The sequence below is a fragment of the Pagrus major genome, chromosome 19 (assembly GCF_040436345.1).
Source record: "Pagrus major chromosome 19, Pma_NU_1.0".
Lineage (NCBI taxonomy): Eukaryota > Metazoa > Chordata > Actinopteri > Spariformes > Sparidae > Pagrus > Pagrus major.
The window spans coordinates 1,616,837-1,905,194 of NC_133233.1; the positions used below are offsets into that span (position 1 = coordinate 1,616,837).

A 288,358-nucleotide genomic window follows, 5' to 3' on the forward strand; every position below is an offset into this window, starting at 1 on the left:
AATAATTCCAGTGATAAGAGACCAGAGACTGTCAAAGATTTTGGTTATTATAGTGTTCAAAGTAAGTTGAAAATATCAATCACTTTAAAAATTTGCTAAGCCATGTAGTAAAATAATAACTCAATTACCATCTTGGTCATCTCTGGGTGAGCCATTGATCTGGATCTGGTCTGGTTCATAAAGGCTCATCTTCTTCGGTGGGTTTCGCGCCCTTTTGGGCATCTCTTTTTTAGTATTTCCTGCATCCATTCTATAAAAAACATAAAATTCCTACACATTTTAATTATTTAAAAAGGTGGTTCAATGTCTTAATTAGTTTTATCATGTCATATCTCATTTGCTACAGCAACTTGTTGAGACCTTTGGATACGGGCCCGGACTGGCCATAGGGAGAACCGGGAGTATTCCCGAAGCGCCGGCCTATGATTGGCCTGCTGGCCTGCGTCTCTCTCTTTCTTTCTTTTTTTTTTTAACAGGCTGCCAGTCAGCCGGCGTCGCGGCTATCTGACTTTTTTTTTTTTAAGTCAGAGAGGCAGGCCAGGCCAATCAGAGGCCACTCAGGCCAGTAGCATGTGAGGAGGACAAGACGATTGGTTTGTTTCGATTAACACCCGCCCCAACAGTCCGTATCAACCACACAGACAGCGTGTGGAGGAAGGGGTGTGTGACGTGTGTCTGGTACCTGCTGCGGTGTGTGTGTGCAGCGAGCGGACCGGGAGAGGAGACGAGGCTTCGTCGATGATGGACCCCAACTCGGGTAAAAAAAAGAGGAAAGGCGGTGCCGAGAGGGAGAGAGAGAAAAAAAGAAAGGCGCTGGAGGATGACGCGGCCAAATGCCTAAAATTGACTAATTTATTCAGGCCCCCCCCCCCCCCCCCCCCCCCCCCCCAACCATGATGCTATTTAAAAAAAAAGATGTGTCTGCAAGTAAGTTATCTAAAAAAAAACACTGGTTCTTGTCAGTATGAGGTCCAGGGACCCCCAAGGGTCCTTGAGGCTGTACACTTTTACACAGTGTAAATATGTAGCCTACTAGGCCCTGGCCTTGAAATTAAAATAAGGATTGGGATTTTAAAATCACTGATTTACAAGCCACTTTTTTTTTTAATTTACTGCTTTTGAAATTATTTATTTGTGCAACAAATGGCATATAATCATTCCATTATTATGTATATGAATACAAGGGCAAATCAAGTGAGACATAGGCTACACTATCTTACTGTATGAACTATAGTGTTGAACTATAGTGTATGGAAAAACACTGTAAGCATATGTTTGCTATTCAAAGGTGGTGATGGTGATGACATCAGTCCTGCTGGTGCTTCAGGAGAAGCCAGTGCAGAGCAGTTGGCAGAAGGTACAGAATCATTTCTACAGTAGAGCAACAACATGCAACAAGTTGCAGACATATGAACACCACCAGGCACTGCCATTTGACATAAATGGCTCTCATTTGTAATAATAGCTGTCTTGGCACTACAGCATTACTCTATTAAGTGCTAGTGTTGTTGAATTTTGCTGTCTGTTGCTGACTTGCTGTTATGTATCCCAGCCCAAACATGAAAGCTATGTATTCCAACCTTAGATTTAGGTTGGGGTTCATTAGTATTCTCCGGTATGATAATTAGAGCCTATATAAAATATTAGTCAATATTATGTGATTGCTTATTAGGAACTATGCTCTCGGACTGTATTATACATTGCATATATGTGTCTGTCTGTGTGCATGTGTTCTGTGAACATGTGTTCGAAGGCTGTCCCCTCATAGCTGATCAATTGTTTGATTTGGACTTAGTTGTCTTTGTTTATTAGGTTATATTGTAGGCTACACATAAAAAATATCTGCCAATGAGGCAGTTGATATTCTACATGACATGACTTTTTATGTATAGCTGTAACCTTGGCACTACTTATTATGTAAAACCTTTATTCTCTTCTATTAAGTGTGTTAGTTTGCTGAGGATTGTTGTGTTACTGTATTTACCAGCCCAAACATAAAAGTTATTGTATATTCCAACCTTAGATTGTACAATAGGTCCCATATGTGGACTTCTATTTGGAATGCACTGTGTGTGTGTGTGTGTGTGTGTGTGTGTGTGTGTGTGTGTGCGTACGTGCGTGCGTGCATGTGTGCATGCGTGCCCATGCATGTAGGTGTGGGTGTGAACATGCATGTGTGGGCAAGGCCAGGGTGGTCTGGTTACATGACTGACTCCTGGCCTGAAAAAGTCTCCCAGTCCGGCCCTGGCTGTCAAGTTACTAATAAATTGCTGTTGTTTTTATTTTACAATGTGTTTTATGTGGTTCATTAATAAAACTGAATTACGTGCAATGGAACACTTTCAAACACCTTTGCAGCCTACAATCATACATTTTCAAGCAATTCATTCTGTGTACAACAATACATAATTAAAAAATATGTGGATTACAATAAAGTCAGTCTGAGAATTCAAAAAGTGCTTGTGGAGAGCTCTTCATTTGCTCTGTCTGAGCTTAGTATGAGATGCATGAACTGAAGCTGGGATGAGAGTAGATTGAGTTCATAGAGAGAGCTCTCTGATTTCTCTGCCTGAGATCACAGAGACACACTAGTTGAGAAACTCTGGGAAATATATTAGAGCTTGTTGAGATCTCTTCTAAAACTTAAAAGGAGACTAAATTGAGATTAAGTGCATCTTATTGCTCAGGAGAAAAAGACGAGACACAGGAGAAATAAACCTTAGTCTCAGTTCAGTGTCACATAGATCTCATAGTTGTCTAGGAGAAGTAAAAGAAACATTTTTGAGATCTCTTTTCAAATTTTCTTTTCCTCTAGGAACCAACTGTGATGTCACAGTGGATCAAACAATGCAGCTTGATGTCACAGTGGAACAACAAAACCAACTGTGTTTTCGCAGTGGATCAAACAATGCAGGTTTGATGTCATAGTGGAAAAATCATAACCAACTGATATGTTACAGTGGACCAAACAGTGCAGCTTTAATGTCACGGTTGAACAATCATAACCAACTGTGATGTTTCAGTGGACCAAACAGTGCAGCTTTGATGTCACAGTTGAACAATCATAACCAACTGTTATGTCACAATGGACCAAACAGTGCAACTTTGATGTCACAGTTGAAGAATCATAGCTAACTTTGATGGCAGAGTGGATCAAACAGTGCAGCTTTGATGTCTCAGTGGAACAAACATAACCAACTGTGATGTCATGGTGGAACAACATAACCAACTGTGATGTCTCAGTGGAACAAACATAACCAACGGTGATGTCATGGTGGAACAACATAACCAACTGTGATGTCACAGTGGATCAAACAATGCAGCTTTGATGTCACAGTGGAACAACATAACCAACTGTGATGTCATAGTGGAACAATCATAACCAACTGTGATGTCACAGTGGACCAAACAGTGCAGCTTTGATGTCACAGTGGAACAACATAACCAACTGTGATGTCATAGTGGAACAATCATGACCAACTGAGATGTCACAGTGAAACAATCATGACCAACTGAGATGTCACAGTAAAACAATCATGACCCATTGTGATGTCACAGTTGAACAATCATAACAAACTGTGATGTCATAGTGGACCAAACAGTGCAGCTTTGATGTTACAGAGAAACCACATAACCAACTGTGATGTCACAGTGGAACAAGATAACCAACTGTGAAGTCACAGTGGATCAAACAATGTAGCTTTGATGTCACAGTGGAACAATCCTAACCAACTGTGAGGTCACAGTGGAACAATCATAACCAACTGTGGTGTCACAGTGGAACAAGATAACCAACTGTGATGTCACAGTGGATCAAACAGTGCAGCTTTGATGTCACAGTGAAACCACAAAACCCAGTGTGATGTCACAGTGGAACAATCATAACCAACTGTGAGGCCACAGTGGTACAATCAGTGCAGCTTTGATGTCACAGTGGAACATTCAAAACCAACTGTGATGTCACAGTAAACCAAACAGTGCAGCTTTGATGTCACAGTTGAACAATCATAACCAAGTCTGATGTCAGAGTGGATCAAACAGTGCAGCTTTGATGTCTCAGTGGATCGAACCTAACCAACTGTGAGGTCACACTGGAACAACCATAACCAACTGTGATGTCACAGTGAAACAATCATGACCCATTGTGATGTCACAGTTGAACAATCATAACAAACTGTGATGTCACAGTGGACCAAACAGTGCAGCTTTGATGTTACAGAGAAACCACATAACCAACTGTGATGTCACAGTGGAACAATCATAGCCAACTGTGATGTCACAGTGGATCAAACAACGTAGCTTTGATGTCACAATGGAACAATCATAACCAACTGTGATGTCACAGTTGAACAATCATAACCAACTGTGATGTCACAGTGGAACAATCATAACAAACTGTGATGTCATAGTGGACCAAACAGTGCAGCTTTGATGTTACAGAGAAACCACATAACCAACTGTGATGTCACAGTGGAACAAGATAACCAACTGTGAAGTCACAGTGGATCAAACAATGGAGCTTTGATGTCACAGTGGAACAATCCTAACCAACTGTGAGGTCACAGTGGAACAATCATAACCAACTGTGATGTCACAGTGGAACAAGATAACCAACTGTGATGTCACAGTGGATCAAACAGTGCAGCTTTGATGTCACAGTGAAACCACAAAACCCAGTGTGATGTCACAGTGGAACAATCATAACCAACTGTGAGGCCACAGTGGTACAATCAGTGCAGCTTTGATGTCACAGTGGAACATTCAAAACCAACTGTGATGTCACAGTAAACCAAACAGTGCAGCTTTGATGTCACAGTTGAACAATCATAACCAAGTCTGATGTCAGAGTGGATCAAACAGTGCAGCTTTGATGTCTCAGTGGATCGAACCTAACCAACTGTGAGGTCACACTGGAACAACCATAACCAACTGTGATGTCACAGTGAAACAATCATGACCCATTGTGATGTCACAGTTGAACAATCATAACAAACTGTGATGTCACAGTGGACCAAACAGTGCAGCTTTGATGTGACAGAGAAACCACATAACCAACTGTGATGTCACAGTGGAACAATCATAGCCAACTGTGATGTCACAGTGGATCAAACAACGTAGCTTTGATGTTACAATGGAACAATCATAACCAACTGTGATGTCACAGTTGAACAAGATAACCAACTGTGATGTCACAGTGGAACAAGATAACCAACTGTGATGTCACAGTGGATCAAACAATGTAGCTTTGATGTCACAGTGGAACAATCCTAACCAACTATGAGGTCACAGTGGAACAATCATAACCAACTGTGATGTCACAGTGGAACAAGATAACCGACTGTGATGTCACAGTGGATCAAAGAGTGCAGCTTTGATGTCAGTGAAACCACAAAACCCAATGTGATGTCACAGTGGAACAATCATAACCAACTGTGATGTCAGAGTGCATCAAATAATGCAGCTTTGTTGTCACAGTGGAACAATCCTAACCAACTGTGAGGCCACAGTGGTACAATCAGTGCAGCTTTGATGTCACAGTGGAACATTCAAAACCAACTGTGATGTCACAGTAAACCAAACAGTGCAGCTTTGATGTCACAGTTGAACAATCATAACCAAGTCTGATGTCAGAGTGGATCAAACAGTGCAGCTTTGATGTCTCAGTGGATCGAACCTAACCAACTGTGAGGTCACACTGGAACAACCATAACCAACTGTGATGTCACAGTGAAACAATCATGACCCATTGTGATGTCACAGTTGAACAATCATAACAAACTGTGATGTCACAGTGGACCAAACAGTGCAGCTTTGATGTTACAGAGAAACCACATAACCAACTGTGATGTCACAGTGGAACAATCATAGCCAACTGTGATGTCACAGTGGATCAAACAACGTAGCTTTGATGTCACAATGGAACAATCATAACCAACTGTGATGTCACAGTTGAACAATCATAACCAACTGTGATGTCACAGTGGAACAATCATAACAAACTGTGATGTCATAGTGGACCAAACAGTGCAGCTTTGATGTTACAGAGAAACCACATAACCAACTGTGATGTCACAGTGGAACAAGATAACCAACTGTGAAGTCACAGTGGATCAAACAATGGAGCTTTGATGTCACAGTGGAACAATCCTAACCAACTGTGAGGTCACAGTGGAACAATCATAACCAACTGTGATGTCACAGTGGAACAAGATAACCAACTGTGATGTCACAGTGGATCAAACAGTGCAGCTTTGATGTCACAGTGAAACCACAAAACCCAGTGTGATGTCACAGTGGAACAATCATAACCAACTGTGATGTCAGAGTGCATCAAATAATGCAGCTTTGTTGTCACAGTGGAACAATCCTAACCAACTGTGAGGCCACAGTGGTACAATCAGTGCAGCTGTGATGTCACAGTGGAACATTCAAAACCAACTGTGATGTCACAGTAAACCAAACAGTGCAGCTTCGATGTCACAGTTGAACAATCATAACCAAGTCTGATGTCAGAGTGGATCAAACAGTGCAGCTTTGATGTCTCAGTGGATCGAACAGTACAGCTTTGATTTCACAGTGGAACGACATAACCACCTGTGGTGTCACAGTGGATCAAACAGTGCAGGTTTGATGTCACAGTGGATCGAACAGTACAGCTTTGATGTCACAGTGGAACAATGGAACAATCATGACCAACTGAGATGTTAGTGGATCGAACATTGCAGCTTTGATGTCACAGTGGAAAAATCCTAACCAACTGTGAGGTCAAAGTGGAACAATCATAACCAACTGTGATGTCACAGTGGATCAAACAATGCAGCTTTGATGTCACAGTGGAACAATCCTAACCAACTGTGAGGTCACAGTGGAACAACCATAACCAACTGTGAGGTCACAGTGGAACAATCATAACCAACCTAGATGTTACAGCGTCTCGAACAGTGCAGCTTTGATGTCACAGTTTATCGAACACTGCAGCTTTGATGTCACAGTGAAAACACAAAACCCAATGTGATGTCACACTGGAACAATCATAACCAACTGTGATGTCACGGTGGAACAATCACAACCAACTGTGATGTTACAGTGGATCAAACAATGCAGCTTTGATGTCTCAGTGGAACAACATAGCCAACTGTGATGTCACAGTGGAACAATTCTAATCAACTGTGAGGTCACAGTGGAACAATCATAACCAACTGTGGTGTCACAGTGGAACAATCATGACCAACTGAGATGTTAGTGGATCGAACATTGCAGCTTTGATGTCACAGTGGAAAAATCCTAACCAACTGTGAGGTCACAGTGGATCAAACAGTGCAGCTTTGATGTCACAGTGAAACCACAAAACCCAGTGTGATGTCACAGTGGAACAATCATAACCAACTGTGAGGCCACAGTGGTACAATCAGTGCAGCTTTGATGTCACAGTGGAACATTCAAAACCAACTGTGATGTCACAGCAAACCAAACAGTGCAGCTTTGATGTCACAGTTGAACAATCATAACCAAGTCTGATGTCAGAGTGGATCAAACAGTGCAGCTTTGATGTCTCAGTGGATCGAACCTAACCAACTGTGAGGTCACACTGGAACAACCATAACCAACTGTGATGTCACAGTGAAACAATCATGACCCATTGTGATGTCACAGTTGAACAATCATAACAAACTGTGATGTCACAGTGGACCAAACAGTGCAGCTTTGATGTTACAGAGAAACCACATAACCAACTGTGATGTCACAGTGGAACAATCATAGCCAACTGTGATGTCACAGTGGATCAAACAACGTAGCTTTGATGTCACAATGGAACAATCATAACCAACTGTGATGTCACAGTTGAACAATCATAACCAACTGTGATGTCACAGTGGAACAAGATAACCAACTGTGATGTCACAGTGGGTCAAACAATGTAGCTTTGATGTCACAGTGGAACAATCCTAACCAACTGTGAGGTCACAGTGGAACAATCATAACCAACTGTGATGTCACAGTGGAACAAGATAACCGACTGTGATGTCACAGTGGATCAAAGAGTGCAGCTTTGATGTCAGTGAAACCACAAACCCAATGTGATGTCACAGTGGAACAATCATAACCAACTGTGATGTCAGAGTGCATCAAATAATGCAGCTTTGTTGTCACAGTGGAACAATCCTAACCAACTGTGAGGCCACAGTGGTACAATCAGTGCAGCTTTGATGTCACAGTGGAACATTCAAAACCAACTGTGATGTCACAGTAAACCAAACAGTGCAGCTTCGATGTCACAGTTGAACAATCATAACCAAGTCTGATGTCAGAGTGGATCAAACAGTGCAGCTTTGATGTCTCAGTGGATCGAACAGTACAGCTTTGATTTCACAGTGGAACGACATAACCAACTGTGGTGTCACAGTGGATCAAACAGTGCAGGTTTGATGTCACAGTGGATCGAACAGTACAGCTTTGATGTCACAGTGGAACAATGGAACAATCATGACCAACTGTGATGTCACAGTGGATCAAACATTGCAGCTTTGATGTCACAGTGGAACAATCCTAACCAACTGTGAGGTCAAAGTGGAACAATCATAACCAACTGTGATGACCGAGTGCATCAAATAATGCAGCTTTGTTGTCACAGTGGAACAATCCTAACCAACTGTGAGGCCACAGTGGTACAATCAGTGCAGCTGTGATGTCACAGTGGAACATTCAAAACCAACTGTGATGTCACAGTAAACCAAACAGTGCAGCTTCGATGTCACAGTTGAACAATCATAACCAAGTCTGATGTCAGAGTGGATCAAACAGTGCAGCTTTGATGTCTCAGTGGATCGAACAGTACAGCTTTGATTTCACAGTGGAACGACATAACCAACTGTGGTGTCACAGTGGATCAAACAGTGCAGGTTTGATGTCACAGTGGATCGAACAGTACAGCTTTGATGTCACAGTGGAACAATGGAACAATCATGACCAACTGAGATGTTAGTGGATCGAACATTGCAGCTTTGATGTCACAGTGGAAAAATCCTAACCAACTGTGAGGTCAAAGTGGAACAATCATAACCAACTGTGATGTCACAGTGGATCAAACAATGCAGCTTTGATGTCACAGTGGAACAATCCTAACCAACTGTGAGGTCACAGTGGAACAACCATAACCAACTGTGAGGTCACAGTGGAACAATCATAACCAACCTAGATGTTACAGCGTCTCGAACAGTGCAGCTTTGATGTCACAGTTTATCGAACACTGCAGCTTTGATGTCACAGTGAAAACACAAAACCCAATGTGATGTCACACTGGAACAATCATAACCAACTGTGATGTCACGGTGGAACAATCACAACCAACTGTGATGTTACAGTGGATCAAACAATGCAGCTTTGATGTCTCAGTGGAACAACATAGCCAACTGTGATGTCACAGTGGAACAATCATGACCAACTGAGATGTTAGTGGATCGAACATTGCAGCTTTGATGTCACAGTGGAACAATCCTAACCAACTGTGAGGTCACAGTGGAACAACCATAACCAACTGTGAGGTCACAGTGGAACAATCAGTGTAGCTTTGATGTCACAGTGGAACAATCCTAACCAACTGTGAGGTCACAGTGGAACAATCATAACCAACCTAGATGTTACAGCGTCTCGAACAGTGCAGCTTTGATGTCACAGTTTATCGAACACTGCAGCTTTGATGTCACAGTGAAAACACAAAACCCAATGTGATGTCACACTGGAACAATCATAACCAACTGTGATGTCACGGTGGAACAATCACAACCAACTGTGATGTTACAGTGGATCAAACAATGCAGCTTTGATGTCTCAGTGGAACAACATAGCCAACTGTGATGTCACAGTGGAACAATCCTAATCAACTGTGAGGTCACAGTGGAACAATCATAACCAACTGTGGTGTCACAGTGGAACAATCATGACCAACTGAGATGTTAGTGGATCGAACATTGCAGCTTTGATGTCACAGTGGAACAATCCTAACCAACTGTGAGGTCACAGTGGAACAACCATAACCAACTGTGAGGTCACAGTGGAACAATCAGTGTAGCTTTGATGTCACAGTGGAACAATCCTAACCAACTGTGAGGTCACAGTGGAACAATCATAACCAACCTAGATGTTACAGCGTCTCGAACAGTGCAGCTTTGATGTCACAGTTTATCGAACACTGCAGCTTTGATGTCACAGTGAAACCACAAAACCCAATGTGATGTCACACTGGAACAATCATAACCAACTGTGATGTCACGGTGGAACAATCACAACCAACTGTGATGTTACAGTGGATCAAACAATGCAGCTTTGATGTCTCAGTGGAACAACATAGCCAACTGTGATGTCACAGTGGAACAATTCTAATCAACTGTGAGGTCACAGTGGAACAATCATAACCAACTGTGGTGTCACAGTGGAACAATCATGACCAACTGAGATGTTAGTGGATCGAACATTGCAGCTTTGATGTCACAGTGGAAAAATCCTAACCAACTGTGAGGTCACAGTGGATCAAACAGTGCAGCTTTGATGTCACAGTGAAACCACAAAACCCAGTGTGATGTCACAGTGGAACAATCATAACCAACTGTGAGGCCACAGTGGTACAATCAGTGCAGCTTTGATGTCACAGTGGAACATTCAAAACCAACTGTGATGTCACAGCAAACCAAACAGTGCAGCTTTGATGTCACAGTTGAACAATCATAACCAAGTCTGATGTCAGAGTGGATCAAACAGTGCAGCTTTGATGTCTCAGTGGATCGAACCTAACCAACTGTGAGGTCACACTGGAACAACCATAACCAACTGTGATGTCACAGTGAAACAATCATGACCCATTGTGATGTCACAGTTGAACAATCATAACAAACTGTGATGTCACAGTGGACCAAACAGTGCAGCTTTGATGTTACAGAGAAACCACATAACCAACTGTGATGTCACAGTGGAACAATCATAGCCAACTGTGATGTCACAGTGGATCAAACAACGTAGCTTTGATGTCACAATGGAACAATCATAACCAACTGTGATGTCACAGTTGAACAATCATAACCAACTGTGATGTCACAGTGGAACAAGATAACCAACTGTGATGTCACAGTGGGTCAAACAATGTAGCTTTGATGTCACAGTGGAACAATCCTAACCAACTGTGAGGTCACAGTGGAACAATCATAACCAACTGTGATGTCACAGTGGAACAAGATAACCGACTGTGATGTCACAGTGGATCAAAGAGTGCAGCTTTGATGTCAGTGAAACCACAAACCCAATGTGATGTCACAGTGGAACAATCATAACCAACTGTGATGTCAGAGTGCATCAAATAATGCAGCTTTGTTGTCACAGTGGAACAATCCTAACCAACTGTGAGGCCACAGTGGTACAATCAGTGCAGCTTTGATGTCACAGTGGAACATTCAAAACCAACTGTGATGTCACAGTAAACCAAACAGTGCAGCTTCGATGTCACAGTTGAACAATCATAACCAAGTCTGATGTCAGAGTGGATCAAACAGTGCAGCTTTGATGTCTCAGTGGATCGAACAGTACAGCTTTGATTTCACAGTGGAACGACATAACCAACTGTGGTGTCACAGTGGATCAAACAGTGCAGGTTTGATGTCACAGTGGATCGAACAGTACAGCTTTGATGTCACAGTGGAACAATGGAACAATCATGACCAACTGTGATGTCACAGTGGATCAAACATTGCAGCTTTGATGTCACAGTGGAACAATCCTAACCAACTGTGAGGTCAAAGTGGAACAATCATAACCAACTGTGATGACCGAGTGCATCAAATAATGCAGCTTTGTTGTCACAGTGGAACAATCCTAACCAACTGTGAGGCCACAGTGGTACAATCAGTGCAGCTGTGATGTCACAGTGGAACATTCAAAACCAACTGTGATGTCACAGTAAACCAAACAGTGCAGCTTCGATGTCACAGTTGAACAATCATAACCAAGTCTGATGTCAGAGTGGATCAAACAGTGCAGCTTTGATGTCTCAGTGGATCGAACAGTACAGCTTTGATTTCACAGTAGAACGACATAACCAACTGTGGTGTCACAGTGGATCAAACAGTGCAGGTTTGATGTCACAGTGGATCGAACAGTACAGCTTTGATGTCACAGTGGAACAATGGAACAATCATGACCGACTGTGATGTCACAGTGGATCAAACATTGCAGCTTTGATGTCACAGTGGAACAATCCTAACCAACTGTGAGGTCAAAGTGGAACAATCATAACCAACTGTGATGTCACAGTGGATCAAACAATGTAGCTTTGATGTCACAGTGGAACAATCCTAACCAACTGTGAGGTCACAGTGGAACAATCATAACCAACTGTGATGTCACAGTGGAACAAGATAACCGACTGTGATGTCACAGTGGATCAAAGAGTGCAGCTTTGATGTCAGTGAAACCACAAACCCAATGTGATGTCACAGTGGAACAATCAGTGCAGCTTTGATGTCACAGTGGAACAATCCTAACCAACTGTGAGGTCACAGTGGAACAATCATAACCAACCTAGATGTTACAGCGTCTCGAACAGTGCAGCTTTGATGTCACAGTTTATCTAACACTGCAGCTTTGATGTCACAGTGAAACCACAAAACCCAATGTGATGTCACACTGGAACAATCACAACCAACTGTGATGTTACAGTGGATCAAACAATGCAGCTTTGATGTCTCAGTGGAACAACATAGCCAACTGTGATGTCACAGTGGAACAATCCTAATCAACTGTGAGGTCACAGTGGAACAATCATGACCAACTGTGGTGTCACAGTGGAACAATCATGACCAACTGAGATGTTAGTGGATTGAACAGTGCAGCTTTGATGTCACAGTGGATCGAACAGTGCAGCTGTGATGTCACAGTGGATCGAACAGTGCAGCTTTGAAGTCACAGTGGATCGAACAGTACAGCTTTGATGTCACAGTGGAACAAACAATGCAGCTTTGATGTCATAGTGGACCAAACAGTGCAGCTTTGATGTTACAGAGAAACCACATAACCAACTGTGATGTCACAATGGAACAATCATAACAAACTGTGATGTCATAGTGGACCAAACAGTGCAGCTTTGATGTTACAGAGAAACCACATAACTAACTGTGATGTCACAGTTGAACAATCATAACCAACTGTGATGTCACAGTTGAACAATCATAACCAACTGGGATGTCACAGTAGATCAAACAATGTAGCTTTGATGTCACAGTAGAACAATCCTAACCAACTGTGATGTCACAGTGGATCAAACAGTGCAGCTTTGATGTCTCAGTGGATCGAACCTAACCAACTGTGAGGTCACACTGGAACAACCATAACCAACTGTGATGTCACAGTGAAACAATCATGACCCATTGTGATGTCACAGTTGAACAATCATAACAAACTGTGATGTCACAGTGGACCAAACAGTGCAGCTTTGATGTTACAGAGAAACCACATAACCAACTGTGATGTCACAGTGGAACAATCATAGCCAAATGTGATGTCACAGTGGATCAAACAACGTAGCTTTGATGTCAAAATGGAACAATCATAACCAACTGTGATGTCACAGTTGAACAATCATAACCAACTGTGATGTCACAGTGGAACAAGATAACCAACTGTGATGTCACAGTGGATCAAACAATGTAGCTTTGATGTCACAGTGGAACAATCCTAACCAACTGTGAGGTCACAGTGGAACAATCATAACCAACTGTGATGTCACAGTGGAACAATCATAACCAACTGTGATGTCACAGTGGATCAAAGAGTGCAGCTTTGTTGTCACAGTGGAACAATCCTAACCAACTGTGAGGCCACAGTGGTACAATCAGTGCAGCTTTGATGTCACAGTGGAACATTCAAAACCAACTGTGATGTCACAGTAAACCAAACAGTGCAGCTTCGATGTCACAGTTGAACAATCATAACCAAGTCTGATGTCAGAGTGGATCAAACAGTGCAGCTTTGATGTCTCAGTGGATCGAACAGTACAGCTTTGATTTCACAGTGGAACGACATAACCAACTGTGGTGTCACAGTGGATCAAACAGTGCAGGTTTGATGTCACAGTGGATCGAACAGTACAGCTTTGATGTCACAGTGGAACAATGGAACAATCATGACCAACTGTGATGTCACAGTGGATCAAACATTGCAGCTTTGATGTCACAGTGGAACAATCCTAACCAACTGTGAGGTCAAAGTGGAACAATCATAACCAACTGTGATGTCACAGTGGATCAAACAATGCAGCTTTGATGTCACAGTGGAACAATCCTAACCAACTGTGAGGTCACAGTGGAACAACCATAACCAACTGTGAGGTCACAGTGAAACAATCAGTGCAGCTTTGATGTCACAGTGGAACAATCCTAACCAACTGTGAGGTCACAGTGGAACAATCATAACCAACCTAGATGTTACAGCGTCTCGAACAGTGCAGCTTTGATGTCACAGTTTATCTAACACTGCAGCTTTGATGTCACAGTGAAACCACAAAACCCAATGTGATGTCACACTGGAACAATCATAACCAACTGTGATGTCACGGTGGAACAATCACAACCAACTGTGATGTTACAGTGGATCAAACAATGCATCTTTGATGTCTCAGTGGAACAACATAGCCAACTGTGATGTCACAGTGGAACAATCCTAATCAACTGTGAGGTCACAGTGGAACAATCATGACCAACTGTGGTGTCACAGTGGAACAATCATGACCAACTGAGATGTTAGTGGATCGAACAGTGCAGCTTTGATGTCACAGTGGATCGAACAGTGCAGCTGTGATGTCACAGTGGATCGAACAGTGCAGCTTTGAAGTCACAGTGGATCGAACAGTACAGCTTTGATGTCACAGTGGAACAAACAATGCAGCTTTGATGTCATAGTGGACCAAACAGTGCAGCTTTGATGTTACAGAGAAACCACATAACCAACTGTGATGTCACAATGGAACAATCATAACAAACTGTGATGTCATAGTGGACCAAACAGTGCAGCTTTGATGTTACAGAGAAACCACATAACTAACTGTGATGTCACAGTTGAACAATCATAACCAACTGTGATGTCACAGTTGAACAATCATAACCAACTGGGATGTCACAGTAGATCAAACAATGTAGCTTTGATGTCACAGTAGAACAATCCTAACCAACTGTGAGGTCACAGTGGAACAATCATAACCAACTGTGATGTCACAGTGGAACAATCATGACCAACTGAGATGTTAGTGGATCGAACAGTGCAGCTTTGATGTCACAGTGAAACCACAAAACCCAATGTCATGTCACAGTGGAACAATCCTAACCAACTGTGATGTCAGAGTGCATCAAATAATGCAGCTTTGATGTCACAGTGGACCAATCCTAACCAACTGTGAGGTCACAGTGGAACAATCAGTGCAGCTTTGATGTCACAGTGGAACAATCCTAACCAACTGTGAGGTCACAGTGGAACAACATAACCAACTGTGATGTCACAGTGGAACAATCAAAACCAACTGTGATGTCACAGTGGATCGAACAGTGCAGCTTTGATGTCACAGTGGATCGAACAGTACAGCTTTGATGTCACAGTGGAACAATGGAACAATCATGACCAACTGAGATGTTAGTGGATCGAACATTGCAGCTTTGATGTCACAGTGGAAAAATCCTAACCAACTGTGAGGTCACAGTGGAACAATCATGACCAACTGTGATGTCACAGTGGATCAAACAATGCAGCTTTGATGTCACAGTGGAACAATCCTAACCAACTGTGAGGTCAAAGTGGAACAATCATAACCAACTGTGATGTCACAGTGGATCAAACAATGCAGCTTTGATGTCACAGTGGAACAATCCTAACCAACTGTGAGGTCACAGTGGAACAACCATAACCAACTGTGAGGTCACAGTGAAACAATCAGTGCAGCTTTGATGTCACAGTGGAACAATCCTAACCAACTGTGAGGTCACAGTGGAACAATCATAACCAACCTAGATGTTACAGCGTCTCGAACAGTGCAGCTTTGATGTCACAGTTTATCTAACACTGCAGCTTTGATGTCACAGTGAAACCACAAAACCCAATGTGATGTCACACTGGAACAATCATTACCAACTGTGATGTCACGGTGGAACAATCACAACCAACTGTGATGTTACAGTGGATCAAACAATGCAGCTTTGATGTCTCAGTGGAACAACATAGCCAACTGTGATGTCACAGTGGAACAATCATAATCAACTGTGAGGTCACAGTGGAACAATCATAACCAACTGTGATGTCACAGTGGAACAATCATGACCAACTGAGATGTTAGTGGATCGAACAGTGCAGCTTTGATGTCACAGTGAAACCACAAAACCCAATGTCATGTCACAGTAGAACAATCATAACCAACTGTGATGTCAGAGTGCATCAAATAATGCAGCTTCGATGTCACAGTGGAACAATCCTAACCAACTGTGAGGTCACAGTGGAACAATCAGTGCATCTTTGATGTCACAGTGGAACATTCATAACCAACTGTGATGTCACAGTGGATCAAACAGTGCAACTTTGATGTCACAGTGGAACAATCATAACCAACTGTGATGTCAGAGTAATCCAAACAGTGCAGGTTTGATGTCACAGTTGAACAATCATGACCAACTGAGATGTTAGTGGATCCAACAGTGCAGCTTTGATGTCACAGTGGATCGAACAGTGCAGTTTGATGTCACAGTGAAACCACAAAACCCAATGTCATGTCACAGTGGAACAATCATAACCAACTGTGATGTTAGAGTGCATCAAATACTGCAGCTTTGATGTCACAGTGGAACAATCCTAACCAACTGTGAGGTCACATTGGAACAATCAGTGCATCTTTGATGTCACAGTGGAACAATCAGTGCATCTTTGATGTCACAGTGGAACATTCACAGGGGTGGACTGGCCATCTGGCATACCGGGCATTGTCCCGGTGGGCCGTTGACCCAATGTGGGCCGGTCCGGTCTGCTATGTTTTTTTTTTTTTCTTGAAATTCCCTCTAATTGGGCCTGCCAATTGGCCACAGAGGGCTAGCAGTGTGTTACCAGCATCGACACATATAGTTGGTTTATTGTTTGTCATTGTCAATCAATCATGGGCTGACACGCTCAGAGAGCCCTGACAGTGCTGTCAATCACTACACGAACCAGGGTGGGGCAGGACCTCGATGGGCAGGCCACGGGCGGGCCACGGGCTGCTGCTGAGCCAGTAGTAACATTAGTGAGTCGTAGTAGTGAGCGTCTTCGAAACTGTAGTGTCCGCTACTTGAAAATGGATAAGAGGAAGAAACGCCCGGGTGGTGCTGAGAAACAGCGATTAAAAAAGTTGAAGTCTCTGGAGGTGGAGGCTTCTAAATGTGCGAAGTTGACGGACCTTTTTGGTGCCGGGACCAGTGACACCAACCCGCCAGCAGCCACAGGTGCTGCTGCGCCGGGAGACGAGGGAGGAGGACCTAATGATGATGAGCGAGTGGAGGCAGACATGGTAAGTAACGTTAGCCTGGGGCTAGCTAGGCAAAATTTTTGAGACATGTCCAAAACAAAGTAAAAAATGTTTTTACATTGAATGTGATGTGACCTAACTAACTGCATACAGATGAATGCAGCTGCCGCTAATGCTAACGTAGCTCCTCAGGGATTGAAGCCGTTATTTTTCTAACTTTGACAATCTAACATGTGACAGCATATTAGCCCAGAGTTGAAGGGCTGTGACTGTTGGTAGTTGTGGTTGATTTTGTCAAATATGCCGAATTGTGATATTATGGGTTATTATTGTTCAGATGATTTAACTAAGCTAGCTGACAGATGCTAACGTCAGCTGTCTCTTGTTGCCATAGCAACAGTAAACATTCACGTGGACTGATGAGCTGTAAATAGAGATGCAGAATCAAGCTGAGATACTTTGAATTTTAGCACAAAATACAAGTAAACCTATAGGAAATAATAAGTTTAATTTGCAATATTTACCATTGAATTTATTGTAATCTTTCAATTCATTTAATGTTTACTGAGGTGATAACTATTTAATAGGTATAATTTGTGTGTAACTTTAATTTGTGTGTGAATGTGTTACTTTTACTGTAGTTGTTGTCCTTTGTTCATTATTATTTATTTAGAAATCATTATTTATTTATGGATTCTATTTCATGATTTACATTCAGATAGCTTAAATATATCAGATAGATAATATTAAAATACAGAGTAAAAGTAAAGTTATTTCCATACATGATTTCATTTATCACTGGTATGAGATGTTACACATTTAGACCACAAGGGGGCGTTCTGTTTGTTTACATGTCAGTTGAGAGTAGGTTAAAGTTCGAACCGAAGAAGAAGGAAAAGTCAGTTGGAAAACGTTGGAAGCCAGAGATTGTTTTACGTTCTGTTAGTCGTCGTTTTTATTGTACTCGGTCGAACAAATATCTCCGCGGTTGAGCGACGTGAGCTCCCACTCGAGCAGAATGACCAGCAGACCATCGGTAAAGTTGCCCAAGTTGTACATAAACAAATATGATGGAGAAATATCGATGTGGCAAGAATTCTGGGACCAGTTTCAGACTGCTATCCATGAGAATATTGAGCTAAGCAAAACTGAAAAGCTTACTTACCTGAAGTCCTGTTTGGTGGGTCCAGCAGCCAGAGCCATCGCGGGGTTAAAGATAACGGAGAGCAATTATGACGCTGCCATAGACATGCTCAAGGAGAGATTTGGAAGAAAGGACCTGATTGTGAGTGCTCACATGTCTAAACTGTTGAGCCTGACACCAGTTAAAAGATCTTCAGACATTGTTGCTCTTAGAAGACTTTACAATGAGTGTGAGGTCCAGATTAGAGGCTTGGAAGCAATGGGAGTAGTGTCAGACACGTATGGAGGATTGCTATGCCCCATATTACTGCAGATGATCCCAGATGACCTTGCTCTTGCTTACACACGTGAAATAGGTTCAGACCATGAACTGAAAGTTCCAGAGCTCATTGCCTTTATACAGCAGGAGGTTGAAAGCAGAGAGCGTGCCATGCACCTGAACAAAGCAGGAAGCCACAGCAAGGAGTCACAGTCCCCCAACCAGCACAGATACAAGCCTGATTCAGCGAGCGGAAAGTTCAGGAAGCCAAGTCTGCCATCAGCTGCCATGCTCTACATCAGCAGCTCACAGTCCCCTCCAGGATGTATATTCTGTGACAGCACAAGTCATAAATCTGTGTACAGAAAACACACTTAACCTGCGAAAGGAAACGCTGAAGAGAATGGGACGGTGTTTCATATGCTTAGGACAGCGACACATGGCTAAATTCTGCAAAACCAAGGGAGTGTCATGTAGTGGGTGCGGACGGAGACACCACCCCACGATGTGTGACAAAGGTGAAACCAGTGAAACCCAGAGCAGCGCTCAAGAAACAACTGAGGCTGTCATCTCATCTGTGGCCCCACACACAGATGAGACACACATTTCTCCTGCAGACAGTAACAGCATTGGCAGAGGGAACAAAGGGGAAGAAGAAGGTACGTTGTCTGATGGATGGAGGAAGTCAACGGAGCTTCATCCTGGAGAAGCAGGCAAAGGCATTAGGATTACCTGTTGTGAGAAAAGAGACTTTAAAGCTCTACACCTTTGGCAGTGACACCCCAGTAACAATGGAACGAAATGTTGTAAAATTAATTCTGCAAAACATCTGTGACAAAGAGAAAACCCTTGCGATTGAGGCTGTTGAAAGCTGGAACTGTCCGTATTGATAGGTGCTGATGTCTACTGGAAAATGGTTTCTGGTAGAGTTGAGAGGCTGTCAGACCCCTTAGTTGCCAGAGAGCCCATGTTTGGCTGGACAGTACAGGGCCCAGTGTCCATGTTAAGCATGAGTGAGACTTCATGCATGAAGATCTGCACTGAGGAGACCATGCAGGTTTCAAACCAGCTGCGCGCATTCTGGGAGATAGAGTCTCTGGGCATCTCCTGCAAAGGTGAAGAACGGGCAGCGGACACTGAAGCTCAAGAGCACTTCAACAGGTCAGTCAGCTACAGAAAAGGGCGATATGAAGTTAAGTTGCCATGGCATCAAGATAGAACACAGCTTCCAGACAACCTGAGAATTGCCAAGAGAAGATTTGAAGGTCTAAAAAGAAAACTGAAAGCTGATGTAACACTGTTGAAGAGATACAATGATGTAATAGACGACTACCTTCAACAAGGAATATGTGAAGACGTCCCAGGGACCAAAGTCATAGTTGGAGCAGAAAATAACAACATCCAATACTACTTACCTCACCATGCTGTGATAAAAGAGGACAAGGCAACGACCAAGCTGAGGGTCGTTTTTGATGCTTCTGCACATGAGGATGGCTGTCCATCTCTTAATGACTGTCTGCTCACTGGACCGAACCTGAACCCAGACCTCCTCAACGTCCTTGTCGGGTTCAGGTTGCACCCCATTGCATTCGTGGCAGACATCACAAAGGCTTTCCTACAGATATCCATCGCAGAAGAGGACAGAGATGTGTTGAGGTTCCTGTGGCTCACTGGTCGCCCTGATGCTGAGAACACAAACCTGCGTGTGCTGAGAATGACTCGTGTGGTGTTTGGTGTGTCATCAAGTCCATTTTTGCTGGCAGCCACAATCAGAAATCACCTAGAGATATATCAAACAAGTCACACACAGGTCATTAACACCCTGAAAGACTCTCTGTATGTTGATGACTTTATTGCCAGCTCAAGCAGTGTTGAAGAGGCTTACACATTGACAGCAAGTGCAAAGAAAATAATGTCTGACAAAGGGCTGGGCGATATGGGAAAAAATCATATCATGATATTTTTTTTTATATCAGTCGATATCGATATATATCATGATATAAAACAAATCACTATTTTGTGAATTTTAAATGTTGCCTGCTACTCTTAATTGAGATATGAAGATATCAGAAGGTTAATTTTTAATTCAATATTTATTTTCTGTCAAAGGTGAACATAAACAAAACAGACATTATTTTGTCAATGTCAAATGAATAAAATAGTATCAAAATATAATTAAATTTTCAGAAACTCTCCTTTGTATAGATTGTTTTAAATATTGTTTTTTAAAGAACAAACAATAAAATAGAACAATAAATAGCCAAAAAAATGTCTTATACCCTCAGTGCAATTTCAAGCAGCTTTCAAAGACAACATAAATAAAATAGACATTGGCTCAACTGTTATCAGCTTATGCTCAGAAAAAAGGCACAAAAAATCCCAATGTGTGCAGTACTGTCTCTCAGTGCTGTCAATGTTTTGGGTCAGACAGACATAAGCCTACACTAGATTGCGGGTGAGGAAGACAAGTCTATCCACTGCTTCCGGTTTTAAAGCTGCCCTGTTGCAGGTCACAATATTACCCCCTGTGCTAAATACCCTCTCAGAGGGGGTGCTGGTTGCCGGGATGCACAAGTAGCGCTTTGCCAGGCAGCTCACTCTTGGGAAGTTTTTTTCATGGATTTTCCACACTGCAGTGGGTCCATTTCACTGTCCGCATCTGGTGCCAGCAAGTACTTGTCAAGCTCACTTTCCACTGTCTCTTTGTCAGTAAGTCCTGTGCTGGTGGTGGGACATGATTTCTTAAAGAAACTGCCCAATGATTTTCGCTGTTTCTTCTGGGTGGGTAGCACTGCAGCAGCTTCTGCCCCTTCTTCTCCTGGTCCCTCTGTTCTGGCTGAAGTGGACGGGTCCTGGTTTCCCTCCAACATCTCAGACACTGCTTTCATTTTGATGGCATCAATCTTTTCTGGCTTGGTGTATTGTACCTTAAAACGTGGATCCACCAAGGTTGCAATCTCAAGCAGGTCATCTGTTTTCTGGTCAGCATACTTTTCGTCCAGGTATGCCATGACTGTTATCTTCATTTCCTTTGTGAGTTGTGATTCATCATCAGAAGTTTTCAGAATCTATGTTTTGAAGAGATGCAGCATTGGCTTCAGGCAGGGGCGGAGTGGTAATCGGGACGATCGGGAGTTTTCCCGGTCGGCCGGCCGGCCTATGAATTTGCGTGAACCGGCCCACAGATCATTCTGAACGGCCGTGATACGACCGCGGCCGGCCCTTGGACTTGTTGAAATTACTGACGTTATTGAAATTCTCCGTGAAAATCTCTAAGATCTACTATATTAGGCTAAATTAAAAGTCCAATCAATATTTATACCGCTTGCTCACTCTCTATATCTCAGTCATGGTTACCCTGCACACTCATCTCTGATCTCTCCCATCGATCTACTGATGTTTGTGTAGCCTATCTTAATTTCATTCTTCTTATTCAGGCGTTACAGAACTTTCATGGTCACAAATAAAAAAACGACCTGCAATTTAATTTGTTTCTTTGTTCTTAAAATAACGTAGATTGGAGCAAAGCCTTCTGGGAATGGGAGGGCCTATCACTGCGTTTATCCAATGAACCGATTGCAGTCACGCAACACCTAGCTTAACTAGCGAGTTGTGATTGATAGCCGGCATTGAAAATGGCAACAGGTGGAGATGATATTGTTGCGGATTTATTGTCAGTGCCCTTTTCAAGACGACCGTTTAATGAAAAGATTTCGTCTTTAAGTGACGTCACTGGTGAGTGGAACTGATGTGTTATTGCTGGTTTTGCTGCAGTGGTGCATCTTGTTGAACTGGTTGCATTTTGTTTCCACACACTTGTTAAATGATTGTTCATAAAGTGACTGTCTGCCTGACGTCCGATAGTGTGTGTGTGTGTGTGTGTGTGTGTGTGTGTGTGTGTGCGTGTGGTTGTGTGCGTGTGGCTGTGTACGTGTGTGTGGCTGTGTGCATGTGGCTGTGTACGTGTGGCTGTGTACGTGTGTGTGGCTGTGTACGTGTGGCTGTGAACGTGTGTGTGGCTGTGTGCATAACTAGAACAACGCAATTTTGAAGATGGAGCAGTAAAACTATATTTTGCCTAAAGCTTAAAAATGGCCAGGGACGCCGCCTATTTTTCGTTAGTGATTTTTTTCACTGTGTACAGAAGGCCCAGTTCTGATAGGCACGGTTCGCCACTGATTTACAGAAATGTAGGGAATGGGCCGGTGCGGTCAGAATTTTCCCGGTGGATTTTGGTGCCCCACTCCGCCCCTGGCTTCAGGTATGACACACTCACATAACATTCACCAGAGAGTGAATCAGTGAACTCCAGTAGAGGATTCAGGGCCTCATGCATAGCCTCCAGCACTTCTAGGTCTTGCCAGGAGGGAACCAAGTGCCTGGTCTTCTTATCTGCACCCAGTACCTGAGAGATGGCTTTCTGTTGTTCCCTCTCAATCATTTTCTGACGTGAGCCCCACCTAGTGGGTGACTCTGTCACCAGCTTGTGTTGGGGTAGGTGAAACTCTTCCTGAGCAGCAGCCAAGTCTCTCTTCTTCTTCCACGAGAAAGAGAAGGAAGCCACCACTTTCTTACAAACACCCACAGCTCGCTCCACCCTCTTGTCTTTTCCTGCTCTCTCTGAGGAAAAAAGATAAACAGCATAAATTAAACTGTTGTTATTTTACAGTATATATTGTTCCTGTTTTTGTGTCTCTTGTTTAAATTGATATTTTACATATCCTTGTTTTTTATACTTCTTGTTTACTATTTGTTATTTCCTTATTCTCTCTATTTTTGCTATCACTTTGTTGTTGTATGCTAATGTGGGATTTCAAGCTCATTCCTCCTTATTTATTTGAGCTGGACATTTCTAAACATTTCCTTAACAGTTCCTAATTTCTAAAGTAATTAGGAACTTAAATAAAACAATTTAGGAATTGAAATTTACATAAATATTCAATTAATCAAAAAAAAAAGATTACTTACAGTAATGTGAAAACATACAACAGTACAATAAGTTAAATGCTAATTTAACATGCCAGAATTTAATCACCCTGTCCAGATTTTGTTATTGTTTGCATATTGCAACACTGTACATACATTTATTTTTTATATATGATATTGATGAAATTACAAATTATTTCAGCAGAGGCAGGGATATATACAGCAGAGGGGGGCTTACCAACAGCTGAGTGAAGTCAATGCCCAAAGCATTGCAGCCGAGTCCAGTTGTTGAGGGATGTGGCCTTGACTATATTCGTCCCACTGTCTGTTGTGATGCAGACTTGTTTGTCTTTACTCAAGCCCCAGGATGCAAGTGCTTCTGACAGTCCTGCAGCAATTATTTCACCTGTATGGTCTTCTGGAAAGTACGCCGTTTGAAGGCATTTGCTTATCAGATTCCAGTCTTTGTCTATGAAGTGGGCAGTGAGGCTCATGTATGGCTCAGATGTGCGACTGGACCACATATCTGACGTGGTAGCAAAGTGTGCTACATTTTGCAGTTCTTTCTCGACTCTCTCTCTACACTCATTGTACATCTGTGGGAGTGTGGTCTGGGAGAAATGTTTACGCCCAGGCAGTTTGTAACGAGGGTCCATAACTTTTAGCATCCACTTGAACCTCTTATTTTCCACTGTGCTTATTGGTAGCATGTCTTTTGCAATACAATAAGCTACTGCATTTGTTATATCACGGTGTCTCTTCAATTTTTTGTCATAAGGTATGACGCTGGATAAAGCAGACTCTATGGTGTTCTGTTGCTGCTGCACATGCGTTGTTTTGGGGGGACGACTAGTACTTGTTCCGGGCTGTGTTTGTAAAAGTTCTCCGTGCTCAAACGGGTGGCGCTGCTTTAGGTGATGGAAAAGATTAGTGGTATTCCCCGTCTTTGTCGGAACATGTGCTCGACATAATTTGCAGTGCACACTACTCTGTTTCATGTCGGACTTCAAAAAACCAAAATGCCTCCACACCACCTTCTTGTCAACGATGTCATCCCTTACGTCTTGGGCTTCCGTCATTTCCTCCGTCGGAGCACTCATTTTCTTTTTTTTAAACTGCTGCAGCAGCACAAACAAACACGCCGCGACTAGCTGCTGGCATGGCTCTATTCCAGCCACGTGATTGGTTCAGTGCGGCGCCACTCTCGTTGTCATTGGCTATTCGTATTGTCTGTCAAAATATGGACGAATGTAATCTATCGAAAATTATATCGACCATGTTTCATATCTCTATAGAGGAAAAGTTTTCATCGATAATTATCGTTATCGTTTTATCGCCCAGCCCTAGTCTGACGCAAGCATGAACCTCTGTAAGTGGACTACAAATTCCCCTGAACTGAAAGCCAAGTGGCAGCAAAGTGACTTTGACTTCGCCATGGATCCTGAGACAAGCGGCTGTGTGTGAAAGGTGCTCGGCCTTGTGTGGAGGCCAGAGACTGATGACTTTGTTTTTAACGTGAAGCACCTTGGACATTTTTAAAGACAAAGAGAACACAAAAAGGAGTGTCCTGCGTTCTTCAGCCAAATTGTTCTTTTGGGCTTTCTGACACCATTCACAATAAGAGTGAAATGTCTCTTCCAGGACATGTGGCAAAGAGGCATCAACTGGGATGAGGAGCTGCCAGATGATCTCTCACAAAGGTGGCAGCAGTGGTGTATTGAGCTCCTTCAGCTCCATCAGATTGTCATTCCCAGGTGGCACGGAACTGAGACACTGCAAAACAGTCAAGCTCAAGTTCTTCATGTTTTCAATGACGCAAGTGAGAAAGCATATGGTGCAGCAGCTTATCTCCAAGGACAGACAGCTGAGGGAGAGTCCATGACTAGACTGGTCATGTCCAAGTCCAGAGTTGCACCTATTAAGAAACTAACACTGCCACGCCTTGAACTAATGGGGGCTCTGATTGCTGCAAGAATGGGAAACAATCTGCTTCAAGCACTGAATATGCAGCCGAACCAAATCCGAATGTGGACAGACTCCATGATTGTGATTCATTGGATTTCCAGCTCACCACACAGATGGAAACAGTTTGTTGCCAACAGAGTGATGGAGATTCAGTCCCTGACCACACCAGAAACCTGGTCCCATTGTAGCGGGAAACTCAACCCAGCTGATCTCACTACAAGGGGCCAGACCGTCACAAGGCTGAAGGAAGAGGAGCTTTGGTGGTCAGGGCCACAGTTCCTGAGCTCAGCAGAGCGGCAAAGTTTTCCTGATAAAAGGCTCTGTGAAGAGGAGGTAAAGAATGAGGTTAGGCCAAGTCATGTCACAGTCCAGCTCAACAATATGGAACCAACATCAACAGATCCACTGTTAAAGCTGGAAAACTACAGTAAGTTAAAAACAGTTCTCAGAGTCACAGCATGGATTAGAAGATTCACACACAACTTACGCTCAAGTGAAATGAAGCAAGGAGAGCTGACGGCCGAGGAGTTGGCTGAAGCTGAAAGATACTGGATTCTGGAGGCGCAAAATCAAGGTTTCCAGAGGGAGAAAAGTGAATAAGAGCAGGAAAAGACATTCACAGAGACTCGAGAATTAGAGACCTGAAGCCATTTCTAGACAAACACGGTTTGATCTGTCTGGGAGGAGGACTGCAACACTCCCTTCAGACCACAGACTCTCAGAAATGTTGATCAGGCGCTGTCATGACCAAGTGATGCATTCAGGTATGAGAGACACTTTAATGCAACTAAGAGACACATATTGGATTCCACGAGCCCGATAAATGACAAAGACAATCATTACAGCCTGCACTACTTGTAAAAGATTCAGAGTAAAGGCAATGCAGCAGTCAACAGTGCCCCTGCCGAGAGATCGGATTACAGAATCACCTCCATTTGAGACTGTTGGAGTGGACTTTGCAGGCCCTCTATACGTCAAGACTAAGAAAGACAAAGTGGAAAAGGCATATGTAGCACTGTTAACCTGTGCTGTGACACGTGCAGTCCACCTGGAGCGGGTGTCCGATATGTCAACAGAGACGTTCCTCCTGGCATTTAAGAGATTCATATCCAGACGAGGCCTCTGTAGGATTGTGTATTCAGATAATGCACGGACCTTCAAACGAGCTGATCAAGACCTCAGAGAACTCTGGACGGCCATCAAGGAGCCTGAGCTCTTAAGGTATTTCACTGAAAAGGGCATCACATGGAAGTACATCGCAGAACGAGCAGCCTGGTGGGGGGGATTTTGGGAGAGACTGGTTAGATCAGTTAAAACATGTTTAAGGAAAGTGATGGGGAGAGCTTCACTGAGCTTTGAGGAGATGACATCTCTATTAGCAGAAGCAGAATTAACAATAAACTCATGACCACTCACCTTTGTTTATAATGAACCTGAAGAGCCTCAGCCCCTCACCCCAGCTCACTTTCTGATCGGAAGGTGACTCTGCTCCTTGCCACCCAAGCCCTTTCCATGCTGCCAGTCACACCCCCCGCTCCAGCAGAGAGGAGCTAACACAGAGATGGAAATATCGCTAGCGTCTTCTCAACGACTTCTGGACTCGATGGAAAAGGGAGTACTTACTGGAGCTGAGATCTGCCAACACCAGTAAGAACTCACATTCTACCCCTCTCAAGGAGGGTGATCTGGTGCTCATTGGAGAGGAGAGAGCGCCGCACCAGATTTGGAAGACTGGGATCATCAAGGAACTTTTTCCAGGAAGAGATGGACTTGTGAGATCTTGTGCTGTACGCACATCAGATGGGACAATATTAAGAAGACCAGTTCAACTGCTGTACCCCCTAGAGCTTTAATTCCATGAACTGTCTTCATGGGGGGGAGGATGTTATATCCTTTGTTCATTATTATTTATTTAGAAATCATTGTTTATTTATGGATTCTATTTCATGATTTACATTCAGATAGCTTAAATAGTAGTTTTCAAATGGCTGTGTATAGTGTTGTCTTGAGCATTTTCAGGTCACAAAGATCTGGCTTTTTTGCATTGAAAAACACTAGTAAAGTGTCCTAATGAAAACACGACAAAGCCAATTGACTATCTTGTTCATAAGTGATGGTGTCAGGACTTTTTTTTTATGACACACACACACTTTCATTGATATGAATACTTTGTTTTGAGGAATGACCTCTATTTTGAACATGTGACATGCTTTAGCAGGTTATCAACAAGATTTTGCAGTTTGTACTAAAGGTTTCAACACGTCACAAAAAGGCTACTTGGCTACATATACTTGTCAGTACACAGATACTGAGTACAAGTTCTGTTTGCCATTTCTTGCAGGTCACGAATTTGGTGAGGAGTGGAGCTGGCTGGCTGCAGACGAGGAAGTAGGGCAATACAAACTTGTGCAAATACACGTATATGAGAATGCATATCTATTCAGACCTGTAATTCTTACTTTTTCACACAGCTATAGATATTTTTTTTTTTTTTCAATTCTCTATTTATGGTTTCATAATGACTGAGTCACCGTTAATACAAATGAGTTCCAGCTCTAATGCTGCTACTGTCTGTAATATGTTTCTATTTAGATTATTTGTCAGGATATTTTGTTATTATTGTCCCTGTTTGTCCTTATCTCCCTGTCTCTGTCTCTGTCTCTTTGTCTCTGTCGCTCATTCTCCCCCCTCCAACCAACTGGTAGAGTCTGGTTTTGGGTTCTTCCCGTTAGTCTCAACCCACCCCTTGTCATGACATAACTTCTGTTGTGATTTGACACTATAATGAATAAAGATTGAGTGGTTGATTGCTATAGCTGTCAGTTTTAGTCCTTGAGTTCATAGCTACGTGCTTTATTTGTTAACTGCTATCAAGGAATATGACTCTCCTTTGTAGTATGTGTGAGAGAAGACGCCGCAAGATTTGTGGACTTCTACGTGGTGTCCGCTGATAATGTAGTGGGCTGGTCTGGACAGAAAATGCCAGGGCTGAATTTTTGTCCCAGTCCACCCCTGAACATTCATAGCCAACTGTGATGTCACAGTGGATCAAACAGTGCAGGTTTGATGTCACAGTGGAACAATCATAACCAACTGTGATGTCACAGTAATCCAAACAGTGCAGGTTTGATGTCACAGTTGAACAATCATAACCAACTGTGATGTCAGAGTGAATCAAACAGTGCAGCTTTGATGTCACAGTAGAACAATCCTAACCAACTGTGAGGTCACAGTGGAACAATCATGACCAACTGTGATGTCACAGTGGAAAAACTATGACCAACTGAGATTTTAGTGGATCGAACAGTGCAGCTTTGATGTCACAGTGAAACCACAAAACCCAATGTGATGTCTCACTGGAACAACTATAACCAACTGTGATGTCAGAGTGCATCAAACAGTGCAGCTTTGATATCACAGTGGAACAACATGACCAACTATGATGTCACAGTGGACCAAACAGTGCAGCTTTGATGTCACAGTTGAACAATCATAACCAACTGTGATGTCACGGTGGAACAATCACAACCAACTTTGATTTTACAGTGGATCAAAAAGTGCAGTTTTGATATCTCAGTGGAACAACATAACCAACTGTGATGTCACAGTGGACCAATCATAACCAACTGTGATGTCACAGTGGATCAAACAGTACAGCTTTGATGTCACAGTGGAATAATCATAACCAACTGTGATGTCAGAGTGGATCGAACAGTACAGCTTTGATGGCACAGTGGATCGAACAGTGCAGCTTTGATGTCACAGTGAAACCACAAAACCAAATTTGATGTCACAGTGTAACAATCATAACTAACTGTGATGTCAGACTGCATCAAATAATGCAGCTTTGATGTCACAGTGGAACAATCCTAACCAACTGTGAGGTCACAGTGGAACAATCAGTGCAGCTTTGATGTCACAGTGGAACATTCATAACCAACTGTGATGTCACAGTGGATCGAACAGTACAGCTTTGATGTCACATTGGAATAATCATAACCAACTGTGATGTCACAGTAAACCAAACAGTGCAGGTTTGATGTCACAGTTGAACAATCATAACCAACTGTGATGTCACAGTGGAACAACATAAACAACTGTGATGTCACAGTGGATCAAACAATGCAGCTCTGATGTCACAGTGGATCAATCCCAACCACCTGTGAGGTCAGAGTGGAACAATCATGACCAACTCTGATGTCACAGTGGAACAGTCATGACAAACTGAGATGTTAGTGGATCAAACAATGCAGCTTTGATGTCACAGTGGAACAATCATTACCAACTGTGATGTCAGAGTGGATCAAACAGTGCAGCTTTGATGTCTCAGTGGAACAATCATAATCAATGTGATGTCACAGTGGAACAACATAACCAACTGTGATGTCCCAGTGGATCGAACAGTGAAGCTTTAATGTCACAGTGGATCAAACAATGCAGCTTTTTAATGTCACAGTGGAACAACATAACTAACTGTGATGTCACAGTGGACCAAACAGTGCAGCTTTGATGTCACAGTGGAACAATCATAACCAACTGTGATGTCACAGTGGATTAAACAGTGCAGCTTTGATGTCTCAGTGGAACATCATAACCAAATGTGATGTTACAGTGGAAAAATCCTAACCAACTGTGATGTCATTGTGGAACAATTATAACCAACTGTGATGTCACAGTGGATCGAATAGTACAGCTTTGATGTCACAGTAGAACAACATAACCAACTGTGATGTTACAGTGGAACAACATAACCAACTGTGATGTCACAGTGGATCGAACAGTGCAGCTTTGATGTCACAGTGGATCAAACAATTCAGCTTTTTAATGTCACAGTGGAACAACATAACTAACTGTGATGTCACAGTGGACCAAACAGTGCAGCTTTGATGTCACAGTGGAACAATCATAACCAACTGTGATGTCACAGTGGATTAAACAGTGCAGCTTTGATGTCTCAGTGGAACAACATAACCAAATGTGATGTCACAGTGGAAAAATCATAACCAACTGTGATGTCATTTTGGAACCACTGTGATGTCACAGTGGATCAAACAGTACAGGTTTGGTGTCACAGTGGAACAAGTATAACCAACTGTGATGTCACAGTGGATCAAATAATGCAGCTTTGATGTCACAGTGGATCAATCCTAACCAACTATGAGGTCACAGTGGAACAATCATGACCAACTGTGATGTCACAGTGCAACAATCATAACCAACTGAGATGTAAATGAATCGAACAGTGCAGCTTTGATGTCACAGTGAAACAACAAATCCCAATGTGGGCTACGTCCGAAATTCCATACTAACATGCTATTGAGTATGCTAAAACAGTATGTGAGATTTTTTAGTATGTCCGAAACCTTAGTATGAACCCAATAGTATGTGAGGTGCATACTACTTAAATATACGTAAATATTACAGTATGCAAGCACTGGACACTACGGCGGCATAAATATCCCACAATGCAATGCAGCGGTGACGACAACAACAACATAACAGACAATGGCGGACAGCGACCAATGCAGCTCTGAAACGTCCATTATAACACTTCAATTTAAGTGTAAGATATATGTATGATACTTTAAGTATAAGGTTTCACTTATGATGACACATTGTTGTGGTTGTAATGTTAACTGAGTTAACTAAGGAGCTAACGTTAATTAAACGGCTACCGTTAGAAACGTTAGTAACGTTAACGTTATGTGTTAACGTTGAATGAAATGAGAGGGGATAGGGGACGTTGCTAACTTACCCAAATGATTTATTGTAGTAGGTTACCGCTCTCTTCCTTTGCTTATTGCTAAATTTATTTGATTGATTCCCCAGGGACAGATGAGCTGACAAAACAGCTCATCCACTGGCGAGCAGCCAACAACAGCCTTTTAACAGGCAAAAGAAATGCTGCCATGAAAGGTTTTGAGTAAGTTGACCCTTATATGCATTAAGTAGGACATAAATTGCAGTGTAAATGGTCACAAAAGGTCTTAAATTTGACTTGGTGGACCCTACAGGCACCCTGCTCTTTAATGTGTATTCTTGATTAAACACCATAAAACGTTTGCATCTGAAAAACTCTGCTGTATTAATTGTGTACATAATTGTATTTAGAACATTTGTAAAAGAAACTGGCCTGCAGGGAGTGCTGAGCCCTGCCTGGGTGAAGAAGAAGTGGGAAAACTTAAAGCAAAAATATATAAGTTGGTCCAACAGTTGTCACAACAGTAAGTTCTAGAAAAGCTCATTTTAATGGTTGATATTTTTGCTATCATGTTTTGTTGGACTTGAAATGTCCCCAGTCAGGGGTTAGTACTGAGAGTGGTGAGGCTACAGCACAGTGCCGGCCCTGACCAATTTGGTGCCCTAGGCAAGATTTTGGCTGGTGCCCCCTTGCATCACAGTCAATTTCACAATCAATTTTCATACACACACAGACACTACATGTATGTATTCAAGATTTTATTTCTTTTAAGTCAAAAATATCACACCAAATAAAAACTGAAGTAAGAAACAAGTGATACATTAAAAATACAATATAAATAAGGTATTGCACAAACATATTAAAGAATATTCTATTTACATACAAAATAAAAACAGTCTGTATTCTTTGGGAGGAAACCTTTTGCAGCAGAAGCAGTGCAAGCTATCATTCTTGTTTGAGTACATCAGCCAGCTTCTTTTGATTTCTTCCCCACTGACTAAGACTCTGGTAAAAAAGTCATGTGGACACTTTCTCCCATCTTTGTTTTTGGGATATGTGTAACTGTTTTTTATTTGAAATGGTCCTCTGTGAACTAACTCCTTTCTTACTTTGTCAGTTAGAAGAGAAGGCCAGGCAGCAGGGCTATTGGTGCAGCCTTTAGTCCTGATGCTGTGTCACTCTCTGTGCTGAGGTAGAGGACAGGAGCACCTGATGCTGTGTCACTGGGGGTGGTGGTGAAATATTTTAAAAGTGCATCTGAAGAGAGAAGAGAAGTATATGTGACCACTGGATGTTACATTTTAATAAAAAACAGATGCTTGGTGTGTGCTATACATAAGACTAATATAGACTAAAGTAAAGTGCAGTGAAACTTATATATAGCTATATATATGTAGCCTATGAATGATATGGGAAAGCTAAGGTATGGAGTATTAACAGTAATACACTTTAACTGCACTTTAACACTGATGTAAACTTTAACAAATATAAACTGTGACACAATAAACCAAAGTCTTACAACTGCCCTATTACTTATAAAGGGGATGGAAAACTCAGAGCATTTTAACTGATATACAAGCAGGAAAACACAGCCAGCAGGTTAAAATAACACCTGAACAGGCCTGACGTTAACTTTCCAAATGTCCCTGATGAATTTAAGGTGGAGTATCATTAACTTACGTCGACTCAGCTATTTACCGATTATTAAACAATGCTACTATCGTCCGAAGTAAGCTAGCAAGTTAACACTCTGCTCCAACAACGGTAACTACGATGCATATTAGTTTCATTCACTTCATCACATTGACGTTACTGTACCTTTTTCCTTTTCACGTGTTTCTTCTTCTGCTTTCCTTCTTTTCCTTCCCTGGGCGCCGGATGGTTTCAGTCTTTTGGACATTGTAGTTCCGTACAGTATCAATAAACGTCTCTCTTGGGTCACGGTCCGGTCAGATCCAGGCAGCTCGCCTCTCGACCCCGCCCCCCACCCTCACAGAGGGCAGGTACAGTGCAACGAGCCAGGAACCCAGAAAAAAGGCCTCTCAAGTATTTAATAGGCTTTGCTATGAAGTTATGTTGCTGTGGGCTTATATAATATTTCGAAATAATATAAGTAATAGCACTGGTAAAAAATAGTTTGTTTTTTTTTCTCCCCCGTTTGCGGCGCCCCCCGTGGATGACGGCGCCCTTAGCATTCGCCTATACTGCCTATGCCCAGGGCCGGCCCTGCTACAGCAGCATCATGGAAGTGGTATGATGCCATGGATGAGGCAATAGGCGGCAGGCTGTCCATTACACCTCCTCTCCTTATTGCCTCAGCCAGCCCAGATGCTGCTGTATCCTCACCACCCTCCAACACCGAGAGCAGGCAGGAGGAAGTTACTCCAGTGAGGAAAAAAAGTAGTCCTCCAGTACTTGAGGGAGGTTGAGGAGAGACAGGAAGAGTGAGAAAGACAGGCACAAGAGAGAGAAGTGAGACAGCTGAGAGGTGGAAGAAAGAGAAGAAAGACGAGAGTTGGAGAAAATTGAGAGGAAAGAAGAGAGAGGGAGAAAATCGAAAGAGAGGAAAGTAGAGAGAGGGAGAAAATCGAAAGAGGAAAGAAGAGAGGGAGACAAAAGAGAGAGAGGAGCATTTCCTCAAATTAATGGAACTTTAAATTAGAAAATAGATAATAAAATAGTTGAATCAGTTCAAAATAGTTTTGATTATAGTTTTTGTCATCATTGTGTATATTGTAGACATTTATTAAAGATGGTTTGAAATTTACCAATAATCTTGAACTTAATTACTTACACATTCTTACCTTAGTAAATAACTGCTTGTAATTACTACATTTCCCTTTTCCTTTCAGGCTATTTAGGTACAATGTTTGGCATGTAGTGAATCTTGTATTTGAGCATATAAGTTCTCTCCTCTGTAGTAACATACTTCTTTTAATTTAATGGTCTTTTTGGTTAAACTGCAAATTAATAATATTAAGTGAGTGTAAAGAGAAACATATATAATAATTTATATAATAATATAATAATTAGAGGGCTCTCTCTCCTGCTGCCAAGGCTGTGCAGCATTATGTTATATTATATTATATATCATATTATGTTATGTTATATTATATTATATTATGTTATATTATGTTATATTATAATATATATTATATGTATATATATTATATAACAACAATATTAACAAATATAATATAATAATAAAGTAGTAGTAGTAGTAATAACAATATAGTAAAGTAGTAACTAATATAATAATAAATGTAATTTCAGTATACAGTGTGGCCCTTAATGTGTCCCCAGATGTTATGTCAGCACAGCCAGGGCCCCATGATGACTTCCTCAACAATGTCACCATTGTCCAAACAGATGTTGTGCAGAATGGCACAACAGGCAACAACCTCCACAGCAAATGTGGGACTCACTTCAAGGGCCTTAAAGAAAATGGAGCGCCAACGGGTCTTCATCATTCCAAACGCCCGTTCAATGATGCACCGTGCCCTTGAGTGCTTCTGGTTCAACCGAACCTGTGCAGGGTTCTGCACGGCTCACGGTATGGTGTTACCAGACGCATAGGGGCAGCCAGACAGGGGTATCCTCCATCTCCTAAAATGCACTTCCCCTCTGGTGGGTAGAGCTGCCTCACATATACTGGGCTGTTTTTCAGGACACGGGCGTCATGCACTGAGCCAGGGAAGCCAACACAGATATCCAGGAATCTGCCTCGATGGTCACAGATGGCCTGCAGCTGTATAGATGGAAACAGCTTGTTAAAATAACACTGGGCATCGGCAGCTGGTGGCTTGATTCTTATGTAGCAGCCATCAACTGCCCCAACCACGACACTGAATGGGGGACATCCAGCCAGGTGACTGAATCCAGCCCCCACTTCTTCCAGCTGGTCACCAGGACCCCGATGACTGCCCTGCTTGTCCTGTGCACGATGTCGTGTATTGTGGACCTCGGGATGTCAAAGGCAGTGGAGACAACCCTATACGATTCAGCATGAGCCAACCAGTAGACAAATACCAGCCCTTCAATGTCCTTAGCCCAGCCATGGGCTACATCAAAGTGAAGGGCAGCAGTTATGGCAGCAATTGACAGTGGAACAACATAACCACCAACATAACCACCTGTGATGTCACAGTGGATCATACAATGAAGCTTTGATATACACTGTGGAAATACAAAGTAGCAATACACAGCACACAGTAGAAATACACAGTACAAATACACATCACAATAGAAATACACAGTAGAACTACACAGCAAACAGTACAAATACACTAGAAATACAGAGCACACAGTAGAAATACACATGACACAGTATAAATACAGTGTAGAAATACACATCACACAGAAGAAGGACACTGTAGAAATACACATCACACAGCAGAAAAACTCTGCTGAAATACACATCACACAGTAGAAATACAAAGTAGCAATACACATCACACAGTAGAAATACACAGCACACAGAAGAAATACACAGTAGAAATACAAATCACACAGTAGAAATACACATAACACAGTAGAAATATATTGTAGAAATACACAGTACATAGTAGAAATATACAGTAGAAATACACAGTAGCAATACACATCACACAATAGAAATACACAGCACACAGTAGAAATACACAGTAGAAATACACATCACACAGTAGAAATACACTGTAGAAATACACATCACACAGCAGAAATACACTGTGGAAATACAGAGCACACAGTAGAAATACATTTACATTAACATTTACATTTAGGGCATTTAGCAGGCGCTTTTGTCCAAAGCGACTTACAGTAAGTACATTTGTCACAAGAAAGAAACCACAACATATCACCGTTGATAAAGAAGAAAAGATAGAAACGATATTCAAGCCCTCTTCCAAGCAAAATAGCTGCCATTTATCAAGGATACCTTTCATCAGAATCAGAATCAGAATCAGAGTTCCTTTATTTGTCCCACAAATGGGGAAATTCCTTAGTCACAGCAGCCAAAGGACAGTATCACACTATAACAATAATAAAAAGTAAAAAATAAACAATATAATAAGAGATCAGAAATAGAATTAACTCATATATACATAGTATTTACAATATGAACTTGGTATTTACAATATGACATAGTATTTATAATATGAACAGTGTAAGTATAAACAGTTTGGTATTGTTATTTACAAACAATAAATAATAAATATGGGTATTAAAAATTGTCCAATTAGTGCAAACCAGAAAGTGTGTGGATATGTGTAGAGTTTTGTATTGCACAGTGCACATGTGAGGTCTACTGGGAGCAGTGCTGGTTGTACAGTCTAACAGCAGCAGGAAGGAAGGACCTGCGATACCACTCCTTCACACACTTGGGGTGTATCAACCTGTCGCTGAAGGAGCTGACCAGTGCGTTGATAGTGACCTGCAGGGGGTGGGACTCCTTCACCAGCAGCGATGACAGCTTGTCCATCATCCTGCTCTCTCCCACCACCTGCACTGGGTCAAGAGGGCATCCCAGGATGTAGCTGGCCTTCTTGATAAGTTTATCAAGTCTCTTCCTATCTGCTGCCGAGATGCTGCTGCTCCAGCAGACTACTCCATAGAAAATGGCTGATGCCACCACAGTCATAGAAAGTTGTCAGGAGTGCCCCCTGCACTCCAAAGGACCTGAGCTTCCTCAGCAGATGGAGTCTGCTCTGACCTTTCTTGTATGTTGCTGCAGTGTGATCAGTCCAGTCCAGTTTATTGTTCAGGTGAACTCCCAGGTACTTGTAAGACGTCACCATCTCAATGTCCGTTCCCAGGATGTTCACCTGTGTGCAGGGTTGTTTGCGCCTGCGGAAATCCACCACCAGCTCTTTGGTCTTCCCGGCGTTGAGCTGGAGGTGGTTCCACTGGCACCAGTCCACAAAGTCCTGAATAAGTCCTCTGTAGGCTCTGTCATCCCCGTCCCTGATGACGATAGCAGAGTCGTCAGAGAACTTTTGTAGATGGCTGTGGGGTGTTTGGTGGGAGAAATCAGCAGTGTACAGGGTGAACAGGAAAGGGGCCAGGACTGTTCCCTGTGGGCCCCCGTACTGCAGACGACTGTGTCCGACAAACAGTCCAGAGTCCTCACATACTGTGGCCGGTTGGTGAGGTAATCAAGGATCCAGGTCGTGAGGTGTTGGTCCACCCCCGTGAGCTCCAGCTTGTCCCCCAAAAGTGCAGGCTGTATGGTGTTGAAAGCACTGGAGAAATCAAAGAACATGATCCTCACAGTGCTTCCAGGCTTCTCCAGGTGAGACAGTGATCTGTCCAGGAGGAAGATGATGGTGTCGTCCACTCCGATGCCAGGCTGGTAGGCAAACTGGAGTGGGTCCATAAAAGGACCCACCAGAGGGCAGAGATGGACAAGGACCAGCCGCTCCAGGGTCTTCATCAGGTGTGAAGTGAGAGCAACTGGTCTGTAGTTGTTGAAGTCCTTAGGGTGAGGGATCTTTGGTACTGGTACCATGCAGGAAGTTTTCCAGAGCAGTGGCACTTTTCCCAGCTTCAGGCTCATGTTGAAGATGTACTCCACAATCCTGCACAGCTGGTCTGTACAGGACTTGAGGAGCCTGGAGCTGATCCCGTCTGGACCTGTGGCCTTCTTCACCTTCATCTTCCTCAGTTCATTCCTCACCTGGATAGTGGAGAGGGACAGATTGGAGCAGGGGGGCTGAGTGTCGGGTGGGAGAGGTGGGTGAGTGTCAGGGGGGGCAGTGGTGGGTGTCTGCAGGCTGAAAGCAGTGAAAAGGGAGGTAGAGGTGAGAATGGGGCAGGAAACAGGGGGGATGGAGGAGGTGGTGGGGGGCAGCAGAGATGACTGGGCCGGGGGAAGGGTGGGTTTCTGGTCAAACCTATTGAAGAATAGAATCAGATCGTTCACCCACGTCTGATCCTCGGCAGCCTGAGAGTCTGGTTTACTCTGCCCTGAGATGGTTTTAAGGCTTTTCCAGACTCCACTGATGTTACTCTGCTGCAGCTGGACCTCCATCTTCCTCCTGTAGCTGTTCTTCCCCTCTCTGATCTTCTTCCTCGGCTCCCTCTGCACAGCCTTCAGCTCCTCCTTGTTTCCTGACCTAAAGGCCCTCTTTTTCTCCTTAAGGAGAGCCTTTATTTCAGGATTAATCCAGGATTTGCTGTTAGAAAAACACTGCACAGTCCTGGTGGGTACAGTGTTTTCAACACAGAAGTTTATGTAGTCCGTTATGCAGCCTGTTAAGCTGTCGATGTCCTCCCCATGAGAAACACACAGTTCTTCCCACACAGTTGAGTCAAAGCAGAGCCTCTTCAGACTCCTCAGTCCATGTCTTAACTGTGCGGGTCTCCACTGGTTGCCTGTTTACGAGGGGCTTGTACACAGGCAGGAGATGAACCAGGTTGTGGTCAGATCTTCCCAGGGGAGGGAGGGGGGCTGAGTTGTATGCCTCCTTGCTGTTGGCATAAAATAAGTCCAGTGTTTTATTGTCTCTGGTGTGGCAGGTGACATATTGTGTGAATGTGGGCAGCGTGGAGGACAGAGAGGCATGATTGAAATCCCCAGAGATGAAGAAGAGGGCCTGTGGGTGCTGTGTCTGCAGTGAGCTTGTGACTGAGTGGAGAAGGTCACAAGCTGCATCAGCGTTAGCAGAGGGGGTGATATACACAGCGAGTACGATCACCTGTGTAAACTCCCTCGGGAGGTAGTACGGCCTCATGCTAACCGCTAAAAGTTCAATGTCCTTACTGCAGACCTGTTCTTTAACAGTGATGTGCCCAGAGTTACACCATCTGTCATTAACAAACACAGCCAGCCCTCCTCCTTTCCTCTTACCACTCTCTGCCGTCCTGTCTGCCCGCCGCATTTTAAATCCGTCCAGGTTAGCGTCCGTGTCCAGGGTCAGCGCCGTTAGCTATGTGCTATGATGTAAGTGCTAAAGGTAGGAACATACAAGTGCTTATGATGATTTTTTTTGGGGAGGTGGTGGGGGGGGAGTAATGCTATGCGGGGTCGAGGTGAAGTCTGAACAAGTGAGTCTTGAGTCTTTTGCGAAAGATGGCAAGTGACTCTGCTGTCCTGACATTGGTCGGGAGTTCGTTCCACCACTGAGGTGCCAGAACAGAGAACAGTCGGGGTTTCGCTGGGCGGTCTTTGTTTGCTCTTAGCAATGGCGGTACCAGCCGACCAGCTGATGTAGTAGAGTGAAGTGCTCGCGCAGGGGCGTGTGGTCTGATCAGTGTTTGGAGGTAGATGGGTGCAGTTTGGTTGACGGCCTTGAAGGCCAGCACCATGGTCTTGAATCTGATGCGGGCCGCAACAGGAAGCCAGTGGAGGTCACGGAGGAGGGTGGTCACATGGGAGAGTTTGGGTAGATTGAAAACGAGGCGCGCTGCAGTGTTCTGGATACGTTGCAATGGTTTAGTCGCAAAGGCTAGGAGTCCAGCCAAGAGCGAGTTGCAGTAGTCGAGGCGGGAGATGACCAGCGATTGAACCAGGAGTTGCGTTGCTTCCTTTGTGAGGAAAGACCGGATCCTGCGGATGTTGTAGAGGGCAAATCTGCAGGATCCGGCCACCCTAGTGATGTTGGGGGTGCAGTATAATCTGTCGTCGAGGATTACACCCAGGTTCCTCGCAGTCAATGAAGGCAATACCGTGACATCCTCAACAGTGACTGACAGGTCCATGTGAGGGCAGTCTTTCCCCGGGATGAAGAGAAGTTCAGTTTTACTTAGGTTAAGCTTGAGATGATGGGCAGTTGTCCAAGCGGAGATGTCTGCCAGACACTTTGAGATGCACGTGGCAACGTGGGTATTGGAGGATGGGGGAAAGGAGAGGAACAGCTGGGTGTCGTCAGCATAGTGGTAACAGTGGTAAGAGAATCCATGTGATGTGATTGCAGAGCCTAGTAATCTAGTGTATAGTGAAAACAGAAGCTGTCCTAGTACTGAGCTTTGAGGGACACCAGTTTCCAGTGAGTAGAATTTGGACAAGGAGCCATTCCACATGACCTGAAAGGTGCGTTCTGTCAGGTATAATGCAAGCCAGGTTAAAGCAGAGTCAGCGATGCCAAGTTCGGTCAGAGTGGAGAGGAGGATTTGGTGGTTGACTGTGTCAAATGCAGAGGATAAGTCGAGGAGGATGAGGACTGATGATTGGGACAAGGCTCTGGCGGCCCGGAGTGACTCAGTCACTGTGAGGAGGGCCGTCTCAGTGGAGTGAGCAGTCCTGAAGCCTGACTGATTAGGGTCAAGGAGGTCGTTTTGTGAAAGATAGGAGGACAGTTGGTTGTAGACAGCACATTCCAGGGTTTTAGAGAGAAATGAGAGAAGAGATACAGGTCTGTAGTTTCGGATGTCAGCCGAGTCTAGAGTGGGTTTCTTTAGGAGTGGCTTTACTGTAGCTGTCTTGAAAGGAGCTGGAATATGGCCAGAAGTGAGGGAGGAGTTGATCAGGGTGGTGAGGTAAGACAAGATGTCGTGTGAGATGTTTTGGAGAAGAGAGGAGGGAACAAGTGGAACAGGTGGTGGCACGGTTAGACGTAACTAGTGTGTGAACATCTTCAGAGGAGAGGGAGCTGAAGCAGGTAAGGCTGTGATAGGTGAGGGTTGGGGGAGGTGCATTCTGGTAGGGCGTAGGAGTAAATGAGGAGCTGATGTCTTTTACTTTCTTAGTAAAGTAAGTTGCAAAGTCATCAGCAGTGAGGGAGGATGGAGGGGGAGCGGTAGGAGGGGTGAGGAGCAAAGAGAATATGGAGAATAGTTTCCTGGGGTTGGAGGCAGAGGAGTTGATCTTTAACAGGTAGAAGGCAGATTTGGCTGCTAAAACAGTTGGTGAGAAGTCAGACAGAGAAGGTGGTGGTAGTGAGCAAGGTCATCAGGATGATGAGATTTTCTCCATTTTCTCTCTGCCGCTTGTAGCACCAATCTGTTGGTTCGCAGCAATTCAGACAGCCAGGGAGGGGGGGAGATGATCGTGCTGGTCGGGAGGTGAGGGGACAGAGAGCGTTTGAAGAGGAGGAGAGGGAGGACAACAGTTGAGGAAAGAGTGGAGGGAGAGAGGGATTTCAGGTTGCGGCGGGTGGTGACCATGCGAGGTGTAGGGGCGAGGAAAGCGGAGGACTTCAAGGGGAGAGAGAAAGCGACAAAGTGATGGTCAGACACAGTGAGCGGGTTAACAGAGAGTGCCAAGGTACTACAGGACCTTGTGAAGACAAGGTCAAGTTGGTTCCCGGCCCGGTGGGTGGGTGGAGAGGGAGAGAGTGTGAGGTCAAAAGAGGAGAAGAAGCTGATGAATTCAGATGAGCGCAGCTTCTCAGGGGGGATGTTGAAGTCACCCAGGACGATGAGCGGTGTGCCATCGTCTGGGCAGCAGCTTAGGAGGACGTCCATCTCATCATAGAAGTCGCAGAGAGGACCAGGAGGGCGATAGATCATCACAATGGTGATTTTGAAAGGAAGGGTGACAGAGACAGCATGGAATTCAAATGCAGATCTGGGTAGGTGGTCAAGGGTAAGGACCTGGTAGGTCCACGTGGGTGAGATGAGGAGTCCAGTTCCTCCTCCTCGACCTGTTTGTCTCGGGGAGTGTGAGAATGAGTAGGTGGTTGAGAGGGCAGCTGGAGTGGCAGTGTTTTCTGGACTGATCCAGGTCTCCGTGAGGGCCAGGAAGTGGAGAGTCTGCAGGGAGGCATAGGCTGAAATGGTGTTCGCCTTCTTGACTACAGACTGGCAGTTCCATAGCCCTCCTAGTACTTCAAGTTCAGTACCGGTGGAGAATGTTGGGTAGCAGAGATTGGCTGGGTTACAGCCTCGAGCAATGGGCCTCCGGTGAAATCTCCTCTGGTTAGATGTCCTGACTGGGATTGGCAGGGACCCATGGCTGCGAATGGTGGTGGAAAGTTGGTTACTTAGACTTCCTCGACAGACTTCCACAGAGACTCCCTAAGTCTTCGTTTGACTGTCCTGACATTGCAGCTGACGCTGTAGTGACTAGCCTTTATGGGCTGGATTTACCTCATGCGGACTTAGCTCCGCCCAGCAATCAAGCCTATTCAACACACCTGGCTTGACCGAAACTCACTTGATAGCTACTTAACTTCAATGGTCTCACAACAACTGACACAAAAAGTATCTAGACAAGATTACATATTTCAACTAACTTTCTTCACAGAATGCCTAAACACTGAGTCTACAAATTCTCCTTACTCACCAGCAGCAGTTCAGCTTCCTTCACCTGAAGTACACAGTAGAAATACACTGTGGAAATACAAAGTAGCAATACACATCACACAGTATAAATACACAGCACACAGTAGAAATACACAGTAGAAATACAAATCACAGAGTAGAAATACACAGTAGAAATACACATAACAGAGAAGAAATATATTGTAGAAATACACAGTACACAGTAGAAATATACAGTAGAAATACACAGTAGCAATACACATCACACAGTAGAAAATACACAGCACACAGTAGAAAAAAAATGACTAAAGATAAACAAAACAAAACAATAATCACTCTCTCTCTCTGTTGGGTAAGTATATCTATTTTGTTCCCTGTTATTTGAATGTTAGTTTTGTTTACTATGTTATTATTCAGGCACCACTCATTAATTTAACACTATCTTATCTTCAATTAACTATTGCGGGCAACATCGGTTCAGTTTATTTTAGATTGTAGTATCCATTGACTGTAGCGTGGCGTGGGGCAATTGAACATGATTGTCCTATCAATGCGTTGAGAATCCTTACGTTCGGACATGGGGCATTTGAATGAGATTGTCCTACCACGGTTAGTTTCACATTTCAAACATATCTCATCCTCTTTAGATCCAGTTCTTGGGTTGGCTCGCCACTCCAGGACCAACTGCATTCCTCTCCAACAGAAGCAGCCGGGCTGAAGAGTCCAGCAATCTCTTCTCACACGTGATTGACACAGGAAACAAAGACCTGGCCTTGTACCCACAAAGCCGGGGGGAATCAATAAGTGATTCAAATGCATTTTTTTCTTTATCTAAATCATTATCGAATTGTCGTTTTACATTAAATGATATAATGCCTTGTATCTCCTAACTGAAATACCTTTGTTGCATTTAATCAAATAAAATTGCCATTACACCTTCAACAATTTGGCACAACAACCATCTAATCTCTATGGTCATTCTACACAATACATTGCATAGGCTTAGCTTTAGCTAATTTTAGCCTGAAATAGCAACAGGCACCTCCAATCCCAGTACAGGCCATGGAACATGCCAACACCAACTCACTCAAGGATTAGTTGTCTATAAACACACTCTGTGGCATCACAACTGGGCACTATGAAGTTGAGCTGCTAATAGAAGGCACTACTGAAGCTAACAACGGTAATGTGATTAATGCTAATGATTTTAATACAGCTAGCACGAAAGTCGCGGCTCTAATGCTAATGTTGGTGAGCTAGCGGGAAAGCCGCGTTGCTAATTTTTTTTAATTTTTCTTTTTTTTTTTACACACACAAACCGAAATCACACACTAGCATCTCAGTCAACTCACCAAGAATTTTCCTTTGGCTAATGGCAGCAGAATTGTGACCACCACAGATCTTTTGGATGAGTAATGGATCAGTTATCTGGCTTTTACTAGAACGTAGCTGATGCCTTCACTGTCCAGACACACGTCCGTCTCTTTAGCTGCCCAGGTAGGAAAAGGACGTGATGACATAATGAAAATTTCTTACCATACATTGGGCAAGTTCAAGTGTTTGACTTTGACACATCACACAGTAGAAACACACTGTAGAAATACAAAGCAGCAATACAGAGCACGCAGTAGAAATACAAAGCACATAGTAGAAATACACAATAGAAGTACACAGCGCAAAATATAAATACACAGTAGCAATACACAGCACAGTAGAAAAACACAGTACAAATACACAGTACAAATAGACATCACAATAGAAATACACATCACACAGTAGAAATACACTGTAGAAATACACATCACACAGCAGAAATACACTGTAGAAATACAGAGCACACAGTAGAAATACAAAGTAGGAATACACATCACACAGTACAAATACACATTGGAAATACACATCACAGTAGAAATACACATCACACAGTAGAAATACACTGTAGAAATGCACATCACACAGTAGAAATACACTAGAAATACACATCACACAGTAGAAATACACTGTAGAAATACACAGTACAAAGTAGAAATACACTGTAGAAATACACAGCACAGAGTAGAAATAGACATTGCACACTAGAAATACACAGCACATAGTAGAAATATACAGTAGAAGTACACAGCACACAGTAGAAAAACAGTAGAAATAGACATCACACTGTCGAAATACACAGTAGAAATACACATCACAATAGAAATACACATTAGAAATACACAGCACAGTATAAATATACTAGAAATACGGAGCACACAGTAGAAATACACCTCACACAGTAGAAATACACAGTAGAAATACACATCACACGGCAGAAACACACTGTATAAATACAGAGCACAAAGTAGAAATACACAATAGAAATACAAATCACACAGTATAAATACAAATCACACAATAGAAATACATATCACACAGTAGAAATACACATTACCCAGTAGAAATACACTGTAGAAATACACATCACAGAGTAGAAATACAGAAATACACAGCACACAGTATAAATACAAATCACACAGGAGAAATACACATCACAGTAGAAATACACAGTACATAGTACAATACACTGTAGAAATACACATCACACAGTAGAAATACACTGTAGAAACACACATCACACAATAGAAATACACTAGAAATAGACATCACACAGTAGAAATAGACTGTAGAAATACAGAGCACACATTAGAAATACACATCACACAGTAGAAATACACTGTAGAAATAAACAGTACATAGTAGAAATACACTGTAGAAATACACAGCACAGAGTAGAAATACACATCACACAGTAGAAATACACAGCACATAGTAGAAATATACAGCAGAAGTACACAGCACACAGTAGAAAAACAGTAGAAATAGACATCACACAGTCAAAATACACAGTAGAAATACAGAGCACACAGTAGAAATACACATCACAATAGAAATACACATCACAATAGAAATACACATTAGAAATACACAGCACAGTACAAATACACTAGAAATACAGAGCACACAGTAGAAATACACATCACACAGTAGAATTACACTGTAGGTATACACAGAAGCAATAGAAATACACAGTAGAAATACACAGCACACAGTAGAAATACACAGCACATAGTAGAAATAAACAGCAGAAGTACACAGCACATAATAGACACAGTAGAAATACACAGCACAGTAGAAAAACATAGTACAAATAGACAGTAGAAATACACAGCATACAACAGAAATACACAGTAGAAATACACATCACAGTAGAAATACACAGTACATAGAACTCTACTCTGTAGAAATACACATCACACAGTAAAAATACACTGTAGAAATACACATAACACAATAAAAATGCACTGTAGAAATACAGAGCACACAGTAGAAATACACATCGCACAGTTGAAATACACTGTAAAAATACACATTGCACAGTAGAAATACACAGCACATAGTTGAAATATACAGTAGAAGTACACAGCACACTGTGGAAAAACAGTAGAAATAGACATCACTGTAGAAATACACATCACAATAGAAATACACATTAGAAATACACAGTACTGTACACATACACTTGAAATACAGAGCACACAGTAGAAATACACATCACACAGTAAAAATACACTGTAGATATACACAAAAGCAATACACATCACACAGTAGAAATGAAGAGCACAAAGTAGAAATACACATAACACAGTAGAAATACACAGAACACAGTAGAAATGAAGAGCACAAAGTAGAAATACACATAACACAGTAGAAATACACAGCAGAAATATACAGTAGAAATACACAGTAGAAATGAACATCACACAGTAGAAATTCAATTCAATTCAAAAAAACTTTATTTGTCCCCAGGGGGCAATTCAAGGCAAGGTACGTGGAGCAGTTGTACACAACACAACACTTAACAGATAAACAACACAACACAGAACAGTCAGCTAGTTAAAATAAAAATAAAAAAATATAAAAAAGGTATAAAATATAAAGAAGGTATAAATAGAATAAAGGGATATAAGCAGTATCTACATAAGGTGCAAGTTGGTACTGAGGTAGTTTGAATGTCCATATAAATACTATAAATAGATAAAGATAAAGTGGGGATGTGCTGTCAAGAGTGTAGATTATTGTCCGTTAGCAGGATGGGGAAGGGGGGGTGGGGGTGTCCAGGGTCCAGGGCAGGGAGGCAGCGGGGCAAGGATGGTTGGGAGTTGAACAGCTCTGGGAACAAAGGTTGTTCTCCTCCTCTGTGTCCTGCAGCCCAGGCAGCGGAGCTGGCATCCTGAGGGGAGCCACTCAAACACTGCGAACAGAGTGTGTGAGGGGTCCTGTAGGATCCTGAGCGCTGTCCTCAGTGTTTGCTGCTCACACACAGTTGAGAGTGTTCTGACCGGAAGTCCGATGATTTTAGAGCAGGCTTTGACAGTGCTCTGCAGGCGGGTCCTGTTTTACAGGCTGGTGGAGTGAAACCAGCAGGTTATTGAGAATGTGATTACACTCTCAATGAATGAATAATAAAATGTCCGAACGATGTTTGTGTTGACCCCGAAAGTGTTGAGTTTCCTCAGGAGATACAGCCGCTGCTGGCATCTCCAGATAATCTCCTCAGTGTTGGAGGCAAATTTCAACATGCAGTCAAAGATTGTGCCCAGGTATTTATACTCGTCCACAATCTCTATAGTCTTCCCATGGACTGTGCTGACAGCTGCTGCAGCCAGCTCCCTCTGCTTGCTGGAAAATGTCACCACCATCTCTTTGGTCTTCTCCACGTTTAACTCCAGGCAGGAGTTATCACACCACTCCACAAGCTCATCAAGCACTGAGCTATGGTGATGTGAGGGGCCTGAGAGCAGGAACAGGAGAACTGTGTCATCCGCATACTTGACCAGATGACAGTCTGGATGGGTGGACCTGCAGTCATTAGTGTAGAGGATGAAGAGCAGAGGAGAGAGGACGCAACCCTGAGGGGAGCCAGTAGAGGTGATGGAGAGGTCAGAGAAGGTGTTATTGACCAGCACTCTCTGTGACCTGTTAGTGACTTGTCAGCTTCACAGTGGCTTCACAAGTCTCCCAGGATGAATTTGGGAGAGTCTGGGGATATGAGTTCAAGTCTGTGTATGGTTTCTTTTATGTGCTCTATTGCTGTGGATGCATTTGCTCTGGGGTGAATGTAAACCAGGATGAGAAAGAGCTGTGTGAATTCTCTGGGAAGATAGAAAGGGCAGAGGGAGACGGCCAGAAGCTCGATGTCGGTGTTGCACAGCTCCTCTCTGGCGATGACCGTTGAGCACCAGCTAGTGTTTACATAGAGACACACGCCGCCATGTTGTTTGCCAGTGAGCTCAGTGTCTCGGTCAAGTCTTAGAGGGGACCCAAAGCCATCTATGTGCAGCATGTCATCACTGTCCATCTTTTTTAACCACGTTTCCGCGAATGCAAGAATTGAGGCAGTCCTATATTCATGCATATGGTTAACGTTAGCTTGCAGCTTGTCTGTTTTTTTGCGCAAAGAGCACACGTTATCCAGGATGACTGAGGGGGGCGCTCGGTGTTTACATTTCTCCCTCTTCAGTCTGGCCCTAAGTCCACCCTTTTTCTGCCCTCTCCTGGTTAACCTTCTTTTTATTGTTGGGTGAGTCCTCTTTATTAGAAGAATGGTCCCATCGGATTTCCTCAGGGAATGAATCTGTAGTAATGGCTTGATGGGGGTAGGGTGTGAGCCGCAGCAGAAAGTCTCTGGCGTAGGTGACTCGCTGCCCGTCGGGGAGATTGAGTTCGTTATAGTATGCCGAGATAAACTCCATAGACAGCCAGAAAAGCAGAGAAACCAGAGCCCAGAAAAGTCCCCTGGTCTCCATGCTGAGGTCGATGTAGTTTCCCAGGCAGTGTAAAGTAATCCAGCAGTAGTGGAAGCACCGGCCTGGGAGCTGGCGGGCAGTGTAAAACAAACAAAGGAAAAAAAACTGGAGCCGACGAGGACGTCACGCGAGGGAGAAAAGTTTTAAATAAGTTAGGAAAAAAGCAGCCAGACGCCGATGACACTGACGGTTGGTGTCTAGCCCAAACAGACAACATATACGTCCACAAAACTATATAAAAAAAGCACAAACAGAACAATAAATAAACAAAATAGTGCAAAAACAACCACTCCACGAAATAACCGGTCGACCGCACGAGCAGCAACCCAGAAGGTTAAATACACATCACACAGTAGAAATACACAGCACATAGTAGAAAAACACAGTACAAATACACAGTAGAAATACACAGCACACAGTAGAAATACACATCACAGTAAAAATACACAGTAGAAATACATAATACTATACTCTGTAGAAATACACATCACACAGTAGAAATACACTATAGAAATACAGAGCACACAGTAGACATACACAGTAGAAATACACATCACACAGTAGAAATACACTGTAGAAATACAAAGTAGCAATACACATCACACAGTAGAAATACACAGCACACACTAGAAATACACATCACACAGTAGAAATACACTGTAGAAATACAGAGCACACAGCAGAAATACACATCACACAGCGGAAATACATAGTATAAATACACAATACAGTAGTAACGCACAGTACATAGTAGAAAAACACTGTAGAAGTACACATCACACAGTAGAAATACAATGTAGAAATACACATGATAAAGTAGAAATACACTGTAGAAATACAAAGTAGCAATACACATCACACAGTAGAAATACACTGTAGAAATACACATCACACAGCAGAAATACACAGTACGCAGTAGACATACACATCACACAGTAGAAATACACAGTAGAAATACACAGCACACAGTAGGAATACACAGTGGAAATACACATCACACAGTAGAAACACACTATAAATACAGGGCACAAAGTAGAAATACACAACAGAAATAAACAGAACACAGTAAAAATACACATCACAGAGTAGAAATACACAGTGGAAATACATATCACAAAATAGAAATAAAGAAATACACAGCACACAGTATAAGTACAAATCACACAGTAGAAATACACATTACACATGAGAAATACACAGTAGAAATACAGAACACGCAGTACAAATATACAGTAGAAATACACAGCAGACAGTAGAAATACACATCACAGAGTACAAATACACAGCACACAGTAGAAATGCACATTACACAGTAGAAATACACAGCACACTGTAGAAATACATATCACAGAGTACAAATACACAGCAGACAGTAGAAATACACATCACAGAGTACAAATACACAGCACACAGTAGAAATGCACATCACACAGTAGAAATACACAGCACACTGTAGAAATACACAGTAGAAATACACATCACACAGTAGAAATACACAGTAGAAATACACAGCACACAGTAGGAATACACAGTAGAAATACACATCACACAGTAGAAACACACTGTATAAATATGGAGCACAAAGTACAAATACATGATAGAAATACACAGCACACAGTAAAAATACACGTCACACAGTAGAAATACACAGTAAAAATACACATCACACAGAAATACAGAAATACACATCACAGAGTAGAAATACAGAGCACACAGTAGAAATACACAGTAGAAAAACACAGTAGAAATACAGAACACCAAGTAGAAATACACAACACAGTAGAAATACACAGAAATCAGTAGAAATACACAGTAGAAGTACACAGCACACAATAGAAATACAAATCACACAGTAAATATAAACATCACACAGTAGAAATACATTGTAGAAGTACAGAGCACACAGTAGAAATACACTGTAGAAATACACAGTAGCAATACACATCACAGAGTAGAAATACAGAGCACACAGTAGATATACACAGTAGAAATACAGAGCAGAAAGTAGAAATACACAATAGAAAAACACAGCACACAGTAGAAATACAGAGCACAAAGTAGAAATACACATAACACAGTAGAAATACACAGAACATAGTAGAAATACACAGTAGAAGTACACAGCACACAATAGAAATACACAGTAGAAATACACATCACACAGTAGAAATACACAGTGTTGCCTTCTTGGCATCATTTATTTGTCTATTTGTATTGCTTTGCAATATCATGGAGCAGGCGTCCCAATGGACCATTATAGTGTTTTTTACCCAGGCCCTCTCAATGTGTTGAGTGTGGCAGCCTGTATCAGCATTGACATACTCCACACTGTGGTTGACTGTATAATGCTTGTATCCAAATTCAGGCAGAGCCTGACGGTAGGCCCCCGACTCATCAGTCAGTATTGTGGATCCCGTCCGAACATGGTGCAGAACCAGTGGGATCAGCTCTCGTCTGGTCCGTCTTTCCACCAAGCAGAGGCATTGTCTTCTGTCCTCTGTGCCTGACACCCAGCATTCCAAACACCCACTTTTTCCATGTCCACCCACCAACCGTTCTTCCACGTCCATACTGTCAAAATATTCAAATAGAACACATAGTAGAAATGGTAGTTATTCACATGATGATGTGTGACTAATATATGGTAATCATTTGACCATTAAAACATTAAAAAATTAAACTAATTTAATTTACTTAAATAAGTTATAAAAATGATTATATCCCTGTAAGTATGGATTCACCCCCACCATTGTATCAGCAAATCCTTCCTCTTAGTGCGAATAGTTTTCACATGACAATGTTTTCAAATTTGCTGTCAGCATTAGTGAGCATTAGGTGGCATTCTCCTTACCTGTTATTCATACAGTGACAAAAGCCAAAGATACAGCTCCTCATGGAAAATAAATTTGTCACAATGACCTATTGAGTCCACCATTTTGGATTTTCCATCATTTCAAATGTTAATATAAAAGCACATCTTCCCCTACTCATACTACTGTTGACTGTACATCTGTCTCACCCAAAATTAAAGCGAAATATATTTTTCCTCTTGCCCAGAGTGCTAACCATCCACCCAGATAGTTTTGGTGTGATTTGCCGTTTTTTGGAGATATCTGCCATATAGATGTCTGCCTTCACTCCAATACAATGGAGCTGAAAGGCACTAGGTTTGTGGCAGGAATTCCCAGAGAAATTTTAGGCGTGTGGCTGTTTCCACTTACCTTCCTTTTGTGTCTGAAATGGCTTTCATCGATAACCACAAACTCTTTCCGCCCTCTCAGTCTCTGTCCTATTCCTCTGTTCCTTCTCTCCATTGCCTCAACACAGACATTCCGTAGCTTTTTGGCCATCTTTGACAGTGTTTTTGAACTCCCAGCAATGTCACCTATCATCATGTCGATTTGTCTCAATTGTAGGCCTTGTGCAAACCTTAAAAATACATGAAATGAACATTTTATGGCCTTATGCAGACAATACTTCAGCAATTCAATGGGAGGGCATTCTTTACTATGACAATGGGCATGACAGTGAGTACAGCCCAGCAATGTCAGCATTACTGATGTGCCTGCCCACACTTAGTTATGATCAATATTGCCTCCCTCAGTAAAATAAATTAAATAGAAAAGAATTGGAATAGAATTAATCTGGAGTTCACAAATGGTTAGTATAATGGACATCACTGCACAAAGTTGTCCTAAACTTAAAGAGGTTTTTTTTGGAAAGTTTTTTTTGTCATACAAACCAAATAATGTTGTCCATGACTGATTTATAAAAGCAATAAAGGGTAAAACATCCAAGGGGGTGAATACTTTTTATAGGCATTGTATGTGTAATATGCTTATAGCCCATCAGGGTCTCTGGCAGGAGTCTGCTAATTGTTCCAAAGTGCATGACTAAAACATCTGGTGAGGCAACTTTTAGGTTTACTCTGAGCCATTGGAACAGTCTGCCTATGGATCTGAGAACAACTGGAAGAGTTAAAATCTTAAAACATAAACTTAAAACCTACTAAAATCTACATAATTTACTACTATTACTGCTATTATAGCTTTTAAATGTAACTTTTTATTACATTTTCATTGTTTTTATTTTCTTGCATTGGTCTCAAATTCTTTGTTTTTGGTTTTTTGTTGTTTTTACGGTCTACACTTTTATTATCGACTTGTCAGTCATCTGTGAAGCACTTTGAACTGCAGTAACCTGTATGAAAGGTGCTATACAAATACAGTGTTTCCCCTAGAATGTTTTTTCAGGCCTGGTGGTACCCAACCATATTGGTGCGGTCAGATTCAGTCAGATGGTGCAGCAGGCAGTTTGCAGTTTATATTTGCGTTCAAATTTTTGTTCACTCGGTATATTCAAGACTTAGAACACTGTATGCATGAAGTGCTAATGTAGTACACAAGATCATTAAAGCTTCTCTTTGTGATCACCTTGTTGCATGGGCCTGAAAGGCTGCAGTGTGGTGGTCTGACCTCATATGAGTGTCAAGCACATCTTTCCTAAATTCCATCTGCCTCAGTCACATTTTTTCCGTTACCTCCAAATGAGGCACTTCATACGTGAATACATCTCAGACTTCACAACTAAACCTAAGAACCATATGTTTCACGATACATGTAAGTCACACCCAAATTCTAAACACTTGGTTTCTCGTTTTGTCTCTGCCTTCAGGGCGTCAGTGGACACTGGCCAGTTTAGAGATGCTTGGGCTAAAGAGTTGGGCATTCCAATATCAGATGAGCTGTGGGAGAAGGGTCTATCTAGTATTCAGAGTTGTTCTATTAATTCTAGATATAGACTGATACAATTTAAAATACTGCATAGGTTGCACTACTCCAAAATCAAACTAAATAAGATTGATACTTCAATCTCTCCCATGTGTGACAGATGTGGTACTGCCGAGGGATCTTTATCACATATATTTTGGCAATGCCCAGTTATAACTAACTTTTGGGAGGGCATATTTAAATGGTTCTCGAGGCAACTGGGAAGCAGCATTCAGCCTGATTGTAGCCTTGTGATATTTGGCTGCTCTGATGAGACAAAAACAGGTGGGCATGGTTGTAGCCAAAATCCTATGCTAAAATGAAAAATTCCCATCACCTCCCTGTTTCAAAAGATGGCTGAACGAGATGCTCTCCATTGCTAAGATGGATCTAATTTGTTGTAATTGACAAAGGTCACACGCCAATTTCCAAAAAATGTGGTGGCCATTCCTAGCACTTCTTGATAATTGAGCGTATGACCTAGGTACCCGGCTGCTATTTTGCATTCTTAGACTTATGGATGCTCTTTCTCCCTGCCTTCTGATGACTACTAATACCAACCATGTGTATTTTTAGGGCCCGAGCAGGGAACCTGCAAGGACCCTATTATTTTTGTAGTGATTATTATTAGGGCCCGAGCAGGGAACCTGCAAGGACCCTATTGTTTTTGTAGTGATTATTATTAGGGCCCGAGCAGGAAACCTGCGAGGTCCCTATTGTTTTTGTAATGATTATTATTATTAGGGCCCGAGCAGGAAACCTGCGAGGTCCCTATTGTTTTTGTAGTGTTTATTTTTATTTATTTATTTATTTTTTAGTTATTTGTTTTTCTTTGCCGCAAATGATCGCATTTTTCACTGCCTGAACCATACCCCAATCATACCCCAAAACTCACCAAACTTGGAATATACGTCACACCTGGCGAAAAATTTTATAATCTGTTGTTGTTGTGAATTTCCACCACTAGGTGGCGCTATAATCAAGGAAAGTGCGTTTTGGCTTATAACTCCCACATACTTTGTCGCACATTCAAAAACCTTATATCCACACGTTCAGTGAATTGTGCTGAATCTCCTGATTTAGGCCACGAACTCCTCCCAGGCAATTTCTCCGATTTCCTGCTCGGGCCCTAATAATCATTCGAAAAACAATAGGGACCTCGCTCGCAGGTTTCCTGCTCGGGCCCTAATAATCAATACAAAAACAATAGGGACCTCGCAGGTTTCCTGCTCGGGCCCCAATTAGACTGCCACCAGAGTGCCACCTAGTGGCGGATCAGTAACACCTTCGTCAGCTATCCTCAGGAGTGTATTGGCAATGAGTGTACCAAGTTTTGCATTAATCCAACCAACCAATGTCGAGATATAAAATACTTCAATTTAAAGAGCACCACCTAGTGGTCATCCGTCAAAATTTTGCACAGAGCCTTAGGGGCTTATGGGGAAGTAGTAACCTGAGTTTCATGTCATTTGGACAGACCAATGTGGAGATATGCAACAGTTCCTTTTTGGAACAAAATGTACAGGAAGTTGTTATTTAATAACTTTAATAACGTATTCTTTGGAATATCAAAATTCTTTTAACAACTTTTTGTCAGGAGCATCCACAGACGCTGTGTGCAAAGTTTTGTGCAAATCGGTGAAATTGCCTGGGAGGAGTTAGAAAAAGTAGGTTTGCGACATTTCGCGAATATGCGGGAAAAAACCTGGGCAGAAATGGGCGTGGCCTATATAACAAGATTCAATAGAATTCAGGGAACGCGTGGATATAAGGTTTTTGAATGTGCGACAAACTATGTGGGAGTTATAAGCCAAAACGCACTTTCCTTGATTATAGCACCACACCAAGCCTAATGTGATTGCCAAATAAAGTTGCATTTTCATCCATGTTCAGGCAGTGAAAAATGCGATCATTTGGGACAAAAAAAAATAATAGTCAAACGAAAAACAATAGGGACCTCGCAGGTTTCCTAAATGAAAAACAATAGGGACCTCGCAGGTTTCCTGCTCGGGCCCTAATAAGAATAATCACTACAAAAACAATAGGGACCTCGCAGGTTTCCTGCTCGGGCCCTAATAATAAAGTGATGACTACTGAGGCTGAATGTCAACATTCAGTCACGGTTGGTGTGATCCCATCACAAAATGTTTTCTAGTCATTAATCATTTTAATTTCTACATTACTTACGTTTTGTCCCTAACTCTGTGCAGCATATTTTTTGTTTATCATAAATGTACTCAATTACTCTCTGGCAGATTTGCACTTAGAGCTTGTCTGTGTCTCTTCTCACAAGTCTATGGCTTTAACCTATGGGGTCACCTTATCATCCCCTATGTCTACCTTTCTGATAGGGCTGACAAGTTGCCAACAACCAATGCAACTAACAAACAGTAAAGTTTGACTTTACACCCTCTGAGATTGGCCCTTTTAAATCTATTATGAACTGTATTTAACACTTACAAGAAACAGTTGTAATGTAATCTTTTATTCATTAACACATTTAACATATATTTCTGTTAACATATTTGTCTGAAATGACTTATTTTAGACTGGGCTACAATTAAAATTGACCAAAAATACACAATGAAAATGAGCTGTAAAAACATTACAGTACTGCTAAGATCACATACATGTGCTGGACAAGGACAAGCAGTGGAAGCAATGCAAATGCTTCTAAATATTTAGAATAACCATGAAACTAATAAACTTTATTAGTAAATAGTTAAACAAAATATATGATGACAAAATTAATTATACAAATGTTCTTTAGAAAAAAAAAAGTGAGGATAAAATATGGATAGGTACACATTAAGGGAAGCCTTGTCAGGGGCTAAAGAGGAAAGACAAGAAGAGGAGAGGCAACAATGAGGTAGCAGGCAACAGTGACCACTGCCAGATTAAAATTAAGCCGAAGATGAGCTGGAATACAAGGCTCCAAAATGCAAATATAAACAAAGACTGATTATCATGGGATAATATCACACTCATGTCCAACTGTATACTACACAGTCACTTTCGGCGACGCAGGGAAATATGCTGCAGTCTCCTGGCTTTTCCCCGAGCATCAATGGGCCACATCTCATTGACCTTTGACCTGACTAGCAGGTAGGAGCTGGCACAGTAGCTAGGTCTCTTGTAATAATGGATCAGAGGGCAATCAGGCTGAGGGTCTGCAAACACACCAAAATTTGTTAGCATGAAATCACATTCTATTCTTTAAACTTTGAGCTGTGTGTGTTTGTGTATGTGTGTCCCATCAAGTCATTTTTTCACTGTGACAACTTATTGCAACTTGTAAAAAAAAAAAATTGTGTGTGAATATAGTGCATATAAAGAATAAAATAGTTATAATTGCAACCAAGGCACATCAATGACGGATCACATTTTGACTCTTCAAACTACATAAGATTTATTTTTACATGTTCCTCCTGTTTATCGGTCCTGTTTAGTTATGGGTTTCCTGTATCTCTCAGTGATCCTTGTGAATATCGTTCTATGAGAAAGCAACCTTGCAAGGGGCTTTGTATCTGTAATTGCAGTGGTAGTGAGAAAAACTCAGAATAAATAACTACCACATCAGCATTATCATCAAAATGTACATATATGTGAAATCTTAATTTGCATAGTAACTAGAGACTATATCAACTAAATACATTTAGTGACTAAAAAGTACAAGCACCTCTGACGTGTAGGTGAGTAGTAGAGGAGAGTAAAGTCACATAAATGAAAATGTTTAATTACTGTACCCTAAAATTCTCCTTAGTACATTACTTGCGTAAATGTATGTAATTTCATTAACACTGTAATTGTTCCCACAGCAGGTGTTCACAAGTTGTAGGGGTGCGTACCATTCTGACATCGCCACTGCTGCGTCCCTGGATGGCCGTCCGTCAAATTATTGTGTCCTCCCTCCTCTTCAGGCCGTTGCTCCTCCCACTCTCTCCTGTTCTCCTCCTCCTCTTGCCTGTCCACATCTGTTTTCATCTCCTGTCCTGTCTTGCGTCTGTCAACAGTTTTCTCTGGCTCTTTCTTCTCTTCTGCCTCAGTTTCTTCCTTGCCACTGTCCTGTTCCTCGTTTTTGGCACTTTCGTTCTGGTCTACCAGCACAAAAAAACAAGAACATACACACACACTTTAATAGACCCAAGTACTCTCTAAAATGTTGCTAGTTGATGTAGCACACATTCAATGAGCCAAACAGCTACAAGAAGCAGGGCTAACATAACTGGGATGTGCTGAGCCACAAAGCCAATGTGATATGGTTGCTGCTTTGCCAAGAAATAGTACATTGAGTCATTTGCTTGTATGCTTGCTGCTGTATGCTGCGACATGGTGGATGAATTTGACAGTAGACTAGCTTTACACAGTTTCAATCCCACCCTATCTTAATTCTGTTGATTTTTTCCGACTGTGATTTGACTTGGTTGTTGGTAGTTTGGTTATCATACAGCTGTGGTGAAAAGTTGACATTCACTTGTAAAGCACGTGTATATCATGTGTGAAGTTCAACTGAATTTGTTAGCTTCCTGGCACGGAAGGATCATTGGGCCTCATTCATGAACCGTTCTTACGAACAAATTTGTTCTTAAGTCCCACTTACGAAGATTTTATGAAGATTGTGGCATTCATGAATTTTTTCTCATCCAGGATTTATTCTTAGGTAAGAACAAATCCTATGAAAACTCAGGAGTACTCTTACACACATTTCAGTGCCGACATGTTGGCATGGTTGTGTTTTCTTCTCTTGTGCAGTTCAATAAAATACAATATTACAGTGATAATTCTGTCATATTTATTTATTTATTTATTAATTTCATATTTTTGGTAATTTACAGAGAATTTAAAATTTTAAAATAAATTAAATGTGCCAATGATTTAACATTAATCAAGTAAATTGGAAACCATGCCATCAATTAGTAACCCCCCCCCAACCCTATTTATACGTGGCATTTCTCCATCCAAGGCCCGCAAAACAATGGCATATATATTGCTGCTGCAAGAGATTGCTGATCGTGCCCTATGGAGGGAGCGAATCTTTCGGGATCACATAGATCTTTTTTCAGAGAGCGATGAGTTCCTCTTTGGATGCTTTAGGCTCCCACGACCGGTTCTTATAGATCTATGCAACCACTTGGAGCCAGCACTTCGGAGCCACACACTTCGGTCCAACCCTGTCTCCCCGCATGTGCAGGTACTGTCGACCCTCGGCTTTTTGGCCACTGGAACATTTCAACGGGAACTGGGGGACAGGGTGGGCACATCACAGCCATCCATTAGCCGCGCTCTCCCTCGAGTGGTGGATGCAATAAATCAACTGGCCACACAATACATAAAGTTTCCATACACAGCATAAGATCAAGTCGCAGTTAAGAGAGGTTTTCATAACATCGCTGGCCTCCCTAACACCATTGGCGTAATAGACTGCACGCACGTACGCTTTAAGGCACCCTCTCCAGACCCCTTCCCATACCTCAACCGCAAGCAATACCATTCGATAAACGTACACCTTATCTGCGAATCAAATAACCACCTACTGAACGTTGTCTCCCGGTTCCCAGGAGGAGCACACGATTCCTATATTTTCCAAAAAAGCTCCGTGGGAACACACCTTGAACAAGGAGCAGCTGGTGAAGCATGGCTCATTGGTACGTATCTTTTATAATATAATTATAATTTCCCATAAAAGTGTCTTTTTATTTGATTTTATCTTGATTTATTTTATTAGGGGATCGAGGATATGCCCTGGCTCCCTGGTTGATGACACCACTGACCAACCCTCAGACTCAACAGGAGATTTCATTCAACCAGATGCATGCGCACACTCGCTCCACCATCGAACGCACCATCGGCATTTTAAAGGGGCGCTGGATGTGTTTGGACACAGCAGGTGGCAAATTGCTGTACAAACCGGAGAAGGTAAGACAACTGATGATTTGATTTATTTTATTATAAAATCTGCTTAGACTAAGGTCACGTTTATTCAAACACCTTGCAACTTAACTTATGACTCTCTCTCACCATTACAGGTCTGTAGGATAATCATGGCCTGCTGTGTCCTGCACAACATCGCTATGAAGCGTGGTGTGCCACTTCCCCCTCAGCCACAACACCGTGAGGATGTGCGTCCTGACGCAATGATGGGACCAGAATGCAGGTGCGCTGTTCATGTTTGAGCGCAATTAATTGCCCGCTTGTGAAGAAAATGCATTCATATCACAATTTCAGTCTAACAGTCTAATGCACATAAAAAAATAAACAAAAAAAAGACAGACCGGTTTCAGTGCGCATCTTTCACACGTTTATTTTTTAAAATTCTCATTTATTTCTTTGAGTGTGGTGGATATGGTTGCGAGTGATGAGGCAATCTTATCCATATATATATGTGTCGCGTCCGAAATCAGGCGTGGAGAGGCATGGGCCCGAGTACACGTGGAGGTACTGCTGCAGGAGGGTTCTGTCCATTCCGCAAGTTGGTTCTGTGGGACTTCATCTGTGAATAAATAATAAATCAAGCCATGGTTGCGACCCTCAGTCCAATACTAAGACGTATTTTGATCTCACACACTATGGTAAACTCCTGCGGGTACACCTTTTCAATAAAGCCATTATTCCAGAAAATAAATAAATTACCTTCTGATTCCTCTGGAGTAGCAGCCACACAGGGAGGGGGTGACAGCATTGCCTCGGGGCCCAGGTCTGTATCCAGACACTAAAAAGTAAGGTGGGAAAATTAAACTATCAATTAAATAAATAACACATTACAGTGATTTAGATTTTTCCATATAGCCTACCTGAGAGTGCCGTCTCCCCAATGATTGCCCCGATGCACTGGTCCAACTCAGACAGGGTTTTGGTGTCTGCTGTTCCCCCTCCAGTCCGTTGCGTCTCCCGTCGGAATTTTGCAATGTTTTTTTTGGTTTCAGATTTAAGATCAAACCATTTTTTTTTCACCTCCTCTATTGTGCGTCCTTCTCCAGACACTGCGTCCACTGCACGTGTGACAGCCTCCCATGTTTCCTTTTTGTTTGTACTGGTATAACCTGCACTGAATATAATAAATAAGTCTACTGAATATATATTTTTTCCTTCGGGTGATTTCCTGCAGCAGTACCTCCACCTCTGAACTGCTTAAGTTTTTCACCTGCTGCGCTCCAACTGATTTATTTTTTGCTTTTGGCATTTTGTTCTTGTTTGCTCTGCACTACGGCATCAGTGTCTACACGGCCCTCCAGTTTCTTTCATGGGCAATAATGGGCGGTTACCTATGCTAATCCTATGTTAATTAGACTCACCTTGCACACGCTCTCAATTTAAGTGGAGGTGGCATTCATCAATGCAGGAACGCAGCTGCGAACAATTCTGAGGCTTACGAACGCGTTGATGAATCTGACGTAGGGTTTTCTTAAGGAACCTCTTAAGAACAACTTAAGAAAGAATCTAAGAAGATTCTTAAGACGATCTTTGTGAATGAGGCCCATTGTTCTGTTGAAAAGCCCAAGACCCAATCTTCTGGCTGATGGTTTTAGGTTATCCTGAAGAATTTGGAGATAACCCTCCTTTTCCATTATTCTATGTACTTTCTTTAGAGCACCAGATCCACTGGCAGCAAAACAGCCCCACAGCATAATACTACCACTACCATGCTTTAACAGCGGGTATGGTGTTCTGGGGTATGGGGTTAAAGACCTCACCCTCTCATCTCCAAACATTCATTGTGGCCAAACAACTCAATTTTTGTTTCATCTGACCACAGAGTTTTTATCCAGAAGGTTTTTTCTTTGTCCATGTGATCAGCAGCAAACTTTCGTCGAGTTTTAAGGTGCTGCATCTGGAGCAAAGGCAGCCTCTCAGCCCATGGTGATGCAAAACACGCTTGACTGTGGACACTGACTCCTGTCTTCCAGCAACTTTTAATTCATTGTAGACTTGCTGTTTGGTTGACTCTTGACCATCCTGACCAGTTTTTAAATCAACAGCAGGTGATAGCTTGCGTTTTCTTCCTGATAGTGACACAACTGTGCCATGCACTTTCTACTTACCATTGTTTGCACAGTTGATCTTGGGACCTTAAACTAATTTGAAATGGACCCAAAATAGGAGGAAAGAGGAGTAAAGGAATCCATCTATGTCAAACTGGATAACCGTCTTTGAACAGAGGAGGTGGCCTAATACATTACATATCACCCACCTACAAGGCTGTAGAGTTCTCTCCCCAGACAGCTTAACAACCATTCACACACACGGGGGGCGCTGTGGAGACGCGAACGATGTAGGACGTGTTTTTCGGTCGCTCCTCAGGAATGTGATAATAATATAGTTTAAATGTCATTTTAAGTTTCTCGTCTGTCTGCAACTTTAAGGTGATTGAACGTTTTTTAAGAGACCTGCATCTTGAGAGTCGGAACCGCATTAATGTCGAGCTCTCGGGCGAAAAATGAGCCTACGAAGTCAGGTCGGAACAGGCCGCAACTCCAGCCCTCGGAGCCCGAGTCACCTGAGAGGCCAGGTGCTAATGAGGAGATGCTACGTAGCATTAAGGTGATGATGGACGACCAACGAACTGAAATTGTGGCAAAATTCGAGTCAATCATATCGGAGCTGGTCAAGAAGGAGGTGGCGACTGCTCTCAAACTGCTGCAGGAAAAAGTCTCCCTGCGAAGTGGAACTATTAGTGACCTGGAACGCTCCGCTAATGAGCACTCGGACCAGCTGACTGGTATGCAGGTGAACATGGCTAAGCTATCTGCTACGGTGGAGTCTCTGGGCAAGAAATGTGAAGAATTGGAGGCACGCTCTAGATGGCATAATATTCGACTAGTGGGTCTGCCCGAGGGATCCGAGGGTCCCCAACCTACAGAGTCTATTGCAAAACTTTTAATGGACCTGCTGGGACTCGACGAGATGCCCGGGCTGGACAGGGCTCACTGCACTTTGCGTGCTAAACCAAAGGAGGGAGAGCCGCCACGCCCGATGGTCATCAGGGTGACACAGTTTCAGGTGAGGAATGCCATTCTCCGCTGCGCTGGACAGAGCGCCCCTCTGCTGCACAACAGGAAGAGGGTGCACATTTTTCCGGACTTTACACCGACTTCACAGACTTCACCAGGTGAAGAGGGAGCTCCATGCCTGTGCTAACGTTAAATTCGGCCTCCGGTACCCGGCTACTCTACACATCACCATGTCTAGCGGCCAGACCCACAGATTTGAAGACCCGGACCAGGCTCTGGAGTTCGTCAACAAGAGCCTTAAGAAGAATCCGGCCCTGGAGAGTGACTAACTTTGGACTACAAATGTGGTTTTTGACTCGGTTTGTATTTCTGCGGCAGTAGGCTGCATATCTAGCAGGTAACACACGTGTTATGCTGCTGTCGTCTTGTTTATAGACTAAATACAGTATTGACTGTGTACTGACTGAAAGTTTTATTGCTTCACTCAGAGCATATTGGTGCTTTTTTTATTTTCATTCTTCTTTCGGTCAGTCTCTACTATTTTTTTTTTTTTATTCATTTTTTATTTTATTTTTAAAAAAAATCCATGGCACCTTTTTCTGTTTATTACTTTATTTATTTGTATTTGGGACAGCCCATATTCACACTCCCTGAGGTCGTTTAGCAGTGCGGTTAAGCTGCTGGTAACGACAGGTTTTATCTCAATGTGGGGTGAGGTAGCACGCATCATTGTCTTGATGCTTCTGCTAGGTGAGGAGGAAGGTGGGGCGTTCTGTTCTAATGTGGGGGGGTTGTTAGTTCGGGTAGTTCTTCTGGGCAATGGGTTGGCACCTATGCTACTTTTCCGAAAGTTTGGAGTGGACGTGTATCACCTTTTTTTTGTGCTTTTTTTTGCTTTTTTTCTCTTCGCTGTTTTTGTTTTTTACATACTGAATTCTTTGTCCTTTAATGACACAGGTTAAGAGAACACTATCTAGTGTGGGCGGGGATATTCAATTTGTGAGTTTAAACTGTAAGGGCCTGAATAATCCAATCAAGCGTAGTAAAGTGTTGCACTACTTACACCACCTCCATGCTCATATAATATATTTGCAGGAAATCCATTTAAAAGAGATAAATAGCGTAAGACTGAAGAAGAGCTGGGTCGGGAAAATATACCATTCCTCATTTTCCAGTAAATCTAGAGGGGTTGCTATTCTTTTACATAGAGATATTCCTTTTGTCCATGTTAAGACAATCTCTGATTCTGCAGGCAGGTTTATAGCTGTCATGGGACACATTTTCGATATAAAGGTGACTCTTGCTAATGTTTATGCTCCCAACTGGGATGATGAATCCTTTTTTAGACAGGTTCTCTCAATGCTACCGGACTTGTCCATGTATAATTTAATCTTAGGAGGGGACTTTAACTGTTGGCTGATCCTTCCTTGGATCGTTCTTCCTCGACCTCGGCTGCTCTGTCCAAATCAACCAAAGTGATTCAAGCCTTTATGAATGAGTTTAATGTTGTTGATCCTTGGCGTTTTTTAAATCCGGATAAAAGGGAATACTCATTTTTCTCACATATTCACCGTACCTATACACAAATTGACTTCTTTTTAGTGGATAGCAAGTTGTTGTCCTCCATATCTGGCTGTAAATATGATTCGATTGTGGTGTCGGACCACGCCTCTATTTCTATGAACGTTTATTTTCAGAAGTTTGTTAATACAAGACCACCATGGCGCCTAGATACACATTTACTGTTGGATACAGACTTTATTAAATTTGTCTCTGAGCAATTAGAATTCTTTTTTCAGGTTAACAAAACTCCAGAAATAACAGCCTCTGGGTTGTGGGAAACGATGAAAGCTTTTATCAGGGGGGAGATTATTTCCTATAAGGCTCATCAGAGGAAATCTAGAAGAGAGAAGCTAGCCAAGCTATCCCAATGCAATGCACTACTAGATTCTTTATATGCAGTCTCAAAACTGCCAGATACTTATAAGGAGCGAATTACTTTACAAGCTGAATATGATCTTGTCATGTCACAGTACACTACTGAACTTTTGCTTCATTCAAGATCTAAATTTTATGAACAGGGAGATAAAACTAGTAAACTCTTGGCCCACCGGCTACGTCAAATATCTGCATCTCAGTTAATTCCTCAAATTGAGACTGGCGCGGGTGTAACATCTGATCCTTTGGAAATTAATAAAACTTTTGTGGAATTCTATAAATTACTATATTCATCTGATTGTCGTAATACCTCTGCGGATATGATCTCCTTCTTTGATAGGTTTGACACTCCCACTTTGGATCGGGTTGTTGCTGAGGAACTGGAACGTCCTATCACAGCAATTGAACTTGAGGCGGCAGTTAAATCATTACAAAGTGGTAAAAGTCCGGGCCCAGATGGCTTTCCAGCCGAGTTTTATAAAACATTCTGGAAACAGCTGGCCCCGCACCTATTAGAGATGTTCACTGAGTCTTACAGGTCAGGCACACTTCCCCACACCCTAAACCAGGCTTGCATTTCTTTGCTTTTAAAGAAAGGTAAAGACCCACTTTCATGCGGTTCATATCGTCCCATTAGCCTGTTGAATGCTGACTTTAAACCGTTGTCTAAGTTGCTAGCCAGACGCTTAGAAGTTGCCCTACCCTCAATTATATCTTTGGATCAAACCGGGTTTATTCGTAACAGACACTCTTTTTTTAATCTTAGAAGGGTGTTTAAGGTGGTTTATAATCCTCCTCCAACCGCTCTCCCAGAAGCTCTGATAGCTCTGGATGCCGAGAAGGCATTTGACAGGGTAGAGTGGGATTATCTTTTTTTTATTTTAGGGAAATTTGGTTTTGGGAAAAAATTTGTTTCATGGGTCAGGTTATTATATGCTTCTCCTCAGGCTTTGGTCAGGACAAATGGCACAAATTCTGAATATTTTCAGTAACATCGTTCTACAAGGCAGGGTTGCCCTTTAAGTCTGCTCTTATTTGCCATTGTGATGGAGCCTCTATCAATTGCTCTGCGGTCTCATCCTGATATATGTGGTATAACCAGAAATGGTGTAGAGCTGAAGGTGGCGCTGTACGCGGATGATCTTTTGTGTTTTTTGTCTCATCTGTCACGTTCTATTCCTGCAGCCCTCTCAGTCCTAGACAAATTTAGTAGATTCTCAGGATATAAGCTTAATTTGGGCAAAAGTGAAATGTTTACTGTTAATGGAGAGGTAAATGAAATTTCACTTCAACTCCCAAATGTACCATTTAAGATTGCGAACTCTGGCTTTGTTTATCTCGGAGTACATGTTACCAAAACGTTGGTTAATCTCTATAGGAATAATTATCTCTCTCTGCTCACAAAAATTAAACAAGATTTTGAGCGATGGTCGCTACTAAATCTTTCCATAGCTGCCAGAATCAATGCAATTAAAATGAACATTGTCCCGCGCTTTTTATATTTATTTCAATGCATTCCGATCTTCCTTCCTCTTCCATTCTTTCGTAAAGTAGACAGTCTTATTCTTGACTTTATTTGGAACAAGAAAACTCCTAGGTTGCGTCTACAAGTTTTACAGAGGCCCAAGGCTCTGGGCGGAATGGTGTTGCCAAACTTCCTTTACTATTATTGGGCAACAAACATTAGAAATTTGAACTATTGGGTTAATTATGAAGATATTGAGGTCCCTCCATCATGGTTGATCCTGGAAGCAAATTCTGTTCATCCGGTATCATTGAAAGCCTTATTGTACTCTCCCTTGTCTTTTTCTATTTCTGGTTATACTAACAATGTGATTGTGGCCTCCAGTATTAAAATATGGACTCAATTTAGACGTCATTTTGGCCTGCAAACACTTTCTATTGGTGCTCCACTTGCAGCTAATCCTATTTTTCCCCCATCGTTATTGGATAGCACTTTCTCTATATGGGCTAGGCTGGGCATAAAAACTCTTAGAGACCTGTATGTCGATTCTATCTTTGCTTCTTTTCAGCAATTGATAGATCATTTTTTGCTTCCTAAAGGACATTTTTTTAGATATCTTCAAGTTCGAAATTTTGTCCGTAGCTCATTCCCACAATTCCCTGCTCTTCCTGGGTCTTCAGATCTCGAAAGATTTCTGAAGCCTCTCTCTTCATTAAATGGGGCAATCTCTTCTATTTATTTAAATATTCATAACCTTTGTCAAGGCTCTTCTATTGTACTTAAAACAGTTTGGGAGACAGATCTTGGAGAGGTGATTTCGGATGATGTTTGGGAGGAGACTCTACGGAGGGTACATAAATCTTCAATCTGTGCTGGACACAGCTTTATGCAATGCCGAATCCTCCATCGAGCTCACTACACTAAAGCTCGGCTTGCAAGAATATTTGATACAGTGTCTCCCCTACGCCAACGATGTCAACAAGCCACAGCAAATTATTCACATATGTTTTGGAGCTGTTCCTCTCTGGCTAGATTTTGGTCTGAGATCTTTAGTACTTTATCCAAGGTAATTGGAAGGGATGTGTCTCCCAATGCCTTAACTGCCCTGTTTGGTGTATGGCCTGTCCCACTTACTCTTTCCCCAGCTGATAAGGACTTAATAGCATTCAGAACTCTGCTGGCCAGGAGGTTGATACTGCTAAAATGGAAATCCCCAGTCCCACCCACCTATACTCACTGGGTTAAGGAGGTGCTTTATTTTCTTAAATTAGAAAAAATTAGACTGACTCTGATTGGTAAGGCTGTCTCTTTTGAGAAGTCCTGGAATCCCTTCCTGTCTTATGTCAATAGCACAAACTGTCTGATCACTGTGAGCTAAGTACTGCCTTGCTGAACTTGTGTTTTTAAAAATTTTTTTTTTATTGATCGTATGTAGCTATTTATTTATTCATTTATTTATTTTTAGTATTACTATTATTATTGTTATTATTATTATTATGATTTATGTCATCTATTCTTTAATTAATGTATTAATTGCTTATTTATTTATCCTTTTTCTCTCTTCCTCTATCAACCCATCTTTTTTGTTTTTCTTTTGTTTGTTTTTCTTTATTTTTCAACTATATGTGCTCATCTGTTGGGGCTAGGTGCCGGAGGGAGGGGGGTGGGGGGTTGGTATCTGTTCTGTGGTATGTTGAATTTACATCTGTAATTTTTACCGTATGGAACACTATTGTTTGTTTGTTAATTTTGTAAAATTCAATAAACAGATTGTTAAAAAAACAAACAAACAAAAAAACAAAACAACCATTCACACCTGGGCTCACCTAGCCTTAGAAACCCACATGAAGGCCGGTTTGACCAACAACCCACAAGTGGCCTTAACGACTCTGAAACTCAGACTTCACACGTGTCCTTAACGACTCTGTAAGAACACACCCACACAGAGTTTAAAAGCCAGCCAACTCCTCTCCAGTTAGTTAGAACCGAAGAAGCCTCTTGGATGAGAGGTGAAACATCCAGTTGCCTACGATACAGCACCTAGATTTACCATGACCTGGATGACTGAGAACCTTCATCAAAATGGCCCCAAGTGACTTTCCTGACTTGTAGCCGAGTCTAATTGGTGTTTCAAACAAGACCTAAAGCCAACCAAAATTGATCATTCAAGTTGTTGTTTGTATATTTTTGACCCGACAGATTTGGTCACATTGTCAGAAGATATATAATAAATTCTTTATTGAACCAAACTTCATGAATGTTTTTTGTGATAAAGTAGTATATGTTCTACTCATTCAATGGTTCTTTACAAATGTATGTAAACTTTTGACCTTGAATGTACATATTTGATGATGTAGCCATTGTTTCAACTGATTGACCTGATATGACATGGTGACGTGAATACCTGTATGAAACGGTTGTGCTGTATGTAGATTCGTTTTTGATGAATACAGTGAGACACAAGTATAAATGTACCTTTACTATAGGATATATTACAACTTAAGAATCAATTTCTTTATAACCACTACACTGCTCTTCTATACTAATCTGATCATTACCAGTTACCATCATATTTCACCACTACATTCTGAATTTCTATACTCTTTAGAAGCAAAAATGGAGAGTATCTGAAAACTGGATAAAAATTTCTCCATGTCTTTTAATTTCTGACTGTTTTGGGGTGGATATTTTATATATCTTTTATCATTGGATTGCATACATGAGTTAAAATATTTCTATTTGAATGTATGTATATGTATATGTAATGCATCGCTGTTTGCCAACCACCACAACAGATGTACAACTACATTTGTCACAAGAAAGAAACCACAACATATGATAAAGTAGAAAAGATAGAAACAATTTTCGAGCCCTCATCTGAGCGAAGTAGCTGCTATTTATCAAGGATACCTTAAGTACATAAGTGCTGTGATGTAAGTGCTAAGGGTAAGAACATACAAGTGCATATGTTTTTTTGTCTTTTTTTGGGGGGTGGGGGGGAGTCATGCTATGCGGGATCGAGGTGAAGTCAGAACAAGTGAGTCTTGAGTCTTTTGCGGAAAATGGCTAGTGACTCTGCTGTCCTGACATTGGTCGGGAGTTCGTTCCACCACTGAGGCGCCAGAACAGAGAAGAGTCGGGACTTCGCTGGGCAGCCTTTGTTTACTCTTAGCGATGGCGGTACCAGCCGGCCAGCTGATGTAGAAGAGCAAAGTGCTTGCGCTGGGGCGTGTGGTCTGACCAGTGTTGAAGACAGCCTTGAAGGCCAGCACCATGGTCTTGAATCTGATGCACGGCATGCTGCACTCACCAAAACTGACACGGCGGACAGACTACTTTACAAAGAAGTTGAGGATGGTTTTCATTATCAGTTCATTTTCCAGCCCACCTTTTCCCATCTACCGTATCAGCCCCATCGGCATTGCCAAGAGAAAGTACTTCGGCAAGATGAGGGTCATCATAGACCTCTCTTCCCCCCATGGCACCACTACACCAAGCAACAACAGCCACATCCCCAACCCAGATTTTTCCATGCATTACACCACCATCACCCTCATCCGTCTCGCCCTCATCCGTCTCGCCGGCCATGGCGCCTGGTTGGCTAAAGCAGATACAATCTCCCATTTAAGGTTTTGCCCATCCATCCAGATTTCTGGAGATTCCTCACGTTTCTTGGAAAGGCTGCTTCTGCTTTGCAGTCCACCTCACCTTTGGATGTAAAAGTAGCCCTAAAATATTTGATTCCCTCTCTGAAGCCCTCTGCTGGATTCTCCTCAACAACTATAACCTCCGATACGTGGTCCACTTTTTGGACGATTTCCTCAGTCACTCCACCATCCTCCCCACCATGGTATTTCTACTCTCAAATCATCCTTCCTCCAACTTGGTATTCCCCTTTCCGCCAGAAAAACCATAGGATCCAGTACATCCCTTGAATTCCTCTGCATCAACCTTGATTCACTCACATCCCAAGCCTCCCTCCTATCCGAGAAAATACACTGTATCTGCTTGTACAGTTTTTGGGGGGATGATGAAGCTGCGGCAATCGAGATGCACACTCATCGAGGCATGCCCCTACTCTGAGTCTCAATCTTCCTGGGGCCTCATGTACTGTGTATGTAAGACTTGCGTGGATTTCCTACTGAAACATGGCGTACGCTAGAATCCAGAAAATGTCTTACGCACAAAAAAAATCAGATGTATCAAAGTGTGCGTAAGCATGGATCCAAGCACTTTTCCTTTGTACATCCCAATCAACGTGGAATTGAGCGCACATGTAGAAGTGCTAAACTCCTCCCTGTCCACGCCACCATTTAAATATGCAAATTAATTTAAATAGGGCCTGCACCGGGGATTCCCCTCTCTGCACCATCAGATTTACACCATGAGTAAAGGGAAGAAGCGCAACTTCACCGAGTCTGAGCTCGAAACGCTATTAAATGAAGTCGAGACACGAAGATCTGTATCATTTGGTAGCCTCTCGTCAGGGATAAACACCAAAAAAAAGAAATGTGAGTGGGAGCTTGTGTGTGAGGCAGTGAACGCTGTGGGGTCGGAGCAGCGCACACTCACTGGGAAAAAAATAAAAATAATAATAATAATAATATATACATATATATATATATATATATATATATATATATATATATATATATATATATATAGATATATGCTACCGTTAGTGGGAAACAAACAGAAGGACAAAACAACTTCATTACAAGGATTGACAAGACTGATCGCACTTATATTAATGACTGCAGAAGTGCGCCGTGGCTACTGCAGTGTGACATTTCCAACTTTACGCACGCGTTTATTGACACAAATACTGAACACAAGGAGACAATAAAGGGCTTGTTAGACAGCTCTGCCGCTCTATTTTCACCAGGGAAAAACAAATGCATATATTTGAATGCACGTGCCCAAATGGGCATTGTGCTGGTTTACTTTCGGGGCGCAATTAAACGGATACATTATTTAATCACCGGGAAGCCACCCATCGCGCACCGTGCCAGCCTCCAGCCTGTTACCAACCATGCTATTGGTAAGAATGAACGAGTCATGCGTTGAACCAGGCCACCTTGCCACGATGTTGGTGAGCTGCATTTGCGCATCACATATTATTTGAACATTAATTGAATGAAAATGTTTCCTGTTGACAAAAACAAATTCATCCTGTGATGGCGCTTTTATAGCAACATGTGTGCAGTCAATAGCTCCGATTACATTACCGACACCGGCTCTTGCTGCAAATTGCGCTTTTATGTTGGCCTGTTCAACAGCATTGTATGGGAATTTGATGTACCTGGATGACATTCTTACGATCCCAATTCAGCTCCAGTAACACTGGCCTCGGCAACCTAAAACGACTCATGAGCCAGTTGTCGTCATTTGCCAACAGATCTTCCTGTTCTCTAAACACCCTCTCACGTCTGACATTACCATTTGCGATGTCTTCTAACAAGGCCAAGGCTGCCATTGTTAATACCATTTTTTCATCACTTTGCGCATGCTTTTATATCCATCCATATGATTGCAAACACGTGTGTGTTAATTGTCCATTAATGTGTCTCTGATGTGCACATCTGAGGACTAATTGTTTTCACATAATTAACAGTTTCCCAGCATCACCTCAACGTGTCGCCAAAGGAACAATAGCTGTAGAAACGTGCGTACGCCAGCCATGAAGCTGGCGTGGGGCACCGCACATTTCCACGGTCATTTCACTTTTGATACATCTGACCGTTGGCGTGGAAAATGACGTACGCCACGTTTTTGTGCGTACGCAACATTGATACATGAGGCCCCTGGTGTCTAGACGGTCTACACACAGCCGCCACACAGTACACAGACATTTAGTGTGCCCAGCCTGTTATACTCCTATATTCATAACAGATTATCAGAGTTAGAGTCTGATGTTGCAGTAAACTATTCTGCACATTGTAGTCCTTCTGACATATAAAATTCACCCACCTGTTTGAGTCATGAGTTCAGTTGTTTTAACATGAAAATGTAGGCCTGAGTGACCGCCATCAGTGGCGCCTCCAAGGAGGCTTTTTCTTTTTAAGAATAGATAGAAATAGTCACAAGGACAGGGGGAAGGGCACAAAAATATTGAAAATGTGATAAATCCATCAAATTTGTCTGAGAATGCTTTTGAGAAAAAGAATGACTGCCTATGAGGGACATTTCATTTGTAAATACACTTAATTGTGTTAACTAAAGCTATTCTTTAGTTAAATTTTACCATGTACTTTCTGTTGCTACTGTTTGATCTGTCATCGTCACCCTGTAACTACAACATCCTCCCTGCACTCAGCAGAGATGGCTAAGACACATATCCTCATGGTCCCTCTCTGTATGTGCTTATCTTAATAAACCACAGTTTAATTTTCATGTTTTGTGATAACATTGTGATATTTAAAAACACCACACTTAATTTATCTACATCTATTACATAAAATTATTACTTAGGCAACTTTAGCAATTGAGCTACTGTGGAAAGGAAATCAGGACCACCAACATTTGCTGCAGGTCACAGGATGTCTAATCAGAGCTAACGCACAAGCAATTTGGATCAATTTCTCAGATCTGTACTTGAAAATGTGAATCATGTATATATTGACTTATTTGAGTGAGGGAAAGCAAGTGGTCAGTGTGTGACAGCCAGGCTGTCCACGCCCTCCTGTCCGCCTCCTCGGTGCGCTGTGCGGCGCCGATTCGCCCTGGCATTGATGGCGCCAGTTTTTTAAATCTCCACCTCTGCCGCTGTGCGGTGGGTTGACAGAGAGTAGTATGCTATCGATGGCGTCGGAGCTCCTATGCTCAGTAGCTAACAGTGAGCCGAAAATCCTCACCGCATCATCTGCAGTCTCCCCGCATCTCCTCCCGTTAATAGTGAGCCGTAAAACCTCACGGATTATCTGGCGATAGCGATCCGAACGGATCCCTCCTCCACCGGCAACATCCGCAGCGTCGGCTGTTTCCTGGAACCCCGCATCTCCTCCCGGAGCGGATTCCCCCCCCCCGACAGATACACAGACAGACAGACTTGACTGACTGATCTCCCAGGTACCGAGCCGTTTTTTCCTTTTCCTTCTTCTCGGCTTGTGTTTTTTGTTGTTGTTCCGAAAAGGGTTTTTTCTTTCTCCTTGAAGAGTTTATTTTTCTTCTTCCGTTTTTTCCTCTTCAAAATAAAATGACTGAACATTGATTATTAACGAACTGATTTTGCCCTGGACTTTGATTATTGAATTGTTGGCTTTGCATTGAATGAAGTGTTTTTGTGATTTATGTTGATTGAGTGCTATTTTTCTGGTTAATTAATGAGCTGTACACTGTGATGTGTATTGCTTTTGTGGGGTTTGGCTGTGTGTGTGGTTTAAAATTGTGTTTGGGTAAAAAAAAAAAAGAGAGAAATCAAATAATAACTATCTTATGTGTCAGGAGAGAGACCTGACTGGCACCCCATTTAAAAAAAAAAAGGAACAACCAAACGCTCCCTCACATTAAAACCGTCACAAGTGTAACTACCTTTGGCTGCCAGGGCCTTCCATGTCTCCTTGTTTTGACGAATCTCTCGGTTCCATGTGACCTTGAAGTTCTTGAAGTCCACTGCAGTCAAAGAGCAGCTACCCTCGGAGCCTGTACTCTTCACACAGGAATGCTTTCCATCACTGCCACTAATACTGTTGACACTATGGACAGCGCAGACACACCAGTGAAAATCACATATACACATACAAATACACAGGTACACTGTGCATTTGTTAAAACTGAAACTGTATTTGTATTAAAGATGTGACAATCATTGTTTCAAATAAGCAGCTGCATGCTATGGTGATTCTCCAGCTTCAGTTACCATTATGATGCTGTTTATTTGCTAGTGAATGATTATTCATGTATAAAACCCATATATACACTAGTGTAGATAAACCTCAGTATGACTATTCACACACACACATTGGGTTATGAAACATTAGGCTAAAAGTGGCTAAAAAGCTCTGTGAGTCTGAGCCACACCTTGCATCAGCATTCTTCTGAAACAATGTGACCATGCTGACCAGCCATACTGCTGTCAAAAGTATTAATGAAATAACATGCACCAAAGAAGAGGGAAGAAGCATTTTATGTAGTTGATAAAATGAACAAAAAGGAAACTTGCCTAAATAGATGTTTTTTTATATTTATTGAAAGCTGGACTTTAATTTTTTAAAATGTTATTAATGATGGGACAATTAAATTTGTGTATTGTCACTCCTACTGATCAAGCAGCAGAGAAAGTTTTAAGAAAAAAGCCAAATCTTTTTACTCAGGTTTTTGTGACCAAAAGGAGGAAGAGAGCGATTATTGGACTTACAATCAGCAGTTGGACACAAACACGAGTTTCAATGAATTATGACTGAAATATATGGAACACAGATGCAACTGATCACATTGGTGGGGCAGAGCAGGATCTTTTTACCTACTTCCTGTCGTTTGACTTCACTGTATGCATAATATCGAGTTTTGCCAATGAAAATGCACTTGGTACTTGCCATTTCCCTTTGTGTACCAACTGCCACTGGTAAAAGTTTACGGTACGGTATTATGTGCGTGTTGTTTGGTGTATTCAAAATTACATGTGAGCATGCTGCATGTACATTTGTGTTTATTTGTCTGTTCTTGTACTTAACAGTAACAGCTGTTCACTGCCAGCTAATGACACAGCTGTGCTGCTAGGGGAAAAAGTTTGATCAGAACCAACCACTTAAATCAATAAAATCAAAAGTAAAAGAAGAAAATGAAACAAGTCCAGTTGCCTACGATATAGCACTTCAGTTACCATGACCTTGATGACTGAGAATCTTCATCATCTGTATTGACTTCACAGTAAATGTCCTGGATACTGTCAGCCTCTTCAGACTGTCTCACCTCAGCAAACTTTATTACTTGATGCTCTTGTTTTAGTGTAACCATGTGTTAACAATTTTGAAGCCATGTGAAAGTCTTAAACCTGGCAATCATGTTCGACCAGCAGTCGAGCAAAGTTCAAGGTTACTGAGTAAGCGCAAGTAAGTCCCCCCTTGTTACATTTAGATGAATGGTAACCTAAGGATATGCAGTAATCTAAAGTTCTCCACTTGTTATGTTTAGTTACATAGTTTCATGGTAACTACAAGTAACAACACTGCTGTGGCTATAATCCAAAGCCCTCTTAGTTCCAGTAAACCCGTGGCTGGTCCCTCACTGGGCTGAACAGGGTCTTGGGGATCAGCCATCCCGACTTAGACAGGCCTACTACATTTTTTGGTGATTGATTTGTGTTAAGCTTTCTTTAGCATTCCATTGGCTGGAGATCCCACAGGGGATCAGAGCACAAGATTGTAAAGACTTGGTGACTAACAGTACACTGATTCAATATGTAGATGACCTGTTGATTTGTTTGCCAATAGACAGTGCAATGACAATCAGGAATCTAAAACAAATTACTGATCTCATTTCAGGAATGATGCAACTCTTTTGCCCCTCTGCAGTGGCTCCCTGTGGCTTTGGACATTTTACACGGAAATGAACAATATATATATTTTTTTAATTATCATCACATTTTTAGGCCTTACATTCTCCGACTGCGTAGCCTACACAGAGAATTGTATCTGTTCTATCAAGTTGTGATTAATTGAATGATCCTGAGTTAATATGATTGTGTTTTATGCTCAAGCCCGAGGGTTGATTGCTGTATGTGGCTGAGGATAAAAAAAGGAGGATTAACTGAAATGGACTAAAATAAAATTTAAACTGTCCTGTGTTTTCAAATCTAGGCTGCCGCTATGTGTTTTATTTATTATCAAATGAGGCTACCTTTTATTTTGTACATTTTCACAAACACAGGGAGGACTTAAGTAGGTCTGCATATGTAGCTCTGTATTGCTACTCTATTTCTATTTATTGTAGGATAGTTCTTTTATTTCATAAATGCACCAAAACATGGCATCATTGAAATGGCAATGCAAAGTTCAAGTACCTTATACTGTAAGCATAACTAGCCCACTGCAGAGTTGCCACATGATGTGAAAATATGAATGAATGAATGCTCACTTAGGCCTATTAATAATCTTCTTAGGCTAATTTAGCCTTTCTAGGCTGTGTTACCTTCATCATAAGGCACAAATATGTTTTGCGGCTCCAGACAGATTTTTTGGGCGAGGGACGGCTAAAATGGCTCTTTTGATAGTAAAGGTTGCTGACCCCTGCACTAGTAGAACTAGAGCCAGATACCACCCCAGATGAAATAATTCTAATGCAGCAAGAGGCTGGCCTGTATGAACACAGCATCTGGCAACAGAGGGGGCCGTCACAAGATGAGAAGGGTTGTGGAGATCTCATGAAGGTTTGCTAATCGCACCTGTGTCATTGTTAACCATGCTGTTCTCTGATTTGCACAGTATGGAACACTATGTGAAATTTGTGCTTAAAAAAATGTAAGAAGAGAAATAACAACACCAATAGGTCATATTGCAGTTCCAGAAGGACCATCCAAACATCTAGTCATAGACTATGTAGATATGATAAAATCAGTACATGGGAAGCTTACGTGCTACTGATAATTTGGCACTTTAGCCACTGGGTTGAAGCAACACCATATGCAACACCTGTAACAAAAGATACTAAGGTGAAGAAAGTAGCTAAAGGAATCTTATAAGCACCCTCACTTGCAGGGCATGGTAGAAAGAGTAAATGTAAGCTAAAACCCAAACTTTGTGCTATCACTAAGCTAAATTGGGTGGATGCTTTATCACTTGCACTAATGAGCTATTGCATGCAAACTAATGCATGAGATGTTCATGGGTCGACCCATGCCTGCACCAAGCTTGAGATGGCCCAATAAGGGACCCCCGCTTGAGCAGTTGCAAACAGAACTGAAGGAATATATGAAACAACTTACTGCCATACATAAAGCTATCTACCCAGAGGAAAAGAGCAGGGTTCCTGATTCCAGTTCAGTGACAGAGAGTCCAGTGGTGCCAAGGGACCAGGTCTACACAAAGGTCTTTGGGAAGAAGTGGTATGAGCCAAGGAGAGAAGGTCCATACAAGGTGGTCCATTGGCCCATAGCTGTGCAGGTGGCAGGAAGCACGACGTGGTATCACCTAAACCATTCCACCAAGGCTCATCCAGCACTGAAAACAATGAGTCAAATCAAAATGCCAATGAACTGGAAGATGGTGGTAAACAAAGAGGTGATGATTTACCAGTTGGTGATAATGAACTGTACCGGAAAAGACCCATCCAGACACTGACCCTGCCATCCCAGAGTGCAGCCAAAAGAAATTTTGGGGAATGTGCTAAAGTACAGCAAAAAGTTGCTTTGCAGGTCATTTCTCTTTTATTTGATGAGTCTAGGACCTGTTTAACTGACTGTGAACACCATCAGATCGACATGCCCCTGCTCCATGCCTCTGGCTTATCCATTCACACAGATGCCGGCTCGCCTCTGCTGCAGCTCTGATACTACCTCTGCATCAGAGCCGCAGCAAAACTTTCCCTCCTCTCTGCATCTGAAACTTTCACACAGAAGGCAATGCGGAGAATCGGCGCATGATTATCCATATGATTATGGCACTCCTGAGGACTTTCTATGACTCTGTGGTGGCATCAGCCATTTTCTATGGAGTAGTCTGCTGGAGAAGCAGCATCTCGGCAGCAGATAGGAAGAGACTTGATAAACTTATCAAGAAGGCCAGCTCCATCCTGGGATGCCCTCTTGATCCAGTGCAGGTGGTGGGAGAGAGCAAGATGATGAATAAGCTGTCATCGCTGCTGGTGAAGGAGTCCCAACCCCTGCAGGACACTTCAGTGATAGACTGATACACCCCAAGTGTGTGAAGGAGAGGTATCACAGGTCCTTCCTTCCTGCTGCTGTCAGACTCTACAATCAGCACTGCTCCCAGTAGACCTCACTGTGCACTGTGCAATAAAAACTGTATACATAACTCATTTCTCATTTTTGGTTTGCACTAACTGGGCAATTTTCACACTCATATTTATCATTTATTAATAACAATACACTGGCCACACTGTTTATATTTGTACATATTATGTATATACGATTCTATTTCTATTTCTGCTCTAGCTCTTCTTACCTTTTTATTATGTTGTTTATTAGGGCCCGAGCAGGAAACTTGCGAGGTCCCAATTGTTTTTGTAGTGATTATTAGGGCCCGAGCACTGACCAGTGCGAGGCCCTATTGTATTTGCTCAGATTATTTATTAGGGCCTGAGCAGAAAACCTGCAAGGTCCCGATTGTTTTTCAAATGTTTCTTTTATTAGGGCCCGAGCAGGGAACCTGCTAGGACCCTATTGTTTTTGTATTGATTATTATTTGTTATTAGGGCCCGAGCAGGAAACCTGCAATGTCCCTATTGTTTTTGTAAGGATTATTATTAGGGCCCGAGCAGGAAACCTGCGAGGTTCCTATTGTTTCTGTAACGATTATTTATTAGGGCCCAAGCACTGACAGTGCGAGGCCCTATTATATCTGTAGGCGGAATTCTTTTTCTTCCGCGATTTTCGGTGGCTCTTTGGCAGCTGCAACATACCCCAAAACTCACTTAACTTGGAATATACGTCACACCTGGCGAAAAATTTTATAATCTGCTGTCGATGTGAATTTCCATCACTAGGTGGCGCTATAATCAAGGAAAGTGCATTTTGGCTAATAACTTCCATATACTTTGTCGCACATTCAAAAACCTTATATCCACGCGTTCAGTGAATTCTGCTGAATCTCCTGATATAGGACACGCCCATTTCTGCCTAATGTTTTTTTTTCTCAAATTCGTGAAATGTCGCAAACCTACTTTTTCGAACTCCTCCCAGGCTATTTCACCAATTTGCACCAAACTTTGCACACAGCATCTGTGGACCCTCCTGACAAAAGCTAATTAAAAGAATTTTGATATTCCAAAGAATACTCAAGTTATTAAATAAACAACTTCCTGTAGATTTCGTTCCAAACAGGAAGTGTTGCATATCTTCACATTGGTTTGTCCGAATGACATGAAACTCAGGATACTACTTCAACATGAGCTCTGTGCAAACTTTTGGGCGATGATCACTAGGTGGCGCTCTTTAAGTTGAAGTATTTTATATCTCCACATCGGTTGGTCGGATTAACACAAAACTTGGTAGAATTATTGTCAATGCCCTCCTGAGGATATCCGTTGAACATTTTACCGATCCGACACTAGGTGGCGGTCTGGTGGCAGTCTAATTTAATATTTGCCACTGTGCCCACACCATAACACTTATTTAAATGAAATTCATATGGGTGGTATAGACTGGCCCCTGTAACTTTCACACCAAAAATGACCAGCAGGTGGTGCTATTATCAACACAAAAGCGTTTTTGGCTAATAACTCCCACATAATATGGCGCACATTGTTAAACCTCATATCTACGTGTTCCCTGCATACAGCTGAATTGTGTGATGTAGGCCACGTCCACTTTAGTGCTAAATTTCCATTCTCAAATTCACGAAATGTCGCAAACCAACTTTTTCGAACTCCTCCCATGCAATTTCTCCGATTTGCACCAAACTTTGCACACAGCATCTGTGGACTCTCCTGACAAAAAGTTATTTAAAGAATTGTGATAGTCCAAAGAACGCCCAAAATATAAAACAACAATTTCCTGCACATTGTGGTCAAACAGACAGTCTAGCATATCTTGACCAAATACAGTCCGATTAACACACGGACAGTTAAGGCACACATACACAATAATAGGGCAATCGGGCCGGATAAGCGCCACGCCCCGACAGCAGCACGCCCCAACACACGTGGACTGCGAGGGCCCGCTCATCACCGCTTGCAGTTTTAATTAGGGCCCAAGCAGGAAACCTGCGAGGTCCCTATTGTTTTTGGTATGATTATTAGGGCCCGAGCACGAATCTCGTGCAAGGACCTATTGTATCTGTAAGGATTATTTATTATTATTAGGGCCCGAGCACGAATCTCGTGCGGGGACCTATTGTATCTGTAAGGATTATTTATTAGGGCCCGAGCACGAATCTCATGCGAGGACCTATTGTATCTGTAAGGATTATTTATTATTCTTCTTTTTCCTTCCATTTGACTGCATATTTGGAGGCTTTAACATACCCCAAAACTCACCAAACTTGGAACATATATCACATTGGTGTGCTGCTATCTGAATTCAAAATGATTGGGGGTAGGTGTGGCCAGGGGACTCCATAGCGCTACCTAACGTCATTTTTCCCCACGACAATTTTCTCGGATTGTCATGAGATTCGCAGGACTCCTAACACCTAACGTCACCTAACGTCGAGTCATGTGACCAAAACCTTATCGGATCATCGTGAAATTTACAGGAGTCATGGGTCTCAAGGATTTAGCCAGGAATTATTTTTGTCAGAATTTTAGCCGCAACAGGAAGTCGACCATCTTGAATGACGTGCAGTGATTTTCATATTTCCGACGCTGTTTTCGGGACTTTAGGATGTTCGTAGACTCACCAAATTTGGCCCGTAGCTTCTTACCCATGAGTACGTTATTTCGATACCACAACTGCCCTCATGTGCGGCACGACAGCTCAGTAGCGCCCCCTAACGCCCCCCTTATGGGTTTTCCCATTCATTTTTTTTCATGTCTATGCCTCGTACTTTATTTAACTTGTCCTACAGATTTAACGCCACAGACTTCACACTCATTAAATATCATCGTCAGAACTTGATGATGAAAAGTTGTAAAAAGCTTTCGCCTCCGATATACCTGTGGGCATGGCAGTGCGGTGACCCCTTATGGCTGTTCCCATTCTGTAGGAGCCCATTTCTAAGCCTCGTACATTGTTTAACTTGGCCTACAGATTTCATGCCACAGACTTCCCAGTCACTAAGTATCATCCTCATGCCTTGATGATGAAAAGTTGTGAAAAGCTTTTGCCTACATTATTCCTGGTGGGCGTGGCGGTGTGGTTAATTTCGATGACCCCCCTTATGGCTTTTCCCATTCTGTATGGACCCAAGTTCTATGGCTTGTAGTTTAACTATCTTTTCCTACAGATTTAACACTACAGAGTTCACATTCACTCAGTAGCATCCTTATACCTTCAACAGCCTGTGTTGTACCTGGTGGGCGTGGCAGTGCGGTCAATTTCGATCCTTCGCCATCACGCAGGAAGTCCTTCAACATACAATTGCCCATCTGCATCAAATTATTCACACATGTAGAGGGGCTCGCCCTAAATACGTCTCTGCATCAATACTGTGTCATATCTATAGCGCCACCCACTGGACACAGGAAGTCACTGAATATGTCAATGTTGTGTTTTCAGTGACACAGATCCCATTTAGGTAGGAACCTTTCCACAGACAATGGGCGAGCACACATCTGGCTGCACACCCTCCGACGGCGCCACAGCCCGACGTACGTGGGGCAAGGGCCCATTCATCGCTGCTTGCAGCTTTAATTCTTTTTCTTTTTCCTCCCATTCAACTGAATATTTGGCCGCCTGAACATACCCCAAAACTCACCAAACTTGGAACATACATCACATATGTGTGCTGCTATTTGAATTCAACAAGATTGGGGCTGGGTGTGGCCAGGGGACTCCATTTCTATGCCTCATACATTATTTAACTTGGCCTACAGATTTAACACCACAAACTTCCCAGTCACTAAGTATCATCCCTATGCCTTGATGATGAAAAGTTGTCAAAAGCTTTCACCTACGTGATTCCTGGTGGGCGTAGCAGTACGGTCAATTTCAATCCTTCGCCATCACGCAGGAAGTCTTTATAACTTCAACATACAATTTCCCATCTTCACCAAATTGGTCACACATGTAGAGGGGCTGGCCCTGAATACGTCTATGCATCAATACTGTGTTAAGTGAAAAAATGGCTCCATAGCGCCCCCTGGAATATTTCAAACTTGAAGGCCTGCCTCCTAAATGCACATACATGAACGAAATTCGGTATACATATGTATCATTACCAGACGCACAAAATACCCCTAGGCACCGAAACCTTCAGTCCAAAAGGAAGTCGGCCATTTTGGTTCACAGCAGCCATTTTGTCCAACTTGAAGACCCGCCTCCTACATGCACATACACGAACGAAATTTGGTACACATAAGTATCATGACCAAACGCACAAAAAAGCCTCCTGGACCCATAACCTCAGTCCAACGGGAAGTTTGCCATTTTGGTTCAAAGTTGAGATTTTGCCAGCATTTCCACCCATTTCTATGGCTCGTACTTTAATTAACTTGCCCTACAGATTTAACGCCACAGACTTCACAGTCACTAAGACTCATCCTCATACCTTGATGATGAAAAGTTGTAAAAAGCTTTCGCCTATGTTATTCCTGGTGGGCATGACGGTCTGATCTTTCAATGCTTGGCCATTGTAAGAGCCATGTCAATGTATGGTGTGTGTTGCATACAAACTGTCGACTAGGTGGCTATGTTGTGCTGTGGGTCACATGCACCTATTTAGGTAGGAACCTTTCCATGGCAGCACACATTGGACACAGGAAGTCAGCCTCATATCAACATACATACATTTTTGACAGAAGCTTACAGAGGCGCTATCTTTCGCTCAGCTATGTGCTGTGACGACAAACATCATCCAATTTACATGACATTCACAGGTTGTTTTCTCCAAATCATACACTAAAACATGACATATAATTGATGGGTGCGCTCTAGGGCCACATAGTGGACACAGGCAAACTTGCCCTCTGCGTCTGCCCTCCGACGGCGCCACGACCCGACGTACGTGGGGGGGCGACAGCCCGTTCATCGCTGCTTGCAGCTTTAATTATTATTAAGGCCCGAGCACGAATCTCATGCGAGGACCTATTGTATCTGTAAGGATTATTTCTCTTTTTCTTTTTCCTCCCATTCAACTGCATATTTGGCGGCCTGAACATACCCCAAAACTCAGCAAATTTGGAACATACACCACATATGTATGCTGCTATTTGAATTCAACAAGATTGGGGCTGGGTGTGGCCAGGGGACTCCATAGCGCCACCTAATGTCGATTTGTCCCCGCGACATTTTAGCCGCAACAGGAAGTCGGCCATCTTGAATGGCGTGCAGTGATTTTCATGTTTCCAACGCATTTTTCGGGACTCTAGGATGTTCGTAGACTCACCAAATTTGGCCCGTAGCTCCTTACCTATGAGTACGTTAATTCGATACCACAACTGCCCTTATACGCAGCACAACAGCTCAGTAGCGCCCCCTAATGCCCCCCTTATGGCTTTTCCCATTCATTTTTTTTCATTTCTATGCCTCGTACTTTATTTAACTAGTCCGACAGATTTAACGCCACAGACTTCACACTCACTAAATATCATCTTCAGACCTTGATGATGACACCTTGTCAAAAGCTTTTGCCTCCGATATACCTGGTGGGTGAATGATGAACAAAGTTACATCATGGCACCCATTTTACACACAGTAAGAAAATAAAAAAATATATGTAAAAGTTGCGTAGGTTATATTCACTTAATTATATTACAGAAATATTGCTGTTACCAATCTACAGAAGACAGTATTTTGTTCTTCTAATTCAACAAAGTGTCCTAAATTAAAAACTTACATTTGTCATTTCTAACAAAAAAAAAAAAATGTTTGAAAATCCATTGAAAATTCAGGGTGTTATGTCCGGACCCCCCTGTGATTTCCACATGTGGTTTAATGCTACATACTGATGGTAAATGGACTTGCATTTCTATAGCACTTTTCCAGTCTGCTGACTGCTCAAAGTGCTTTACAACACTTGTCACATTCACCCATTCACACACACATTCATACACTGATGGCAGAGGCTGCCATGCAAGATGCCAGCTGCTCATCAGGAGCTCAAGGATACTTCGACATGCTGCCGGGGGAGCCAAGGATCTGAACCAGCGACCTTCCGATTGCTGAACGACCCCTGATTACTGGATGACCCACTTCACCTCCTGAGCTACAGCTACAGCGAACTGCAATAAGCCAATGTAAGTGAAATCACCTGTGAGGGTGTTCAGGGCCTTTAATAATGATGAAATGTATGTGTCACCTTGACCGTCTGAAGCCATCCACTCCAGAGCGAGATGCCTCTTCAATAAGCGGTGTCACAATCCTCTCGATCATTTCTGTCAAGACGGAAAATGTTGGCTCCACAATGAAGTCAATGAATCCTGTGGGAAACAGTAACAGTGTCAGGTTAAAATTCAATTTGTACATCTGCCTGTTCTTCCAGGAAATCATTAGATGTAGGTGTGAGGATGACGCTCTAATCGTGTGACCTGTTCACAGAGGCAAGATGCGACGTGGTGACGCCCTAGTCACTAGCAACAAACTTCTGTTCTCCCTAAACAAAATATTTTTCAAGAACTTATAGAAACTTGCGACTGTGAAACCCATTTATACCAACTACTGTCATCAATGCAGATCAAATCAACCTCAAATACCATACCACCAGACAACAGCAGCATTCCCCAGCCCATGAGACTCCTCAATTCATCATCAACACTCGTTTTTTCAAAATAGATGTAGCAGGACTCAAAGGACTCAAACAATGTTTCGTTTTTTAAACCCTTGTGATTTAAAATATGACAATAAGTTTAACTTTACCTTTACCTTTGAAGTGGAAGATGTAACAAACCTAGAAGCCTTCATCAATAAATATTACCACAGACCCATAAACATGGAAACAGACAGCTCCCAACAACACAGCTCCTGCAACCCAAACAAACAAAGGCATGCAAGGATACAGACAACCTGGGAATGACCAAAATATAGTTTATTGTCCTCTCTAGCAACAACAAAAAACTAGACCTCCTCATTCCACTTCACGGAGTAATAAAAGATTTATCCTCCAGTCTGGAATTAGCTTACAGCCATTAAATTCAAACCGTGAACTACAGTCCTCAAATCACTCACAGATGAATACTAACAGTAACAAAAGTAATCAAACAACTGAAAGAGACTAAAAATCACTTATCAAAGACTTTAAAGTCATCAAACCTGTAAAGAAACAAGTACGCGTGTGGCCAGAAGGATCCTCAGAGGCACTTCAAGACTGTTTCTCCACCACAGACTGGGACATGTTCAAGCAAGCTGCCACCTACAACAACACCACAAACCTCCAGGAATACACTGAGACTGTCACTGCCTACATCTCAAAGTGCATTGATGATGTCGCAAACACCAAGACCATCACTATTCGAGCCAATCAGAAACCATGGCTCACAGGGGAGGTCTACAGGCTCCTGAAGGTGAGGAACACTGCCTTCAGAGCTGGGGACCAGCTGGGGATCAACACCTCGCTGTGCAACTGGTTGCTGGACTTCCTGACAGGAAGACCTCAGGCAGTACGAGCCGGCAGCAACAAACTCCAGCACCATCACTCTAAACACAGGAGCCCCCCAAGGATGTGTGCTGAGCCCCCTTCTCTTCACTCTGCTAACCCACGACTGCACTCCGTCACATAGCTCCAACCTCTTCATCAAGTTTGCGGACGACACGACTGTGGTGGGTCTCATCAGCAATGATGATGAGACAACCTACAGGAGCGAGGTGAGCCGCCTGGCCATGTTGTGCAAGGACAACAATCTCTCTCTGAATGTGGAGAAGACAAAGGAGATTGTTGTGGACTTCAGGAGAGCACACATCCAGCACACTCCACTGACCATCAATGGTGCTGCTGTGGAGAGGGTGAGCAGCACCAGGTTCCTGGGTATGCACATCTCAGAAGACCTCTCTTGGACCAATAACACTGCATCACTGGCAAGTAAAGCCCAACAGCGCCTCTACTTCCTCTGCAAGCTGAGAAGAGCCAGAGCCCCAGCCCCCATCCTGTACATGTTCTACAGGGGCACCATTGAGAGAATTCTGACAAGCTGCATCACTGTGTGGTACGGCACCTGCACCGTGTCCTGCCGCAAGAAACTACAGCGTGTAGTGAGAGCAGCTGAGAGGATTGTTGGTGTCTCTCTCCCCTCCCTCCAAGACATCTACAACACCCGCCTCAGCCGCAAAGCCCTGTGCATTGTAGGTGATCCCACCCACCCGTCTTACAGCCTCTTCAGTCTGCTGCCATCCGGAAGGAGACTGCAGAGCCTCCAGGCCAGGACCAGCAGACTGAAAAACAGCTTCATCCATCAGGCTGTCAGGAAGCTGAACTCTCTCCCCGCACTGCCCCCCCTCCTCCTCCCACCCCCCACACACACGAACTCTGGTCTCTGACCTCCATCTCCCCCTCAAACATCTTGAACCCACCCCCTGAAACCACTCACACACATACACACCAAACCCTGTCACTCTCAGGAACTGTCAATCAACACACACACCACCAACTCAGGGCCGCACTAGCCACCTTGTAGAACTGGACTCTTGCACTTGCACTTGCACTTTTACCTTTTACCATTTACCACCACAACCAGCCTGCTACTATTGATATACTACAGTATATATTGAGCTCCGTTTTATTTGCACATCATCTGCACTGATACTGTATTGTATTGTTTTGTTTTTGTATAGTATTGTCCGTTGTACTTTTTTAAAATTATTTTTTATTCCCCTTTTTCTTTTTTAATTTTTTTTTTAGTATTATTACATTAATGTCACACCGTGGGCCTTAGAAGAGCACTGCAATTTCAATTCCTGTGTACTGTACATAGGGTTCTGACAATAAAGCTGACTTTGACTTTTGATATGTTCCACCATCTCAGTACACAATCAAAGAATCAATATCCCAGCCTCTTTAAGGAGCATACTCCTTATGCAGTGTTTTTTCTTCACTGTAGTTTCCTTTGTGTGAACGTCTGCTTGTCTGTGTTGTATGTTTGAACATGAAGGGTTAATATCAACAACTACTGGCACTCTGTAAGACCAGGCTCCACACGGATACTTACAGACATCCACCCACCTTCTGCCTCTCTCTCACCACCTCAGACTCAGACAAACCCACTTTAGAGAGGGTAAACACATTATCATACAAACTTTAAACCTTGTAACGTGGAATTTGTGTCATCCATACTCAGGCAAAAAGAATAAAAATTATCAATCATCTTGTAAAACTGAAGGCTGATATATGCTTCTTACAGGAAACATTTCAAACAAACTCAGAAATACAATACTTCCAACACAAACAAATCAGTCAGATATCTTCTTCAACATACAATAGTAAACAGAGGCGATTCAAGCCTGTTAAATAAAAACGTACCTTTAATTCATAACTCATCTATTATTGACCCAGAAGTCAGATATATTATGATCAATGAATGCATAAATAAGACATCACACTTATCTATGGACCTGATAATCAATTACACCTGCAGCTTTTATTACTACTACAGTCTTTACTACTACTATTTCTGCTACTTCAGCTACAGATGCGGTCAACTTGTACACTTGTGAAGAGCATGTATATCATGGTAGCCTTGAGTTCCAATGGTTTCTACAGCTGTCATTTTTCTGTGATGGAATCAGTGGAACACATACTACTTTGTCACAAAAACATTCATGAAGTTTGATTCAGTAATTAATTTATTATATGTGCTGTCCTCATTACACGTGCGCTGTGCATAACTTGACAGTCAGATAAACTCCTTCCTAACACCAAGACTCTGAAGACAGTTGTCCCTTTGTCCACAGGTTTATTGACGTTGCGAGGAAAGGTGAAACTAGGACAGATATACAGAAAATATAATCAACGCTGTGCTTGCTTTTAACATACAAAATCCACAATGTAAATGTACCAGCTCAATCTTCAATATGAATTAATCCACTTGTTTTCCTTTTTAACTGTTTTTAACTGTGACAGGGTTCATGTATTGATTACATTTTTAACTTGAAACATCATATATGAAATAATATCTTGACATGTAATCAATTCCTGCTCATTTCTTAAATGTAATTATGCTCTCATGAACTTGCAATGGCTCAGTAACAGAGTGGTTAGCTTGGTAACTTTTTTAGCATCAAACTTCACAGAATGTCACAAAATAATAATCTGCAATTGTAGATAATGATAAAACAAACTAGTACATACCCATGATGCTACCAAAGGCATAAGATGTATGCATATGTTGCTGGATTGACTCAGATGGAACAAAACAACAGCTCTCAACAGCTGTCTTGCGTACTTCCTGGTTACTAGCCACATGACACAACTCCCTGTAATTTAGTTCCTGAGTTTCTTAAAGTGACCACAACCAAAAACACACATGAGCAAAAGAGACTTCTAACATCTAACTAAACATTATAGGTCTTTTGAAAATGTGACCACATCTGCTGGGTCAAAAATGTACATACAGTAATTCTAATATTTGGTTAAATGTCCTTTGGCCACTTTCATCTCAATTAGCTGCTTGAGGTAGTCCTCTGGCTGAATTTCTAACCACTCCTCTTGACAGAATCAGTGAAGTTCAACTAAATGTGTAAGCTTCCTGGCAAGTCCACATGTTCTCAATGGGGTTCAAGTCAGGACTTTGGGAAGGCCATTCCAAAACTTTAATTCTAGCCTGATTAGAAATTATTTTACCACTTTTGATGTGTGTCTGGAATCATTGTCCTGTTGGAATACCCAACTGCACCCAAGACCCAATCTTCTGGCTGATGATTTTAGGCTTTCCTGAAGAATTTGGAGATAATTCTCCTTCATTATTCCATTTACTTTCTTTAGAGCACCAGATCCACTTGCAGCAAAATAGCCCCACAGCATGGTACGACCACCACCATGCTTGACATGTATGGTGTTCTTGGAGTTAAAGGCGGGGGGCCTTTAACCCCATGAACACCATACCTACTGTCAAGAAGGGGGGTTCTTTCCTCCAAACGTATTGCTGGTCGTTGTGGCCAAACAACTACATTTTTGTTTCATCTAACCACAGAGTTTTCCTCCAAAGGGTTTTTTCTTTGTCCATGCGATCAGCGATCGTCCCTCGAGCTTTAACATGCAAGGGCTTCTTTCTTGCACGGCAGCCAGGAGTGATTTTTGGTTTGACTCTTGACCATCCTGACAAAATTTTCTCTCAGCAGCAGGTGATAATTTGAGTTTTCTTTTTGATTGTGGCAGTGAGACAACGATCTTCGGACCTGTAACTTCTTTTAAATGGCTCTCCTGACTTATTCAAATTGATAATGCGCTCTTTCAGATCCATGGTAATTAATCAGTCTAATAGGTGTATCAAACAAGCCCAATTAAAATGGGCCCAGAAAAGTCATCAGCCATTATCAATCATAAGCCCTTTTCACACAGAGACTCCGCAGTGAAGGCTTGCCTTTTCTCTGCCTTTTTTTGTTCACACTGAACCAAGCAGTGCTGCGGAACCAAAATGGTGTGATGTTTCATCATGACGTTGACATCTGTGTGTTTTCTTTCAACGTGTTTCCTCCGGTTTTCCACCTGTTAATATAAACATGTGTCCACCGACTATTTATCATCATATGAATGCAGTTATAATGTCATGTGATTGAGATCCTGACCCACCAAGTGTCATGATCCTGGTTTTGTGATTCTGTTATTTCCTGTTTTATTTTTAAATTGTGCCCTCATGTGTCATGTGTTTGTCAATCAGCACTGTGTCTATTTAGTCTGTGTGCTCCCTGATGTCTTTGTCAGATCGTTCCATTTTCTCCTGTGTTTTTTCCTGTGTTTCCCATGTTTCACCATAGCCTGTTTCCTCCAGTGTCTCCCTGTTTCTCACGATGGTATGTCTTCTGGTTTTTGTAGCTTTATTTCCACTTAGCACTCGTGATTTCTGGTTTGAACTTTCCTCTTGGTTTGTACTTTGTTTAGCCTTTTGTGTTGCTACTTTCCCAGCTGGCATTTGACTGACATTAAACGTTTAAATGTTGTTCAAATAATGTCAGTTTATGAAAAAACATTAATTCAACGTCAAAACAATGTTGAACAGCAAACAGTTGAAGTGGTTTGGTTAACTCACTGTGGGTTCAACATTGAAATATCAACAATTTTTGAGTTGTATGTCAAATCAACATTATTTTTACAACCATGACTTTTAAAAACATTTTGTTGAAATATATCAGTAGAAAAATAACGTTGTTCCAACATCCAAACAATGCTGTTCAATTAACTGTTGAAAAAGTGTTGATACATGAATAATGATACAATGTTGAAAGAGAACTCTGAATTAAACGTTTGTTGAGTCGTGATAAAAGCGCTTTCTACATCAACAGCAGCATTTGCCAACAGGCTAACCAGCAGTGCTAACTAACGTTAGCTAGAAGAGTGCATGCTTTCGAGCTCGCTAGCACGTGCTAACACGTATATGCTGATGCTTTCACCTCTACAGGTATCTCACAAGCGTTACCTTTATTATGATACCAATATTATTCATATAGACCTTGTAGTTGCAGAGATATACTATATTCATGTTGGGTATGTGTGGCATATTAAGCCCATTGAACAGCGTATTTCTTTAATTCAATTCATGTAAGAGGGAGTTTAAAAGTTTACTATATGTTTTGTATTTGTTTATAGAAAGAGAGTTGTTATTTTTGGTTAAAAATGCAGGTTACAGTGTTTATATTGCCAGTGTAATTTTGAAGACTTAACCATAAGTCGCCAGTAGGTGTCAGTCGCGCTACATGAACAGCATAGGTGCTGGAGAGTCACAGGGCGCAACTCTTGCGTGATTACGTCAGACAATGAGAATCCCTGTGTACGAGACCACAATCAAAGAATGCTGTGTAGCAATTGTCAATATAAGTCCTATTCTTGCATTTTGCAGGAAAGCTGGTGGTGTTAGGTTAGAGCATGGAGTTTAGAGAATGCTTACACTGTATGTTGGTAACCCTGTGTTATGTTTAAAATGTGTTAATGAGCGTTTCACCACATCGACATGTTGATTAGCCAGTTAGCAGCTAATGTGAGTTTACGGCCGCCATGTTGGGGTAGTAGTACGAGCGCGGGGCAGATACCTTGATAATGAGCCCTCACGAGGGGGCCCACTGCTCATATTAATATTCTGTGTACTGTTTATGGCCGTTTGCTGCTCATATTAATATTCTGTGTACTGTTTATGGCTGTTTATGGTTTTTTTAAGAAAATGGTCTAGTATGTTATTTGTATGCATTTTTGGTATTGGGTCGTAATTTTAATTACGTCAGACAATGAGAATCCCTGTGTATGAGACCATAATCGAAGAATGCTGTGTACCAATTGTCAATATAAGTCCTATTCTTGCATTTTGCAGAAAATCAACATTAAATGTGTAGCAACAGACTGAGCCAGTGTGTCATCATTCTGCATCCCGCTACATATGTCATTTTCGAGCAGGACCCTGAGCTACAGGCCTAGGGAGGAAGAGGTTAACTTACTAACATTAAAGTAACTTCTGTCGACCCCTAGAGAAGTTCTAATTATAAAAATGTTACTGCCACTTATGTCTGGCAGTATTGGCTGACATGAATGAGGCACTGGCAAGAGGGGTAACCTCCTGCCAATGGTGAATGTAGCTGTGGAGGCCCCGAGCTCGCCCAGCACACTTCACAGGTGTGTGTCGTAACGGGAAGCTTTGTTAGGGATGTCTCTGTTGGTCGAACATGGCACATTGACACACTTTCCATCCACAAACTTTAAAAATAAGGTTGAGATTTCACATTCTTCTGCCTTCTCTTTTCCAGAGATTTGGAAGAACGCGACCTGAAAGTCTCCTTCAACGGTGAGTTGTCCCCAAACCTAACCCAACCATCTATTTGAATCTGAAAGCAACTTACTGTAACCCTTAAAACTGAGAAGATATTATAAAAAAATGATGAGCACAGCCTACCTCATTTGATTGAATGTTTTTATGACTTATTTTCAAATTGAATGATTTTCTTTATAAAACATTTAGGCTTAAAAATATTTAGTTTTTATTTTCACTCCCAGATGTATCACAAAAAATGAAGACAACAAAAGAGTAAAATATTTAATCTTGTAAAGTGCTGGCAAAGTTTCATTATGACAATTGACTTGTTCACCTTGGTGACCACTACAAACTCCTTGTCCTCATCATGTGCCTGCTTTGTGGCGGTCTGGACTCTACTGACCACTTTTTCTGGTTATATTTTTATTTATTGTTGCTCCTTTTCAGAGTAAACATCCAAAGAGGTTGGGAGGCGTTGATGCTGCAGACCATGTTAAGAAGTCAATGGCTGCGTAAGTAACTTTATGTTCCCTTTTTGCATTAGTTTATAGTGATTATGTTCCCTGTCATATACTGTCATGCACTCCCCCCACACACCCACTTACTCGCTCTCTGCTAAATTTTCATAATGAACTTGATTGCACTATAATATTCTAATATAAATCTGTTTTACCATGGCAGAACTTTGACAAATAATATGATAGCCATAATGAGCCTCAGAGGAAGAAGTGGGAAGGTTGCCTTCATGAAGACTCATCTGTACAAGATAATCTGTGGTGAGTTTGCTTTAACATAGTAGTTTTGTAACAATGTTTTAAATAATTGAATATAGTAAGCAGAATAATAATTCATAACCAAAATCATTTTAGTTGGAGGACTCTACAGAGCATGCTCTAATATTATATATAATATTCCATTCTGGGCTCTAGACTAACTCTACCGGCAGCACTGGTACTACCAACTGCCTTTTGTTGGTCGCACAAGCACATGATAATCAATGACCTTGCACGCTGATAAATACTAATTTATATACTTGAAACATTGGCAATGCCACAAAGGTTGATATTTGCCAAATATTTTAATTTGAGAGGTTAGCGTTTGCTAATACTGATCTGTTTTTTTTTTTTTTTTCCCCCTCTTCAGACGCTGTCTTGAGCTCATTTGATACAACAACCAAAGCCCTGCGTTGGTCAATGTTGCCCAATGTTTGAGCCATTTTTCTCCAGGTTAAACTTAATCGACATGTGTTTTTCATAAAAATTAATGTTGAAAAAAAACTGCTTGTGTGTGAAATGTTAGCACACTTGATCATTCAGCGATGTCAGATAATAAAGCGTCAGTGAAATGTCTTTATTAATCATCTTCCTGGTCCTGCTTTGATCAATTGGCTTCTTCCTAGCTGACTGTGCGTGTTGTGAACATTTGAATGACAGTGTATTTGGTGCTTTCCATGTAATGTAGATGAGATCTCTTAAAGATGATTAGTAATCACACAAAAAGATTCTTATGATTGCTATGTCTTACTTGTCTAATAAAGATAGAATTATGTCCAATAACAGAGCCATGCACTTATAAACGGTGAGATTTAGTACATCAGTTGATAAAATTGTAAACTTGGGTCAAATACAAGATTTTACAAATGACCACTTTAGGGTTTTTTGCACCGTGTTTCAGGACAATCACAGATACAGCGTTCCGCAAACTTAGTGTTAATGTATCCATTTGAAGGTGTTTGGTGTTACTGGAACTACTGTTGAACACATCAATACTTTAGAGAAAACAGTGTAACAAAAATATATAGTGTGTCAAACTATGTTGAAAAGCAGGACTTTATAGTGACGTTGAAATTTCAACGTTGATTGGATTTGCAAAATCTAAACTAAAATCAATACTGATTCAATGTTGGCGAATTCACCTTTGTTGAGAAATGTGACGTAGGAATGACGTTGCTATTTCAACGTTGATTAGATTTGCAAAATCTAAACAAAATTCAACGGTTATCCAACACTGGCACCTGACGTTGATTCAACAGTGACTCGACGTTAAAATGCCAGCTGGGTTGTTTTTTTGGTTTGCTCTTCAGGGTTTTTGTTGGATTCTTGTTTTTTTTGGTTATTTCAGCTTTAATAATTAAAGCTTGCCTTTTGTTTCTCAAATCCGCCTGTCTCCCGTGTGTTTCTGGATTTGGGTCCTCACCCTCAACTGTGACAGAATGATCTGACCAAATATGGACCCAGCAGACAAACATCTAGTATGGTTTCAGGGCATGTGAGTGAGTCCCATTTACATCCCCGACAACATCCTGGCTCCCTGACATCTGGCTCCCTGATCTGCTGTTCTTCGCCACTGCCCAGGTGCTCGTCACAGGCCATTGGTTCCCAGTCGACGACCAACTCTGGTGTTTCTCCATTGGCGGTCCAGCCAATGTCCATCAGTGCCTCCCAGCCTCCCGCTCATCCTCCGGATTGCTTCCGCCTTCACCACCAGCCTCCAGAGGGTTTCCGCCTTCACTGCCGTCCTCCTGCTAAGCCTCCAGAGGCCCCCAGCCTTCGCCACCAGCCTCCTGCTAGGCCTCCAGAGGGCCCCAGCCTTCGCCTCACCCCAACCTCCTGGTCTCATCCTGGACTGGCTTGGCCCCTCCTCCAGTTGTTTTTTGCTGCCCTTTGCCCTTGCCTCATTTTCCTCCTGTGTCCCCAAAGTTACGTTTTTTGCATTAAATTACATAATTACATAATCGCCATCAATAAACAGCGGACCCTGACATTTAACCAAATATTAGAATTGCTGTATGTTTACTGACCCAGCAAATTTGGTAACATTTTCAGAAGACCGATAATGAATTCATTATTGAACCAAAGTTCAATGTTTTTTGTGACAAAGTAGTATCCACTCATTCCATCAAAGAAAAAAATGAGAGAAAAAAAAAAATCAGTGGAACTTTTGACCACATTACATATATGGCATTTAGCAGATGCTTTTGTCCAAAGCGACTTACAGTAACTCATACACTGATGGCAGTGGCTGCCATGCAAGGTGCCAACCAGCACATCAGGAGCAGTTTTTGGGATTCAGTATCTTGCCCACGGACACTTCGACATGGAATCAAACCAGCGACCTTCCAATAACAAGACGCTGGCTTTACCCCTGAGCCACAGCCGCCCTGCTGACCATGACTGCACTACTTGACTGCCAAAGGACTGAACTTTTTTTTCTCCTTCTCTTTCCTAAAATGCTGTCTTGTATTGTCTTCTGTTTCTGTAGATGTATTGGGATGTACCCCTTTAATGTTATGAAAATGAACAATAAGTATAAAAAAAAAGACAAAGGACAAAAAATTGACACAGGATCTCTGTGCACTTCAAGCCCAGTTTTTTAAAATGATATTTCATATGTAGCCGTCTGTTTTTAACTTACTCTTGTAAGGTGTCCTTGAGTGCTTTGAAAGGCCTCAAAATATAATGTGTTATTATTATTGTTATCAGTTATACATGGATTCAGAAGCTTGTCCACCCTAATGACAAAACACAGAACAGTATATGCTCTTCAATGCAGTAGGGAATGTAAATAGTGTATGTTTAGCTTCAATTTGAACAGACACTCCTCTAATCAAACTATTATTACAGTGTTTACACAGTGGTCTGTGTATTATTCATTCAATTGATATTCAATTTGTAATCCAAAATCAGAAAATGAAAAAAAAAAATCATTATTTATGAATGTGATACAAAAAAAACAAATTAAGCTTTGTTTTTTGTATTTTTGATGTTATGCTCAGATCAAAAATAGGAAATTAAAAAAATGGTCCAAGAGCCAAATTTGATTTTTTATATTTAAATATTCCGATTTGTGTGACCCAGAAGTTATTTATTATGGCTTTATTAAGCTTTGTTTGTGATGAACTGGAAAGTGGACGAGATCAGGCGGCAGCAGCAGGGGGTAGAGTCAAAATCTGTGATCAAGTCAAAAGGTTTTCCAGCAGCCTTCTGTACAGGAAGTCACAGAAACACTCACATCCTGTAAGATCTGATTCTGATTGATTTATTTGTTATCAGACACATTCAGTTTGTACGTAGTCTTCAATTGTTGTTAATTATGATATCTCAGCCTATTTAAACACTACACAGGCAATCTGTTATTTCTGTTCATGGATCAACCATTTTATATAAATTCTCATGTAAATCAGCTTCATATCAGTTTACTGTTGTTAACAAATAATCTGAGCTAACCTGTCCCTCTCAGACTACATTAATAAATTGTATACATTAATAGTCAAACACAAAGGAAAGAAATTCAAGACGATAGTTTTCATTATTGATCGGTCAGATATTTATACTGTCGGGTTCACATCTGAATCCTCACAACCCACATACCACAAGTTTAAATACTTTTACAGGCCGATTTAATTTAGTCCAATGTTAATATAGACAACAATTATTTATAATGTGCTTTAGCCTGCTGGACAACAAGAGGTAGGGAGATCGGTGGGAGTGCCTGTTCTCGGCTGTCCTCCAGTGCCACACCTCCCTGGGTGCTTTGCTCGGAGGGAGAGAGGGAGGTCATTGGGCCAAGATGAATTTACTATTTAGAGACAAGAATTACCTATCTAGCAAGCTATTTTCCAACTGTATGTTCAGTGATTGTTGGGGATTAATACTTGTGTTTTTCTCGCCGGTAAACACATCGACCACATAGGCTATTGCAGCTGCAGTGTCTCTCGGCTTGTTAGGAAGAGCAGCTCCGAAGGTTGTTTTTACCAGCAAGTAAAACACAAATTCATCATGGCCCACTGACCTCCTGCCCTCCCTCTGGTTGTCCAGTGGAACTACCAGGGCAGACAGGAGTGTGTGGCACTGAAGGACAGCCGAGAACAGAAACTCAGCCATGGGCACGGGTCCCACCAATCGCCCTTCCTCTTGTTGTCAAGCGGACTAAGGTTACCAGGGCCACAAAAAATCCCTGTTATTATTATTATTATTTTTATTTCCTAACTGTTGTGTTCAGTGGTTGTCTGGTGTAAATGGGTTGTGCTAAGAACAAGAACGACTCTAGAGGATGAGTGAGCAAAAGACCGGTGTCACACCGCGGTGAGGGGTGTCTCGTCCTGGGTTTTTTGTCTCGTGAATTTCATGTTTTATTTTGAAAAGTAACTCTCCTCTCGTCAGGTCACTTGCCCTTCCTCATGAGTCATTGGTCTGACGTCTCCCCGATCCCTGATTGTTTCCACCTGTTTCCCATTACCCTCTCATGTCTTATAGTCCGCGTCTCCCTTTGTTCTGTGCCAGAGTATCTCGTTCTTTCGTGTACCTCCAGCCCATGACCACAGACCTTGCCTTGTTCCAAGCAAAGTGCTTCCACGTTTGTATTCATGTTTCCTTATTTCTTCTTAAGAAGAGTGATTTTTTTGCTGTAATTTTGTCAGCGCAGTTTTGAAGCTAGTTTAATTTTGTAGCAGTTTTTTCTTCCCTCTATTGGAGTGGTTTTTTGTTTCATAGTTTTGTCAGCTTAGTCGTAGTGTAGTATTATTTTTATAGCCTTTGTACCTTCCTCCGTTGGAGCGTTTTTTGTTGTTAATTTTTATAGTTTCCTATCTTCGTCAGAGTAGAGTAGTTCTCAGCCTTTTCTTTTCCTCCCTTTGGAGTGATTTTCTGTTGTGTTTTGTGTTTGTGTTATTTCTGGATTCCTGTTTTGTCAGGTACTTGAGAGTCAATAGCTTATTTTGTTGTCACTCTGTCTTAAGAGCCGATAAGTGAAATTTCAGAATAAAAGCCTGCTTGAACTGTTCTCGCTCTGCATCTGAGTCCTCTTTTCAGCCCAGGCCTGACAACCGGGAGACGTGCCTTAAAGATTGGCGTGTTTATCTGACAAGCCACAGCTCATAAACTGCCATAAACAAAGCAGTATAGAGCCAGACCTACTGTGTGATTAAATAAAGCCATAATAAATAACTTTGAATAACAAAATCAAATTCAGTCTTTGGCCCGCTTTTTTGATTCCCTATTCTTAATCTGATCATAAAATCAAAAGTACAAAAAACATGATTTGTTTCCTTGGTATCACATTCAAAAAACAAATAATGAAATAATGAAGCATTCGTTCATTCATTTTCTGATTTTGGATGCACAATTGCATATTAAATGAATGAATGATACACAGACAGACAGTCTATACCACGGGTCACCAAACTTTTTGAGACCTTGTGTAAATAAAAAAGAATTTTAAAAGAAGAAGAAAAAAATGACACAAAATCCCTGTGCTCAAGCCTAGTAACACACTGAGGCAGAAGTTTGTCCACCTTAAGGACAAAACACCTGATAATATATGCTGTTATATGCAGCAGGGAATTCATGCACACCTGTTTTTCTTTAGGCAAAGTGTTATGTTATATTATTATAAGTTTTAAGCCAACTTAAAGTTTTTAAGTTGGCTTCAACTGTGAAGCCAATATATAAACTTCGCCACATCAACTGTGAAGCCAATATATAAACAGTCTGTGTATTGATAGAGATAGGACTGAAGATAGTGGCTTGCTCAAGCCAGTGCTCGTTTATTTCTGAATACGGCATACAACTCCTGATCAAATTAGGCTGTTGAAGCGCTCTGATTTCAGTGCATTTTTAATTTATACCAAACATTAATGGAATAGCCTTTAGTTTGCTGACTGTTGCTTCATTAATCATAGTTGAAACCATATCAATAGCGGAAGGCAGTATTAATTCCTCCGCTATTGTGTGCGGCTTTTTACACTGAGCAACTCTGTACGCTACTTTGTAGGAGGCGAGTTGAGCATTTGAAGGCACAGATGCTGCTTTAGTAAAGCAACTCTGTTGGGCATGACAGTTGAGTAGTTTTTTTTCTGAAGAAATCAACGGGCTTCTCTTTGTGTTCGGGATGTGAAGTCTCCAAGTGGCATCTTAACTTGTTTGGCTTCATACTGACAGAAGCTAATATTTTGAGACACACAACACACTGTGGTCTCTTCTCATTACCCACTGTTGTACTGGTAAAGCCGAGGGCGAGATATGCCTCGTCATATTATCTTGTCTTTATTTGGTAGTTGTGACATTTGGTGTAGATTCATCTTCTGCTTTACGTTTACCTGGCAGTCCTTTCTCAAACTACCTGGCAGTCCTTTCACAGCGCCCTCCCCTGTCATAACTCCGGGCCCCCCCTAGGGGGCGCACCCCCCAGTTTGAAAACCACTCTATTAATTTGACATGATGGTGAATATCCTGAGCAGTGTCAGTTGTATTTGTGTATCTTACCTATCTGTGACTGGGCCACCATGGTGGATTTGCGGTCACAGAGAGGGGAAAACGGTAGACCAAGCGCTGCTTCTTTATCACCCTGAAAACAAATTCAGCATCAGCGTCAGGGGCACTTGGTTGGTTCAAGTCAAAGTCATGTCAGTATTTTTTTTATATAGCGCCAATTCACAACAAAAGTTATCTCATGAAACTTAAACTACACTTGTAACACTCGTACACGCTTACTTTTTAATGATAAAAATTTAGTAAGTGATTAATTATCACCCCTTGCTTTATGGATATGATAGGCTTACATACATACAAATGTAATTCCTGTTGCTTTTGAAAATCACAACAAGACATGAGCCCTACCAAGGACTGCCACAAATAACAGCCAGTGGAGATGCGCCAGTTTTGTTTGAAATAAATATTTTTTCAACAAAATCCAACACTATTAACATGCAACTGCAAATTTTATTATATGTACTCTTAACTCTCTTGATTATGTCAGAAGCTTTGATTTTACACCTAGAGTGGGAATCTGGTTGTGGTGGAAATGTTTATTAAACCTCAGTGATATTCATCATGAAACCAAAATGATTTGACTGATCTGCAGACTGCCATTATGTGGTTGTTATTGCTTGTCACTTGGCTATAGCAATGTTGTTGAAACTGGAATCCTGTAAACATTATTTTTTTCTGTGAGTTGACTGGTCAGCAGCTTACACCTTTTGATCTAATCCTAGGTGCAGACCCTACAGCTCAAATAAGCCAGATCACTGTTTATAGTGAGCCGGTGTTGTGATTATAGGAAGCCTTTGTACATGTAATTAAAGTGAGCATGCAAACCAATTCATTTTCCTGTATTTACATCATAGATGTATTAAGGCCCAAGGCCAGAAAAGTAGGAAGTAGGTAATAAATATTTTGGTGACTACAGCTGCGTTTTCACTTAAGTACTGTCTGTATAGTATCCTTTGAACCCTCTGGTAACTCTACTTACCTCTGTAACTGTACCTAAATGCCAGATCTGCTTTGCGTTTCAGCTGCGGACAGTACCCTTAAATGTAGGTGGGGTTGTTACCAGCAGCTTAGGGGTAGCCGCTTTTACTCCTCCAGCATTTGGAAAACAACCGGGGAAACTGGTCTTAACTCTTAATGAGCTGCTGCATTTATCAACTGACACATTGTGACCTGTACTGTACATTACTGCCCAACTGACAACATACAAACTGAAACTTTGTTCCTCTGCTCTGCTCGCATTCACTGTCTCTTTTCTGCTGCTTGCTCAATCTTGCTCGACTACTCACTTATTATGCTCCGCCACTCTCCCTCTTTTGCTCAACCACCCAATCTCTAGACACAGCACTCACGTGTAGTTGTTTATTAAAACAGGGAAAGAAGCTTTACTTCAGAAAAGGGAGCAGGCAGCAAGAGATAAAACTGCTGAAAAAACTGGAAGTGAAATCCAACTTCATTGCAAAGGATGTGACAACTCTGGCTGTTCAGACTTACCAATCAGTGGTCTGCAATTATAACTCCACCTTTTAATATCTGATCAGTATGCTAGGTACCTCAACAGAGGGGTTATGAAAAGCGGGGAGGTATGGTATGGTTGTATTTGTTCCATCCACAACTTTTGACAACAGAAACGCAAAAATAATTGTTCAAAAGTGTAACAAACCGAACTGAACTAAAGAGGGCTGCTCGGTCGCAAACAAGGCTTACCTGTCTGAAGAACTCCTCCAGCAGAGATGTGGTCCAGCGGTGATGGAGGTCCCAGTGTTTGGCAGGGTGGCTGATGTCAGCCGTGTGCAGCAGCAGGGATAAAGCCTTTGGTTTGTCAATCCTGCAAATATAGTCCAGTCGGTTGCTGTTAAGCTGCTGTGACTGACACAACATGCTGGCGTCTGAATTTGAATTTGGTGATAGGATGGCCCGTTGAGATGTAGCATTTCATTTTCAAGGGCGTTATATGAACACAAAGTACAAAGTAAAATACAACAGAATCATTACATAACACACACTGCAAATAAACAGAGAAAGATGGCTTGCTCACCCTCTCCCACTCACAACCCCAGCCCAGTGCAATCAAAGCAGTTTACCTGATTGAAAGTACACATAAATTAAAAGCATAAGCTGTCATGCCTCATCTCCTGTCAGATCATGCTTTTGTTTTTCCTGTCTTTTAGTTTTGTTTTCTGTTTTATTGTGGTGTCCATTTCTGCTTTTGTTTCAGATCCCTTCCTGTCCCTGTGTTTTTTCCCACTGTTGTGATTGTCCACCCCTCCCTGATGTGCTACACCTGACTTTCATTATCTCCCCCTACCTTGTGTATATAGCCTGTGTGCTACATGTCTTCTGTGCAAGTTTGTCGCCGTCTCCAGTAGCAAGCGTTCCAGCATTTGTCCTCTGACTTTTGCCTGATCCCTGTTTTGTTTGCTTTGCTGACTAATCTCCTGTGTACTGAACCTGTCTTAGTAAAGACTTTTTGACTTTTAAACTGAACTGTTTTCAGTCGTGCATTTGGGTCCTAATCTAGTGTGTCACCTTGTCATAAGCAGGTTGTTTAGGATGAGAAAATGGAGATGTCCTACAGCAGTGGAAAGAGTAAAGAGGAGGTTTATCCAGTTACATGGAGCTTTGTATTCTGTCCAACTTCTTAGGAAATTCAGGGGACAAAGAAAAAGGATGATGCATGTGTCTCAGTGAATCTAAAGATCTAAATGGAACCAAAAACTGTTACTTGCAAATAGTGGGTGCTGATGACTTAATTTGTTATTTTGTGATTTTTGGATCGGCACCAATTACACTCTGAAGACTTTTAATAAATAAACATGTTTCAAAATTAATTGAACCCAATGAACTTGCCCTCTAGATTTAGGTGGTAACCAAGTAAATGATTCATACATGAAACTATGGTGAGAACTATACGGACACCTCAAAACAATTCTACATATCAAACAACATGAAGTGGCCGAAGCTAAGTGTCAGAGGTGTTTGGGGGAGGACCCCCAGACCCCCCTTCCCCCATTTGCACCCACTTTCGTACAAATAAGTTAGGGGGTCCTTATGCATCTGTGCCCAGGAGGACAGTAGTTCATAATCCGTCACTGTATTAATACAATTTATAATGTAACATTTGTGTCAATAATTGTCATGCACAGGTGACTCCGCGGCGGTGGGAGGGGGGCCCCAAATCAAATGCTGCTTAGGACCCCCAAAAGGCTTGGGCCTGCATTGCGTGGATAAATCGACGGACAACAGCCATGTTGATGGGGAATGATTTCGGGAGGATCTGCTTAGACAAAGGGGGGAGGGACACCCCACCACTGAGATTTTACTCAAAAAATGTCTGACGAACCAAGCCAAAGCAAAGCTGACTGTGTAAAACTCGAAAGGAGGCCTTCGATCTATCTATGTTAGCAGACTTACTGTCTGTGACCTAATTTCCTCCTATTCCTCACTTGGCTAGAGGTGAGAAGCTCTGCATTAACCTCCCTTGCTATGTTGTTAAACGGATAACCATGTATGGGAGGGATGCTTCCTGAGCTGTAGATATAAACTGAGCATTTGGGAAGACATGTCAGGATTATCATGGCATCGCTCTGTGCAGACAGATGTGCTGTTATTTTGCTCCTCCATGATCATGTTTTATAAACTCATCTCATCTCATTTTCTTAACCGCTTTATCCGTGAGGGTCGCGGGGATGTTGCCGCTTCCCCCCCCCCTTTCAGGGGGTTGCGGTGGTTACTGGAGCCAATCCCAGTTTTTCATATGGGCGGAGGCCAGGGTATATCCCTGGACGAGTCGCCAGCTCATCGTTTTATAAACTATTTCAACTTAAGTCATTGGTGTCTCTGAGTCTTCTTCATCTCTCCTGAATGGGCAAGCGAGCCGAAATTCCACAACAGGGCTGGCCGCTAGGATGGGTACTGTTGCTTCGCAGCTGAAATCGGTACATTGCCTGATCCACCAAGGCCTCTTGTGTACCAAGCTAAGTGGTAAGCTAAAAGAGACCATGGACTCAGTCATGGCAATTGTTTACTTTATTCCTTGTACCTCCAATTTACAGCACTTTTCCACAAGTGCTGTCAGCTGAATATAAAGATTTGCTCACCCATAATGACATTAGATGGCTTAGCAAAGGAAAAGCATTAAAGTGATTGTGACGTTGAGTTTCTGTCTCTAATGGAGAGTGGAGAATGACTGAGTAATGAGTGATGTTTTCCATCATTTGAAGGAACTCAACATTGAGCTGCAAGGCAGAGATAAAACAGTCACGCAACTTGGGGAGAGTCTTACATGCTTTTCAAAGAAAGCTCACACTTTACTCTGCTGATCTATGTCCAGGCAAAATGCTCCACTTCCCCACACTGAGGATATCAGGCCTACAAATCACCAAGGTGATCTCAGGATTTATTGACTCATTGAAAACAACTTTGCCACTAGGTTTGATAATTTCAGTATCCCCGGTGAAGGGATTAGATTTATGAAGGACCCTTTCTGTGTGAATGTTGAGGCAGATTTTGCATTGAAAGCAAAGGAACCGGTAACAACATTTAAAACTCTAACACTTCAAAACTCAAACTCATTGACATTCAGTCATCAGGGCCCAGTATTTCAAAACTTGTAATCTGGATCAGAATAATCCGGATAATGAAATCCTCCTTTTCTCAGTCATGGATCACGGTGATCCTGCTGACTTTATCTGAGTATTTCAAAACACTGGCAGGGTGGATCACCGTGATCCCGACCTGGCCGGATACGGATTTCCAAATCTCAAGTCTCCGCCTCCGGGATCTGAAACATGGCGGACTACTTCACGAAAGGAGTAGCTGAGAGCGCGATATTCACGTCAAAAGTGTAAATTTACCGTCGTCTAATGTGTAGCGGTTTTAAGACTATACGAACGCCAACCAACATATCATGCAAGCCAACTATTTGAATTGTCACCTTATTAAAACCAGGCCGTAGCGATCTCTAATTGAGCCGCGGCCGTGCTAACGGGAGCTAATCCGGCTCCATTGACTTGTGTGTTAAGCAGCTAGCGGGCTATCATTAGCGTGACGTCATTGGCAACACAGCAGATTTATAAATAGGCTACATGTGTACAGACCTGCTGCAGTACTTAGAAAACATAACGCTACACAGTATGAGTATTAACTATACGGGTTGTTTAGAAGTGTCAGAATGCTATAGCTGGTGATGATATCATGTTTTTGTGTACATAAACACAATTTGGGATTGTGGATTAAGATACTCATACACCTTCTATTTTCAGAGCCGCTCACAGCCATGGACCACTCAGCTGCAACAGGGCGAGTGCTGGAAATCTTTGGAAATGCTTTAATTGTATTGATACATTTAAGGTTTTCAAGTAATTGGAGTTTGAATAAAGTGCTTGAAACTGCTCAAAATTGTAATAGCATTACTTTCATGGTATATACCTTGGTCAGTGACACAATTAGAAACATTTTTTCATCCTAATTTCTCTCCCATATATAGAAGGCTCTCACTTAACATAATTATGGTCATTTATAAAAGGATCTGATTTGATGAAGTAAAATAATCAGTGTGTACACAAACACTTATTGAAATACATTGCTGCATGTTTTAAAATCACATTCAAGCTATATCCAAACATTTTAAAAGTGCATTATTAGAGACGGAGACGGAAGAGGCATGCTGGTGATGAGGATGCCTATGAAAAGCTCCTCAAAATGGAGACCGAGAGGGCGGTCAAACAAATTGAACTGGCCAACGAACAAATAAAGCTGATGCTGCTTCAGCAAAGAAAAAACGGAATTGAAACTAAAGCTATTGGAGAAACAGCTCACTTCTGACCTCTGAGATGGGTTAGGTCCCTGTTTTAGTTGGTGGCCACATTATTTGAAATGTCTTTGTTTAATTGGAATTTAACTTTGTTTGGATCCTGCATTCCTGTTGTCTTTCTCTGATGTTTTGGTACATGCAAGTTACAATGTTTGGTGAACTAGAATTTGAGAAATAGGTCTGTAATTGTTACTTTTATTTACAGCAGTTTCAGAAAGTGTGGTCAAAAATATTTTACTATGCTTTAAATTTCTTACAATTACTTTAATTATTTGTTAAAAGTAAAACACTAACACTTTAGATTAAGTGTAATGAACATCTTGAGTAACAATATCTAGGAGAAGTGGAGCTGAGACTTTGTCAATCCAAGTCAAATCCACCTCTGAGGTGGGATTCAAGTGATCCTGAAATTTTGGTATCAAGTTGATCCAGATATCTGCCTTGCGTTTTGAAATACCCAAATCCAGCCTTTTATCTGGATTCAAGGGAAGATTGGATTACCAGAGCTGAATCCTGATCTTCAGGATCAGGATTCTCTGGATCTGTGTTGAAATACCCAGTTTTCAGATCAGATCTAGATTTAATCCAATCCGACCAGGATAATCCTGTCAGATCACTTTTGAAATACTGGGCCCTGGGCCCAGTATTTCAAAAGTGATCCTGAAGATCAAGATTCAGCTCTGGTAATCCAATCCTCCCTTGAATCCAGATAAAAGGCTGGATTTGGGTATTTCAAAACGCAAGGCAGATATCTGGATCAACTTGATACCAAAATTTCAGGATCATTTGAATCGCACCTCAGAGGTGGATTTGACTTGGATTGACAAAGTCTCAGCTCCACTTCTCCTAGATATTGTTACTCAAGATGTTCATTACACTTAATCTAAAGTGTTAGTGTTTTACTTTTAACAAATAATCTAAGTAATTGTAAGAAATTCAAAGCATAGTAAAATATTTTTGACAACACTTTCTGAAACTGCTGTTAATAAAAGTAACAATTACAGACCTATTTCTCAAATTCTAGTTCACCAAACATTGTAACTTGCATGTACCAAAACATCAGAGAAAGACAACAGGAGTGCAGGGTCCAAACAAAGTTTAATTGCAACAAAAAGTCATTTCAAATAATGTGGCCACTAACAAAACAGGACCTAACCCATCTCAAAGGTCAGAAGGGAGCCTTTTCTCCAGTAGCTTTATTTTCAATTCTGTTTCTTTTTGCTGAAGCAGCGTCAGCTTTATTTGTTCATTGGCTAGTTCAATTTGTTTGACCGCCCTCTCGGTCTCCATTTTGAGGAGCTTGTCATAGGCATCCTCATCACCAGCATGCCTCTTCCGTCTCCGTCTCTCTGGCGCTGGCTCTGGCCCACGAGCCTCACGTGGTGGATCGGGTGGAGCAATGCTGGCACTTGTTGACGGGGTACCCTCTGGAGCCTCCATAGGTGTGAGAAACAGACACTCGGATGAGAGGTTGAGTGGCTCATCAGCTGGCTCCCCAACATTGGCTGGCAAAATCCCATGGAGGGCATGGGAACTCTCCCCTCCAAGGATGTCCAGGACAGCCTCTGAGAATTCACCAGCTTTAAAAAAATAAATAAATAAATAAAATGTATTGCACATTTCATATAAGACATGTAGCTCATAGTGCTTCACAAAAGTGACATGAAATTAGTACATTTACCATTAATGTAACATAATATGGGATATAAGTGCACTGTAAAAAAGAAAAAGTATGAAAACTGACAAATTTAATTAGGCAACTAGCTGCACAGCCTTATTGAGTTCACTCAACTTCAGGGCCCATTGGTTGTGTGCACTAACAAGTCCTGAATTTCAGTCAACTCCATAAGGCTGTGCAGCTGTTTTAAATAGCTTGAATTGGTGACAATTTAATACCCAATATTGTAGATATGTGATACTATATCATAATTCAGAAAACAGACAGTTAAGTCTTACCTTTGAAGGGCTTGTTCCCAGTTTGGGGGTTTTTTGCCTCTGCCTGGTCCTTGGTGGCTTTTTGTTTTAAATTCTTCCACCGAAGTTTTACCTGCTCCACCGACCTTAGTTGGCCACTGCCAGTGGCATTTATTTGTGCTGTGATAGCAGCCCAAATCTCTCCTTTGCTTTTTGCGGTCACATTGGTCTGGCCAGGGGTGCTGAATGTGCCAAACAAACTTCTGTAATTTAACCGCACCCCATCCAGCAATGCATGTGTTTCAGCAGCCGTAAAGTTAAACCCCTTACTTTTTTGAGCCTCCATGTTGTCTGGAGGTTGGTCAACCAGTCACTCTTTTATACCATGCCAGTGAAATTACTTTCAGGTGTGAGAGTATCCCAGGTTCATTGGGAAGGGCTTAAATTGGGTTCTCTGAGCATGAATGTTCTCTTGACATCAGAAGGAGGAACAGACAATGACCTCAATTGTACACCGACACCAAAGGAGAAGGTATAAGCCACGACACTATGCTCAACGCCCCAACCTGCTCGAGCATTACTCCAATGATGAGCTTTATGCACGATTCAGATTTGGGCGAGATGATATTGCTTTCATCTGCAATATTCTTCGTCCTCACCTTGAACGTGCCACTCTGAGGAGCCATGCCTTGACCGTGGAGGAGCAAGTGCTTATAGCGCTACGTTTTTATGCATGTGGTTCCTTCTTTGAGGTAATTGGGGATGGACTGGCAGTGACAAAGTCAGCAGTGGGCCATGTGGTGCATTCAGTGTCATCTGCCCTTACCAATTTTCTGGGTCAATATGTGAAATGGCCTGAAAATGAAGGTGACATGGCAAGGACCAAGAGGAAGTTTTTCTCATTGGGGGGGATGCCCAATACTATTGGTGTAATTGACTGTACACATGTGCATATTCAGGCACCTCATGCCAGGGAATGGGAGTATGTCAACAGAAAGGGCCGGCACAGCATTAACGTGCAGCTTGTGGGGAATGCTGACCTCATTGTCACCAACTGTGTCGTAAGATGGCCTGGGTCTGTACACGATGCCCGTATTTTAAGAGCAAGCCACCTCTTTCAAAGGTTCCAGCAGACCGCCCCAGATGGCATCCTCCTCGGTGACAGCGGTTACCCCCTTCTACCCTGGCTGATGACCCCTTTTGCTACTGTCACCAATGACTCCCAGCAGAGGTACAACAGTGTCCATGCCACAACAAGAGGGACAATTGAGCGCCTGAATGGTGTGATAAAACGCAGATTTGCCTGCCTGAACTATCTCCGTGTGGAGCCACAGAAAGCCTGTCACATCATCTGTGCCTGCATTGTGCTCCACAACATAGCACAAACAAGAAGAGTGCCACTTCAGGAGGCTCTCGTCGATGGACCTCCTCCCTGCGCAGAAGTCCATGATCCGCTGCCTCCTCCACCGCCGCCTGATGTTCCTGCTGGAAGAGCTGTGCGGAATGCCATGGTTAATCTTTATTTTTCCAATTAAATCGTTAAACTATAAGATGTGTGCACTTGCATTTTGCATTTCTTCCAGCAATGTATTTCAGTGTTTGTGTACACACTGATTATTTTACTTCATCAAATCAGATCCTTTTATAAATGACCATAATTATGTTAAGTGAGAGCCTTCTATATACGGGAGGGAAATTAGGATTAAAAAATGTTTCTAATTGTGTCACTGACCAAGGTATATACCATGAAAGTAATGCTATTACAATTTTTAGCAGTTTCAAGCACTTTATTCAAACTCCAATTACTTAAACCTTAAATGTATCAATACAATTAAAGCATTTCCAAGGATTTCCAGCACTCACCCTGTTGTAGCTGAGTGGTCCATGGCTGTGAGTGGCTCTGAAAGTAGAAGGTGTATGAGTATCTTAATCCACAATCCCAAATTGTGTTTATGTAAACAAAAACATGATATCATCACCAGCATTACTGTAGCATTCTGACACTTCTGAACCAACCGTATAGTTAATACTCATACTGTGTAGCGTTATGTTTTCTAAGTACTGCAGCAGGTCTGTACACATGTGGCCTATTTAAGTCTGCTGTGTTGCCAATGACGTGACGCTAATGAGCCCGCTAGCTGCTTAACACACAAGTCAATGGAGCCGGGTTAGCTCCCGTTAGCACGGCCACGGCTCAATTAGAGATCGCTACGGCCTGGTTTTAATAAGGTGACAATTCATATAGTTGGCTCGCATGATATGTTGGTTGGCGTTCGTATGGTCTTAAAACCGCTACACATTAGACAACGGTAAACTTACACTTTTGACGTGAAAGTCGCGCTCTCAGCTACTCCTTTCGTGAAGTAGTCCGCCATGTTTCAGATCCCGGAGGCGGAGACTTGAGATTTGGAAATCCGTATCCGGCCAGGTCGGGATCACGGTGATCCACCCTGCCAGTGTTTTGAAATACTCAGATAAAGTCAGCAGGATCACCGTGATCCATGACTGAGAAAAGGAGGATTTCATTATCCGGATTACTCTGATCCAGATTACAAGTTTTGAAATACTGGGCCCAGAAGACTTGCAACAGTCATTGCAGCTGGCAGGTTTTGAGAAGTTTTGGAATTATGAAGTCGGTCATGAGTCCAAGAAAGGGGTCTTGCACTTTTTGTCCAGACAAAAATACCAAAAAGATAAGAAAAAACAGGAAAATAATTATAGAATATAAAGACCTCATCAAATATCGTCACCAGTGCTTCTGCTTATAGCAGACTAAATGGAGCAGAGGAACAGTTTAACATTGGAAGTAACCTGTATCCACATTGTCAAGAGAGGACCATAGGACAAGAGGGGACTGTTACACTGATTTTCATGTCTGTGCAAGGCTAACATGGATGGACTGATTGTTGTCTGATACTGCCTTGATAAAATACAAGGCACTGTTATAATTGTTATAATTCTATTCAATACCATACTATGTACTTTGGTTTTGTTTTTGTTCAGTTTTTGTTGGTCCAGTTTGGGTAACCACAGGTTTTAAGTGCTACCCTGATGTGCTTCTGTTCCTTCTCCTTCACCTCTTTCTTTGTGGGCACGGTCTCAGCCCGGTGGTTTAGGGTTCTGATGACCCTCAGTGGGTGATGAGAGTCGAACAGCAAGTACTGATCTGTGTGTGTAGGTTTTCTGTCCACCTCAATGTTGAGGCTTCTGTTTTCTTCAATGTGTACTGCACAGTCCAAGAAGGGCAGACTGTCTCCTCTGACATCTTCCCGTGTGAACTTGATGTTACTGCCCACAGCATTTATATGTTCTGTGAAGGCTTCCATTTCCTTGTTCTGATTTTGACCCAGCTGTCGTCCACATACCTGAACCAGTGGCTAGGAGCAGTTCCTGCGAAGGTAATCAAGGCTCTGCTCTCCACTTCTTCCATGTAGAGGTTGGCCACTATTGGGGACACTGGTGAACCCATGGCACAGCCGTGCTTCTGTCTGTAGAAACCTTCACTGTGCTAGAAGTAGGTGGTCGTCAGACAGAGGTCAAGTAAGGCACAAATGTGGTCTGGGGTGAAATTGGTTCTGTTGGACAGAGTGCTGTCCTGTAGCAGGCGTTTCTACACCATCTTAACCGCTTCTTGAGTGGGAATGCATGTCAAAAGTGATGTGACATCATAAGAAAACATTGTTTCATCTGGGTCCAGTGTTATTTCTCTCACCTTGTTGACAAAATCCTGTGAGTTTTTGATGTGGGGTTGAGTGTTACCGACCAAAGGAGCCACCTCCTCTGGCTAAGTGTTTGGATATGTTACAGGTAACTGAGTTAATGCTGCTGCTGATAGGTCTGAGTGGTGCTCCTTCCTTGTGTATCAGTGCATCGCCCTTTGTCTGCCAGCAAGATGGTGACATTCTGGTCACTTTTGAGTGATGCCAGGGCCTTTCTTTCCTCAGCAGTGAGGTTGGGGGGGGGGTACTTTTGCATTAGCAATAGCTCCTGATACCTTCAACTGTAGCTGTTCTGCCTCTGTGTCTGCCAACTTGTTGTTTCTGATGGCTGACTCTGGTGCTGTGATGAGATCTACTACCGGTATCTGGTCTGGAGTTACTGCAAAGTTCAGTCCTTTGGCCAGGACATCATTCTCTGGTTGGGTGAGCTCTCTGTCCATAAATGAATAGCACAACACAAGAGGGCCAACTCCTCAGGTCAAGACTCTGCTGTCCACCTACATCTGAAGGAGAAACAAAGTCATGTACAACAATGTAAACATCTTGGCCTGAGAAGACAGATGGTTTGAAAGAGGAGTAAAATAATTGAAACGGCCGTCTTTGAACAAAGGAAGTGGCCTATGACATTATTTATCACACACCTACAATGCAGTACTGAGTTGACTCCCCAAACAGCTCAACAACCATTCACACCTGGGCTCACCTAGCCCTAACAACCCACATGAAGGCTGGTTGGATCAACGACCCACAAGTGGCCCTAGCAACTCTGAAACTCAGAGCTCACACGTGACCTTAACGACTCACCCACCTGAGTTTAAAAGCCTGCAAACTCCCCTCCAGTTAGTTAGAGCTGAAGAAACCTCTTTGCTGAGAGGTGAAACGTCTTCAAGAAACTGAATTAAGTGCAGTTGCCTACGATACAGCACTTAGAATTACCATGACCTGGATGACTGAGAACCTCCATCAACATATTCCTGCTTAAGTAAACCCTCTAACATTGAAATTGTTGTTTTGTTCAACAAAACAAAACAATTGTTCATCCCTGTTGTTCCTCATCATTTGACATGGCCATGACCCTGGCCTGCATTTGGGGTGCCGTGTCACGTGAGCAATGACTGTGCTAAAAGTCAGAGGGTGCACATCTCAGGTCAGAGGGAGGGAAAGCAGCACCCTGACTGACAGGTGTCAAGAGGAAGGTTATAGGTTTTCTATTTTTACTTTTCAAGGCCCAAGCCTTCAGGTTCCAGCCTCTCCAGAAAAGCCCTTTGCAGCTTCCTGGGCATGGCTGGGTGCTACAGGAGCTTCTGTAAAAACCTTTCCACCATTGTCCAACCACTTACCAATCTGCTAAGCCCTAAGTCAGACTTTAGATGGTCTCCTGAATGTCAGCATGCTTTTGACAGTGTGAAGACTCTGTTAAGTCATGCTCCTGTGCTCGCCGCTCCTGACCTCCCCAGACCATTTAAGCTGGAAGTACATGCCAGCGCTGTCAGAGCTGGGGCGGTCCTGCTGCAGGAGGATGCTGATGGAGTTGACCATCCAGTGTGTTACTTCTCATGTAAGTTCAACAAGCACCAACTCAACTACTCCACAATAGAAAAGGAGACACTTGGTCTGCTGTTGGCCCTCCAGCATTTTGAAGTATATGTTGGATCCAGTCCCTTGCCAGTCATAGTCTACACTTATCATAACCCTCTTGTCTTCTTGCCCCGCATGTAAAACCACAACCAGCGACTCATGCAGTGGGCGTTGATCGCGCAGGACTACAACCTAGAGATTCGGCATTAAAAGGGGTCAGAAAATGTGCTGGCTGATGTATTGTCTAGGGCATAAATGCACCCACTCTGGTTATCCAGTTTTATCAAAAGCTCTTTGCTTTTGTCTTAAGGGGAGGGGTGTTACGGCCCTGCATGTGTGTGTATGGTGTGTGTATGTGCTTTGTCCCTTTTTTGGTCTCCCTCTCCTGCTATCCGGCCCCTGATCAGGCTCCTTCCTCATCTTCGGTTCCAGTGGCGGTTTCTGATTGGTGCGGAGTTTTTAAATGGTCTGTCAGCTTGCCATTCAGGGCGGCTGATTGTGGCTTGTGTCGAGGTACTGGGTTGGGGTTAGTACATTCACTACTGAGATCACACACATTAGTTGGTTTTCTGTGTTAGTTTCAACAGTATCAGGGGTGCTGTTCATTTGTATTTCTGTTTTACCACCATTACCAGACGAGGTCTAGGTAGGTTTATTTTCATTGTTTTCCTTGTTAAGCAGACGTAGCTCCGGATTCAGAGTCCCTTTTTTGTTATATTTATTTGTTGTATTGAACAGCATCCACCAGCCTTTTTTCCCTCTCAGTGTCCTCCGCTTTGTATTATTCTCATTTGGTTTAAACTTTGGCGAATAAATTATTTATATTTCAACCATAACATCTGGTTTTATGTTGCTTCCTTTTTCCTAGCGAGCTGGGTTGTAACACCAACCTTTCTGGCAGCGACAGGGCTGTGAAAACTTCATCCAACCATCATATAGAAATGTGTACTGGTCCTAACAGTCACATGTAGCCTAACACTTGAGAGTATTGCATATTAGTAAAAATTTTTCTAAGAAAATAGACTTTGCATTTCAATTCATGATCTGACTGTCAACTGACCACAGTAGAATGTGGGAGCCACATATTGCACCTACCCAGTGAGCAAAAAGTGGTCTAGATCACGTCTTTTAGACGTCATTTATGGACATCCAAGACGTCTAAAAGATGTCCTCTGGGGAGCCAGAATGAAAGTTTTTTATACCTCTTTTCTGGAAGTTGTATAGACGTTTATATGTCATTTGTCGACTAATTCTAGCTGTCGTGGACGTCCAGATCATAGCCAGTATGAACGTCTATTCTCAACTAATTCTGGATGTCAGTGTATGTCTAGATTATGGCCTGACTGGACGTCTTTTCTCAACGTCATTTATTGACTAATTCTGGCTGTCAATGGACGTCCAGATCATGGCCTGGCCCGACGGACATGATATCAACCTTTTTTGGACATCCACAGACGTTGCCTGCTCAGTGGGTAACAATCCCTATAAATAATTGCTTGCCACCGATCACATAAGCTTCCCATCACCCACCTAACCCCAGACTTATATCTGTTTGTTTTTTTGTTTTTTTACATAGCAACAGTCCTGTGTTGTCTTTGAGAGAATCAATAACATTTTTATGTCTGGTAAACAAGTCCAGCAAGTAGAGCTTGACAACACTACTGTCAAAATGCATAGTAAAAATGATGAGAACGTGAAACTTATGTAAATTAATCTTTAAGTGAAATTTTGCTAACCCCCCAAAAAAGTAGAATTGGTAAATATGAAATGCATGTATATGGCATAATTCTGATGTAACAGAGGCTATTTCCAGTTGTTTTCAGGAATATTTGTCACTGCATAAAATGCAACCAAAGTTGTGGCGTTATAATAAATTGAAAGTAATTTCAAGGTCCTTGAAAAGCTGTATTTACTGTCAGATAAATAATTGTGCTATTCTTTCTGCAGAATAATCACTGCCAAAACAGTAGAGGATTGTGACATCAGCAGCCTAACCTGTTGGCCAACACTGATTTGTGTTTTTTAATCAGTCAAGAAACCTCTGGATGTCTTTCCTGCATATAGTTGTTTATGCTAATTGGACTGTATATTGTCTAAACGATAAAAGGTATACTAGTTTTGTAGTGTTATTTATTTACATGAGTTCCGAAAATTCAATAAAGAAGAGTCTTACTTAATTCAGTTGTTATTAGTGCATCAAGTGTAAGAACTGTAACGGGTTGGTTGTTTATGCTGAAAGTGTAAAGAAAAGGCATTTATCATTTTCAAGACTTTATTCAAACAAGTTGGAGATAATGCAAAACAAGGAGTAAATACAGAACGACAAATAAATAGGTGTCAAGCAGAGTTCCAGCACTTGATGTGATTGCTCCAAACGTAGTCCTTGAATTCTGGCCTATAAAGCATAGATGAGCAACACGATTAGATATTTTTATGGAACAGAGCTCGACTGTCCTCAGCATACTGTGAACATATACACTTTCAATGGTGAATACTGTAGACATTCCTGGACAAAACTGTACAGATGTCCCAGTTTATGTTACATTTTAAAGTACCAGCCCTTTATCATTCTTTACATTTTTCAACCTACTGTGTTTATTGTTATGCACCAAAACACAAATTCAAATTGTGGAAAACTACTTGGCAAAAAATGTGATTCTGATTAGGGCACTTGTGTGTCCAAGTTACATGCCTGTGGTGTTTATCAGAAAAAAGCACCAGTAATGTTCTACTTTAGATGCCGACCTGCTCACGTGCAATCCTTTGAGCTTGAAGATCTTCTACTCGACGTATGAACATCTGCTCCTTGACCTGTCGCCCTCCCACATCCATGGCCTCTGCCTCCACTTCCTCGGACACTGCTGGTTGCCCTCCCTCCTGTTGTCCTCTCTGACGTGATAATGAGCTTCGCTCTGGCGTGTACTCATCATCAGAGTCAACGATGCTCTCATCGTGGAAGCTCTAACATGCAAAACATCTTATTATCATGAGTCCAATACAATATCCACGTTTGTCTGTGAATCACTGAGGGTAACAAAAAACTAAATAAAACATGTAGTAGGCCAACCACTAATCTTGATGTTTTTGCTTTGCCATATTTTATGTTACCATAGCCAGCTGCTGCTAGCTAACCAGCTATGAGATATCAAAATACACTTTCAAAACAATGTCTGAATGCTAACAAAGTTAGCTCGACAGGTATCAGTGCTAGCAAAGGCTATGTTGGTTGTTTATGTTCAATATGATAATATTAGGTGTGTACTTACAGGTAAATGAGACATGGGGAGTTACTTGTAGTTAGATGTTGTGATGAAAACGATATACCGATACATTCTTCTTCCCACCTCTCATGAGGACTTGAACTCCGTCGGCAGTTTTTGGCAGTTGTCGGACAGTGCGTGTTCATGGTTTGGGGGGGAGCGGCTTTGGAGAGAGGCCTGGATGCAGGGGGCGGGGGTTATTGGCTGGATACTAGTGATGGGAATTCCAGCTCTCAGCTCTTTAAGAGAGCCGGTTCTTATGGCTTGGCTCACTAAAAAGAGCCTGCTCTTTCGGCTCCCAAGTGGCACCTCAGATTTTTTTGTTGCTTAAATTAATTTATTACCAAAAATAATGAAACATTATGTGTAAAATGAATTACTAATGTACAAAACATACATTATATCAAATATTTATTATTTATATGGCTTATTATACTCAACATGGAATAGAGTGCTACAAAAAATTAATTTTAAAGTACATAGCCTTCAGGTGGTTGTGGTGGTGTACTGTAGACACTACAAACACTGCAGCAGCAGCAACAGTTGCAGTACACAAACTGGCACTTTCATTAGTAGCAGGCTCACTTGCTTGTCTTTTTTTCTTCCAACTGCAGTGATGGATGTACAGTTCTAATGTGCCTGTGCAGGTTATTTGTAGAGCCTGCTCGATATGAGATTTTAACCTTGCATACTCTACACTCAGTTTTACTGCGTTTCCTGCTGTCACTCATTTTCTCACCTTTCCAGCGTGTTGTCTCTGTAGTGGCTGTTCTCGTTCCCTCTCTCTCTCTCTCTCTCTCTCTCTCTCTCTCTCTCTCTCTGTGCTGTGTCTGTAAGCTTGCCCCTCCTGCTCAGTGCGGACACACAGACGCCACCACACATCATGTAGTTGACCAATCACGTGTGGCTTGAACAGAAAAAAATAGAGGAAAAAAAAAATCCAAAGGAGCCGGCTCCGATCGTTCACTTCAAAGAGCCAGCTCTAAGAGCCGTTTCATTCGCGACCGACACATCACTACTGGATACTTTCAAATCTAGCCTGGGCTTGACAGTTTTTCCAACTTACCAACCTCAGCTTTAAACCTAATTACCTACCCAACCTAATTAAATGCCGGTCTTAGTCAAATGAAATAAAGCTTACTTGTGCAGTGCCTACTTTATATGAATTAGAATGACACAACAGACTTAATGCAGTGGTGTAACAGCATGGATGTACTGTATGTTTGAATACAGCTGCAGGTCAGGCAACAAGCAGCAGCAGCACCACCACATCCAGCACACCACCTACCTCCAGCGGTTCTATTAATTGTATGTTACTGTTGGCATTGTCTATTGTGCTGTTTTATTCAGTGTTTTTGTTTAAGAAGAAATTTAACTGTTGATGACATTTCCAATGGCTGTTGTCCATATATTGTGGTGATGGGCTTTGGGGCGGAGGGGGCTCCAAATCTTAATCTTGCCTTGGACACCAAGATGGCAAGCGCCGGCCCTGTCCTCAGTATGTATTTTCTGTATCTGTTAACATGTTTACTCATATTCTCTGGCCCCTCATTTAGGCTCAGTTTCATGCACTGGCCACCATTCCAAACTAATTGAATAGCCCTGCTGTAGACAAACCATTAATTAATACTAAAATTAATAAAATTAATAAAAAAAGAATTTCCCCTTGTGGGATTAAAATAGTATAATAAATTAAATTAAATTAAAAAATCATTACTATAATACTATTGACACACTATTGACACACTGTTAATAACATGAAAATTCAGTTCTTTTACTACGGGACAACGTTTTTTCCCCATTAGTCTTTGTTCTGGACCTCCATCCCCAGGTTTCTGGACTTAGGAGAAGGCAGAGGCAGTAATGTTAAGCGTTGTCAGGTTGCATCACTAACAAACCAAAAACGCCTACGCGTGATCATCTACTTTTCTTAATTGCTTCCAGTAGGAGTAAGGCTTGGTTGTTATAAAGATGTTGCTTGATTAAGAGCAACACAATAACAGCAAATACTGCACTGAATAGACAATAGATATCTATATTCAGGACATGGAGCTGATCAAACACACGCCAAAGCAAATTAAATATCTGACAGGGAAGAGGAATGATTTAGTGACCTAACATCACTTTTGTGCATGCCACATAGCTGTTTTGCATGTATACACCACACCCTTTTAATCCCATCCCGTGGAAACCGTTGACGCTAAATCTTCATTCAGAATAATTTTAATCAGAATTAATAAATATTGTCCATATAAACATAGCCACTGACTCAGAAGTGAAATCCACAACTTACGTCTCAGGCTGCTGCAGGAGGCTTTTCATGACTTTGACCTGCTGGAAGTGACAGGACATGTCAGTGGCCAACACCATCTCCACTACCAAATTACGCAGTTCTCTGAAAGAGTGAATGAGAGGGAAATATCTCAACAACTTCTACATGGATTGTCATGAACATTCATGATGCCTTCAAAATGTTTTTGGTTTTGGTTTATACAGAGCCAAGGAAATAAGTAATTTGTGCTCTTTCATATTTAGTTTAGCCTTCCAAATTGTTGCACAATTTTACAGTGCCTATAATGCATTTGATTAATAAATTAAATCTATTATGTTCAAGTCACGAAATTGTTTATTTTATTATAATCACATACAAACAGACCCACACACACAATGGAGTAACCATCCATAAATACACTTGAAAGCATTGTAAAAGTCACTTACAGGAGAAGAGGTCATTAGGATTAAGTCTAGCTCAGATTTCATTAACCGACTGTAGGACCTCTCTAATACAGTACTGTACTGAAATCTGTTTGTTCATTCTAAACCTTTATCATTATACAATACAATGGACCATCCCAACTAATTAGGTTGCTTATTAAGGTAATTTTTTGTATTAAATTGACATCTGCCAAAGTGATACGGGTTGAATACTTTTAAAAACAGCATATCAAACTTTTCCTTAATCCAAAATAGTACTGTAAATAAAATTATCACATATAGAAAAAATAATCTGGGTCAAATGTATCAGATGCTAATTTATTTTTTTCTGCTGATGAGACTGTGCAAAATCTTTTATACAGGTCAACTCTTGCAAACTCCTTTACTGTTCAAAATACACTACCTCAGCCGAAACAAGCATATATTGTTTACCAAATCAAGGAAAATCATCAGTTTGACTCCTAACTGTTCAGCAGCACATTCCTGCATTTCCAGCATTAGGCATTTTTCAGCTATGAACATTCACACTGCATTATCTATAGGAAATGCACCCACAAAATGTGGAACAAATTGCCTGACATTTAGACTTTGTCTTGTGTGGCAACTTAATCTGTACTTTTCATTTTTACACAAGGACTGGCTCCCTGGCTTTGTTTGGGTGGTGAAAGAGACAGAGCTTGAAAGCAGCTGTACATACCAAAAACAATTAAGTATTTAAGAATCAAGTAATCCCTGTATGCAAATTATTAAATCAAAAGGGCAAATATCTAATTTGAGAGCACACATTTCTTTTTTTCTCCCTAGTCTCCATAGGTTTATGGCATGTCATGTTGATGACATGTCAACCTTAGCAGTACGTATTTTTGTTTTGGTTTTTTGTGGGTAATTTTGCAGACTAAACTATGATGATGAACATGTCAAACATTGTAACTATGAGCATGTTAGCATGCTGATGTTAGCATTTAGCTCAAATCACTGCTGTACAGCTGAGGGAAACATTTAATAGCTCCATTAGCTGAGCATGGCAGGCTCACAGAGCAGCCATTTGACTCTTTGCTTATACCCAGTACAAAAGCCAAAATGACCTCCAGTCATCTTTGGAAAGATTAGAGAGGATGTTCATTTCATCATCATCTTGTAGAAGACGATAGGCAGCACTGACATGGTGGTTCTCCAGAACAGCACGGTCGTTGTACAACATTGCTGTGTCTGACCTGCAAAATCACACAAAGGTACATTTAATATGATCAAGCAACCTCCAGTTTCATAATTTTCTCATCAAGTGATGCTGGAGGGAAATTACCTTGTCTGGATATGAAAATTATTGGTTGTCCCTGTATGTTCATAGTCATGGATGGCAGCTGCAAAAATTATGGCAAAGATCTCCAGCTCAGTTAGCCAGTGCTGGGAAAGAGAGAGAGAGAGAGAGAGAGAGAGAGAGAGAGAGAGAGAGAGAGAGAGAGATGTTGCATTTTGGGGAAAAAAACAAGAAAGATGTAAACATAACGTAAGGAAAAATGGTAATTAAGCTGATCAGGGGCTACCCAAAAAGGAGTCTCTGCTGAAATCTCATCAAGGTTAAATTGGAATTTGGCTTTTTGAATATTGTGATGTTTTGTCATCTCTTACTTTTTACATTTTAACATAATTTCAGTCATGCACCACGGTTGAACTAACATTGAATTAAGTATCGATTTCGAAATGAGAATCAACAGGAATCTCCTGCCTGAGAATCTCTTGGCATAAGCCATATAGGTGGTTGCCTAGAGCACCACATGCTGTAGCAGTTGTTTGTCCTTTTCTGTCTGTTGTAGCTACATGTATTTGCTTGTACAGTAATAATCAGGCTAGTCTACTCTGTAACTGTCCAGATGCACTCAGGAAATTTCAGGGAGGCTCCAAATCCTAATCTCGCCTAGGGCATCAAAATGACTAGAGCCAGCCCTGAGAATCAACATTGAAATCTGTTATCTGAAGAAAGGAAGCTTTGCTCGTGGTAACATGGATTATCACGAGAAAACAAACAAAAGGTTGTTCCTACCAATTCAAATGTCTTTATTGGCCTTACCATGACAAAATAAAGTATTGCCAAAATATTAAGGGGGGAGGGGGGTTATTACAATATGGAAGATAGAAGATAGACCAGCTTTCTCTTGTTCATCTCTCTCCTCTTTATCCTGATGGCTGGAGAACAAATGTTCAACAAGTACTTTTGCCATCCTTTGCATTTGCTTTGATTTTCTGTTTTGTTTTCCCCTTTTCTTTTATATTACTCAGAAATGAAATTATTTTAATGGGTACATGTAGATTTGGTGGCCAGTAGCTCCTTTAAATTTTGCTACATTTTTGGTATAGTTAGCATTTTTTTTGCCTTTATGTCGCTTTCTATTGAAGCACGCTTTGCCTATCATCAAAGTACACTCATCAACATCAGAAAAGGAAGCGTGGAGTTTGGATTTCGTGCAGCAGACTGCAAGAAGATCTTCGCCATTGGCATCTCCCGAGAGGCCAGCCAGACCAGTGGCACAAAAACGTGAGAAAGTGATGTGATTGCCAGGAAAGAGAGCTGGGAACAGAGCTAAACTGCCCCAAGTTAAGCTCAGGAAAATTAAGTGAATGAGGTGTGATTCAGGTTCACTCAACATAATAGAGAATGAATGGGAGGCACATTACCACAAGGTTGGCGATTCAAATCCCAAATTCACTATGACCACTTGTACTACAACTACTACTACTACTGCAACATCTACTGGAAAAGATAATGCTCTTAAGATAGTAAAAATGAGCATGACAATTTAAAGGAAGAAATTTCTTGTTGTTAAAGACATCTTGATTCAACAAACACCTTTTTAAAAATAAGTATTTCTTTCACATTTTTTACAAGTTAACTTTCAACCACAACGCTTAAGGTCTGATCAACAATGCTTTAAGTCTATGATACTGTCTTACTTAACTGAACTCTTGTCTATTCTTTTTTAGTGTCACAACACACAGTGTAAAAAATGAAAGTTGCAAAAGTCCCTCAAACATGGTGCTTTAGCTGTTCTAGAGCTGTTTAAATAGGCAATCCACTGATTCAAGTATTGTAATTCCAGAAAGGTGGGAGATTCACTTAATACTGATCAAGAGAATGGTCAAAATATGTGCAGCAGAAACAGATATCCTGACTTTTCCCTTATATGGGTCAAGCTCTAAATGCACTGAATAGTGAACTTCCTGTAAGGTTTCTAGTTTCACTGCATTAATCCAACACAAGACTTACCACAATACCAGTCTTGAGAAGAAGGTAATGGATGGTCTGTGTAACATCAGCAGCATGCATCAGGTTGTGGTATGGGTTCTTGTGTTTGCTGTAGCCCAATTCCAATGAATCCACAAATGATATGAGAGCAGAAACCGGTACCTGAAATAGAGGCAATACCACCAAGAACCATGATGACAAATCTGCAGCATTCATATTGACCTTATTCTTTGCTGGAACAAGGGCGCTTCTGCAATGCGTCATTTTGTAATCTTGCTCCCGTTTCAGAGTAGAAGTATTATTACTTCGTTAGCGTCATCAACTTGATCATACTTTTGCCACTGAAAAATATTGGAAATGGGTAGCGCAGCTTGTTTTGTTAGAGGTTGTCACAACCTTGACCTTATTCTTTGCTGGAACAAGGGCGCTTCTGCAATGCGTCATTTTGTAATCTTGCTCCCGTTTCAGAGTAGAAGTATTATTACTTCGTTAGCGTCATCAACTTGATCATACTTTTGCCACTGAAAAATATTGGAAATGGGTAGCGCAGCTTGTTTTGTTAGAGGTTGTCACAACAACTGGAAGAAGACAAGAGAGTTGTTGAGACAGGAGTGTTTTGTTCACCGTCCTTTGACCCCCCTCACAGTGCTGCGGAGCCCCATACCACCTATATCCGCTACTGAAGGATGAGGACTAGATAAGGCTTTGGCCAAAAGTGTTCAGGAGGTCATATTTTGCTCATTTTCAGGGTCCTACTTTTATTTGAGGGTCCTAGTAGAATAGGTTTACATACTTTAATTTTCAAAAAACACATTATTTTTCTTTTATGGTGCATTGCTGCAGCACCCCTTTTCACACTGAGTCTTGAACGCTCCGTTTTAGGTACGGAGTGAGACATCTCGCCTCTGTTCAATCCGCGGTGAGAGTTGCAGATGTGCATTACTTAATGGGCAGGATGTAGCCAATCAGAGGCAGAGTAGGGTGGGTCATGTCGAGCAAGGTAATGTGATCCAAAATAACTCCACTTCAGCTAGTAACCATGGCTGCGGTACAGCTGTACATGTTCGAGCTCAATTCTGATACCGAAACACAGGCAGAATAAACCGAATGAACTTCACAACCAAGACTGGAGCAGGCCGTTTCAGAGTGGTAAGTTATTATTTTGTAACTATCTTTTATTTCAAATATTACGTTTTAACGTTGCAATTTCTCTACATCACAGTAGCAACTGTCTGCTGACTGACTGGATTGTATATATTTTACAATATATATATATATATATAATGCCTGTTACATAGTGAGGCATAAATTACAGAAGTAAAGGCTCAACTCCAAACCAGGCATTTCAGGCAGTGCAGGAGCAGTGTTTTCTGTGGGAAAGAGTAACTCCCTTTGCCGTGGACACACTTTGCAGACCTTTTACATGCACAAAACTCAAGGTGCTGTATCGTAGGCAACTGCACTTGTTTCAGTTTCTTGAAGACGTTTCACCTCTCATCCAAGAGGCTTCTTCAGTTCTAACTAACTGGAAAGGAGTTAATGTGGGTTTCTAAGGCTAGGTGAGCCCAGGTGTGAATGGTTGTTAAGCTGTCTGGGGAGAGAACTCAGTACAGCATTGTAGGGTGATAAGTAATGTCTTAGGCCACTTCCTCTGTTCAAAGCAAAGCACAAAAATGCTAGATAACACAATAAAGGACAGGCAAGAACCCAAAAAGCATAGTATGACCTCTTTAAACCTGGCACATTTGCTGAAAAGACCATATGTTTGCTCTTTTCACTTTGTTTACGGGAAACCAACAGAGCGTCACCCTCTTCCTGCAAAGTTCCTGGGCGATGAGGTGGCCCTTAAGAAGCCACCAAGGGTTCTTTTCCCTGTTCTTGGTCCTGTCAAGATGAATGCTGCCTCAAGCAAAACCTTGGGCTGGTAGGACAATCATAACTTGCATGCATAATCTATCATATACTACTATGGAAGCTTCAGTAAACAAATTAACAGAGTTGATTAAAAGATGATATTTAAGCTTTTTCAGTCGCTGCTGGGATGTCTACTTACTTTTAATAAAGATCCAAAATCAATTTATCATTCATTTATCATTTTACAACAGGGTTGTATGATGAAACTGAGTTTATGTCCCCTATAATATGCCACTCATAAAACAAATTATAAATGGATTCACAAATAGTTGAATAAATTTCAAATACATAAATATAAAATAAATAAATATTAATAGTTTATTACTCAGCTGCATAAAACTACAGTAATGTCACATTATTATATTAACAAATACAGGTTAAACAAATATACAGTAAAAAATAATAGAAGTATATAATCATGGCATGTAATGGTTCTGATCTCTTACACAGGGTCAGAAGGAGAGCGTACTAGAGGTGACAATAAGCCATCCCACTGTGCATTAGAACTCAAACATGAAACAGCTATCCAAACCTGCAATATTACAACTTAAACAGGTAAATTACAGCTGATCAATGATGATTACAATTTTTGGAGTGAAAGCCAATTAAAACTGTCTTGGCCAGTAGATTTTTCGGCCCAGCAAAAAATGTTAACGTTGTACATTATTACAGTTGATCATGATGGAAAAGCATTCAATTAATATATTAGATAGGCTGCATAATTTATCTGTTATGTGCAAGTCTTGAGTTTTGTCTCCAAAACTTTAAGTAAACGATCATACGATTTGTATGTGAATGTGTTTTTGTTCTTTTCTTTCATCACAGCCTGCTACATCAGAAACTATAACCATGTTAGTTCAGAACCCCAATTAAATTAGTTTTTGATTATTATTAATTATTATATTATTATATTATATATTATAATACACTAACAAATTTACACTTCATGTTTACAATTCCAACAAATTAAACTAAAACACAAATGATAACACATATGGCAGGCCATGAGTCCCATTTTAAAAAAACTGATTAGTGGTCTGCTTTGTGTGTTTGCTCCAGGGAAGCCATGGTTCTTTATATCGTCAGAATAGGCTTTAGTTGCCACACAACTACTTGTGATAAGGCTATCAGGCACCTGCCTGGACCTCAACGACACTATGTGGAAGCACTGTGTTTAAAGTAGAATGATTTCAATCTTTCAAAAGTTCTCATCATAGGTCACATCTATGAGGAGTTGGAGCATGGTTGCAAGACCTCCCCTGATAAAGGAACAGCCAGCTGTCTCTACCAATCCAAGGCTACTGACCAGGAACCATGCTGTGATGCTTAAGTGCTTGATTGGCCCAGTTGCATATCAGCTTTCAGAAATACCATTTCACTTTCAACTTTGTGGTGTAGGACTTTACCAACCTTTCCATTGTGTAGGTATTGAAATTTCTCACTGTGGAGCCATTCACACCAAGAGACGGTACAAAGTAATTAAAAAATGTCCCCATACGTAATTTCAGGCAATTTCAGCATGATGGATGTGGTACAGAAAAACCATCCATTTGCCACAGTGTAGCTGCTGAGCTCCCAAATTTCATTAGTTGTTGACATCACTAGCAAACTTTGCTATACCAGAAAAACTAAAACAATTGCTTTCAAACTGGATGTGAAAAAGTGGGCGGAGCAGTATAAGGTCAATAGGCCCACAATGGTTACATCAATTTAAAGGATAACTCCTGGATAATGTTTTGATTACCTTTCTGACCTTTCTGATCGAGACTTTTATGCAAAAGGTGCAATACAGGTCTACAGATTATGGTGTGTTATGCTAGGAAGAATTTATATAGCCTCTGGCCACTATCTCAGAAGAGACATCATCTGAGTTCATTTTAAAGACACAACTCCCCCTGGACACAGAAAAAGCCCTCATATAAACTATTTTTCTTTTCACATTTATCTATGTTTTACACAGCATCTCATTTTTTTTTGGAAATGGAGTTGTACATTTAGTGCAAATCATTTCTCTGTGACCTCTTCAAACTCCTTCTTTGTCCACTGTGGAAGCATGATAACCATCTAGTTTCACCCATGACGCATACTGTATGAAGCAGGTTTAATGACTAGATGTGCAAAAGATGACAAACAATCACAAAATTATCTGAAGTGACTGATAAAGAAACAGATATTTGTTGGCATACCTTGAAATGATTGATCAAGTCATATCTGGTGAGGAGCTCATAGAAGACAATTTTCAGCGCGTGGTCACCACTAGTATCATTCAGTGCAAACACATCGAACGACCACATGTCCACACGCTAGAACAGATACATACAAACAAGTTTCGTTAGCACATGAACATCAACATACTCATTCATCTGTTCAATGCAGAGTGGATCCAAACTTAAGCCCAACTAAGACTTCCATTGCCCACATGTGCCAGGGAACTCACTCTGGCGGAATTCTTCTTTTTCCTTGCATAAAGATGTATTATGAGCACCTTCCCACACTGCCAAAGCACTCCTAACTGATGCTTTGTTCTTTAAGAACAGTTCATCCACTGCTTCTGTATTTTGTCATCTACAGGTACAAAGATCAATCTATGATGCTTCATCGGGGTGTTGCTCCCAATAAACCTTCAATAATTAATGTGATCTTCTTTGTAAAATACAGTTCTTGTCATTTAGCTTCCTTGGGATCAGTGTCACTACACCTTCCACCCTTTAGCCATCCATAATCTTCTTATAACCCTTGTTTCATCTGTTTAATAACAAACTGTCATTTTATTACACCTTCAACTTCAACCTATTTTCATCCATCTATTCTAGATCTTCAGTCAGCCTCCAGCTGTCAATTCAATCATGGATTGATACATGAATAAGGAGTTTTAGAACTCAGCATGTACATTCCATTAAAACCTTTGGACAGAATTAAACAAATGCTCTATACTATTAGTATGTCAATCTATTACAAGCTTTTCTCCATACACAAACCAACATTTGCACACATAGATACCTTGAGCACAGTGATGACAGTTGATGGATAATTGAGACCAACCATGTTGGAAGTTCGTCTGTACATCCTGTCACAGAGATACAACACACACACACATAGACACATGTCAGAACACAATGCACAAAAGCAAGCCAACACACACTAAATACCGCACTGGCTAGTATGGTAAAAATTAGAACTGTTTTCTGTTCTGTTATCTGTTCTGATATTTTATATCTCTTAAACATGCAAAGAGGGTTTGGAATTTGGAAATACAGTATTATATTCATAAAAATAATAAAATGAGGCAAAACTGTCTAGTTATCTGGTCAAATATGCTAACTAACTGGCTTATTCCAGTAGTTATGGACTTGGACCTAAATTTCAGCAGCCACATAAATAAAATTACAATTGTAATGGTGTCTTCACATGTCACAGTAAAATTATCCAATTAACTCATCCAGAATTCTACTGCAATGCTGCTTACTCACACCAAGAAAGTGAAGCACATTACACCAGAGCTTAAATCACTGCAATGGCTATCTGTGTGTCAAAAGATAGATTTTATAATCCCATCACTTGTCTTTAAAGCATCTCATGGTCTCAGGCCTATCTGTGATTTACTTGTATATTACCAAGAATCCAGATCAATCAGGTCATCTGGGGCAGGTTTAATCAGTGTTCCCTAGATCAACACTAAGAGAACTGAGAGATCACATTTTCAAAAGTACATAACAGATAAAAAGAAAACTATAAAGAACTGTATTATCTGTAAATATGTAAAAGAATATACCAACATCCTCTGTACCAGTTTTCACAATAACACTTTTAACACACTTTAAAATAATTGTACTATAGTACACTGTCTAGAAATATATTAAAAGGTAAATATACTTTTATGTAGAATTTTGCTCGATTTGGTGCCTCCCACAGTTTCTGAGTGCAACACCACTGTCATCAATACAAATCTAAGGTCTGTAACAATTTGTCAGACATGATGTAGGTGCTAACTACAAACAAAACTCATTACGTCATAATAGGGCTGTCGTGGTAACCGCAAAAATGAAAAACCGCGATATTAAGAAGCCCACCGCGGTGCATGATGGGCCACCGCCATCACCGCACGTGACCTGATCTCACCCCAACACATGTTGAGAAGGAGACAATGGCAGTTGCACTGGTATCAAAACCAAATGTTATTTCGCCCCTTTGGGAGCATTTTGGCTTTCAGTCAAATGAAAAGGGGGAGCCAGCCAATTTAAATGAGGCAATCTGTAAAATCTGCGGCAAAACGGTTCAAGTAAAACGAGGAATCACAACGAATTTAAGGGCTCACCTAGCAAGCTACCATCCAGCTATTGAGGCGTGGCTGCCACCGCCTCCTGCCACACAAAGTCGCGGAGCAGCTCACGTCGGTGCCAGCCGACAGCTTGGAGTCGGCGAAGCCTTTGCTCGAGTCGGCAAGTACAGCAGAGACAGTGACAGACATAAACGCCTAACAGGCGCAGTTACACGGTATCTGGTTGAGGAGATGGTGCCGTTTTTCACTGTGGAGAAACCTGCATTCAAGTCGCTGCTCCAGAAATTTGACAAGCAATATGAGTTGCCAGGGAAAACCTACTTCTCAGAAACTGCTGTGCCGAAAATGTACAATGTGTTTATGCCCCAGAATCACACATCCGACAACATCGCAGAGGCTCTACGCAGCGCATTTGATGAGTGGTCCCTGGATGAGAAGAAGCTGGCGTTCATAACGACGGACAACGGGGCAAACATCGCTGCAGCAGTGAGAAAATTGAGCTGGACGTGGCTGAACTGCTTCGGACATAATTTACACCTGGCAGTGACAAACGCAATGGCAAGCGTTAAGGATCGCACATCCCGAGCAATGGGTCTGTGCCACACCTTAGTGGGTGCGTTCTCCCAGAGCTGGCTGAAGAGGAGAGATCTGGCGAAAGCGCAAGCGGAGCTCCAAATCCCGCAGCACGGGCTCATAATGGTAAACTAGCTTTCAGAAGCTAATGCAGCTAATGTTGACTTTTCATTTAAAAAAAATAATAAGCAGGTGTAATTTTAGTTCAATAATTATACGGCCATTGTTCCGTCCATGCAGGACTGTCCAACAAGATGGGGCTCCAAACAGAAAATGGTGGACCCAGTCTTGGAGCAAATCCCCGCTATAAAAAGAGTTCTGGATGATCGGCGGCATCAGCATCTCATCCCCACCTGGCAAGGCATTGCAGTTTTGGAGTCGGTGAACTCGGCATTAAAGCCAGCGGCTGAATTTACGGATCTGCTGTCTGGCGAGACCTATGTCACGGTCTCATCCATTAAACCTGTCCTGAAACTCCTCACTGAAGATGTTTTAAAACCATCAGACGAGGACACCACTCTGACCTCGGACATCAAGCGGAAGATGTGCAGTGTTCTCGAGGAGAAGTACAGACCAGCTGCTCTACAAAAAACTTTGGCAAAGTCCTGCTTGCTGGACCCAAGATATCGGGGCAACAATTTTGATGATGATGCGGAGGAGGAGACAAAGTGCGCGCTGATCGAGGAGATATTAGACATGGAAGATGGAGGGAGCGGTGCCAGTGCGTCAGCTGCTGCCCTGCCAGAGTCCTTGGTGCAGACAGCGGTGCCACCAGCGGCAAAAAAAAAAAACGCTCGGAGACCTGCTGAAGTCACGGACAAGCACATCTGCAACCGTCCCGAAGAGAGCCAGAGCCGACCTGGAGCTCACTCGCTACCTGCAGGAGGAACCCATCGACCCTAATGAAAACCCCCTGGCATGGTGGCGCAACAACCAGGAGAGATTTCCCTTACTCTCCACAGTGTCACGCAAGTACATGTGTATTTGCGCAACAAGCGCACCATCCGAGAGGGTTTTCAGTGTCGCTGGAAATGTTATCACCCCTCTCAGATCCTCTCTCAAACCACATAAGGTTAACATGCTGGTTTTCCTTGCGCGTAACAAGGACATGACCGAGCTATAAATCATCGTCCTTTTTGTGTGTGTGTGAATGTGAAATTGTAGTGCCTGGTACATCTCATTTTGTATACTTAATTTAAAAAAAACAAAAAAACGGGCACTTGTTTTTTATTTCAGTAAGATGATGCAGCCAAATTTGCATTTAAAAGTTCAGCCTTTAAAGTCTCCTGAATTTGTTTTTGTTAAGTTCAATCAGTAGGAGAAACAACGTGCATCAGGCATCTGTGCCTTTACCGCCCTTTGATCTGCATTCAATAAAATAAAAAGTGTTATAAAATTGCCATGTCTTTTTTTTATAACCTTTTTTAAATGTGTAAGCGCCATGTTTCAGAGGAAATATTGCAATGAGTTTAGTAATTTAGTAATTAACAAACGAATTTGCTGAATAGATAGATAAAAAAAAAAAAAGATGGTGCAATAATATCGCATACCGCAATATTGAGCCGCCCTGACTCACCGCAGGGGGAATTCCTTAACCGTGACAGCCCTACGTCATAACAATGCCATGTCTTGAAAACTTGCTGAGATCCTACCCTCTCACTAAAGTTATCTAATGCAGAAACAAGTGATAAGGGGTTGGAGTGGCTGTGACAGAGACACCATTCACCCTATAACAAGACACTGTACCATCAAAATTAAATAATAAAGCTGTTATTTTAAGTAAAAAATAAGTTACACAATGTTGCTTTAAAGTTAAGCATAATTTTGTAAAGTGCACTAACTTGAACTTTGTTTTTCAACATATTTGTTATACATTTTAAAATACGTGCTTAAAAAGATCATTTTAACGACAACAATACGCTGAGCATATCTTAAAAATACACATTTCAATATCGTGAAGTTTTCTATGTATTTCTGGTTAATTTCACTTACTCACTCTGGCTAATTTTAAAATATATACAAACTGTGAAAGGAGCACATTGTACTGTTATTGTTGTTTTTGAGAAATAATTTCATGTCTCATCTCATCTCATCTCATTTTCTTAACCGCTTTATCTGTGAGGGTTGCGGGGATGTTACCGCTTTATCCCCCCCTTTCAGGGGGTTGCGAGGGGTTACTGGAGCCAATCCCAGTTTTTCATATGGGCGGAGGCCAGGGTATATCCCTGAACGAGTCGCCAGCTCATCGCAGTGCCCTTTTCTGACGGCAGAGGCTGCCACACAAGGTGCCAACTGCGCGTCAGGAGCAATTTCAGGGTTCAGTGTCTTGCTCAAGGATACTTTGGCATGTAGCTCAGTTCCGCCCAGTTCTACCCACTGAGCTACAGCCGCCCCAATAATGTCATGTGAATAAGCAAACACTGAATTTGATATACCGACTTCGTTTCCCCAAGTGACATGTTTTTGAGGGGGTGCATACATCATGCGGGCAAACCTTGACCTTTGTTGGAAGGCTGACCTGAATGACTAGGTTGCCCTCTTGTTGCTTTCAGATAGAGGCATTTAAAGCTGGCCTTATTTGCCTCTCATATGCCTTCCCTTCTATATAATTACATAGCTGTTATTAGTTTAGTTTATTTTTTAATAGATTAGCTCCAGAGTTACTGGAGGATAATTTGAGAGGATTAACATGGCAGGGGCATTCTTGCTCTCTTCTATTCATTTCTTACTCCATGTTTATTTCATCCAAAGTCATGCATCCTCCTTGCGTACATGCATTTTTTTTCTTTCTTGTTTTGTTTCTTTACTTTATTGACATGCAGACCAGTTATGCTGAACACATATCAGGACGCACAAACAAGGATATACGTTGAAGTTTTGCCTTCAGTGCCCTTACTGACCAGCTACCACAGGACGCACTGATCGGCTCGGCTCGGCTCTGAACAACAAACTCTATTTTTACTAGTTTTAGGCCACTTTTAAAGAAATCGTGTGAGAAACTCCGAAACTTCGAAAATGCACTTTACACCCGGACAACAAAAATCAAGCATCGGACCGGGGTTTTTATATTTTTGCTCCTTTGAGCAACTGGTGCTATGCCTATCACGGTTTGTTTTTAGCCTAGCAGCTATGCTAGCCCATGGCGCCTGCACGGTCTGAGTCCTAATTCTCCACCACATCTCGGATTGAAGGAACTTATCAGAGCGATCTCATCCTTGTCGGGCCCTCCTCGGGCCCTTGGCGGTAAGTTTCCTGCCTATCCTCTTCTTTGGAAACCTGTGTTGTCATCGTCTCAGGCTCCACTGGAGCCCTGGCGTGTAAGTTTTCAGTCCCCTCCGTTGCTCCTCATACTCAGACTGCCAGTGTTACCTCTGGACTGCTTTCCAGGCTCGTTGCTGGCTCCTTGTTTTGCTTTGTTGTTTCAGCTCCGCTGACGGCTCCCACTGCAGAGTTCGTGGACCTAAAGAATGAACTCCAGTCCATAGAACGCCTCATTGATGAACTCCTCCAGCGGCAGTCCGTGCTGTGTTCCCGGCTGGCGACGCTCGAGCCTGCGGATACTCAGTGGCCCTCGGCCCCGGCGGCGGTTTCTGACGACGTTCCCGGCTCAACCTCCACTCCAACCTGGGCTTGTGTTGATAAACGCCAGAAAAAGCTCTCTCTGCCCCTCTATGACCCATTCGGTCCCGGTATAAATGATGTCACTCTGGCAAACTTTTTCTCCCCACTGGCGAAACTTCCCCCTGAGCCAGTCTCTCCCCCTCCAGCACGCAGTGCAGCCCAAACCCGAAAGCGCTCCGCGCCACCCAGTATCTCCTCACCCTCGAGTTCAGCATCCTCTCCACCGGCATCTCCGGGCCGCAAAAGACGGCGTCTTTCACCCCTGCGGTCTGCATGGCATGCTCCTGCGGTGCTTGCGTCCCCCTCTCCGTTGCTAGCCACGGATGAGCACCCTTCCACCTCATCCAGACCACCTGTTTTGCACATCCTCCCACACAAACTAAGGACAAGGTAGCCACCTGCCACGCCCCCCCATGCTCTCCTATCTCATCAGGGTCCTCCAAGTTTCTCAACCCAAAACTAGCAGCTTACAATGATAACCTGGGTACTGAAAAACCGGAACTCTTAATAATTGGCGACTCAATTGTCAGATTTGTCCAACTCCCGGGCGCTATCACCTACTGTCTTTCAGGTGGTAAAACAACCGATTTTATTGAACTTATTCCTGCACTCCTTGACCTTCATCCTTCCATCAACACAGTTATAGCTCATACTGGCACAAATGACATAATGTCTAGGCAATCATCAAAGCTGCACGCGGAGCTGGAGTCCCTGTCCTTCACAATCAAGAGCCTGGGGAGGCGCTGTGTCCTGTCTGGACCAACTCCCACCCTATACGGCAGCTCTGAACATTTCAGCCGGCTTTTCAACCTACACCTATGGATGCAAAACTTTTCCTCTGCTACTGGTCTTGTTTTGTTAACCATTTTGACTCTTTCTGGTCCAGACATGATCTTTTTAAATCTGATGGGCTGCATCCAAACAGGAAGGGAACAAGGAGGCTGACCATGAATTTTATTGATTTTATTGCCTTTTGCTCGAATTGATATTTTTCCCAGCAGGTCCCCACTCAGCGATCTGGCCCAGACTCTTTTAGACCCCCCGCCCCTGACCACGCGGGCCCTGCTGGTGCTGGTGCTGGTGCTAGTATCTCCTCTAGAGTCTCTCCTAGTGTTTCTCATAGTATTTACTCTGATGATTCTCCTATTGGTTGTTCCAGTTCTATTGCAAGCTTCAGTTTCAGCTCTGCCAACAGCTCTTTCATTCCTGTTAGGATCTCTGGGAGGCAGCATGTAAGACCCAATGTGTGCCCTCCACTCAGACCCAGTCCTGTTGCAATTAATATAACAATTAGTATGGCCCCATTCACTAGCCCCACCTTGTGGCCACTTCCACCAGATATTTATCATATAACGACCATTTCAAACAGATACTCTCTGTGTAAATCAAGGGCTATTAAATCTGCAAATTTTACAAATCTGTCAATGTCCAGAGCTGGATGCTTCTCAAATCAGCAGCGCGGTGTTAACCAAGCCAATCTTCGCCCTCTACTCCATGCACCAACTCAGAATGACATGGACCTTAATATTGTCCTGATTAATGCAAGATCCATATCAAATAAAACTTTTATATTGAATAATTTCTTTACATCCCACACTCTGGATTTCATGTTCTTAACTGAGACATGGCTGCAAGTTGGGGAGTGTTCAGCTTTTTCGGAACTTCTCCCTCCTAACTGCTCCTACTTTCGCTCTCCTCGAACCACTGGTAAAGGTGGAGGTCTGGCAGCTGTTTTTAAATCTGTCTTCCAGTGCCAGTTGGCTACACCTGTTAATTACTCAAGCTTTGAGCTGTTACTGTTTGAACTAAATGGCCCGTCCCCTGTCCTCTGTGCAGTGGTGTATCGACCACCAAAATTTAACAAGGATTTTATAAAGGAATTTTCCGAATTTTTATCTGGCATTGTATTAGACTATGACCATCTTTTAATCTGTGGTGATTTTAATATCCACGTATGCTGTGAGGAGAAACCTATGGTTAAAGATTTCATTGATTTAATTAACTCCTTTAACCTCACTCAAGCAGTGACAGGTCCCACCCACGAGAAGGGGCACACATTGGACCTTGTGCTGTCCCTTGGTGTCTCTGTCGTTATTAATGAAATTTGTGACACATGTATATCAGACCATCTGCCTGTTCTGTTCACTACAACTGTCGCCTGCTCTGTAAAACCCTCTCCTCCTGCACTTCACCGCCGTGCTATAACCAGTAACACCCCATCGAAATTCTCTGCTGCCTTTAAAGACACTGTGCTCTTTAGCACTAACATTTTAGATCTTGTTGCCCCTCTAAGAAGGAAACACTCAAAAGCACCTTCAGAACCATGGCTAAATAACCATACCCGCCCCTTGAGACGTGCCTGTCGGCAGGCGGAGAGGAAATGGAAAAAGGAGAAGCTTCAAGTGTCGTATGAGATTTTGCAGAGTTGTCTGTCTGACTACCAAGAAGCTGTTAGAAGTGCAAAAACTGCATTTATTTCTCAATTAATCTCCAAAAACTGTCATAGGCCTGTAGGAGATACACTAATAATAAACACTCGTTAATGGGGCACCACCTCCGATGTTTTATCTATTTGAATAATCCGGAGGTAATTAATCAAATTCGACTAAACAAGGTTAACTTGTATCAATCCTAATCAATTTCAGAACAATTTATTCAATCTCACAAATGAAGAAGTGAATTCTACACATATCCATCGGTTCTCCACATTAAAACAAACCTGCACAGACAACGACGTACGGTTAAATATGTTTATTTACTAAATAAATCAAGGTGAATAAATGAAAGGATGATTCAAACAAACAATATTGATAACATAAAATGTAGAGACTAAATGATCATGGTAATGAATGGATGGAGATGAGCGGATGGTAAAGTCGCGAGTCTGGGAAGCATTCAAAGATTACTATAGTAATTTTGACACTAACGAGACCCTAACCGGATTTCTTATTAATTAAAGATTACTATGAATCAAAAGAAAAGAGACATCACCAACTCAAGAACATGCGTGTGACTCCAGCAGTGTGCGTGGGTGTTTAGCCTACTTTGCCTGAAGACTGGGAGATGTTCACCACTTTGGACCTCTCCGGAGCTGATAGCTTGACCTCGCTTGAGGTGCCGGTCCGCTGGCCGGAGGGATGTCGCAGAGCGTCTGCGGCTTGCAGTGGGTTTCTCTCGTCCCGGTGTCGGAGGGAGAGCGCCGTCTGTCCAGTACTCGGCAGGAAGTCCCGGTCCGCTGCCCAGCGGAATGGCACCGCTCGTGAGCGTTGAAGGCAGGCCGGTCGGCTTGGCAAAATGTCTGTTCGTTGCAAACCGTTCACACGGTTTGTTGATGCAGGCAATTACTGCACAATGTTATTAACGCTGGTGGTCAGATTAAAGGTCTTCTTCTTGCATGGAGTGATGGCTCTGAACTTTTGATCGAACTAATTCAACTTTCTTGACGAAAATAACTAGAGAATAACGCTGGCCGGGCGAGTCCTCAGTTATTACTCAAAACAAGACGAATTAAGTCAAATTAACTTCTACTGAGTAAAATACTGATACTTAACAAAACAAAACGAAAGCACTTAGAGTCAGTGCGTCCTCAAATTAGGGTATTGAGGTAAAAATCGTTTTTTTCTGCCTAAGAGCGTGTCGCAAAAATACAAAAAGTAAAGATTTAGAAGTGAAGAAAAATTTAGAGAAGAGAAATTTTAGAGAAGAGAAATTTTAGAGAAGAGAGAGACAGAATGGCTGTCCCTTGGTTTTTGTAGTCCATATCAGCAGGCGGTCCCTAAGGGGAGGGCTTACGGTTCTCACTGTGTATCATATCAATCGTCTACACTTACGAAACTTGAATTAAATTAAACCGATTTAATGTTTCGCGATCGTGCTTCACCTTTCTCAGGACCTTACCATGGCAAAATAAATGGACTTAATGAAATAATATGACCTGATTAAATTCGCTGAACGAATAAAAGAAATTAACACTGGATCAAACATGAAAACACTTAAAGATACAGTAGAACTGATAGAATCTGACAACATATATAAGCATTTCTTATAGTTCTAATACCTGTAAATGAAGAAACATATTACAGACTTTTAATCAGGAAAACGTATTAAAACATAGATATCTTGAAAGTTTAATTTCTTTGTACCCGGACTCACCACTGGAGGGCACTGTGGTTCCACCAAACACATGACACAATTAAACATTAAATTTGATTTTAGCCAAATTTCATCACAGAGAAACGGGAGAAAGATCAGTTTTATGAGCTTCTCTTACTGACCCTTAATCTGTTGGAATTAAGAGAATGAGATCCTGACTTAATGGTTAATTAGAAATGGTCTGAAATCTGGAGGAACACAGAGACCATTTGGTGTGGAATGTGATCCAGATAGCATCCAGACGTGTCATAAATTTCAGACCTGGGAGTGTTTGCATAGAACAAGTCAGAAGGTTTCCAGTGTTCTCTTAAAAGCTAATGTGTGCTTTAGAAGTTAGAGGTGAGGAGAGAGACACAGGTAAAGAGAGAGATACTCTAAAACAAAGGAAAAAAAACATTTGATGTGAGTTAATTTACATATATAAAGACTCTGTATTGACACCTTCTGATGACCAGTTGTTCGTCCCTCCTGGTGAACTGGCAGAGGCCTCGACATGACCTGTGAAGAGGATTTATCTGTTTTTGCAAGGGAAAGGAAGTTCATCCAAAGGCTTTGGGTTGTAAATTAATTAAAAGTGTCTTCATACGAAGTATTTACAACCAAGAAAAACACTGTCCTCTCTGCCAGGCGATAAGATGGCGCCCCTCTTCCTGTAGAGTTGCTTCAAACTTAAAAACAGAGTTGATAAGGAAAACAGGGCCTCAGCATCAGAGAGAAAGGAACACAGAGACGAGTTCCTACAGGCCACAGGCATTTTTCAGTGCCTTTAATTCTTTGGCCAATCCGTGTGACGCAGCCACAGTCACTCCTTCGTCCATCCTCTGTGATAGATTCTTAAGATTTTTTGCTGAGAAAATATCTGTCCTCAGATCCTCGTTGGCCAGTTCCACTGATCTTGACCCTCATATGGTATCTATGTGCCCAGCAGTGTTGGATCATTTTGAGCCCATCTCACTGGCAGCTCTACAGGGAGTTGTCCATCATCTCCGCCCTACTAACTGCCCTTCTGATAACATTCCCTCTCGCCTGTTGAGGGAGGTTTTTGACACTGTGGGGACATCAATCCTTTCACTAATAAATATGTGTCTTGTGTCTGGTTGTGTTCCTGCTCCTTTTAAACATGCTGTTGTAGAACCCCTGTTAAAATACAAAAATCTCGATCCCACTGTACTCTCCAACTTTAGGCCCATTTCCAAATTGCCCTTTCTGTCCAAAGTCATGGAGAAAATTGTTTCATCGCAGCTTCAAGATTTTTTAGATCAACATGGTATCCATGAAAAATTTCAATCTGGTTTTAAACAGCTTCATAGCACTGAGACAGCTCTTATAAAGATTTTTAATGATTTGATCTTAACAGTCGACTCTGGTCACTCGGCAGTCCTTGTTCTCCTCGACTTAACGGCTGCTTTCGACCACAATATCCTCCTGTCCCACTTGGAGAGCTATGTTGGGATCAGGGGTACTGCTCTAAAATGGTTTAACTCCTACCTGACAGACAGGACTTTTTCAATTCGCTTATTATTCATTTGGACATGCTCCACTCCTATGTGGTGTCCCCCAGGGTTCGGTTCTGGGCCCCACCCTATTTTCATTATATATGTTGCCCCTAGGTTCTATATTTGAAAAGCACAATGTCTCTTTCCACTGCTTTGCTGATGATGTCCAGATATACATGCCCTTAAAAATCAAAAGCAAAGGTGCATTGCAACCTCTGCTTGATTGTCTGGACGAAGTTAAGTTGTGGCTGTCCTCAAGCCTTTTAAAATTAAATGAGAGCAAGACAGAAGTTATTGTGTTTGGCTCCCCACTGCCATTGGGGGATGTACCTATCCTTGGGCCTATCTCCTCAAATATGCTCAATTCCGTGAAAAGTCTGGGAGTGCACCTTGATAGTTCTTTTAAATTTGGAAAACAAATTTCATCGGTGGTCAGCTCAAGCTTCTTCCAATTGAGATTAATAAGCAAAATAAAAGCCTACCTTCCCCCGGGTGACTTAGAAAAAGTGGTACATGCTTTTATTACAAACCGGCTGGACTACTGCAATGCTCTGTATGTGGGCCTAGACCAGTCCTCTATCCAACGTCTCCAGCTGGTCCAAAATGCGGCCGCTCGCCTTTTAACAGGCACCAGGAAAACTGAGCACATAACCCCAGTGTTGAGGTCTCTCCACTGGCTTCCTGTTTGCCAGAGGATAAGTTTTAAAATTTTATTATTGACTTTCAAGGCCATCAATGGCTTGGCTCCCCCTTATCTAGGTGACCTGCTTGTTGCCCACACTCCATGTAGACCATCACGGTCAGCCGACCAATTCCTCCTCAACATACCAAAATCTAGGCTAAAAACAAGAGGTGATCGAGCCTTCGTGTTCGCTGCTCCAAAACTTTGGAACAACTTGCCACTCTGCATTAGAACAGCTCCAAATGTAGAACATTTTAAATCCCTGCTCAAAACCCACCTCTTCTCCCTGGCTTTTAACACTCCTAACTGACTGATTGTTTTATCATGACAGTTCTTATTGTTTCTTATATTTTATTTTATTGTTTATTTTATTGTTTTATTGTGTTTTATTGTGCTTTTATCTGATGTATGTAATTGTAATTGTAATTGTTTTTAATTGTAAAGCGCCTTGGCTAAAGGTGCTATATAAATAAAGCTTGAATTGACTTGACTTGACTTACTGGGAGGGCAATTGGTGTGGTTGAACAATACCATTGTCCATTGCCAATTGGCTGACAGCCATTGACTACTAATCCCTGACCATCGTAACATCGTGATTCAAAAGGCTCCCTACGAGAGCACAATTAGGTGGCATGTCCCCTCAGAAATGCCATAGCACAAGAGTTGTTGTCGTTTGTGATATGTGGGGAAAGGAAATGAAAAGAAGTATGTTGCTGCTACATTGCTTCTCGATGTCCCATTTATTATTTTCTTATTAAACCAGCTCAGTTAGGCGAACCCAAGACACTTGGTTAAATTTGTGGCATCAGTGTTTCTTTTCCTGCTGGCAGCTATTTCTCTCAGTCATGCTGTTTTTTTTTTATCTTAGCTTTCTTGGCTAGTTGGCCAGCATTGTTTTATGCATACAAGGCTGAACAAAGCTAAGTTATGGACATGTGATGCAGAGACATGTCAGAGCAATGCTGGGAAACAGCAGCGGCTACAGTGGTGAGCTAATAAGCAACTGCTGCCTGTTGACAATACTGAGGGGACATGCTGCTTCAAATTTGGAAACAACGATGTCATCGACCATCATGATCTTTCACTGTAGACAGCATATTCCAATTTATAAATATATTAAATATAACGACAATCTATTTATTACAAATGCATTTTCTCATCTACCTGCTGTAGATAGTCATTATGTAGTTATTGGGGAAGATTTCAACATAGTTCTTGATACTAAATAGGTCCTCCCATAAAGATATTCCCACATCCAGATCAGCAAAAGTCATATGCTCCTTCCTTGAAAAACTTGATCTGATGGGACAATGATGATTTAGGGCCCAACTACAAGAGTTTACTCCTTTTTTTTAATCTAGTCCACTATACCTTCTCTCAAGTGCTCTCTGTGACATCTATGCTTTTATAGATAAACGATACGCCAGATGTATCACAGGCTATGGCCTAGGATACATTTAAAGTGTATTTGAGAGGAATCATTATCTCACATGCCTCATACACGCAAAAATAGGAAATTGCTGTCTTGCCTAAGATTGCTGATGAAATGTTTCATATAGACACTCAATACTCCTTGGCTCCATGTCCTCAGCTGAAAATGGTATTCAACCGAGAAGCAATTCAAGAAAGACAGAATCTTTGCTGCTTAAATCCAGACAGTGGGTGTCTGAATTTGGTGAAAGGCTAGTAGACTGCTGGCACACCAGGCACATTCGGCTGCAGCCTCTAGATCAATTACAAAACATTAAATAACTCTCCGGTGACATACTAACTGATCCAAAATATTAATAAAACATTTTGTTAATTTTAATTCATCACCATACAAATCGGAATGCAGTTCTGAGGTATGGGAGGGCGTTCATCCACTGGAACACAAGAATCCAACACTGTCATCCGACAGTTTTATTAATGATCAAGGGGGGCCCACAACTCATCAAAAATCTGCAATTTTAGAAAGCACCCATTCCCAATGGGTACACTGTTGAATTTTATAGGAAATTTTCCAATTTCCAACCACTCTGCCCACGCCCTATGTCGGAGCCGGAAGTAAGTTGGCTCCACCAGCACAGTATTCAGGGGAACCAGGACTTTGTAAGACATTCCTCATAGACTGCTCAATTCATTTCGAATTAACCCCTCATGCTTTCCCTACTGATCGGTCGAAGATCGCATTCATGATCTCGCACCTGACTGGGAGAGCCAAAGCCTGGGCGTCGGCAGAATGGGGCAGACGCTCACCGATCTGCAGCTCTCTCACAGATTTTCAGGTGGCGTTAAAATGGACCTTTGATCCCATGACGGACGACCGGGAGAAAGCACAGGAGCTGAGTGGGCTGAGACAAGGCAGAGACTCTGTGTGTGACTACGCCATCTGTTTCCGCATCACTATCGGCAAAGAGCGGGTGGAACTCCACGGCTCTATATGATGTGTTTTTAAAGGGACTGGCAGCCCCGATTCAAGATCTTCTCATCCCTCTAGACTTACCCGCAGGCTTGGACGATCTCATCGCTCTCACCATCCGGACGGACAACAGACTCGGACAGCTCAGACGACACCGGGGCGACAGGACTGTGATGACCGAGGGAGCTCCACGCTCGCAAACACAGAGCTGGCCAGCTCTCCACCGCTCCCCGCCAGAGCAGCGTAATCATCTCCCTGCGGAGGGGGAGGAGGACCCCATGCAGCTGGGCAGAGCGTGGCTGACGCAGGAGGAACGACGGAGACGACAGCTGGAAGGAAGGTGATCCTACTGCAGAGAGGCTGGTCACCTCGTCATAACCTGTCCAGCCAAGCGATCTACGGCGGTGAGTCAAATCACGGCTTCAGGCCCCGTCACACGCACTCTCACAAAAGTCAAGCTTTTAGCTAAGCCCATCAGGGCCTGAGCTCTAGATGGGAAAGAACTGTTTTTCATCACCCATATCACTGAACCACTCCACATGCATATTAAGGACCACAAAGAGCGCATTCGCTTCTATTTATTCAAAGCATCCACTCACACTCTGATATTGGGACAACCATGGCTCTTTCGCCACAACCCCCAGGTAGACTGGAGATCTAGAGAAATCCAAGAGTGGGGGGAAGAATGCATCAAAGACTGTTTTTTCAATCCAGCCCAGAGCAGTGATGTAACAGATGGACCCAGCTAAAATTAGCGCTGTAGCTGAGTGGCCTACACCTGAAAGCCGCAAGAAGGTTCAGCAGTTCTTGGGATTTGCTAACTTTTACAGGCGGTTTATCAGAGGCTTTAGCGCAATAGCTGCTCCCCTCCATGCTCTTACCTCCACTCAGGTGCAGTTCCGCTGGTCTCCAGAGGCGGAGAGGGCATTCCAGGATCTCAAGAATCGTTTCACTTCTGCTCCCATCCTCACCATGCCAGATCCACAACGCCAGTTCGTGGTAGAAGTGGATGCCTCCAATGAAGGGGTCGGAGCCATCCTCTCTCAATGCTCGGAACAGGATGGTAAAATGCACCCCTGCACTTTCCTGTCACGACGACTGTCCAAGGCTGAAAGAAACTATGATGTCGGTAGCCAGGCGCTGTTGGCGGTTAAACTCGCCTTAGAGGAGTGGAGGCACTGGCTAGAGGGGGCCAACCACCCATTCATAGTCTGGACTGACCATAAAAATCTTGAGTATATCAGAAAAGCTAAGAGGCTCAACTCTCGCCAGGCCAGGTGGGCGCTATTCTTTAACTGCTTTTCTTTCTCTCTCTCTTACAGGCCGGGGTCCCGGAACGTCAAGCCGGACGTCCTGTCTCGACTATTCGACCCCGAGCCTCTTGCCAAGGAACCTGAGACCATCCTTCCACTAACCCGTGTGGCTGGAGTGGTGACTTTGCAGATAGAAGATGAGGTGAAGCAGGCTAATGGTGGAGACCCGTCACTTAGTGGGTGCCCAGATAATCGCTTGTTTGTCCCCGTTGAGTTGCGCCCACAGGTGATCCACTGGGCTCACACCTCGCTGCTTTCATGCCATCCGGGAGTTTGGAGGACAATGTTCGCCATCTCTCGGCGGTTCTGGTGGCCATCCATGGAGCCGGAGGTTCGGAAGTACGTGGAGGCATGTTCGGTCTGTGCTCGTAACAAGACGTCCTCTGGGTCCCGCATGGGTCTACTGCAGCCACTCCCTATCCCCTCCAGACCGTGGTCCAACATATCCATGGACTTCGTCACGGGGCTCCCGGTATCCCAAGGTAATACCACTGTCCTCACAGTGGTGGACAGGTTTTCCAAGATGGTTAGATTCATTGCTCTGCCTAAGCTGCCCTCCGCCAAGGAGATGGCAGAGATCATGATGACCAGTGTTTTCAGGGTTCACGGCTTCCCTAAGGACATCGTCTCTGACCGGTGGCCCCGGTTAGTGTCCCGGTTCTAGAGGGAGTTTTGCGGGCTCATCGGAGCTAAGGCCAGCCTGACCTCGGGGTGTCACCCGGAGGCCAACGGCCAGACCGAACGCCTCAACCAACAACTGGAAACCAGCCTCCGGTGCCTGGTCTCCCAGAACCCCTCAACATGGAGCAAACACCTGGTCTGGGTTGAGTATGCACATAATTCTTTGCCAACATCTGCCACAGGCTTCTCTCCCTTTAAGTGTGCTTATGGCTTACAACCCCCAGTCTTTCCAGACAATGAGCCGGAGGTGTCGGTCCCCTCTGCCCATGCCATGGTCCGACGTTGCCGCCGCATCTGGGCAGCGGCCTGCCAGGTGCTGATCCGACAGGGAGACCGGGTCAAGAAGGCAGCAGACCGAAAGAGACGGCCAGCTCCCGCATATCAGCCAGGACAGAGAGTGTGGCTCTCGGCCAAGGACTTGCACCTCAAAGTTCCCTCCAAGAAGCTGGCGCCACGGTTCGTGGGTCTGTTTCCTGTCACCAGAGTCATCGGCCCCGCAGCAGTACGGCTTCGTCTGCCTCGGTCCCTCCGTGTACACCTGACTTTCCATGTCAGCCAGGTGAAACCGTTCAAGGAGAGTCCTATGGTTGCAGCCGCCATCAATCACCTCACCTTAACCTGTGTACAAGGTTAAGCAGTTGTTGGCGGTACGCAACCGGGGCCGGGGCAGACAGTACCTTGTGGACTGGGAGGGTTACGGACCAGAGGAGAGGGGTGTCTCGTCCTGGGATCTTTTGTCTTGTGAATTTCATGTTTTATTTTGAAAAGTAACTCTCCTTTTGTTTCAGGTCACTTGCCCTTCCTCTTGTGTCACCGGTCTGACGTCTCCCCTGATCCCTGATTGTTTCCACCTGTTTCCCATTACCCTCATGTGTCTTATAGTCCACGTCTCCCCTTGTCCTGTGCCAGAGTATCTCGTTTGTTCGTGTACCTCCAGCCCCGTGACCACAGTTCTTGTCTCGTCCTTGTCCAGAGCTTCTAAGTTGGTATTCTTTATTCCTTGTCTCCTCTTAAGTAGAGTGATTTTGTGTTGTAATTTTTGTCAAAGCAGTGTTTAAGGTAGCCTTGTTTTGTAACCGTTTTTTTCCCTCTGTTGGAGTGGTTTTGTTTTCATAGTTTTTTATTTTAGGAGAAGTAGTGTAGCCGAATTTTATAGCCTTTGTACCTTCCTCCGTTTGGAGCGCCTTTTGTTATTAAATTTTCATAGTGATTATTCCTCGTCAGAGTCTCAAATAGTCTAGAGTTGATAGCCTCTTTTGTTATCACTCTGTCCTAAGAGCTGAAAAGTGAATTTTCAGAATAAAAGCCTGCTTGATCTGTGAAACCTCTGCATCTGAGTCTTCTTTCTAGTCCAGGCCTGACAGTCTCGCTTTATCCTGATGATCTCCTCTTGTACATCTCCGACCCTATCTCTTCTATGCCACATGTAACTTACATATTAGAACAATTCAGCAAATACTCATGATACAAATACAATTTTGAGAAAACTTAGTTCATCTGCTACTCAAATCCCTCAATTACTCTTTTCTTTAAATTGTCAAATTCTGGCTTTAACTACCTAGGTATTTTTATAACTAAACCGTTTAAGTTTCTGTTCTCAAGAAATTTTTAGCTTGTTAGATTGGTGTAAGTATAGCCTAAGGCAGGGGTCGGCAACCTTTGTGACATGGAGTGCCAGTTTGAAATTTTCTTCTCATCTAGTGTGCCATTATTAACAATAACGCAAAGTTAAATTATGACACCAAATACAAAAACATTTCCAATATACCTGGAATTTTATTCCATCCATAGAGCACATCTCAAAACACATAAACATTTCATAAACATAGTGCTCTGGGAAGAGAGGCCAAACCAAAACTGAGACCACAGTGCCTTGTCTTAAAGCCTGTATCTGCTCAAGCTTAATAATAATAATATTTTTTTTAAAAAGTGCAACTGTATCTGTAGCATAACAAAACAATAACAGTATATCTGTAATCTTAACAAAATAGCCACATCAACAGTGACTAGGTGAAGGACCCACCCACCCCTACCTTTCTAGACCCAATCCCATCCCTTTTTTTTCGTTTCTTTAATTGGCAAGCTTTTAAAAAGAGCATCTGAGCAACTGAGAAAAGCCTCCTTAATAAATTTGCCATCCGTAAACGGCTTCCCATGCTTTGCAATGCAATGCGCAATGTGATAGCTTGCTTCTGTCCTGTGATTTTTAGCAGTGGTAAAAACTTTGAGGGAACTAGCTTGTATATCATACCTGGACACAGCACGTTTAATTGACTTTAAAGTGGCTTAACACTTGACGTTCTGCACACAACATTCTCACAGCATAAAGTGCACACAGCACGGTCCTTCAAAAATACAAAACCAAACATCATGTGCACGGGTCTCTGGGAACGTGGGCGGGACCGCGGCTACAGCGCTGCGGCGGGAGCTGTCAATCAAACCCATGAAATCAGGACACACATAAAGTGAGGAACACTGAGGTTTATGCCACGGCGTGCCACCCGTTGCCGACCCCTGGCCTAAGGCAATGGGCCAATGGGCCTTGTCTTTATCTTTAGTTGGCCGTATAACTTTAGTTAAGATGATCATCCTTACAAGATTTCTCTACCTTTTACAAAATTTACTTGTTTTCATTAAAAAACTTTTTTTTTTGAAAATTAGACATAATCACTAATTAATGTTGAAATAAAATTCATTGCATTAGGGAAACTTATCTACAGAGACCAAAAGACATGAGTAGTAGTGGCTTTCCCCAACTTAATTCATTATTACAGGTCCTACTGTTGGTCCTTCACAAACTCATTATTGGCATAAGCAGGAAGCGGGTATCTCATGGGTGGATATGGAATTGGCTTCACCTGAAAAATCCCTTAATTCTCTGGCTAGTTCGCTATTACCCTTATCACTAAACACCAGCTCCAACCCAGTGGTTGGAAACACAATGAAGATTTGAAGTCAGTTCAGAAAACATTTTGGTGTACACAGACCATCTCCCCTGTCTGCTATTGTATCTAATCACTTGTTTGTTCCATCCTGCATTGACCCTATTTTTCAGGTGTGGCATAACAAGTATATCCAAAACATTGAAGATCTTTGCCTAGACAATGTTTTTGCATCACTGAGTCAAGTGTCAGCGTGGCATCCTGAATACACATGTTTTGTTATTTTCAAATTCAGCACTAATCCAGTACGAAAAATTTTTCCAGTTTCCAAATCACCCCCCTTAATCTATTCTTGATGACTGTGTCTAACTAAATCCAACTTAAAAGGGGATTGCGTCTGAGATCTATAATAGAATAGTTAACATTAATACCTTACCAACTCTTGGGAACAATGCTTTGCATAGAGAACTTTCATGAGGACCAATGGGAGGCAGTTCTATAGATATATATATAGGTCATCTATATGTATCTCGCGCGCAGGACTTACTGTATCTCGCGCATTGCGAGTTAAAAAAAAACACATCCGTGTCACCTCCAGGGCTCCGTATACCTGTATACTGAACATGTAAGGAGTAGTTAACATTTATAATCATCAGAGAACGTTACAGACATTGTTTTTGGTTCCTATCTGTTTCCTGAATATATTTGTACGTGTGTGAATGAGCTTTATAAAGTTCACTCCATTGACTTGTATAAGTTCATGGGGCAGAGCTGCCACCTCCAATATGGTGGCGACGTTGACAATTGCAGCAGCAGGCCAACCCGCTCAATGAGGCGTCTATGTATATATGTCTATGCTTCTTCCTCCGTTTCATGGCGGGTGGCAACCAGCCAGCGTTAAGGTAAATTACCACTATGTTACGTGCTCAAAAATGTAGGTGCTGATTGGCTGAAGAGGAGTCCTTTGTATCTGCGCTCAATTGCTCTTGCTCAACCACCTGGATGTCTGTCACAGTGAATTGAAATTGAATTGCAAGGACTGAATTTGAATTTTGAGAACTGAATTTGAAGTGTGAGAACTGAATGTGAAAATATATATAGAATTGAATTTTCAGTGAGGATCAAATATAGTTTCAGAGACACTGAATAAAAAAAAACGGTAGGTGGAAATGGGTGTGGCCTATATCACCAGATTACACACAATTCAGGCAACGCGTGGATATAAGGTTTTTGAATGTGCGACAAAGTATATGGGAGTTATAAGCCAAAATGCACTTTCCTTGATTATAGCACCACCTAATGGTGGGCATTCACGGCGACCATAGATTATAAAAATTTTTGCCAAGCCTAATGTGTTTGCCAAATAAAATCATGTGTTCATCCATGTTCAGGCAGTGAAAAATGCAATCATTTGGGACCAAGAAAAACAAATAACAAAACAGGAAGAATAATAATAACCACTACAAAAACAATAGGGACCTCGCAGGTTTCCTGCTCGGGCCCTACTTAAAACTGCAAGCAGTGATGAACGGGCCCTCACCCCACGTACGTCGGGCCGTGGCGCCGTCAGAGGGCGTGCGGCCAGATGTGTGCTCGCCTGTTTTCTGTGGAAAGGTTCCTACCTAAATGGGATCTGTGTCACTGAAAACACAACAGTGACATATTCAGTGACTTCCTGTGTCCAGTGGGTGGTGCTATAGATATGACACAGTATTGATACAGAGACGTATTCAGCGCGAGCCCCTCTACATGTGTGAGCAATTTGGTGTAGATGGGCAATTGTATGTTGAAGTTATAAAGACTTACTGCATGACGGTGAAGGATCGAAATTGACCGCACCAACACACCCACCAGGTACAACACAGGCTGTTGAAGGTATGAGGATGCTACTGAGTGAATGTGAAGTCTGTGGTGTTAAATCTGTGGGACAAGTTAGTAAAAGTACGAGGCTTAAAAATTGGGTTCGTACAGAATAGGAAAAGCCATAAGGGGGTCATCGAAATGAACGGCACCGCCACGCCCACTAGGAATAACGTAGGTGAAAGCTTTTGACAACTTTTCATTATCAAGGTATGAGGATGCTACTGGGTGAATGTGAAGTCTGTGGTGTTAAATCTGTAGGACGAGTTAGTTAACATACGAGGCTTAGAAATTGGGTTCCTACAGAATGGGAAAAGCCATAAGGGTGTCATCGAAATTAACCACACCGCCATGCCCACCAGATATATCGGAGGCGAAAGCTTTTGACAAGGTGTCATCATCAAGGTCTGAGGATGATACTTAGTGAATCTGTCGGACTAGTTAAATAAAGTACGAGGCATAGAAGTGAAAAAAATAACATGGGAAAACCATAAGGGGGGCGTTAGGGGACGCTACTGAGCTGTCATGCCGTGCATGAGGGCAGTTGTGGTATTGAATTAATGTACTCATGGGTTAGAAGCTACGGGCCAAATTTGGTGAGTCTGCGATCATCCTAAAGTCCCGAAAACAGTATCGGAAAATAGAAAATCGCCGCATGCATTCAAGATGGCTGACTTCCTGTTGCGGCAAAAATTCTGACAAAAATCATTCCTGCCTAAATCCTTGAGACCCATGAGTCCTGCGAATTTCATGACGATCCGAGAATGTTTTTGCGGGGACAAAACTACGTTAGGTGGCGCTATGGAGTCCCCTGACCACACCCACCCCCAATCATGTTGAATTATCACATTTTTTACCACATGTGACGTATGTATTAAGTTTGGAGAGTTTTGGGGTATGTTCAGGCCCCCAAACATGCAGTCATTTCGGAGGAAGACGAAAAATTAAAACTGCAAGCAGTGATGAACGGGCCCTCACAGTCCATGTGCATCGGGGCATGCTGCTGTCGGGGCGTGCCGCTTATCTGGCCCCATTGCGCAATTATGCATGTGTCCAGTGGGTGGCACTATGGATATGACGCAGTATTGATGCATAATCGTATTCAGGGCGAAACCCTGCATGCGTGAGGAATTTGGTGTAGATGGGAAATAGTTTGTTTGAAAAAAGAAAATGGCCGCACGCAATCCAAGATGGCTGAATTCCTGTTGGGGTGAGAAATTCCACAAAATTAATTCCTGTCTAAATTGATGAGACCTATGAGTCCTGCAAGTTTTATGTAGATTGGAGAAAGTGGTTGTTCACATGACCCGGCGTTAGGGGGCGCTATAGATATGACACACTATTGATGCATAGACATATTCAGGGTGAACCCCTCTACATGTGTGTGCAATTTGGTGTAGATGGGAAATTGTATGTTGAAGTTACAAGGACTTCCTACTTTATGGAGAAGTTTCGACTTCGAATGAAAGTAGCCGACTTCCTGTTGGACTGAGGGTTTCGGTGCCTGGAGGTATTTTGTGCTTCTGGTCATGATACATATGTGTACCGTATGTATGTACTTATTGTATGTTGAAGTTGTAATGACTTCCTGCTTATGGCAAGGGATGGAAAATTGACCACACCACCACGGCCATCAGGTGTAACGGAGGTGAAAGCTTTTGATAACTTTTTGTCAGGAGGGTCCACAGATGCCACATGCAAAGTTTTGTGCAAATCGGTCAAATCGCCTAGGAGGAGTTCGAAAAAGTCAGTTTTGCATTTTCCGCGATTTTGCAAATGGAAATTTACCACGGAAGTGGGCGTGGCCTACATCACAATTCAGATGAATTCAGGGAACACGTAGATATAAGGTTTAAAACTCTGCGACATATTATGTGGGAGTTATTGGGCAAAAACGTTTTTGTCTTGATAATAGCGCCACCTGCTGGTCATTTTTGGTGTGTGAGTTACAGGGGCCAGTCTATACCACCCCTATGAATTTTGTTGACATAAATGGTGTGGGCACAGTGCCAAATATAAAATTAGACTGCCACCAGAGCGCCACCTAGTGTCAGATCGGATCTGAACACCTTCGTCAACTATCCTCAGGAGGGCATTGGCAGTGAGTGTACCAAGTTTTGTGTTAATCCAACTAACCGATGTCGAGATATACAATACTTATATTTAAAGAGCGCCACCTAGTGGTCATCACCCAAAATTTTGCACAGAGCCTTAAGGTCTCATGGGGAAATAGTAAGAGCTGAGTTTCATGTCATTCGGACACACCAATGTGAAGATATGCAACACTTCCTGTTTTGATCCAAATCTACAGGAAGTTGTTATTTAATAACTTGAGTATTCTTTTGAATATCAAAATTCTTTTAATAACTGTTTGTCAGGCTGTGTGCAAAGTTTGGTGCATATCGGTGAAATTGCCTGGGTGGAGTTTAAAAAAGTAGGTTTGCGACATTTCTGGAATTTGCGAAAAAACAGTAGGCGGAAATGGCCGTGGCCTATATCACGAGATTCAACACAATTCAGGGAACACGTGGATGTAAGGTTTTTGAATGTGCGATAAACTATATGGGAGTTATAAGCCAAAACGCACTTTCTTGATTATAGCGCCACCTAGTGGTGGACTTTCACAACGACCAGAGATAATACAATTTTTTGCCAGATGCGACGTCTGTGCAAAGTTTGGTGAGTTTTGGGGCATGTTCAGGGCTCCAAAAAGCCGCCTAAATTCGCGGAAGAAAAAGAAAAAGAATTCCTCCTACAGATTCAATAGGGCCCCGCACTGGTCAGTGCTCGGGCCCTAATACTCACTACAAAAACAATAGGGACCTCGCAGGTTTCCTGCTCGGGCCCTAATAATAATCACTACAAAAACAAAACAATAGGGACCTCGCAGGTTTCCTGCTCGGGCCCTAAAATAAAAATAATCATTACAAAAACAATAGGGACCTCGCAGGCTGACCATGGGCATTTCATGTCCTCCACAGATTGGAAGACACAAAAACAAATCTCAAAACACAAAAAACAAGTTAAAAAAAACATGACAGCTAAACATAAAACAGAACCGCAAATAGAAAAAGAAATAGAGAAACACAACCTAAAATAGAGGAACACAACCACAAATAAGAAAACACAACCGCACTTCGAAAAATGTAACTGTAAACACAAAAAACAACTGCAAATAAGGAAGCACGACATACACAAACTTCTTTCTTTTGCATAGTTCACATGTTCTCCATGGGGTTCAAGTCAGCACTTTGTGAAGGCCATTCCAAAACCTCAATTCTGGCCTCATTTATTCATTCCTTTATCACTTTTGATGTGTGCCTGGAGTCACTGTCCTGTTCAAACACCCAACTGCACCCAAGACCCAATCTTCTGGTTGATAATTTGAGGTTCTCCTGAAGCATTTGGAGATAATCCTCCTTTTTCATTGGTCCATTTACTATCTTTCGGGCACCAGATCCACCGGCAGCAAAACAGCCCCACGGCATAATACTTCCACAACCATGCTTGACATTAGGTATGGTATTCTTGGGGTTAAAGGCCTCATCCTCTCACCTCCAAACATATTGCTGGTCAATGTGGCCAAACATGTTGAGGTGTTGTGTCTGGAGCAAGGGCTTCTTTCTTGCATGGCAGTCTCTCAGCCCATAGCGATGCAAAACACTTTACTGTGGTCACCTGTCTTCCAGCAGCTTCTAATTCAATGAGGATTTGCTTTTTGGTGGTTTTTGGTTTACTACCAATTTTCTCTCAGCAGCAGATAATAGTTTGCATTGTCTTCCTGATCGTGGCAGTGACATGACTGTGCCATGCACTTTATACTTCCAAACAGTTGTTTGTACAGTTGATCTTGGGACCTGTAACTGCTTTGAAATGGTTTCCAGTAAGTTTCCTGACTTTTTCAAATCAATAATGCACTCTTTCAGCTCAATGCTGAGCTCCTTAGACTATGCCATTGTAGTGTTGGTTTTCTTAGGGTTTAAGGCCTCATCTTCCACTTCCGCCATGAGACAAGCACTGGCGCTGTAATGGCGACAGGCAGCAGTAGTGGTGCGTGTGTGTGTGCTCCATGCTTCTGTTCTTAAAACTGTTTTACTGTCACTATTAACCACCTTACCGACCTGTGTGTGTATGGTAGGAAGCAAGAACTATGCCTCGCTCTCTTGTGGCATACTTTTTGGTCTTTTTGACACTTTTCTGGCCCTTTTAGGGAGGACTCTGTGAGTACCGTGTGCGTCTGCAGTATGGTCGGGAATTCCTCCTCCTCCTGAGGGACTCCAGTGTGGGCTCCATGGAACCTACTGCAGCCTTCCCTGCGGATATTCTCCAGACAGGGACCTCCATAGAGAATCGGTGCTGGGGGCACAAGCAGCCGGGTACGAGGAAGCGGGGGAGACGCGGTGGTGTACGCCAGAGGCTGAAGCGGCAGGGCCACTGTCAGATGCCGCTTTCCACCGTCATGTTGGGAAATGTCCAGTCACTCCACAGCAAATTTGACAAGCTTCAAGCTAATGTCACGCATCTGGCGGAGTATAAAAGCGTGTCCTTGCACTGACTGAGACATGGCTGAAGGACCATGATCTGCAGTCTAACTTGGAGATCGAGGGCTTGGAGAGCCCATTCGTTCTGACAGGGACTCCACGGTGACAGGCAAATCACTTGGTGGAGGCTTATGTCTTTATGTGAATAAAAAGTGGTGTAACACAATCATTATCAGAGAAACATTGTGTACTCCTGACACTGAACTCCTGTCTGTGTCTCTGTGCCCCTTTTATCTGCCGAGGAAATTTCCACAACTTTTCATTACACTTGTTTACATCTATCCCAAGGCTAATGTGGACCTAGCTACTCAGGCTATGGTGAGAACTGTGCAGCGGCTGCAGAGAATTTCCCCTGACGCCCCAAACTTTGTTGTGGGGGATTTTAACCAGTGCAGACTCGGGAAGTCCCTTGGTAACTTTTATCAATATGTGATGTGTTCCACTTGACTTACGAAGCGCCTGGATCTGTGTTATGGAACGGTTAAAGACGCTTATAAATCCCTGTGCAGAGCACCTCTTGGCTTGTCGGACCACAATGTTGTTTATTTGGTTCCGTCCTACAGACCTGTCCTGAGGAAACACAAGCCGGAGTGACGATTAGTTCCGGTTTGGTCGGAGGAGTCTGTCCACCGCCTTCAAGACAGCTTCAGCTGCACTGACTGGGATATGTTCAAAAGTGCATGCACTGGCCTGGATGAACTCACAGACACTGTCTCTTCTTATGTGACATTTTGTGAAGAATCAATCATTCCAAGGAAATCCATTACCATATTTCCAAATAATAAACCCTGGATCTCCAAATCGGTCAAGAACACGATCAACATGCGCAACATTAATTTTAATAATGGTGATATGGTTCAATACCACATACTTAAGAAACAAGTGAAGACAGAACTGAAAATAGCCAGGGTGAATTATAAGGAGAGGGAAGAGAACATGTTCAGGTCCAATAACTCTCGGCCGGCTTGGGAGGGGGTTAGGTCCATGATGGGGATGCCGACCAAAAAGACTCAAATTGCTTTTAATTCCTTGTCTGATTATGAACTGTCTGAAGATCTTAGCCATTTTTTAAATCTTTTTAATACCCATGATTTTAGGGAGGAGCTCTCTGAGTATAAAAATGTGTCCTCAGATGTAACAGTGCACATTGACAGTGGAACTGGTTTTAATCTTTTTCGTAAAACCAAAGAGAGGAAAAGTCCTGGCCTTGATGGCATAGGAGGTCGGATTTTGAAGAATTGCGCCCTACAGCTGGCAGACATTTTTTGTTTTCTTTTAAATATGTCTCTCCAGACTCACAGGGTCCCTCAGCTTTGGAAAAACTCTGTCACTGTTCCTGTCCCCAAAAACAAGGCTGCTCAGTCATTGAACGACTTCAGGCCTGTTGCCCTGACCTCACTAGCAATGAGGTCATTTAAAAAAAATTGTCAAGGAGGTCCTCTTATCTAGAGTCAAAGATCATCTGGACCCACTTCAATTTGCCTATAGCTCAGGTCAGGAACAGAGGTCAGTGGCCAAAGCCAGACTGATCCTGGCAGACCCAGATCACCCCTTGCACAGAGAGTTCAGGTTGCTTCCTTCCAGACGCAGATACCTGCTTCCAAGATGTAAGACTAATAGATGGAGAGATTCATTTGTCCCTGCAGTGATCAGGCTTTTAAATGACCTATGTTGAATGTTTTTTTGGATGTGTTTGTTGCATGTTTGCTACTTGCTGTGAAACAAATTGCTAATAATTGCTAACAAATTGATAATAAAGACTCTTGAACCTTGAACCTTCCAAACATATTGCAGGTCATTGTGGTTAAACAGCTCTTATTTCTTATTTGAAAGTGCAAGTTGTTACCATTTCCATTGCATATAACCTTTACAACATTACAGACTTTCCTTGATCCAATTTAGGTTATTTGTCCATTGTTTAACCCCCTTTCTGCTGGGAATCAGAAAAGGTGGTTGCAGAAAGTCCAAATGTCTTTGTCCATATTACTTTTCCAAGAATATTCATCTTTTAAGTCATTCATTTACAATAACATATAGACAAAAGAACTGGTGAGCTTACTTCTTATGATCGTCCAGATGTACATATATGGAGAGGGTATTTGGTCACAAATTACTAATAGAATCAAATAAAATCCAATCTTAGTGGTTTACAGATTTTTCCAATTGCTAACACACTAAAAAGACATGCATAGCACAAATATTTAAACTGATACACATAGAGCAAAACCTCTTCTCAATTCTCCAAAACACATTTTCTGCTTTACACACATTTTGCAATTCAAAATGGCACTTCTTAAATGCACTGAACACGGTTCTCTGCATAAGACACAACAATCTGACAAAGTCACATATTTGCCATTTCAAAATACTGCCATTCAAAATGACACTACATGAGCTAATTGGCCAACATATGTGCCACCTAGCCAAACAATTGTAGCGATGGATAAGGCACTCAAGGCGCTTCTTCCCTTGATGTCTGGCAAGGGAAGATATTGCCTGTGATGTGGACGAGTCGTTGTGGCCAGACCCAGCTGTCCGGCAAGATGCTGCCTAATTATTTTCCTTGCCTCTTTTTTTTCTATATTTTTTCTGCACATTTTTTCTGCAATTTTCTTTTTCAGTTTACTGTTTTGTGAGCATATTTTTGTTCACTCCAATGCAATATATCTGCTGTGCATATGTTGCACTGACTTGTTTGGTGAAAAATAAAAAATAAATGTTTCAACAGCATGTGTGTGTATCTGCAAATATTTCTGTGCATGTGAACTACCTGAAGAATTCTCTACAATTTTAACTATTTTAGTATTATGGTAAAGCATACTAAAGATGAGAGTGCTTTTCATTATGCCCAACAGTGTGTAGTTGGTTAGACAAAAATCTGGTAATATGAATGAAGTGTGTGCCATTTGGTGCAAAAGTTTGATTTTGATAATGCTATATGTAGTTTTGGTTGCAGTGCTTCATTTTGCAGGATATATGAGGTATTTTGCAGTTTGGTTGTGTGGTTTTGTGAATTGTGTTTTGATAAAACCAGCCTAGTTTGCAAAATTGTGTTTTAGCAATTGGAAAAAACTGTAACATACTCAGTCCATTTAGTCCAGATATGACTATACTATATATTTTCTTTTTGCACTCTGAGGGAAAATGACAACTTTTCCATAGTGTAGATCTCGTATACAATATCAATCCATTCCTCAGTGGTGGGTGGATCTACTTTTAACCATTTTCTAGTGATGTTTTTTTTTTACTTGCAGCCAAAAGTATACCGATTATTTTTTGTCATTCATATTCCAATCACCCAAATTCATAGTTTTACATTTGACAGGAATGTTTATTCCAAATATATTATTTATATGTTTATGGATCTCTTTCCCATAAGTTCTAATAGCCAGGACACTCCAGAAAATATGACAGTGATTGGCTCCGTTACTCCCACAGAGTCTCCAACAAGCATCACCACCACCCTGATATTGTTTCTGGATGGGTGAACAAAAAAATCTCACAATATTTTCAATTTGATATAGATTGTTGGATGCCATTATACAATCTGGATATGATTTTGTTGCAACTTTGGACTTGGGTAATGATAGAAATACCTGCAGGAACTCTGAGTCACCTTTCTGTAAAGCCTCTTTTAGGTTTTGGTTAAAGTAATGCCTGACTTGCAAGTATCTGTAAAAATCATCTTTTCACAACCCATATTTATTCTGTATAGCTTAAAAGTTCTGAAATGCCCCCTTGTGGACTATTCTGCCTTTAAGGCATATATGTTCCAGTTTTAGTTCAGACAACCCCCCTATTGTATTTCTGTTTAATGGCACAGTCCTATGATGAAACTTCCTGTCTGGACAGGAACACAAACATTACATGCGGGAAGGAAGTTAGATTCAGCCCTACAGAGCACAGGACGTACATCCGTTGCCATCTTATTGTTTTGCCATGAAAAGCATCACCTGTAAGTTGGGAAAATATCAATAAGCAGTTCAACTAAGTGTATTAGGAAATATTTTGTGATAATTATGCTGTTAAAATGACTTTTGAATGTATAATTTCTCTGTTAGCATTTATCTAAGAAATGTTGGTTTCTTAATGATTTGCTAGTGATATTTACGGTGGCCCTGAAGTGCAAATCACAACGGCAAATCAAAAAACACAACAGCAAATCAGAAAACACAACGGCAAATCAGAAAACACAACAACAAATCAGAAAACACAACGGCAAATCAGAAAACACAACAACAAATCAGAAAACAAAACGGCAAATCAGAAAACACAACAGCAAATCAGAAAACACAACAGCAAATCAGAAAACACAACAGCAAATCAGAAAACACAACAACGAAACAGAAAACACAACGGCAAATCAGAAAACACAACAACATTAACCAAACCGGAAAAGGTAGGTACCCTTGGGCGACATGAATCGTCGCTGATTGGACTGGTCCGTCCTTTGAACCGGAAGGACATGGTTTACATGTTTTCAAAACAAGAGCGCTGCCAGTGACGACGTACACACTGCTATTAAAGAATATTTTGATGACGAGACCAAATCACCGCGACGATCAGCCCTCCTGACCGAGACTCAGTGAACTTTCCCCCCAGAAAACAGCCTCTTTCCCCCGAGTGAAATAGTCAGACGTCCTGTTGACTGATGGTGATTATGTAATTATGTAATTTAGAGAAAAACGTAACTTTGTCACTTTCCAGGATGTTTGGTGGGTCGGGATCTCAATCACAACACATTATAACGGCATCCATATGATTATAATCAGTCAGCGGGTACATGTTTAGATTAACAGGAGGACACCAGGAAACACCTTGAAAAAAACACATACGTCATCGTCATGACGTGTACCGTCACACCTCCTTTGGAGCCGCAGCGCCGGCTTTCTGTGTGAATTATACTCCGGTTCTTCTTTTACGCCGGAGCTGCTTGGTTCTGTGTGAACAACCAACGGCGGAGAATTGGCGAACCACTGCTGCGGCGATAATCCGGCGTCTCTGTGTGATTTCAGAGCTTCCCCGCTGGACACCCATTTCTCGCAACTTTTCTGAGATCTCATGATACGTCACTCCATTCATAAACATGTCATTAATTAGAGACATGTATGGCTCGAGTGAGGCCATTAGAACGTGGGACTCCAGTGGTCTACTGGGACTGGACCATAGACTGTACACAGTCAATGGACTGGACCATGGGACTTTTGGCGCTCACACCGGTGTGTTGTTGCTCACCATGGATACCGAGCGACTATACATTGCCACACAGCAGAAATGTACCAAGGGAAGGTATAACAATAACGGAAAATGTAAATTAGATTTAATATTTCGTTTTGGTTTCCTTGTTTATTATATTTACCGTTTTGGGCTGAAAATAGGAAAACAAACACCAGTTTTCAATGTTTGGTGCATACAGAAAAACGAAATATTGACTCGTATTTTCGTTTTTCGTTTGCCACATTAAATAGAATTGCATGATCAGATGATACACGGACCCATATCCATGTCCTGCATCAAAATATTCTTTGATAGCAGTGTGTACGTCGTCACTGGCAGCGCTCTTGTTTTGAAAACATGTAAACCATGTCCTTCCGGTTCAAAGGACGGACCAGTCCAATCAGCGATGATTCATGTCGCCCAAGGGTACCTACCTTTTCCGGTTTGGTTAATGTCGTTGTGTTTTCTGTTTTGTTGTTGTGTTTTCTGATTTGCCGTTGTGTTTTCTGATTTGTTGTTGTGTTTTTTGATTTGTTGTTGTGTTTTCTGTTTTGTTGTTGTGTTTTCTGATTTGCTGTTGTGTTTTCTGATTTGCCATTGTGTTTTCTGATTTGTTGTTGTGTTTTCTGATTTGCTGTTGCGTTTTCTGATTTGCCGTTGTGTTTTTTGATTTGCCATTGTGTTTTCTGATTTGCCATTGTGATTTGCACTTCAGGGCCACCGTAGATATTTAGCAATTAGCCATCACATTTATTGAAGCTATGTAAAAATATGTAGCTTCTAGTCGTTAGCATTTGTTCGGTTGGTCTTTATTGTTTATTATAACTTTGGATTAATACAGTGCTGACCATGCTTTACACTTGAATATTTGCCTCTGTATAGGGATATTTTAGTGATTATATTGTATTCTGTCTTTACAGTTTCACTCCATTTTCACATCTTCATGCACCTTGAGTCTGCAATAAATATTGGAGCTTGAAGTTTATATCCTGACTCTCATGTCTTTTGTGGAAGGAGTTTGGCTAGCTGTCTAATTGAGGTTTTTACATCTTAACGAGGGCAGTACAGTGAAAAGGCGTAGACCAGCAGTGCTACAACTGCTACAGCAACGGATCGAGCACGGTGCATCTGAAACAGGATCATGGAAAGTCACAAGGATGACAATATTTCAGTATCCAGCCTGTAAAGTAGACACTCAACTGCATCATCGGCAAGCGCAGCGGCAAGAGTCTGGGCAAATGCAGAAGCAGCACAGGTGCGTGTGTCATTTGCTGCAGAGGACGCGGCTAAAGGTTGAAAAAGCTGAGAAGGAAGCAAGGTTGCAGCTGGAGAAGGCCAAATTGGAAGCTGAGTTAGGAGCACTGAGTCTACAGAGAGAAGCAGCTGCTACTATTGCACAGGCAGAAGCCCTAGAAGCAGCAGAATCGGAGAGTAGGGCACTCATACCAGATCTAGGCAAACCGCTGTCAAAAAAGGATATTGATGAGCATACCAGTAACTATGTATAAATGCAGTCTAAACTGTCAAACCAAACAGTAGATACACCACACCAGAGGGAATGTTCACCTCAACCACCTAATCAGGAAGATATCCTTCTCACAACACATCTCCCATCTGACATTAAAGGACACACTCTCCCTAGCAATCAACTCATCAAGCCACCCAAGGCAGAGGAATCACTTGTTGACGCAGACGCTGTGAACCCTAATCCAACCACCTTCAAAACAACTCACAGTCATTCTGAGAACCGGTTCGGACCCAGAGTTACTAGTCAGCCCATGGACCACACAGCTCAGTCCTTTATTCCCAGGCAAAGCATCCCCTTACCTGGTTCGACACATCAGACACATGGAATGGAAGACTTCACCAGGTACCTGGCGTGCCAGGAGCTGTCTAGTCTAGTCCAATTCGAGGACCGTCCAGAGAGTTATAGAGCATGGCAATCATCATTCATAAATACTATCAAGGACCTGGGTCTTACTGCCAGCAAAGAGCTTGATTTGTTGATAAAATCCATGTAAACAACCCTGAAGTGGCTCTTCGAAAAGCTTGGGCCAGGCTCAACGAGTGCTATGCCTCACCAGAAGTCATCAAAGGTGCACTCTATAGGGAAACTGGATTGTTTCCCCAAAATCTCCAACAGAGACAACGTCAAGATCAGGGAGCTTGGGGATCTTTGAATGGAACTTTGTTCTGCTAAGGAAGATGGATACCCACCAGGTTTAACTTACCTTGATACTGCCTGTGGCATTAGCCCAATAGTGGAGAAATTACCCTATAGTCTGCAAGAAAAATGGCTATCTTATGGCTCCAAGTACAAAGATGATCATTATGGCCGTTTCCCCCCATTTTCCTATTTTACTGATTTTGTCTGCTACGAAGCCCGTACCCAGAACGATCCAAGCTTTTTACTCTTCACAAGCAGCAGTGCTCCCACAAGACGAGAGACATTTAGCAGCAGTTATCCCCATACCAAGTCTATCTGTCCGTAAAACAGATGTCTCCTTGGCGTAGACAAAAACTGCCCCATTCACAACAAGTCACACCCGCTCCAGAGATGCAGAGGCTTTAGAGCAAAACCCATAGAAGAAAGAAAAGCCTTTCTTAAGGAGAATGGAGTGTGTTACAGGTGCTGTGCCTCAACGTCGAACTTGGCTAAGGATTGCAAGGTAACAGTGAAGTGTGGGGATTGTGAGAGCGAAAACCACAATACAGCAATGCACCCTGGTCCACCCCTTCAAACGCCTAAAGCATCCTTACCTGGATTAGACAATGGTGGAGGAGGAGAAGAAGGAGCTCAGACTACAGTAAACTCTCAGTGTACTTAGGTTTGCAATCAGCCCAGGCCAGGCAGGCAGATCTTGTGCGAAGATTTGTCTAGTAAGAGTGTATCCACAGGGCCAGCGTGAGAAAGCCATCAAAATGTATGCCATACTTGATGATCAGAGCAACCGCTCATTAGCTCGCTCAGACTTCTTTGAGGTTTTAACATCCAGAGCCACCCATCCTCTATGGGTGATGTATGCCTCGGAAAAACACAAGCCAGTTGTGAGCACTTTCAAGACAAATGTGCTGGAGAACAGATTCTAGCGCACAGCAGTGTGGTGTGTCTCTCAACAGTGTACTCCTGACAGGCCCAGATCTCAACAATAGTCTCCTTGGAGTTCTGATCTGCTTTCGGAAAGAAAAGGTTGTTATCACTACTGACATGCAACAGATGTTTTGTTGCTTCCGTGTGAGGGAGGATCATTGAAATTTTCTACAATTCCTGTGGTATAGGGACAATGACCTGTCTAAGGACATCATCAACTACTGAATGAAGGTCCACATCTTTGGGAACAATCCGTCGCCTTCTGTCGCCATTTACGGGCTGAGATGGGCTCCTCAAGAAGGTGCACACAACCATGGTGTTGACACACAACAGTTTGTGGAAAGACATTTTTATGTCGACGACGGGCTCACATCCCTACCAACAACTGCAGAAGCCATCGATCTCGTAAAGAGAACTGAAGCATCTCTCAGTGAATCCAACATACAGTTGCATAAGGTTGCATCAAACCATCCTGCTGTTATGGAAGCATTTTCTTCAGAAGATCAAGAAAAGGTTTTGAGAGACCTCGACCTCAGCAAAGAGACTGCTCCCATGCAACAAAGTCTGGGACTATGCTTGGCAACAGACACCTTCACCTTTTCAGTGTCCGACAATGACAAATGACAGTTACTATCCAAGGGAGAGCTTTACTGCGGGAGCAGACTATGGACACACATGACTTGGATGAACCACTACCAGAGGAGAAGATCACTGAATGGCAACTCTGGAGAAATTCACTTCAAAAGTTGAAGCAACTGCACATTCCTCACCCCTACACCAAAACACCTCTCTCCAGGTCAAGACACATAGAGCTCTGTGTGTTTTCTGATGCCTCCACCAAAGCCACTGGAGCAGTGGCCTACCTCAGGGTTGCCGACAAAAATGGGCAGATCAATGTAGGTTTCATCTTGGGGAACGCGAAATTGGCCCCCCAGTCCGAACCAACTATTCCCCGGCTGGAATTATATGCAGCAGTGTTAGCGGTGGAGCTAGCAGAGCTAATACTAGAAGAAATAGATCTCAAGCCAGACACCATTAAGTTCTACTGTGATAGCAAAGTCGTTCTTGGGTACATATACACTACCATTCAAAAGTTTGGGGTCACTTGCAAATGTCCTTATTTTTTAAAGAAAAGCACTGTTTTTTTCAATGAAGATCACATTAAATGAATCAGAAATACAGTCTAGACATTGTTAATGTGGTAAATGACTATTCTAGCTGGAAATGGCTGATTTTTAATGGAATATCTACATAGGGGAACAGAGGCCCATTTCCAGCAACCATCAATCCTGTGTTCTAATGGTACATTGTGTTAGCTAATCGTGTTAAAAGCCTAATTGATGATTAGAAAACCCTTGTGCAATTATGTTAGCACAGTTGAAAACTGTTGTGCTGATTAGAGAAACTATAAAACTGTCCATCCTTTGAGCTAGTTGAGTATCTGGAGCATCAGCATTTGTGGGTTCGATTATACTCTCAAAATGGCCATGAAAAGAGAACTTTCTTCTGGAACTCGACAGTCTATTCTTGTTCTGAGAAATGAAGGCTAATCCATGCGAGAAATTGCCATGAAACTGAAGATGTCCTACAATGGTGTGTACTACTCCCTTCAGAGAACAGCACAAACAGGCTCTAACCAGAATAGAAAGAGAAGTGGGAGGCCCAGGTGCACAACTAGGCAAGAGGACAGGTACATTAGAGTCTCTAGTTTGAGAAATAGACACCCCGCAGGTCCTCAACTGGCAGCTTCATTAAATGGTACCCGCAAAACGCCAGTCTCAACGTCCACAGTAGAGAGGCGACTCTGGGATGCTGGCCTTCTAGGCAGTGTGGCAAAGAAAAGGCCATATCTGAGACCGGCCAATAAAAGGAAAAGGTTAAGATGGGCAAAAGAACACAGATATTGGACAGAGGAAGATTCAGGAAGAAAAGTGTAATGGACAGACACAACTAAGTTTGAGGTGTTTGGATCACACAGAAGAACATTTGTGAGACGCAGAACAAGTGAAAAGATGCTGGAGGAGTGCCTGACGCCGTCTGTCAAGCATGGTGGAGGTAATGTGATGGTCTGGGGCTGCTTTGGTGCTGGTAAAGTGGGAGATTTGTGCAAGGTAAAAGGGATTTTGAATAAGGAAGGCTATCACTCCATTTTGCAATGCCATGCCATACCCTGTGGACAGTGCTTGATTGGAGCCAATTTCTTCCTACAACAGGACAAGGACCCAAAGCACACCTCCAAACTATGCAAGGACTATTTAGGGAAGAAGCAGTCAGCTGGTATTCTGTCTGTGATGGAGTGGCCAGTGCAGTCACCAGATCTCAACCCTATTGAGCTGTTGTGGGAGCAGCTTGACCATATGGTACATAAGAAGTGCCCATCAAGCCAATCCAACTTGTGGGAGGTGCTTCAGGAAGCGTGGGGTGAAATTTCTTCTGATTACCTCAACAAATTGACAGCTAGAATGCCAAAGGTCTGCAAGGCTGTAATTGCTGCAAATGGAGAATTCTTTGACGAAAGCAAAATTTGAAGGACAAAATTATTATTTCAAATGAAAATCATTATTTCTAACCTCGTCAATGTGTTGACTATATTTTCTATTCATTTTGCAACTCATTTGATGAATAAAAGTGTGAGTTTTCATCGAAAACATGAAATTGTCTGGGTGACCCCAAACTTTTGAACGGTAGTGTATAATGACACCAAATGCTTTTATGTGTATGTGCATAACCGAGTTCAATGTATACGTCCATCCACAAGGCCAGAGCAGTGGTTCTACATACCTTCTGAACACAACCCAGCAGACCATGCTTCTAGGTCAGTCTTAGCATCTCATCTCGCTGAAACAACCTAGCTCACTGGACCAGCCTTCCTCTATGAGCCAGACCAGGTCCAGCAAGAAGAGCACACATCTTTTGAGCTGGTCGACCCAGAAATGGACAAGGAAATACATCCACAGTTGACAAGCTTCGCGACCCAGATCGAGCCTGAAAACCTTACAGCTGATCACTTTAAGTGATTCTCCACCTGGAAAACACTAGTCAGAGCAGTTGCTCTCTTGATCCACGTGGCCCGCTCTTACAAGACCACTGACCAGACCACTTGCTGCAGAGGTTGGCATCAATGCAGCAGGTTTTGCACTCCAGATGAACTGAGCCAGGCTAAGCAGGTCATCTTCAAGTCAGTTCAAGTAGAAGCATTCCTAGACAAAATCACTGTTCTCACCAAGGGGACAGCCTTACCTAAAAGTAGCCCTCTCTTTAAGCTCAATCCCATTCTGGATGAAACTGTCATGAAAATTGGTGGTGGACTCAAGAATGCACAGCTGGATAGTGGTGAGAAAAATCCCATCATCTTGCCTAGACTCCATCACGTCTCTACACTGCTTGTTCGTCATCACCACGAACTGGTGAAACACCAAGGCTGCCACCTTACTGAAAGGGCCCTCAGAGAAGCAGGTGTATGGATTGTTGGGTCTAAAAGGCTGGTCAGTTCCATCCTACATACCTGCGTCACTTGCAAGAAGCTACGTAGAAAAATGGAGGAGCAAAAAATGGTGGACCTGCCTCCTGAAAGCCTTAACATGGACCCTCCCTTCTCACCTGTGGGTTTAGATGTGTTTGGCCCATGGACAGACACTGCCAGACGTACAAGAGGAGGTCAAGCTTTCAGTAAGTGATGGGCAATCCTATTCACTTGTATGAGCACGAGAGCTGTGCACATAGAGATTATTGAATCCATGGATGCCTCCAGGTGCATAAACGCATTTAGATGTTTCTTTGCCATCCGGGGACCCGCAAAACATATCAGATCAGATTGCGGGACAAACTTCATCGGAGCTTCAAAGGAATTTGGACTGAACAAATCAGAACCAGAATCAAATGTCCAGAAGTATCTGAGCAAACAAGGCTGCACTTGGGCGTTCAACCCTCCCCATGCTTCACACATGGGAGGTTCCTGAGAAAGGATGATTGGAGTGGCTTGTAGGATCCTTGATTGTATGCTGCTACAAGAGAAAGTTTGTCTCACTCACAAGGTGCTGTGTACCTTTATGGCAGAAGTTTCAGCCATTATGAATGCCAGACCTCTTGTCCCAGTCTCCACTGATCCTGACTCACCATTTATCCTCTCTCCTGCAATGCTACTCACCCAGAAGGTGGATGTACCCCCTCCACCGGGTGATTTTACGGATGCAGATCTGCACAGGGCTCAGTGGAGACAAGTGCAGACTCTTGCCAACACATTTTGGACACGCTGGAGACGAAAGTACCTCCCAACCTTACAGAGTCAGTGAAAGTAGAATGTAGAACGCTATGACTTGAAACCAGGGGATGTGGTACTCTTGAAGGACGATCAAGTTGCTCACAATGCTTGTGGCATTGGTCACCTCAGCTTTCCCTAGTGCTGATGGAAAAGTGCGCGAGGTAGAACTCAAGACAACTAGTCGTGGTACTCCAAAGGACTTTGCTGAGACCCATCTCACAGATTGTTCTCCTGTTGCCAGGAGACAAGGCCAAAGACTGAAGGACTGTAAGTAGTGACCCTAAGAATGGCCAGGCAGGGAGTGTTCTGCTATTTAGGCATTTATGTTCCAGTTTTAGTTCAGAGAACCCCCCTATAGTATTTTCTATTTAATGGTACAGTCCTATGATGCAATTCCTGTCTGGACAGGAACACAAACATTACATGTGGGCCCAGGAGGTTAGATTCAGCCCTACAGAGCACAGGACGTTCATCCGTTGCCATCTTATTGTTTTGCCATGAAAAGCATTGCCTGTAAGTTGGGAAAATATTAATAAGCAGTTCAACTAAGTGTATTAGGAAATATTTTGTGATAATTATGCTGTAAAAATGACTTATGAATGCATAATTTCTGTTAGTATTTATCTAAGAAATTTTGGTTTCTTAATGATTTGCTAGTGATATTTAGCAATTAGCCATCACATTTATTGAAGCTATGTAAAAATATGTAGCTTCTAGTCGTTAGCATTTGTTCGGTTGGTCTTTATTGTTTATGATAACTTTGGATTAATACAGTTCTGACCATGCTTTACACTTGAATATTTGCCTCTATATAGGTATATTTTAGTGATTATATTGTATTCTGTCTTTACAGTTTCACTCCATTTTCACATCTTCATGCACATTGAGTCTGCAATAAATATTGGAGCTAGAAGGCTATATCCTGGCTCTCATGTCTTTTGTGGATGGAGTTTGGCTAGCTGTCTAATTGAGGTTTTTACACCTTAACAAGGGCAGTATATGGCAAATAAATAATAGGTAGGTAAACCTTTTGAGGTCCATTTCTAAAATCTGCCATCATTTTTATTTGGCGCAAAACCCAAATCATAGGTACACCACCTCAGAAGTTTAGATGACTCACCTAATCTGCAAATTTTAACTATTTCCTGCCAGGATTTTTAAAAGAATACCAAGCACGGAGTCATCTGAAATCATCAGTTCACCCTGTAATTTGTTATCTGCCTAGAGGGCTGTTGTTGGTATTTCTTTTACCATCGTGCCTTCTATATCCTTCCATCTCGCACTGTATGTTGGTGAACACAAGCAAACTAATGGTGTCATCTGAGCTACGTAGTAATACTCTCTTAGGCAGGGAAGGCCAATACCCCCCTTTTCTTAATTGCAGAGTTTTATTTTTAATCCTGGCCCTTTTCCCCTGTCATATGTATCTTGATATGAACCTGTCCCAATCAATACATTTGTTTAGGTGGAATTTCGGCTGGCAGACACTGAAAAAGGTAAATCAATCATGGAATAATATTATATCCTAATCAACTTAATCCTGGAGTTTAAACACAAAAACCGAATAACATTCCATCTTTGTATATCTGACTGTATCCCTGAATTTAAACATTTTTGAAAGGTCCTTTGGCAGTGTGACTCCCAAATATTTAATGTATTCTGCATCCCATTTCCATTTATATAGGCTCCTAATCCCAGTTGGTGTGTCATAGTTAAGAGGTAATACCTGAGTTTTATTAATGTTAATTTTGTATCCAGAAAGTCAACCATATTCCTATAGCTTTTTTAGCTTTTTGGGGGTGTCTGTGTAGGTTGCTTTAAAATTATCAATAAATAAATATATGTAAATTGTAAATTGTCTCAATGTGCAGTGTTTTCCTGATGTTATCTTGAGTCTGTCTTCATGTAATGCGCCTGTCTGCTCCTTATGTATTAATTCTGGTATGATCAATTCTTTTACTTTTTTTTGATAATGTGAAGGTGAACAGATTATAATCAATATTTTTAAAACACTCCTTACCCACCTTAAGAATGATTGAAATTATGCATCTCTTCATGAGGGATTGTTTTCTTTTCCAGCACCCACTTAAACATTTTTAATAGCATTGGAACTAAATGGTCATGCATTGTTTTGTACCATTCTGAGGTGAAACCATCAGTCCCTGGAGATTTCCCCGCCTTTAGTCTCCCAATTGCTGATTGTGGTTCCTCTTTTGTTATTTTAGATATCATAGATCATTTTGCTCTTTCGTGACATTCGGCAAGTATTTTACTGATAAAGAGGCATCATTTTCTGGACTGGTTTCTATTTCCTTGTTGCAGGGTTTCCTATTTTGTGTATAGTTCTGCTTGTTGTTTTCGTTAACGTTTATGATAAAAGCTTAGTATTGTTGGTTTGTAAAAAAGAATCTTTTTATGTATTTCCTGTGTATTTATTTCATCTACTTCTTTCTTTAATTTTATAATTTGGGATTTGGTCCCATCTTTTAGGGTTTCTGAATGTTCTTTTTGGAGTTTCTTCAATTCATCCTTAAATTTTCTTTTCATAGGAGGAAATAGCTATTATTTTGCCTCTAATCACGGCCTTTAATGCATCCGGCAGGGCCGGCTCTAGCCCATTTGGTGCCCTGGGTGAGATTACTCCCTGATAGTATTTACAGTTGCCTAAGAGTATGGTGAAGTCAGGTTGAAATTGGCTAACTAGTTAGCTCCGCTTCGGTCCACTATGCAATGGCGTTTGAAGCGAGTTTAATGTTAATAATATTACGAAGGAGCTTGGTTGTCACAGTGAAAAGTCTGGAAATGTGCAGACTGGAGACAGAGACTATGCGAACAGTGTCCAAGAGTTTGGAGACTGTGTTGGAGACAAACACAGCTTTCGCTAGCTGTTTATAGATGTTACCTGTTGCAGGTCAGTGGGGGGTGGGAGCCGGGTGGTCGTATTGGGGAGTGGGGAGTCCTGCTGCAGCCGCAGAGTCTGCATTTTTCTGAGCCTCTCCTTCTGGGTCCGATTCTGGGTCAAACTGGTACGGTTGACACCAGCATCTCGGCGAGCCATAGCGATACATCCACCGTAAACATTAGCGCATGCTACCGCTAGCATAAGCGGCATCCTCTCTCTGAGAGGAGCGTGTAGCAGGATGGAGCTCATTAGCATTAAAGGTGCAGGCACAGAAACAGCCTGCTCTCAGCAGAGCTCACTTGAGCAACTTTTAAACAGCTGAAATTCAGGACCACGGATGGCTTTGGGGCAATATATTTCGAATACAGTGTTGTTGAACCTCTGACAACTGTGTGAAATTGATGAAAAACAGTATAATATGGGACCTTTAAATCTCGTCCAGCATTGGATGCCCTTCCTCACTCGCCTGTCTGCTTTCCTCCAGGTCAGTCGCCGTATTTGCTCCATCATTGGTCTCCAGAGGTCTAATGGTCTTCACAGTGTAGCCTCTGTTCACCTCTGCTTCCTTTATTGTATCGAAGATTTTTTTCCTTACGTCTCATGTGTAGCCTGGCTGAGAAAAGAGTCTGGAATTGAACACAATTTTCTTTCAAAACCTGACAGACCTCTGTGTATTCTCTTTGCTTCTTGAGGATGAGAGGAGAATGGTCATGGTCCAGGTTTATTTGGTTATCTTGCCAAGCGAATCCCTTCCTTTGCCATGCCTTGCAGAATAGTGTCTCTTTAGTTTTGAAACTAATGATGGAGCATGGTGGAGCATCTTCTGGTGGTTGTGGGCCCACTGAATGTTGTGCTCTTTCAATCGGCATATCCTCGGTTAGCCCGAGACCCTCTTGGAGTAGATTTTCCACAAATGTAACCATCGTTGGTGACCCCATAACTTCTCACATTCTCACATCTGGAGTGACTCTCCAAATCCATTAGTTTGTCCTCTAAAATCACGTGTAGCTTTAATATCTCCGTCATGACTTCGTCTGTATTTTGGATCCTCTCTGCTTTCTCGATTCGCCCCATTGCTTCAAAGTGAACGTGTTCTCCTTCAAAATTCAACACTGACACCTGTCTTCCAGCAGCTTCCAGTATATTGCAGACTTTTGGCGTTTTTTGGTTGACTCTTGACCATACTGACCAATTTTCGCTCAGCAGGTGATAGATCACATTTTCTTCCTGATTGTGGCAGAGACACAACTGTGGCATGCATTTAATATTTACAAACAATTGTTTGCACAGTTGATCTTGGGGCCTGTAACTGCTTTTAAATGCTTCAAGTGACTTTCTTGAATTGTTCAAATTAATAATGTGTGCAGATCAATACTGAGCTCCTTTGACTTTCCCATTGTTTCCCATTGTTTGTGGCTGAGTCTAATGGGTGTATCAAACAAGCCCTATTAAAATGGGCCCAGAAAAGTCGTCAGCTGTCATAATAACTCAGAAGACGTTAAGAAATCAAGCTACAAATTTGATTCACACAACTTTCTCCATCACCAAAATAGTTTTTTGTATTCAATTTGTTGTGTGTATATTTTTGACCCAGGTCAAAAAGTTTTAGAAATCATTGGAGTTGTAGAAATCATTGGAACTCAAGACTGTCATGATACAGAAACAGTACATGCTCTTTACAAGTGTATGGAAACTTTTGACCACAACTGTATATTTATAGATGTATGTTGTATGTAGTAACAAAATGTATCATTACTTATATAATTGATTACCTAATATATCTTACTTTATATGAACTTGTGCAAGTTTTGATCTGACCTGAATATGAACTTGTGCAAGTTTTGATCTGACCTGAATATGAACTTGTGTAAGTATTGATCTGACCTGAAATGAGCTGCTTGGCCTTGATATGTTTCAATTGTGTGAGCGATATTTGCTTTGCTGTGTGGGGCGATAGATGTACATTCAGTTTTCATGAAACTTATCAGCTCAAAGCAGGTGTTGTGATTGTGCTCAATGCCATCCAATATTCCTCCCTAGCTCTCAATTTATCTATGTTTTATCATTTTTATTCTATAAAGTTTGACTGTATCTATCTATACAGACTCACTAAGTACACTCTGGTGTACAGAGCACTGACTTTTCAGCTGAAATAGATTGACTCTGTTATACTCTATTGTTCTATTTTATTCTTCTATTGAATAGTATAAAGAACAACCTTTTGTGGATCCACATTTTATTTGTTCACTTCTCTACAAGGTAATACAATAATTTCTACCACAAACTTGGCGATGCTGATGGGAAAGTACGTACAACTCAGACTCCGTTCTCGGATGGAGCCCTGGTTTCTGCTCCAATCCTGAATTTGGAAAAATAACTTTCATGGTAAGAAGTGAATACATTTTGAGATAGATTATTTAAAGGACTTTAAAGAGATAATCATAAAGAATTGAAAGCGTAAACTGGTATATCTCGCATAAGTACTTGCAGACAGACAAGTCTTGATTAATATTGTAGTATCTGAGGATTTCAGGTGTATCCGCCTAATAAGTGGACCATAGTATTGTTTATGATACGAGAGAAAAATAAATCAGAGATGGGTAAAAGTCAAGGTAAAGTCAATTGAGGACACTGGTCCTAAAATCGTTCCACCAATTTAAAAGGCTATGACTGAATAAGATCCAACATGTATGATACAATTTGATGAATGGGTTAAATTGAAATTCCCAGCAGCAGGAAGTTTTGGTCAAGTTTTGGTCAATTGGACCAGATGCAGAGTTACAGGCAGCCGTGTCCAGAAAACAACACAGGAAAAATAAGCTATTTAAGGCATATTGGGAAGCATATAGTTTGTGGAGAGAAGAGAACTGAGATAAAAAAAATAGGAAGGTCAGAAAGTCAAACTAAGGAGAAGGAAAATAAGAAACAGACTAATGTGCAGGGAAATCCACAAGAACAAACTAACACATGCTCATCAACCAGCAGCGGGAGAAGCAGCAGCGGCCTCGGGTCCTGACTCATCAGCACCACCTGACGTCAAAACAAAGCCAAAGCCAAAAACAGAACCTCCATGATAGTCACCCAGGCTGAAGGAGACAAGGGAAGAAGAACTTCAAACAGAGCTTTGCAACTTTACTGATGCAGTAATGGTTCAGAGACTGACCAATGCAGATTACTACAGTGATGCCAAGGTTGCATTTAAAAACTCTGTCACTGCCCTGATTGAAACCTGCAAAACAGCCTTTCCCACCAGGATGAACTTGGCACACATCGCTTCCATGTCTCAGGGTCAAAATGAGTCATGCAGCGCCTTCCTTGCAAGTCTCACTGTGGCATTTAATCTTCACAGTGGTCTGCTCAGAAGAAACGATGGGAGCACCATTAGAGGCCTATGAGGTACACCTGAAAGAACATTTCCTGGGATTTGCGAACCCAGATATTGCTGCCAGTGTAAGAAAAAGATGTATTTCATGGAAAATAGCATCCCTGCAGACCATACTCAAGCATGCAGAACGTGCAGAAGATCAAATGGTTGAGCAGGACAAAAACAGAAAAAGATAAATGCCAAAAGAAGCTTGACGACGCCCAGCTCACCATGTACCAAATATTGACTAGACGCGTAAGTAGTAACAACAACAAAGGCTGCAGCAGAGGACGCAGCAGAGGCCAAGTCAGAGGTGCTCCAGGTAGTCCAAGTCAGCCCTATGGGGGAATGAGCACATTTCCCACTTCAGACTGAGAGCAGGAGGTTGCAGTATAGACCCCAGTGACGGCCCAACCTCCCCCCCCCCCCCCCCCACACACACACACACAATGTTAGGTGAGTCACAATTTCAAACCAACTATGATAAAATAATGATGGCTACTGAATGATGACTACTGAATATGAAGCTAAGTTTAACCTGAAAACTGCATTTGCAATGTATAATGATGAACATGGAGGATTTAGAAAACTGTAAATATGGCAGGAAATTATATTTTTAGTTGATACTGGAGCTACATTATCTGTCCTAAAAGCATCAGCTTTGCCCAAACCTCCTAAAAAGAGTGGCAGATGTTGTAAAACCATTGGTGCGGGTGGCATCCCTATGACGGCTTATCATGCACACTCGATGACACCATGACAAAACACTATTTCTTGTTATCTGAACACTGTCCCATTAACTTGATGGGAAGAGATATAATGTGTCATTTTGGCATTGTTTTTTTTTATAAAGTTCATTTTAATTTCGAATACAATACAACAACAAACAACAAAAAATAGTACACTACATAACATAAATATAAGTTCCATACATACATTCATATCACACCACACATACACACACACACAACACAAAGGGCAGATCTGGGGCCCAGTCCCCACCTACCAGAGCCAGGTACCAGACAAAGGGGGTGCAGAGAAGGGTAGGTTAAGTTTATCACGCTGCCTGTTTACCATGAGAGATATACATTTTTTATCCTGTTCTCCCCCACTTCTAGAACATAGAGAGGGAGTCATCAGGCCCAAGGCCCAGTGACCACCTCTCAGTCAACTACATTCATAATGAAAAATAAAATAAATAAATAACAACAACAGTAGTTATTATTGTTATCATCATCATCATCATCATCATCATCACCATCATCACTGTCAGCATCGCCAAGATAATAATAACAGTGACAACAACTACAGCAAAGATCAGCACTATGGCTAGGTGAGGAAAGTGAGAGAGGGTAAGGTGCAACAGGTGTTTTTTCGAAGATGGACCTGACATTTAAACATATGAGGAATCAATAAACATGACGGCTTATCATTGTCAATACTACATCAGGGTGAGTCCCCGTCTGTTTGAGTCTCTTTCAAGAGTGACATAATTTGGTTTAAAAGATCTGTGTGGTCACTGCCCAGATCTTGCAGCACAGAAGCTGCTTGCTCCATAGATACAAGCTCCAGAAAATCCCTTTGCCAATTATCTACATGGAAACAATTCAATTTCCACATCTTCCAGTTAATAAGAATTATACGTTTAACTGAAAGGAAAGCTAAATCCAGCAAATATTGCAGTTTTTTTGGAGTAACTCCATCTATCTGCTTTCCCACTAGGCCCACTGCTGGATCTAATTGAAAATTAATTTTGAATAGTTTACATTAAAAATCTCTGATATTTGACCAAAATTCTTGTGTTTCTTGACAGTGCCACAGTAAATGAATAAGAGTGCCAGTCATTCCACACCCATGCCAACACTTTTCTGAGACATTGCTGTTCATTTTCTTAAGTTTGTGTGGGGTGATGTAGGATCTAAACAAAATCTTAATTTGCATAATTTTCTACCTGATACATTTTGATAAATAGTTTGAGCAGCTCAGAATTTTTTCCCATTGATCTATTGTGAAGTGTAAACCCAGATCTTTCTCCCATTGTGCTTTTATGGATTCAGTACCTTTAGAAGAAATACAACATAACAACTTATAGATCTTGGAAACACTTCCACTGCCAGAGACTGCATCCTTAAACTTAATGTAAAAAAAAATCATTATCTGCTAAAGTAGTATTTGTGAAACTTTGTATGATAGACTTAATTTGAAGATACTGGAATGTATCTGAATTGCTCAACCCGAATTTCACCTTAAGTTCATTAAAAGAAAACATTTCTCCATTGCATCCTATAATTTGACCTAAGTCAGCAATATTTTTTTCTCACCATGAGTTATTACTAACAGGTTTCCCGCCGGCCATGAATACTGGGTTGTTCCATATAGGACACGAGGGTAAGGATAAACCATTAATTTTAAGTTGTTTATGTATTTCTTTAACTATTCTACATGAAAATGAAATGATGGGGTTTTTTATGCTTTTGTTAAGTTTGGTGTGATACCAAAGAGAGGCTAAGGAGACATTTTTACAATTTGCGCCGACCAATTTCTGTTCCAGCCATCTCCAGCTACCCACAACTGCCTGCTCTTTCTTGTATGCCCAGGATATGGGATATACACCATTATATGCTAAATAATATGAATATCTATCCGGTATCCCCAATCCTCCCTTCTTCCTAGGTATAGATATTTTTTTCAAACTTATTCTAGGTTTTTTACCTCTTCATAAAAACACAGAACATAATTTATTAATTTCTCTGAACCATCTCTGTGGTACGTCTAATGGGATGGAAGAAAAAAGAAAAGCTAATCGCGGGAGCACATTCATTTTAAGCACTTCCACCCTCCCCCACAGTGATAATGGTAAGTTTGTCCATCTATTCAGATCGTCCCGCACAGTTTTCAATAAATTGGGGCCATTCAACTCAAAAATTCTGTCAGTGGGAGATATAATGTTTACACCAAGATATCGCATACCTTCGGTCTTCCACAAAATAGGGGTGGAACTCAGGTGACCAGAGTGTGTGAGACGATTTAAAGAAATGGCCTCGCTCTTTGACCAGTTGTTCTTGTAACCAGAAAACATGCCAAAATCACTGATGAGTTTGAGCAAATGGGGTACAGAAAGGGCAGGTTTAGACAATGTCAGTAAAATATCGTCCGCATAAAGGCCAGCTTTAAAATCATAATTAAAAAGTGTAATACCCGTTATATTCTGATTATTCCTAATAGCACAGGCAAGGGGCTCAAGTGCTAGCGTGAAGATAACTGGGGAGGCTGGGCAACCTTGTCTGGTGGATCTAAAAAGCTGAAAAGAGGGTGAAATTAAGCCATTAGTTTTGACACATGCGACCGGGTTATGGTAGAGGGCCTTAATCCATTGTATACATACTGGTCCGAAGCCAAACGTAGACAAGATGTGAAACAGATAAGACCACTCTATCCGGTCAAATGCTTTTCCAGCATCTAGAGAAATTGCAATCGCAGGATGTTGAAGAGATGCAGCCTCTGACATTACATGAAACAGTCATCGCATGTTATGAGCAGAATAACGTCCAGCAATAAAACCAACTTGGTCTAAATTAATTAATGATGAGATGACTTTCTCCAGGCGCATTGCAAAAATTTTAGCAAAAATTTTATAATCATTATTTAATAAACTTAGGGGACGGTAATTGCCCATTTTTGAATGGTCTTTGCCCGGCTTTGTCAACAGGGAAATAACAGCCATATTCATACTTTGAGGCATGGATTGAGTTGCAATAATATCCCTGTACAACAAATTCAAAAATGGAGATAAGACTTCATGGAAACATTTATAAAAATCAACACTAAAACCATCTTGATCAGGTGCTTTGCCAGCAGTGAGAACTTTAATAGCTGCCTTAACCTCCAGTTCCTGGACAACTTCCTCTAAATATGACTTCTCATCCTCTTTCAACTGAGGGAGGGGTGCACCTTTGAGAAAGTCATCAATCATATCTGGATTATATCTAAATTCTGATTCATACAACTTTGAGTAATATTCTTGAAATGCCAGATTTATTTCTTTCTGCTCACATACTAAAGATCCTTTATGATCATATATGGTAGTTATGGATGAGTTACTCTCTATTTGTTTTAATCTAAGTGCTAGCATTCTACCAGCTTTATCGCCGGATTCAAAATATTTTCTCCTTAGTTTGTATAATGCAGTAGAAGTTTCTTCATGTATAATTGATTGTAACTCTGTTCTGGTCAATAACATCGTCGTTTTTAATTTCTGATCATTAGGGTCTCTCATATGCTGCATTTCCAAGTTCTTTAACTCTAACATTAGTTTTTTTTTTCCTTTGACTTCCGTCCCGCTGTTTTGCAGTGCTGTAACTAATACACCTACCTCTGCATGTGGCTTTAAAAGCCTGCCAGACCGTTTGTATCGATGCAACAGAATTCATGTTTATCTCAAAAAAATCAGATATTCTTTCATTAATCATAGCAACAAATTCCTTGTCCCATAGAAGCATGTTATTAAACTTCCACTGTTTTGTTTTTTGCACATTAAAGCAAGGAGAGAATATAACAGAAATAGGAGCATGATCTGAAATTAAGATGCTGTGGATCTCTGAATTTATCACATTTTCTATTATTGAGTTCGACAGAAGCAGGTAATCTATCCTAGAGTAGGAGTTATGTACTTTAGAATAAAAAGTATATTCACGTGAGACTGGGTTTACACATCGCCAAACATCAGTTACCCCCCAACAACTTCTGGAGTTCATCTAAAGCAGTGGAGAGAGCCGCATCTGCTGGGAGGGGATGACTAGAGCGATCTAACAATGGATTATTTACTAAATTCATGTCCCCACCGAGTAGAATAGGATCCCCCATAAACTTTGATGCAAGAAAAGCTAAGTTTGATAAAAACTCAGCTTGCCCGGAATTAGGAGCATAAATGTTTATAAATGTAATTTTTTTATGTTGAAGAAGACCAGATACCACAATATACCTGCCACTGTTATCCGCAATCACATCAGTGTGATGAAAAGATTTTTTTTTTTTATATCAAAATACTTGTGCCTCTCGATGCTCCATTTCCTGGTGCAGCAAACACCTGGCCAACCCATCTTTGCTTTAATTTTAATGATTCCCTTTCATTTAAATGAGTCTCCTGCAGCATGGCTACGTCACATGAAAGAGATTTCAGATGTGAAATTATTTTATAACGTTTAACTTTATTAGAGACTCCATTAATGTTCCAACTAACCACCTTTATAGCATTAGAACCTGTCAGATAAATTTATATTCCCAATATTTACATGTACACATCTTATACATAATTTCCACAGCCACGGCAACTCCAGGGAAAAGACAGGGGATGACTAACATACACACACACTAACACACACCACACACACAAAAGCCAACAGGCAAAAAAACAAAACGAAAAAAACAAGAGAAAGAACATTGTCCCTCCTCCATCCATGATCCAACGGTAGCAGGCTTCAAGTCATTCGAAGCGTCCAACAGTCAGAAATTATAAGTATATTATCTCACCTTTAAACTTAAATTTAACCCTCCTTTTGAGGGGGAAACAAGAATCAACCTAATGAATGTACTGGTTTAATGGTCATACCTCTTGATCTTTACCCAAACACTGACGGAAGGCGAACTGCCAGGTCCTTGACAGCTTCATCAGGTGTTGTGTATATACGTTGCTCTTCACCCACGGTCACAATAAGTCTTGCGGGGAACAGCAGGCCATAGCGAACCCCAGCTCCGCGCAACTTCTTCTTGATATCCCCATACTCCGCGCGTCTTTGTTGGATGTCAGTTGGAAGATCTTGAAACAGACGGAAAGTTTTGTCTTTCCACACCAGCCTTTTCTTCTTTGCCGCGGCCCCCAGGATGAGCTGTCGGTCACTCCATCTCAGCAGCCGGACAATGAATGGTCTCCGTGGTTCTCCTGGGTTCGGGCGTGGGCGAAGGGATCTGTGATGCCTGTCCACCTCCGGTGCTGGGTCTGTTTCACACCGGTCAAGAATATAGCGGAATATCGCTGCCAGCTCTTTACCTGGATCTTTGGCAGGATTGCCAGTCTCCATTAAGCCTTCCTCCAGGCCCACGATGATCAGGTTATTCCTTCTACTGTGTGACTCCAGGTAGGACACTTTAGCTTTCAGATTTCTTATTTCTTTGGCGCTATCTTGTATGAGTCGCTGCTGGCTGGTGTGTTTGTCCTCCAAGGACCCGATACGTTTTTCAGCGTTCCCCACTCTGGTCACAATGGCCCGGGTGTCTTTTTTAATCTCCTTCATTGAATTGCTCAGTTCATCAAACTTCTGTTGAAAGGAGTCTTTCATTGACGTAACCTGTGTCAGTAGCTCTTTAGCCCAGGCAGGTGGATCTTCATTGTCTCCCATGCTCTCTTTGATTGAACGCCAGACAGCCTGACGTTGTTTCACTGTCTGTCTTGTCTCTCGAGAACGGCCTTGACTTGACATAAAAGTCCGATTTTGCTTGGGAGGTTGATTCGTAATTTTATTCTCAAAACGTTGAGCTTTTAAAAGTAATTATTAGTTAAGTTCTCTGACATGCGGACGCCAAACGACTCAGTACGCCATGCTATCTTGTCACGTGATCTCTCTGTCTGACATTTTAGCATTGTGTTAACTTTACATGCAGACTGATTGAAGATAATTGGAATGCATGTGGATGCAGAAATGCTGAAATTCAGCTCAGTTGCATTGATGTATGTCTATGAGTGGTCTCTGGTGCCATCTGGTGGTGCATCTGGCATCACAGCTCACATCATTTGCACACACCCACAGCAATCATGCGTCCTGTGACATGCAGACAAACTCAGTACACTGCACAGCAGATGTAACTGGAGGACCAGGTGACAGTTTTAAAAATGCACAGAGTAAGGAAAGTATGGAAGTACAAAGGTTGTGGTTACAACATGTAAACACAATAAATAGACAAAGGAGGCTGCTGCTGTTTCTGTATCAAGCAAAGAATGAGTTATATGAAGGTCCGTGTCCATGTTTCACTGGCCAATCCTCCTGGATGGCAATGGAAGGATTTGGGAATCTGGGTGCACAAACAGATGCAGCTAACTGGCTTCAGGCCTGTGGATGCTGCACAGCAAAGAAAAAAATACAGGTGAGCTCATTCCTATTATGAATGTTTCACGCACCATGGTGAGTCAACAAGTGACTGTTGGCATGGCTGAATCATCAGAGGTACCGCCTGAATTATGGTCACAACATACTAATTATGATGTTGGCCTGGTGAAAGACACCACACCTCTGGTATTGACCCCGAAATCTGATTTCCAAAAATCATTTAATCTTGCGGCTCTTCTAGACATTAGGCTCGTTCGAGATCAGCCCGCTCTGTGCAGAATTGATCATCGGCGATCGCCACACAATGCATTCCAGTTAGATTTGTGTCCATATTGATCCCTACTTGTTCCCGACTTGCTCTGACATCATGCTCATGTGGGGAACGGTAATCTCACAGGATCGAGGCAGCTACAGTTTCTGGAGCCAGGCGCTGTAGTTGCTATCAACTGCAAATGCCTGGCCCGATCTAACAGCTAATTGGTTTAGATGTTGAGTCAACAATATGACATTTTATATATTTTATTTTTGCTAAATTCAAGAGATTTTGTTCTTTTTTGTCTGATTTTGAAGGTTTAGGCTATTCTGTTAACAGAGTAGACATGCTGTGTGGCCGGTGTGGAGACTAAATAGGCCACATTCATAGTATAAACAGCACACAATAAATAATTGTTGTCTATATTAACATTTGACTAATTTAAATCGGCCTGTAAAATATTTAAAAACACAACAACTTGTGGGAAGTGGTATGTGAGGATTCAGATGTGAAACCTCAACAGTATAAATAGATGACAGATCAATAATGAAAACTATTTTCTTGTATTTCTTTCCTTTGTGTTTGACTTTAAATGTATTCCATTTATTAATGTAGTCTGCAGCAAACTGATATGAAGCTGATTTACGTGAGAATTTATGTAAAATGGTGGTTGACCCATGAACATAAATAACAGATTGCCTGTGTAGACTTTTAATAGGCTGTGGTGTCATAATTAACAACAACTGAAGACTATGTTCATACTGATAAATGTGTCTGATAACATTTAAATCAATCAGAATCAGATCAAACCGTATTGTGAGTGTTTCTGAGATTTCCTGTATAGACTGAAGGCAGCTGGAAAACTGTCCGACTTGATTGCAGCTTTTTGGCTCTGCCCTGCGGCTGCCACCTGGTCTTGTCCGCTATCCAGCCAAGGTGCACATTATCTCGAATAAGCCCTCTTGTTTTGTTCATGGTCTTGCTTGGTCACCTCCAGTGAACAGCTCTGGCGTGACAAACCCATGTCCACCATCTTGAGCTCTCACGTTAAAAAAATAAAAAAATCTATTATATTGTACAGAGCAGTTTTCTGTGATTATTTGATTATTTCCTTCACTGTTCCTTTTAATTTTAAATATTTTATATTTCTTTTGAGACTTAAGAGTTTGGTTATTGGTCCCTGATTCCAGGGTGATGCTCCTTGTGATTAATTTCTATTAATATTTTTATTATTAATTTTCATAATTACTATTAGTAATTATCAATTGCTAATTGCCAAACCTGCCTTATCATTGGACCCAACAATCTTCTGAAATGTTCACCAAAGTACAGCTATTAATGTGACTCCGGCACATCTGAAATGTGAATTATTAATGTCTGGATGTAGCAATAATGTCGCTCAGATGTCACTGAATGTATCCAGGATTTTGCAGAAACATCACTACTGGTGATCTGTTCATTGTCGACAATCAATCCCTCTGTGTATAAATAAATGTATGAAAATATATTTATTTATTGTGGGAATGTTTTGGGTCATCCATTTACAACGTAGTCACTGAGGGAAGCTCAAGGAAAATTATTTGCATCTACAGGGAGGGTCAAGAAAAAACAAAAAACAAAGTCACACAGAATCACAAAAATGCTGAAATTTAGCTCTGAGGGCCAAACTTAAAACGTATTTGGAGTACTGCTATAGCATTTTGAAAGATCCCATGAATTTGATAGAAGTTTCAACATGATTTTTTAAAAGAAAATCCATGACATGAACTGGGAAAAGTTCTGGATTTTAGGTGAATTGGCATGGAATGACTCTAATTCTAATTCAACTCAACATGACCAGAGTCTTAATTATAACCCAATATGAATGCTATACAATGACTTTGAAAAAAATACTTTTGTGAGCTGTAAATTGGTGGCCATCTTAAAAGTCAAAAGTTGTTAAAATCATCAAAACTACTTAAACTATTCATTTCTGGACCCCAATAGACCCAGAAACCATTAACTATGCAGCACTGGAGACCAAACCATTGAAAATAATTTCCAATATGGCCAACATTTAGGGATGGCCACCTGCTGCCGCAAAGACAGAACAAAGAAAAACATCACGTCAGATTATTATGGTCCAAGAGGACTCATGGGACCACGAGTGGACGTGTGTCCAATTTCATGTGTGTCCGACGGGACATGTGAGTCCAATTTGGTTGTCATTTTAATTGTTTGGGCCTTGATAACAGCACCACCATCTGGCCAACTGGGCTGATTTTTTTGTGAAGCACTTACACATCAATTACAGTAACTGGGCTTAGTTTTATGTTTCTTGCTCTTCCAGCTCACTGCAATTTAAACTGGGGATGGAAAATGATAAATGGGTAAAAAATCATTTGGGGCTTAAACCTTGTAACCCAGCACAGACAGAGCAGTTCTAAACCCTCGAATCCTAATTAAAAACTACTTGCACCATGGAAGAGGAAAGACTGAATGAACTGCCAATTCAATTAGGGAACACCGGAGCCATGGAATTTGATATAAAAGATATTTTTAAGGATTCTGTGTAGTGCAATGCTTGTCGAATGTCACTTCAGAAAATTTGGTCATGAGGCTATTAGTCTGTTTCTATGTAGGGACTGCACTCTCTAAGTTAATGTAAAAACTAGCTTAATTTTTTACAATTCATGATTAAATTGTTATCAAGGCCAAAGAATTCCACAGGACTGTTCAAGTAAACTGAGCAACACAAGAACACAACCAAAGAAAATCAAACCTCTCCACAAAGATGCCAGCCTGCACTGCATGGACAATGCTGCGGAAACGTGGCTTGTCTTCGTTTCGGCAAAGTTTCAGGCCCCTCTGCCGGGTAAAAGTGGAAGCCAGCCAGTCACGGACCTCTGATGGCACTGAGTCTGACTGGATGTCGCTCAGCTCATCCTCTGTATCCATCAGCCGCCTGCAGGGAAAGTCACATTCACAAAAACCAAAAACTCATCGGACTTGGCACTGCTGAACAGTTTATTTAATTCTGATTTTTATCAAACTTTCTCTCATTGGCCATTGATTGATTACTAACATTTATAAGATAAGTAAATGTTTTTTTTTGAAATCTGCAAATTGAAAGCAATTTAAAATAAAATGAATTTCAAATTGTATGAAGTTAGAACCTCTACATACTGCTTACACAAACACATTTCTACGATATATGCAAAGGACTAAATGTTTTTGATTTATCTGCTCACTTAAGTAGTTCAAAAATCATTTTGCTTATAGAAATTTGTTCGAGTCGGTACAAGAAACCATAAGCAAACTCATTACTTCGGTAATCATTGAAAGGGGGTCTGTCATGCACATATTACCTTTGGGAAATAATTAATTGTGATAAAGCTTAAGTGTATGAAGAACCAGAATGTCCTCGAGGACTGACTGTAAAAGTACAGACAACCACTCTGTAAAGAATTTCACTATAAACTAACAATATACGCTGGCGTCTCTGCTGCCAGTATTGCAAAGTACATGGTACAAGGTAATTTATTTGTCATTACACAACACAGGGATGTATAATGAAATGAAAGTTTGAAAACACCTTCGTACACAAATTACTGAACTATATACAGTTATCAATATACAAATATGCATAAACACGTAGTGCAGCTTTTTAATCTATGTATATGGTGTATGCAGCAGCGACATGATGGTGCTGATAATGTGGTCAACATCTTCATATTCAAAATCAACATCTGGGAAACACTGTCCATCAACTTTGACTGTGTTTGAGCACCAAGCATCAATGTGAGTCCACCGCTCCTTGATGCCATAGGCCGCGATGGTCCCAAAGTCTGCTGCTCTTAGCCCAAAACACCCATTTTCTTCTCCAATGATGATGACAGTATTTCTGCCATAAGCAGTGCATGTTTCAGCAACAAAACTGAAAAAATTACAGTTAAATTTGTAGTATAATTTGAAGGAGCTACCACTGCACTGTCGCCGTTGCCATAGCAATATTGTATTGCAGTACTGTAATATTGCAGCACACCAATATTATCTGAACAGCATATTACTGTATTTTGAATTAGTATATTACCATAGGATGACTGTGTTTTATGGTAATTTTCCAGTGTATGCCAGCATGTTACCGTTTATTTACAAAGGGTGATTAAATCAGTTACTTTTACATTCAGTTCCTATAAACCCCCACAAATGAAAAAGAGTAGAAAAAACAGGAGACTACACATTCAATAAAATATTTATTACAAGACCTCAATCACTTGTACAGCTTTACACTGTAAAAAAAAACCCTGTTAATTTTACAGTAAAAAGCTGGCAGCTGTGGTTGCCCGAATTTTACCGTAATAAAGTGGTAGAACTTTTTCTACTATTACGGTAATAAGATATTAGTACCGCTGATTTTACGGTTAATGTCTGAGTTTGAGTCCAAAATTTACCGTATAATACAAATTATTACTATTAAATAAAATGCTGTTTTGCCATATAATAAACATGATTTTTAATGCTAATGTTTTATGTCAATCATTTATGTTAATCATATGGCAACAGCACAATTTTTATATGGTAAAAACTTGTATTTATATGGTAAAATGTGGTTTTAAATTCCGACCTCTACTGTTAAATCAGCAGTACTAATATCCTTCTACCGTAATAGCAGAAAAGGGCCTACGGTATTTATTACGGTAAAATTCGGGCAACCACAGCTGCCGGTTTTCCAACCGTAAAATTAACAGGTTTTCCTTTCTTTTTTAAAACAAGTATACCATATATATATTGTTTTAATGTGCATTTATCAGTCTGTAATATAAAACATTACTTTATTCTTTGTAAGTCCCCTTAAAATGTCAAATAAATAGAAGGCTTTGCCATTGAATATGACTGTGTTAATGTAAAATTGATCATGCAATGTAATGTTTTCACTGTTAATTGGGCTAGTTACTTGCACTGAATGTCTAAAACATGTCATCTAAAATCTTAATACACTCCACATTGTTACATCTGCTCTTGCTGCTGTTTGAGTGTGTGTGTGTGTGTGTGTGTGTGGTGAGCAGAGTGGTTTCAGGTGTGCCGAGACGGAGCAGAGCCCCATCAGCTGCATCTCATCCTGCAATCACCTCAGCCTACTTCTACTCAGTCCTGCCACACTCTCACTGCCAGATCGTAGCCACTGTTCAGTCAGTACACAGCTCGACTCTAGCTTATATACCAAGACTTGAGATAAGAAATAAATTTTGACTTTGTTCCTCTGTTTCAGCATCCGCCTGCCTGCTCTGCTCTCCGGCCCCGCTCTGCTCCACCAGTCTCTGCCTGGTAACACCCCAGCCTGCTCCTTTCTCAGCCTGCCCCCCCTCCACGGACGCCGTGGACCTGGACCTTCACCCTCAACCCCCCTCTGAGCCTGGCCTGCTCTCTCCTTAGCCTGCCCCCTCACAGACGCCCCGGACCCTCAGCTTGCTTTCCCATTTAAACAATAAATAAACTTGTGAAACTCCACCTGTACCTCTCTGTCTGTCTGCAATTGGGTCCTCATACTTCCGTCCCCCTAACACACATAATTAACATAAAACACATCTCTTAACCCGTTTTAGTAAAAACCATATGACCTTTGGTTAAATAACACTATCTTACACTAATAAAAATGTCAATGTAAAATACACAAGGCAGAAGTTGTATGTAATATTTTAATGACTGAAAGATCATGAACATTAAGCAATTTCTTTTCAAAATAAAAATAAATGAGTGCTCAGTATGATACTTACAGATGATCATGATGGTTAAGATTACTGAAGTTGAATTGTCGATTTGGGTCATACAATATGCTGAATAGAATTACCAGGTATACCCTGGCTTACTACTACAGTCCATAGGTAGATAGAAGTCCAAGGTTTTGAAATGTCCATTGGCATAAAAGTGTTTTTAATTAGTCAAGATGTTTCCAAAGTGCTACCTCCTCCCGTCCCATCCTGTAGCTGTTGATGCAAGGGTGCAAAAGGGTGCAGCAAATGTTGCTGTATGTGGACGTCAAGGGTTTCACCAGGTTGGATGGACTAATTTGCAGCAGTGGATCTAACACCAGCATCAGGGAGAGAGCAGAGATAACAATTATTACATGATCAAAAGTAATAATATTGTGATATATATATTATATATATATATTGTGATATAACATAAGTGTTGTCTTTTGTCTATGGGTGCATTACAGTAAAGTGATGTAATTTTGTGAACTTACCAGACTGTTCTAGCTGTCTTATTATTTGCCTTTACCCACTTTCACCCACTATCAGACATTACTGATGATTATTTATCAAAGTACCAATGGTCATCCCCACAATATAACCTAACAAGTAGTCAAATAAACAGGTAGTCAAATAAAATCTGGGTCTCAAATAAACTCCCAGTGCCTATATAATTTGCAGGCCAAAGCATAATGTATAAAATTGTTATAAATCTTGGGGTTTATAGAGAAGAAACACCTTTTATGAAAAAAAAATACACATATTAATATACAACTGAGTGAGTGAAATTAAATGTCTTGTGTTAGTGAACTTGAAACAATTCATACAAGACATTAATTACTGTGACAATATTCACCATAGCTAAACTTGGAGAGGGGCGCAGGAAAGACTGCTGGGCTGCATTATCAGTCGGCTGAGACTGAGACCACAGGCTGGACATCAGCAGGAGACTGAGTGGTAGGCTGCTAAAACAACAACATTATGACATGTGCTGTAACAGTAACAGCATAACAGCAATGTAAACAAACATGCGAGATGTAATTTTTCTAATGCTCACCTTGACAGTGTGAAATCCACAACTAGAGGCCATGGACACTCCAAAGAGGGGGGTCTGTCCACGGGCCTGCATGGGGCATTTCTCAATCTGAAACCATCAGAATTGTATTCAGCCTGGAGTGAGACACTCAGTGTACAGTCCATGGTCAGATTAATACTATCTGCACCATCAGAATGACTATTTCTCATCTAGTGACATGCATGGTCATGGGTAATAGGTGGTTATTTTGCTGTACTTTAACTTCTGGTAGAGGTCATGCCATTTGCACTGCCTCTGGGCTGGTCTGTTGCCTCCTCCAGCAGGCCAAACCCCAGAGCTGGCAAATGTCCTTAGTCTCACCATCCACTCCCCCTCTCCCATTGCCTTGTGGCTCTTTGGTTTAGTGCTCATCTGAAGACAACATAGAAATAATAACAGTAGTTACAACTATGAATCACAGCATAAACATAGTGTGCTGAACAAGTGCGCAAGTCCTGTGAAATTCCAATCTCTGTGCAATTACCATATTTACAGGCTATATTTTTTGATGAATGCTACACAGCATCTTATCTTTGTATTACAAAGATGTGCTCACTTGTCCTGTGCAATTATCCAACCATGGTCATATCTATCAGTGAGAGGTGTATATCATGTATACATTTCTTTATTTTGATTTTATTTACCAATCAATCAATCACTCTTTTCCTCTACTTTTGACTCTTGAGCTGCTATTACAAGTTACTGGTGTAGGATCAATAGAGGTCACATTATCTTGTCGTTTTTGCATTCAGATACTGTAATGACATGACTATACTGTATCTGTATCGAACAACAGCTTTCATACGTAAGCTTCAGGTTGGCTGATAAGGTCCGGTTTTTCTTGGAAGTAGTTTAAAATAAAGTCATAAACTAAGCAGCTAGATGACCGGTTAACATGTACAGTAGGCTATATCAGTAGACTGTACAAGTGCACTAAGCAAAACCGACATTAGCTAACATTAATGTTGGTTATCTAAACTTAGCCACGTAGCTGTAAGACCAATGTTAGCTAATGTTAATGTTGGTTATCTAAACTTAGCCACTGCCAGAAAGACATGACACAGGTCATCGGCAAATTTAAATGTTTAGCTAAATGATACATTACTTGAATGAGAATATTCGGAATATTATAACTATATAAATATATATAGTTATACACGAGTGTCTCCGTTCATTGTGATATCGGTAACGTTATTACACTTAGTAACGTTAACGACAGCTAGCTACGATGACTGAAGTTGCTGACGTCATGACTCGCCAACAAAATCATAAAATTAGCCGGTGTGACAATATATGGATACATAAGTGTATGACCATTTGATCAGAAAATAAAAACATCGAATGTACTTACTGTGAATCAGAATTATGTTTGCGCTTGCTTCGCAATGGAGACGTCAAAGTCATTCAAAAGCAATGTTACCAGCGCCATGATTGGCCCCCCTCCAATGTGATGCCGAAATGTGATTTGCCTGCATCCAATCTTGACAATGGAGAGGGAGTCCCGTGATTGGATGATGAGTTTGGACGTTGGACCGACTATACTGAGCCCACTAGTGTGGGTCAAGGAATCGTAAACCTGTGAAGCTGCACATTACATGTCTTTGTTTTTATGGGACAGTAGTGACATAGTTCAAGGGAGACCTTGAAACTGTCACAAATTGCCTGTGTTCCCTCCATATTTTCCCAGGTTCCCACCAAGACAGGCATCTGTTGGTCTTTGAAGAGTCATAGGGAATCTCAAAACAACAAGAGTAAAACAGCATAGGCAAATAAGAAAAAAGTAGAGTACTTGGATTCAGCCCTTTGAATCTGCCCACTCTTGCAAGTTGACTGATGAAATGTGAGGATGGAAATGTGTGATGACTGAGGAACTGTGATGACTTGATAATATTAGGAAAACAAAGTGGCCTACATTTAACGGCCACAAACTATAAAAAAAAAAATCCAAAACATAAATGCAAAATTTACAATGTTAGCTGTTATATATTACGGCATATATCTGTTATTAACACAAGGTTAGTAAACTTAACAGTGACAAAATATATTTTTTTCAAAAAATGTATGCAAAAATGACAGTATTAGCTGTTATATATTACAGCATATTTCTATTATCAATACAAGGTTAGTAAACTTAACAGTGACAAACTGTATTTTTTACAAAAAATAGATGCAAAAATTACAGTACTTACTGTTCTGTAAATTATGGCATATTTATGTTATAAACACAGTGAAAAAGTATTTAACACTGGAGCAATGTATTTTTTCCAGAAAAAAGTTTGACTGATACATATAGTTATGGTATTTCACTGTTCTAAAAATTGTATTTAACCTTTTTAGAGTTTAGGTTTTTTTACTGTAGTAGTTTTTCAGTTTGTTACTGTAACATCTACTGACATTTTTTACAGTGTAAGACAATTAATATTTGGAACAGTTATATTAAAATTTACTGAGACAGCAAAGAGTGACAGAGGACTTGTCTGCAACATTTAGCTGGTATCCTCAATCATGGATCCCTGTAATACAAACAAACAACAAAAAGAATAAGCAACTCAGAGATAAGATGAGAGATAAGATTGTCTTTATTTATCCCACAATGGGGAAATTCACTTGTTACAACAGCTCAAGATGCAACAGTACAGTAAAAAGAATCAGAAAATATGCATAAAGTTAAATAGAAAATAAACAGAAAAACAAGATATTTACAAAAAACAATAAGATATTTACATAAAGCAAACAAGTAAGTCGAAAGTAACTGTTCATGTAGTGCTTGAGTTGCCAACAGTCTGATGGCTTTGGGGATAAATGATCTGCGGTAGTGCTCCTTCTTACACAGTGGGTGTAAGAGTCTGCTGCTGAAAGAGCTTCTCAAGGCTTCCACAGTCTGGTGCAGGGGGTGAGAGGTGTTTCCATGATTGACATCAGCTTGGCTAACATCCTTCTCTCATCCACCACCTCTATGGACTCCAGCGGACAGTCTAGGACAGAGCTGGCCCTCCTAGCCAGTTTGTTCAGTCTCTTCCTGTCCCTGTTCGTGCTGCTACCTCCCCAGCAGACCACTGCATAAAGGAGCACTGATGCCACCACAGTGTCATAAAATGTTCGGAGTAATGTGGTCTGCACCCCAAAGGACCTCCTCAGCAGATAGTCTGTCTTACTCTCTCCCTCCACCTTTTCCATGACCAGTCCTCTCCAGACATTCCTGGTGTTGTTCTGCTCCAGCTGCTGCTCCAGCTTTTTATTGTAGCTGTTTTTCTCTTTCCTTATTTGTGTGACATTTCACATGGACTTGCGCCTCCTGTATTGAACCAGTTTATAAAAATGGCATCAACATCTACACGGAGTGCAGCTAGAGGAGACTGTGTTGTCCCGTTTAGAAAAAGTACTTTAAGACAGTCTGCATTTTCAATCAGGGCTGCTCGTGAGTGGAACTCCATTCCAACTCACATTAGAAATCTTTCAAACTATGCCTCTTTTGAATACTTTTTTAAAAAAGTGGCTATTTAGTGGTCAAAGCTGTCAACATTGAATTTTAGTGCTTAATTTTTTCCCCACATTTGCTGCTCTGCCTGTCGGTGCTTTCTGATGCCATCCGTCATGTTGTCTGTCAGTCTATTAATCATCTGTTGCTTTTTGTGCATGGCTTTTAATGTGTTTAGTGTTTATGTTTTGCTTGTTTGTGACCTGCTAGTTAGGGCCCGAGCAGGAAACTTGCGAGGTCCCTATTGTTTTTCGAATGATTATTATTATTATTAGGGCCCGAGCAGGAAACCTGCGAGGTCCCTATTGTTTTTCAAATGATTATTATTAGGGCCTGAGCAGCAAACCTGCGAGGTCCCTATTGTTTTTGTAGTGATTATTATTATTTTTTTTAGTTATTTGTTTTTCTTTGTCGCAAATGATCGCATTTTTCACTGCCTGAACATACCCCAAAACTCACCAAACTTGGAATATAGATCAGATCTGGCAAATTTTTTTATAATCTGTTGTTGTTGTGAATTTCCACCACTAGGTGGCGCTATAATCAAGGAAAGTGCGTTTTGGCTAAAAACTCCCACATACTTTGTCGCACATTCAAAAACCTTATGTCCATGCGTTCAGTGAAATGTGCTGAATCTCCTGATATAGGCCATTTCCACCTACCATTTTTTTTTCAGAAATTCGCAAAATGTCGCAAACCTACTTTTTCGAACTCCTCCCAGGCAATTTCACCGATTTGCACCAAACTTTGCACACAACATCTGTCGACCCTCCTGACAAAAAGTTATTAAAAGAATTTTGCTATTCCAAACAATACTCAAGTTATTAAATAACTACTTCCTGCAGATTTCGTTCCAAACAGGAAGTGTTGCATATCTCCACATTGGTCTGTCCGAATGACGTCAAACTCAGGATACTACTTGCTCATGAGCCCCAAAGGCTCTGTGCGAAATTTTGGCCGATGACAACTAGGTGGCGCTATTTAAATTGAAGTATTTTATATCTCAACATCGGTTGGTTGGATAAACACAAAACTTGGTACACTCATTGCCACTGCCCTCCTGAGGACAGCTGACAAAGGGGTTACCGATCTGACACTAGGTGGCGCTCTGGTGGCAGTTTCATTTTATATTTGGCACTGTGCCCACACCATAACACTTGTGGATCTGAAATTCATAGGGGTGGTATAGACTGGCCCCTGTAACTCACACACCAAAAATCACCAGCAGGTGGCGCTATTATCAAGAAAAAACGTTTTTTGCTAATTACTCCCACGTAATATGGTGCAAATTGTTAAACATTATATCTATATGTTCCCTGAATACAGTTGAACCGTGTGATGTAGGCCACGCCCACGTTCGCACTGAATTTCCATTCGCAAATTCGCCAAATGTCGCAAACCTACATTTTCGAACTCCTCCCAGACAATTTGTCCCATTTGCACCAAACTTTGCATGCAGCATCTGTGGACCCTCCTGACAAAAAGTTATTAAAAGAAATGTGCTAGTCCACAGAACTTCTAAAATATAAAACAACAATTTCCTGCACATTGTGGTCAAACAGACATTCTTGTGTATCTTGATGAAATACAGTCCGATTAACACAAAACTTTTCCCAGTTGTGCTGCATGGCCACATGACGATTTCTGACAAATTTGGTGCAAATCGGCCAGTAGGTGGCGCTTTTATTGCTAAATGACTAAATAACAACTAGACTGCCTTCACTTTTGATTCCTCAACGGAAGTTGTTGCATGAACAGGCCCCGACAGCAGCATGTAACGCCAGCAGCTTGTAACGACGGCAGCATGCCGCGACAGCAGCACGCCCCGACGCGCGTGGACTGCGAGGGCCCGTTCATCGCTGCTTGCAGCTTTAATTTTTTTTTTTTTCTTTGTCGAAAAGGATAGCATTTTTCACTGCCTGAACGTGGATGAAAACAAGATTTTATTTGGCAAACACATTAGGCTTGGCGAAAAATTTGATAATCTATGGCCGTCGTGAACTTCCACCACTAGGTGGCGCTATAATCAAAGAAAGTGTGTTTTGGCCTGAATTGTGTTGAATCTCGTGATATAGGCCATGCCCATTTCCAGTTGCCAAATTTTTTCGCAAATTTGCAAAGTGTCGCAAACCTACTTTTGCTAACTCCCCCCAGGCAATTCCACCGATTTCCACGAAACTTTGCACACAGCATCTGTGGAGCCTCCTGACAAAAAGTTGTAAAAAGAATTTTGATATTCCAAAGAATACTCAAGTTATTAAATAACAACTTCCTGTACATTTTGTTCCAAACAGGAATTGTTGCATATCTCCACATTGGTCTGTCTGAATGACATGAAACTCAGGTTACTACTTCCCCATGAGACCCTAAGGCTGTGTGCAAAATCTCATGATACAGGCCACGCCCATTTTTGCCTACCGTCTTTTTTTCGCGAATTCGCAAAATGTCGCAAACCTACTTTTGCTAACTCCTCCCAGGCAATTTCACCGATTTGCACCAAACTTTGCACACAGCATCTGTGGACCCTCCAAAGAATACTCAAGTTATGAAATAACAACTTCCTGTACATTTTGTTCCAAACAGACCGTCTTGCATATATTGCCGAAATACAGTCCCATTACCACAACTTTTGCTAATTGTGTTCCATGGCCCGATGACAGTTTGTGCAAAATTCGGTGCAAATCGCCCAATAGGTGGTGCTTTTGTTGCTAAATGACCAAACAACAGCTTGACTGCATTCACTTTTGATTGTAAATTCAGGCTGTGCTCCCTTGCTAATGGATACAAACCTCTGTTTAAGAGTCTGTAGGGTCACACAGTGTAGTCCTCTCATTATTTGTTCTTCATGTAGATTGCAGGGAGTTCTTCGGACTTCAGTGTACATTATTTACTACTGGCAGGAGCAGCCCACCCAAACACGGACGGTTAAGACATGCGTACACAATAATTAGGCAATGGGCCCGGGTGAGCGGCACGCCCCGATGCGCGTGGACTGCGAGGGCCTGTTCATCGCTGCTTGCAGCTTTAATTTGTTATTGTGTCTTGTGTAATAATTTTTTTGTCGATGTTGGTGTTACTGCTTAAGGTTGCTTCTGTTTTGTCTGTAGTGGCTGCTGTTTGAGCTGAGTTTATGTTAGCTTGTGTGCGTATGTATGGACTTTTGCTTAGTGCTCTGCCTTTTAACCTTTATTCAGATTTAGTTTTCTAATCCTTTAATGTATTACTTGTATGTCGATAACTAAATCATTTTATTCTCTTTTAGGGTGACTCTTAACATCAGTCCAGGGACAGCAGATGTAAAATAGCCTTTTGGCAAATTCTGGCATGTTTACATTTGTTAAAATGTTTTATTAATGTGCACTGTCCCTGATTATTAAACCTTAAATAAATACATACTGGGTGAAGGAAGGGAGAGTAGAAGACAGGGGTGCATGGTGAAAGTCCCTGGAGATGAGGAGGAGGGACTGAGGCTGCTGAGTCTGTAGTTGTGAAAGAACATTGTGGAGGAGCTCACAGGCTGCAGCATCATCGGCCAAGGGAGGGATGTAAACAGTTGTGATGATTACATGTGAAAACTCCCTCGGAAGATAGTATGGCCGAATGCTAACAGCTAGTAGCTCAATGTCTCTGGTGCAGCGTTGCTCTTTAACACTGATGTGTCCAGGGTTGCACCATCTCTCATTAACAAACACAGCTATGCCCCCTCCTTTCCTCTTACCGCACTCCTCTGCTCTCCTGTCCACCTATGATCTGAAAGCCTTCCAGGTTTACCAGTGAGTCTGGAGAAAGTCAGTTCAGCCATATCTCTGTGAAGCACATGAGGCTACACTCACGATACTCTCTCTGCAGCCAGGTCAGCGCCATTAGTTCTTCCATCTTATTAGGGAGAGATCTGACGTTTCCCATGATAACAGACGGTAAACATGGTTTATACCATCTTTTCATCGCTGGACACTTCACTCCAGCTCTGCAGCCTCTTTTCCTCCTCCGTATCGCCACAGGGATCTCCGGTTTCTCGGCGTCTCTACGCGTCAGGCGCAGAGCCAACAGCTGATCGCGAGTGTAAACAATGGAGCCATGGCTGAATGGCTCTCCAGCTGAAGTGTTTCTGATAAATAGCAGTATGCAGACTGCTAAAGTTATAAATTGACCATCCATGGTTCCTCACTTGCAAGGTGGGTCAGTGCAGTAGAAACAAAAATAAAGAAATAATCTAAATCTAAAATAAAAGACAGAGCTGCTGTAACTGGCTGCCAATCTTGCAGCCATCTTGGAATTTCGATGCTGGTAAAACATGAAAATGTTAAACAGACTTATTGAGGCAGAGAAAGGTAAAAAGAATAATGTAAACATGTGAGAGGAGAGAAAGGGGCCAGAAGTACGAACTGTGTTCAAGAGGAGAGTCAGAAAATATTTACAGGACTAAGAGATAACATACTGACACATACCTCACTTCTCCCTCAGCTGAGAGTGACACTTTGGTGATTCCAGGTCCTCCTTCCCTTTGAAAATCTCCAAGTTCCTTCCCATTTGTGGCTGTACTGTCAACTCTATAATACCACAGGTAAAAAGTAGCACTGTAACTGGCATGAACTTCAATGACATTACTGTCTATTTCTGTGGTGTCAATTAAGTCTAAAGATACTCCACGTTACAGGGTTGACCAATGTTTTTTTCAGGGCCGATACAGATACTGATTATTAGTTAACAAGGAGACCAATAACAGATGTTTGGAACCGATATGCATTTACAGTAAATAGCAAATATGGAAAATGTAAAAATTCCGAATTTGATACAAAACCTATAAAAAGCATTCACCATATAATTTTACATTTTTGACAAAAGATTTACAAAAAATACTCTTAAATGTCAACGTGAAAACAGATTTCTACAAAGCAGTGTTAATTAATTAAAAATATATCATGTAAAATAAATGATTGCATAAGTATTCACCCCCTTTAAAGTGACTTACCTAATTCAACAGAGGACCAGCCAATTGGTGCTAAATTCGTCGTCTCACAATTAGTGACATGGAAATCGCCTGAGTGCAGTGAATGTGTCTCAAGTGACTGTAGTATAAAGACACCTGTGCCTGGAAGGTCCATGTGTACATGTGTAAATCTGCCTAGAGCAGGTCGTCCTCACAAACTGAGTGACCGGGCAAGAAGGAGACTACAGTAGTGAGGGAGGCCACCAAGACACATTTGACTACTCTGAAGAAGTTACAAGCCTCAGCAACTGAGATGAGAGAGACTCTGCATACGACTGTTGCCCGGGTTCTTCACCAGTCAAAGCTTTATGGGGGAGTGGCAAAGAGAAAGCCATTGTTGAAGAAAGCTCATTAAATCTCGACTAGAGTTCACCCAAAGGCATGTGGGAGACTCCAAGGTCAACTTGAAGAAGGTTCTTTGGTCTGATGAGACCAAAATTGAGCTTTTTGGCCACCAGAGGGGATGCCATGTTTAGCAGACACCAAACACTGCACATCACCACAAACACACCATCCCACTGTGCCCCACTGTGAAGCATGGTGGTGGCAGCATCATGCTGTGGGGATGCTTCTTGGCAGTAGGCCCTGGAAGACTGGTAAAGGTAGAGGGTAAAATGAATGCAGCAAAATATAGGAAAATCCTGGAGGACAACCTGATTCAGTCTGCAAGAGAACTATGACTTGAGATTTATTTTCCAGCAAGACAATGACCTGAAGCATACAGCAAAAACTACACAGAAATGGTTTAAAGACAGCAAGGTGAATGTTTTGGAGTGGCCGAGTCAAAGCCCAGACCTTGAACCAACAGAGAATTTCTGGCTGGACATGAAAAGGGCTGTTCATGCCCAATCCCTGTGCAACCTGACAGTTGTGGAGTAGTTTTGCAAAGAAGAATGGAGTAAAATTGCAGTGTCCAGATGTGCAAGCCTGATTGAGACCTATCCCCACATGACTGTGTGACAGTGACTGCGGCCAAATATTGTACTAAATATGGATTTTAAGGGGATTACTTGTGCAATCACTTATTTTATATTATATATTTAATTATATATATATACAGTTGCAATAAAAATTATTCGACCCCCACTGCAAATTAGGTTTATTGGCAAAATGTACAAACTAGCAGCTGTTTGCAATAAACAAATCAAACAAGAACATGACTTTAATGACTACTGCAGTCTCAAAATTATTCAGCCCCTTCATGACAAGCATCTTTAGTACTTAGTAGAGCACCCTTTTGCTGTTATGACTTGCTGCAACTGTGATGCATAGCCAGACACCAGCTTCTGGCAGCGTTCCTGAGGAATCTTAGCCCATTCCTCATGGGCAAAGGCCTTCAGTTCACTAATATTCTTGGTTTTGCATGCTGCAACCGCCTTTTTCAAATCCCACCAGAGATTTTCAATGGGGTTCAAGTCAGGCGACTGTGATGGCCACTCTAGTATCTTCCAGGATTTCTTCTGAAACCAAGCCTTGGTGGACTTTGGGGTATGCTCGGAATCATTGTCCTGTTGGGAGGTCCATTGACGCCCAAGCTTCAGCTTCCTCACAGACGGCATGACATTTTCTCCCAGGATTTCCTGATACTTGATTGAATCCATCTTGCCCTCCACATGCTGCAGGTTTCCAGTGCCAGAGGATCCGAAGCAGCCCCAGAGCATCACTGAGCCATCGCCATGCTACATTGTAGGCAGGGTGTTCTTTTCAGCATATGCTTCATTCTTCCTCCTCCAGACATACCGCTGATCCATCGGCCCGAAAAGTTCCAGTTTTGTTTCATCGCTCAACAGAACAGAATCCCAAAACCTCTTTGGCTTATTTACAGTATATAGATTTGTGCAAATTGGAGCCGACTTTTCTTGTGCTTTTGGGTCAGTAGTGGTATACATCTTGGAGTTAGGGCATGGAGCCCTTCAGCGTTTAGTATGCGCCTTACTGTCGAAACTGAAACCTCAGTGCCTGCTGCCACCAACTCTTGCTGCAGTCAGTCGAGTGTTTTTGACCACCTGCCTCCTCAGGACTCTGGTGGCAGCCATTGATAGCTTCCTCTTTCTGCCACATCAAGGTAGTGTAGCCACTGTTCCTTTAATTTTAAACTTGCAAACTATGCTTCCTACTGTATCTCTAGGAACATTCAGTGCCTTTGCTATCTTTTTGTATCATTTTCCTTGTTTGTGCAAGGCAATGATCTCTTTAAACTTTTTGGACAATTCTCTTGACTTAGCCATATTTCTAACATGCAATGAAACGTCACCGTCAACAGTCCAGGTATTTGATGTGTTCTATCTCAAGCACAGCTGATGCAACTAATGAATCCCTTGATTGGTTGCATCAGTGCTTGAGACCACACCTGATTTGCAAATGTGTGCTCTTATGAGGAATTCTATTCAGGGGGTTGAATATTTTTGAGACTGCAGTAGTCATTGAAAGTAGGATTTAGTGTTGAATTTGGATGAAATCCTTGTAATATTAGTTTTATTTAACTATCTAAACTGTTCTTGTGTAATTTGTTTATTGCAAACAGTTGAGATTTTTTTACTTTTGCCAAGAAACCTAAAATGCAATGGGGGTTGAATAATTTTGATTGCAACTGTATATATATTTAAGAAATTACATTACTTTGTAGAAGTCTGTTTTCAATTTGACATTAAAGAGGAGTTTTTTTGTAAATGGTCTGACAAAAAAGCCAAATTATAATTAGAAGCCAATGACCATGATTCCATTTGTAAAAGTAATAAAAGGGGAAAACTGGTGAATACTTTTATAGGCACTGTATACCACAAACTCCAAAACAAAGCTTAGCTGAAAAGCCTTTCAGCTTTTGTTTAATTAACTTTCATAGTTTTATGAAAAATAAAAGTGTATCTCAGTAAAATTAATTATACTACTCAGTAGGCGATATGAGGGGGGATGCCGTCCCCCTTGTTAGCAAAATCACCAAAAAGCATCCCCTTTGTTAACCTGCCATCACTCTCCATCCCCTAGTAGCAGAAAGTGTATTACAAACCACAAGCGGCCGCGATCGACGGCGCACAGTGGAGTCAAGCCGTGCATGGCTTGCTTTGCGTTCCGGCTGCCTGGTCGATTTTTGATGGGAGCCACAACAAGCTGCACAGAGCAGATCGTGCTGGCAGAAAGTCAGAGACACAGGAACGGCATAGAGCATCCGGTCAATTTTCAAAATAAAACACCCTGTGCAGGCTCCCGATTGTATGAAAACGAAAAATGACCAGATCAACAAAATCTGAGCAAGTCAACAAAATCAGGCAGGTAAAAGGCTCGGTTCTGAAATGTTCCTGCTGGGTTCTCTTTATACATTCATGGTATGATGCCATGCGGAGGGCGGAACAAAACCTGTAGCAGACGCCACTTCATAGAGCAGCTTCCGGTTGATTTCCAGCATGTCTCTCGTGTAGAGGAGGAGCGCAACAAGTTTGCTTGTTGTAAAACTAAAATGTTACTTATTGTAAGTGTTTTTCGTGTGCCTGTTCAGAACACGGTGGCTTATGTTATGTTGGTAATTGTCATTTTTGTGCTGGTTTATAGTTTAACCATTAGTGAGGTAGCTGTTACATTTCCTGACACCAGCTGTTTTGTCCCCCATTGAAGCGCACTCTGCTGGACAAACTATGTCATTACACCAATTATAAATTAGCCCAAGCATGTTTTTCTGCATTATAGTTTTTAAATATAAGGTTTCATATCGGTGCATATCGGACAATATATACACCGATACTGATATATCTGTGATAGGCTAATATCAGCAGATAAAATCGGCCTACCTATGAATCGGTCAGGCTCTACTATTGTGCACAATGTTCATTGTGTGTCCTTCAAGGAATTTAGATGGTAAAAAATTCCAAGGGGCCATGTAACTTAAAATGACCCTGCTTGTAGTGTATTGTGAGAAACATGAGAAAATCCTGCCTGAATAAACTCAGTCCACTGCATACAATTTAAAGGTGTATTTACTCATTACTTTAATACAGTTATAAAAAGATAATTGTAGTAGGGAGAGAAGGAAGATAACTGGATAAAATGGAATTGTAGAATTAGAAATGTCACAGTTATGGTTAAGGCGTCAACAATGTCCTTTGGGAGGTGTACATAGGTGTGTTGCGGCAGGGTGGGGCTCCCATTGAGCCACCCCCCCTGTTAAAAATTAACAAATCACCTACTGATACTACTGACATTCCACTCAAATGGTCTTCGTATTCCTCCAGATTTCAGACCATTTCTAATTAACCATTAAGTCAGGATCTCACCCTCTTAATTCTAACAAATTAAGAGTCAGTAAAAGAAGTTCATAAAACTGATCTTTTTCCCGTTTCTCTGTGATGAAATCTGACTGAAATCAAGTTTAATGTTTAAATGTGTCTTGTGTTTGGTGGAACCACAGTACCCTCTAGTGGCGAGTCCTGGTACGATTGGATTAGACTGTCGGGAGATCTTTTGTCTAATACGTTTTTCTTGATTACCAGTAAAAGTCTCTAAGTGTGTTTTTATGTTTTGATCCAGTGTTAATTTCTTTTAAGTGTTCAGTGATTTTAATCAGGTCATATTATTTCATTGTTAGACAAAGTCCATTTATTTTGCCATGGTAAAGTTCTGAGAAAGGCGAAGCACGATCTCGAAACATTAAATCGATAGTTTAAATTTAATTAAGTTTTGTGAGTGTAGGCTTATGATATGGTCTACAGTGTGAACATCGTCAGCCCGCCCCTCAGGTCCCGCCTGCCACTCGGGACTACAAAACCGAGAGACAGCTCTCTCTCTCTTCTCTTCTCTTTAAATTTTTCAACCCTTTACTTTATTCTCTACTTTTGCGACACGCTCCTAGGCAGAAATCTCCGCAAAATTGACCATGTGTGATTTTACCTCATATTATAATTTTGAGGTGAGGACGCATTTGCTTTAAGTACTTTTGTTTTTGTTAAATGCTAACAGAACAAACTTCTGCTTTGATAGTTTTTGTTAAGTATCACTATTTTATTCAGTGGAAGTGAATTTAACTTAATTCATCTTGTATTGAGTAATAACTGAGGACTCGCCCGGCCAGCGTTATTCTCTAGTTATTTTCGTCAAGAAAGTTGAATTAGTTCAATCAGAAGTTAAGAGCCACCACTCCGTGCAAGAAGAAGATCTTTATTAAGACCACCACCATTAATAAAGACGTGCAGTAACTGCCTGCTTCAACAAACCGTGCGAGCGGTTTGCAACGAAAGAAAGACTTTGTGCCAAGCCGAGACTGGCCTGCCTCCAACACTCACAAGCGGTGCCACCCCGCTGGGCAGCGGACCGGGACCATCCTGCTGAGTACTGGACAAGTTGCGCTCTCTCTCCGACACCTGGACGAGAGAGTGTGTGATCGGACGAACCGCGACTTCCCTCCGGCTCTTGGACCGGCACTGCAAGCCCGCAGTTGAGCCACGAACTCCGGTGGAAAAACTCAAAGTTGTGGACGTCCCAACTCTCCAGACAAAGTAGGCTAAGCACCTTGCACACTGCTGGATACACACACATGTACTGAGTTGGTGTCTCTTTACTTTTCATTCATAATAATCTTTTATTAAGAAAAATCCGGTTAGGGTCTCGTTTGTGTCAAAATTACTCCCATAATATTTGAATGCTTCCCAGATGCGCGACTTTACCATCTGCTCATGTTCATATAATCCCATTACCTCAATCATATAGTCTCCACATTTTCTGTTATCATTGTTGTTTGTTTAAATCACCCTTTCATTTATTCACCCTGATTTATCTATTAAATAAGCATATTTAACCGTATGTCGTTGTCTGTGCAGGTTTGTTTTTAATGGGGAGAACCGATGGAAACTGTGTAGAAATCACTGCTTCATTTATGAGATTGAATAAATTGATCTGAAATTGATTAGAATTGATACAAGTTAACCTTGTCCAGTCGAATTTGATTAATTACCTCCGGATTATTCAAATAGATAAAACAACGGAGGTGGTGCCCCATTAACGAGTGTTTTATTAATCGCCAATGATTAATGAATTACATTTATTAGTAGTGTATCTCCTACAAGTACAATCATATACTGTAAGTGTATGTGTTTGTGTATGCACCCTTACACTCATATATGCACCATTATAAATTTTTAACAGATGGGGTCGTTAGTTAGACTTATGGGCAAGCAAAAGGACGTTCAAACATACAGCCATATAGCCAGACAGACATACTGTACATTGACATTTTGATGGGTAGGTGTGGTGTATATAAGGAATAGACATAGGAACAAACAGATATTTAGACAGATATATGGTCAAATAGACATGTTATATAGACAAATAGACATATTGACAGACGGCATATGGACAGATGGATCCTATGTGAAAGTGTATAGGTCCACTCAGATTTCAGTCATTTTAGTTTTCTGGGTTGTCAGAGAGTGTGTTGACAGTATGTTTTAATGGAGATTTCTATTAGTTATTTTTTCCCCAAAATTTTCTTGTAATGCCCCCCACATTACAGGTAAATTTGGGGGGGAAAAATGAAATGAAAAAAATTACCATGAACCTTCCCCAGTTGATTACTTATGTTGTGCATTTAATTATCTATTCGTTCATTTTTGTATCACAACTTTTCTGAATTTGTATGTTGAAATCTATTATCTAATTTAATATGTAATTTGAGTAATTTCCTAGAACTAAAATAAACACCCATAAGTGTGTTTTGGCTGTTCTCTTTCCTCTAATATGAAGAAAGAGATGCTATGGAAGATACAAATCCCAAAAACAGAGAAAAAGGGCTGTGGTATTCACTTTTGCTCACAAAATAACAAAAACTTACAACAGCCTAAATGTAAATCTAAGTTCTGTATCATAGGCAACTGGACTTGTTCCAGTTTCTTAAAGATGTTTCACCTTTCATCCAAGAGGCTTCCTTAGGCATTTTAACTCTGTGTGGGTGTCCTTATAGAGTCGTTAAGGACACGTTGTGAGCTCTGAGTTTCAGAGTCGTTAGGGCACTGTGTGTTTAGGGATATTTCTATTGAAATAACTCTATATAGGTACTATATGCATGAAGGAGATTAAGAACTTTGATTTAATTATGCAACCATGTGTTGTATATATTGTATATGTGTATAATCTTGGTAGTAGTTTATAGTTATATAGTTTATCTGCAGTACCTTGCTCAGACTTGTTTGGTCAGAGTTTGGTGAGAAGGCCCTCTCTCGATACAAGAAAGAGAGTGAGCGGAGCACTACAGTCTTTGTTTCTGTGGGTGCACAGTCACAAAATTGTGGAACAGCAATCTGTACAACAGCCCTAAAATCTGCCAGATGACACATTTTAGTGGATTTTTGCCAGCAAGTAAGTGGGGGACTTTGGGTACAGGCAAAATGGAGAGAAGTTTAATATTGTTCATTTGCATTTACTACCAAAATTGAAGTGATACAAAGCAAGTTGAAAATCTGCAAATTTCCTGTTTAAATTAAAGTTTCATAGCATACCATCCCTTGCCTGTCGCCAATCTTGTTACCCCACTTTTAGGCAACCACGATAACACAGTATGTCTAGGTATAGTAATTCAATAAAAGCAGAACTGAGCTGAAAGCTCCTTGCCTGGTTTCCTCTGTGTATAGAGATTCAAGGACTGAGGCAGCACACTCCAGGTTCTTCTTCAGGTCCACCACAGATGCCTCCCCCTTCTCCAGCTGCTTTATAAGACATCGCAACCTGCAACACACCAACCACATCAAGATCAGCATCATTACTTCATCTTAACAATGCCAGATTTTTTATTTAGGGTGTAAAATTGGAAGTGAGTGAAAAAAGGAAACACACAGCTTGTTAGACCATTACAACTGTCCTTTACATTGACACAATGGCTATAAACTTTGATTGTTCATCCATAACTAACTCCTAATGTTAAAAATGTATATAATTTGTATTTTACCATTACACATGTTGCTGAATACCCGAACCTTAATCAGTACTTGACTTTAAATAATCAGTCAAAAAGTCATTATTTAAAGTCAAGTACTGATTAAGGAATAATTTAAATATTGTGGACCTATGGACCTATAAACTTTAAATAATGGGGCGGCTGTAGCTCAGTGGGTAGAGCAGGTGACCAGCAACCAGAAGGTCGCCGGCTCGAACCCCGGCTCCCCTGGGCGGAACCGAGCTACATGCCGAAGTATCCTTGAGCAAGATACTGAACCCCGAAATTGCTCCTGACGTGCAGTTGGCACCTTGTGTGGCAGCCTCTGCCATCAGAAAGGGCCATGCGACGAGCTGGCGACTCGTCCAGGGATATACCCTGGCCTCCGCCCATATGAAAACTGGGATTGGCTCCAGTAACCCCCGCAACCCCCCGAAAGGGGGGATAAAGCGATAACATCCCTGCGACCCTCACATATAAAGCGGTCAAGAAAATGAGATGAGACTTTAAATAATATTTTCTTTGCGCTCACAGCAATAGATATAGACATTGTAAGAAACTGTAGCGACTGTGTGAAAGATGTACACTGATTTTGGGCCATAGTTGTTAGCTTTTTTTTGTCCTTTAACCTTAATCTTACCAACTGGGGTACCTAGAGATCCCAGAGATATACATTTTGTCATCTCTCACATGTGCTTTATTTCTATCATTTCAATTTTTCATGACTTCGTCAATCAGTTTTTTCCAGATGACTTCATATAATTATTTCTCAGTAGCAGTAGTAGAGCATTGCTACAGTTTTGTTACTAATTTTCTACTTTTTCCCCTTTTCTACTGAAGCAGAGCATCTCCCAATGCCGATGCCAGTGGCATCTCCCGACTGTCCAGCCAGACCAGTGGGACAAAACGTCACAGAAAGAAATTCCTCTACCGTGTCTTCTTCTGGCTAATGTCCGGTTGCAGGATAATAAAATGGATGAAATACAACTCTTGCACATTTAGCAACAGTTCCCACATCTTCACTAAGACATGGCTAACTCCTAACATCCCGGATCAAACTGTTGCACTGGATGGGTGGACAGCGTTCAGAAATGACAGAACACAAGACTCAGGTATGAGGAGAGGAGGAGGGCACTGTGTCTACATAAATAATGCTTAGTGACCAAACACAGTCAAAGTGGACTGTGTTTTACCAGAATTTTGAATTGTAAGACGTCGACCATGTTATGCTGCTGTGTACATTCCTTCGGATGAAAACTCAAAAAGTGCACAACATACTCTGGATGATATGCAACAAATTTGAGGTGAATCGTTCACTTTTTCATTAAAGCATGAAACTTGGTATAGTTGTACATTTTGGGGCCCTGAACATTTTCAGAGATGGAGGCATCACAAAAACACCACGTGGTGGCCACCATACTAGCCGCCATAACTGAATTAGAGTGTAACGCCCCTTGTGGGCTGTGGCGCAATGACTTGTGGGTGTTCTGTTGGTGTTGTGATTACGGTTCGTGAATGTATTTGTAAATAAGACAATGTGAAAAATAGTTGCGATAGTGTGTTAATTCATTTCCTTTGTTCTGTGGTTAAATTGTGTTGAGTTGACAAAAATGTTGGCACCGGGAGTGAAGGGGTGTTTGCCAGAAGAGACTTCCAGTCTGTTCAGCTGTTTGTGTGTGTTCAAAAATAATCTGTTGATCCAGGCACACTACTCGTGGGTGTTTCCTTGACAACCCGGTTGTCACAATATATTTTGCATCATATCTCCAGAACCAAACGTGATAACACAAAAAAGGTGATGTCTAACAAAAAGATGATGAATCAATATCAATCAATTCTAATCAATTTCAGTTCAATTTATTCAATCTCATAACTGAAGCAGTGACTTTTACACACAGTTACCATTGGTTCTCCAAATTAAAACAAACCTGCACAGACAACGACATACGGTTAAATATATTTATTGGCTAAATAATTCAGAGTAAATAAATAAAATGGCAAATTAAACAAACAAGATCAACAGGTTACAGAAAGATGCTGAGTCTGTAATGACTAATGTAATGAGTTTATGAGTGAAATATGTGCGGATGGTGAAATTTTTAAATATTATGAGAACAATTTAACGCTAACGGAGCCCTGACCAAAGTTCTCTTAAACTCAAAGGATCTGAATCAAAGCCAAAGACACCAACTCATATTTCATACGTGTGAATCCAGCAGGATGATGGATGTTTATGGAAGAATTATCCTATCTTTATTCAAGAGAGTAGATTTTCCGTTTGAGAGCATAATTTCATTCCTTTTCAGTGACACAGCTCCTTCTCGTGCTCAGATTTATTCTCCTCATGCTTACATTTTGTGCTCGCACTGCGATGTTTGCTGTTTTCTTTCAAAATGTGTGCTTGAACTCAAAAATCACATGCTTGTGCTCACATCTTCTTCTTGCACACAAAAATTTCGCTCGCATTCAAATATGTTCTGTGCTCGCTCAGATCTAAAGTCTTCGCGCTCAGATCTAAAGTCTGCGTGCTCAAACCTGTGTGTGTGCATGCACTCAGAACAAGCACCTCCTCTCCGGTTGAGGAGTCTGCTCAGACTCAAGGCTGTCCCTCCCTGCACTTAAAATATTGTGTTTCACCAGTCAATAGGGACACAGCTAGAGTGTGGACTAATCAAATGACAGATGCCGCCTTGGGTGCGTTCCTTCGCACTTTTTTTGAGTTCTCCGTAGGGGCGGGTATATGGTCTGTTTACTTTTTTTCCTCTTAATATGGAAATGCCCAACATCGATGTCCAGACTGTCCTGTCCTAGGGAGAGGACTCTGACTCTGACAGTCCATGTTGTCCAGCTGCAGATGATCCAGCTGCAGATGATCCGCTTCACAGAGACCACAGGGGGCTCATCCTTCTCACAGACGTTGGTTTGATTCAATTGTTGCCATCTTAAAAATCATCTCATGAAAATACTATTTATTTATTTATTTATATTTACTACTGCATTTTATTGTCTGTGCCTGACACCCAGGACCGTCACCCTACCCTTGACTCCTCGTTTAAGACTGCTCGGTATGTATTGATTTAATGGACATAATGTACACTGCTCAAAAACAAGGGAACACTTAATCGTCACAGTATAACAACTCAGTTAAACTTTGCGGATATCTATCTGTCCATTTAGGAGGCACAAGTGAACGTGAATCAATTTCACCCGCTTTGGTGCAATGTAGAGGCAAAAGCAAGACAACCCCAAACAGGGAATGGTTTTGCATGCGTTGGCCACAGCTCTCTCCTTATCCTTCCTGGCTCATTATTCTCTAGTTTTGTGTTTGGCTAGTGTCCTTGTCACTACTGGTAGCATGAGGCGGTACCTGCAGCCCAATCAGGTTGCACATGTAGTCCAGCTTCTCCAGGGTGGGGCATCCATAAGTGCATTTACAAGAAGGTGTGCTGTGTCTCCCAGCACAGTCTCAAGAGCATGGAGGAGATACCAGGAGACCGGCCATTACACGAGGCTGGACAGGGCCATAGAATGGCATCAACCCAGCAGCAGGACCGGTATCTGCCCCTCTGTGCAAGGAGGAACAAGAGGAGCACTGCCAGAATTCTACAAAATTACCTTCAGCAGGCTACTGGTGTGCATGTTTCTGACCAAACTGTCAGAAACAGACTCCATGAGGGTGGCAGGAGGGCACGATGTCCTCTAGTGGGTCCTGTGCTCACAGCCCAGCACCATGCAGCTCAATTGGCATTCCTGAGAGAACACCAGAATTGGCAGGTCCACCATTGGCACCCCACTCTCTTCACAGATGAGAGCAGGTTCACAATGAGCATGTGACAGGCATGAAAGAGTCTGGATATGCCATGGTGAAAGTTATGGGAGGTGATCCCCCAGGACACCATCCGCCAACTCATCAGGAGCATGTCCAGTTGTTGTCAGGAGTGCATACAGGCACGTGGGGTCCATACACACTACTGAGTCACATTATGAGCTGCCATGATACAATTAATGCAAGTTGGATGAGCCTGTGATTTCAATGTTTTACTTTGATTTTTGGTGTGATTTTGAATCCAGCCCTCAGCAGTTTGATGAATTTGTTTTCCATTGACTGTTGTTACATCATTTTGTTCTCAACAAATTATACAATGTACATCAGTAAAGAATTTCAACTTGAATAATTCATTCTTAATGCATTTTTAGTTATCTGTATTCCAGAAAAGCATATTTACACAAGTCAAGTTGCTTTCTGAGATTACCCTTATTTCTAGTTTCAGGTGGAACAGAGCATATAACTGTAGGGTGCTGGATGATCAACCTTGAGGGTCTTATGTCAGGGCATCCACCCAACCTTTTTGACTTGGCTTGCTGCTCTATATCTTTAACCTACAGTGACTTGCTGCCTGTACACTTGAAATATTTCAAAGGTAAGGCTTATCTAGTTGTCCTATTCTCTCTTTCTGTCTGTGTTTTTCACTTTCAGCATGCACATCTTAAACCCTAATTTCATGCTTCATATATTAGCAGACTTGATTTCTCTCCAATGTCTTATCTCAGACTACTGTGTTTTTCTGGCACTTCATTGGAATCACCACAGAAAGATGGACAAAGGCCAGCCAGGGCAAGAGGACAGGCAGTATTGTTCAGAAGACGTCTGTCACAGTCAATCCCCATGCCATGACTTTTCTGACAAACCTCATGGACTTTGGGGAATTTCCCATAGTTCAGTGAGAGCTCTCTACCCAGGCACTTAACATCATCGTAGCTTCCACTATTTGCCATTTTTGTTTTAAATTATGTACTTGTAATCATATTCTTGTTTTCCTGTCTACTTGATATCCTGTATGCTATAATATGCTATATTTCACAAAAGAATTGGTAGCCCTGCTGCAGAGCACTGCAGAAAAAATACTATTTATGGAAATAGGAAGGTAACATGTAAACTTGTCACATTTTTGTGGTTGTTGCACACATTTACATATGAGTAATTTTTTGGATTCCCCATGCAATGAAATAGGGTGGCTGCTACTGTCCCTCACTGTTTAAACTTGTGTGTTAGTTGTTTTAAGCGATGATGCAGCTTGCCAATGCCTAAATGCCTTGCCTGAAAGACCACTCATGTCTGACTGGCTAGATTTGCCACCATTGAGATGTCTTGGCGGTTGACTTTATTTTTTAATCCCACTGACAAATTGTGTAGCAATACTACAAGTGGCAAGATGCATCATTCCCGAAGTTTATCAAAAGGTTTATTTTGTGTTTAGATCAACATTAATTGAAAGAATTGATAACTGACATGTTGCATACTTGAGCATTCCAACTGTAATGGAAAAAACTGTTTGTGTCAAGAAATTTCTGATTTAATTTGGTGCTGTCTTTTAAAAAAATGTCCATAACTGAATTTATACTTCCTAAGTCTCTTCTTCTATTGAATGTTTTTATTGCTGTGTTGTTGTTAACTAAATTTAAAGTATTTATATGTATTCTTAAACGAGGAATAAGCTGTAAATTACAATTACAATAGGCAAACTGGAGAAAAAACAGTGAAAACCCTGCTGCCAGTTGCTACTGTTAAATCAAGAAAAACCGGCAATGTACTGGAATATAGTCTAAAAGTAAATACAGTATAAGGAGATTACAGTAGGAAAAACTGTAAAATTAACAGCAAAATAATTGCAACCCTGCAGCCAGTTCTTACTGTTAATTTACAGTGTAACTGTCTGTGAGACAGATTTCATTGTGTAAATCTATGTACACATGTTGCAAAGATACATAAATAGGTTTAAGTTCATGAAGTGTTTAAAAAGGTTAATAAATAGACATAAATTCATGACAATAAATAAGAGAATTAAAAAGAATTTATGTTGTGTAAAAATGTGATACTAAATGATTTCAGTTGTGATTTCAAAACCTTCAGGTGAGGACATTTTATTTTGAAAGTGCATGGTCACATGACCCTGGTCTGGTTTTGAGGGTGAACTGTGGGATTGTGGGTCAGAAGCAGAAGCGGGACCACATACATGGAAGCAGGAGGTTATGGCACATGGTCAGAGTTATTCACACTGTGTTCAAGAGGCGCAAACGGTAATTGTGCTTTTGTTTTATCTGTATTTCATTTCTTGGTTGTTTACAATATGCTTGAGCATACAGTATCCTTGTCATGTGTTTGTTTATTCACATTGTGTTAGCATTAGCTTCAATGGACTCATATGAACTCTTATGCTTTTACTTATAGTTTTCACGGTGTTCTACGATTTTGTATCGTCGGTGGAGGAGGAGAAATAAAGCTGAAAATCTAGACATCAGTACGAATCGTGGCCTTTTGTTGGACCAGTGTAGTTACAGTGAAAACGTACCACTAACGTGTCCAAGAGTTGAAAGAGGAGAGCTGCAAATGTCCGACGCCTGCTGGAAGCAAGACTGCTGGAGCGAAGTGGGGCTGGAACGTCCAGGAGCCGACTAGAGAGAGAGAGTGTCTACCGCGGAGCATCGCGACTTCATCACGGCTTGCTGGAGAGAGAGAGAAAGCGAGGGAGGACGGCAGCGTGAACCACCGGAGCACCGCGACTTCATCAGGGCTTGCTGATAAGAGAGAGGACGGCATTGTCGACCGCGAATTACCGCAACTTCACCAACAGAGGGCAGCGTTTACCAGCGAGTGCTACAGCTCTTCATATATCCTTACCTGGCTTCAGCTGGCATGATTTACAGCCTTCAGGCAGACGAGAACTGCTCTGCAATAAACATTTGATTTGAGAGTACCAACCTTCAGCTGTGTGGATATTTTAAAGGTTGAAAGAGCTTAACTATTAAGCAACAGAGGTTTGGAGTGAAATGCTAAATGCTCCTGCTTTATATTGTTATGAATGTCCTGTGGGTTTTGACTTAAGAGTTCAAATGCATTACCAAATGAGTGCATAAGAGGTTAATAAGAGTAACTATCGCTACTTATTAGTTCTGGTACACATATATGTTTAGCAATAATTTAGTTATAAATACAGTAACATTTCTATTTCATTGCAATGTCAATTTACAGTGAAAAATCACATGAGGGTCCCAGTGAACATGTTGAGTCCCTCCAAGCAGAGTTAGTAAGATTAAATGAACGGTTAAAACTTCAGATTTGATGAGGCTGAAATAGAGAAACTAGAAACACTTATTGATGATATCCATGCTAAAATACAAATTCAAAAGGTATCAGTACCAGAGCCTAAGTTGAAACCCGTAAATCCTCACGGGAGAGAAAGTTAACTCCCAAAATGCTGGAGCTAAAACAACAAAGAGACCTCTCAAAAGGAGAGTAGGTTTGCTATGTTGTATGACAAATGGAAGGAACAAATTAGAGCTACACGCTCCTCACTCAAAAATGAGTGCTCAGACAAAGACTTGTGTTGCATGATGGACGCTGTTGAGGGGCTAGAGGCTCAAATGAAAGATGCATATGAGAATATCCGAGTACAGTTTGCACCTTCCACTGATATCAGACGTAAAATGGATTCCTGCTCAGCAGTAACTGCGGATGTGATGGGGCTACTGAAAGTGCGCATGAGTGAAGTGGGGCAAGATGACTTTGATGCTAAGGCAGAAAATGCAAGATTGCACATGATGTTTGACAGAGAGTATGCACAGTCAATATTTAGTGCCTCGGTCCCCAAGTCTTTTGTTTGTAGCCACCAGTCAAGATGTCCATCAGAGCAGCAAAGTATCACAGTAAAAAGAGCAGACTGCGTTGCACAATTTGCTGCCAAAAGGGCAGAAATGGAAATGGAGGAGGCAATTGCTGCACAAAGGCAAGAACTTAAAAGACTGGAAAATCAGCGGGATCTTCAAGTGATTGCCGCTAAGATGAAAGCTTATTCTGAAGCAGGCTCAGGTGAGGCCCCTGGAACAGGTGAGGTGAGCTACTGTCCTCCTGTGTCTAACAAAAACAAAGAGACAAAAGAGGAACAGTTACATCAAAACAATGACAACGTACAATCAAACAATGTAAGCAAAGACGTCTCTTTAGTACAAGCATTACACGACACAATGGCTCTCACCAGACTTCCAGCACCCGAGCCCTCAGTCTTCTCAGGAGACCCACTCAAGTTCATAGAGTGGAGCACTAGTTTCAAGGCACTCATAGAACGGAGATGCACAAATCCAGCTGACAGATTGTTTTACCTTCAGAAGTACATCAGCGGTGAAGCACGGTCAGTGCTGGAAGGAAACTTCTACAGGAAGGATGAAGAAGCTTACAACCAAGCATGGGAGGCACTGAATGCTCGCTACGGCCATCCCTTTGTAATCCAGCGTGCATACAGAGAAAAATTGAATAACTGGCCAAAGATTAGTTCACGTGACTCTCTTCAACTCAGATGATACAGTGATTTTCTGACTGCCTGCAGCAATGCCATGCCACACATTAAAGGTCTTCAAGTATTAAATGATTGTGAAGAAAATCAGAGGATGCTACAAAAACTCCCTGATTGGGTGACAGCTCGCTGGAATCGACATGTAACAAAACAATTGCAGGAAACACATGAATATCCCAGCTTCAAAGAGTTTGCCAAGTTTTTGGCTCATGAGGCAGATGTAGCATGCAACCCTGTAACATCCCTTTATGCCTTGAAGTCATCTGAAGAAAGGCCACCCAGAGACACAAAGCGGCCAAAAGCCAATGTGTTCATCACAAACACAAAAGAATCAGAAAAATACAACACAGTGATGAGAACACAAGGCGCTGTGGAGAACAGCACAAGAGATGCAAATGAATCAAAGAGAGTGAACATGCTATTCAGTTCTTCAAGTCCAGTTAAATGCATGTACTGTAGCGAAACTCACTCCATCCACAAATGCCAGACATTTGCTAATAAGTCAGCTGAAGAAAAGAAAAGATTCATACTGGACAAAAACCTGTGTTTTGGCTGTCTTAAGAAAGGACACAACTCAAAGGACTGCAGAAACAAAGCAACCTGTAGTATATGCAAAAAACACCATCCAACACCGTTGCATGAGTACCGCAACACTGCTCCAGACACATCTTCTCATGCTGTGCAGGCAGAAGAAAATTCATCTTCACTTTCTTGCTCTGTAGACAAAGGTGATAGTGGGAGCACATCCATGATAGTACCTGTGTGGCCTTCATCAGTCACAACCCCTGAAACAGAGACATTAGTATATGCTTTGTTAGATACTCAGAGTAGCACCACTTTTGTGGACAAAGAGGTATGTGAGAAGATAGGTTCAGGTTTAGAGCCAGTCAAGTTAAAGCTTACCACTATGATGGGAAAAGATTCCATTGTTCAGAGTAAGAAGGTTAGTGGTCTTAGAGTTAGAGGGTTTTCCTCACATAGCTTTATTAACTTGCCACCTGCATACACCAGAGATTTCATCCCACTTGAACGCTCACACATTCCTACTCCTGCAACAGCTAAGAGATGGAAACACCTGAATGTTATAGCACAGGACATACCAGAGTTGTTAGATTGTGAAGTTGGACTCTTAATAGGCTATGACTGTTGTAGAGCATTCGCACCACGGCATGTTATTACAGGTGGTGAAGAAGAGCCATATGCCATTAGGACTGACTTAGGATGGAGCATTGTTGGCAGCTCACCAAAGGTTGCTAAGTCAACAGAGGTGACAGGTCTTTGCCATCGTGTGTCCATCAAAGAACTTCCGTCATTAACACCAGCTGCTGTTATCAGAGTCCTTGAATCTGATTTTAAAGACACAAGCTATGGGGAAAAGACCATATCACAAGATAATATTCAGTTCATGCAAATCCTGAATCAAACAATACAGCAGAACTCAGATGGACACCTGGAAATGCCACTTCCCTTTAAAACACGTCCTCATCTACCAGAAAATAAGCGACTCGCTCTGGTGCGACTGAAGTACCTGAAAGGGAAACTTGAGAGAGATCCCAAATTCAAGGAGGACTATGTTAGATTCATGGCAGGTGTCATCGAAGGTGGTGAAGCAGAGAGAGCCAAAGACCCGCCCAAGGATGGAAATGTGTGGTACATTCCACATCAAGGGGTTTATCACCCAAGGAAACCTGAAAAAATTAGAGTTGTGTTTGATTGTTCTGCCAAGTATGAGGGCACAGCTCTAAACGACCACTTACTGACTGGACCTGACCTCACCAATGGTCTGACAGGGGTGCTCTGTAGATTCCGCAAACATCCAGTTGCAATCATCTGCGATGTAGAGAAAATGTTTCATAGATTTCATGTGAGCAGAGAGGACAGAAATTACTTGCGGTTTCTTTGGTGGGAACGGGGGGATACCAATTCAGAGCCAAAAGAATATCGCATGAAGGTCCACCTCTTTGGGGCAGCGTCCTCTCCTGGATGTGCAAATTATGGTATGAAGTTCTTAGCAAATGAAAATGAAAAAGAGCATCCATCTGCGGCCAACTTCATTAAGAAGAATTTTTATGTTGATGATGGCCTCATCAGTGTAGAATCAGCAGATAAAGCCATCAAATTAGTGAAAGAGACACAAAATGTGTGTGCAAAGGGGAAACTACATCTCCACAAGTTTGTCTCCAACAACAGGGAAGTCTTAGAATCAATTCCGGACTGTGAACGAGCTAGTGGAGTTCATGATGTAAATCTCAGTCACGGAGATCTCCCTATTCAGACTGTGTTGGGAGTAAAGTGGAATGTGAACTGTGACACTTTCTCTTTCAGTGTATCCCTGGATGAGAAACCAGCAACACGGAGAGGAATACTTTCAATTGTAGCCTCTGTGTTTGACCCCCTAGGCTTTCTTGCTCCCTTCCTCCTATTGGGAAAGAAAGTGCTACAAGAAATGTGTCAAAAGGGCATAGCATGGGATGAACCACTGCCCAAAGACTTACAGCCACAGTGGAAAAATCCCAAGATGCTTTGCTCCTGAAGCCTTAGGAAAGGTTCAAAGAGTCGAGTTGCATCACTTCTCAGATGCGAGTAGCTATGGGTACGGTCAGTGTTCGTACATCCGAGTGGTGAGTGAAGATGGAGTTCATTGCTCATTAATCATAGGCAAAGCCAGAGTCGCTCCCACCAAAGTTGTAACCATACCAAGACTTGAGTTGACAGCTGCCGTGGTGTCCTCAGCAGTCAGTAGCATGTTAAAAGAGGAGCTGGAACTCAAAATTGACCAAGAATACTTTTGGACTGACTCAAAAGTAGTTCTAGGCTACATTGCTAATGAAGCCCGCAGGTTTCACGTCTTTGTCTCAAATAGAGTCCAGAGAATCAGAGACACAACCGATCCAGCCCAGTGGTATCACATTGATACTGATCAAAATCCGGCTGATCATGCCTCCAGAGGCCTCAAGGTGGCAGACTTGATCAATTCCAACTGGTTTACTGGACCAAAATTCCTCTGGGAGAGAGAAATTGACACACCAAAAACCACTCCAGAGCTTATGGTAGGAGATCCAGAGGTAAAAACAACACAAGCACTGCAGATCAATGTAGTCAAGGAAGAGAATTTCCTGGAGAGATTTGAACGATTCTCTAAGTGGCATACTGCATTGAACGTAGTGGCTCGGATCCTACGGCTAGCACAAAAAGACAAATCATCAGAGCTCATAACAGTTGAGGACAGGAGAAAGGCGGGTTTAGTCCTTGTGAGGTTAGCACAGAAAGACGCCTTTAAAGAGGAGATGCAGAAGCTTAGGCAGGGAAAACTGTCACATAATAATCAGTTGTTTCAGCTTGACCCAGTGTTGCAAGAGGCTATTATCAGGGTGGGAGGGAGATTAAAAGCAGCTTCCTTACCTCTTGACCTGAAACATCCTGTCATCCTGCCAAAAGATGGTGTAGTCACACGCCTGATCTTGGACTACTGTCATGAGAAAACTCAGCATCAAGGCAGAGGTCAAACCCTCAAAGAACTGAGAGCAAATGGCTACTGGGTTGTTGGTGGCAGTAAGGTTGTGGCAAATCACATCAAACAATGTGTCCCATGCAGAAGAGCTCGCAGGCCAACAGAGGCACAAAAAATGGCTGATCTGCCTGTGAATCGTATTGACCCATCACCACCATTCTCATTCTGTGGGATGGACTGTTTTGGACCCTTTCCAACAAAGCAGGGTCGGAAGGAAAGTAAGAGATATGGCCTGATATTCACTTGTTTTTCATCAAGAGCCATCCACATAGAAATGCTTGAAGATCTAACAACAGATGCCTTCATTAACGCTTTGCGATGTTTTATAGCTATCAGAGGAGCTGTAAGAGAGATCAGATCAGATCAAGGGACAAATTTTGTAGGAGCTAAGAATGAACTCTCAAAGACTCTAAAAGAGGTGGACAAAGACAGACTGGTAGCTTATTTAGCAGAGAAACAGTGTGACCTTGTAATGAATGTACCTGATGCTGGTCACATGGGAGGTGTATGGGAACGGCAGATTAGGACAGTGAGGAGTGTTATGACTTGGGTTCTCTCAAAGAGTGCTGGGAGGTTGGATGATGCTTCTTTGAGAACATTTTTCTATGAAGCCATGTCAATAATAAACAGCCGCCCACTCACTATTGACAGCATCAGTGATCCTAAAGGTGAGGAGCCACTTACACCAAATCATTTGCTCACCATGAAAACCTCTGTTCCTCTGCCTCCCCCAGGAAAATTTGTGGCAGAAGATCTGTACGCCAAGAAAAGGTGGCGCAGAGTACAATATTTGACAGAACAATTCTGGTGTAGGTGGAAGAAAGAATATCTGGCAAACATCACTCTAAGGCAAAGGTGGCATTCTCCACGACGCAATGTAAAGATTGGAGATGTTGTTATTCTCAGAGAAGAGGGGACTCCCCGCAATGAATGGAGACTGGGAAAAGTACTAAATGTTTGTACAGATGATGATGGTCTGGTGCGGAAAGCCGCCATACAAATAGGTAACAAAAAATTAGGAAAGGAAGGTCAAAGGCTCATTAATCCATCCATTATTGAGCGTCCTATTCATAAACTTGTTGTGTTAGTGGAAAGTAATTAAATGTATTTCCATAGTTCCTGTAACACATACATGTGTTGAGGGTTACTAACACCATTATTGATCTCAGAGTTCTTCTCTTATACCAGGTATTGTGTATTGTTTGAGAAATTACTAGATTTATTCAGGGTCAAAGGTGATCATAAATCATAGTAATTTGGTGGGAGTGTAACTGTCTGTGAGACAGATTTCATTGTGTAAATCTATGTACACATGTTGCAAAGATACATAAATAGGTTTAAGTTCATGAAGTGTTTAAAAAGGTTAATAAATAGACATAAATTCATGACAATAAATAAGGGAATTAAAAAGAATTTATGTTGTGTAAAAATGTGATACTAAATGATTTCAGTTGTGATTTCAAAACCTTCAGGTGAGGACATTTTATTTTGAAAGTGCATGGTCACATGACCCTGGTCTGGTTTTGAGGGTGAACTGTGGGATTGTGGGTCAGAAGCAGAAGCGGGACCACAGACATGGAAGCAGGAGGTTATGGCACATGGTCAGAGTTATTCACACTGTGTTCAAGAGGCGCAAACGGTAATTGTGCTTTTGTTTTATCTGTATTTCATTTCTTGGTTGTTTACAATATGCTTGAGCATACAGTATCCTTGTCATGTGTTTGTTTATTCACATTGTGTTAGCATTAGCTTCAATGGACTCATGAACTCTTATGCTTTTACTTATAGTTTTCACGGTGTTCTACGATTTTGTATCGTCGGTGGAGGAGGAGAAATAAAGCTGAAAATCTAGACATCAGTACGAATCGTGGCCTTTTGTTGGACCATTGTAGTTACATACAGTGTAAATATTTTACAGTGAGATACACTATAAATAACTGTAAGGAGAAATAAAGGCCAGTATATTTTGTACTTCATGTTCCTTGAGGAATTTCTGCATGTGTTTTTGCTGTGTGCACATGTGACCTGATAGCAGTCTTCTCCATGGCGTCAGGTTCAACAGGGTTTGGTAGCTCATCAGCCAGAATCTCTTCGGTGCTCCGAGGGTCCAGCCAAATTCCTTTGTGATCACCAATGCCAGTGCAGGTTGTGACAGCAGTGCATAGTGCATTCTGTGACCTTGAGCCTGGACAATTTTCATACAAACAACCATCTTTAACCACACCACTACATCACATCTTCTTCTATAAAAAATTTCATGATAACTGAATTTCCAAAGTTGAACTTGGGGAAAATGGTCAACTTTGATGAACTCACGTGCAAAGCGGGCCAGTGGATGGTGCTTGCTTTCCCCCGTCTCATTGGCAACTATAAAGAGAAGAATTTAATTTTTTATTGTTTTACATGGTCCTTGGTAATATACATACTTTTTTTTGTTTTTTTAAAAATTTTAATTACATACACAACACAATTTAATTATGTACAAACACAACACAAACACAATACAACACATATAAAACTAGAGAAGGCAAGTTCTGAAGAACCTGCAGTTGTGAATGCTGGCTATTGAAAAGCTGATGCCAAATTAAAACCTTTGAATATTGTCAATGACGTTTGAATAATGTGGAAAATTTTCAGGTTTCTTGAAAAGCTGCCGCTATATGCGTATTGCTGGCTTTGATAACTTTAAATAATGCCCAGAATATATTAAAAAATGTGAAAAAAATGTAGGGTTTGTTGTAAAGCTAAGGCCAAATTGGTCTCAATTGGTGGCTTTAATTTATTTGAAGGTGCATCTTAAGAGAATGAAGCATCTTAATAGTGATGAGCCAAACTGCAATGCTAGCTTGAATTTGTGTTGAGAAGCAGCTGATGGAGTATGAAGAGATGTTACAGTGAGAATCAGTCAAATACTCTAAATGGGACTGAAACGTTTAATAAATGTCATAACGTATCAAAGATTGGGAACATTAAAATATTTAAATGGAGTTTCTGGCTTTAATGAATGAAAAGATAATAGTTGAATATAGTTAAAATGTTGGAAAATAAACTATGTTTCTGTGTGTGTGTGTGTGTGTGTGTGTGGTCATGTGTGCACGCTTACACATGCATATTTGACTTCATTTGTGAGTGTGTGTGCCACTGTGTATTTTAAACTGGCTCACTGATCATTCTGTCTCTGTGTTGGCCCAATTGTTATCGGTTGCCATGGTAGCTATGTTGGTAGTAGTAACAGACAGAGAGTTGATTTACTAGTGATTTTAGCTGAGGCTCACCTCACATTATCATGCTTCTCCCTCAAAGACAGTAACTGTTATCACTTAAATAATGATATGGTTGAAACAGCATGAGTCTCCTGAGCACTTTGTGCAATTTCTTATGTGTGTATTGTCAAAAAGGTGGCTAGTGGAGCAGTTCAGAAAAGTGGATGTGTTTGCCTGCCTCCGGATATTTTTCCTCTGAGTTTAAAGTTCAATAATACTAAAGTTTGAATTGAATTTCTATCTGGAAGTGTGAATGAGTAAATAGGTTTTGAAAATGCTTGAAAAAATGTGGGATTTTTGAACATTCTGTCCATTCACTTGAATGGGAAAAAATGGCCAAAAAACTTTGAATATCTTGGAAATTATGAATGATATCAATCAGAAAAGTAATAGCAATAATGTCCTAATTGAGATTAATATTTGAATATTTGAATGGAGTGAATACGTTAAACAATGTGGAAGTTAGCGGCTGAAAAATCAGACCGGGAAAAAAGTAGAAGAACATATACTGTGAAGGCTGACTCAGCATTTACAACAAATGATTATTGTGGCTTCTGGCTTTTAGGAATCTTTGCAGTGTTTTTTTCTCAGTTCTGAGTTCATTCTGGAGCTTTGTTTAGTTTTCAGTTAAAAGTGAAAAACAAAAGCCAACACCCGTTGTCGTGTATCGACTTTTTATTCTCCGTTTGTTCAAAAGGTTTTTCAGAGTTCAAAAAGTCACCAATAAAAAAGGAAATAATCTCCAGGGCCCAGTATTTCAAAACTTGTAATCTGGATCAGAGTAATCCGGATAATGAAATCCTCCTTTTCTCAGTCATGGATCACGGTGATCCTGCTGACTTTATCTGAGTATTTCAAAACACTGGCAGGGTGGATCACCGTGATCCCGACCTGGCCGGATACGGATTTCCAAATCTCAAGTCTCCGCCTCCGGGATCTGAAACATGGCGGACTACTTCACGAAAGGAGTAGCTGAGAGCGCGATATTCACGTCAAAAGTGTAAATTTACCGTCGTCTAATGTGTAGCGGTTTTAAGACCATACGAACGCCAACCAACATATCATGCAAGCCAACTATTTGAATTGTCACCTTATTAAAACCAGGCCGTAGCGATCTCTAATTGAGCCGCGGCCGTGCTAACGGGAGCTAACCCGGCTCCATTGACTTGTGTGTTAAGCAGCTAGCGGGCTATCATTAGCGTCACGTCATTGGCAACACAGCAGATTTATAAATAGGCTACATGTGTACAGACCTGCTGCAGTACTTAGAAAACATAACGCTACACAGTATGAGTATTAACTATACGGTTTGTTTAGAAGTGTCAGAATGCTATAGCTGGTGATGATATCATGTTTTTGTTTACATAAACACAATTTGGGATTGTGGATTAAGATACTCATACACCTTCTACTTTCAGAGCCACTCACAGCCATGGACCACTCAGCTACAAAAGGGCGAGTGCTGGAAATCTTTGGAAATGCTTTAATTGTATTGATACATTTAAGGTTTTCAAGTAATTGGAGTTTGAATAAAGTGCTTGAAACTGCTCAAAATTGTAATAGCATTACTTTCATGGTATATACCTTGGTCAGTGACACAATTAGAAACATTTTTTCATCCTAATTTCTCTCCCGTATATAGAAGGCTCTCACTTAACATAATTATGGTCATTTATAAAAGGATCTGATTTGATGAAGTAAAATAATCAGTGTGTACACAAACACTTATTGAAATAAATTGCTGCATGTTTTAAAATCACATTCAAGCTATATCCAAACATTTTAAAAGTGCATTATTAGAGACGGAGACGGAAGAGGCATGCTGGTGATGAGGATGCCTATGAAAAGCTCCTCAAAATGGAGACCGAGAGGGCGGTCAAACAAATTGAACTGGCCAACGAACAAATAAAGCTGATGCTGCTTCAGCAAAGAAAAAACGGAATTGAAACTAAAGCTATTGGAGAAACAGCTCACTTCTAACCTCTGAGATGGGTTAGGTCCCTGTTTTAGTTAGTGGCCACATTATTTGAAATGTCTTTGTTTTATTGGAATTTAACTTTGTTTGGATCCTGCATTCCTGTTGTCTTTCTCTGATGTTTTGGTACATGCAAGTTACAATGTTTGGTGAACTAGAATTTGAGAAATAGGTCTGTAATTGTTACTTTTATTTACAGCAGTTTCAGAAAGTGTGGTCAAAAATATTTTACTATGCTTTAAATTTCTTACAATTACTTTAATTATTTGTTAAAAGTAAAACACTAACACTTTAGATAAAGTGTAATGAACATCTTGAGTAACAATATCTAGGAGAAGTGGAGCTGAGACTTTGTCAATCCAAGTCAAATCCACCTCTGAGGTGGGATTCAAGTGATCCTGAAATTTTGGTATCAAGTTGATCCAGATATCTGCCTTGCGTTTTGAAATACCCAAATCCAGCCTTTTATCTGGATTCAAGGGAGGATTGGATTACCAGAGCTGAATCCTGATCTTCAGGATCAGGATTCTCTGGATCTGTGTTGAAATACCCAGTTTTCAGATCAGATCTAGATTTAATCCAATCCGACCAGGATAATCCTGTCAGATCACTTTTGAAATACTGGGCCCAGGAGTTCTCAAAAGCTGAGTACAGTAATGTTTAATTGTCAACAATTAAAAAAAAGCCCATGAAAAAAGACCCGAATTCTCAATACAAAATATCCTCCTTATATTCACTAAGATGTGGGTTAGGCCCCATGGCTTATCCAATCCTTGCTCTTTCCTTTGTCTATGTATTGAATTTTGCTGACTCGGGTATTTCCCTGCACGAGGCTAAACATGTGCCCACCCATGCCAAGATTCATCAAGACCGCCTCCTCACCGGGGATACGCTTTGAAGTCCCTTTGCAGCTGGTATCCTGGACTTCCCCTGCATGTCTTATCTACCGTGCTGCAACTTCGCGACCTCGAACTAGCCGTTTTTTTAACTCTAAGTCTCCTCCTTGATATGTTCCACTGCTTTACTGACTGCATTTCTTTTAAAATAATAACAGCTTTAAAAGTAATAAACGTGTTGTATACAGCATTTGATTACAGGATCCTCTTCTTGTATCTTTGGTTACATTTTCACTTGTGGATTATTCAACTGATGAGTGCACATTCAATCAACTGATGCAGAATAATACATATTTTAACCATCCATTATAACTTCTTCACACTTGATTCTTCTTTTTAACAACACAGCAATTATTACCAGTTGTCATTTACCACCAACTACTTACTTATGGTTATATGGTTATATTATACCACATCATAAATGCCTGTTGGCCACATGGCCAAGCAGGTGGGCTTTCTGTCATAGAGCCCGGAGGGTGATGAGCAAAAGCCAAGAGTCAGGACAAGAACCAGAAGGGACAAGAGGATGAGCCGAATGAGCCAAAACAGTCAGAGGACAGCATGTGTTGCAAAGTTTAATTGTCAACGGTCATGTTATGGAAGAAAGAGGATCGTTAATGCTCTTTTGCTGATTACTATATATTCCTTTTTAGTGAAAAGAGTACTGGCCTCTACTTAAAAGGGAGTAATTTGATTTCTAAATAATATTTGAATTAAACACGCTTGCAAATTAGAAACTCACTTGTTTTGTCCATTATGTTTTTTCCATATTCCAACGCCATAAAAGATTTTCACGCACGATAAATGCACGCACGTTATGACCCTCAGCCCGTTCTTTAGTTTGGAAAAAAAGGAAGCAATGCAGCAGTAACGTTGTGGATGGCATGCAGAAACAAACCTTCTTGAGCAGAACTGGATAAAGAAAAATGTCTTTTGAATGGCAAGTTCAGCTTCAAAGCCCTGCCAGAGGGTTTTCTCAAAAAAGAACAAAGTTATTTGCATTTAATGTCGATGTGAACTGAGTTACCACTGGAGTATGTGCAGTCTTAAATACCACTTGCTGGCCAACACCTGGACAACTCTACATGCGACAAACTTTCAACAGTGATAGCTAAATGGGTGGCTACAGCTTGCAGCTGTTGCTTGGCACTGCATTGTGTTAGTATTACTAAGGTATGTTACATTCAGGTCAATATGCCCCTCTGTTGTTGCTTGTTGGGCTTGAGTTTTATTTTTTGAGCATGCAGTACCTTTGAGGTTATCCTGGAGAATATAATGGACAGTACTTGTCGTTGTTTTGGATTGTTGCAATAAAAATATACATACATTTGCATAAAGCACTCCCATGTTGGTAAGAGTATTTAAAACTTAAAATATCCCTAACATTTAGAACAAATAGAAAATGTCCGTTTAATTTGTGATTAATCGTGAGTTAACTATGGACGATCATGCAATTAATATATAAATATATATGTGTGTGTGTGTGTGTGTGTGTGTGTGTGTGTGTGTGTGTGTATATATATATATATATATATATATATATACACATACATACATACATTTTCGTGGCCAAAAGTTTACATACACATATATGAAAATGTATATCATGGCAGTCTTGAGTTCCAATGACTTCTACAACTGTAATTTTTCTGTGATGAAATGAGTGGAACACATATTACTTTGTCATAAAAAACATTCATGGAGTTTGGTTCAATGACAAATTTAATATACAGTATATCTTCTGAAAATGTAAACATATCTATAACCATACGACAACTTGAATGATCACTTTTGGTGATTATAGAAAGTTTTGTCAATCAAATTTGCTTTGTAGCATGGCCTCTTAACTGTGATTGTGATTGTGACTGATGACGGCTGATGACTTTTCTGGGCCCATTGTAATTGGGCTTGTTTGATACACCCATGAGACTCAGTCACAAACACTACAATGGAAAAGTGTAAGCACCTCAGCAATGATCTGAAAGAGCGCATTATTGATTTGTATAAGTCAGGAAAGTCACTTTGAGCCATTTCAAAGCAGTTATAGTTCCCAAGATCAACTGTGCAAACAACTATTTGTAAGTATAAAGTGTTGTTGTGTCACTGCCACGATCAGGAGAAAAATGCAAATCACTTCCTGCTGAGAAAATTGGTCAGGATGGCCAAGAGTCAACCAAAGAACCACCAAAAAACAAGTTTGTGATGAATTAGAAGCTGCTGGAAGACAGGTGTCAGTGTCCACAGTCAAGTGTGTTTTGCATTGCCATGGGCTGAGATGCTGCCATGCAAGAAAGAATCCCTTGCTCCAGTCGTGGCACCTTAAAGTTCAACAGCAGTTTGCTGCTTTACTAGGACAAGGAAAAAGCCTTGCGGAGGAAAACTCTGGTCAGATGAAACAAAAACTGAGTTGTTTGGACACAATTAGCAGGAATATGTTTGAAAGTGAGAAGGTAGGGCCTTTAACTCCAAGAATGCCATACCTACTATGAAGCATGGTGGTGGTAGTATTATGCTGTGGGGCTGTTTTGCTGCCAGTGGATCTTGTGCTCTAAAGAAAGTAAATGGAATAATGAAGAAGGAGGATTATCTCCAAATCCCCCAGGAAAACCTAAAATCATCAGCCAGAAGATTGGGTCTTGGGTGCAGTTGGGTGTTCCAACAGGACAATGATCCCAAACATATCAAAAGTGGTAAAAGAATGACTAAATCAGGCTATAATTGAGGATTTGGAATGGCCTTTTCCAAAGTCCTGACCTGAACACCATTGAGAAAAAGTCCATGCCAGGAAGCTAACAAATTTAGTTGCACCTCACCGATTCTGTCAAGAGGAGTGGCTAACAATTCAGTCAGAGGACTACCAGAAGGTTGTGGATGGTTATCAGAAGCACCTAACTGAGGCAAAAATGGACAAGAGACATTTAATCAAATATTAGATTTACTGTATATTTTTGACCCAGCATATTTGGTCACATTTTCAGAAGACCTATGATGAATTCACATTTGAACCAAACTTCATGAATGTTTTCTTGTGACAAATGTGTTCCACTCATTCATCACAGAAAAATGAGAGTTGTAGAAATAATTTGAACTCAAGACTGCTGTGATATATGTAAATGATTGTGAAGGAGGCTTCTCCAGTTTAGCTGAAACTTTATTGAACACTCGGTCAACACGCAGGTATATACAGAACTGCCCTCCTGGCGGGCACCCGTCACATTACCGTATAACACCTAGAAATGCGCAAGCACATTCTCTACTATACAATTATAATGCCGTATATGACATCTCCCCCTTTTCTTTTGTTGTTTACCACAGTGTAGAACAAACACCATAATAGAGAAATGACTTATCTTAGCTGCACTTAACATTATGAACATCTGTATGCACAAAACAACATTATCAACCTCAGTGACAACACAACTTTTCCTTGTTTTCTTTTCCCCCTTTTTTTTTTTTTCACACCCCACCAAAGGCCATGTGTCCTGCACTTTGTTTACAGGTCGAGCCTGTTTACTGGTTTGCAAACCCGTCTAGATCTGGTCACAGTCTGGCTGGAGAGAGGGTTTGGGAGTGCAGCTTCACTCTGGCAGACAGGAACAGTCTCTAACATATTTGGTCTGTCAGAGTGGGTGTCTGTCCCTGTAGTGTCTCCAGGCTTTGCTGGAATGGGCTGGGGTACCAGCTCTGGTTGCAGGTGGCGGCGGTTCCGCCGTAGCTCCGCTCCATGCTGTGTCCTGATGACGAAAGATCTTGGGGTGGTGCTCTCACCTGCGACCACTGCTGGCAAAGACCATGACCTTTCGTGGTCTAACTTGGAGAGTACAACATCACCTGGTCGAAGGGCAGGTAAAGGTCTGGCTCCATGGCGACGGTTGAAATAGTGAGCCTGTATAGCCTGTTCCTTCCTGTCCTTGTCCATCACCGCCATCATGCTGGGCCATTTTGGGATAAGATTTTTTCCCAAAGTCGGGAGTGTTGTCCTAATTTTCCTCCCCATAAGCAGTTCAGCTGGGCTGAAGCCTGTGGTTGAGCAGGGGGTGGACCTATAAGCCATTAAAGCCATCACGGAATCTTTTTGCTTGAGAATTTTCTGCTTGTCGTTGAGGGCAGGTGCAGTATTTCTATGAATCTGGTGTAATAGTCTGAGATTACCAAATAGTTTTGGTGTTCATGCTCACACAGGTCCATTGCAATTCTCTTCCAGGGTCTCTCAGGAAGTGGTGTGGAGATGAGAGGTTCCTTTTGTTGCGTTCTTTTCAGTTCGCGGCACACCTGACATGAGGTCACAAGTCTGTTTATCTCAGCAGAGAGTCCAGGCCACCACACTGATGAACACGCTCTCTCTCTGCATTTGCTCAGGCCCTGGTGTCCGTCATGTATTTTCTGAAGGGTCTCACCTCTCATTGACCTTGGCATGACAATCCTGCTTCCTCTTAAAATCAGGCCATCATGTTCTGACAGCTCTGATTTCACTTGAACATATGCATCCATGGGAACTTTACTAATGTGTTCAGGCTATCCTCTCTTTACAAGCTTCATGACCGACAGTAGTTCTGTGTCAGCTGCTGTCGCCATCTTGATTTCATCCATCTTGCTTTTGGATGCAGGGATCGCTTCCACAACACTCGCTAGATAGCATGTCACCTCACTGTGTGTGTCAGTCTCAGTGCATGTGCTGGTCAGCGGGCTGCGTGACAGTGTGTCTGCGACAATCAGGGTTTTTCCTGGAGCATACTCTGCTACTGGGTTGAATCTCATGAGCCTCATGAGAAGCCGCTGACATTGCAGAGGTACATTGTCCAGGCTGCGGCTGTTGATGAGAGGCACGAGTGGCTTGTGGTCAGTTACTAACTTGAACTGTTCCAGTCCACATAGGTATCTATAAAACTTCTCACATGCCCACACGCCCGCCAGAGCTTCTTTTTCAATCTGGGCGTAACGTGTTTCAGCTTCAGTAAGGCGTCTGGAGCAATATGCAACAGGTTTCCACTGCTCACCATAGAGTTGAAGTGGCACACCCCCCAGTCCATAACTACTAGCATCAGTCAACACTGCAGTAGGTTTGCTCACGTCGTAGTAGGCGAGTACTGGTGCAGTTGTTAATAGTTCTTTAATATGCTCAAAGGCGGTTTGTTGTGCATGACTCCAGGTCCATGCAGTCTTATTTTTCAGGAGCTCATACAGCGGCTGTCCCACTGTTGAGAGGTTTGAGATGAATCTTCAAAGATAGTTTATCATTCCCAGAATCCTCTTCAACTCCTGTACATTTGCTGGTGGAGACATCTGCCGAATAGCTTCCACCTTGTCTGGGTCGGGCCAGATCCCGGACCGATCGATGAGGTGCCCAAGGAACCGCAGCTCACCCTGTTTGATGGAGCACTTCTCTCTGTTGAGCTTTAGGCCGGCTGCCTGTATGCGCTGCATCACTTTATCCAGGCGGGTGTCGTGCTCCTCCTCTGTGACCCCATACAGAAGGATATTGTCCATGAAGACCTCAACGCCTTCCAGCCCCTGCAGAGTCTCCATCATCTTTCTCTGAAAGATCTCTGGTGCACTGGTGATTCCAAACGGTAACCGTTTGAAGTTGAAACGGCCAAATGGTGTTATGAAGGTAGTGAGCTTACAGCTATCAGGATGTAGCGGTATCTGGAAGAAACCGCTAGCAGCATCGAGTGAAGAAAAGACGGTTGCCCCACATAGTTTTGCTGTAATCTCCTCAGTAGTAGGCAGGATGTACTGTTCTCTTTTAACAGCCTCATTCAGTCTCTTAAGATCAACACATATGCCGTTTCGCTCCATCCTTTGCAGCTCCTCCTTTACCTTTTGCAGCATGGGGAGGGGTACACGTCGTGCTGTGTATACAGCATATGGCTGAGCATTGTCTTTCAGATGTATTCTTACAGGATCAGTCTTTAATGTCCCATGCTCACCATATGCCAGTGAATGTCCTCTGTTGCTCACAGTCTCATCCACTCTCTTCACCAGGTTCATTTTAACAGATAGTGGTCTGCTGAGTAAGTTACTTACAGTGTGTCCATGGATGACACATGCTTTGAGTGGGTGAGTCTTTCCTTTATATGTCACAGTGCTCTCAATCTGTCCTATGCACTGCAGCTCTCCACCTGGGCTGTCTGGTGGAATATCTGCAGGCTTCAGTGGACCTTTGGGGATGAGTGAGTGGTAGGTCTCCTCCCGGATGATGGTCACATCAGCTCCCGTGTCGATTTTGAATTCGACCGGCGTGGAGCCCACCAGCAACTCGGCGGCCTCCTGCTCTGGTGACCCGTCTGCTTTTCTCACCGCCCCCATGAAGTATGGCTGCTCTGTGTGTTCAGTCACCTCACTCACAGCTTTTCTGTTCCTGCATACTCTACTCCAATGTCCAACTTTGTTGCATGTTGGTGTGTTGAAACTTCCCGTGCTTGTGTGTGACTTCATGGACAATGCCGGCTGCCTCTCCTTGCATGCTAACTTGTGAAGCCACCTCTTCAGACTGCCTGACCGTCTCTATGGTCAGCACTAGCATCAGGTCCTTCGTTAGCTGCAGCTTGCGGGAGACATCTTTGTCCATTATTCCCACAACAATCCGGTCGCGGATATTTTCCTCTCTGTTCGTGCCAAAGTCACAATGTTCAGAAAGTTCATACAGAGCCCTGATAAAAGTTTCTCTCCCGGCCTCTGCACACGCTGATGGAAACACGCTCGTTCGTGTATCACATTCCTCCTCGGTACAAAATACTCGTCAAACTTTCCAACCACTGTGTCGAAGGCATCACGGTGGGCATCTTCGGTGAAGACGAACGACCTGTATACGTTCTCCGCCTCGCTGCCCATGGCGTATATCAGGCTGCTCACCTGCACAGCACCATCTTCTTTGTTGAGTTTGGTCGCAGTCCTGAATCTTTTAAAATGCTGTTTCCAATCTGGCCACTCACTGGGTTTGTCAAAGGAGAAGTTTGTCGGGGGATTAAACTTTGCCATGGCCTCTCTTGCTCCTCTCTTTCACTTCTGACACCATGTAAATGATTGTGAAGGAGGCTTCTCCAGTTTAGCTGAAACTTTATTGAACACTCGGTCAACACACAGGTATATACAGAACTGCCCTCCTGGCGTGCACCCGTCACATTACCATATAACACCTAGAAATGCGCAAGCACATTTCTACTAAATTATACTGCTGTATATGACAATATACATGCTCTTTGCAAGTGTATATAAACTTATGACCATTCCTGTATGTCATCCTCCAAACGGGGTTATAAAAGCAGTGTGGCTCCTTTAGAAGGAGCCACACTGCTTTCAGAAGTTGTTCTTGGGTATTGTGTAGCGGGAGGTTTATTCATGGTGATTCACTGCTCTGGGCCCTATGTCTTATAGGGCAATGTGTAGTATGTGAGTTGTTCAAGGAAGAGAAGGAGAGATAGCCAAGGTAGCTGCCCCCAGAGCAGTCTGATCAGCAACCGAAGCAGAGAGGAAAGCTTAGCAGACAAGTTGTCTAGTGGCACTAAATGTACAGTACAGGTTACATTTTCACCATGAATAAACCTCCCACTACACAATACCCAAGAACACCTTCTGTTTGAGTGACAGCTATCACTATCCCTGCTAATATTCATGCTGCTTGTCCATGCTATCGCTTATCCATGTTAGTGATGTTGATCCTACAAGAACTGCAGTCTGACTGTGATGGTAATAAATACTTAATTATTATTATTAACCATGCTCCCATTCTGTTTGAGAAAGAATGTTGATTGTTGGACAGTAACAAACCTTGACTGGAGGGGGCTTTAATAATAAAAAAAAACATCAAATTGATGTGTCAATTTGGTGGAGTGACCCTTTAATGTGTCTGTGTGTGTGTGTGTGTGTGTGTGTGTGTGTGTGTGTGTGTGTGTGTGTGTGTGTGCATGAGAGAAAGTGATTGGTGGATGGGGAGTATGGCTGAAATCAGGCGGAGACAGAAATAAAGTGCAGACAGATTACGCTCTGTGATAGAGGCCACTTCATTAGTGATAATGACTGAGCTCAGCACCCTAACAACTGACAACACACTATTTGTTTACCTCAGTCAAAATTATGTTGGGTCCTTTCCTATCTCAGCTGGTTCCCATAGAGACAGCAGTCAGTAAACACACATACACACTGTAAAAGTACACGGCCCATGTTCTACTAATATGGCTGAAGACGTATGATTCTGAATAATATTTTCTAAGAATTGGCTCCTAAACTAAATGGAATAAAATAGTTATCATTTAAAACAATCAAATCCTGATATAAGACCCTCACGTCCAATTCTAATGACCATAGATTAGAGCCACCAGAATTCAGTCAAGTGTATAATTCAAGACCAAAAACTGTATCTGATTAACTCATATCTCCACCATCACTTACCTCGACAGTAGACTGATTATGTTAAATACTTCAATCTACAATACCAATCTGACCGAAGCACATAATTACAGATGCATCACAGGTTTTCCCCTTCTTTGACAGATTCCTCACATCATTATGTAATTTTACAAGCTCCAAATACAGCATTGGGGGCAATTTTTGCACAGTTCTAAATCCAGCAATAGACTGATCAGGTACTGCAGGCATATAATGGCAATCCACCGGAACAATAACATAGTATATGGAGGTGTTTGGACTTGACAACAGTTAGCGACTTAATAAGCCAACAGCAAAATCATTTTTATATTTCTCATCACTACACTACATTGCCCCACTATATCTAACATTCTCATGTAAATGTCAAGTAAATCAATCATTTATAAAGACTTAACCAAGACATCACTCCATCCACTTGTAATAAGTATTCATGCTCTTTATCTCCATAGTTTCAACATATCACTGCTCAGAGACCCTGATTTTGACAAATATTTAAGGAGAGAGTGGGCAATCTTCATGGTTATAGATAATTCACAAACAGCTCACCAACAGTAAGGCAGGGGGAAATTATATCATATCTTACAAGTAGAAAATCTAGACAGTTAATAAAGACAATCTAGAACTAGAAATCAAAGTGTTAGCAAATACATGGGCTACTGTTTACTGTGGCTTTCAAACAGGCCTGTGCCTGGATGAATTGACCGAGGGGGCTGTTAAAAAATTCCGAGGGTTCAATTTTTTTTGTCATAATATACAATGTATTCATTTACCCATGCAATGCAATGGGTGAAACTAGTAAGGGATACTGTTAAAATAATACATTTATCAATCAGAGCACACAAACAAACAAGCTTCATATTTTTGGAAACTATGAACATTGTAAAAAGGTTGATGCGACAATAGATGGGCCGCAGTTATGGGGGAGGGACACTCTGCTTTGCGCTGTGCTGTGATTGGTTGTTATTTCACAGTGAAACAACAGCTGAGCATAAACATTTAGTTGTTTTTGGAATTTCTCTGTCAATGTATAAAGATCAATATTTTTCACTGAAGATGTCTAACGTTTTGCGCTGTTGATTCACCGAAGCGCCTTTCACTCCTAATCAGTCAACCCACCCACCCCTCGCTGTACATGCACACGCTCACACAGACACATATGATCCCAGGAACCCACAAGTTACGCCACCTCCCTATCCTATCAGTAAGGCGTGTCAATGTTTACAAGTTGTACAAGGCAGAACTATGGTCATGACAAGGAAAAAACACCAAAGACCTCCAAGAACAGCTATCAACAGAAAGGTTAAGTTGATGTTTTAGCTTGCATTCTGTTTATCTCAAGTCTGGACCCGGAAGAAGCTTGACAACATCCCAAACACGCGCACCATTTGATTCAAAGAAATTCATGAAAATAAGGTATTAACGTGTATCAATCAGTGCTGTATTCTGAATCGGAATAAAGTCTCACAAACAAGAGAGCTCACAACTTTCTGAATGACTAAATGGCCGAAAAGATGGCCTGCTCACCTGGAGAGATGGAACAAACGCTAAATAAGGCATTCAAAAAGATCACTGACCTTCTCGAGGGCATTGAACAGATGTCGAACGAGCTGCAGAGGAAGGATTCCCTGCTAATCACCCTCAGGTCCAGTTTCCCGGCGTTGACCAACTGGCTGGAGACCTTATGGGCCGGTGAGTTAGCACCATAGAACACCACCTCTGCACTCGGGACCGAAGTGGTCGTCCGCGGGCGGAAGAGGGCTCCGAGTGGGATTCATGGCGGTGCTCCTTCTCCCCCGAGCCTACAGCTTTCTAACAAGCACGCGGCTCTGTCTGTGAGCGAGAAGCTGGCGGCCCGGGACCTGCACCAGGAGACACCACCTGTTCCTGCGGCCACAGACACCATGCCCCTGTTGATGGACACCACAGCCTTCCCTCCACTCACGGCTAGCTGCCCTCCAGCAGGTGGGCGTCCAACATGGGGCCGTCCGCCTCCGCCGTCCCGCTCCTCATCCCAGCGCAAGCGGCTCATCAGGGACGCGGTGCGCTGTCACTCCTCCCGTTCCCCCCACCAGGCGAGGGATCACACCCGGGGCCCTGGTGTGGGTGGCGGAGTGGCTGAGCTGGCTTGCTCCCCTGAAGACCGAGCGGACGCTTCCACAACCCTGGTCATAGGGGACTCAATTGTGAGGCACGTCCGCATGAGGGGGGCGTTCACCATGTTTCCCGGAGCCACCGTTACGGACATAACGGGGAAAATACCTGACATCCTGAGCTCGCATCCGCAGGCAAAAAGGATTATCATCCACGCAGGTGCAAATGACATCGCCAGGCAACAGTCTGAACTTTTGAAGTGAGACTTCTCCCACCTTTTTGACACCTTCTCACAGTCCCAGGTGGCTGTTTTTATCTCCGGCCCCACCCCCACCTGCGGCAGAGGGATAGGCAGCTTCAACAGGCTGCTCAGCCTCAACACCTGGCTCTCCTCTGCATGCAACTCACACCATGTCGGCTTCGTCAATAACTTTGACGTGTTCTGGGAGAGGGGACATCTCTTTGGGCCAGACGGGCTTCACCTGAACAGAGCAGGTGCCCGCATGCTGTCAGCCAACCTGGCACTCCCCAAACCCGCACCAGCTGCTTTGTCCGCCACCGATTGATGTCCCCCAGGTCCTTGCTCCTATCCATTCAGTTCCACCTCTAACCACCATACACACAACACCGGACTTGGACCTCATATTCACATCAACACTTCACCCATTCCCGTAATCATTACACTCCATCAGCACATCAGACACTGCCATACCCACTCTGTGAACTTTCATAACCTTAGACCGCTCACAGAACAATCCACCTCTCCAGTCAACAAGCCACCTGTCACTATCAACATAGCACTTTTTAATGTTCGCTCTCTTTTAAATAAAACTTTTTTAATGAATGATGTTATTTTAGATAATAAGTTAGACTGTCTTCTTTTAACTGAGACATGGCTTGGCACTGACGCACCTGCTGTTCTCACCGAGGCTTCCCCACCAAATTTTAGTTTTTTATTTTCTACTAGAGAGGGTAGAAGAGGAGGCAGGACAGCATCCATCATAAATAACTCACTGACCTCAAATGGAGTGTTTTTTAACAGTTACATGTCATTTGAGCACCATGCCTTTACTTTTAGCAGCCCTCCAATTCTCTGCATTAATGTATATAGACCACCCCATCACTCTAGTTCTTTTATCAGTGAATTTTCTGAACTTTTATCAATTATTCACACCTCTTAAAGCAGGATTTTAATAACTGGTGATTTTAATCTACATGTTGATGATACCTCGGATCCGATATCCAGAGAGTTTTTAAATCTTTTAAATTGTCTTGATTTTAAACAGCACGTCACGCAGCCAACTCATAACAAAGGACACACCCTGGACCTGGTCATAACCCATGGCCTGTCCATCGGTGTGTCCTCTGTTGTCGACCTGGCTGTGTCTGACCACTACAGTGTATTTGTTAACATCACCAGTTTTAACCAAGAGGAGGCCCCGGTGAGAACTGTAAGGAGGCGCTATCTAACTTCTGAAGTGGCTGCAAATTTTAGGGAGATTTTACAGAGCACTCCTGCTGAAATTTTACCTGCACCTTGTGATTTTATCGTTGATAATTCTAACAGTAGACTGAAGTCAACTCTGGACTCAGTAGCTCCACTTTTACTAAAACAATAAAAAAGAAAATCTATAGCTCCGTGGAGAAAAAACGATGAAATCAATGAACTGAAAAGAAAATGCAGGAGTGCTGAGAGAAGATGGAGAAAAAGTAAATTGACATTACGTGATATTACGTCAACAACTCAAAACCTACAATAATGCAGTCAAAAAGGCACGAATTTCCCATTTCTCACAACTCATCACCAACCATAAAAACAACCCCCGGTTCCTCTTCTCCACTTTCGATATTTTAACAGGCACTAATTCTAATAAAGTTTTTAAGACACCAACAGATGATCTTTGCAAGAACTTTGCAGACCACTTCAGAACCAAAATCAAGGACATCAGATCCTGCCTTTTATCCCATCGAATTTTATCTGTTAACACACCTGAACTGTTGTCCTTGCCTGAGGAAACACTGGAGAGTTTTGCCCTGGTTGATGCAAGGACACTTGGTCGAGTTTTCTCCAAAGTAAACCCAACAACCTGCCTTTTAGATCCAATTCCCACATCACTCTTAAAATCGTTTTGTGGATTCTTTGAGGAACAGTTTTTAAACATCATGAATTGCTCTCTTCAGACGGGTGTCTTTCCCACCGCCTTCAAAACGGCAGTGGTGAAGCCCCTTCTTAAGAAGAGCAATTTAGACCCAACGTTTTTAATAACTACCAACCCGTATCCAACTTACCGTTTTTAAGTAAAATTTTAGAAAAACTGGTTTTTGACAAGTTAATGACTTTTTAAACAGAAATAACATTTTAGAGAAACATCAGTCTGGTTTTAGGAGAAACCACAGTACCGAGACAGCACTTTTAAAGATTTTAAACGACATCAGGTGGAATTTAGATAACAAAAAGCTCACAGCGTTGGTTCTACTGGATCTAAGCGCCGCTTTTGATACAGTAGACCATCACATTTTATTAAATAGACTCAGACATCTGGTCGGCCGCTCTGGTAATGTTCTAAACCAGTTTTGTTCTTATCTCACAGACCGATGCTTTTATGTAAGTATGGATACATGTTCCTCAGGAACCCATGAAAGTGGATGTGGGGTTCCCCAAGGGTCAATTTTAGGTCCACTTCTTTTTAATCTTTACATGCTTCCTCTTGGGGACGTCATCAGGAGACACGGCATCAGCTTCCATAGCTATGCTGATGATACGCAACTGTACATTGCCGTGTCTCCTGATGACACAGGGCAAATTGATGCCCTTTTTAACTGCATTGTAGACATCAAGTCATGGATGGCAGTGAATTTCCTACAGGTCAACCAGGACAAAACTGAGGTTTTAGTTATAGGTCCTGAAGGCCAGAGAGAAAAACTTATACCAAAACTACAAGATCTTAAACCAACACAATTAGTAAAAAAATCTGGGCGTGATTTTTGATTCTGAGCTGAATTTTATTCCACATATCAAAAATATGACGAAAATAGGTTTTTATCATCTTAAGAACATAGCCAGAGTCTGCCCGTTTCTCTCCCAGGCCAGTACGGAGGTGCTAATGCATGCTTTTATTTCCTGTCGCTTAGATTACTGTAATGCCCTGCTCTCTGGTCTTCCCAAAAAGAGTACTTTAAATCTCCAATTATTAAAAAACTCAGCCGCACGCATGCTGACGAGGACCAGAGGGCGGGAGCACATTACACCGGTTTTAGAGTCGCTGCATTGGCTCCCCGTCCACTTCAGGATCGATTTTAAGGTTCTTTTACTGGTCTTTAAATGTCTTAACGGCCTTGCGCCCTCCTACTTATCTGACCTGCTTTTACCATATCAACCCTCGCGGACCCTGAGGTCCTCCGGCACCGGCCTTTTATCCATACCAAAACCCAGAACTCAAACCCACGGTGAGGCAGCATTTAGCCACTATGGCCCCTATGGAAGGTTAAAGACACACCTTTTCAATCAGGCTTTCAACTAATATTTTAAATTCTTCTTACGTTCTTATGTGGTTCTATCTTAATTTATGTTGTTGCTTCTATCTTGTTTTTTAAGACGATATTAATCTTAAATAATTTTATTTGTTTTATCTATCATTGGTACTATTTTATTTATTACCTTTTTTTTTATCCTTTTAACTGTTCACTCTATTTACTTATCTTTTGTCAGGGTTTTTATCCTATCTTATGTTTTTAGTTTTTAGGTTTAACTCCAGTGTTTCCTCAGGGGGGTCCTCCACACTGGGAGCTGTGTCTGGGCTGCTGCTGGGGGTGCTGTCCTTGGGTCCCTTCGGCCCGGCCGGCTGTTGTCTGTCAGGGTCGGGGGCCTGGGCGCTGGTGCCCCCTGTGGCACAGCCTGCGTCTCCTCCCAGTGTGGACAGCCCCAAAGGTGGCGCTTCCTCAATCCTCAGTGCCATGCCATGTCTCCCTATTGCCATGTCTCCCTATTGTCAGTAGTGAGAGTGTGAAGGTGTGTGTGTGTGTGTGTGTGTGTGTGTGTGTGTGTGTGTGTAGTGTGGAGGGTGGGAGGGAGGGGCTTTCCTTGTAATTGTTTTTTCTTTCATGTGTAAAGCACTTTGTGTTGCATGTCCTTGCATGAAAAGTGCTCTATAAATAAAAGTTTTGATTTGATTTGATTTGTCTGTCTGTCTTGTTAATCTAAATAATGTCAGCTGGTAATTGTATTCCTTGGTCTGTTGCCTTAATTACCAGCCTCTTTCAGCACTGTTCTGTGACTTTGTGCCTGAAAAACGTGAGACTGAAATGCAACTCATGTTATTTATTACGTTTTATAAATGCTTACAGGTAACGGTGTTAATGAACTGCAGCTCGAAAAACATAACCAAACTCGTGTTTTTGCAGCAGGAACCTCAACCAGTCAGTTCAGACAATAGCAAGATGGTTCCCCTCACATATTTTTTAAAACAAGACAATGATAGTCTCTCAGCCAGGGTTTAGTTACAACAAAGTTTAGTTTAGTTTACAACAGCTGTATTGTATAGATAACTGTGGTAACTGGACTAATTACCACATACACATACAGTACACTATGAGTTAAAATAAAAACTTGATTTGACACACTAATGGCCATGTTAATTTATATGGTTAATAATAAGTTTGTTAAAAGTGCATTATGCTGTATTTCTTTCCGAATCATTTAAAGTTCACCACTGTTGTGGAGGAGCCTTAACACCACTGCAGAGGAGCTTTGGCATATTTACAATACTTGCATGGCATGTCAGATACCCCAGGATCCGGATGTACTGGGCTGTGAGGACGAGGATCCTAGTTATAGCCACTTCAATGACTGTTGACAGATTCTTCAAGCTTACGCAGTCCATCAAAGTCACAAATGATCTTGGAATAAAAAAATTGCCCTCTGGAAGGTGAGACCATTCTTAGACAGAGCAATTTTTTTGCTTGCCAGTCCCAATGGTCTGGTGCTGAATTTTGAAGTTTACCTGGCCCAGCAGCTAGCAATCAGAGACAGTGCAGTGGGTCGGATTGCACAGTCTCTTCGAAAAGGAAGACACCTTTACTTTCACAGGTATTTCGCCTCTGTCAAAGTGCTGGACATGGTGAAAGTAAATGGACTCCTGGGAACAGGGACCATTGTGAAAAAAAGAATCCCTGCACTCTGCAAGTTAAAGATGTCAGATGACACCAAGCTACAAGAACAAGGAAGAGGTATGTCTGAGATGATTTCAGACAACTATTAGAGGTTGTTTTGACGAGGTGGCAGGATAACAAGGCAGTTCTGATAGCGTCCAGTGTCCATGGAATAGAGCCTCAGAAAGTGGTCATTGATTTGTCACTGTGCCTAGACTGGCTGATATGACTGAGTACAACAAAAACCTGTGTGTGTGTGCACATTATTGACCAAACTGTCACAAACAGCTATATAGAGTACAGGTCAGACCACCAGATCTCAGGAAGACTTCAGAAGGAGAGGGTCTGGTATTTTGAGTTCAAGGAGCAGCTGGCAGAAGAATGGATTTCTCAGGCAAAGGATGGTCAATGTCAACAGATTGACAAGGTGGCCAGTGATGATGATGTGATGAGCATTGATGACAAGTACAATAAAGAGGAGGCTAGTTGAATCACAGCCCCATGACAATGTCAAAAAATACAGGGCACTCTATTTGCCAATGATGGTGGTGGAAGGTCATGCATCACGATGCAGGAGAGAGGGATGCAAAGGGAAAATATTTGTTAAGTGATTAAACATGTTTGTGTGTGGTTAAAAGACAAAAAACTGCTTATTGTCATACCATACATGATCTGTTGTTAGTGCTGTGTGTGATGTGACAAGCTTTTTTTTAAACATATCATTATGAAGTAAATGCTGATTGCACAATATAATGGCTACACACCAATGACACCATCTATGATACCAACAAACTTCCATATCACTATGCTATTTTGTCTACAATCTGTCTGCTTTCAAGTTTCCATTATAGAGTAAATACATTTTTGACTCATTTTGTCATGTTTTGTTTGTAGTCGGCAAAAACGGTCAAGTGTAAATTATATTATAATTTTACATAAAACATACAAAATTGGGAGTAATCTAAATAGGTAGAATTAACCCTTTGGCTCACAATGTGCACTGGAATGTAGAGATTCATTTTCAGTCAGAAAAAATGTCAAACTAATTCATTCATCATTATATCTGGATAAAAGTATATCTTACTAAATTTTTTTGTTGATTTTTTTTTTTCTTTTACCTGTCTGGCTTTCTGTGTATAAGAGAATTAAACAATTATTGATAAGGCCATTTCAACAATATTGCCTTTTGTTTTGAAGCACTCAAAAGTTGTGTTGCACATGCCATACTTTTACTGACAGATCAATTCACCTACAAATCTTGCTTAAAAAGTAGTTCAACGGAGGGTGGTACTTTGTATACCAATAAATGTGTCAGCTGCCAATGTATTCAACTTGTAGTAAAATGTGTTAATGGTATTTTCACTTGCCAGATATTAGCCACCACAAAGCTGAGGTCCACAGGTTTGTGTACTAATGTGATGACCATCATTTGTACATACATTAATACCTGCAAAACTGTTGGATCCCAGATCAACTGGAGATCATAGCGTTGTTGCCATGCAGTTATGAAATGATAAAGGTTATCTCTTACAAAACTTTAGAGGTCCACAGTGACAAAGTTCATAGCTGACATAATGAAATGATACTCAAAAGCCACACCACAACTACGTCCCATATACAGTAACTCTACAAAGGTCTTATTTAATCTTAAAAAATGTATTAAGTTTAGTCTCTGAACTGGATGGATGACACTTGAACAACAGGAAGCCAGAGGGCCTCTTGGCTAATGGATGTGTGAGACACTGCACCTGCTGTTGTGTTTTTGTGGTTTGACTTGAGTTGAACTACCGTAACAGCACCAACTGACAAGAGACACTGTGACCTGTTCACCCAAGATTTATAGGGCCACGGTTTAACTGACACTCTGCTGATATTTGATATGTTTTATCCTGTGTTTTACGAATTAACAACAACAGACAGACACAAACAGACACACACCACACATACACACAAAGTGAAAACCTGGTAAAGAAGTGGGTGGCAGGTAAGCAAATAACCATGGTCTCGCACTGCTGCATTATTTACATTGGGAACAGGGAACGCTGTGCTAATTCAAGTCAGATAAAATAAATTATCCAGCAATCCATTAGAAGAGACTTATTAGACTTATTAGACTGAACATGGACTTAGATATTCACAAAAGAAGTCTAAGTACCAAAAGAAAGAAAGAGGGCCATTTCATTACAAAAAGAGGCAAAAGTTAGCAAAAGTTTAGTCTTCCACTTTACGACGTTTCATCATTACAGTCTTGACTGGAAACGCCACACAGACTGAGAGTTGTGTAAGTATAAGTCAGAGACAAAAGTGAAGTTCGGCAAGCACTCCTATAAGCTTTTTGACTTTGAAATTAAGCTTACCTTTGTAATTTGAACTTCTTTTCGTCCTTTTTTCATGAGTGTATGATGTATATTCCAACCAAAATATCTGTCCTCTTTGAGGTTGTCTGATAAGGAGATCCTGGACTCCCTGTGTTAAGTTGATAGTTTAACTTTAAAAGATGTCTTAAATTTAAGGAAAGAAATTGTTAAAGCTAAATTGAGTGATGTCGTATTTGTTATTGTCATCACTGACTCCATTTGTATGTTTATTTGGGGATACATATATATTTTTGAGATGTCTTTCGAAGAATTCTATTAATTTTGCTTTTTGTTTCTTTAAATTCACAGCAGTGTTTGCATATGCACTCTTCCAAACTGATGTATTTTGATTGTGACCTGTATGTTTTTTAATCAGTAATTTCTTCAATCTAAATGGAATGGGTGGGCCCTCCACACCACACGTAGCTAACAATCTGTTAAGCAACACAATGGCTGTATTCGAAACCGCATACTATACTGCTAGTACGTACTGATTTGGCCAAAATGTAGTATGTAGTATGCAGTATGCAAACAAAAGCAAAATCTGCAGTATGTGAAAAGTTCCCGGATGTCGTACTGATTCGGAAAATATTTCCAGTATGCATCCGACCAGTCTACTCTGCCTACTGTTTCCCACAATGCAATGCGCTGGAGCCTGGATTAAAAAACGTAATGGCGGAGCAAAGGAGCGTCCCCGAGGAATACAAATATAACCGCACCACACTTACAACATTTAAAATAGGTACAATAGAAATACAGGCTGTTGTACATATGAAATGAAAAAATTAAAACATTTTTTTAAATTAATATTTGGTGATTTCGGTACATACAGAGCTCCCGAGACAGCGCTATACTGTATACTGTCCACTACAAACATGAAGCTTCCCTCTAGCGGTTAATCTTAAAAGAGCAGCGGTTAAGATAACTGGCTTGCTGTCTCCCCTGGGACGATGACGCATGTTGGCCGGCGGAACACCTCTGGAGACGGGGCTGCTGCCTCTGAGACGACCCGCTCCTTCCGGAGGGTTAGTCCCTCAGGTGAAGCTTCACTTCTCCGAAAACATCGAGGCAAATTACTAAACAGCCGTCATTTGGGTAAACTAACCGCACATTTTGGATCTAAACGGTTACTTTCTCGCATGAAAAAATATTAAAACTTAATAAAGTGACATAATAACAGCGCTACAACGGGAAATAAAACAGCTTTGCGCCTGTTTTACAACTACCGCTGCCGGTCGCCACGAAATGAATTCTTGGAAACTTGCATACTGCATACTGCATACTGCGGTGTGAACGGCGTTGGTCTGCTGAAGTAGCATACTGAATCCCACATTCAGTATGCAGTATACAGTATATACTAACACAGTATGTAGTAGGCAGTAAGGTAGTATGCGGTTTTGAAAACAGCCAATCTCTCTCTCTCTCTCTCTCTCTCTTTTACTCACACACACACACACACACACACACACACATAACAAACAGTCTCTTACCGATGGTGAAGCTAAATCCATCAATGCTAAAAGTGGCACTCCGACACTTTTTAAATCCCTGTTTTTTAGATGTTGGTTCTGTCATTGTGGCTCTTGATGTGCACTCCTCTGCGGTCTTGTCAGCTTGTGGATAAGTGTGGAGACAAGAGCACTGTTTCCCAGGAGAGGATTGAAGCCAGAGGCTCTTCCCCCCTGAGTAGCTGTAACCCTGGTAGTGCTTTCAATCCTGCTGGAGACTGGTGGAGCTTGCAGCAGTCGTGTTCAGGAGAAATGCTGGCGTTCTTCCCCCTCCTCCGTTATGTTCTTCATCCCTCAAGGCCACTGTGATTCTGCAGGAGCACTCACAATAGCAGCTCCCTTCCTTTGTCTCTCTTCTGCTTCTGTCTTACCTCCATCATTCACATCTGACTACATATGTATATATATATATGTATATATACATATATATATATATATATATATATATATATATATATATATACATATATATATATATATATACATATATGTATATACACACACACACACACAAAAACACACACACACATATACATACATACATACATACATTACATAACATACATACATACACAAACTTTCAACAGCGATATCTAAATGGGTGGCTACAGCTTGCAGGCCTATTAACATTGTTTAGTTAACCTTTACAGGTGTAAAGTTGGACATTACATTTTGTAAGTAGTACTAACAAATGTTACATTCAGGTCAGTATGACCATCTGTTGTTGCTTGTTGGGCTTGAGTTTGTCATATTATGCTTTCAGCAAATTTTTTGAGCAAGCAGTTCCTTTGAGGATATTCTGGAGAATATTCTGGACAGTATTTGTCATTGTTTTCGATTGTTGCAATATTAATAAACATACATTTACATAAAGCAAGCATATTTGTTCACTCCCATGTTGATAAGAGTATTAAAAACTTGGGAAATATCCCTTTATGGTTTTAGAACAGATAAAAAAAATGTGCGATTAATCGCGAGTTAACTATGAACAATCATGCGATTAATCGTGATTAAATATTCTAATATTATATAATCGATTGACAGCCCTAATATACATATATATGTATGTACATATATATATATATATATATATATAATGTCATAATTCTGACTTTAAACTCAGAAATCTGAGAAAAAAAGTCATAATTCTGAGAAAAAAGTCAGATTTCGGAGAAAAAAAGTCAGAATTCTGTTTTATTTTTTTTTTTTGTATTTTTTTTTTTTTTTTGAGAAAAAAAAATCTCCAGGGCTCCGGAGACGGGCTAGGAGATTTTTTTTTTAACCAACATTTTTTTTTAAAAAAAAGGCAGAATTCGGAGATTAAAGTCAGAATTATGAGTTTAAAGTCAGAATTCTGACTTTAATCTCAGAATTATGACTCTAATCTCAGAATTCAGACTTTAAAGTCAGAATTCTGAAAAAAAAGTTTTTTTGAGGAAAAAAAAAAAAAACTCCAGAGCTCCAGAGACGGTCTAGGAGATTTTTTTTAACCAAAATTTCTTTTTAAAAAGTCAGAACTCACTTTTTTTTTTTCCACAGCAGCCCTAATCCTCTTCCGTATTACGCATACGTACCAATTTACTTCACTCGGCTACTAACCACAATGGCTTACATGCAAATTGCTAATAGCCGCAGAGGGAAAGCCCTCATACTGAATAATTTCCGTTACTTGAAAAACAAAAACAAAAGTTTATTGGCGTTGTGCTCGCAGAGAGTGTAACGTCTATATGCAGACAAGGCACTTCAACGCAGAAGAGGACGATCCATTGGGAAATATCCCTTTATGGTTTTAGAACAGATAAAAAAAATGTGCGATTAATCGCGAGTTAACTATGAACAATCATGCGATTAATCGTGATTAAATATTCTAATATTATATAATCGATTGACAGCCCTAATATACATGTATAGTTCTTTTCATACTGCTCAAGGTCGCTTTATATGAAATAGACACAAACATCTAATTGTATTAAATCAGGTGGTGGCTCAGGCAGCTGAAGTACAGCACGTGCCCCCCTTTAATGCAGTGAAGATTCGGCTGGAGAGACGGCAGGCCAGCCTCATGCCCCCCATCCCCAACACTGTCCAGGAGGTGGCCGTGGAGGGTGAGTGGCCTGAGAGCTGGGGTGGAGACAATTTCTTGTCAAGGCAAAATGGGGTGCATGGGTTCCTGGTGTTTGGAACAGACACCAATTTCGCCAAACTCAGCCAGTGCCAACAGGTTAGAACCTCTCCCTCCTAAGACTTCAGTCAAATGAAATGAATACTAATTATTTATTGAAATATTGTATATCTATAAAAATATATATTATATATCCGTACAGGTATAATATTTTTAATAATATGATTAAGGCTTAATTTATATATGAATTAAATTAACTTTGAATTTTGTTTTAGATCTATATGGACGGCACATATAAAACCTGCCCCAGGCCCTTCTACCAATTCGCCACAATTCACGGGCGCTATTTGGGGAGGGTTTTGCCCTTTGTGATGGTGCTGATGAGCCGCAAAACTGAGGCCATGTACCACCTGAGGCACAGTAAGAGGAAGGTGCAGCATGTCACAGGACAGCGCGGTAAGTGTGTGTGTGTGGCGAGCATGGAAATGTACTTTTACTCAAGTATGGTTTTCAAATAACCTATTTGTACAACACTGATTTTTGTGTCTATCTTCACAAGATGGAGCCCCAACAGAGTCATCACTGACTTTAAAATGGGGTTGATGAATGCTTTTCAAGCAGAGCTCCCCACAACCCGCAGGTCAGGCTGGTATTTCCACTTCTGCCAAAGCCTGTGGCGGAAGTTGCAGGAGCTTGGCCTAGCAGGTCAGTGATCATGTATTATCAAAACACAACAGTCATTTTGTGTGATTTCTTCACAGAATAAAGCACAAATTATTGAAATTTAGAGGTTATGTCTAGTGTTGCTAGGCATGATAGTAGTAAAATAAACCAAATAACCCCACTACTGCTAATAATCATAGTAATAATAATAACAATAATAATAATCTCCACAAACATTTGAGAGGGACATAATGATCACTCCCTGGTCATTAGGCTAGTCTTTTACTGTTTATTGCATATCCTTACAAACAGACCGTAAAAAAATACATTTTTGCAAAAGTCATGGGATCATCTTATTTAATAGAGTCTGGATGAGTGCTCATGAAATATAGCAGTAATGTACTTACAATAATACATCCTGAATCTATTCTAATGCATTGTGCCACAAAAAATAAATGTAGAGGTATTATATTAGTGTATTTAAAGTATTTTAATATCTGGTTTCTCAAGTTCAGGCAGTTCTTAGTAAGCTAACTTTTACTTCTTTACTCAACTTTTGCAGCTTCATACAGGCGGGACAGGCAGCTGAGAGAGTGGGTCAGGAAGGTAATGGCCATTGGCTACCTCCCCCTTGCCGTGTTGAGGCAAAATTTCTGGCTGATGAACACAGCCAGACAGACCCGCCGGCTGCTCCGTCGTTATCATGTTGGATAATGGATGACTGGATGACTTCATCCAGTACATGGATAACACGTACGTGGGGGAAAATTCCAAGTTTCCACCGGCAGTGTGGAATGTCCATGGCCGTGTCTCCGACAACAGGAGTAACAACTGGGTGGAAGGTAACAACTTAAATATTACTATTATAATTATTATGAATAATTTCTCATTCAAAATCTTTTCAATGTGCTTCAATGTCACTGAGCAACACAGGAATGACATGTCATGGGCCGTGTGCGCTGCATGTTGTTAGGTTTCCATCACAGATGGAACTCGGCCATGGACAGGCGCCACCCATCACTGTGGGTGTTTATCCGGTGCTTAAAAGATGAGCAGCGGATGGTGGAGACGGTCTGTGGCAACGGGTGTCCTGTCCTCTTCACACGCCTTGCATGAATCATGCATCAATCACTACACTTACAAAGAGCTCCAAGTTAAGCTTCTTTAATGCAGCAACTGGCAGTAGGGTAAAACTACAGAAAGAAAAACATATAGTTAAAAGCTGTACAAGTTTTACAAATCGGACTAATAAATATACATGTAAATGTTATAAAACTGTAACCAAAATAAATCCAAAACATATCTAAAATGTAAAGACAGGTTACAGGTAAGTACTACATACAATGTGTCTTCAAGCCAGCCAGAACATGTGGTTGACATGAATTTGTCTGTACATTTATCTTTTCAAATGTTTCTGCTTTGTAAAAATACACATATACATAACGATAAACTAAAGGGTTGATTCCACATAGGCCTACCGATGATGCTTTCTAAGACCTGAACGTCTGGATGATGTCTGATAAAAAAGGCTCCGGCGCCAGTACTGGCGCCGGGGAAATAGGACCCTGGAGCAGTACTGGGCTGCTGTGCAGCACTGCATCGTGAACTTTGAATAGTTCTCTCTCCCTCCCTCCCTCCCTCTCCACTACCATCACCACTCAGAACCCATATCAGGCTGTGTGATTATGCACGAAGATCGGTGTAACGCATTGGAGCAATTTCATACAATTTCGGACATTTAGCATGATAAAGTAATTTCAATTCAACATAGCCATTTGCTTAGAGGATTCAGCTGAAGCATAATGAGCGTTATATGTCATTAATATGAAGTAGGCCTGTTTGCTGTTTTGCGGTTAATTAGCCTACGCATATGATCCGTTTGAACCCAAAAAGGAAAAAAGGATAAATGCGCAGCCTCCATTCCCTTTCTGATTGTGTCCGTTCGGAGTGGGGGGGTTTCGGAATGGAGGGGTTTCCCCAATAGCCTTTTCGGAATAGCGGGGTCTTTAGAAAAAATGGGAAACCCCACCATTACGAAGAATGGAAGTCTATTTTTGGAACAGCGGGGTTTCGGAAAGGCGGGGTGTAACCTCGTCCATCACCTGCAGAGCAGACAAAAAAAAATCTATTACAAAAATGTACCATAAAAATTACTAGACCTCCATGGCAAATCAGACAAAGGAAATAAAATAATGTCTCACCAAGGACAACCACCTCATTCTTCTGTTGCAAACGGGTTACAACTCTTTGTTTGATGGTCTGCCAGAACTGCTCAACCGGTTCAATACAGTAGCTGTCCTGGATCTTGAAAAAGGTAGTCTCGGCCACCATTCCCATTTGCATAAACTTGAAAAGTAATGCAACTTTCCTGTAGTTGTTGCCAGAAAGTAGAATGTTTGTAGACAGCATAAAATCACCTCCCTGCATGCCGTACTTCAACAAGGGCTGTGAATTCCACTTCCATAGACTGTGTCCAAATGGGCATAGCTGGAATGAATGAATGAATGAATGAATAAATTAATCAATATAGTCATAATGAAAGGCAAAAACAAGAACAGATAATATAGTTACACATCTCTAGTAGATCATACTCATCAACAAAATGACTATTTTGTAACTGCTCAAACCAACAGATCTCTAACCTCCTTCTACTGGGTCTAACACACTTACAACATAGGAGTAAGTCCTGTTGTCTAACCCATTCCAAAGTGACTCCAGTTCCCCGAGGCTTTTGTTTGACTTCAAAAGGTGGTCTCCCAGGGCATGCAGCTCCAGTTACTTTGTCAACATGGTTGCAGAGTTTAATGGGCAACTTGAGATATGAGGCAAGGGTCTCCAGGTTGGCATTATAGGTGATACAGGCACTTTTACCAACCAGTTCATCTTCATTATCAACCTTATGTTGATCAGGAATGTCACACATGTCCTCTTCTGGGGGATCGGGCAACACAACATCAAGCACAGCCTCATCCATACTTATCTTGTGAAGCTGTTCAATCTCAGTAGACTTTGAGGCTGCATCACCAACACTATATGGACAAGCAAAATAAAAATATGAATATCTGGGCTAGTTCATGAAACTAACCATGAACAAATTTCTGCTTGAAATGCTGCTGTTATGTGCAACATACCGTAGCTGAAGAAAAGGGACATAGTCTTCATCTTCACAGCATCTACGGTTAGTCCACCGCTCATCCATGTCAATACTGAACATAAACACAGAGCCACACATTGAAAGGATGGCAATAACAACAACAGAAAACATGATTCATCATAATCATCATCATAATCATCATCATCATCATGACTTACATGCTATTCCTCAGGTCATTGACTGCTTCTTCATCAGGAGAGTCTTGAGGTCTTCTTCTGCAACACTGAGGGAGTGCATGCCACAACCACAGCAGAACAGAAATGAGAATAGAAAAAGACAATGGACATTCAATCAAAAAATCACCAGGTCACCATCTCAGACAAACTCACCTGGCTTCTAAAACTGCAACTTCTGGGTCTTTTTCCAGGTGCTGTATTCCTTCAACTAGAAAGTTTTCCCTGGGTCAAAACAGAACATTGGTTACAATCAAAGCTCACCCTCTTCTAAAAGTGATTGATAAACACTAATGCAGGAACACATACCTATCACGGTCTGACTCCTCAGTGAGACTTGACACTGGGGCTGGGGAAGACGTGTGCGTCCCTTGCTAGGCGTAGATGTTACTTGGCATTTTTGATGACTAAAAAATTAAATAAGTGTTTGTAGTTACCTGTCCCAATGCAGAACCTACATTGTACAACATGAGGGGAAAACTTCGACAGGCAGTGGGTCACAATCGTCTGAAAAAACCTCACTCGAGTGCCAATAACAAGCTAGGTTCAGAGATAGCAGCTGGTAGTTTGTTAGCATATAGGCTGCACAGCACATTAGCATGCTAGAATTATTCTCATACCGAGTTGGTTATAGTGATTGCACTGACTAAGTTACTTCCAAAACACAACGCTTGGGCGTGAATGTGTTTCGTAACATCTGAAAATATGAGAATGTTTTTGGGAGTTACTAAATACAATCGCAAGTTGACGTTGTGTTTGGTGTAATAACTACAACCAACTCCGTACGACAACAGTAGCTAAGTAGCATGCTAACGTTACCGATAACAACAATAGCCTAACGTTACCGATAACAACAATAGCCTAACGTTACCTCCCGACCACACTGCATCTCCATCTGCATGGACTAAGGAATCTGCAACTTTTCTAGACAAGACGTTCATAGTGTTTTAGTAAGTTAGTCATCGTTTACAGTCACTACATAAAAACGTGCAAGCTATCGAAACGGACAGCATTAGATTATCTCCCGGCTTTATTACGGTTATAAACTGTGGACAAATAGTGCCCCAATGAACACCACATAACAACAAATCAATTCAAAGTAAAAGTCGGTAAGATAATAAATATGTATATATGTAATATATGACTTACAAATCCAGTAGCATCAAGGCTACGTCGCCATCAGTCTTGAGAACCATTTCTTCTTTCAGTTCACGCCACCGAGTGTAAGCTGGTCCAATATTTATCCTTGTCCGAGCTCGTGTTGTATCACTTTGTCTTTTTCTTTTCTTCACCTCCTCAGACAACACCTGCTTGGCTTTTTTAGCTGGCTCGGCCATGGCGTTGCTTTACTAAAAATCCAAGTAGCTGCTGGCTAAATCCACTGACAAATAAACGTGTGACATATGCCGTAAGGCAGGTTGCACTAGACGCCTTTACGTCAGATAGGTTTCCTACCCGCTCTGGCAAGTTACACAATGCGGTTTCTGCCGGCGCGACCCCCCTCAGGCTGCAGAGACATCACCATTCATCCAATTAACTGTCTTTCTACCACTTAACTGAGTTTAGAAACATTATTTTAAGGTCAAAAAACTACCTAGTGTTGCTTTAAAGCCGCTGTTTTAGTGGATGAATATGTCCTAACACACAAGGCTGTGTGTAGTAAACCTGAGGTTGGTGGAAGGAAATGGACTGTAGAGCCTGAGAGTGAGTTTGAGAGGGATCGTGAGAACGGGGCAGATGAGGTAATATGCTATTACTGTAAAAACACGGGTCATATTGTGGCAAGCTGTCCGGTGTTAAAAAAAAGACATTACATACAAAACCAGTAGCTTTGGTCAACAAAATGGGACAAGAGCTGGATGTACCTGTGGGGTTTGGGTCCAGTGACTTTGGGAGCTTTGGTCCATTTGTCATGGATGGGGTTGTCTCATTGCCAGGTGGCCGTGTTAAAGTTCCTGTAAAAATCCTGCGGGACATTGCAGCCAGCCAGTCTTTTATCCTGGAGGACGTTCTGCCTTTCAGTCAAAAGTCCGCTATTGGTTCCCTGTTAAAGTTTTGGTATGAAGGAAATGGGTGTGCCGCTACATAAGGTCTCTGTGGATTCAGACATTGTGTCAGGTGTATTTGCCGTGGGGGTCCGCCCTGAGCTCCCAATTAAGGGGTTGGCCTTTGTGATGGGGAATGATTTGGCTGGGGGGGAAGGTGTTGATTACGGCAGATGTAACGCTGGTCTCTGTTGGGCAGTCTCCAGATGCTGTGGCTCAGGTGGATGCGAAGTCTAGGTCAGAGACAGATGAGGTTTTTGTGACCGCTGGGGCACTGTCTGGTGCTGGAGTTGCGCCACTGTCTGTTAGCCTGGTTGTAGGGAAAGTCGCAGATGCCTGTCAGTCAGCGTTTGAGCCGACAAGGAGCCTCTTAATGACTGTACCTGTTCTTTCCGCACCTCGTTATGACCTGCCGTTTAAGTTGGCTATCGATGCTAGTGACACTGGAGTGGGTGCTGTCCTCCTCCAAGAGGATTCTGATGGGGTTGAGCACCCGGTCTCAGATCAGAAATCGTATTCGACGATCAAAAAAGAAACATTGGCGCTTGTTATGGCATTGGAGCATTTCAAAGTTTATTTCAGCTCCTCTAGTGTTCCTGTGATCGTCTACACAGATCATAACCCCCTCGTTTTTCTCGATAGAATGTGTAACAAAAACAGACGCTTGATGAGTTGGAGTTTGTGTGTGCAGGCTTTCAATGTGGTCGTCGGACATATACGTGGCAGGGATAATGCTCTGGCTGGCACGCTGTTGCGTTTGTAGTCTGCTCATTAACTGAACATTGTCTCATGAGATGATTGTATATTTGTGTTAATCAGTTTTTTTTTCTCTCTCTCAGGACCGTGTTGAGTATCTTAGTGTGGGGGTGTTACATGCTTCTTCTCTGTGGCCAGGATGTGTCACTGATTGGCCTCTTGCCTGGCCAGGTGACAGCAGTGTGGCTGATTGGTAAAAATCCTATAAGAGGGGGTAAGGCACTAGGCTCTGGTCTCTCTTGCTTATGCTCTAACCTCATTCAACCTGACGCTGACCAGGGAGGGAGTCCGGCTGACTGTGGTAGTATGTTTACTTGTTTTTTTTGTTTGTTGTTTCTCTGATGGGTACGGTAGCTTAGTTTTCACGGCTTTATTTTCTGTAGGTTTGGTTGGCTCTTTTTTTAGGGTAGAGGGTTAGCCCCCATATCTGACGGCCCTGGTGGGTTGGTCTGGGTGACTGCCCTTCTTGTGTTTATTTTGGCTGGCCCATCAGTTAATTTGTTTGTTTGTTGGTTCTTTAATAAATGTATCCTTCTTTAAACTACCACTGGTTTGTTATCTTGTGTTGGACCTCACTAAAAAGGGGGGGTCGTAACTAATATATATATATATAGTGGGATTATCAATCCTGGTTGGACATTGTCTCCAGGGCCCAGTATTTCAAAAGTGATCTGACAGGATTATCCTGGTCGGATTGGATTAAATCTAGATCTGATCTGAAAACTGGGTATTTCAACACAGATCCAGAGAATCCTGATCCTGAAGATCAGGATTCAGCTCTGGTATTCCAATCCTCCCTTGAATCCAGATAAAAGGCTGGATTTGGGTATTTCAAAACGCAAGGCAGATATCTGGATCAACTTGATACCAAAATTCCAGGATCACTTGAATCGCACCTCAGAGGTGGATTTGACTTGGATTGACAAAGTCTCAGCTCCACTTCTCCTAGATATTGTTACTCAAGATGTTCATTACACTTAATCTAAAGTGTTAGTGTTTTACTTTTAACAAATAATTAAATTGTAAGAAATTTAAAGCATAGTAAAATATTTTTGACCACACTTTCTGAAACTGCTGTAAATAAAAGTAACAATTACAGACCTATTTCTCAAATTCTAGTTCACCGAACATTGTAACTTGCATGTACCAAAACATCAGAGACAGGCAACAGGAATGCAGGATCCAAACAAAGTTTAATTCCAACAAAACAAAGACATTTCAAATAATGTTGCCACTATCTAAAACAGGACCTAACCCATCTCAAAGGTGAGAAGTGAGCTGTTTCTCCAATAGTTTCATTTTCATTTCCGTTTTTTCTTTGCTGAAGCAGCGTCGGCTTTATTTGTTTGTAGGCCAGTTCAATTTGTTTGACCGCCCTCTCGATCTCCATTTTGAGGAGCTTTTCATAGGCATCCTCATCACCAGCATGCCTCTTCCGTCTCCGTCTCTCTGGCGCTGGCTCTGGCCCACGAACCTCATGTGGTGGATCGGGTGGAGCAATGCTAGCACTTGTTGATGGTTCACCCTCTGGAGCCTCCACAGGTGTGAGAAACACACACTCAGACGAGAGGTTGAGTGGACTCTGAAAGTAGGTGTATGAGTATCTTAATCCACAATACCAAATTGTGTTTATGTACACAAAAACATGATATCATCACCAGCATTACTGTAGCATTCTGACACTTCTGAACCAACCGTATAGTTAATACTCATACTGTGTAGCGTTATGTTTTCTAAGTACTGCAGCAGGTCTGTACACATGTAGCCTATTTATAAGTCTGCTGTGTTGTCAATGATGTGACGCTAATGATAGCCTGCTAGCTGCTTAACACACAAGTCAATGGAGCCGGGTTAGCTCCCGTTAGCACGACCGCGGCTCAATTAGAGATCGCTACGGCCTGATTTTAATAAGGTGACAATTCAAATAGTTGGCTTGCATGATATGTTGGTTTGCGTTCGTATGGTCTTAAAACCGCTACACATTAGACAACGGTAAACTTACACTTTTGACGTGAAAGTCGCACTCTCAGCTACTCCTTTCGTGAAGTAGTCCGCCATGTTTCAGATCCCGGAGGCGGAGACTTGAGATTTGGAAATCCGTATCCGGCCAGGTCGGGATCACGGTGATCCACCCTGCCAGTGTTTTGAAATACTCAGATAAAGTCAGCAGGATCACCGTGATCCATGACTGAGAAAAGGACGATTTCATTATCCGGACTACTCTGATCCAGATTACAAGTTTTGAAATACTGGGCCCTGGACATCAAAAGAGCCCAAACTCCAAGACAGATTATTGCAGGATTGGGCACCCACCTATCATCAATTCCACCTCTTCAGGCCCCAATCTCAGTGTGTCATCAGACACCAGCAGCTAACCTTCAAACCATCATTCAAACCTGGTGCCATCTCACATACCATGCCTCTGCCTCAACCACACTCATGCACTCATACCTGACCGACCCCTAAAAGCATGATCAGCACACACATCAGAGGATCATTGCTTTGGGAAGGCATGTGTAACAACTGTCATCAAGTATGAAACCATTTTCTGTTGTATACAAGTCAAGACAATCTGGAAGACTGAAGAGAACACTGTGGGTCTTCTCTCCATGCCACATGTATTAAAGAGATCTGATTCATCATACCAAGTCTGAGATTCTTCAGAGAATTAGCAACTCTCAAACTTCAAAAAGAAAAATTTCCCTTACATTTTGGCAATGAGTATGGGTTGACGCTCTGCTGAGCGATGCCTGAGCCTGGACTGAAGGTTGAACTGCCAGCAGGAGTCTCAAGTAGACTTAGGAAAAGCTCTGTACCAACAAACTGAGGACAGGATCCTGTCAGATAGCTAATGCTCCTTCTATCTACTTTCATGTAGAAAAAAGAAAGAAAACTTAAAAGAAAGAAAACAAGTGTACCTAACTATACAGCAAGAGGCTGTTGTAACCTAACAAGTGAAGCATGTGAAAGATCGTATTATATATATCTGCACTGTGATGAGAAATTGCAAGAGGTTGAAGCAGTTTTAGTTAATCCTTATAGATGAGTTAGAAATTGAATAGAAGCGTTTGGTGCAAAACGGATAATATGTAATATAATGTACGATAATATAATATGATATACTGTAATATAATGATATGTTACAGCATACTATCCTATGATAGGCCCCACTACAATACAATGGGCTTATGAATTAATTAATATATATGAAATAAGAATATAAAGAATAAACATTGTGGTGACATTCAGTGTCTAGTATACGGAATGTTTGCTACAAGGGTGCGTTGCTTGGAACAAATGTGGCGTACAAACCATCTGGCTGAATAAGTTACGCAATGGCAGTGTGTGCCTGATAAGATCCAACCATATGCTTGTATGGGAAGATCCGTGTGATTGTGAATTTTGTGTGATTGATAAGCCCATTGCAAGTCTATGCACATCTGTCCCAGTGAGTCAGTTAAAAACATGGGGAACAAAACTGGAAAATTAAAAGCTTTATCTGACCTTCTTACAGGCCCTGCTAAAATAATGGCAGACAAATGAGGAAAAGATGTGGTTGAAGATGTTCCACTTTGGCACCATGTAACCCAGGGGGCTTTTCCTCTGAAACGTACATTAAGCACACACTGTTTAAGATGGCATAGAGTATGTTAGAAAAAAAGGTAAAGGGAAAGAAAGTAGGGAAGAAAAGAATAGAGCTTTTGAAAATCAGTAGCGGGATTAATGTTGAAACAAGAATTGGAAAAAGAAAGAATGAATAAGAGGAAGAACGAGAAACAGAAATTTAGGGTCAGAAATAGAGCTTTACCTCCTCCATATGCTGTATCCATACCTACAGCTCCTCCTCCACTGAGGACACCTTTTCCACAAGAGGTCATGTGAGGTGGATACATTACCCTGCAGCTAACAAATTACAGAAAGACTCTGAAGGGGAGGGGTAAGGAAAACCAGTGTACCCTGACCTGTCCACTCAATCAATCAATCAATCAATCAATCAATCAAAGCTTTATTGTCATTTAGCTGTACCAACAAAAGTAGTGCAGCAAAAATGAGATTACGCTTCTCCGGGATCCCATAACACAAACACAATAAATACACACAATATATTACTATGATAATTTAAAACTAAAACTATGACTAAGGCTCATGAAGTGCAGTAGTGCACATGCTCCAGATCAGCAGTTCAACAATCTAACAGCTTGTGGCAGGAAGCTGTTGAGTAGTCTGTTTGTTTGACCTTTTAGACTCCGGAACCGTTTACCTGATGAGATCAGTTCAAAGAATGTGTGGAGAGGGTGGAAGGGGTCCCTGACGATGTTCAGTGCCCTGCTCCTGCAGCGGCTTAGGAAGAGTTCTTGGACAGAGTGGAGGGAAACTCAGATGACCCTCTCAGCTCCTCTAACTATTCTCTGCAGGGCTTTTTTGTCTGACATACTGCAGCTGGAGTACCATGTCGAGATACAATATGTCAGAACGCTCTCCACCACACCACTATAGAAGGTCCTGAGGATGCAAATGGGGAGAGAGGCTTGTTTCAGCTTCCTCAGGAAGTACAGTCTCTGCTGGGCCCATTTCGTGATCGCTGAGATGTTCTTATTCCAGCTAAGGTACTGCAAGATTTGTTCTGAATGAAAAAATGAGTGTTTTATTTCGTATGAATGAATGGCAGACATACAGACGAAAAGGGTAGGTAAGAAGCCAAGGCTTATGAGAAACCTACCCCTTGCAACTGTTACATTTACAATCAATCATGGTGTTGGAGACAAGTTCATTAGGCTACTTTGCATATAATACAAATACAAATTTGAAACATAATTAAGTAAGCAAACATAATTGACTAAGCAAAACAGACAGTAGAATAGGATGCTCTTGCAGAATTCATAAATCACAGCTCATAAAAAATTAGAAATAGCTTACTATAGCTTATTAAAGCAAATACATGATCAAAGAAAAACAATGAAAAGCGAGAAGTTATGAATAACTTAGATTCACCAATGAATAATATAACTAGAGTACATTAGTTTAAGTTTACATGGAAACATTCGCCTTCACGCGAGCATGATCACATAGAAACACACAAAGCCTTAAAGCCACATCAAAACCTTCATACTCAGAAATACAAAAAAACCTTCATACCCAGAGACCCTTAGCCTGCCCCTATGGATCCAAGATTTGCCCATACCTTTCAAGTTTAGATTTTATAAACATTTTTTTGAAATGATAAATATTCTTACTTTTTTTTATCTCATCTGGTAATCCATTCCATAGTTTCACTCCCTTAACTGATGCACACGTACTCTTAAGCGTAGTCCGTGCCTTGGGTTGCTGGAGGTTTAGTGCGTGTCTATATTCATATCTCCCTTCTCTTTCTTTGAACAATTTCTGTAGGTTACCAGGGAGCAGATTATTTCTTGCTTTGTAAGCTATCTGAGTCGTTTTCAGTTCAACTATGTCCAATAATTTGAGTGTGTTCGATTTGAAAAAACAGTTTGTTGGTGTGATGAGTATATCCCATATTATGTACGATTCTTATAGCCTTTTTTTGCATGACGCTGAGGGGATTCAAATTGGTTTTATAAGTGTTTCCCCAGGTTTCAACACAGTACGTTAGATATGGAAGTAGTAGAGTGCAATAAAGCAAATACAAGGATCTCAAATTTAATATATATCTTGTTTTCCTTAGGATGCCCGTTTTCGATCTGACATAGTTAATGTGGGGTTTCCAACTCAGGTTTTGGTCGATTATGACTCCCAGAAATGTATACTGCTGTACTCTTTCAAGTTTTACGTTCGCAATGCTTAGCTCTACTTGAGTGCTTGGATTTACCTTCTTATTACCAAATAGTATACATTTAGATTTGCTTATGTTTAATGAAAACTTGTTACTATCAAACCACAGTTTTAAATTCTCTAGTTCAACTGTAATAACCTGCAGCAACTGCTGGAGGTCCTTGCCTGAGCAAAAAATATTGGTGTCATCCGCAAAAATTACATATTTAAGTATGTCAGATACCATTGTTATATCATCGATGTATAAAATAAATAATTTCGGACCCAATACGGAGCCTTGTGGTACTCCACAGGAAATGTTTGAGCATGTTGACCTATAGTCTCCTATTTGAACAAATTGTTTTCTGTTTTCTATATAGCTCCTTATCCAACTAAGTCATATTCCTCTGATGCCATATCTCTCTAGTTTGTGTAATAGTATATCATGATTTATGGTGTCGAAAGCTTTCTTTAAGTCAATAAAGACTCCAATAGCATACTCCTTGTTATCTATTGAATATGTTAATTCCTCTATTACTTCTGTGAGAGCCAATGAGGTGGATCTGTTGGTTCTGAAGCCATACTGGCCTTCAATCAGAATATTGTGCTTTTCTATGAAACTGTCCAGTCTTGCAACAAAAAGTTTTTCAAGGATTTTGGAAAGCTGTGGTAGTAATGAGATCGGCCTATAATTTGTATATAAATGTTTGTCTCCTGTTTTATAGATCGGTATTATTTTAGCTGTTTTCATTTCTGTAGGAAAGGTACCTAGTTTGAACAATAGGTTACATATATGAGTAATGGGGTCGACTATTTCTATAATAACTTTTTTAATTAGGGCCAATGTTGTAATGCAATGTTGTTTTTATCCAAGAAGATATTTTTACTTCTCATAAAATTGACTACTTGCGTTTCCAGCGACTCTTGGTCTTCCAAACGCAATCCCTCTTCACCTCCTGGCCCGGAGAGCGCTGCCGCCGCATACATCCTCGGTTTAACATCCATCCAGCTGATAATCACATCTTCTTTTCGGGTAAGAAGCTCCAGGTCTTGGACTCTTTTTTCTAGCTTTTCAAGATTCTCCACTTTTCCTTCTAGTTCGGTGATTTTCTTTTCTTTTTCTACAAGCTTCACCTTGAGTTTGTTTACTTCCGTCATGAGGCTCACCAGCTCTGTTTGTTTCGCTGCTACCTGTTTCACCTCTTCCGACAGCTTCTTTAACGTTTCGTTCATTTCTTTTATGATTTCTTCCATCTTCGTCTCGTTTTGGGACATTTAAGTCTCCCTTCACCAAGTTTGATCTTTAAAAATTAACTTAGCTTTGATCTAACAGCAAACAAACGGAGAGGAGCCGCGAGGCTTCTCTCTACCATCGTGATGTAACGAAATAGAAGTTCTCTTGATATTCTCCACTCTCTCCACTGTGCGGCCACTGATGCTGAGAGGAGTGTGCTTGGGCTGTGACCTCTGGAAGACGATAATCATCTCTTTCGTTTTGTCCGCATTGAGCACCAGATTATTTTCTCTGCACCAACCCTCTAGGTGTTTAACTTCTTCTCTGTACATTGATTCCTCATTTCTATGAATGAGTCCCACCACTGTGGTGTCATCCGCAAACTTGATGATCTGTTTCCACTTGTGTCTGGATGCACCGTTGTGTGTTAGCAGTGTAAACAACAATGGATTGAGTACACAGCCTTGAGGAGATCCAGTGCTCAGCGTGATGGAGTTGGAGGTGTTATTTCTGACATGGACAGATTGAGGTCTCTCCGTCAGACAGTGCCGGATCCAGGATTCTGGCGTATTCTCCACTTTCTCTCTGACTCCCCAAAAAAGACACAGACTAACCTAGCTTCTCCAAGAAAGCCCCCTCCTTCGCTAGCAGCTTCTTCTGACTGTTGGCTGTGGAGCCAAAGGGACAGAAGGGATGTGTACCAGATGCCCATGATGACATTTTAAAAATGCCTGCTGGGGAAAACGGGTAAGCAGGTACTCCATTCATAAGTATTTGTACAGAGGCCATAGCAGGAGAATGAACTGAAGGAGGTTGCAGGAGAACTATCTGACACCCAAAAGACTGGAGGTGGGTGGGCCACAGAATCCTGGACAAAGATGGCATCCTCAAAAGAACAGCAAGGGGAGAATGAAACTGGGTCCACATCCGACACTTCAAAGAGAGTGCAACAGTACTGACCAAAAGAGCAGCCGCTTGAGATGCTGCGATGCGAAGGCCAATTTATCATTTGATTGCCCTCCCCCTGAGCTTAATCGACAAGGACGAGATCCAAAAGAATCCTCCAGGTTCCCATTGACACAGCCATAGGAGACAGTGGCTGCAGGTCAGTATATCGAGCAGCACGTAGACAAAAGCACAATTAGGCACACATAATGACAATGACATACCAACAATACACACACACACACACACACACTCACACACAAAGTAACACTCATTGATTGCTAAAGACTCAGCATTGCTTCCAACAGTACCTGATAGCTTGAGGGCTGAGAGCAAGTTTGATTTTGGGAATATAAAAGATGCAACGTTTGTCATGTCCAACCAAAATCAACGTTTAGACCATGTAAAAGACAATATCCACTCAACCCCAAAACTATTCAAGGCATTGCTCATATTATTCAGTCTATTATAGATCAAGGTGCTATTGTTGAATGCCCTAATTCAATGTAACATCTTGCCTCTAAAGAAACCAAATGGGGGGTGGAGACCAGTACAAGACCTTAGGGCAATAAATGAAACTGTTCAGCATCCAGCAGATGTTGTAATACTAATGTCACAATGTCTACAGACTCTTGCTGGTTTTCTGTTTATGATTTAGCAAATGCATATTAGCATTCCTGTTCATCCTGACTCACAGTTCTGGGTTGCTTTCACTTTAATGGTAAGCTTTATACTGGTGAATGACACAAGGTTTCTCCTCCAGTCCAAGTCCAATGTTTTCTGTGGAGCTGAGAATCTGTCACAGTGGCAGCCATGGTGTGGCAGTATACTGGTTCAGCTTGTTCATATTTTTTGTGTGTGTGTGGTTTCCTGTACAATGGGATTGTCAAACTGAAACAATGTCTCTGCTTTGTTTTTTGGCAGAAAATGGCACTAAGGTTTTGAAGGAGAAGTTGCAACTTATTTTACAATAAATGCGCTATTTTGGCCATATAATCACTTCAGAGGGTTGTGAATTGGGTCCGGACCACATCCAGACAATCTTGGATGTTCGAAAACTGTGAAGAAGGAAAACAAACGATTGCCTTATTGGATTTAGCAGGCTATTATTGTCCATGGATTCATAATTTGATAATAAATAGAGTTGCTATTTAAAATAAATACCAACTCTCAAACTTCAACTGCTGCTGCTGGAAAGCTTGATATCAAGGTATGAAAGCCAAGGCTGCTACTGGCTATTGTTTCTTTACTTATTATCTCTGTGCTCCTTATGTCTCATCTTGGGCTAAATGATGGGTCCATCATTAAAGACAACTGCTTTTCCAGTTTTTCACTGCAAACCTTCAAGATCGGACCGCAGTTTCTCCAATCGCTCCTTCCTCCATCGCCAACAAAAGTTAATCAAGAGGAATGACTGTTCCTGCTGCCCATGCTGCTTTAAAGCCGTTTCACACCGGTGCGATACGAAAATGCGGCACGGATTTGCGGAATATCCGTGCGGCAATTTTCCGCATGTAAAACATGCACACTGACTCCGGTGCAAAATGTTCGCATTCTTGTGTTCTAATTTCCCACCAAACGAAGAAAAAGTTGCAGTTCATTATCTGACAGAAAATGGACATAGTAAGTAGCAGCGACGACGATGTTATTTTCATTCTTTTAAACAAGAAAAAGAAGAGAAAGTTTTGGGTCCATCCTATTTTGGAAAGGCGGGCAGAACATGGAGAGTTCCATAGGCTCATCCAAGAGCTGCACCTGTATCATCCATGCTTCAGACAATACTTCAGGATGTCGATAGCACAGTTTGAAGCCCTTCTGGAGATACTGGGTCCTCACCTCAGGAGGACACGAACCAACTACCGTGAGCCAATCGATCCTGAGCAACGGCTTGCTGTATGTTTGAGGTAAGACAGTCATTTAGGCTATATATGCTGTCTGTGAAGCGTAACCATACTCTCAATTTGACAGGAGATACTTTTAGCTGGGGATATAGCATCCATATAGCCTGCCTAGCCAAATCAGAGCGTGTGCGTAAAGGCGCACGACGGTATGGTCACAGGCTATATGGACACATGATGACTTGTTTGTTAGAATGTGCATAAAGCGAAGATATAATATATTAATCAGTGGCTTGGCATATAGCCAAATAGCTGGTAGCCTATGCCTAACGATGAGCCAACCGGTATAAATGTTTTCATATCGGCCTCGATGTTGTCCAGCCATGAAGCATAAACATGCCACCAAGATTACAGCCGCTCTCCAGCTGGGCCAGGATGAAAGCGGCGAACAGCTCATTGAGGACATTGTGTGGCTGAGTTCAGGAAATAAATAAAAATAATACATGTTTGCCTATATGAATGGAGTTAAATAAAACGAGTAGCTTACATAACATATATTTCTATGACCGCAGCCACCGGCATACAAATTAACGATAATGATAACAATGATCAGACAAAGTCAATTTACTCAACACCTTCCGTTTAGTTAGTTTGGTTAAACAATGTGAGTGAAGTAGGCCTAGGCCTAATTTTGTATCATGTTCATCTCTTCTCTTAACAAAGAAAACCAGTTTCACCAAGCTCAGTATTTACAAGGTATATTTAAATTTAAGTAGTTGTGTGATGTAGTAGCTTACTTTACTAGGCTATCAATGTAATTAAAGGTTATTAATGAAGAAAATAAGATACATTTATTTAAAGGGCAATTGACTCCTTGTGAACCAATTACACACATATCATTCCTCTCAAAATCCTCTGAACAGACATGAATGCATGTAGGCTACAAAGTAATGGAAATAAGATCTAATCTGTGTAATTTAATTATTTATTTATTTTATTCTCCTCAGCACTGGGGACTCTTTTGTAACTATTGCTTCAAGCTTTCGGCTCGGGGTTTCCACAGTTGCTGGAATAGTTAAAGAAACCTGTCGACTGATCTGGGAGCAGCTCAAGGGCCAATACATGCCGGTGCCCATGGAGGAGACCTGGAGAAACACGGTGCAGCAATTCAGAGAAAGATGGAACTTCCCCAATTGTCTGGGAGCATTGGATGGCAAACATGTTGTCATTCAAAAACCGGCTCATTCAGGCTCCACCTACAGGAATTACAAGGGGACATTATCAATTGTGCTCCTTGCCCTCGTGGGTGCTGACTAATCACAGAACATCTATCCTTACAAAGAACCAGTACTCTGTAATGTTTGTGCCCTGCAATCATCACTTTACCTCCTGCTGTGCAATGTTGGAATAAGGAAGGACAATGCATCAAAGAACTTCCACTTCTTCTTGGACTTGCTGGCCTGGCCACTTTTGGTTACCAGCTCCTCTCTCCTTCTCTTCATTTACGTGTCACGAAGGTTCCTCCATAATTTCTTGACTAAAGCAGCTATGGAGAAAAAATACAGTGTGTGAGTACCAAGAAAGGATAGCTTTATTTACATATTGAAGCTGAAAGAAACATTCAGAATCTCCATAAAAAAATAAATAATTTAGAGCCACTCTGCAACTTATCTACTAGTTTTATCTGTATTATCTACTACTATCTAATAATAGGCGCCAATTGAAATAATTGTGGGTAATGCAGTAACACAACCAATCTTATCCCAGATATCAGGTTTACTCAAAAACAATCCCATTTACCTGTATGTATTTCGATTATCCAGACAGAATCGCGGAAATTGAATACATACATACCTCTCCTGTAGGCTAATCCTGATGTTTTGCACTATAGAAACTTGGAACCTGTGCTATAGTCACTCAGTTTGGTGTGCACAAAAGCACAGAGGCTTGTGTACCAATTTGGCAAGAGGCTACAAAAGATTTAATCAAGGTACCCACATTGGAAGAGGTGTGCATAATTACGCAGCGCTTTGAAAATGCGCACATATATCCCTCAAAAGAGGCTGCAGATGGCAAGCACAACTGTCCTTCTGCCTTCACAGATTGATATTGGGATTTCATCAACTGAAAAATATCCTACAAACAGTTGTGGATAGTAGATATTGGTAAGAATAACTCCATAATCCAGCCAGTACAATTCCACTTTATCTTTATATTTATTTATAGAGCTAGACACATGCGCAACTTCACAGTCACATTTCAACAACTACACGTTCTAAAACATGTTTATTTATGTGATTATGATCGGTGCACACCACATATTTACTGCAATATGAGCATAATGACATTAACATAATCAGGTGTTTATTTATGGTCTTAATTGCATTATAATTGTATTATGGGCGCACATGTAAACGTCCAATGTCTATTTGTTTTGGCTAAACATACGTATAACGTTATATAGGCTACGATATAACGTTATAACCTACTGTATATTGGAGGCAGGGATGATACAAGGAGTGCTCAAGCTCCTCAGCACCCACAGAGCCGGCTAATAACAATAGCAATAATGATAATAGTAAATTAATCATTACAACAGGACATCCACATTTTGTTTTTAGCATTTTTGCTATCCTGGCTAGCTAGCTTCACTGCAAGTATAACGTTACGTTCAGCTTCAGCACTTACCATCATCCCCGTAGCCAAGCTTCTGAGCAATCGAAAGCCAAATGTTGTCTTTCACCTCTGTGTTGAGATAATCATCCACACTCTTGTCAAATAAAATAGGGTGCTGGGACACCAGAATGATTAATTGTTCGCTCATTTTATCAGCTAAAATCGCTTGCTTTGTATGATGAGGCGGGAAGTGACATCATACAAAGCAAACGATTTCATTGGTCAAGCGTGTAGTTTTGCAGACGGATTTTTATAAATTTCTGTGCGAATAATCTGCACGGAAATTCGCATTTGGTGTGAAACAGCTTTAAGCATCCCAGATGTCCCTGGCAGCCTGTGTGCCAGAACCCTGGGAAATGCAGTCCCGCAGCTCCAACGTGTGTCTTTCTTCCCACATGCCGCTGCTGTTTCTACTCATCTAAGGAATCAAATTCTCATCATGAGGTTAATTTACTTCCTGTGTCCAGCTTATGTATCTGATCATCAATTTGTTGAGTGTGGGAAAGTCTCAGTTTTCCTTCAAGAAAACAATACCAAACTGTCTTTATTTGGCCACCTTAACCTAATAAGCAGTGTTGTTTGAAGCAGCCTACCCAAAGTCATACTTGATTAAAAATAAAAAATACTGATTGAATAGATTTTAGATTTTTTTATTGAAGATTTTGGTCATAGCTGCGTGATAATTGGAACAGCATATATTCTACAGTGATTGTGCAGAAACATCAGTCTCCCTCAAATTTCTACTGATGCAACTCACTGTATTGTTTTGGTTTTTTTTGGTGTGGGGGGGGATCAGTGGTGATCAGTGTGGTGATCAGTGGTTGGTCCTGTTTAGCTCCTTTGTGTAGCCTTCTCTCTATCTGTCTTGCCTTGTGCTTTTTATTGTTCACTGTTTTAAATCCTGGAAAAAGCAATCTTCCCTCAAAACATCTGTAGCAGTTATTCTGTTTTATTTAAGATGCACAGATCGTTCAGAATGTTGCCTGCTCAGGAACACCTCCATTCGCCTCTTCAACGGCCTTAGACCAACCAAGAAATGATGAGAAGAACCTCCTTTCTTATATCTTCAGTCCACAAACTGGTGTGTTGTAGTTTTACACAACATTAATAGGGAATTCTGGTTAAGTTTGGCTATCAATAATAGTTAATGATTATCAGGGACAAATATTAACTATGATAAATAATAAGAACTAATTTAGTACTACTATTTCAGAGTCCTTAACAGAATAGAGTTTGGTAACATTCTTATACAATATTAAATAGACAACATGTAGGTTCAAAGTAACCAAAGTAACATGCATTATACACAGGTGTGTATGTGTGTGTGTGTGTGTGTGTGTGTGTCAAGTAAAATGGTGGCCAGGGTTCAAAGTGCCATGGCATGGACAAAGAAAGACTACAAACAAAATGTCTGATCAAACATCAACTTAGCTTTGTGTCAGAGCCAACTACCAATACTGGATTACGCATAGATCGCATTAACACTCAAACAGTGGATAGACCAAGATTCAAAACGTGCCAACATCGACCAATGTTTAAAAGTCCTGTGCTTAGCTGTGCTATGCTGTCTGCTATCTAGGCCTGGTTCAACGTTACCAGTCCTTGTAGAAAAATTGATTGTGGAGTTAGGTGGCAAGCTTTGTGTCACAGCTGCTGGTGCTAACTGAGCTGGGGTACTAGCAGGGCCTTGCATCACTTGTGTGGGGAGAAGTTCTGTGGGCCTGCTGGAACTACATCTGGCAGCTCTCAGCAGCTATTGAGGGGGGTCCAGGAGAAGAGATTGAGAAAAGAAGAGAGAGAACAATGTAATACACTGGAATTTTGGCTGCCTGGTCAGTGGGGGGCCTGTCACCCTGACCAATAGTAGCTCAAAACTGGGACTCTTGGCAGTCTTTGCACCTAGGTGTGAAGAAGAAGCCTTGAAAGTTACATTTGTCCTGAAGTGAATTAAAGCAACCCAGTGCAGCTAATGACAGTCCTATCTTTCTACATTGGAGTTTGCCTTTCCTTTGCCGTAAATCCGTTCACACGGTTTATAAATCCGTTTGCACTGCTTACAAATGTGTTCGCACTGCTTACAAATCTGTTTCCATGGATTTCCACATAATTTTGTTCCCCCATGTGACCCTAGTAGGTTTTAATCTCCTGCCTGTGTGTGCGTTTTAGAGCTGTGTTTGTGTGTGTATGTGTGTGGGGACATGTTCAGGGTGATGATGCCTCCATGTTAGAAAAGCCATGTTAGAAAGCCTTTTCTAACATGGCTGAAAGTTACTGCGATCTGATGTTAAATATTCATAAAAGTTATTATTTGTGATCAAACTGTGGTGGTCTGCTCTCTGTAATGTCCTGCAGAGATTTGAGTTCGCTAATTAGAGTTTTTAATGAATTTTGTTGTGTGTAAGTGTAAGTACTATGTTCTTTGTATTCCAAGTATGTGTTAGTTCGTGCTAAGACAGATATAGGACAGATATAAGAGGGTCAAAGCTCAATGCACAAAAAAAGCTAGTGCTAGCATGCTATGTTATCCCTCTCAAAATACCCTCGTTAACGGCATTCATTCTGCTCTTTTCATAGGGAGAGTCACAGCCTGACACACACACACAACTCATGCTGTATTACTGTATTAGTTTCACCACAACAGGTAAGTAGATGGTTAATTGTTTAAGTGGTGTTTCAAATGAAATTTGAATTTTGGTTGTGTTTACAGTTAGTAGGGTCTGTTGTATTTGCTTTAGTGCATCTAAACTTACTGTAAATGTTGAAACGTTTCTATTTTCATATAAAAGGTAATGAAATATGGGTTTTCTAGTTGTCAATTTGGACTTATTTATTTTGACCAATTATTTAATAAGTTTTTGGGGGGATTTTAAAAAAAAAAATTTACTGTATTTTTGATGTCATGATTGTTTTCATGTGCTTAATGTGAACTTTTATTGTTTTTGTTTTTTTACTAATTGAATTTTATTGACTCAAATTGATTACTTTATTGTGACATTTTGTAATGTGAGCATTAAGGTAAAAGGCCTTGTCTAACATGTGCCAAAGAAACCTCAAATCACATCACTAAATGACTACAGGCCCATCGCACTCACTCCTATTATGATGAAGTGCTTTGAAAGACTAGAAAAGGAGCACATCACCTCCAGACTCCCTGCCACGTTTGACCCCTTCCAGTTTGCCTACCGGCCAAACCGCTCGACTGAGGATGCCATCTCCACTGCTCTTCACTTGAGCCTTGCACACCTGGAGGAGAAAAACACTCATGTTCGGATGCTGTTCCTGGACTTCAGTTCAGCGTTTAATACCATCATTCCACAGCATCTGGTAGACAAACTGGGACCCCTGGGCTTCAGCACCCCCCTGTGCAACTGACTGCTGGACTTCCTCACTGAAAGACCACAGTCAGTGCGGGTCGGTCAGAATACCTCCAGTGTCATCACCCTCAACACAGGCTCCCCTCAAGGCTGTGTCCTGAGCTCCCTGCTGTTCACTCTGATGACTCACGACTGCGTCCCAAGGGCTACCACCAATCACATTGTGATGTGAGTGGATAGCAGTGGTGGGCCTCATCAGGGATGACCACGACCTGGCTTACAGGGAGGAGGTGGATTTGCTGGTGGGCTGGTGTAGAAAAAACAACTTGATCCTGAACGTGGACAAAACCAAAGAGATCATTGTCGAGGAGAGCCCTCCTGCCCCTGCCCATCCTCACTACATTCTACAGGAGCACCATAGAGAGCATCCTGACCAGCTGCATCTCCATGTGGTGTGGAAGCTGCAAAGCCTCTGACTGGAAGAATGTGAGGAGAGTGGTGAGGACAGCGGAGAAGATCTTTGGGACTTCTCTCCTCTCCATTCAGGACATTGCTCCCAAGTGCTGCATGTCCCGAACTGGAAATATTATCAGAGTCTCCTCCCACCCTCACCATGGACTGTTTTCCGTGCTGGCCTCTGGAAAGAGGTTCTGCAGCATTCGGTGCAGGACCACAAGGCTCTATAACAGCTTTTTCCCCCATGTCATCAGACTGCTGAACTCTAGTGAAAATTGTCATCTATTCTTAACTCAACTATGTCACTTTAAATAATTTACACTTTTTAGTATGTTTCTGTTTTTGATTCTTATTTTGGTATTTTTTTGATATACTTTCATTTTAATTCTATGCTGAGCCTCTGAAACGAAATTTTGTTCTGTGTACATTTGTTGCTCACAGAATGACAATAAAATCTGTCTAAGTCTAACATGGCCGGAGGAGAGTCACAGCCTGACAAATGCGGCCTCCTTGCATTAACAAAGCCTTGTAAGCAAAGGAAAGTGCACCCTAATGTCCAGTAGGTGGCGTCTGATTGTCACAGTCCCCCCAGGTTTGACAACTCCCATCTCCCATTGTCTGAGAGCGCACCTGAACACATCGTCAGTTCAGCAACAACCGAATACACGGAGAAGACAAAAACAGCTGCATGCCCCTTTCATTGCCAGTCCCATCTTAACGTGTTGCTGGAAGCATCAGTTTTCGTCTCTGCAGCTGTTACTAAAAGGGAACACACAAACATTTGGATTTCACCCACCAAGGCGGCAGTCTTTCATTTCACTGGACAAGCCAAAAATGCCCTGTGTTTAGCAAACACATTCCTGATCAAGAGAAGAGCTGCACAACCTCTCTCATATCCCTGCAGAAGGAGGATTTCCCCTCAGAAAATGCCGCTTTGTTCAGTTCAGTTCAGCTTTATGTATATCCCAAGGGAAATTGAATTTGCAGCAGGCATCACAAACACAATAGACAGAAGACAGCACCAAAACATCAACATATCACTGGCCACAACATAGTGCAGTAGTACATAAAAAACAGGTAGTAAAAATAATAAAACATACTACTAATAATAAATTACTGTTAATAATAATAATGCATAATGCTCTCAGTACATAGTAAAAATGTAAACAGTCCACACAATGCGTTAAAGTGCATAATGCTGCAAGAATTCAAGAAAAACACTTTAATACTTTAATACCAAAGTGCATTAAACTGCAGATGCCTGAATGTATAGGCAAGCCTAGCCCGGGAGATTAAGCCTGTCTATGGCAACAGGAATAAAAGAGACCCTGGCACGCCGCATTCTGGTCTTAGGCATCCTAAAATGGCGTCCAGATGGGAGGAGGTCAAACTCCTTATAAAATGGGTGGTCAGGACAGTCGAGGATAAGTTTCGCCTTGGTCCATACTCGCTTGAGATAAATATCCTGAAGCTGGGCTTGCTGCACCCCAATCACCTTGCTTGCCACTTTGGTAAGCCTTGCTAGCCTGTTTTTGCTGGACAGGGTGAGGAATCCAAACCAAGCCACACAGCAATAAGTAAGAAGAGACTCGATAAAACACTGATAAAATAAGGTCATTAAAATATTGCAGACTATGGGGGGCGTTAGTGAGCAGAGCATGGAGTAGAATGCCATTCTCAGGGCTCCTGCAAAACTTGTTATAATCCTTAATTAAAAACAGCCACTCCAAAAGAAATCCTGTTCAGAAATTCACTGAGGTCATTGCTGGGACAACAAAGATCAGCTTGGACAGATGACACCGGCCTGAATGGCAGATAAACTGCAGAAATACAAGTACAGTGGCAATGCTCTATGGCCTGCAAGAACCACAAGGCAGACTACAGGTAACTCAGACCCAGCCTCACCCATATGGACTGAAAGTACAGAAATGGGCGCTGACGAAATTAAAGCAGACATCATGTCATCCATAAGGGGAGATATCTCTATAATTATCAGAGAGGAACTTAAGAGTGCATTGGCGGAGGATTTTAACGCCCTCAAGTTGGAGCTAAAGTTGATGCGAGTGGACATTACAAACAACACGGCCGCTATCCGCGCAGAAATTGACTATATGAAGGTGGACATTGAGACATGAAGGGCAGACTATCTACATGGTCGGATGAAGTGGTTTCATTACAAGCTACGGTAACCAGCCTTCAAACTCAGGTGGTAACCCTAAAAGACCGATGCGAGGACATGGAGGGGAGGATAAGACGGGGCAACATCCGAATAGTCGGCATTGATGAACAGCCAGACTCCAGCTCACCGACAGCTGTATCGAAAGTTATCAGAGAAGTTTTGCAGATGTACCGGGAGGTAAAGATAGAGCGCTCACATCGCACCGCGGCTCCCAGGAAACCGGGAGACCACGGGAAGCCACGGGTGATCATCGCTAAGCTGCATTACGACGGAGATGCTGCAGAGATCCTGCAGAGAGCCCGGGACAGAGCCCCCCTCACCTCCAATGGAAACTGGATCGCCATATTCCCCAACTACACCTCCACTGTTGCCAAGGTCAGAGCTGCGTTCACGGACGTACGGAAAGCGCTACATGGACGGAGAGGAGTCCGCTACGACCTGCTTTATCCAGCCTGACTCCGCATCTCATATAAGGACGAGGACATGGAGTTTGTTGACCTCATGAAAGCCATCGAGTATGTCCAGAAAAAAGTTATCCCATCTACAGAGTCTCAGGACTGAATGTATCCTTAACACGTATGGACAATAACAACAAGGTCTGTGGATTAAGATGAGTGACCCTTATGTTGCCATATTTATGGTTAATACACAGATATTACCTGTTTTACTCCATTTACAGTTCATCTGTTGCCTTAAACTTATAGGGGTTATTGTGCTTTTATTATTGCTGCCTCACAAGTAGCCACTCTAATAGTATTTGTTCAGTATTTACACTGTATTTAATTCTGTGTGTAATCCAGATGGCTGCTATATCACGAGGGGCTGTTTATACTATATTAGGTTTTGCAGGGGCCCTTGACCTGATTACTCTTATTTCCCCTTATCCTAGTGCACCTCAAGCACAGTCAAATTTAATCTAGATGTGCGATTTTGTTGCCGGCTTCAGCAGCTAGGGACCAGGTCCCACCGTTCTACTAATGTTAGCTAGCTGTAGTTTCATTAGCTATGTCGTTCTTTTTTCTTTTCTGGTCCCTCTGTTTCTTGGGGACCCTGTGTTGAACACAGTAACAACAAGGGCACAAACTCTTCTCTGCATCCAGATTCTTATAGTTTTTGTTAAAGCTGAAAATATTTGGCACAGCTGTAGGTATTGCCTGTCCCACTCCCTTTGGATCCAGTTAGTACTCTCGCCTCCTACAACCCACATTACAATTTTCATGTTCCATGTGCACAGTGTTTACTCCTGCGCCTCATCCCTCCTCCCTGGACAGCACACTGGGATCGAAAACACAACATATATTATAAGTAATGGACACACATAACTTACAATGTTAAGGGTCTTCATAATCCTGTTAAGAGAAAGAAAATTCTACACCAGCTGAAACAAGCCAACTGTCAGGTAGCATTCCTGCAGGAAACCCATCTATCCCATCTGAAAAGTTTAAAAAGTCATGGGCAGATAAAGTATATTATTCCTTGCACTGATCTGGAAGAAAGAAGTGGGTGTCCATACTTATCCATAGACAAATTAACTTCACACAAACATTGGTACATAAAGACACTGAAGGTAAATATATCTTGGTTAATGGGTTAATTGATGTTATAGCAGTGTCCGTCATAAACGTATATGCACCTAATGAAGACGAGCCAGGCTTCATCAGAACATTGTTTAACGCAATATTACAGTATAGCACTGGAATGCTGTTGATGGGATGAGATTTTAACTGCGTGATCTCGCAGCTAATGGACCGGCAACCAGCCTCTAAATCCCCTGCATCAAAAATGAGCAGAACGTTCAAACATTTATCCATAGAGTCAGGCCTTGTGGACATATGGAGGAGCAAGTTCCCAAGAAAAAGGGACTTCACTTTTTATTCAAGTAGGCATGTGTCCTATTCAAGGATTGACTATTTCTTCACTTCCAAGGATGAGCTGTATAGGATAATGGACATTGAGATACTACCTATCACTATTTCGGACCACGCACCTGTCGCACTAGAAAGGGATATAGGCCACAGACCAAGCTCCAAGCAATGGAGACTCAATGCATCTCTCCTTAATGATAAGGAATTTGTCTCCTTCATCACAGCAGAGTTCAAGCAATATTTAGACACCAATACCTTGCCTGAAACATCACTCCTCGAACTGTGGGATTGTGCTAAAGCATATATTAGGGGCCGTATTCTTTCATTCACATGCACTAGGAAAAGACAGAACAGCGAGAATTGGAAAATAAAATCAGAGAATTAGAACATAAACAAACAATTTGCTTCGACTAGTATCCTAAAGAACCTAAACGCAACTCATAGAGAACTTAACAGTCTAACAGATAAGATTGAGGGTACACTAAGATTTACCAATCAACGATACTATGAATATGGCAACAGGGCAAGTAGATTATTAGCATTAACATTAATAAAAAGTAATCATCTAATACAGTACAGAGAATAAAATCACAGGACACCTTTGTCACAAAACCAGATAAAATAGCAAAATCCTTTGTAGAGTTTTATCAAGGTTTATATAACAAAACGGACACTTGTTGCAATGATGCAAAACTTGCAGTTTCTGGATAACATAAAACTCACTGAACTGATAGAACCTACAGCTACGGAGCTAGATAAACCAATTGAAAAATGGGAGATCAGGCAGGTGATTTCATCACTTAAAAACAATAAAAGCCCAGGTCCAGATGGATACATTAATGAATTCTGCAAGACATTCAAAGATTTGTTGTCGCCGCTGTTCCTTAAAGCATATCATCATGCGCCAGAATCAAAGACTATGGCACCATCCTGGAACGAGGCAACTATAGTGGTAATACATAAGGAGGGTAAAGATCCCACTGAATGTCAATCCTATAGACCGATATTACTACTAAATGTGGATCTATGTATACTGACGGCAGGCTAGACGAGTCAATCAGAGATAATGTGCACCGCCTATTGAACATAATATCTTATCAGCAAGATAAGAAATCAGAATCAGCACTCATGTCCTTAGATGTCCAAAAAGCATTTGACCGGGTATCATGGCAATACTTATTCCAAACATTAAAACGGTTTAGATTTGGCCCACATTTTATAACCTGGGTACAAACGCTCTACTTGTCACCACAGGCTGCTGTCAAAGTAAATGGCTGTAGGTCAGGGAGATTTAAATTAGAACATGGATGTAGACAAGGCTGTTTTCTATCACCTTTACTATTTGCTATCAGTATCGAACCGCTGGCCCAGGTCATTAGGGATGATGACGACATAAAGGGAATCGTAATAAACAAAGAGGAGCATAAATTATCACTCTATGCGGATGATGTAATATTATATCTGACAGAACCTACATCAACAATACCGCATTTAAAAAAGCTTATTTCCCAGTTTGGGAGCTATTCAGGATACAAGGTAAATGTGGATAAAACTGTAGCTATGGATATAAATGGCAGGATCCCACAAAGTTTAAAGCTTCAGAGTGGATTCAGATGGCCAAAAGAAGGTATCAAATACCTTGGAATATACCCCAGACTCTACAGAATTTGTATGACGCTAATTATAGTAAGATAATTCGGAGCATTAGAAGTGATCTGGGACGATGGTCTATGCTCCCTCTGTCTCTGCTAGGATGCATTGAAAGTATCCGCATGAATATTCTGCCCAGACTACTTTATTTGTTTCAGATGCTACCAATAGAAATTCTGAATTCTGAGACCTACCTTTCCTGGATGTTCCCATAAAGGAAATGGCAGTCTGGAGTAAGACCACTCTCAAAATTTAGAATAAAATAAAATCAACTTTTGGATTACCGAAGCAAATCTCATCACTAATAAGTATTGGATCTATGAAGAGCTTTACACCCAACAACTTAGATGCCATCTTTAGAAGATGGTCAGATCATGGCCTGGTTTACCTGCACCAGTTATTCAGCTGTAACAATCTTAAGATATTTGAACAGTTAAACAATGGTTATGGTCTGCCCAGGACAGATTTCTTTCTATACTTGCAGTTAAGAACATTCCTGATAACACACAAGGAGTGGGGGAAACTTAATAAACTTAACCCTATAGAAAAGTTTCTAGTAAAAATACAAACAGGAAATGGAGATAAGAAGATAATTAGTGAATTGTATCATACATTTTTGTCCATGAATCTACATAATTATTTTCAAATAAAGTAGAGGTGGGAGGGGGAAATGAACATGGTCATATCGCGGGACACCTGGGAGGAGGTTTGCACCGAGGCGCACCTGGTTACAAATTCAAATACATGGAAGGAATTTAAATGGTTACTCTTGCTTACTCCTGCTTTATACATATTTTACACAATGCTTGTATGTATGTCTATATATGTATATTCTCATATTTATTTTAGAGTGGATATTAAGTTGTTTCTGTTTGTCTTAATTGTTTATAACTTATAACTTGGTTATAATGTGTATAAACATTGCTTACAGCTGGATTGGGCAAGAAGAAAATGTATATGCTGCACTGTTGTTGACAAAAAACTAAACAAAAATTAAGTTAAAAAAAAAAGGAAACGCCGCTTTGAACTATTTTCTTGCCCCATGTCGATTCTGCTGTTTGAACAGCCACCGCAGGAGGCTGCGACGCCTTTAATCCACACCTAGGAAGCGAGCTAGATTAAAGAAGACACGCGCTACAAGTGAGGCTTAATTAGTGTCTGGGCAGGTACTAGACGTTGGCGTGTATTGTATGCTTTTCAGCTACATCGTTTGTGAGTTTGTGGACCGCCGAGTCCTTTTTTATTTGCTGTTAGTTTTACGCTGTAAAACACTGTTTGTTGCATGTTTTTCTTTGCGCTCATCACAAGCTGGTTCGAGCCTCTCCACGCCATCGAGCTAAAGTGTTAGCTTCGAGCGTTAGCTCTTTTGTCTGTCTCCCCCTCTCTTTCTCAACTAACCCACATGTACACGTACACACACCCATTCCGAGTGACACATACACGTAATCTTACGAGTGACTTGTTGGAGATTTATGGTTAATGACCTCCATTAGATATGTGTGTCTCAAGGTATCACCAGCATAACATTAGATACGTTTGTCCCGTGGTAGCACCGCTACCTTTGTGAAACGATGTCTTGTGTGTATTCAAAAGAGCACGGTAGAGAATGGTGTTCCGTCATGGTTTGTTCAAGCCAAGCCTGCGCGAGGCTTGAACACTCCGTGACATCATCTTCCAAGAGATGCCGTCGACCATCTTGGCTCTCTTTCCTTGTCTCTCTGACACACACACACGCACGCACACACACACACACACACACACACACACACACACACACACACGCACACACACGCACACACCACATGCTATTTGTTGCTTGAGTTTGTCTTAGTGTTTTAGTTTCATAGTTTAGCTGCTGTAGTTGGATGATGGATTTTTGCTGATTGAAGTATTGATTTGATTAACATTAATAAATTATATTATATTGTACAGAGCAGTTTTCTGTGATTATTTGTGCATATGTTTTGTGGTAATTACTGGTTGTGTCTCAATTGTATGCATACTGCATGCAACAGTATATACTTTGTAAAGAAAGTCAGTAAGTAAGTATGTGATTCAGAACGCACCCACAGATAATATTGTACTCGCTCACCAGCTTTGCTGTTGTTTTGTGGGTATGTACTGACTGCCGTGTACAGCTAAACCGAGTGGATATGAAGTAATCCGGGAGAATGAAAATTGGCGTATTAATGTTAACATTAGGACAGCTGCTGATGCCAGAGGAATGAAACAGTTTAAAAAGGTTTCAATGACTTTACTTTGTTTTACATGTTGACATGTTAGAAGTTATATTGTGCTTCTCTGCTCTTTTTGTAATCAGATCCCAGATCCCAAAGATAATGAAATCATAGCATGTAGCCTTTTCTGTGTTCCTGGATAACCAGGACTGTCACAGTGTGTACCATCTGTATCTGAGTTGTCTTTCATCAACTTATCATCTGCCTCTACATAACCCTGATCCTTGCCTCTCTTCTTTACCAGAATGTTCCGTCTCATCTGTTGACTCTCCAGCTCATTCAAGTATAGTAACTTGTGCTTTGATCATTAGTGGAATTTTCCATGTTTTGTAACAGTGTTTCTTGCTTGGCTCAAGTGCAGATATCTCAGCCGTCTCTCTGCTCACCCATAAGCTCAATTGCCTTCATCTGCTCACCTGTGATTCCTGCCTCTCCCTGGAAACCAAGTGAGATCTCTCCACTCTGGCTCAAACTGTTCACCTGCCTGCCCTCACTCTTGTCAAATTCCCTTTTGTGAACTTAAACCATTTTAACTCAGCTCCTATCTTCTTGTCTCTCTCAAAATGTAACAGAACAATCTGACCAACATGGACCCTGGGGAGAACGAGCGACAAACTTTGCAAGAAGTCAAGGGGTTCTTCAAGGACTCAACACCAGCGTTTCCCAGCTTGGCGGCTACATGGACCTGGTGGCAACTCAACTCTCAGATTTCCCAAAGCCCTTCATGTGAACCATTCATCTCCATCCCCGCCAGATATTCAGGTGAATTGGGTACATGTGGTACTTTTCTTCACCAGTGTTCGCTAGTTATTTTCTCAGCAGCCTAATATCTATAACACTGATAAAGCTAAAATTGCATTTAATATGAGTCTTTTGTCGATAGAGGTTCCTGGTGGTCTGTAGCCATAAACAAAGTGAATTCTTGGTTAAAACGTCACAACCCCACACTGATTGGTCGGTCTCTAAAATGATTAGTTGGAGGGTACATTGCCTATCCATGCAGCCACTCCCGTCAGTTCACCTCCTTCACCACTAGTTGTTAAAAACATTGACCTAATTTTAGTCCCCTCTGAGTACCATGACCTTAGTGACATATTCAGCAAAGACCGAGCCCTTTCCATACCTTCTCACCAACCATACGATATATCGAACTGCTACCTGGTGCTCCCCTACCAACTAGCAGAATGTATAACCTCTCCTGACCTGAACAAGATGCCATGGAGAAATATATTAACGACTCCCTCACTGCTGGTCTCAACATCCTCTCCAGTTGGAGCTGGATTCTTCTTTGTGGCCAAAAAGACAGCATTGACTACCGAGGGCTCAATGACATCACGGTAAAAAAGAAGTACCCTCTACCACTCATTGACTCTGCTTTTGGCCCCCTTCACCAAGCCACCATCTTCTTCGAACGCAATCTCTGCAACGCCTACCACCTGGTCCAGATCCGCGAGGATGAAGAGTGGAAGACAGCTTTTGAATATCTCATCATTCCTTTTGGTCTGACCAATGCTCCTGCAGTCTTCCAAGCCCTCATCAACGACATCCTCCAAAATATGCTTAACCACTTCGTCTTTGTGTATTTGGATGACATCCTCATTTTCTCCCGAAGAATGAAAGAGCACGTCCAACATGTGCAGCTGGTACTGCAGATAACTCTGGAAAACAAGCTGAGAATGTGAGTTTCACTCATCTACTGTGAGTTCATCATTGGACGAGAGCAGGTGAAGACAGATTCATTCATTCAGCGTTTCCTTGGCTTCACCAACTTCTACCGGAGATTAATTTGTAATGACAGCCACCTGCCAGTTCCACCCAACTAATCTCCACCAAAGTCCCTTTTTCCTGGTCACCTGATGCTGAGCCCGCCTACTCTGGGCTCAAGGAGATGTTTTTGTCCACTCCGGTGCTCAAACACCCACACCCCGACCTGCAATTAGTGGTGGAGGTAGATACCTCTGATTCTGGAGTTGGTGTAGTCCAACCAGACTGCCACCGTGCTTCTGCTCCTGACTACCAGCCTGGCCAGAAGGTTTGGTTGTCCACTTGGGATCTTCCCCTCCACACTGTAAGTCGATGCACTGGCCCTTACAAGATTGACAAGATCATCAACCCATCTGTTGTGCATATGAAGCTTCCTCCTGCTCTAAAGGTGCACCCAACTTTTCACATGTCCCTTCTGAAACCTGTGTCCACTAGCCCATTGAGGTCTTCAGCCGAACCCCCACCACCCCCCTGGTTTGTGGACCAGGGGGGTGGTGGGGGTCTCCCTGCCTACATCTCCCTGCCTACACGTTTCCCCACATCATGGATGTTCTTTGGCATGGCCAGGGTTTCCAGTACCTGGTGGATTGGGAGGGTTATGGTCTGGAGAAGCATTCATAGGTCTCTCGTGGGGGGTTTCCCTACCTGTTTCCCCCCTCCATTTTCCCTCACCTGAGCCTTCCTAGTGTGTGTGTGTGCTTGTGGGCATGGTGTCATGGCTGCAGCAGAGCGATGCATCAGTCTTTCATCAACTCATCATCTGCCTCTACATAACCCTGGTCCTCGCCTCTCTTCTTTGCTAGATTGTTCCGTCTCTTCCGGTGACTCTCCAGCTCATTTAGCTTAATTAAGTATAGTATTCTGCTTTTGATCACTAGTTAATTTTTCCATGTATGTAACAAGCAGCCGTCTCTCTGCTCAGCAATCAGCTCAATTGCCTTCACCTGCTCACCTGTGATTCCTGTCTCTCCCTGGAAACCAAGTGAGATCTCTCCATTCTGGTTCCTGTCTCAACCTGTTCACCTGCCTGCCCTTGCTCTTGTCAAATCCCCTTGTGAACATAAACCTTTTAACTTAGCTCTTACCTACAAAACATAACGAGGAAGTTTCTTTGCTGCTTTTTCTGCTGCAATTATGTCAAAAGGACCATAGCCTGCGGGGAGCATTTTTTGTATGCCTGCAGCCTGTGCCTGTGTGTGTTTGCTGCACATTTCTGAGGAATAAATATGGAAAAACACAATCACAAACAACAGTGGCACTACCTCAATATCAGTGGGTTTTCAATGTATGCATAGAAAATAGAGCAGATGCCGAAATGATCACTGCAGATCCACAGGCTACTCTGCTTGAGCAGCCCAGTTGGGCACTGAAAGGAAGCAGGTAGCAATCTGCAGTGCTTCTGCCTCCTGTGTGTCCCACACAAGTGAGATTAGAGGAGCATTTTATCTGTTTGGCACCGGTTTCGTCCATTTTCAGAAGCAAACTGAGTGCAATGGAGTGCTTAGTGAGCATGGGGATGACTGACACACGTCAGGCATGGTCATTCATGCATATTCACCCCTGCCTCTGGGTTGGGTTGCCAAGTACCGCAACACATATGCCACACAGAAACTGAGAAACACCCATTTGATCACTATTAAAATCAGAATTTAGCAGGGCAAATGACCAATCAGGAGCATGGTGGGAGAACAGATTAAAACTAGGGAGACTCCTGATTAAATCCTGCTCTCATTAAAACAGAATGGAAGAGATTGACTGGTGGTGCAAACCCTGGACAAATTTGTGAGTTGTTTCTGACAATGCATGTTTCCAAGTATACAAAGGCAGTGAAAACTGGTGATCAAATTCAGGTTGTCACACTACATGCTATTAAACAAACAGTGAAAGAGATATAAAACAAGTGAATCTAGATGATAAAGGCCTCATAGTGCACAAGTACCAGTTCCAGAATACCCAAACTGGGGTTGTCTATTAAATACAGCATGCCTCCAAACTTTTCCCCTTTTAGGGTAGAGGGGGCATGCAAAACAGCTATTTACAGCATATTTACATTTATTTAACAGCATATTTAAAATGACATCAGCAAGATTATAGGCTAACAGTGAAGATGTGTCACTGTGCTATTGGATAAATGTCACTGGCTGAAGTAAACAGATGAAATCAATTGAAGGCCCCAAACAATGAGGGAGGAAATTAGGACATTGTAAGCATGCTTGAGAGAAGTAAATTACATGATGGTATAAGTAATAAACTGAAGACCAAAGCATACAATAGTGTAGTCCTCCTGGCTAAACTTTAGCTAGAGCTTCTTTTAAACCCTTTCATCCTGGTTATCTATCTGCCAATAGCAGCTGTCCTCTGTTCGCTATGCCAATACTCCATTAATACTCTCAAATCACTCCACATCCACTCTGGTCGGCTGATTCACAGAGCCTGTTATTCACCACAAACCAGCAGGCAAACATTGACTGGATCTTCAGACTGACTGGACTGGATTTGACTGACTGACTCACCAAGTCCCTTCTAAGTCTAAGGGCTCTATCTTACCCCTAAATTCCACCAGATCTGTGTTCAGTCCGTCTCCGCTCCAACACGGCAGTGGAGCTGATCGGTTTCACTGTAGTCTATGTGTGTACTTCCATTGGCTTCGCTGCGTTGTGTATCTACTATCTACTGCAGCTCCGGCAGTCCGGACCCTTCTGTGGCAGACACGCAAGGCTTCACTTCAGCCGATTTCAGTACAGAGCAGACAGGAAGTCACAAACCGAAACATAACATAACATAACATCCGGTTAATTTTCATAACTAAACACTTTGTGTTGATGCCAGCACAAAAATCTCAAAAAATAGAAAAAAACAAGCACTTATTCTAATCATTCCGTTGTTGTGTTTATAACACATACGTATAACTGTGGTCGCGCGCGATTCTGTAATTATCGCAGGGATTCCTCGATCTCGCAACTCCAGCTGTCCGGCAGTGTTGCTCCATGCTGCACTCAAAATGGAGCCGGTGGGGGTTGACGGACGATGGAGTATGAAGCAAAACTGTCGCAAAGCTGTTCCACAACGTACATGCAACCAGTGGAATTCCCGGGTAACACCTGGTAAGTAATAATAAGTCTAATCACTCTTTATCACTTGATATGAGGACTATACACAAGGTAGGTAAACGTCAAGTGTAATGGTCGTATGATTTTGGACAAAGACAGCTGTGAAAGTTTTAAATTATAGTCTTTTGAGTATATAAATTGTTGTGGCAACTGAAAATCAGTCGCTTGTCCAGTGCAGATGAGTATTGGTCAAAACACCAAGTTTGACGTAATATTTCTTTTCTAGAAGTTCTTTATTGTTTGCAAGCAAGAGTCACACATCAGCAGCACATAGATGATGACTGAAGAGAGGCAGTCTTTATTCAGCCGTTATAATAACCCCAAACAATACACACAAGTGTAGCATAGTCACAAGATTACATGTGATGTCACTCAAAACAACATTTTCATCATCTCCACATCCACCGCAGGATAAACATAAAACTTCCTATACACTTCAACCACTGTTGTGTGTCATACATCAACCTATTTTCAGAACACATATACACAGAAGAGGCTTCACAAACCCCTTTCATGATGAACTCCTTAACTAAGTTCCTTTATGTTAATATTCATGGCACATTACACCATATACACTACATGAATACATCCATTCATACTATGCAACCAGATGATTATCATAAAACAGAGCTCATGTTGAAGCCAACAGACACAAGATTTCACTTTACATATATAGATAGTGTTGTATCTATATTGTTAAGTTTCATATGTAAGAACAACATAGCAAAATAAGGGACATTTGAGAATTTCCCTCACATTACTCATCCACTATACCGTATGTCATACACTTAGCTGCACTATTTATGCTCTCACATACAGCACATATTTATACTACTGTCCATACTGTATATATCTGACCTATAGTGTACACACTGTATTCATATCATACCTCCAGCTGATTATTCTGTATACAATGTCTACTAGTAGCATCAGTTTTACTTACAGCTGCACTATATATTGTATACTTATGCTTATGTATTCACCTCTTAGACGAAAAATGCAGTGTCCAGTGGGCTTACTGGCATTGCCTGCACCAATGAGTGGAATGTGGGGACCCATAGGAACCTTGCCCCAAAGCAGTTGGTAAACATCACCTTTTTCCACCAACAAGCCACTGATGTGCTGCTGATGCCCGATGTAAGGCCCATCCATGTACCTCCCACTCCTACATTTCACACCCTTGATGAGCTGAGAGAGGGTCTCAAACATCTGCTGACCATGATGGCAACAACATCTGCCAGAGTGTATGTTGTTTTACAACACTTTTGTGGCCCTTGCTCCCAACAAATGTGCAGCTTTGGAGTGGGTAACCCTTGAGCCGAGTGCCTCTCACTTGTGGCACGACTCTCCTAAAGTAAGAGTCACTGCGAGCACAGTAAAGAAGGTCCCCATCAGAGACAACCCTGAAAATTACATCAGAAAGCACCCCATGTTCCATAGGAATGCAGCAACTCACCATGGTACAGAAAGCGAGGCACCGGCCTCCCAGTGGCTAGAGGGTTGTAGATATGCAGCGTCAGAAAAATTGAGATCTATACACTCCTGCTGTACGCAATCTGCAAGTATGAAGGACTTTGTACATGGCCCTAATGGTGATTAAGAAATATATAAGAGCTCACGTGGGGCCGCGCCCCTGTGGACTCACCACCCGCAGGGGAGAGCGATGGGGTCGGGTGCAATGTACATTGGGCAGCAGGTGAAGGGGGGGAACTGGGCATCCTGACCCCCGGCTTCGCAGACTAGCTCTCGGTACGTGGAATGTCACCTCTCTGGTGGGGAAGGAACCGGAGCTGGTGCGGGAGGTAGAGTGGTACCAACTAGATATAGTTGGGTTCACCTCCACGCACAGCACCGGTTCTGGAACCAAACTCCGTGGGAGGGGCTGGACTCTCTCCTTTTCCGGACTTGCCCAGGGTGAGAGGCACCGGGCAGGTGTGGGGATACTCATAAGCCCCCGGCCGCGCGCCGCTGTGTTGGAGTACTCCCCGAGGGACGAGAGGGTTGCCTCCATGCGACTGCAGGTCGCTGGGGGGAAGGCTCTGACTATTGTTTGTGCGTATGCACTGAACAGCAGCTCAGAATACCCGGCCTTCTTGGAGTCCTTGGGTGGTGTCTTGGAAGGAGCTCCACCTGGGGACTCCATAGTTCTTCTGGGGGACTTTAACGCTCATGTGGGTGACGATGGGGAAACTTGGAGGGGGGTGATTGGGAGGAACGGCCTGCCCGCTCTGAACCCGAAAGGGGTTTTGTTATTGGACTTCTGTGCTAGTCATGGATTGGCCATAACAAACACCATGTTCGAGCATAGGGTGGCTCATAAGTGTACCTGGTACCAGGCCACCTTAGGCCAAAGGTCGATGATAGACTTTGTGGTCGTATCATCGGACCTTCGGCCGTATGTCTTGGGCACTCGGTTGGTGGTGAGTTGGATCAGGTGGCGAGGGAGACAGACAGACCTGGGAAACCCAAACGAGTAGTGAGGGTGAACTGGGAACGTCTGGCGGAGGCCCCGGTCCATCAGGCCTTCAACTCCCACCTCCGGAATAACTTTTCACTCATCCCGGGGGAGACTGGGGACATGGAATCTGAATGGACCATGTTCGGAGCCTCCATTGCAGAGGCGGCCGCTAAGAGCTGTGGTCAGACGGTCCTCTGTGCCAGTCGGGGTGGCAACCTAAGGACCCGGTGGTGGACACCAGCGGTGAAGGAAGCTGTCAAGCTGAAGAAGGAGGCCTTTCGGGCTTGGCTGGCCCAGGGGTCTCCTGAAACAACAGACTGGTACCGGGAGGCCAGGAGGGCTGCAGCTTTGGCGGTCATTGCTAAAAACATACTAAAAGTTTACCAAAGTTTGACTCCAAGAAAGGCCCCATTTTCAAAATGGCGGCCGTCAGGTCCTTAAAATGACCATTACTCCTTTGTATTCCTTCTAGACCAGGAACACTGGTGCCTGATACATGTTTTGGCCATGTAATATTCTAAATAGCATATTTGCATGATAGATAAGTGATTACAAGTGCAATTATATATTAAAGCAATTGGTTACAAGCAAAATAAGTACAATTTCCCTTAATAATAGTAATTGCATATTTCTCCTTTCTCATATCGTTTTGCCTAGTGTTGGTGGTTTCTGTGGTTCATAACCATTCTTTTGATTCCAATCAAGAATAAATTCATTAGAACTGTGTGGTACTGTAAAAATAGTCAAAACAGGGCTGCCATGTGAAGGCTTAGTACAGCTAACCCCTTTTATTTTTTTGTTTTATTTTTTTTAGTGCTGTCAAAATTAACGCGTTAATTTTTTAGATTAATTTGAAATATGTAAAGCGTTAAAAAAATTTAACGCAATTAACAAAGTTGTGTTTTATTTTCTTTCTGCGGCGGCTGATGTATGTGATGACGTGAGCTGCCAGAGAGAACCATCCTGGCTTAAGATGGATAAAGACAAGGATGGACTTTTAGGCAGAAAGTGTCACTTTAAAAAGTTGTTTTGAGAGAACAAAAGTAATCTGCACATTTTGCAAAGCCGAATTTAATTACCACAGAAGTAATTCGTCTTTGGCGTATCACCTCAAAGCAAAAGACCCTGCCCAAACTACCGGGCTTCACCAGGCTACATTACAGGAGTGTGGTACTCGTCGTGGGCGAATAACGAAACCTGTAAGTGAGAAACTAACTAATGCTTTGGCTAATTGGATAGCTAACTGCCGCCCAGTTAGCATAGTAGAAGATGATGGACTGAGAGAAATCATTCGAATTGCATCGGGAGACACTTCTTATAATCTACCCTCGAGGGGAACCGTCGTGTCAAGAATACACACTTTGTATGAAGATGAGAGGGCCCGAAGGATGAACATGCTTGGGCTAGCAAAAGGTGTCGCGCTCACAGGGGACCACTGGACTTCTGTGAGCAATGATAACTACTTGGGCACCACAGGGCATGTCACTGATAAAGAATAGCAACTGCAATCGTTTGCACTAACTGTGAGTAAAACAGAAGAGCGACACTATGCTGAGGCATGTGCTAATCATTTTCTGGGTGTCGCAAAAGTATGGAAGATCGAGGAAAAGTTAACCACACTTGGCCCTGACAGTGCTCGTAACATGGTTGCAGCTGCCAGACTTTTTCCATTTGAACACCTGCCCTGCACGGCCCACAGTCTGCAGTCTACGATCGCGGTTTCCCTTCACGACAGTGGATTTGAAAGTGTTCTGGCCAAATGTCGCAAGATTGTCAGGCACTTCAAGTATAGTCCATCAAACGATAAGGAATTAAGAGAGCAGCAAGTAGCACTTGGACAGAAGCAAGAATCACTCGTTCAGGACGTTGCAACAAGATGGAATTCAACCCTGGAGGAACTACTTGAACCTTGCAGGTAAGATAATATTTCTTTCTCTCTGTGTGCTGTTTTTTTTTTCTCTCTCCCTCTTTGTGTGTGTGTGTGTGTGTGTGTGTGTGCTGGGCTCTCTCTCTCACCCTCTGTGTCTTGTGTTTGTGTCATCGCTCTCTCTGTCCCCTTGTGCATGTGTGTGTTCTTGTTCTCTCTCTCCTTGTATCTTCTCTGTGTGTGTGCATATGTAGCATATGGACATGAAGGCAGTGAGTATCTTTCTCTGTGTAATTAATTTACTGACATGTTTAAAACATCTTGTGCTCTCCATTGCAGATATGTGACTGAACTGCTGGGGGGAGAGCAGTATGTCTCCTGTTCAGTGGTGTTGCCAGCCTTGTGCCACTTGTTCAGAGTTATGGAGCCCTCAGACGATGATCCAATCTACGTAGTGAAGTTCAAGACAGTCTTTACCAAGGACCTAGGTAAACGGAAGGACAGCACCAACCTACCATGGCTGAAGATCGCTACTGCACTTGACCCCAGGTTTAAAGACCTGAAGTGTCTTCCCAAAGCTGAAAGGAGTGAGGTGTGGGCTTCAGTAAGCAATCTGGTGATGGGAGAGAGGTCTGCACAACAACCATCTGCAGAGACAACAGAGAAAAGGCCATCAAAGAAGAGGAGGAGGTCCGTCTTCTTGCTGGGTTCTTCTGATACAGATACAGATGAAGATGATGGTGAGGAGTCCATAAAACAATGTGTGGACCGCTACAAAGCAGAGCCCAAAATGGACATGGAGGGGTGTCCACTGCAGTGGTGGTCAAAGAGAGAAGGAGCACATGCCTGGCTGGCAAACATTGCACGCAGGTACCTGTCAACCCCTGCAACCACAGTGCCTTGTGAGAGGTTGTTCTCACTCTCAGGCCACATCATCCAAAAGAAGAGAGCTGCTTTGTCCCCTGTAGGAACACGTCCATCGCCTCTGCATTACATTGAGGCCCTGTTGTTCTTGTTAACTCTTTTCATCTGGATGAAGACGATTCACAGGAAGAAGGCGCCTTCCAGCCTGCCACCTTATCTCCTGGCAGAGAGGACAGTGTTTTCCTTGACCATAACGTTGTCAGATGAGGACAGTTTTAATTAATTTACGAACCTAAACTCCCATTTTTGAACTTTCTCTCCCCTCCAAACAGACTCTGAGTGAACATGGAGTTACCTACTCTCTCCACATCAGAAGGGACCGGAGCTATCTGGTCATCAGAGACTGTGTTAGTACAGAGTCTTTACATTTGCAAATTAAGTAACACGTCTGATGCCTCTCTCTCTCTCACCCTCTCTGTCTCTCTGACTTCTGATTCACAAACACACTCTCCAGAGTGGACACCAGACACCTTCTGACTTGTTGTTCTATGCTGATACTCCCCTGTCTGTTATTTACAACACATCTGGTCTCACTATCTGTGGGACATTCCACCCAAATGGTCTCTGTGTTCCTCCAGATTTCAGACCATTTCTAATTAACCATTAAGTCAGTATCTCACCCTCTTAATTCTAACAAATTAAGAAACAGTAAAAGAAGTTGATAAAACTGATCTTTATCCCGTTTCTCTATGATTAAGATTGACTGAGATCAAGTTTTAATGTTTAATCTGTCCTGTGTTCGGTGGAACCACAGCACCTCCTGATGGTGAGTCCTGGTACAGTTGGACGAGAAATATTCTGTTTAATATGTTTATGGTTATAACCAGTAAATGTCTCTGATATGTCTTTGTTTAACAAGTATTAAGCTAGAACTAGGAGAAATATGTATAAGTGATTTTAATCACATCATAATCCTTTTCATGATAGACAAAGTACATCTATTGAGCCATGGTGAGATTCTGTGAAAAGGTGAAGCACGGTTTTGAAACGTTTAAAACTATAAGTTTAGTTTAGTGAGTTTGTTTTAAGTTTTTGTTAGTGTAACTTAGTTTTCACTCTTACTCTTGTAACTTATTTTTGAAGCTCTTTACTTTATCTTTGAAACACGCTCCAAGACAGTGATCTCAGTAGAAGTGCTCGCGCGTTGATTTTTCTCACTTTTATATTTTTCGCAGTATTGATTAGCTTCTTTTATTAAGTTTGTACCAGAACAAAGTTCTGTTTTAATTTGTTTTATACAGTTAAGTATCGTAACCTGCTTTGGAAGAAGTGAACTTAATTTAGATTATCTTGCATTAACTAACAACGGACGATCCGCCTGATCAACGTATCATCCTCAGTTATTTTATTCAAGAAGTTAAATTTAGTTTACAAAGTCAGAGCCTGAGAACCACTCGAAGAAACGAAGAAGAACATCATCATCACAATCATCATCATGACACTACAGCAACTTGCTGTGTCCGAGACCGTGCAAGCGGTTTCCAACGAAAGACAGACTCTTTGACAAGCCCCCAGCGCTCGCTAGCGGTACCATCCCGCTGGGCATTGAGCCAAGATCTGCACCAGATCGGTACGGGACCAGCTGCCCTCTTCCTAAGACAGCGGACCGAGGTGCCCAACCGACTGATACCGGACGAGCTGACCCTCGGCCATTGGACCGAGACTGCCAGCTAGAGCCGCAAATCACCCGAGGGAATCCACCGCCGCGGACTCCGCAACTCTGCTACGAAAGTAGGCTCTCCATCACTCACAACAGCTGGATTCACACATGATACATGAGATGGTGTCTATGGCTCTGATTCTGATCTTTTAGTTTAAGAGAAGTTCGGTTAGGATTTCGTTAGCATTAAAAATTACTCCCGTAATATTTAAATGCTTCAACCTAACTCGTGATCTCACCATCAGCCCATATTCCACTAATAACCCATTACTTAGTTATTCCATATTTCCTGTTACCTGTTGTTATTCATTTAAATTGCCATTTATTTAATCTGAATTATTTAGTCAATAAACATATTTAACCGTATGTCATTGTCTGTGCAGGTTTGTTTTTAATGTGGAGAACCGATGGATATGTGTAGAATTCACTACTTCATTTATGAGATTGAATAAATTGATCTGAAATTGATTAGAATTGATACAAGTTAACCTTGTCCAGTCGAATTTGATTAATTACCTCTGGATTATTCAAATAGACAAAACAACGGAGGTGGTGCCCCATTAACGAGTGTTTTATTAATCGCCAGTGATTAATAAATTACATTTAGTATTAGTGTATCTCCTACACCCCATATAATGTAAACAGACTGGTCTGTCTCAGTAACTGGCTCACTGTAAAGGTGGACTAAGCCAAATAGTTTTTATGGAGTGAAAAATGTTCAGCGCTCAGCAGAATCTTTCCTTGTTCTTTTTTTCACATTTGTGTGGACTATTGTGGACCTTTTTGAAATTCAACTGGCACTTGAACATGGAACACATTTTTTGTTAATTATCAGTTATATTATTGCATATAAAAAATGATTGCCTTCTTATTATTTTTGTTCGTAGTGCATATAAGAAATATGCCTTTCAAGCTGAGCTGTTAATATTGATGGCCTTAATGGTTTTGTTGGAAATGAGAGAATGTGTTCAAAACATGCTATTAAACAATAGTATTTGAATTTAAATATATTTCCTTTTTGTTGATTCTACATAAATTCCATGATTTTACATTTAAATATCCAGTATTCAGGCTTCAGTCTTAAGAAGAAAAAAAGCAATTAATCGCGATTAATCTCAGCAAATTGTACAATTAATTAGTTGTTTTTTTTAATCGATTGACAGCCCTAATTTTTTAAAAATTTTTTTATATTTTTTATGATGCGTTTTTTTTTGCCTTTTGTTTTTAATATATTTTTTAATACTTTTCTTATTTATACATATCTTTTTCTATTTTCTTCAGTTGTTTCCTCTTATTCTGGTTTAATTTTTTTATACTTCTTTGCACTGTTATCCTCACTAGATTTACCATTAGTCGTCACACTCTTCCTCCCATAGAGGTTATTATAGTGATTCTCACAATTCCCAACTTGACATGGTCCACAAGCAGGCATGCATGGTAGTCCATATGCCCTGCAACTGCACTGTTGTGTTCGGCAGGCAGTTGTGCAATTACAGTGGATTGTCTGCAGGAGGCTTTCTGGGGCTTTCTTCAGAAACACATTAGCACAGGACTGGATGGTTGATTCGCCATTCACAAGTTTCAGGAATGCTGTCTGTTTGCCAACACTAAAAATGCGTGAAGTTGTATCACGATATCATGAATAAATAGCAACTGGGAACACAAGTCACTACCCAGGACTTGTTTCATCTCACTGATATTGTACACTTTAGTAGCTTTGGACTTGTCTGAATGAAAATAGAGGCCTCTATTGTTCGTCCCAGCATAGTAGAGGAGAAGAATGAGTAAGTCTGTATCCTCCCCTATCAAGGTTGTGGGCTGATATTCTGAGGCCTTGACTGCAGCTTTGAAAATGTCCACGTCTGCATCACCTGATGCATTGATAACAGTGCAGCCCTTCTTCTCCAGCTCCTCGGTCAGAAGATTGATAAGTCCTTGTTTGTTGCAAGATCTGGAAAGGAAATCATCCTTCCTTCCCACAAACTCAGTCGTATTGCGTATTGCGTATTGCGTATTGTCTTTGATGGAAGGACCTTCGCTATAACCATCAAAAACGACTGTTGCTTTACCATAATGGTGTATGGTAAAGTCTGCATATGACTGTGCAATGGCACCGTAACTGTCACCCTTTTTCCATGCAAAGTGGTGAACCAGGGAGCCACCGTCAAGGACATAATGCTCTGTTGGTGGCATGGAATCCAGGACAGTTTTGTTAGATTTCTTGCTTGAGAACTCAGTGACTGCCTGCGCTAGTTGGGGCTTGCTGGCTTTACGGAAGATTTCCTTGCCTTCGAACAGGGCTGCAGGAAATGAGCAGAGCTCATAGCTCATTACATCTTCCAGTAAAAACTGTCCAGTTTTCGACATGATCAGGAACCATTGGAACAGCAAAGCAGGATCAATGGTTCGGTCTTGGGCAACTTTGATGGTGGAGTCATCTGCAAGGGCTTTTGCCCGGTCTTTCCGTTTGAAGGATATTCCAAAAACGGGTTTTCCAATCATCTTTTCAATGATCTCATTGCCAACAGTCTCAAACTCATGCACATTCACCTCCTCTTTGGCAACACCACCAGTTACAATGTTTCTCAGAGATGGGTCTGGAGAGAATGGTGTGCAAATGCTAAACTTTTCCTTGATCTTTTCTTGATCAGAGTGATCTCTTTTCATCCTTGCTCCTTGCATCCTTGTTGTATTCAGATGTGATGGGTGTAGACATGGTCCACAATGCTCGCATTTCTTCAGTCATTCCACTTCCATGGGTCAAGCCTCCACTGCTTTTCAAGGATCGCATCAATGTCTGCTCAATGAAGGGTATAAGGGTATAAGGGTCAAGCATGATTCATGATTGATCACAATTTAATCCACGCTTGCCAAACATCAGAGGACCAGAGGACTTCCTTGTGACAATTATGTTATAATTGATTGTCTTTGTATTTGTAAATGAGACTAAAAACTGCTAACATTTTGTTCTCTCCTATCTAATTAACACACACACACACACACACACACACACACAGTTCCAGAGTGAAGGTACTCCTCCTTTTCTTGACCTAATCCTAGGTTGATGCCCGTACTTTACGACTCTTATCTTTTGCATTCCAATGTGGAGGTCCCTACACTCTTACAGATTTCAACAAAGTTAAAATAACTATTTAGCCAGAACCTAAGCTTTTGGATTTTAACATATTATTAACCAGGAAGAAATGTTCATAAAACTGATTCTACCCGCTTTTTAATAAATTTAATATGTGAAAATGTCCTGTGTTCCGTGGAACCACAGTACCCTCTAATGGTGAGTCCTTGTATGATTTGGATAAGATTCATAAGACTTTTCCTGAACTCATTTGTCTGTTAACCAGTCAATGTTTAAAATATTCCCTGTCATAATAAGTATTAGGCTAGAACTAAAAGAAATGTGTATAAATGATTAGTTCTACGATATAATCAAGTGTGTTTAGATGTTTTGACCAAGTTTTAATTTTCTTTTGAATGTTAATGATTTAGTGATGCCATGTGATTTGTGTTAATGAGAAATCCACATATTACGCCATGGTGACATTCTAGGAAAGGTGAAACACGAGTTTGAAACATTAAAAATGTTAGTTTAGTTTTAGTTAGTTTCTCTGAGTTTTAGACTTATAATCTTGTCTAAAGTGCAAACACTGGCAGCCCGCCCACTTGGGTCACACCTCAGGGTTGATAAAACTGAGAGGCATCCCCTCTCTCGCTCTCTTGTTTACTCTTATTAGGGCCTGAGTGCTTGACAGCGCGAGGACCTATTGTATCTGTAAGGATTATTTTTTTCCTTCCAAACGGTCCCATATTTGGCAGCCTGAACATACCCCAAAACTCACCAAACTCAGAACATACGTCACATCTGGTGAAAAATGTGATAATTCAACATGATTGGGGGTGGGTGTGGCCAGGGGACTCCATAGCGCCACCTAGGCCTGGGCGATAAACCGAAAATTTACCGATACCGAAATTTACGACGATAACCAACGTCATTTTGCCCCTGTCGGTATATTCGGTGTTTTAAAAAAAAAAAGAAAAGTTGTTTTTGTCTTGTTTGGCTGTGTGTGTAGGTAGGCTGTTCATGTCCCTTTAAGACGCTCAGCTGTATTACGTATACAGCATGTGTAGTCACGTGACTCCATCCAGTCTGTTACAAGAAGGGAAAGAGACGGTGAGACGGAGAAAATGGAGCACGCCGGTTCAAAAGATGAAGCGGCTGCTGCTGCGGCTGTGGTAGTCAAATCTCTTTATAAGAGACTGTATTTTTAATACTTTGTGTTTGAAGGAAATTTAAGTTATTTTATACTTTTAACATGGATTAAAGTTCTCCGTCGCTACGACGGATTTCCGTCATTCAAACTTAACAGAGGCAACTTGTGAGATCAATGTAGATCGGAGAACTGTTGGCTTATTTTTATTGACAGATTGTCACACTCTACAGCCAATGGTATCGTTAACAGCGTGTGCGCGCCTGACCAATGAAAGTGTAGTGACCCACACAGGGCGGGATCTCAACACGGAGCGGCGCTAAAGTTTAGCTGCTTAGCTAGCAAGGACTCGTCACGCTGCTACGTTATCAATTGAGTTTAGTCAGCATGTGAGAACTCGTCTGACACGGAGAGTCTCCTGTTGTGTGCTACATGTGTGAAATAACAACTATAGTCTGGACTTTGTCTGCAGTGTATCTGTGTAAACGGCTTCATTCAGCGTCTCTCCCTCCCCTCTGGCACCGTGAGTTACCATGGTTACAGGAACACCCTGAAACTTTATAATGATGATCAATAAGAAGCTTTTGGTTAGTTTGACTGTACAGAATCATGAATGTAGCCTGATTGTAGCTCAATGCTGAAATCTTGTATTATAACATATAGAACAAAGCCTCAGAGCTTCTTTGATTATTAACAGTATGTTAGTGATGACAGAAAGGTGATAACTCGCCATCAGACTGACAAGGCTGCAAAAGTTGCTGTTTGTATGATGTATTTTTCTGTTAAACGATAAGAGGCTCACTTTAAACATATTAATAATAATAATGATAATTAATGATAATGATGATGAGAAGAAGAAGTAGAACAATAGCGTACTGAAAAGCTCTGTAGATGGTTGATTATTTGAAAGAGTAAAACTTGAGAGAAGCTTGGCAAAAAAAAGGTTGATTTCATAGATTGAAAATTACACTTAAATGAACTTATCGTTCATTTATCGTTATCGAGGTGAGTTGCCCAATATATCGTGATATTGATTTGAGGCCATATCGCCCAGCTCTATCAGTTCGTAAGGGCGAGCTTCTTTTTAACAAATAAACCAAACCTAAACCTACTCATAGAGCAGATGGTGTCCTGTTTTCATGTTTGCCCCTGCCATGTACAGTGTGTTTCCCACTGCATACACACTGTAGGTTCGTCAATAACTTGCA

General features: G+C 41.7%; 1 protein-coding gene, 1 long non-coding RNA gene and 1 pseudogene across 2 annotated transcripts; 1 reads left to right on the forward strand and 2 right to left on the reverse strand.

The window, feature by feature from the left end:
• Positions 1 to 26,688: 26,688 nt before the first annotated feature.
• LOC141014916 (uncharacterized) lies at positions 26,689 to 27,291 on the forward strand (annotated as a pseudogene).
• Positions 27,292 to 55,822: 28,531 nt separating this feature from the next.
• Positions 55,823 to 240,132, reverse strand: pde1ca (phosphodiesterase 1C, calmodulin-dependent a). Its single transcript, XM_073488855.1, has 18 exons — positions 240,072 to 240,132; positions 238,051 to 238,173; positions 214,759 to 214,809; positions 214,468 to 214,627; positions 200,262 to 200,375; positions 180,158 to 180,340; positions 125,728 to 125,794; positions 124,914 to 125,030; positions 120,835 to 120,975; positions 118,876 to 118,976; positions 118,658 to 118,786; positions 117,151 to 117,252; positions 100,279 to 100,399; positions 98,569 to 98,650; positions 83,725 to 83,845; positions 73,184 to 73,347; positions 57,151 to 57,399; positions 55,823 to 56,472 (listed from the first exon to the last, which is right to left on the reverse strand). Exons 1-18 carry the CDS (start codon positions 240,130 to 240,132, stop codon positions 56,312 to 56,314), a joined length of 2,247 nt encoding a protein of 748 aa, XP_073344956.1. The 3' UTR covers positions 55,823 to 56,311.
• LOC141014211 (uncharacterized) lies at positions 59,588 to 62,700 on the reverse strand. Its single transcript, XR_012180480.1, has 2 exons — positions 59,933 to 62,700; positions 59,588 to 59,792 (listed from the first exon to the last, which is right to left on the reverse strand). It is a non-coding gene; the product is annotated as an uncharacterized lncRNA (long non-coding RNA).
• Positions 240,133 to 288,358: the final 48,226 nt, after the last annotated feature.

What these genes read in the sequence shown, in the direction of transcription:
- pde1ca (XM_073488855.1), bottom strand. Translation starts at nt 240,132, where the DNA reads ATGAGGCTGGCCTGCCGTCTCTCCAGCCGAATCTTCACTGCATTAAAG. An exon ending in TCCACTGGCCCGCTTTGCAC is followed by an intron (nt 214,628 to 214,758) that starts GTGAGTTCATCA and finishes AAAATTGTCCAG; the next exon opens with GCTCAAGGTCACAGAATGCA. An exon ending in GCAGTGGCGATGTCAGAATG is followed by an intron (nt 56,473 to 57,150) that starts GTACGCACCCCT and finishes GTGTGTTTGCAG; the next exon opens with ACCCTCAGCCTGATTGCCCT.